The sequence below is a fragment of the Bos grunniens genome, chromosome 26 (genome assembly GCF_055505025.1).
Source record: "Bos grunniens cultivar Pamir isolate PY7600 chromosome 26, Bosgru_T2T1.0, whole genome shotgun sequence".
Classification (NCBI taxonomy): Eukaryota; Metazoa; Chordata; class Mammalia; order Artiodactyla; family Bovidae; genus Bos; species Bos grunniens.
Window position 1 is genome coordinate 30538664 of NC_141190.1, and position 288358 is coordinate 30827021.

General features: G+C 44.4%; 3 protein-coding genes and 6 long non-coding RNA genes across 21 annotated transcripts in view; 4 read left to right on the forward strand and 5 right to left on the reverse strand.

Moving 5' to 3' along the window:
* Window positions 1-230: 230 nt before the first annotated feature.
* LOC147344309 (uncharacterized) lies at window positions 231-16159 on the reverse strand. 2 transcript variants are annotated; one of them, XR_015155728.1, is made up of 3 exons: window positions 16064-16159; window positions 15145-15240; window positions 231-744 (listed from the first exon to the last, which is right to left on the reverse strand). It is a non-coding gene; the product is annotated as an uncharacterized LOC147344309 (long non-coding RNA). The 2 variants fall into 2 exon arrangements; XR_015155729.1 differs by lacking the exon at window positions 231-744 and adding an exon at window positions 12074-13365 and having other exon boundaries at window positions 16064-16150.
* MXI1 (MAX interactor 1, dimerization protein) lies at window positions 2686-95556 on the forward strand. 7 transcript variants are annotated; one of them, XM_086378965.1, is made up of 6 exons: window positions 2686-3404; window positions 21245-21377; window positions 47437-47466; window positions 85455-85569; window positions 86178-86349; window positions 93022-95556. In XM_086378965.1, the coding sequence occupies exons 1-6, from the start codon at window positions 3143-3145 to the stop codon at window positions 93183-93185; spliced, it is 876 nt and encodes a 291-aa protein (XP_086235091.1). In that variant the 5' UTR covers window positions 2686-3142; the 3' UTR covers window positions 93186-95556. The 7 variants fall into 7 exon arrangements, with proteins under 7 accessions (XP_086235091.1, XP_086235093.1, XP_086235094.1 ...); XM_086378968.1 differs by lacking the exon at window positions 2686-3404 and adding an exon at window positions 4767-4877; XM_086378970.1 differs by lacking the exon at window positions 2686-3404 and adding an exon at window positions 19115-19422.
* A 5544-nt stretch (window positions 95557-101100) lies between these two features.
* Window positions 101101-112607, reverse strand: SMNDC1 (survival motor neuron domain containing 1). 4 transcript variants are annotated; one of them, XM_086378974.1, is made up of 7 exons: window positions 112445-112607; window positions 111203-111322; window positions 108331-108520; window positions 106065-106207; window positions 105285-105446; window positions 103061-103214; window positions 101101-102612 (listed from the first exon to the last, which is right to left on the reverse strand). In XM_086378974.1, exons 3-7 carry the CDS (start codon window positions 108331-108333, stop codon window positions 102475-102477), a joined length of 600 nt encoding a protein of 199 aa, XP_086235100.1. In that variant the 5' UTR covers window positions 108334-108520; window positions 111203-111322; window positions 112445-112607; the 3' UTR covers window positions 101101-102474. The 4 variants fall into 4 exon arrangements, with proteins under 4 accessions (XP_086235100.1, XP_086235099.1, XP_086235101.1 ...); XM_086378973.1 differs by lacking the exon at window positions 108331-108520; XM_086378975.1 differs by lacking the exons at window positions 101101-102612; window positions 108331-108520 and having other exon boundaries at window positions 103145-104985.
* Window positions 112608-113948: 1341 nt separating this feature from the next.
* On the reverse strand, window positions 113949-125902 carry LOC147344312 (uncharacterized). Its single transcript, XR_015155730.1, has 3 exons — window positions 125832-125902; window positions 114999-115115; window positions 113949-114069 (listed from the first exon to the last, which is right to left on the reverse strand). It is a non-coding gene; the product is annotated as an uncharacterized LOC147344312 (long non-coding RNA).
* Window positions 122941-127849, forward strand: LOC147344313 (uncharacterized). Of its 2 annotated transcripts, none has more exons than XR_015155726.1 (3): window positions 122941-123378; window positions 124849-125002; window positions 125657-127849. It is a non-coding gene; the product is annotated as an uncharacterized LOC147344313 (long non-coding RNA). The 2 variants fall into 2 exon arrangements; XR_015155727.1 differs by having other exon boundaries at window positions 124882-125002.
* A 52161-nt stretch (window positions 127850-180010) lies between these two features.
* Window positions 180011-183618, reverse strand: LOC147344314 (uncharacterized). The gene is made up of 2 exons (XR_015155158.1): window positions 183423-183618; window positions 180011-180275 (listed from the first exon to the last, which is right to left on the reverse strand). It is a non-coding gene; the product is annotated as an uncharacterized LOC147344314 (long non-coding RNA).
* Window positions 183619-257588: 73970 nt separating this feature from the next.
* On the reverse strand, window positions 257589-259508 carry LOC147344315 (uncharacterized). 2 transcript variants are annotated; one of them, XR_015155732.1, is made up of 3 exons: window positions 259116-259508; window positions 258147-258202; window positions 257589-257812 (listed from the first exon to the last, which is right to left on the reverse strand). It is a non-coding gene; the product is annotated as an uncharacterized LOC147344315 (long non-coding RNA). The 2 variants fall into 2 exon arrangements; XR_015155733.1 differs by lacking the exon at window positions 259116-259508 and adding an exon at window positions 258583-259104.
* Window positions 259509-275529: 16021 nt separating this feature from the next.
* Window positions 275530-280269, forward strand: LOC147344316 (uncharacterized). Its single transcript, XR_015155734.1, has 2 exons — window positions 275530-275698; window positions 278396-280269. It is a non-coding gene; the product is annotated as an uncharacterized LOC147344316 (long non-coding RNA).
* A 7604-nt stretch (window positions 280270-287873) lies between these two features.
* The window catches only part of DUSP5 (dual specificity phosphatase 5), a 12791-nt gene continuing 12306 nt past the window's right edge, over window positions 287874-288358 (forward strand). The window contains exon 1 of the mRNA XM_086378977.1: window positions 287874-288358. This exon is cut by the window's right edge and continues 88 nt beyond it. Coding sequence (XP_086235103.1) covers window positions 288068-288358 — 291 coding nt within the window. The 5' untranslated portion in view covers window positions 287874-288067.

Genomic DNA, 288358 nt, shown 5'->3' on the forward strand with positions numbered 1-288358 from the left:
GAGAGAAGCCTGCGTGCCACAACTACTGAGCCTGCACACTATGGACCCTGTGCGCCATAATTAGAGAAGCCAGTGCTCTGCAATAAAGACTCAGTGCAGACGATAAAAGGCCCAAGAGAAAGAAAAAGGGTATGAACAGCTCCTCCTAGGAAGCAAAGGTAATCAGGAATGGCACTGAGCTTGTGACCCAGCTCAGTCTGCCCTGTGATATAACTTCTGAAACACCCCTCTTTACGTTTGGAGCCAACTTTATTAGAGAAATCTATTGATTGGGGAATGGTTAGGGAGGAGGGATGCTCACATGATTTAACACTTGATGGGCTCTGAAAAAAAAATAAGGAAGAGCCTTTGAGCTTTAGCACATTCATCGTTCCAAAGACACGTTACCAAAATGAATGTATGCAACTCTACTGTATGTGAGACTCTGGGGCACAATAGCCTAGATTCTGTGAAACAAAAAGGCATTTCTCCTGCCTCCACTGTGTCTCTTGTGGTGCCATTGTCTGATGCTAAGAACTCACATAATAACAAAAAACAATGCCCCTATGATGGGAGGGAAGACTTGATTTGGCACCAGCAGTGGTGTTTTCCATGGGAATGATGGTGGGGGCTGTGGCTGACTGTGGGAATAGTGCAAATCAGCACTTTTTTGTAGATTTTCTTCAAGCCATTGTTTATTTTGGCTTTGGTCAGATCCGTGGCCCAGCTTGAAGATTCCCACTGGGCTTTCTGAAGCTCACAGACCTATGAGAGATGAAACAGGGATAAATAAATATGACAAAACACTCTACCCCTGCCCTGGCACTCATGTGTGGGGTGTGCCTATCTTGCTGGGTGTGTATACATGCAGATTGAAGTACAGTATATGTACACATTTGGCCCACACCTCCACCAGGGAATCAGAAACCAAGGTTTTTTCTAGGCTTAGAAGGTTCTTTGTCTCACTTTCACCAGGGGCAAGGGAGATCAATTTTTGCAAAATGACATTGGATAAAACTTGTTTATACTTCCTAAAGTCCTTAGATGTTTATAGACTTTAAAATATGAGTAACTCAGATTGTGGTTCCAACAGAACAAAAAGTAAATAGCTGTTGTGAAGATGGAAAAAAAGTGAAGTGAAAGTGTTAGTGGCTCAGTCACGTCCAACTCTTTGTGACCCCATGGACTGTAGCCTGCCAGTCTCCTCTGTCCATGGAATTCTCCAGCCAAGAATACTGGAGTGAGTTTCCATTCCCTTCTCCAGGGAATCTTCCCAACCCAGGGATCGAACCCAGGTCTCCTGCACTGCAGGCAGATTCCTTACCAGGGAATGAGCCACCAGGGAAGGTGAACTTTTATCTCATAGCTTTTAGGAACTGCTTCTCTACCCTAGTTAAAGGATGCAGAGATCAATCAAGATGGAAAATGAGCAGGGAATATGTGTAGTATGATTACATTATGGTCTAAAATGGGAATATATTGGCTTTAAAATGCCAAATACTGATTCAGCAGCAGGTTATTGCAGTCTAAAAATACACAAGACTTCAGTGAGGGTGCATGTATTTATTTTACATACATGCATAGTGTTTTTTACAAAGAAACACACTTTCCCTCCTTTTTCCCAAAAGTTTCCATTTCCAGGAAAAGTCTTCCTGACAAGTGTGTGTGAAGCTGTCTCTAAGCAGGGTGGCTGGGTTGCACAACTCCAGGGGGCAGCATTCACTGTGTCTTCTGTATAAATGGTTTCCCTGGAGGAAACCTCCAGGAGACCTTGCAAGGCAACGATATTTAGATAGGCTTATTGCACAGATGTTTTTCAACAAAGTGCAGAAGAGTCTTGTTTCCTGTAACTTATTTCTCCTTTTAGCTGCCAAGTAGGGGACTCAGGTTCTTATCTGGGTCTATACTGGAAGAAAAAGATCATACAATGAGCCAGGCAGCGTGCTGACTGCAGATATAATTTAATCAACTCATGAATCTTATCAGAGGTTTCATGGATGGGGAAACAGGCTGAGAGAGGTTAGGGGACTTGCCCAGGCACACACACAGTCCAGTCTGTGTTCAGCAGAGCTGGGGCTTGAATGCCTCTCTATGGCACTCCCCAAGGGCCCTGACTGCCACCACACTTCCCAGGCCTGGAAAGCATCCATGGTTCCTGCAGACCCTGAATGGTCTGCACTGGCAATGGAACAGTGTCGCCTAGGGTAGGGGTCTTCAGAACCAAAAGGTGGAATTCAGCCAGGGTAGGGGTGGGAAGTTCCTGGGCTGCCACGTCCGCCTTTCTGCGAAATAAAATAAAAGAGAGCCAGGTGTGGAGGCTCCCTACTGTGAGCTTTGCACAGCTGGACTAAGGCTGGGAAGAGGAGTGTGGGGAGAGACGCTTCCATCTCCTCCCCCTTCCAGGAAAATAACTCTGCATTTGAAGGGAGAAAGAAAGAGTGAGTAAATTTGTAACTGGGATTTGGTGGCCTGGGGATTTCACTTGGCCCTGTAAAGGCAGATGCCTGTGCCTGTGTGTGTGTGCATGTGCGTGTACATGTGTGTGTGTGTGTGTAGGAGTGTGTCCATTGCGGGGAGAGAACTTGAGGTAACGTGTATGATTTTTTTGGACTGGACTTTTATTTCTTAAGTCATAGCAGCTACCGCTGGAATCTAGTATGTAGTGCCAGGCACTGGTATTATTTTCACGTGAAGTAAAAGAACAACAGTTTAATAGTTTGTTTTTCTGTGGGTACGCTCAGAGCCTTCGAGTATTTTTTCCATTTGGGTTTAAATATTATGCTCTACAATGTGATAACATTGGGGAGAGGCAGGATAGTGTGCCAGGACGGGCAGGGGGCGGTCCCTGCCTCGCTTGTCTCCGCCTTTCATTTTGACCAGTCCGAATGCGACAGGCTCGCACTAGGACCCAGGCGCCAGAGCGCCTCCGTCTGTCCTGTAGGTTCATTCAATCTCCCATACACACAGACCCACAGCGAGACCGACACACACTCACACACACTCAAACACACAACAGCACGCAGCGAGGCTCGGGAAGTCAGGTCGCCTTCTCGCCTCGGCGCCTTCTTTGCTCCAGCCAGCCGGCTCTCCCCCGGGGCCCGGAGCTCGGCCGGGCCGCGCAGCCCCGAAAGAGGACGAGCTCGGCGGACCCCGCGGTCCCTCCATGGGCAAACGCGGGCGGCCGCGCAAGGAGGCGCGCTGCGAGGGCGCGGGGCTGGCCCCCGCCGCGCCCCCGGCCGTGACCGCGCCCCAGCCCCCGGCCCAGCCGGAGGAGCCCGCGGGGGCCAAGCTCAGGTGCCCCTTCTCAGACATTTTCAACACCAGCGAGAACTCGATGGAGAAGCACATCAACACTTTTCTGCAGAACGTGCAGATTCTGCTCGAGGCCGCCAGCTACCTGGAGCAGATCGAGAAAGAAAACAAAAGTAAGTTTGGGGGCCCTGGCTCCTCTTCGGCGCCGGGCTCTTTCTTTCTCGCCCACTTGGGCGACCCCTGACGCCTGCTTAGCCCCCCTCTCCCCAACACACTCACATCCAGCCCTCGGCAGTAAAGCCGATGACACCGGAGAAAGGACACGCACGCACAAAGCTGCTAAAGATGTAACAAAGACGAGCAGGGGGTAGGCGGGGGGTTGGGGGGTGCTGTCGGTCCGTCAGTCTGTCCGTCTCCGGGAGGGTGGGAGAACCGCTGGGCGGAGGAGCGGGGGAGTGTTGTTGTTTGCTGACAACTGAGCTGAGAGCTCTTCTCTTCGAGGTCGCGTTTCTTACTTTTTTTTTTTTTCCCTCTCCCTTTTTTTTTTTTTTTTTTTTCCGGAGCCTTCTCGGGCAGACAAGTGTTGTTTTTCTGTCGCTCGTTCCTGGGTGGGGTGGGGATTACAAGACGAAAGTTGGAAACTGTAGGCAGAGCTCGGCGGTTCCAGAAAGAAAACACATAGACACACGACAACGATAACAACAAGCAAACAGCCCTCCACGGCGTGGGCTCCGGCTGGCTCGGCTCTGCTTCTTCCTCCTGTCTACTTTGCTTTTTCCTCTCTTCTCGCTGCAAGGCTGGGCTCAGGCCATCGCGTCCACGGAGACAGTCCCTCTGAGCCTCTGCTGCCCTAGGTGCCCCTGCCCCCGACCCCCCCACCCCTCTCAAAGAAACAGGCCGGCAAAACCAAGCGCTGCCACCAGCTCGCCCGGGACCCGCGGTGCTGCGCCCGGGAAACTTGGCGAGGGGGACTCAGCGAGAAGGAAACTTTGGGATCTCGCAGGAAACAATAGTTGTGGAAGAAGGTGTGGGCTGTTATGTGCTGTTTCTTTATTTTCCGGGATACGGCTCCCGAGTGAGCGCTCTGGGCGAGGAAGGCAGATTCCTTCCCGGTGGCTTTCTACTGCTCCCCCCACCCCCACCCCATATTCAGGTGGAGAGAGATGGTTGCGGGCGGCGGGGGGTGCTGGGAGCCCCACCCCGGCCTGGCCTCCTTTTTTGTATTTGTTTCATTTTTGCCTGGGTGCCCCAATCCTCCCCAGGCCGTCGCCTCAGCGTCCTAACGGGGGCACGCGAGTGCGGCGTCTCCAGCACGGTCCTCACAAATAATAGCTGCGAGAAGGGGGAAGGGGCCGAGGCGGACAGACCGACAGACTAGAGAAAATCTGTCCGAGCAAGTAGGAAGATCAATGAGATGAGAGAGAAAGAGGGGGGGGGGGGGGTAGAGAGAGAAAGGGAGAAAAATGGTCTGATTGCAACGTGTCAGGTCTTGCAACCTACCCCCCCCCTCCACACACAACAACAACCCTCAAACACAAAAACACCCTAGCTGACCGACACCCCAGGCCTTCGGGGTTAAAGTAACCGCGTGATGGCAGCGAAATCGTGCAGTAGCTTAAGGCAAAAACAAGGATTTGTGTTGGGAGGTTGGTGGTGCGTTCTTTTCTTTTCTTCTCTCCCTGTTTTCTCGGGGTGCCTGGGTTACGAGAAAGGCGCATCGCCGGCGGTTGCAGCCGAATCAGTTTGCGATTAATCGGGGTGTGGGGTGGGGGGCAGTATGCCTTCGCCTGTAGGGTCAGAGCTGGTGGGGAGGTGGGTGAAGATGTGGTTTTGTTTGGTGTGTTTGCTTTTGTTGGAGGGGGGAGGGGCGTGATTTCTTACTCTAACCACCCCCCCGCCGCCCGGGTCCCCCATTCCCCCGAGTCTGTCCCTTGGCGCCGGCTTTGGCGGGGGGTGCACCCAAAAAGGGCACCTTGGCAGTGAGTGGCAAACCTGGTTTGCCCCCGCCAGGTTCCCTCCACAGAGGGGTGTACGAGAAGCCGCTGGAGCTTCCTCCGCGTCCCGCGCCCCCCGCCCCTCGCACTCGCAGACAATCGGAGACCTCTGTTCCCCACCTCGCCGCCCCCACCCTCGCTCCCCTACCGCCTTGGCCGCCGCCACCTCCTTGTTTACCCGGTGCCGGGGCTCCGGCGTGGCCACCAGTCACGTAAGCAGAGGGCCGGGCGCGCCGGGCCGGACTGCCCCGCACGGGGCGGGCCAGAGGTAGTGGAGCCGGGCTCCGGGGACCGTGGAAGCCAAGGGGCTTCCTCCCGGTCCCCTTACCGAGGCGTCCGCGCTGCCACCCCCCGAGAGGGGATCGGGAACCTGGGCGCCCTCAACTTCGTGTGCATAATCAGCCCCTCCGCCCGGTTGCCCTCCTCCTCCGGCCGGCTCCCCGCTGGAGTATTTTTAGCTCTCTTGCCTCTTTTCGCAGCCGCTGTTTGGCTCAGCATGACGTGATGCCAGCGGCCCCCAGATTTCCCCGAGAGCGGGGACCCTGTTCCAGGCCCTCGCCCCCTCCCCACGAGCTCACGCAGGCAAGGGGGACCTGCAGCAAACTATGGGGCGACCGTCCACAGGGCCTTCTATTATCTCCTTTGCAAACTGGAGCGGCCCACGGGGGCCACTTTATTTTTCCCACTCTCGCCCCCGGTCCGGCCCGGGTCTAGGTCTCCCCGTACGGAAAACAACGGGCCCTACATCTGTCTCATTTAATCGGGGGTGCTTCTTCGCGCTGGCGGCGCTCGCCGTTGTTTTCTGCTCGATGCACACAATGCCCGCGCGTCACGGCGGTCCGCGTGTGCACAGCAATAACGCGAGTGTGGGGGCGGGTCGTGCGTGCGCCGGGCTCGGGCACTAAGGGTTCCTCCGCGCGCGCCGGGCTTGTTTTGCTTCAGATCCCCGCTTTCCGAAACGCTTACATCATTCAGTCTTTAGGGGAGGGAGGGGAATCTAGGCGTTCCGATAGGATTCCAGCATTTCTCTGGTCCCTCCCTGGTTTTTGGAAGGAAGCAAGGACCCTAGCTGTTTATTTTTATGATGGTGGCGGGACTCAAGTTTTGTGTGTTGGGTAAGGTTTGTTTCTGGTTTTAGGTCACTACTGCAAACGACAATACTGGCCGGCTCAGGTGCACAACCTCCTCGCTTTCATTTCAGCCAGTTCTCCTGTAATCACTTGATCGCAGTTTCTCCGCCTCCACCGCTTCCCCCTCCCAGCGAGAGACACATGGTTTCCACATGGAGACAAACTTCTTTCCTCTGACTGGACTTGACCTAGCAGCATTGCTCAGCCAATCGACAGCCTCAGCTTCCTCTGACGTCACGCGTTGCTGAGGCCGGAGACTAGGGGGTGGAGCCTGGAGGCAAGCCAGAAAATCTCTGGGAGCTGTAGTGCGGCCAGCTGGTTCAATCCCTTCTTAAAGGGACGCTCTTCACCCCGAGAAGGGTATTGAACCTCAATTCTCCATTTCGGGTTCTGTGAGACATTCTCGAAATGCACCGATAGGCCCTGGTCACGAGTCCACACGTTCCGCTTTTACTGTGTGTAAAGTACTTCCTTGGCAGGAGCTTGCCTTATTTTCCATTGTCACCAGAACTGCTTTTCATTGCCTCGTTGAGGTTTCCGTGCTGGAAGAGCTCACCAAGTGTGTCCACAGTGCTGAGTTATTCTCAGTATATATGATGAGTTTTCTTGGGGTGTTCAAATTGAGTCACTCAGCATTGAGTGCTCTGTGCAAGGCAAGGATTCCCTAGAAGATGCAAGTACATTCTCCCAAACTTCCAACTGATGTGAATCCTTAAGAAACTCAAAAGCCTCCAGAAATATTAATTATGGATCCCGTGACCCTGTTATCACAAGTTCAGAAATTATATGTAAATAACCTCTGACATAGGGTCCAGTGAAGGGGTAGCAATTTAGGACTGACTGATCAGTTGAAAAAAAAAATTTACTTCCTATTTTGGAAAAGGTTAAAAACGAAAGAGAAAAAGAAATTAATTCACAAAGGGGCGTTCTGTCCATAAAAGTTGTTGAGCAGGCAAGTGGAATCTACAGGACACAACAGGGCTTCCCAGTGTCTAGGGAAGGTGGCTTGGGGGCAATGCTTAAGATAGAAAAGAATGATTAAATTCGAGTAGAAGCCTTGGGTGGCTCTCTGGAGTACATTACCTGGGTTGGAAGGTGAGGTGCTTTCCTAGGGGCATGGACAGGCCAAAGAACAGCCTCTGCCTGCTGACAGAGTAAGCTGTGGCTGTATGGTGTCATCTGGCCCCACCCTGCCTTCCCAACTTAATCTCCTCTAGTCCCGTCCAGCAGGTCCACCAGCAAGCAGCCTTTACAGTCATCCCTCTGTGCTTGACTCAGACTCTTCCCTCCGTCTAGCATGCCCTCATTCTCTTACTTCCCTGGGATTATCTGTGTCTAACCTAGCTTCAAAGCCTAGGTCAGATCCCACCTCCTCCAGGAAGCCTCCCCTGGATATTTCTCAAGTCAGGGAATGAATGAGAGAATGAAAGCTTTACAGTCACCCAGAGCAGGGCCCAAGTTACCCCTTCACTGCTTACTGGCTGTGTGGCCTTGGGCACAAGTTGCCTAACCTGAGGTTTCATTTCTTTTTTTGTCAAATGAGGATAACCATAGCATCAGCCTCCTCCCATTGCTGAACAACTGAGGCACTTCATTTAAAGTACCTGGAATATAGTAGGTGCTCAATAAGTAGTCACTTCTCTGAGCTTTGATAATCAGCTCTACTTGCTTACTGTACATTAGCTTTATCCTCACAGGGAGATGATTAGCATCTTAAGGGAAAAGATCACTCAACAGTATTTCATAACCATTGCATAACACTGGACATACACGAGACAATTAATATACATCCCTTGATTGCTTGGATTTGTCATTTACTGGCTATGACACAGTGATCAGTTTGAAAGGCAGAAAGGACACATGATAGACTTTCTGAAGACTACATTAGCTTTATCCTCACAGGGAGATGATTAGCATCTTAAGGGAAAAGATCACTCAACAGTATTTCATAACCATTGCGTAACACTGGACATACACGAGACAATTAATATACATCCCTTGATTGCTTGGATTTGTCATTTACTGGCTATGACACAGTGATCAGTTTGAAAGGCAGAAAGGACACATGATAGACTTTCTGAAGACTTGGAGTTGGAAATAACTGATCTCTTCCAAGGAGGGAAGATGTCTCCCATAATCAATGCAGACTGCTCCTGGGCTGTAAAGATCAGGGCCTATACAGAGATGGTAGGTGAGGCCCGGAGAGCTGAAACTGCATCAGCTGTGACCCTGCAGATGGATCAGTTATTTATTTACGGAGCAACTTATGCTAAAATTGAGGGCTTTGATAGCAACTAGTGTTTATGCAGATCACATTTCTGCATGGCAGGCATCTTACGATTCATTCATTCATTCATTCCACACATTATGTATTGAGCATTTACGATGTGCAATTGCTTCCCCCCACCCCCGCCCCGAAAACTCTGTAAGTTGATTTATGATGGGAGTGGAGTGAGGTATTTGTTTTTGGTGAAGTTGTATAAAGAGCATTCTTAACTTAGGCTTCTGTTTCCTCTACATCCTAAATTATGCTCCCCGGATTCAACTCTTTTTGATCTCTGCCCATTGCTAAATGCCAGAAGTGGACTTTTGGGGATACTGTTGTAGCTTTCAGAGTCCCAGAGCTCCCAGGGACTGGGTACCCTATGGAGGGGACCAGGAAAAGCATCTGGACCTTATGAAGTTGGAGAAGATGAATTGAGTCATTCATGGTTTGATGGGGGAAAAGAAGCTCCATCAGATCCAAGACAGAACAAGAGCTGCTCACCTACCTGCCCTCTTTGACCAAAATACACTCCTATTTGGCACAGTTAGAAATGGAGATTTTCATCTGAGAATGGCTGGCAAAATCTGGAGGTAGAACTGAAGGAAGTGAAGAGGGTGCCAGCATTGCAGCAGCAGCAACTAATTGCACTGCATAATACCAACACTGGCAACCATTTACTGAGCATTGACTATACTTGGTAAAATATGGGGCTAAAGACGTGTTATCTCCTCCAAACTTCACAACAACCACAGAGCATGTGGACTTTAATTGCTCCCATTTTACAGAGGGGGTAACTGAGTAACTTGCCCAAAGATCACATAGTAATGGTGGAGCTGAGTTTTGAACCTAGACCTCTGATTGGACTGAGCCTGCAGTTTTATATAACCGTATAGGCGTGTATGCATTTTCTAGTCAAGGAATGAAGTCCAGAGAGATGAAACTTGCTCGAGGTCGCCCAACAACCCGAAGCAGAGCGGGTGTTTGTAACACCTTGTTGATTGTCCAAGGTCTTCCTAAGCACACCCTGCTTAGAAAAGGTTTAGAAACGAAGCTGGAGACAGAAGAGCCAACCAGAGAGGGTTTTTTGTTTTTTGTTTTTTTCTCTTTTTTGTCTTCGTTTTTCAGAGTTGTTCAACTCTCCTGGCCCTAACTCAAGTTTAGGCTCCTAGGAAACACCACCCCTTTCTTGCTACTCTTCCAAGTCTGTCCTCTGGACATATTAGAGGACTTGGGGCTGTTGCTATGGTACTAGGGCCAACAGCAGGTTCATCAAAAGCTGAGTCTTTTGCCTTTTTAAAAAAAAGCCTGGCCCTGCAGAAACGAATTGGCCACAAAGATTTGCATCAGTCATTGTGGCTTGTTCTGTTTTAGATCCCCCTGCCTCCCCACCCCACCCCCTCTTCCCTACCACCACCACTTTCTATAAATACAGTTGGATAAATATTGATTTAAACTGGGTTTCTGGAGAAGAAGCACATGGTTGCCCTGGCCTGGTCCTCACTTAGATACCACCAGTATGCCAGGCATGACACACCTAAGCCCTGACAGCTCTGGCTTCCAGATGACCCGTTTTGGGGAGGTGAGTTGTGGTTTTGTGACTTTTGAGTTAAAAAAGAGAGAGAGACAGAAAAAGAAGTATAAAAGGCAATAACCCAGAAGAAAATGGGAATCTTCCTGCAGAATGAAGAAAGCCATTTTCGGCAGGCAGAAACGAGGGGAGGTTTACCGTAGCCTGGCCTTCTGAACCAGCAGTTCTCTTCCCTTTCCCATTCTTCCTTCCATTCCCTTTCAGTTATGTTTTTGAAGGAGGCAGGTGGTAAGACAGAACATCAGCGCCAGAAAAAGCCCAAGAGGTCACAGAGCTTCCATCATCTTCACTATACAGACAGGGAGGCTGAGGCCCAGAAAAAGACAGTGGCTTGCCCAAGACGACACAGCAGAGGCAGAAACAAGTCCGTCTGGGCTGTGTTCCCTCCTGCCTGATGTGAGAATGGGTCCCAGGCAGAGCCCCAAACTGGGCTTTTGTTTTACAGGTCAGGTGCTCATAAAGTCAGCAATTCTCAACCCTGGTTTACTGATCGCAGGGTGTGTCTGTTTATTGCAAAGGTCATTGCAACATTCTCAATAGTCTTTCATAATGAAGATAATTTGAATTCACCATTTAGAAAAAATATTTTCTTATACATCTATGGTAGGGGGAGTGGGTGGAACCCAAGGTGATGGCAGTGATAGGAAGGCTCTCCAGCCTTAACTGAGGAGGAGGCATTCAGGGCTTCCCAAAGGGCCCTCCCTCTGGGGGTGGAGGGTGGAGCTCCGGCTCCACTGGTGAGAAGAAGCTTTGATTCCGACGGGAGCGACACCTGCTCTCTGACTCTTCTGCTAAACTAAAGGGAAGTCATTTTCTCTGATACTCTTGTCCCTGAGTGGCCTGGCTGGAGGTGTTAAAGCTGTCAGCAGCTGACTTGATCTCTCTGGCCAAAACGAATGGGCATTTGCCACCACCCATCTGAGCTGGAGGTTCCTTCTTTGCTTCCTCATCTTGGCAGAATGCTCTACTGGGCCCCTCGCTTGTGAAATATTTTGAAAGTTCAGGTGACCCTCATTTTGAGCAATACATCTCCAGGAAATATATGTAAATAGGATCTCTTTTTTTTTTTTTTAATTTAGGTTAGTGAACCTCTCTTTAAAAGGCCCCCATGGCAAATAATTTTATAAAATGTGGAATTATGTTGCATGCCAGGAATTCTCCCTAAATGTGTTCTGTGAGTCTGTTCATCCATCCATTCATCAAGCTGGTATTTAAGGCGTACACACTGCTTTATGTCAGGCTTTGTGCTAGGGCCCAGAGATACAGTCCCTGCCATCGTGGACTTAAACTCTATTCCAGTGCCAGATTTTAGAAATTTCACTTGTCTTAAAGTAAACCTCAACAATGTGGATTGCATCTGACTTGGGCTTTGTGTCTTTGGTTCTAGCCATCATTACAGATAGAACAAAAATTTATACTGGGCTTCAAAAAAAAAACAAACAGAGAGACTAGTCCCTCTGCTCCCTCCATGTACCCTGCCATCCCCCAGCCTGATGTTTAAAATCCTTTGTGTTTTGTGTTTATCCTTATAATTTTTACAGATCTGACTCTCCCCCACCCCCTTTTTTAAGCTGCCCAAGCCTAGGAAATCAAGTACTGTGTAAGCAACCTTGTAAATAAACACAGTCCATTCTTAGTTCCTTACAGATTGGGGCACTCTGCACTTGGAGGATTGTCCATACCAATGTTTCTACCATGCCTGCTGTCCCATCGAACATGCCTTTGGCCTCATCTCTCTAATATCCAACTACAGTGTCTGCTGAGGAAATTTAAACATAGCAAAATTAGAAAGATAAACACAGTGTCCTGAGGGAGAGAAAGACTGGGATGTTTAAAGCTAATAAAAGGGGATTTGGATTACCTGTTATTTGAGATATTTTACTCTGTATTTTTATTACCATTAGCAAGTATACTTGAATAAAGATGATTTGGGACCGTTTTAATACCACTGTATCAAAATGGAGGGCATGCCCAGGGCTGCTGTTTCTGATCAAGAGTGGCAAGCGTGAGCCTTTGTTTTTATTTCTGTAGGGGCCCAGAACTACTGTACAGTCCTGTGTTATTCTCTTCTTACTTCAACCATACCTGACCATCTCTACTATACTTCTTGACTCCCAAGATTCTGAGTGCCTTGCATACAACTTTATTTGCTTTTTTCCACCAGCTGTAAAGTTTAGCTCAAAACAACACGTAATTTCTAACACCTGTGAGGAGCCAAGCACCCTGCTTGGTGCTTCCAAAGTGCAATGTATATGATCTCCAGGTTGAGTTCTATATTCCAGTGCAAGTGACAGACAAATAGAAATCCATAAATAATACTTGCCTGCTTCCTGGGAGTCTGATAGCCTGTCCCCGGGGTGGGGGCGGGTTGCTGCTGACAAGTGTATTGTTGTCTCTATTTTCCAAAGGAACAGTAATAAAGGTGCCTTTTTAATGAGCAGTGACTATGCACTAGCACAACGCTAAGTGCTTTATAGTAAATCCTGACCTTCATCCAATAGGAGGGTGCTATCATTATCCTCATTTTACAGATGAGGAAAGCCTTAGCCTTAGCAAGGCAAGCTAACTTTCCCAAGGCCACCTGCTAACAAACAGTGGGGCTGAGACTCAAAACCAGGTTTTCTTCCTAGGAGACTTCAGGGCTCTTAGAGAAGTGTCAGAGAGCAAGAGGCAAGACATGGAATGTGGAATGTTTGAAGATGAGGCTGAGGGTCCCCTTGGGGAAGGCCTCCCTGGAGTGACTCACTTTACTTCCCATTCATCCTAGAGCAGAGAGAGGACCGCCAGAGCCTTCTGGGGTTCTTCAGGCGTTGAGACCAAAGCAGACAGGGCCCTTGTTCTGCAAGGCACTTGCCGAGGGTGTTCTGCTTGCCCTTGCAGTACCACCTGGCCTGGCACCCCCTGGGGAACTCACCCAACCAGTAGGGCTCCTGAGGCTCTGCATGCTCGGGTGTCGGGGTGTGAATCCACACCCTGTCAGGCTCTACTAGGTTTCCCAAAGGTGCCTGAGCTTGTAGGGAAACTGGTCTGGCCCGTGCTTGGCAAGTGTGAGCCACACAGACGAACTTTAGGCCCTGGCTGCCACCTTACTAGCGAGGGCCAGCTGGTTCTGGTCGAAAAGCGTTGGTCCAACCTCTTCCTCTCCTCCATCGAGATCTAGGAAGCCAGGGTGATCGTAAATAGAACTGGGTTCGTATCATTTACTTGGTTAAAGCCCTTCAATAGTTTCCTTCCTGTCTCACTTAGAATAAAATCCCAATTCCCTGCATGGCCATCACCCCTACTGTTTGGCGTGAGTGTGGTCTGAAGATGGATAGCCTTGGAGTCTCCTAGGACCTTGTCAGAAATGGGTCTCCCAGGTCCCACCCCAGAACTGCTGAACCCAAAACTCCATTTTAGCATGATTCTCAGGTGGCCTATGTGCTTATGGAAGTCTGAGGAGCTGGCCAAACACCCTTGTGATTGCCCTGATCCCTCCATCCACCTAAACCATCCTCCCCCTCATTTATTATTTCTCCCTTATTTCTACTTATCACAATTTACAATGCTTTTACTTGCTTATCATCGGTCTGTCAGGCTAGAATGCAAGCACTTTGAGGACAGAGACCACAAGTAGTTTTATTCTTTGTTCTCTTTGGCATCTAAGTTAGTGTGCAACGAGTAACAGAGGCTTAAGGAATATTTGTTGAACAAACGATGAGTTCTCTGCCTTTAACCCTCTGATGTAGTGCTTATCAACAAGGGGACTATTGATGAGACAGTTCCTCTTGAGCAGATTAATCTGGAATATTGCTGGATTTAACATCCTTGGTTCCTACTCACTAAATGTCAGTAAAATTCCCAAGTCATGGTGACACTCAAGAAAGACACTCCTACACATTTCCAAAGCCTCCAGGTGGATGGTATTATCCTGATTGAGGCTATTGCCTTAATCAACTTTGTTTGACCTTGTCTGGCAAAACATACCCTGATGTACTCTATGGGGTCCAAGAGTTAGGAAATCCAGGTTTGAATCCGTTTGCTACCTGTATGGCTTTGGGCAAATCACTTAACCTTTCTGGGCCTCGAATGAGAAACAGGAATCTCAGAATACGTTGAGGATTAAATGAATTGACTGCACAAGTGGCACCACACACATAGTTGGCTCTTATTATGCAGCAGCTATAGGCAAATGGAGGCATGTTATTCTTGGATCTCTGGAGAATCCCAGAATCCTGGAATCAGCATGCTGGAGTTAGAAGAGATGGTGAGATCACACACGTCCTTGGGCAAGCAAGGGCCTGGTGTTTTATTCTAACTATTGTACCTGAGGCTGAAAACAGCCACAAGGTAGCAAGGCTGGATGTGTGACTCAGTGTCCAGGGTCTGGCTGGGCCCTAAGAGTGACCACCACAAGTTTCTGCTGCTTGGAAAGGAGTGGTGATGTCAAGGAGTGGAGGTCGGGCCGCTGTAGGCAAGCTTCTGCCAGGGGAGGGAGGGTTACCCAGGACTGTGTAAGAATGTGGGCCATCCTCTTAACAGCAGGGGAAGGCCTCTGGTAATCTTTTTTTTTTTTTTTTCTTTTCTTTTTTAAGGCTTTAAAATCAAGTTGTATCTAACTTTGAAAGACTAGGTCATTACCTACAAAACCTGTTAAGTGCAACAAAAAATTACAGTGCATTCTGGCTTTTGAATGTGGATGCAAACATTCTAAATAAAATATTCATTCATGGAATGAGCAGTCTTTTAAAGAGTAACATACAATGGCTGACCAGGATATATATGCCAGAGATGGCTGAAAGTCACAAAATCTGTAAGTATTAAAGGATTGTAATCACAAATTAAGGAGAATAATACATGACCACAGCAACACAAGATGAAATGTCATTTGAAAAAAAGTATTCAGGAGACATTCCTAATGAAGGAAGCTACTTCCATACAACAGAGATCATTTACCTGTGCTGGTCTTCTAATTAAAATGAGGTAGTGTGGCTGGGCCCATGGCTTGTGGTCATCACCAGCAGAGGAGTTGATTTTTCCTTTTCCTAAGACCTTTGAACAGAAAACAAAACAGAACAGGCTTTGGATCCCCTTGGAATATAACTCGATCTTGATATTGAGAGGATTAATCCTTGGGGCTCCATAAAATTTAAAAGACCATAACATGTATTCTACTTTGTTTATCTGTTTATTTTTAAAACCACAGATCAACTAGAAAAAGAATTAGGGAGATGGGTAGACAGCCCTGGATGAGAGTCTGGAGGACCGAGTCCTAACCCTTGCTCTATCAGTTTGATAGATGGCTGTGTGGCTTTGGTATGTTACCATATCTCTCTGAGCCTCAGTTTTTTCATCTGAAAAATGGAGGCTGGATTGCAGAATAAGCTTAATGATACAAACTTCTATGAAAACAAACCATGAAATGTTATTGGGAGGAATATTCATAGGGGATGGCCGAAGCGAGATCTTCCATCAGTTGCACCCTCAAGTGAAGTGCTCCGAGGTAAGCAAGAATCTTATGTGTGCATATTAATTAAGTCCTGCAATGCAGATCTCTTCTTGGACCCATGTTAATGCAAAAAAAGAAGGACATTCCAGAGATTAACACATTCATTATAATCACCTAAATAGGCTGCTGTTATAAGGGCCATTTAATAAAATGTAAGAAGCCCTTTTCTAAGAGAGAAGACATAGGCCAGGATGGAAGTCAAGTGCAGCTGTTTGAGCCTCTGCCAGTGTCCTGATCTCACCAGAAAACCAAAGTTAAAAAACAACAAACTTCCAGGTTCAGCGATCTCAGAGTACCGCTGCCTCCCCCTGCCATTTCCTCCCACCCCCCATGTCCTTTCTTTCCCTTTCTCCCCAGCTCAGGCACCTGGGTCGTGGTGCTTTTCCGTATGGTTGGGATGTCAGCCGGCAGCCCTGGCGACTGGAGCCCTGGGAGGCGGCAGCCACCTCTCGGATTTAGCATTACGTCATCCCTTCTAGACCCAAATTTATCTCGGCTGCACACAGACCCGCAGCTCTCAGCTGCCGCTGACTCGAGGACAGCTTACGCATGAAGTTAGGCAAGGCTGACTCACTCGGCAGAAGAAAAGGTTTTCTGCTGCTCTTCACGTTTCTGGGCTCCGAGGGGAGAGGCAAGGAGGACGCTACGGTTGTCACTCTGGGGTGGGGGATGGAAAGATGTATAACTCTTAAGATTCTTATTTAGGAGCTCAGGACTCACCCTGTTCCCAACCTTGTTTATTTGACGACCACCCCCGCCCCTCCACCCCCCTTAAGGATAATTTCGGAAAACAGTGCCCTGCACAGTAAGCACTGCAGTTTCAAGGCAGTTCTCTTAAGCACCAGGTGTCACTAATAGTGACTTTGGACTTGCACCTTAACCTCAGGGCCCCCTCCCCTCTTTTCCTCTTTTCTGTCTGCAGAAGTGATGTAACACAGACCAGGCTCCTCCTCTGTTCATGAATCTGCAATAAGGCATTTGAAAATTTACCTTGAGTAAACCGTTCAGGGAAAGGACCCCTAAGAATGGAGAGCTTTGCCTGCTTCCTCCAGAAGGCAGACTGTCCCCATCCAGGCTGTGTTTGTTATAGGGCTGGGGGACTCTGGAGGACTTTTTCCACCATCAAATGAGACTCCCCTGAGTGAGATACTCCCTTGAGGGAGAGGACAGAAGAACCAGAGACTATGAGTAAGATTCCAGGTTCTTTTGTCAGTAGACTTTAGAAGCCCTGCTTTTCCTCAGTTTCCCCATTTGCATTTGTAGTGCAATTCGGATTTATCTGCAAAAGAGAAGCCGTGGCTGCTTCTGGGTTCTCACAGGCTGGGCTGGTGCTTAGGATGGTTTGTGAGTGACATCCTTTTCTAGGCTAGAGCCCCAAGCTTTGTGCTGTAGGAGGCCCTTGTGGCCAGTATCCACGCAAGAACTCTGGGAGTCAGCTGGAGCAGGAAGAAGGAAGTGGCACCTTCAACTGCTGTTAGAAGAGCCTGGGTATTTCTGTACAGAAACCAGTGCTTAACACTGCCCACCATCACCATCATCTCATCTCTTCTTCAACATATGCAGGTGGCTTTTTGGTGATTTTAACACTACTTTCCATCTCTTCCACTCCCTCTTGGCCATAGCTTTAAAAGAAGGGTTGGTTAATTCATCTGGAGGTCAACTGTGAAAGGTCAGACATGTGCACCAAGCATCCTGCTTTCTCTTAATAACCTGCTAGGGCTTATGATGTGTGGATTTAAACCCATCTTGAACCCATGTGTATTTTCAGTCTGTACTTTTCTCCTTGATTGCATGTCACAAGGTTTACCTCCCATGGGGTAGAATTTTATTTGTTATAAAACTACCTCTTTTAAGTTCCTGGGGTAGCCCTTAGCAATTTAGGATCTAAAGCTTAAAGTGGTTTTGCAAGTGGTAGAAACTTTCCATCTAATAATTTCTACCCTCAACTTACAGATGTTCGGAGTGAATAGGTATTTTCTTTTAAATAATTCCTTTCTCCCCCTACCCAACGTGTCCCTTGTTGAATGTGGAGGGTGGTTGTTACCAACGCCCAGTGGGAAAGCCCAGATCTGAAGCAACCTAGCTAACAGCTGAAAAAGGACAGTTCCTGTTTCAATACCTTAAAAAAAAATTATCTTGTGGCTTGTGAACATCTCTCATTTTGGGTCTCCCTGTATTTGATCGAACATCTATTTGGTTCATACATGTGGTGCCAAGTATAATATTTTAAAAGGTTGGCAGAATTTTGTAGCTTTTGACCTCACTGGAAATCTTGTTCACTCTTGGGGGGAAAAGGGGGAGAGAATATTAGAATGCAGCATGAAGCCCATGACATTTTTGAGAATAACATTTTCATTCTGAGATGGTATTTTCTGCAGTAGCCACTGGAGTGACCACAGGGAAGGGGAAATTCTCCCCTCACCAAGAGCTTCTCGTTACTCTGGATGTCCACCGGCAGGATAAGATAATGAGGGTGGGGAAAGTTATGGATGTTTACACAATTCCTAGGTTGCTCCTAGAGCTTTCAACAGTTACGATCTTCTTGCCTTTCCTTGCCCTAGACCAGAGATTATCAATCAGAGGTGATTTGTGCCCCAAGAGGCTTTTGGCAATGTCTGGAGACATTTTTGGTTGTCATACCTGAGTTGGTGGTGTGCTACTGGCATCTAGTGGGTAGAGGCCAGGGATGCCGCTGAATATCCTTCAATGCACAGGTCTCCACCAACCCCATCCCTCCCCCACTTAGGAATCATTCACCCAAAATATTGGTAATGCTGAGGTTGAGAAACTCTGGTCTAGACTGTGAGGACTTGGAAAGACGATGTGTGGGGGTGGGGGGTGGGCAGTCATTGGCAGTCTTTTAATGTGGTCCTGCAGTCTTTAGCCTCTGCTTTCAGTTCCCTCTCTGTGGAGGAGAACATGAGAGAAATGATCATCATAGCTTCCATTTATTGAGTGCCACGTACTAACTTCTGGTATTATTTCCTTTAATCGTCACAATAAGCCCTGCTGACTATACACTCCTTGAGAGCAAGGCCCATGTCTGTTTCATCTGTTACTGTACACGTTATGCCTAGTGCAGTGCCTTGTACACGGCAGGCCCTCAGTGTTTGGATAAATGGAGTCATTACATCTGATATAGACGCGAGGTACATGAGGTCTGAAAAGTCCACAGAGTTAGTGTAAATAGAAGGGTCAGGATTTTAACTGAGCCCTGTGTGACTCCAGCACCAAATCACTTAGCGACCGAAATGTATCTCTCAGTTGCAGCACCAGGGAGGTTTGCCAGTCTCTAAAATCACGAATGAAGGGCTGAGGGAGGGGAAAGGAATTTTTAAAATTAAGGTTAAAAAACAAAACACTACCTCTTTGTGAACTATGAAGAAGGGCCTTAGGGGAGCTCTCTCTGGCTCTGATGGGATCAACTCTTGTTCCTCAGCTGTATCTATTCAAGTATCTATTCTGCAGATAGGGTAACCAAGCCGCGGAAGTTCCGGGAGAAAGTAGTAGTAGATGGAGAACTGGAGCGGGGCACTGTGGAACTACATGTTGCAGCTCCTGGGCACCTTCCAGGAGTCATTGAGAAAAGGGTTCCCCGGAAGTAGACCCACAGTCGTTCAAATCCTTCCCTCCAAGAAGCAAAGCACAGAAAACCTCTTGGTCTTTCCACCTGGGAGGCAGAAATTCAAACGGACTACGTTTCCCGGCGGCCATTGCGGAATTTGGTAAGGCGCAGGCGCATTAAAGCGTCGTGCATACTACGAGTCCCGGCGTGCAGTGGGCAGGGCGGGACTACATTTCCCAGGAGACAGAGGAAGGGGCGGGAGGGGGCGGGTCGCGGTACTGCCCCCGCCCCTCCCCCGTGCTCGCGCGGAGAGGTAAACAAACCCCGCGCGGGTTGCCAGCGGAGCAGGGGCGGCGGGGTGGCCCGGGCGGCGCGGGTGGCGGGGGCGGCGGAGAGCGCGCCGAGCCGCGGCGGGGCTGGCCTGCCGGCCCGCCGCACATGTCCCGGGGCGGCGCCGGACTGTAGCCGCTTGCGGCGCCTCCTGTTGGCCGGGGAAGGGAGCGCGGAGAGGCCCGGGTTGCCGCCCGCGGTGCCCATGGAGCAGGTGCGGATGATCAACGTGCAGCGCCTGCTGGAAGCTGCCGAGTTTTTGGAGCGCCGGGACCGAGGTAACGGCTGGACGCCACCACCTCTGCCACTGCCTGAACCCGCGCACTCCTCTTCCGCGCGGGGAGTGCGGTGCGGCTGGTGTGAGGGGTGTGTGTGTAAGGAGAGGTGTCTGTGAGGAGGGGGTGCTTGTGTTAGACGGGGGTGCGTTGCAAGGAGGCGGGTGGTGCGTGTGTGAGGAGGGGCTGTGTGTGAGGGGATTGCGTGTTTGAGAAAGGGACGCGTGTGAGGAGGGGATGCGTGTGAAGAGGGGTGTGTGTGTGAGGAAGGGATGCGTGTGTGAGTAGGGGTGTGTGTGTGAGGGAAGTGCGTGTGAGGAGTTACATGTGAGGGAAGTGCGTGTGTGAGGAGGGGTGCGTGTGTCAGGAGGGTGGGGTAAGGGAGGTGCGTGTGTGAGGAGAATTGTGCCTATATGAGGGGGTAGCATGTGAGAGGGAGTGAGCATGTGAATGAAGGGGTACCTGAGGCAATACGTGTGCATGTGTGTGACGGGCACCTGTGGGTGTATGTGTGTTCAGGAAGGGGAGCAGGGGAGGACACTGTCTCCTGGGGAGACTGAGGGAGGCACCAGGCTGGAACCTGGGGCTGCCCTGAGTGGAGGTGGACGAGAGGGGAGGAGCGGGGAGGAGTGTTGAGAGTGGGGGTGATTTGAGGACCCGGGAAGAAAGAGGACGTGAAGAACCGGAGGAGGGGGCGGGAGGAATGCGTGTCGGGGTCGGGGAGACCGGACCCAGAGCCCAGACCGGGATGCCTGCTGAAGAGCAGAGAGGTGGACAGGTACTTGTGAGGAAGTGATCTCTACACATCCAAATAGGATGCACTGGGATTCCTTAGGAACAGAGACTAAGAGCTATGTAAAGAGATTGGGGTGCTGAGTGCAACCCCTGAAAATTGTGGTGTCGTGAGAAAATGTCTTCCTAGAACGAGGTGATTGAATTGTTTGAAGTACACAAAAATGTGGGCTTATAGAGACACCTTGAAGGGGGACAGTTATACCAAAAGGGATTTTGAAACAAATGAAATAATTTAGGTGAATGGTAACTGGTCTCAGAAATGAGGATGTTTGAGTCAAGAATTCTTGGAGAAAAGGATTTTGAAGAGGAGGAAGAAGTTCCTTGGTTTAGAGGAAGTGTTAGTACACCTTCCAAGCGTGAGTTGGGTCTGTATATAATGTCACAGGATTGATGACCAGGAAAGGACTGGGAATCTTATTTTCCAATCAGAAAGAATAGAAAAAATTTACCTCTTTGTCTTCTCTGTTTTCAACAGCCTGTTACTGAAAGGACTAGAGATGTGTAGATCAGGAATTTGGGTATATTCCTCTTACCCTCTTACTTCTTCCTCTTTTTTTTTTTTTTTTTTTGCCATTTGTTTAGAGTGTGAACATGGCTACGCCTCAACGTTCCCCTCCATGCCGAGCCCCCGGCTGCAGCATTCAAAGCCCCCACGGAGGTTGAGCCGGGCACAGAAACACAGCAGCGGGAGCAGCAACACCAGCACTGCCAACAGGTATTGAGCTGCAGAGGTTTGGAAAGGGCACCTGAAGGGAGGGAGCACAGACTCAGGCAGAAGCGCTGACCCATCTGACCTCTAATAGCAAGTCTAGAGCAACACTATCAGCCAAGCAAGTGCCTTTATCACCATCCCTCAGAATTTGGCCCTTTTAAAATAATTAAATCTAGGAATCCTAACCTGACTTTGTGTAGAAGGCAAAGAATAGAATCTGGCAAAACAACCAAAGAAGTTCTTGCTGGGGATTATCAAATGTAGACGTCTGTGACTGAGACGGATAGTAAGTTTAGAGATTCGGCCGCATGTGTCCATGCATGCAGCCATATGCTAACAGTAATCTTGGGCCAGCTTTAAACTTGAGAGATGCAAGAATTTTAAAAAATCAGAAATAAGGAGGCTATAAAGCAGAATCAAGGGTTTTGGTAAAGAAATAAAAATATTTAGATGCAGTAGGAAGTTGGTCATGGTCTGTATTTTTTAAGGATGATAAGAGTTAATTGGTAAGGGAGCTCTTAAAGCAAAAAGAAAAAAAAAAAGGAAAGAAGATGTTTATCCTTCAATCAAAACAGATACTAGAAAATGCTTACTTGGATATATACTCAGACATAGTTGACTTCTATTTTTTTGAAAATTTTTGGTAGTGTCTGGCTGTCTTTTCAGTGTTTTTGTTCTAGAGGGCCTATGTATTCTAAAGATTCATCTCATGAAATTTTCAAAAAGCCTGTTTTAAAACCAGCTGGTGCTTGCCTTTTCCATGATGAAAGGATTTAAATGTTTTTTCCAAAGTTTTTTCTAGAGAACGTAAGCGTTCATTTTGGAGGGGCACAGAGCATTCTCTGAGTAACTAAGTTTGCCTGGAGACTTTGGAGAACTCCAGACAGGAAGTTGGGTAGCACTTGAAGATGTGGGTTGGGAGGGAGCAGGAGTAGGGGCTCTTTCTCATTGATGCAGAAAACCTGAGGTTCCTGTAGATAACAGTGCTCAGAACGTTGGATCTTTCCACTCTGCCTTTCTAACATTACTGTGGCAAGTCACTAGTATCTTTAAATCTGTGTCTCCTTTTTTGGCTTCTTTTCTTCGCTAAGACTATTCTGTACATTTTAAATAATTTTTAAAAGTATAAAATTATTTAGCCCTAAGTGTATTATGCTGTATTTATGTTTATGTGTGGGTCTTCAGTGTTTGTTGTGGTTTGGCAGGTTTGGGATGAAAATATGTAAGCATATTAAACAAAATAGGCAGCATTAAACAAGAATTACTTATAAATTTTCCTGCCCTTCACAGTTTCTCTGGTTAAGGTATCAGCAATTAAAACCTATATTCAGGAGTTTATGAATTTTCCAATCCATGCATAGACTAAAATTTTTTTTTTTTTTACCTTGAGGCATGGGAAGAGTACTAGATAGGAAATCAAGCCTGGGTTCTGCCATGGTATGAGTATATATTGATTGTTTCCTACTTTCTAGAAATCAAGTATATGATCTCATTACATTTTTTTCTCTGTCCTTAACTGTTGTCATAGTTTGAGGGGATTAAGTACATGCTCACCAAGGTCTGTCCTTCCCCTGAAGTTCTGTGACACTGATTTATTGACAGTTTTAGAGATCAGTTACTATATTGGTCATTCAGTACACCATCCCATCATTGCAGATGTGACATTTTTACTGACAACTCAAGAATTACAAAGGCATACATTAGATGTGTATTTCTAGATTTTACCAGTTATGTTACAGGTCATTAATGTGTTTGTCATCTGTTGACTTATACTTTGCTTGGCTTGGAATTTCTCTTTCATGCTAGTGTTCTTTTTGCTACTGCTACTGCTAAGTCACTTCAGTCGTGTCCAACTCTGTGCGACCCCATAGACGGCAGCCCATCAGGCTCCCCCGTCCCTGAGATTCTCCAGGCAAGAACACTGGAGTGGGTTGCCATTTCCTTCTCCAATGCATGAAAGTGAAGTCGCTCAGTCGTATCAGGCTCTCAGTGACCCCATGGACTGCAGCCCACCAGGCTCCTCCGCTCCTCCGCCCACGGGATTTTCCAGGCAAGAGTACTGGAGTGGGGTGCCATTGCCTTCCAAGTGTTCTTTTTAGGAGTCTACTATTGTGTGTCAGCGGAGAAGGCAATGGCACCCCACTCCAGTACTCTTGCCTAGAAAATCCCATGGGCGGAGGAGCCTGGTGGGCTGCAGTCCATGGGGTCGCTGAGAGTCAGACACGACTGAGCGACTTCACTTTCACTTTTCACTTTCATGCATTGGAGAAGGAAATGGCAACCCACTCCAGTGTTCTTGCCTGGAGAATCCCAGGGACGGGGGAGCCTGGTGGGCTGCCGTCTGTAGGGTCGCACAGAGTCAGACACGACTGAAGTGACTTAGCATAGCATAGCATTGTGTGTCAGACCACATTGCTAATTACTGTGTATTTTAGCACAGCACGTCAGAAAATTTATAAGACTACAAATATGCCACTTTATTCTTAGTAGTACTCAAGAGAAAATAATTGCATGTGCATTGGACCACCTAAGACTAATAATTTTTCATGGAAATATAAATAGTAAGAAAGAAAAAAAGATTTTAGGATATATTATCTAAAGGTCTACCCATATGTGGGATTTAGGGTGGAGCGTTTAGATGAGAGGGAGAAGGCAGTGGCACCCCACTCCAGTACTCTTGCCTGGAAAATCCCAGGGACGGCGGAGCCTGGTGGGCTGGTGTCTATGGGGTCACACAGAGTCGGACACAACTGAAGTGATTTCGCAGCAGCAGCAGAAGCTTTGGATGAGAACTAGTATGTTAAAGGGGAACACTAGAAATTATTTCTCTTTATGTTTTAAGATTTTTGCTCCATAGAGTAGGGAGCAAATGATCAAATTCTAGTACTGGGGTATTGGGGAGATAGTGGTGTTGTTTCATTTGTAAGGGAACACTGTAGACTCCCTGTTATTACTACATTTAATGAAGATTTTAACAAATAAAACTGGTAAAATTTTTCATATGTTAGTCATCTGAAACAAGGAAAGGAATAGAGTTGATAAGTGTATGTGTCTTATTTTCCTATCAAATATGTACCCATAAGGAAGTTGCTGTTCTATTAAGCGTCTTGAAGGTATGTCATAAAGTAACATTTGTTTCCCTGACATTGTAGCATACTTAAGATACAATGTTGACTCCCTCCCTAATATTCTCAGGTATAATATGATATTCCTGATATAAAATGTTACTTTATAAACTTGTGCTGAGAGTTGACTCATAATATTATAAATTCCTATTCTTTCTTTCTCCCAAGTCTTGAAACCTTGCTTTCATAGAAGTACAAAGGAGAGAAAATGGGTGATACAGTGTGACATTAAAAGAATGTGCCATGAAAGTTTAATTTTATCATTTGGGATCCTTTTGACAATTAGGGCATGGGATATATAGTACATAATTATTTTTTAAATTCATGGTTGACTTTACTGTAGTCTTGGTTCATGGCCTTCTGGCACACTTCCTAAAAATCACCCTTGCTAAGTTGTTACTGCTATTAGAGAACTGGCAGCAATTGCTCTCTGGCTTATTGAGCAGTATCAGATAAATTCCCAGCTTCTTTACTATTTGGTTTCACAACTGAAAAATACCAAGATCTCTCATCTTTAAAACTCTACTAACACAGCTTGGTGTAATTGGTGTTACACCGACATGGCTTTGGTGTAACACCAAGTTTCTCCTACATATCTCTTGAACCTGCCTTTTCTCTTAGCTTCATTGCTGCTGCTGCTGCTGCTGCTAAGTCGCTTCAGTCGTGTCTGACTCTGTGCAACCCCATAGATAGCAGCCCACCAGGCCGCGCCGTCCCTGGGTTTCTCCAGGCAAGAACACTGGAGTGGGTTGCCATTTCCTCCTCCAATGCATGAAAGTGAAAGGTGAAAGTGAAGGCGCGCAGTCGTGTCCGACTCTTAGCGACCCCATGGACTGCAGCCCACCAGGCTCCTCCGTCCATGGGATTTTCCAGGCAAGAGTACTGGAGTAGGGTGCCATTGCCTTCTCCCCTTAGCTTCGTTATTACCGTCCTAATCCAAGATACCATTACTTCTACCTGAACAGCTCTTGTGACCCTCCTAATTGGTATCCCTGCAACCAGTCTTGTCCCAAATGCAATTCTGATGAATTATATTGGCTAGCCTTCTTTCAGTTCCTTTAATACACCACATTTCCCCTACCTCAGGGTCTTTGCACATACTCTGTTCTCTGCTGAGAATTGTTTTTCTTCCCCTTTTGCCAAGTTATCACTAATTACACGCTTGCTTCAGCTCAGTAATAACTTCTTCAGGAAAGCATTTTCTCATCTGCCAAAGTGGATCAGGTGGTCACATACCTCATGGCATCCGCACTTTTCCTTCAGTGTTTATCACAGTTTGTAGGAAATATATGATTGATAAATTCATGTCTCATGTATTGGACTAAAAACCCCATGGAAGCAAGGATTGAATCTCTTCTGCTTAAAGATTTATCCCCAGTAACTATCACAGTGCTCTTTAAACAGTAGGTTTTTGAAGAATGGAAGGTTTTTCAAACTCCAAGTAGACTATCTGGAATTGGAACTGAGTTTTTATTTTGTGCCAAGTATTATATTAGACTCTGAATAGAAATAATATAAGAACGTGCAACTTCTGCTTTGGCGAACTCTGATTGCTTTATATTTGGAAGGATATTACTGACAATACATTTGGAAAGGAAAACAATGTACAGTATTTGAAGAATAAAAATCTTCAATCTGCCAGTTCTTTTAAACACATGTATTAGACTACATGTATAAAATACTACAATTAATATTAAACTACACGTATAAAATACAATTAATATTAAAGAATACAGTTATCATCCTGTGTCATGAGAGTAAAATGATACCAAAACTTGTCTATGCAAAGAACCAGAAATCTGTCGAATATTGGCAGTAAATACTGGTATGAGATTGTGACACACATACAGTAATTTTCTTTATTTTAAGGTGATCTATAAAGTAGAAAATACAGGCATACCTTGTTTTATTGTTCTTCCCTCTGTTGTTTATCACAAATACTGTTTGTTTGTTTTTTTTAACAAATTGGAGGTTTGTGGCAACCCTGCATTGTCAGGCGATAGTAAGCATTTTAAATAATAAAATATTCTTGAGTTAAGGTATGCACATTGTTTTTTTTAGACATAATACTGTCACACATTTAATAGACTATAATGTAGTATAAACCTAAGTTTTATGTGTACTGAGAAACCAAAAAAATTGTGAGTCACTTTATTGCAGTGGTCTGGAACCAAACCCACAGTACCTCCGAGGTATACCTTTACCAGTTTATTGTTGAATTTCAAGTTGTTTCTTTAGTATTCTTTGGATACTAAAGAATCTTATAACAGCAGCAGTATTTCAGTACTATCTGCTCAGATTGAGGACCTAAAAAACAAAACAACTTTCCTTTTGCTTTTAAGACTTTAGTTTAACCTTTTTAAACTACAAAATAATGAAATGTTTTAGCCTTATTTTTGACGGAATGATGTATTGTTACATTTTCAGCTTTATATCCTTTTTGTCTGTCATCATGGATTTTTAGGGTTTTTGTTTTGCAGGAATAGGGTGAATTCTTTTTCTAGAATAGTTGTAGAGGATTTTTCTTCTAGTGGAAGTAGTTTGACATATATCTTCTATTTTTATTCTTAAACATGCACCTATTTGTTCACAGGATAATTGAATGAAGCCTTATTTTTGAGAAATTTATTACTAGTCTTTATTTTTCAGTTATTCTGTCTTAAAGAACTGGATCTTTGTCCAATAGAGAACTCTCAAAGTTTCAAGGCCAAAAGTAGAAATTAGTAGTAGTTAAACTCTTAATGATACTAGTATTGTTCTTCAGGTACTTCCTATATGTTGAATGATGTGATCTTATGTGTTCTGTGATATTTTGTCTTCCACTAAAACCAAGTTTAAATGAAAACTTCTGAAGAATTATTTATATACTTTAACAAACTCAGATGTATTGAAGCATAAGTTTCTGGTTGCTGGATTTCTGAAAAATATATCCCCCTGTAGAAGTATAATTGAAGGAGACTTTCATGATCATGGCTTGTAAGTTGGTGGAACAACTGCTGTTCTTATTTGATAAAAGGCTTTTGGTAGAATAGTCATTTGATGCTAAAGTATAAAAGATCACAAATCACAGAAAGGGAGTTCTGGATTTCGTCTGGTATAGCTCTCTGCCTTATGAAGGTAAGATATTATCATATATTTTATGGTTAAAACTCATACTAGGAATGGTTGAGTGATTTGTCCAAGCCTTATAGCTCTAAGTGACTGAGTTTAATATCAAGCCTGATTTTAAGCAGTATATGCATAATTCTAACCAGGCGGGACTTTTGGCCTGAAGAAAGGTTTCTCTTCTGGATTTCTCTTTACAAATGAAACAGCATTGCCTCCTTTTGGATATATTGTAGCATTATTCTTTGTTTTTCCTTAAGTGAAGACAGTTTCCCAAATACTAATCTAATCAAAGAGGTTTTGTGGTGTGGTTTTGACAAAATATGTATCCAGATTCCATTTCTGTTCGATAGTGCTAATGTAATTTAAGCTTGTATATTTTAATTTTCATTTTGGCTTCTGACATATTAAAATACTGGCAGACTTTTTTCCCCCTCCGTCTGTGTGTGTATGTATGTATCTGTATACACATGTGTTAATATACCTTCTTCATTATCATCTAACAGATGTTATCAAGTAAACATATAAATATATTATTTCAAGTTATGATGAGCTTAATAGAAGAAAGCTAGAGGAGCCTATGAAGGTCATAATAGAGGACCTGATCAAGTTTGAAAGATGAAAGAAGGCATCTTGGGATTGTGAACCTTTGCAATCCTGCTTTCACTTATCCTGAACGTTTTTTCAAGTTCATGTCTATTAAATCATTTTTGATTATAGCATAATACTCTACTTCATGTGTGTAACATAATTTGTTAAGCCAATTATCTGTTAATAACATTTAAAATGTTAATTTTTCATCCCATACAGGGCTACTGTGAACATCTTTATATAGATACTTTCGTGCATTTGTCCACCTAGATCCTTAGGATAGACCTGAAGAAGTAGAATTGCTGAATCAAAGGGTGGAATCCATTTTCAATAATAGTAACAGTAACACTTTGCATTTAATATACTAGTTGTGTACAGATTCCTTTAATGTACATTATTACTTCTTTTGAATTTCAGAACACTTCTGTGAGGTAAAGTGGAATTTATTTATTTATTAATAAGGAAACTGGACTGATGTGCAAAGTAACCTTTACAGGTACAACTAGAAGATGAGTGAAATCCCTGGGATTTGTTTCTCTGGAATCAGCAAACAGTCCTCAGTGATAATCTGCCTAAAAACTAGGACTCAGTGACTACAGCCTGAATTTTCTGTGTTTTAGTGTTTTCCTTGTCTGCTCTGGGAAGTGCCTGAAGTGTGTGGTCTGTACCTCCTACTTTAATGCTTTCCCACCAGAGCTCTTTTTTACCCTTTGCAATTTGCTTGCTTATTTGCTAGCTATTGAAACTGTTCCCTTAAAGTAATTTGTAACCAAATTTATTGAACTTATACATAGAATTGTTGTTATGCGTGTTTGTGATCTATTTGGAAAGATAGTGTATATAATAAAAATGATAAATAATACAAGTCAGTAAGATGTTATAGACAGGGCAGTTTTTATTTATGTCAGATGCTGGTGCAGGGAATAAGTAAATAGCCTAAATTTGTTTACAATTTTTTTTTTTGCTTGTGAACAACAGAAATTTACTTCTCAGAGTTTTGGAGGCTAGAGGTATAAGATCAAGGTAGCAGTATGGCCAGATGAGGGCCCTTTTCTGAGATGCAGACTTCTCTCCTATAGGAAGTCTCCTGCATATGAACAAGTTCCATTCTGAGAGTGCGCTTGTTTAATTTTTTACAATAGGTTACAATAAAAAGGTTACAATAGGTTACTGTGAAAATGCTATAGATCCACAGTATATTCTTGTTCACTGATTAAACTTAACATGCATTCAAGGAGATATAGGGATTCCATAACATAGTGTTACGGTGAAATTTCTTATGTTTTGTCTTTAAGAAAATTAGAGATACCAAGGGAACATTTCATGCAAAGATGGGCTCGATAAAGGACAGAAATGGTATGGACCTAACAGAAGCAGAAGATATTAAGAAGAGGTGGCAAGAATACACAGAAGAACTGGACAAAAAGATCTTTACAACCAAGATAATCACAATGGTGTGATCATTCACCTAGAGCCAGACATCCCGGAATGTGAAGTCAAGTGGGCCTTAGAAAGCATCATTATGAACAAAACTAGAGGAGGTGATGGAATTCCAGTTGAGCTATTTCAAATCCTGAAAGATGATGCTGTGAAAGTGCTGCACTCAATATGCCAGCAAATTTGGAAAACTCAGCAGTGGCCACAGGACTGGAAAAGGTCAGTTTTCATTCCAATCCCAAAGAAAGGCAATGCCAAAGAATGCTCAAACTACTGCACAACTGCACTCATCTCACATGCTAGTAAAGTAATGCTCAAAATTCTCCAAGCCAGGCTTCAGCAATACGTGAACTGTGAACTTCCAGATGTTCAAGCTGGTTTTAGAAAAGGCAGAGGAACCAGAGATCAAATTGCCAACATCCACAGGATCATCGAAAAAGCAAGAGAGTTCCAGAAAAACATCTGCTTTATTGACTATGCCAAACCCATTGACTGTGTGGATCATAGTAAACTGTGGAAAATTCTGAAAGAGATGGGATTACCAGACCACCTGACCTGCCTCTTGAGAAACCTGTATGCAGGTCAGGAAGCAATAGTTAGAACTGGACATGGAACAACAGACTGGTTCCAAATAGGAAAAGGAGTACGTCAAGGCTGTTTATTGTCACCCTGCTTATTTAACTTATATGCAGAGTACATCATGAGAAACGCTGGGCTGGAAGAAGCACAGCTGGAATCAAGATTGCCGGGAGAAGTATCAATAACCTCAGATATGCAGATGACACCACCCTTATGGCAGAAAGTGAAGAGGAACTAAAAAGCCTCTTGATGAAAGTGAAAGAGAAGAGTGAAAAAGTTGGCTTAAAGCTCAGCATTCAGAAAACTAAGATCATGGCATCTGGTCCCATCACTTCATGGGAAATAGATGGGGAAACAGTGTCAGACTTTATTTTTTTGGGTTCCAAAATCACTGCAGATGGTGATTGCAGCCATGAAATTAAAAGACACTTACTCCTTGGAAGGAAAGTTATGACCAACCTAGATAGCATATTCAAAAGCAGAGACATTACTTTGCCAACAAAGGTCCTTCTAGTCAAGGCTATGGTTTTTCCTGTGGTCATGTATGGATGTGAGAGTTGGACTGTGAAGAAAGCTGAGCACCGAGAAGTTGATGCTTTTGAACTATGGTGTTGGAGAAGACTCTTGAGAGTCCCTTGGACTGCAAGGAGATCCAACCAGTCCATCCTAAAGGAGATCAGTCCTGGTTGTTCATTGGAAGGATTGATGCTGAAGCTGAAACTCCAATACTTTGGCCACCTTATGCGAAGAGTTGACTCATTGGAAAAGACTCTGGTGCTGGGACGGATTGGGGGCAGGAGGAAATGGGGACGACAGAGGATGAGATGGCTGGATGGCATCACTGACTCGATGGACATGAGTTTGAGTGAACTCTGGGAGTTGGTGATGGACAGGGAGGCCTGGTCTGCTGTGATTCATGGGGTCACAAAGAGTTGGACACTACTGAGCGACTGAACTGAACTGAATGAATTTTTTATAAGAGAAATTATTTGGTTTAGTAGACAATTTTGTTATTAACGTTACTGCATACATTTCAGGGAAAAGTGTTAACGGATTTTGTTTTTATTTAGTTTTATGACATTGTATAAAAGGATTTCCATGTGGTATTTATTTCCTTGTCTTTGTTTATCATGGGAAATACTTTTGATAGTCTTTGAGAACACTATGTAAACACCATTTGTGGAGGCCACATAATGAGAGCTTTGAAGCCATTTGAAATGAGAATTTTTAAATTATAGAAGAACATAATTTTAGTCTTTAGTCAGTCATATATTTTGATAAAGCAACTGATTTTCCTTTACTCTCATTTTGATTAATTAGGGGCAATTTAGGATTCTCTTTGAGGAACTTTAAGGAACTTTTCCTTTTATGTAATAAAAGAGACTGGAGAGTAAAATGTGGTAAGTTTGCCTTGGTATTAGAAGAAGTAAATTTTTAGGTTTTTAATTTTGATCACCGTAATCCTATGTCTTCTATGTGAATAACAGAACAAGTGGTCTTCACAAAAACTCTAGATACTGTCATTAATACTTAGTCTGTTGGATTGATTTTTATAGTCTTTGTTGGTAACAGTAAATGCATGTAAGTTACAATTTAAAATGTAGATTTCTAGGCCTGGCTCTAAAGGTTTGGTGTACTTCATTTTATCATTTTAACATGTTACCCACTCAGTTGTCCTTTGGAAGGCAGGTTATATTCCTGTAATTAGCGCTGTATGTCAAAAAGAAGTTTTTGAATTTCATTTTTCTATAGAATCATTGTTTATTGGGCAAGGGGGGAGGGTGTTTACCTAAAGCTTAGTCTGTATTTTAGTGGAATTTACCAAACACTGTATTTAGTCCACTGTTTAAAAAAACAGAATGATTTATTTGTATAAAATTTAAACACTTTTTAAAAACTTTCATTCTGTATTGAAATATGGCCAATTAACAATGTTGTGATAATTTCAGGTGGACAGCTAAAGGACAGCCATACATATGCGTGTGGTTTAAAAGAGTTACATGGTGGTTATCTAACATTGTAAGAATATAGTGCCCCAGGTATGGTGTATAGGTGCAATTTTCTTAATAAATCCTGCCTTATTTATTTACTTTTAACAAAAAAAAAATGGATGATGGAATGTGAGCTATGTGAGAGAAGAGACTGAAATTTTAGAGTACTTATATTTCCAGTGTAGGTACTCAATAAATACTAAGTAAATGAATGACTGGATACTTTGAGCATGATTATGTAGACCTGAAGGTACTGTTTAAACCAAATGTTGACATAATTTTGAGAAGACTTTTAGAAAAACTTAGGCTTAATTGATTGCTTTGTATGAAATGGATCTAGGGATGTTTAGTAGCTTTATTCTCATTGTCAGTTTATTTGTAACATATACTCGTTGGAGACAAAATTATGTGTGTTTTTTTTTAACATTTTAAGACCCATATTATCAGAAATAGCTGAGAAACATGTTTCTTTTATTCTTTTAACGAACATTTTAAATATCAGTAGGAATTTAATATTTATTAAGTATTGTTATGTGCTTCATATTGTTGACCATTTTACAAATGTGAAAAATAACTTGGATGTTAATGGTAAAGTGTAACAAGTGTAAGGCAACTGTCCTGTAAAATGAAGATCTCTTATTCTACAGGAGTCCACAGGAAGACTTGAACATGCATGGTCATGGCATTAATTCATAGTCAGCAAAAGTTGGAAACAGTTGAAATGTCCCTCAGCTAGTGAGTGGATAAACAAAATATAGTACATGATACAGTGGAATACTACCCAGTAATAAAAAAAAAAAAGTGTTCATACATATAACAAAATAGATGAAACACAAAAAAAGTATGTGAACAAAGTCAGATATATAAGTACATATTTGCATTACTCCATTATATGAAGTTTGCATTTGTAAGGCAGAACTATAGAGACAGGAAGCAGATTAGTGGTAGATGAAGGGTGGGAATTGTCTGCAAATGGACATTAGGGCATTTTGGGGGTGATAAAAGTGTTCTAAAAGTGGACTGTGGTAATGGTTACACAAATATGTAAGTTTACAAAAACTCATTGGATTTTTTACAAAAACACTTTAAAATGCATGAATTTTATAATATGTATCGGTAAAACTTGAAAAAAAGATTCAGTTCAGTTCAGTCGCTCAGTTGTGTCCGACTTTTTGCGACCCCATGAATCACAGCACGCCAGGCATCCCTGTCCATCACCAACTCCCGGAGTTCACTCAAACTCATGTCCATCGAGTTGGTGATGCCATCTAGCCATCTCATCCTCTGTCATCCCCTTTTCCTCCTGCCCCCAATCCGTCCCAGCATCAGGGTCTTTTCCAGTGAGTCAACTCTTCACATGAGGTGGCCAAAGTATTGGAGTTTCAGCTTCAGCATCAATCCTTCCAATGAACACCCAGGACTGATCTCCTTTAGGATGGACTGGTTGGATCTCCTTACAGTCCAAGGGACTCTCAAGAGTCTTCTCCAACACCACAGTTCAAAAGCATCAGTTCTTCGGTGCTCAGCTTTCTTCACAGTCCAACTCTCACATCCATACATGACCAAAGGAAAAACCATAGCCTTGACTAGAAGGACCTTTGTTGGCAAAGTAATGTCTCTGCTTTTGAATATGCTATCTAGGTTGGTTATAACTTTCCTTCCAAGGAGTAAGCATCTTTTAATTTCATGCTGCAGTCACCATCTGCAGTGATTTTGGAACCCCAAAAAATAAAGTCTGACACTGTTTCCCCATCTATTTCCCAAGAAGTGATGGGACCAGATGCCATGATCTTAGTTTTCTGAATGTTGAGCTTTAAGCCAACTTTTTCTCTCTCCTCTTTACCTGTCCTATTTATTGCAGTAAAATAGTGAAGGATCTTGAACATATGATAGATGCTAAGAAGAACTAACGATGGAATGGATGAATGAATATTAAGCAATGATTCCTTTTTTATTTCTTCCAGTTTTATTGAGATATGATTGACATACAGCACTATATAGATTTAAGGTGTACAACTTAATAATCTGACTTATATACATCATGAAGTAATTATCACAGTAAATTTAGGGAACATTCATCTCATATAGATACAAAATGAAACAGAAAAGAATTTTTGTTTTCTTGTGGTGAGAACTCTTAGAATTTACTGTCTTAACAACTTTCATGTATGTTGTACGTTACCTCCCTGATACTTACCTTCTAACTGGAAATTTATACCTTTGACTGCCTTCATCCAATTATCCCTCCCCTCACCCCTGGCCTCTGGTAACCACAAATATGATCTCCTTTTCTATGAGCTTGATTTTTTTTTGAATTATAATTGACTAACAATACTGTATTAGTTCCTAGTGTACAAAATAGTGATTTATTATTTCCGTGCATTACAAAGAGCTCCCCGGTTTGCACAGTGGTAAAGAATCCCCCTGTTAATGAAGGAGATGCAGGAGTTCAATCCTTGGGTCAGGAAGATCCTCTAGGGTAGGAAATGGCAGCCCACTCCAGTATTCTTGCCTGGAAAATTCCATGGACGGAGAAGCCTGGCAGGCTACAGTCCATGGGGTCACAAAGAGTTGGATGCGACTGAGCACACAGGCACGCATACATTACAAAATGATCTCCGCAGCAGTGATTCCTTTAAAACTTGAAATAAACCAGTAAGGAGTGGGGAGTGTCACCTCCACTCTCCTACTACAACCAGAGCAAGAATTCAGCTCTCCTGCCAACCTCTCCTCCCTTACTCCCTTTGAGAATCACTTTTTTATGTGATATATTTCCTTTAGACAGTAAGGTTCTTTGAAATAGCTACACGTATTACATCTATGTTTGCTTCTAGTACTATAGCAAAGAATGGAGTATATTAACAATGGAAATTAGAATCTATGGGCTTTCTGTTATGAGTAGTGCTATTAATTATGGTACCACTTGGCTTTTTTTCCTTCAACAAGTGTCTATCAAATGTTCATTTCATGCCTGAGTCCTTCCTAAAATACTGAACTACAATTTGGAAGTCAAATGATTTAGGAAATCACTGATATTTTTTCCATTTTTAAGGATTTTTAGAATGTTGAAGCAGTCTAGATGATTAGTGTTTTGTCTTTTTAAGTGTCTTGTTTGAACTTTTGAAAATACATTTAAGAGCATTATTTTTAATCGTCACAATCCTCTGTGGTTTCCGTTATTGCTTTTTTTAACCTAAGAAATGATTATTTCACAAATATTGTATAACTTTAGTATATATTAGATGCATCTTAATTTCTGGCACTAAGAATAGAGAGCTGTTATCTTTTATTTTACATTTAATATTAAAAAAGTATATGTATGTAGTTATAAAAGTTAATACTAATTGGATTATAAAGAAAAATAACATTCCTCTGCCTCATCTCTCCTCATCCAATTTTTGCTTCCTAGAGGCTGCCATTTCCAATAATTTAACAGTTTCTTCTTCTGTTTGCTTTCATATTTCTAAGTTATAAACTTATCCTGGTGGTTATCTGTTGACTTCCTGTTGTGAAGATTAAGATTTGACTGTTTGTACTCTTGACTGACAGCAGATTAATCATATGCCAGAAATAAAACAAAAAAATTAAGTAGATGAAAAGTCCAGATAGTCTCCAAATCACTTATGTTTTAAAAATATGCATTTTCTAGTAATTTTTATTATTAGTTTTTGGAATAAGGAAATGATGTCTTAGTCTCATTCTTGAGTACTTTGCGGTAGATTAGAGTATTGCGCCAATTGCAGGATGAGATTTATAACTTTAAAAAAATGTTTTGTTGCAGTGTAATTTCTATACAATAAAATTCCTCAATATTTAGGTTATGATTCAGTGACTTGACGTGTATAAAGTCGTAAATCCCCAAGACAATTATGATACAGAACTTTTTTTTATCACCTCAAGCATAATTATCTCATGCTCCTATCGTCAGTTTCCTATCTCCACTTTTCTTTTCTGTCACTATAGTTTTTCCATTTCTAGAATTTCATATGAGTGGAATCATACATACACTATTTTGTGTCTGACTTGTTTCACTTGGTGTAATATTGTCTGAAATTCATTCATGTTGTCCTGTGACTCAATAGTTAAGTCCTTTATATTGCTGAGTCCATTGTATGAATCTACCATAGTTTAATCATTTACCAGTTGATAGACATTAGGTTGTGTATAGTTTTTAGCTATCATAAGAAAAGATGCTGTGTACATTTATGAACAGATCTTTCTGTGGAAATGAGTTTTCATTTTTCTTAGCTACCTATAATTCTGGGTCTCATAGTAACTGTGTATGTAACTTTATAAAGAAACTACCAAACTATTCTCCAAAGTGGCTGGACCATGTTCCATTCTAACTAGCAGTGTAGGGTGCTTCCAGTAACTCCAAATCCTGGATAGCACTTGGTATTGTCAGTCTTTTAAATTTTAGCATTCTAGTGGGTGTGTCATAGTATCTCACCATTTTACTTTGCACTTTCCTAGTAATTTTGAACATTTTGTTATGTGTTTATTTGCCACTGATATATCTTCTTTGGTGAGGTATCTTTTTATATCTTCTGCTTTTTATTTTATTGAGTTGTTTGTTTTCTTATTAAGTTGTAAGATTTCTTTGTAAATTCTGGATACAAGTTCTCTATTACATATGTGGTTTGCAGATGTCTTGTCCTCAGTGGTTTGCCTTTATCATTTTCTTAATAGTGTCTTTTGAAAAACAAAAGTTGTATTTTTTGATGAAGTTCAGTTTACATGTTTATCTTCTAAAGTACATGCTTGTTATGTCCTAAGAAATCTTTGCATAATTCAACATCATAAAATTTTTCTCTTAATGTTTTTATTCTAGCAGTTTTATAATATTAGTATTACATTTAGATCTAAGATTAATTTAGAGTTAAATTTTTATAGAAGGTGTAAGGTAAGAGTTGAAGTTCATTTTTTTGGCAAATGGCCATCCAGTTGTTTCGGTATCATTTATTGGAAAGGCATTTCTACATTTAATTGCCTCGGCATCTTCATAAAAAATGAATTGACCACATATATGTGAATCTATTTCTGGACTCTCTCTTCTGTCCCATTGATCTAAATATTTATATTTACTACAATGCCACACTATCTTAATTGCTGTAGTCTTTCTAATAAGTCATGAAATAAGGTAGTGTAAGTCTTCCAAATTGGTTCTCCTTTTTCAAAAGTTCCTTTTACTGTTGTAGGTCTTTTCCGTTTTCACATATATTATCAGATCTGCTTTTCAGTTTCTACAACAAAGCCTACTGGAGTTTTGACTGAGATTGCATTGAATCGATAGATTAATTTGGGGGGACTTGACACATCTGAACAACATTGACTGTTTTGTGTGTGGACATGGTATATCTCCCCATTTATTCAGTTATTTAGGGTGTTTTTTTTTTAATTCAACAGTATTTTGTAGTTTTTTATAGTATGGGTAATGCACATATTTTGTTGAGTTAATATTTGTTACAGTAGTTAATATTCTTTGATGCTGTTGTAAATAGCAATTGAATTTACAAATAGTATATGGCCTTTATAAACTAACTTTCCTGAACTCACTTCTTATTTCTAGTAATTTGCATATTCCTTAGAATTTTCTAAATATGCACTATATAATGTTGTTTACTCCAGTATTCTTCCATGGAGACTCCCATGGATAGAAGAGCCTGGAGGGCTACAGTCCATAGGGTCACAAAGAGTTGTACATGACTGAAGTGACAGCACAGCACAATAAAGCTATTTTTACTTCTTCCTTGCCATTCTGTATGACATTTATTTTTCTTGCCTTATTTCATTGGCTAGGACTTCTAGTATTGAATAGAAGCTGATGAGAGGGAACATCCTTGCCTTGCTTCTGATAATGGGAAAACATGTATTCTTCCACCACTGAGTATAACTGTAGTTTTTTTTGTAGGTGCCTTTTAACAAGTTGAGGAAATTCCTTTCTTTCCTAATTTGCTGAAAGTTTTTATCATGAATGGATGTATGAATTTTGTCAAATGCTTTTTCTTCATCTATTAAGATTATACTATGGGTTTTCTTTTTTATTCTGTTAATATGGTTAATTACATTGAGTTTTTTGAATCTTAAACTTCTTGCAGTCCTAGAATAAACCCTACTTGATCATGGTGTATTTTGCAATACTGCTGCTAACCATCTCTAATTAGCAGACTCCACAAGTTTAAGGATGCAGTCCCCAACATGAGTGACCTCACTACAGATCCAGACATGAGTTCAAGAGTTCCCAGCCACCCAAACTTCTGACCAATTGGCTTCAAATTTATGGGTTCCCACAGTCCCCTCAGGTTCAGTAGTTTACTAGAACTACTCATGAAAGTACTATACTTACAATTTCAAGTTTTATTATAAATAATATGAATCAGGACCAGCCAAATGAAGAAATGCATAGGGTGAGGTCTGAGAGAGTCCTGGGCATGAAACTTTTGTGTCCTCTTCCTAGAGAATCAGAATGCCCTACCCTTCTGGCAGATTGATGTATTCCTCAACCAGTAAGCTCATCTAAACCTTGGATTCTAGGGGTTTGTTTTTGTTTTTTTTTCCCATATTGTTATGTAGTCACAATTGATTGAATCCTTGACCATGTGATTGAACTCTATCTCTCTGACCCTCTTCTCCCCAGAGGTTGGCTGCTCTCAGTTGCTTAAAGCCCAAATCCTCTAATTACACGATTGATCTTTCTGGCATAACTAACGCCTGATTTAAAGTCATTTCCTTAGCACAAACTCAGTTGTGGTCCAAGGGCTCTAACTGAGGAAATTCCTATAACTGAGGAAATTTCAAAGGTTCAGAAGCTCTGTCCTTGGAAGTTGAGACAAAGACCAGGCAAGCTTTTTTTTTTTTAATTGTAAAACTGATAGTTTCTATAAATGTGCTAGTATTTTGTTAAGAATTTTTGTGTCTGTGTTCACAAGGGAATGGTAATCTGTGGTTTTGTTTTTCAGTGTAATTTGTCAGGTTTTGATATCAGGATAATATAATCCCCAAGATGATTTGGGAGATGTTACCATTTCCTTTATCTTTTGAAATACTTCCTATAGAATTAGTATGATTTATTCCATAAATGCTTGGTAAAATTTGCCAATGAATACTTCTGGGCTTGGAGGGTTGTTTTTTGTGGGCAGGTTTTTTATTATAAATTCAATTTCTTTAATAGATGCAAGACTCTTCATGGTTTCTGTTTCTTCTTGAGTTAGTTTTGATAATTTTTATATTTCAAGAAATTGGTCTATTTCATCTCAAGGTGGAATTGATTAGCATAAGCTGTTCATAATAGTATTTTATTATCCTCTCTTGTGTGTTGGCTCTGTAGTGATGTGTTCTCTTTCATCCCTGAGAATTGGTTTGTTTGGGGGTTTTTTTGTATTGGTAATTTTTGCCTTTTTTCTTCATCAATCTTTGAAGAGGTTCATCAGTTTTACTGTGTTTTTTTTAAAAAAAATCAACTCCTGGTTTTATTGATACTCTCTCGTTTCCTGTCTTCTATTTTGTTAATTCCTGTTCTTGGCTTTCTTATTTCTTCCTCTACTTGAGAGTTTTTCAGCCCCAGTGCTATTGACATTATAGACCAAATAATTCTGTTCTGAGCATCACTGGATGTTTAGCAGCATCCCTGGCCTCTCCTCGCAGAATACAGTAGTATCTCCCCAGTATGATAACCAAAAATATCTCTGTACATGCATGCGTGCTAAGTCGCTTCAGTTGTGTCTGACTCTCTGCGACACTATGGACTGTAGCCTACTAGGCTCCTCTGTCCATGGGATTCTCCAGGCAAGAATACTGGCGTGGATTTCCGTGCTTTCCTCCAGGGGATCTTCCCAACCTGGGGACTGAACCTGGATCTCCTGCAACTCCTGCATTGCACACTGAATCTTTACCACTGAGCCACCAGGGAAACCTAAAAATATCTCCAGACATGACCAGATGTCTTCTGGTGGGAAAAACAGCCCCCAGCCGAGATCCATTGCTCCCCTTCTGTAGGCTTAGTTTGGTTCTTTTCCACCTTCTAAAGGTGGGAGAATTGATTTTGTAGTCCACCCCTACCTCCTACCCCAAAGGATTTAAAGCTAGAAACATTTTTTCCTAAACACTGCTTTAGCTGCACTCTGCAAATTTTGAAATGTTGTATTTCTTTATCATCCAACTGAAGATAATTTGTTTTCTTTGTGATTTTTTTTTAACCTGCAACTTCTTATTTCCTTCCTGTATTTCACTGAGTTTAATTTGCTCTTCTTTTTGTAGCTTCTTAAGGTTGAAGCTAGACCATTGATTTTTAGCCTTTTTTTTTTTTTAACTAATAGAAGAATTTAATGCTAAATATTTAAAAGTACTGTTTTAGATACATCCAACAAATTTTAGTATGTTCTGTTTTCATTATTCAGTTCAGAATATCTTCTAATTTCTCTATCATTTGTTCTTTGATTTGTCGCTTATTTTCTAAGTACTGCTATTTTTCTAGTTATCTTATTGTTACTGATTTCTACTTGGAGAACTTACTCTGTATGATTTTAGTACTTACAACTGATTTTTACTCAATTTGATTCATGTGTTACTTTTTAATTTTTTTCATCTTTTTTGAAAATGTACATACAGAAGAGTATATAAATCCTAAGTGTATAGCTTGATACATTTTCACAAAGGTTGAGAAATAAGATATTATAGACTCACTGTCAGCCCTACCCCAGGTAACCACCATTCTTTTTTTGATACCATTAGTTTTGCTGGTTTTTTACTTTACTTGAATGGAGTTAGGCAGTATGTATCTTTGTGTCTGCCTTTTTTCATTCAGCATTGTGTTGAAATCATGAAAATTCATCCATGTTATTGCATGAGAGTTGTTCATTATCAGTGCTCTATAGTATTATATGAATGTTCCACAATTTATTCATCCATTCTGTTAGGTTGGTGCAAAAGTAATTGCAGTTTTGCATTGTTGAAATTTGCCATTTGATATTGGAATACATTCTTAAATAAATGTCATTATGTTATGCATCATTTTAATGTGCATTTCTGACTTCTTATATTTTGCTAATGACATTGCTGTTTATTTTATATTTATTTTAGACTATGGAAATTATGTTAGGCAAAAAGCAAATTTGAGTGATTTTCTTATTTGAGTTCAAAATGGGTTGTAAAGTAGAGGAGACAACTCACAATATCAACAACACGTTTGGCACAGGAACTGCTAATGAACATCAAGTTCAGTGGTGGTTCAAGAAGTTTTGCAAAGAGAGCCTTGAAGATGAGGAGTGCAGTGGCTGGCCATCAAAAGTAGAAATGACCAATTGAGAGCCATCGTTGAAGCTGATCCTCTTACAGCTGCATGAGAAGTTGCCAAATAACTCAGCATCAATCATTCTACCGTCATTTGGCATTTGAAGCAAATTGGAAAGGTGGAAAAGCTCGATAAGTGGGTGTCTCATTAGCTGACTGCAAACCAAGAAAATTGTCATTTTGAAGTGTTGTCGTCTCTTACTCTACACACAACAGTGAAGCATTTCTCAGCCAGATTGTGATGTGCAAAGAAAAGTGGATTTTATATGACAACTATCAAAGACCAACTTAGTGGCTGGACTGAGAAGCAGCTCTGAAGCACTTCCAAAAGCCAAACTTACACTAAAAAATGGTCATGGTCACTGTTTTGTGGTCTGCTGGCAGTCTGATCCACTGCAGCTTTCTGAATCCCTGCAAAACCACTACATCTGATATGTTTGCTCAGCAAATGGATGGGATGCACTGGACACTAAAACGCCCCCGCCTGGCACTGGTCAGCTGAAAGGGCCCGATTCTTCTCCACCACAAGGCCGCCTGCAAGTTGCACAGCCAACGCTCCAAACATTGAACGAACTGAGCTACGAAGTTTTGCCTCATCCACCTTACTCACCTGACCTCTCGCCAATCAACTACCACTTCTTCAAGCATCTCGACAACTTCTTGCAGGAAAACTGCTTTCATAACCAGAAGGATGCAGAAAATGCTTTTCAAGAGTTTGTCAAATCCTGAGGCATGATTTTGATGCTACAGGAATAAACAAATTTATTTCTCATTGGCAAAAATGTATTGATGGTATTGGTTCCTATTTTGATTAATAAAGATGTGTTTGAGCCTAGTTATATGATTTAAAATTTATGGTCAGAAACCGTAATTACATTTGTACCAACCTAATACTGTTGATGGACATTTGAGTTTCCAGTTTTTGGCTAGTATGAAAAGAATGAGTATTCTCTTGTGTCCTTTAACAAACATATGTGTATATATATTAGATTGGTATATGCTTGCAAGGGGGAACGCTGAGTCATAAGATATGCTGATATTCAACTTTGATATGTAAGTTATTAATTGTAGTTATTGCTCTGCATCCTTTTTAGGCACTTTTTTATGGTCTTAGTTATTGTGTTTGTTATTGTTAAGAAAGAAATAATACATTTCTTATGAGGCATTTTCCCTATCTACAGTATTAAAGTTTTACTGTCTTTAATGTTTTTTTAAGAATGTTTAAAACATTTTTTTTGAGGATAGAAACAAATGTGTAAAACTACTTCTTTGAAATAATTACTTTATTGGCAGTAAGCATGATTTTCTTCTATTATAGTGTTCTTCAAACTTTATTGACCACTTATGTACCACTAGCTGCAAAAAATATACCTAATATATTTGTATGTATTCGTAATTTTATACATGTATGGCTGTACTAATATTTTATAAATACCAGAGTATTAAGGTTACATATAAAAGTGAAGAAGAAGAATAAACAGAAGTTTTACTATTCAGCTAGTTCTTTTTCAACCCCCTTCAGGTATATACTTCAGAGACCTCTGCTCTAACAGAGCTGAAGTATAAGCTTTAGGATACAGTTAGAAAATACTCACTTAGCTTCATAGAATGTGTTTTTTTTTTCATTGTGTGGAGGACACTATCCCTTAGGCACTTCAGGATTGGAAAGTAAGTGAAATGAGAATGTTAAATTAGGGGCTGGCTCATTAATCCAACAAAGATAGAGGTCTTTTCTTTTGTTGAAAGAGAATATTAATTCTGGGAATGGGGTCTTTTATTTGCCTTCTGTGGTGGTACTAGTCTTGAGCCAAACAGTACCATTTTGTGCAATTTCAATTCTATGCTTCATTTCATTGACTGCCACCAAACTGCACCCTAAAGAATTAAAAGTTTATGTATTAGAGCAGTGTTGTAGTCAATGAAAAATCACAGATCTGGTTGAGATAATGACTCCCATTCAAATAGGGAATGTGTTACCATGTCTCTTAGAGGGATGTTATTTGTGAAAAAGATTATCTGTGATTTGATGATAAATAATAGAAATGTCTTTATTCCTGTCCTTGGAAGTTGTTAAGCATTCAGAGGAAGGGTGTCTGAAAGGAAGACAGTTCATAGGGTTTACTTTCAGAGGTGCATTTTTGTTAGGAGAAGAAAAGTGTGCTAACCAGATGGATTATTCAGAACATTCCAGCTTTATAGGGAATTTAGCATAATGGACTATTTTAATGGCATATTATTGGAAAGGCTTGGTTGGACACATAGGCTCAGGGAAGCAACCCCAGGAAGGTTGCTTCTGCGTGTGCTGGGATGTGACGTGTTCAGCTACTCTGTTTGCCAGCACTGTTTGGATCATTATTTTTTCCATGTATGTATTAGACGTCTTCCTCTCTATCATGCTTTCAGTCTTCTAGAGTCCTCACAGTCAACTAAATGATCAAAACACTTATATTTTCCTTTAGTTTCTTTTTTAGTTGTTATTGTTGTTTGTTTGTTTCCAGGCTAGTTCCAAGTGTTACTGAGAACTCTCAATCTGTTGCCCCATGTAATATGTTTAACATTGTTTTAGGTAGTATATTTTCAGTCTTGTTAAAAATAATAAGACTATTTGCAGTGGCTAGCATTTACTGAATACTTACTATATGCTGATGCTTTTACATTACTCTCTAATTTTCAGAGTAACCCACCCAGTCAAGGCATGTGATGTTACTCCAATTTTACAAATGAGAAAACTGTTAACTAGAAAAGTTAAATAATTTGTTCAAAGTTCTACAGCTAATGTGAGTGATAGGGCTAATATTTAAATTCCGAACTTTTTTTCCATTTTTATTCTGTGATTTTTGCTTTGGACTTCACAACTCAGCTTGTTTTGCTTCTGCTATATCCTTTTCACACTTGAAATGTCTTCTCCCTACCAGGTCTAGTTTCTGGTAGTAGCAAAAGCCCCAGACCAAGTGCTCCCTTTCCTAAAGCCCCATTTTCTGAGAGCCCCATTTGTAACTAAACACTGCCTTCTTTAGACTCTCAGAATAGTTTGTACCTTTCTTCGTGTATTTATTTTGCCTAATTTATTTTACGTAATTATTCCTGTATATGTCTTAATCTACCAGCTAGAGACTGTCTGTGATTCCTTGCAGCCTAAGATAGTTTTGAACATTGAAAACTTGCAGTATTTGTTGACCTGATATTAGAGGCAAAAATGTCATCAAAATAGGAGTAAACACTACTGATGGATTTTTTTTTAAGTTGAGGGAACATGGCAATATGATAAAGATTAGTATATATGTGATCATTTTTGCCTCTTGGTATTTGGAAATCTTGTTAAATTTTACTAGTGATATAACTAGATATGGCATGTGTTTTCTGGTTTCGTGAAAAAGTTCTTATTCTTAGCTATCATTTAATATTTTTTAGGAAGAAGATAAATAATAAAAATCTGAGAGAGGTGGGAAGAACCTGCTGTTTTAATTTTGTTCACAGCAGTGGTTCAGATAACGTTCTTTTGGTGCTAGCTTTGATAATAGGTTCAATATAGTACTGGAATTCAGCAGTTGGTTATCTTTGGGTATGTGTCTTTTGCATTTAACTCCATATGTGGGATGCCATGCTGTTTGGAATAAGTATATGGTAAATACCTCTCTCTAAATACATTGTTTCATTTATTACTTTAGCATTTCATTGTTTTTGTTTTACTTGTTCTGAGTTTTCTTTTCAGTAAAAGGCAATTAAACCAAAATTTACTCACCAAGTGGGGATGTCTTATTTTGGGGAAATTTTATTATTGATCACCCTTTCAAATTTTGAACAATGTTTTTTTTAAATCTCTTTAAAACATACCTATTACCTCTTCTAACTTATTTAGTTTGACATTTCATTCAAACAAGAAAGAACTTAAACCTGTTTATAAATACTTATGTGTGGTAGAGATTTGGATGTAATTTATTTATTGAGTTTTGAGGTCTGAGTTTGTGTTATACTAAGAAGTCTGTTTTTATAGCTTCTTCTGAATCGTACATATCCTTGCCATTAATTTGGCTGAACTCTTAAAGCATCCTGAGATTTTTTAAAATTTCTCTCTTTTGAGAGGGGTGTTTTCTTATTAAGATAATCTATTGAAAATGAAGATCAGTCGTTTTTATCATTTGTCACTTGGACCTTACGATAATGCTAAGAAAGCAAAAGGTGGACAGTAGACAGTAACTCAAAGAAGCCTTTTGGCTCTTGAACTAAGACAGTGAGTAAAATTTCCACAAATTATGAGACTGATAAAAATATTGTTGAAGTTTAGGAATTTGATTATTAAATATCCATTAGAATAATAAATCAGATTAAAGTAATCAGTAATTAAATATTCTGAAGGCTTTTGACATTAATCAGAAAACACTAAATGATTGAAGTTTCAGTTTTGATGCTGCTGCTGCTGTGTCGCTTCAGTCGTGTCCGACTGTGCGACCCTATAGACAGCAGTCCACCAGGCTCCCCTGTCCCTGGGATTCTCCAGGCAAGAACACTGGAGTGGGTTGCCATTTCCTTCTCCAATGCATCAAAGTAAAAAGTGAAAGTGAAGTCGCTCAGTCATGTCCAACTCACAGCAACCCCATGGACTGCAGCCTACCAGGGTCCTCCATCCATGAGATTTTCCAGGCAAGAGTACTGGAGTGGGTTGCCATTGCCTTCTCTGCAGTTTTGATGATAGGAACTTAAATTTTTCTTTATAAAATTTTGTTATTTTTAATGCTAAATTGTTGTAAAAATGTTTGTTCAGGAGAACTTAGTATGACATTCTAATAGTAGTTAACTTTAGATCGAGTTTATTTTGTTGTTCAGTGTAAACATGTATATTTCTCATTACAATCTTATGAGGCAAATACTGTTATTTTCCTGTTTCATAGACGATAAAGCTGAGCACAGAGAAATGAAGAGATTTTTAAAAGGCAACACAATATTTGATCCAAGGCAGTATGGCCTTAGAGTCCGTACTCTTAGTCTCTTTTCAATATTGCTTGTCACTAAATAGTTAAGAAATTGGGGTTTGAAATAAATCAATTTTTTTTTAAAAAAGGAAGTTGGGGTTTGGAGTAAGAAAGACATGGGCTTAAATCATGGCTGCAACTTAAAACTCTTAGGACAAGATCATGTCTTTTTACCTCTCAGAGTCTCAGCATTCTTGTTTATAAAACAAGGGGTGCTTGGAGGATAAAATGAGATAATGTATGTTAACTGTTGAGCAAACACTCAACTTGTTCAATAGATGGTAAGTAATATTATTATAACAAATAGTTGTAAGTAAAATGGAAAAACTCACAAAGACAACTATTGTTAGCATTTTGAGGTATATCCTCCCAGTCTTTTAAAACTGTGTTTTTTTATTTTAGTAATATATCTTTTCTGTTGATGTTGTTTTTTCCTTGTGTGACATTTTTGGTTTATGTTTCACACACAAAGAGGCTTGAATTTGTCTGTATCGCTTAGCAATAAGGCAAACCTATTTCAGCTTCTGTGCTGGCCAAAACTTTTTCTCTCCCTGTATAAGAGTGGGTAAATGGAGATAGAAGACACGGAAGTACATACACTGTTTTTTTTAAAAAACAAAAGAATGGGATTATGTTTGAATTAAATTTTCTGATAAAATGTCTACAAACCAGTAAAATGTAGGACCCTAGAAGTGGGCAAGAGAACATGTGCTCATATTAATTTTATTAAAAATAACAGTAAGATTCTAATTTCAAAATATTTAGTTGTTAACTGAAAACGCTCTATCTGAAGTCTTAATGAACATAGACTACTACTTCTTGATGGGTGAGATAGCTAAAAGTCTGTCCATATATTGCATTGTTAAATTCACTCAGTGAATTTATTTAGCAATACCTAAACTAACCCCCCTTCTTATAGCCTTAGCAACACAACATGGCTAACTCTCTTCTCCCCCCTTTTTTCCCTCCCTTTTAGGTCTACACACAATGAGCTGGAAAAGAATCGGTGAGTCAATGATGAGGTGTAGCTTTCATATATGTAGCTTTCAAAAAGCAAACTCAACACTTGACCTGTGAAAATATAATATTGCATATGTAGTTAAAACTTTTTTACATGTGTAATATATCATAATTAGGATACATGTGTATTATCTCCCAAAAGTAGTAAGTTTATGCTGTCTAAACTGGAAGACATAAACACACTTCAAGTTCATTTGAATTTTGGGTTTATGTTGAGCCTTCTTTATATCTGTCTTTGGAAACAGATTAATTGTGATAGGCTCATGTCTTAAATATGGTCTTGCTAAAGGATTAGGTTTCTGTAATGTTGCTAATAACTGTTATGGCAAGTTGTAGGACACTGAATTTCTCTTTCTTTGCAGTTTGTTCTTTCATTCATTCATTTATTCATGCATTCAACAAATCTTTATCTAGTACCATCTATATGTCAGTGCCAGGCAGGTATGATGCTTTACATAAGAAAGACAAGAATGTGTAAGGCAGTTTCTGACCTTAAGGAATTTATAGCTTCCTGCGGGAGACAGATAAGTAGTTACAATACTGTGTAGTGTGGTAAATATGGTGATAGAAAAGCAGAGGATCCTGAAAGATCATTTTTGAAGGTCACTTGATTATCTCTTGAAGGAATCTTGGAATGCTTTTTAGAGGATAGTGAGCTTTGTTTATTGAGGAAACTGCTTCCCAGGTGATGCTAGTGATAAAGAGCCTGTCTGCCAATCAGTGCAGGAGATGTAAGAGACATGGGTTTGATCCCTGGGTCAGGGAGATCCCCTGGAGGAGGGCATGGCAACACACTCCAGTATTCTTGCCTGGAGAATTCCTTGGACAGAGCAGCCTGGTATGCTACAGTCCATCGGGCTGCACCAAGTTAGACACAACTGAAGCGACTTAGAAGCACACACACGTGTGAGAAGTTCAATATGAATATAAAAGACTGTAGCACAAGGTAAGCCAAGCCAGATGTGGACAGTTACACTGAAGAGTTTGGACTTTTTCTGGGAACAATAGAAGTAGTTGTATGATTTTAAGGTGAATTGAAATATGATCAGATTTGTGTTTTGGAAGAATCACTTTGGCTACCATGTAAAGAATTGGTTGATTGGCAGAAGAGATCTCAGAGACAGGAAAACTCTTTTGGAGGCCACAGGAAGCCTCCACTGTAAGAGATAGTGGTAGCAATTGGAAATAGAATATAGAAATAGTATAGAATATAATAGAAACTGGTGATGAGTTGACTATAGAAGCTTAAGTTTTAGATGGTAAGTGTTCTTGCCTAGAGAATCCCAGGGACCGGGGAGCCAGGTGGGCTGCCACCTGTGGGGTCGCACAGAGTTGGACACGACTGAAGTGACTTAGCAGCAGCAACTATTTACCAAGAAAAGGAGTATAGTAAGAGGACAAGTTTGGGAGAGATGATGAGCAATGTACAAGTGAAATATTCTCTTTTGGATACAGAAGTTAAATTAATAAGCAATAAACTGGAATTATTTACATCAACTGTTTTTTAAATTATGTTAGTTTCAGATGTATAGCACTATATTTTGAAGCATTATGCACTAAAAAGTGATCACCATATAGTTGACCCCCTTCATCCATTTCACCCTGTGCTACAACCTCCTTCCCCTCTGGTAACCAGATCAGAGAACTAATCTGTTCTCTTTATCTATAAGTTTGTTTTTGTTTTATTTTGTTCTTTTAGATTCCACATGAGTGAAATCATAGGTATTTGTCTTTCTCTGGCTTATTTCACTTGGCATAATACCTTCAAGGTTCATTACTATTGTCACGGATGGCAGATTTCATTCTTTTTTATGATTGAGTAGTTTTCCATCATGTGCACACGTGTGCGCGCTCACATGTGTGTGTGTGTGTATATATACACACACACACTGTGCTGTGCTTAGTCACTTAGTTGTGTCTGACTCTTTGTGACCCCTTGGACTGTAGCCTGCTAGGCTCCTCTGTCCATGGGGATTCTCCAGGCAATAATACTAGAGTGGATTCCCATGCTGTCCTGCAGGGGATCTTCCCAACCCAGGGATCAAACCCAGCTCTCCCACATTGCAGGCAGATTCTTTACTGTCTGAGCCACCACGCACACATAGCATATCATCCATCCATCCATCCGTGGGCACTTAGGTTGCTTCCATGTCTTCGCTATTGTAGGTAATGCTCCAGTGAACATAGGGGTACATATATCTTCTCAAATTAGTGTTTTCCTGTCCTTCAGATGTGTGTGTGTGTTAGTCGCTCAGTCGTGTTTGACTCTTTGCGACCCCACGGACTGTGGCCCGCCAGGTTCTCTGTCTATGGGATTCTCCAGGCAGGAATACTGGAGTGGATTGCCATTCCCTTCTCCAGAGGAACTTCCCAACCCAGGGATCGAACCCTGGTCTCCTGCATCGTAGGCAAGTTCTTTACCATTTGAGCTACAGGGAAGTCCTTTGGATAAATACCCAGAAGTAGAATGGCTAGGTACACCAGCCCTTTTGACAAACAAGATCTCTATGACCTTCAACTTTTTGTCCTGCCCTTTTTAAAATAGAAGGGTCCTTACAGATTGACTAACCCAACTGCCTCACTGCAGATGAATTTAAATGTCAAATTCTCTTGAAAAGGCTTAGCATAGTCCTCCAGGCTCATTTCGTGGCTTTTACTACTTTATTTGCACAATGCTCTGTTCATATCTCCTATTATGAAACTTAATCAGGTAGTCTTATAATTATTTGTTTATATGTCTCTTTCTGTCAAATGATTCTGACTGCCTCAAAGGTAGGGATTCTCTTTTGTTTAGTTTGTAACCTTGGTGTCTAGTATTTGACATGTATCAGAAGATGTTAGCTTTAATATTAAGTGAAGGATAAAACTGAAGTATAGTTCAGTGGTCTAGTCAAAGATGTTTTGCTAGTTTGAGGCAAAGCAGTTTGGCAGGAAATGCTTTAAAGAATCTCTTTTCTGCCTTATATTTCTATCATATTAAAAGAAGTATCTGGCTAGCTTAAACATGGCAAAAAGACCAAGAAATGACAGCTTTGAAGATTCTAAAAATAAAACCTTATTTTGACCTTTAGAGCACAGAGTGTATTTTGAGCCATATGTTTTAAATACTGATAAACATGTGGCTTTTATAATTATTTCACCTACTTGAATGTGGTCCTTGGGAGACCCTCATTGGAAATCTAGCAAAAACATTTAAAACTAAAGAGATTCTTTCTTTAAGTAAGCTATTTGGAATGGCGCTTTTAAAATCTTTGCGTAAACTTGGTTTAATGCATTCTGTATATCAATTATGACTTATTGATAACCTTATCACCCATAGCATTTCTTTGCTGTGCCTTGTAAATTGTTTAATCTAGTACTTATTTGTCTGTAGTGCTGGTGTAACAGACATAGCTTTTATCGCCTTAATTGTACATAATCTCTGCTGTGTCCAGTGAAGGCTTTTTGTTTCCATTTTACTTACTTAGGTCTAAGGCTTTCTGGCTGGTTTCCTAGTCTCCCTCTCTTAAGGCATGATTCACTCATCCTTTTCTGTCCTCTTCTGGTAGTCCTAATGTCTTTTTTCCTCAGATTAGGTCTTCTTTCTCCCTTCTCTCCTCTTCTTTTTCCCTCCCTCCTTCTCTTCCTTGAGGTTGAAAGGTAATATAGAATTAATCTTTTTTTCCCCAAGATATATTTGTTTTTAAAAGGGGTATTTATCAATATAAATAAATCTCTAATTTAGTGGAATGTGTCAGAGGATGAGTACTAAAGGAAGAATCCAGTTTAATAACCTGTGCTCTATTTCTGAAAAGTGGATCTAACGAAAAAAAGCAAAAGTATTGGTAGACACAGGATGATTTAAAGGTGGAGGAGGGAGGTGTTTTAGCCAAATAGCAAGAAAGTAACACAAGAATATTGTTAATATTTAAGCCTGTATTGTTATTATACTTTTTAAGGCCCTTCCAAGTTCTATTTAATAGCTCTTTTTTCCAAGACGCTGTTTTTATTTGAAATGTTAAAAAAATTTAACCTAGATTTGACATCTTTTAAAATAAATAGAATTTTGGCTTTACCTTTCATTTGCTTTTCAGTGTAATGAGGAGAGTAATTCACTGTCAAAAGAGTGATTCAATTTTGTTTTCATTCTTAAAAAATATTCGTGAAGCAGTTCATATTTTTGAAATTTTGCCATTCTAGGTATAATACTTTCATGTCAAAAGTTTTGGGTTTTTTTGGGGGGGCGGGGCTTAGTTCTAAAATCTTGCATATAAAGCTTCTCTGAGTTAAGTGTTTTTTACTGGAGCAATGCAGGGAGAATTAGAGTAGACGATTTTACATTGTTAGTGAATGATGAGTAATTCCAGATGGCTGTCTTAAAGCCCTAACATTGCTGAAGCCCTGGGTCTGGCCTTGAGGAGACAATTGCAATGAATGCTGAGGTTCATACTTCCAGATTTCAGAGGGTCTGGAGCACAGAGTAGTTTACTCTGGCCCACAGTTATCCCAGGATGCCTGCAGCCTTTAGGTAGTTTTAGAGCTGATAAAGAAATTCAGATTCTTTCTTGGATAGGTCCTGGAGGCTTATTTCTGCCTAAAAGCCTGAGCCTGGTCTAGGTGGTATAGAGCATTTGTTACTGTGTATTCGCCTTGTCTCCCTAGACCTGCAGTGGGTCATCACAGACTCAGGAGGTGGAAGTGAAGTATCTGTAGATGCTTTGCCTTCCTCAGGAGCCTATGGGAATCAGCTCCTGGTAAAATTAATTTTACCTTTGAGTCTTTGAGATTTGAGAATTAGGAATTTACATTGCCCCATTGGCTTATCTTAAAAGTTGGGTCCTTTGCCAGAGAAAAAACCATTCAGTGCAGATTTTAGATTACTTCCTTGCTTTTTCATTTTCTTAATTCAAATTACTGAAGATGTTTTTGAAAGAGTCAACAACTTTAATAGAACTTTAATGGTCAAGTACCTTAGTGCTGACAGCAGGAGAGGCCATTCAACCTTAATAACTGTCATTCCGTTGAAACAAAAGGCTTACTCTTATCCCAACTTTGGCAAATCTAAAAGGACCACATGAGGATGCTGGACTTATAATGCCTTCCTAGGCAGAGCAGAAGTACCCGAGTACCTGTGATAGAAGAGAAGCATGCCCAGTGAATGGTAGTAGGTGTCCTCCATATAGAGATTTTCTCATACCTCTGAAGAAAAGGTGAAAATGAGTGTTTGTTGAATACTTATTGTGTTCTCTCACCTTGCAAAACCATTATATAATCCTGTAAGGTAGGAAAGCAGAAAGAATAGATCAAAGTGTTATTGAAAACTAACCATTTTGACCTCATAACTACAGTTTGAAACAAGATGATGTGAACACAAAACAGTCTTAATCATGATCCTGTCTGGTTGCAGATAGTCTTTCTCTTCAGTAAGGATTAATAAATACTATGTGTGTTTAAAAAAAAATAAATAAATACTATGTGTGGCATCGTGGTAGATAAAGTGACATATAAAATACCCTGTCCTACCATTAAGATTGGGCTTCCCAGGTGGCACTAGTGGTAAAAAAAAAAAAAAAAAATTAAAAACCCTCCTGCCAGTGCAGGAGACATAAGAGATGCAGGTTTGATCCCTGGGTTGGGAAAAATCTCCTGGAGGAGGGCGTGGCAACTCACGTCAGCATTCTTGCCTGGAGAATCCCATGGTCAGGGGAAACCTGGTGGGCTACAGTCCATGGGGGTCACACAGACTTGGACATGACTGAAGTGACTTAGCACGCATGCACTTACCATTAAGATTAAGGCCACTGTAGTTTGATATAAGTTTCCTCTTTCAATGTCAGGATTTGGTTAAGTTACCAATGCTGCCTAGAAAGATGCATTTAAAATGTTTTTTAAACTGAAGATTGAAACCTGTTAAGTAGTCTGTGCAGTCATTTTAGTGAGTCATTTGAAAAAGAAATAGAATAGGATAGGAAATACCAAAGAGCATTGTTTGAAGTAAAGGTAAATGTAGATTTGTGAAACTTGTATATTCTGGGTCATGATGTAAAATGCTATGGTTATAGTCAAACAGAACAGCTACTCCCTGGATAGTCAAGGAGAATGTTTCTTGAGCCATGAAGAAAAGAGAGACTTTGAATTTAAGGAAAGATTAAGGAAAGGGATCAGAGCCATGGAAGCAGGAAGTCATAAGCTCTGTCCAGGAAAAACTGAGTAGACCTTATAGAGTGAAAGAGTCGAGTAAGAGCAAATTTGGAAAATGCAATGGTGGCCACAGGACTGCAAAAAGTCAGTTTTCATTCCAGTTCCAAAGAAAGGCAATGCCAAAGAATGTTCAAACTACCTTACAATTGTGTTCATTTCACATGCTATCAAGATTAACATAGTCATAGTATTAAGTTGAATATCAACAACCTCAGATATGCAGATGATACCACTCTAATGGCAGAAAGTGAAGAGGAACTAAAAACCTCCTGATAAGAGTGAAGAGGAGATTCATGAAAAAGCTGGCTTAAAACTCAACATTCAAAAAATGAAGATCATGGCATCTAGCCCCATCACTTCATGGCAAATAGATGGAGAAAAAGTGAAAACAGTGATATACTTTATTTTCTTGGGCTCCAGAATCACTGCAGATGGTGACTGCAGTCATGAATTAAAAGAGACTTGCTCCTTGGAAGAAAACCTGTGACAAACCTAGATAGCATATTAAAAAGCAGAGATATCACTTTGCCGACGAAGGTCTGTATAGTCAAAGTTATCGGTTTTCCAGTAGTCATGTACGGATGTGAAAATTGGACCATAGAGAAGGCTGAGCACTGAAGAACTGATGCTTTTGAATCGTGGTTTTGGAGAAGACTCTTGACAGTCCCTTGGACTCTACGGAGATCAAACCAGTCAATCCTAAAGGAAATCAACCCTGAATATTCATTGGAAGGACTGATGCTGAAGCTGAAGTTCCAAAATTTTGGCCACCTGATGCAAAGAGCGAACTCATTGGAAAAGATCCTGGTTCTGGGAAAGATTGAGGGCAGGAGGAGAAGAAAGTGACAAAGGATGAGGTGGTTGGATGGCATCACTGACTCAATGGACATGAGTTTGAGCAAGCTTCGGGAGATGGTGAAGGACAGGGAAGCCTGGCGTGCTGCAGTCATGGGGTCGCAAAGAGTCAGACACGACTGAGCGACTGAACAACAACAACACAGTCTGTCACATCAGTAGTGGGAAGTGAGGCCAGGCAGGTGCTTTGATATTAGGCTGCAGTGTTACTGAATGTCAAGCAAGGAGTTTGGATTTTATTTTGTTGGTAGTAGTGAGTTTTTGAGGGTTTTGCTCAAAGCATACACATATACATGCACACACATGCATGCATGTACATGTGTGCACACTTACACACACATACACTAGTTATGGAAGCAGGGAGACTAGTTTGGATATTTTTGAAATAGCCCAGGTAGGAGAAGGATATAAGAACCAGTATTCAGTTGATGGAATTGGGAATAGAAAGGGAGAGAGAAGACTAAGAAACAATACAAAGAAAAAAGATTATTATTTTCTGTTAACTGGTTCTGTTCATTCCTCCTTACATTTCATTCTTTACATACCAGCAAGAGTGATCTTCTTAAAGTATGTGTCAGGTCATGCCATTTCTGTTTACAGTCTTCTACTGGCTTCCTGTTGCAACCAGATAAAATCTATGGTGACAAAGTCCTACCACTCCATCCCTCATCTCATATGGTCTAGGATGACAGTTTTCTTTCTTTTCCTCAAATACACTGTGTTGTTTCTTTCCATCTTATTAGAGCTTTTGTACCTGCTGTTTCTTTTACTTATAAAACCCTTGCTCTACTCCTTTATCATTATTTAGTTCCCAGTTTTCAGGTCGTCTTCTTAGAGAATAGTATGTGCCCACCAGTCACTCTATCCCATTTTGCCTTTTATGTCACTCTACATTTATTTATATCTGTATAAATTATTTATTTGTTTGAGTTATTTGACTTCTTTTGCTAGAATATCAGTTTCAGGAAGACAGGGACTTGGTCTTTTTTACCCTTAGCACAGAGCAGTCATTTAGTAAATGTTCATTGAATGAAAACATGACTATATGTGCTATATATTGAGCATACCTATAATCAATAATATTGCATACTGAATTATGATGACTCAGTCCTGAATATTCATTGAAAGGACTAATGCTGAAGCTGAAACTCCAATACTTTGGCCACCTGATGTGAAGAACTGACTCATTTGAAAAGACCCTGATGCTGGGAAAGATTGAAGGCAGGAAAGAGGGGACGACAGAGGATGAGATGGTTGGATGGCGTTACCAACTCAATGGACATGAGTTTGAGTAAACTCCGGGAGTTGGTGATGGGCAGGGAGGCCTTGGCATGCTGCAGTCCATGGGGTTGCAAAGAATCAGACACGACTAAGCAACTGAACTGAACTGGAAAATAACAATACTTAAAATACTCTCTTATTTAGCTCAAAAGACATATTATTATAATAAAACAGTGTCATAGGAGGTAAATAGAAAACTTAATTCTTAAAGTGTAAATAAATTATATGAAAGAAACTTGATACCTGGTGACATAACAAAGAATGTTTACTGTGCAGAACTTTATTTTGATCATAAGAAGAGAGTCAATACTCTTTTTTAAAAAAGGCTAATTGACTCTTTCAGTTCATTAAGATATCATATTGCACACTAAGAAAAAGACAAGTAATTTTGTAAAGAGTAAACACTTGACAGAGTTCAAGCTCAACTTGTGAGGTCTTTATGCTTTTCTCACTCCAAGAGTTGAAAATCGTTAAGCATTTTTCGAAGTAAAGATTTATATATACTTGGAGACTAGAATATCGTAAATAATTTCAACTTTTTTGTTAGAAGTTTTGATGTATTAGTTATGTTTATCCCAGTGGTTTGGACATGATAAGGAATACAATATATTTTTTAGACTATGTACATGTCCTCATTTGGCATGGACATTTTGACAGAGTGATTTGTTTTGGTCTACTTTATCTTGGAACAGGATATAAGAGTAAACCTTTGACCATTGGATAGGCAATTGTTTCTTAGTAGTACATCACCTGACTGTTTAGGATTCTATGGCAGGAAGAGCATATCTGAACTGGTTTTAGCTGCACATCTGGGGTGCTTGAATGACACTTGTTTAAAAAGAACATATACTTCTTTGTACAGTGTATACATTCTAGAAAAAATGTATATTTGTTAGGGAAAAAACAAGTTGCAAAATTGGTTTGCCATAACTTTCATTAAAACTTTTTTAATTTATTTATTTTTAATTAATTAATTTATTTTTTGGAGGCTAATTACTCTACAATATTGTATTGGTTTTGCCATATATTGACATGAATCCGCCACGGGTGTACATGTGTTCCCCATCTTGAACCCCCCTCCCACCTCCCTTCCCATCCCATCCCTCTGGGTCATCCGGGCGATCTGGTTGCGACATCTGTCACCCCATTGATCACCAGGGTTGATTCAGCTGATCTGGCTGGCTACGCAGGTATCCCCTTCCTCCCTCACCGCTCCATGTGCGTCCCTCCCGAAGCTGCGTGCTCGGTCGAAGAGGATGACCATCCCCAATAGAGGAGGACCGGTCTTCAGTCAAGGGGGTATACGAGTAGCTGCGCTCCCCTGCTAGAACCTCCAAACAAGCTTTCAAGGTCATTAAAAGTCTTAACCTCAACTAATATACCTCAAGAATATTTGCTTGTGCTAAAAATAAGTTATGGAGTTAAGGAAACTAAGCCTGTACTGTCAGTTTGAAATATGTAACTACAGCTGGATCAAACATCTACAGTTTTAGATTAGGTCCAATAATTCTGGAACCCTCAGTTTAAATGTTTTTTAGCCTTGGTTTATTACTAAGATAGACATTTTATTATGAAAATACCTTAAAATAACTTCATTAGCCTGATAAAAGGCATTTATGAAAAACCCACAGCTAACATTGTACATAATGGTGAAAGACTAAATTTTTCCCCCTAAGATCAGGAGTAAGACACGTATGTCTGCTCTTTTGGCTTCTACTCAGCATTTACTGGAGATTCTACCCAAGGCATGAAGGTGAGAGCATTCAGATAGGAGAGGAAGAAGTAAAACCATTTCTATTTGCAGATATCATAGTCTTATGTATAGAAAATACTAAAGAATACACATAAAAACTAGAGCTCATTAAAAAATTTAGCAAAGTCGCAGGGCAGGATTGACACACACAAACTAATTGAATTTCTATAGATAAGCAGTGAACAATCTGAAAATGTATTTAAGAAAACAGTTCTATTAACAATAGCATCTAAAAGAATAAAATACCTAGGAATAAACTTAACAAGGGAGGTGAAAGATTTGTACACAGAAGACTACAAAACACTGTTCAAAGAAATTAAAACCTAAATGGATGGAGAGAGACCCTGTGTTTATGGATTGGAAGACTTAATATTGTGGTATGCCTTCTATTGATCTGCAGATTCAATGCAAGCCTTGTCAAATCCCTGCTTCTTTTTTAGCAGGGATTTACAACTAATCCTAAAGTTCATACGGAAATGCATGGTACCCAGAGTGGCCAAAGCTATCTTGAAAAGAACAAAGTGGAAGACTCATACTTCCCAATTTCAAAACACAATAAAACTATGAAACCAGGCAGTGTGGTATTGGCCTAAGTATGCTTATACTTGCAGATAAGCATATACTTATAGATAAGACTTATACATCAATGGGATAGATTCCAGAAATAATTGCTTACATTTATGGTCAATTAATTTTGAAAAAGGGTGCCAAGACAATTCAGTGTCTTTTCAACAAATGGCGCTGACACAACTGGATAGCTACATGTGGAATAATGAAGTTAGATCCCTGTCTCACACTGTATACACAGGTGAACGCTGAATGGATCATAGACCTGAGTCTAGGGCTAAAACTGTAAAATTCTTAGAAGAAAACTTGAGAATAATCTTTGTGACTTTGACCTAGGCAGTAGTTTCTTACATAAGACACCAGCAGTACAAGAAACACAAGAAAACAGATACACTGGGCTTTATCAAAATTTAAAACATTTGTTCTTCAAAAGGCACCATCAGCAAAATAAAGACAAATTACAGAATGGGAGAAAATACTTACAGAACATATATCTGATAAGAGACTTACATCCAGAATATATAAAGAACTCCTAAAACTAAACAATAAAAAGACAACCCAATATAAAAATTGGCAAAGGATTTGAACTGATATACAAATGGTCAGTAAGTACATGAAAAGATGCTTGACATCAAAATCACTAGGGAAATACAAATCAAAGCTATAAGATACCACTTCACACTCACTAAAGTGGCTAATTGCTCACCAACTTTGTGGTCATCCATTCATCATACCAGTAACCATTGGCTGGGGGAAAGGTCTGAAAAAGTCTACTGACCTCACGATTTGGCACTTAAAAAGTGCTGATTTCATCACTGTCTGATGGCATTGTACAAATGACTCAACACTTTACAGTTACTTAAGACATGTTATTAACCATAGATAAGTTTCCAAAATATTGTATGCTGCTACTACCTAATGTGCTTTGAGTACTTGGTAATGAGGAAAGATTGAATTCTGCATATAAAAAGAATAAAGATTTTTAAGAGCCCCTAATTAACAATGAAGTCTAACAAAATTAAAATCATATGTTGAAAGAATATAATAATTGTTTCAGTTTCTCTTAAGGATACTAAAATATAACTTGATTGTTTTTGTTAGACTTTGAACTACAAAATTTTAAAAGTGTAGCTGTGGAGGGAAGGAGAAATAGCATTGTCCAGAGACCAGGAAATAGCTACCCATCTAGTTTTCTGATAGGCAAATAAAAATGATGACTATTTCCTCTTTTTAGTCTACAGATGGAAAACTGACACCCTTGTTTTTTAAATTCATGTGTAAGTACTAAAGAAGTTAATTTTATTCTTTGTACTTTTTAGACGGTAGGAGTCCAGTTATAGTACTAAGTTAAAAAAAGTAGGGGACACATATTCAATAGAATTTGACTGTTTATGAAACTATAGAACCAGATAAATATAGAAATTAACATCAAACAGTGTACAGTAACATCATCATTTTTCAGAAAGACATGCAATTGATTCCTTTATTGTTGTGTGCAAGAATATTTTTTAACTTTAGTTTTATAGGGTAGGAATGCTGAAAACTATAAAAACTAAAAATAGCTGTCAAAGTGCAGAGATAGGCACCTGTTAGAATTGAACGTTATTTGAGATAGAGATGAAGTAATGGGTGGGTTTTTGAGATAAAATTTATGGTTAATAGAGGAAGCATATCCAGGATAAAATTACACATTTAAAATGCAGCCTATGCCGTGAAGTCATTGCAGCAGTGTCTAGATAGATTCACAGTTTCTATATTGACCTTTGTCAGAAATAGCTCATTAAGGCTAAGCTGACCCAGGCTGCAAGGTGACAGAGGCTGACTCAGACAAGGATTGCATTCTAGAAACTAAGTATTCTCAGAACTTCAGTTATCTAATTCCTAAAGTTTAAATGAATTCTACAGTGGATACCTGGGAAGAGATGAGATCATCTCTTGGTTTCAGAAATAACCAAGAAATATTATAACTTGAAACTCAGATTCTAAAATTATGTTTATAAATATCAGGCTTTAGATAATTGACATGGTATTATAATGAAGGTGTAGTAGCTTTTTATCCAAGTGATTGCAGATTGTGTATCTCAGTGCAAGTGTAACTTGTTTAGGAAAACACTTCCTCTAAAACTATGCATTTATCAGTTAGAAAGAATAGTTTAATAGATTTTCCTGATATATTTTAGGTGATACAGTATACAAAAATCTATTTTATATCAACTTTAGAGAATGTTTTTAATCCATAAAATTGACTATACCTTTTACACTGATGTTCATAGTAATTAAACAGCAGCAGAATTTCACTAGATTTAAGGCAGTGTGTTAGTTTGCTAAATTCTTTTGTTGTGTACAGTAATTAATGCTGTGTAAATGCTCTGATAAGTATTGATTTAATAATAGCAATTCAAGTAGTTTTCTTGAGCTGTCGTATTCTTTATGTAAAGAAATTTCAATTTTGGTACAGATTTCAGCACTTAAAGCATGCCAAGAGGTACATCAGTAAGAAATCTTTTTATTATATGAGATACTTCTTTTAGTATCTTCCATTTATTTACTCTAAAAATGAAGAGATTCAGACCGTTTGATATGTTTCCGCTGTTGGAGAGAAGAGGATAGTTATTGTACATGCTTATCTTTTTCTGTGCTTAATTCTAGTGAATAATGCCATTTGCAAGTCCCATGGGTCTTAGGATTGAAAAGCTACAGGTCTAAAGAAGAATTCAGTAATAAGAATAGAATTTTCTAATATGGTTACTTATTAATCAGTTGGTGAAGACAAATATGCTTGGAAAATAATTAATTCAGCCCTGGAACATTATTGCTTATATTCATAGCTTTTAAATCAAGAAAAGTTGAAACTTTATGAACTAATAAGTATAAATAATTTCTTTATTTTGTTTTATTTAGGGGAAAGCCAATAAAGGAAGGTAGATTTTAATACTAAATGTGATTTAGGAGCTAAATTGTCAAAAAGAATACCTGTACTCTAACACACATGACTTCTTTGGGAATATTTAATGGATTGGTGTGAAAATTGTACCAGAAGTTAGAGGATAATAATTTTTCTTCTCATCTCTACTACTGGTAGGTTGTAGACATTATGCAAGTTATCTAAATTCTTGTTTTCCTTAGCTGTAAAAAGAAGGAGACCTGGATGATCTCTGATTCCCTTCCTACATGAAAAGTTTTATAGTTCTGTGAATTTTTAAGTTCAATAATTATAGGCCTATTAAAAACTTAAATATTATTCTGCTGTCTCCAAAGCATTTTCCTTGATATGTATATATAATATATATGCACATATATATATGTATGTAAATGCCCCCCCAACACACAGAATTAAAGAGCAGCTGGAAAAATGAGCTTGGAACTGTGTCTCATTCAAACTTCGGTTTTGGCTCAGCTGGTAAAGAATCTGCCTGCAATGCAGGAGACCTGGGTTCAATCCCTGTGTTGCGAAGATCCCCCAGAGAAGGGAAAGGCTATCCACTTCAGTATTTTGGCCTGGAGAATTCCATGGATTGTATAGTCCATAAGGTGGGAAAGAGTTGGATACGACTGAGTGACTTTCACACACATACTTATTTCATATTGAAAAATGGTAGATATTTGTATAAAAGTAGAATTTTCCCTGTAGTAATTCTACATGTAAAAGTAGAATTTACATGTAGAAATTGAATAGTTCTAAGACCTACAAGACTTTATAGAACTAACACCCAAAAAAGATGTCCTTTTCATCAAAGAGGACTGGAATGTAAAAGTAGGAAGTCAAGAAATAACTGGAGTAACAGGCAAATTTGGCCTTGGAGTACAAAGTGAAGCAGGGCAAAGGATAACAGAGTTTTGCCAAAGGGCACTGGTCATAGCAAACACCCTCTTCCAACAACACAAGAGAAGAGTCTACACGTGAACATCACCAGATGGTCAATACCAAAATCAGATTGATTATATTCTTTGCAGCCAAAGATGCAGAAGCTCTATACAGTCAGCAGAAATAAGGCTGAGAGCTGACTGTGGCTCAGATCATGAACTCCTTATTGCTAAGTTCAGGCTTAAATTGAAGAAAGTAGGGAAGACCCCTAGACTATTCAGGTATGACCTAAATCAAATCCCTTATGATGATGATACAGTGGAAGTGACGAATAGATTCAAGGGATTAGATCTGATAGACAGAGTGCCTGAAGAACTATGGATGAAGATTTGTAACATTGTATAGGAGGCAGTGATCAAGACCATCCCCAAGAAAAAGAAATGTAAAAAGGCAAAATACTTGTCTAGGAGGCCTTGCAAACAGCTGAGAAAAGAAGAGAAGCTAAACAGAAAGGAGAAAAGGAAAGATATACCCATTTGAATGCAGAGTTCCAAAGAATAGCAAAGAGTGATATGAAAGCCTTCCTCAGTGATCAATGCAAAGAAATAGAGGAAAACAATAGAATGGGAAAGACTAGAGATCTCTTCAAGAAAGTTAGAGATACCAAGGGAACATTTTATGCAAAGATGAGCACAATAAAGAACAGAAATGGTATGGACCTAACAGAAGCAGAAGATATTAAGAAGAGGTGGCAAGAATACACAGAAGAACTATATAAACAAGATCTTCATGACCCAGATAACCACAATGGTGTGATCACTCACCTAGAGCCAGACATCCTGGAATGTGAGGTAAGTGCACCTTAGGAAGCATCACTACGAACAAAGCTAGGGGATGTGATGAAATTCCAGTTGAGCTATTTCAAATCCTTAAAAGATGATGCTGTAAAAGTGCTGCACTCAGTATTTCAGCAAATTTGGAAAACTCAGCAGTGGCCACTGTACTGGAAAAGGTCAATTTTCATTCCAGTCCCAAAGAAAGGCAATGCCAAAAAATATTCAAATTACTGCACAGTTACACTTCATCTCACACACTAGCAAAGTAATGCTCAAAATTCTCCAAGCCAGGCTTCGATAGTATGTGGACCATGAACTTCCAGATATTCAAGCTGTATTTAGAAAAGGCAAAGGAACCAGAGATCAAATTGCCAACATCCCTTGGACCATCAAAAAAGCAAGAGAGTTTCAGAAAAACATATACTTCTGCTTTATTGACTATGCCAAAGCCTTTGTGTGGATCACAACAAACTGTGGAAGATTCTTAAAGAGGTGGGAATACAAGACCACCTGACCTGCCTCCTGAGAAATCTGTATGCAGGTCAAGAATCAACAGTTAGAACCAGATGTGGAACAACAGACTGGTTCTAAATTGGGAAAGGAATACGTCAAGGCTGTATATTGTCACCCTGCTTATCTAACTTCTATGTGGAGTGCATCATGCGAAATGCCATGCCAGATGAAGCACAAGCTGGAATCAAGATTTCTGGGAGAAATATCAATAACCTCATATATGCAGATGACACCACCCTTATGGTAGAAAGCGAAGAAGAACTAAAGAGTTCTTGATGAAAGTGAAAGAGGAGAGTGAAAACATTGGCTTTAAACATTTCAAAAACTAAGATCATGGCATCCGGTCCCATCACTTCATGGCAAATAGATGGGGAAACAATGGAAACAGTGAGAGACTTTATTTTGGGGGACTCCAGAATCACTGCAGATGGTGACTGCAGCCATGAAATTAAAAGATGCTTGCTCCTTGGAAGAAAAGCTATGACCAACCTAGACAGCATATTAAAAAGCAGATATTACTTTGCCTACAAAGATCTGCCTAGTCAAAGCTATGGTTTTTCCAGTAGTCATGTATGGATGTGAGTTGGACCATAAGGAAGGCTGAGCACCAAAGAAATTGATGCTTTTGAACCGTGGTGTTGGAGAAGACTCTTGAGAGTCCCCTGGACAGCAAGGAAATCCAGCTAGTCCATCCTAAAGGAAATCAGTCCTGAATATTCATTGGAAGGACTGATGCTGAAGTTGAAACTCCAATCCTTTGGCCATCTGATGCAAAGAAGTGACTCACTGGAGAAGACCCTGAGGCTGGACAGATTGAAGGCAGGAGGAAAAGGGGAGGACAGGATGATTGATTGGATGGCATCACTGACTCAATGGATATGAGTTTGAGCAAGTTTTGGGCGGGAGTTGGTGATGGACAGGGAAGCCTGGCGTGCTGCAGTCCATGGGGTCACAAAGAGTTGGACACAACTGAGTGATTGAACTGAACTGAGAATTTTCCCTAAGAAGCATATGTGGTTTTTTATGTATAAATAATATAAACACATTCCTCAAAGCTTTATACACACAAATACTAATGAATATTATTGGAGAAAGAAATGCAACTCACTCCAATATTCTTGCTCAGAGAATCCCATGGACAGAAGAGCCTGGTGGGCTATAGTCCACTGGGTACCGAAGAGTCGGACCCGACTAAGTGACTAATACTACTACTACTAATGAATATTAGGACCTTGTCCCTTTTGAAAAAATACTTATCATTGACTCGCTAAGGAAATGTTCCAAGTTAATCTGTAAACATTGATGTGCTAAATCCTAGTTATATATATTTTTTATATTCTCTGATACATTTAGGTTTACATTTGCTCATGCTCCAGAAATCTGATTTTATGATTATAACTATATTGTATTGCTGTATCTAATCAGTCATTTAATAGGCTCCAGTGATCATTAAATGAGGGTGCTGTACCAGGAGGAAAACGCACACTATTGTTAGCAGACTCCAGAGGACAGCTTAGCTTATTTAAACCATATATCTCTAAACAATCTGAAGTAGGTCGGTATATTGGGATCTTCCTTATTGTTTGGACGAAGTAGCTTTTTAATAATGTCCTCACTGCTTTGATAGTCTGCCAAACCCACCCCTAATTTTGGGACATCTCCACAGTTTATTTTTTTCCTCTTCAGAGTTGATGAGGTTTGCTGAAAATCAGAGCTGTGCTGACTGAGTCCAATAGAAATATATGCTGTCTTTAAATGTAACATTCTCACTTCTTATTGTGTCTCCATAGCATTTACCAGTGACTATTCAAACCCTTTTTAAAAAATCCTTTCAGCAGAGTATGGGGTAAAAACTCAAAGCTGCTGCTGCTGCTAAGTCACTTCAGTCGTGTCCAACTCTGTGCGACCCCATAGACGGCAACCCACCAGGCTACCCCGTCCCTGGGATTCTCCAGGCAAGAACACTGGAGAGGGTTGCCATTTCCTTCTCCAATGCATGGAAGTGAAAAGTGAAAGTGAAGTCGCTCAGTCGTATCTGACTCTTAGCGACCCCGTGGACTGCAGCCTACCAGGCTCCTCCGTCCATGTGATTTTCCAGGCAAGAGTACTGGAGTGGGTTGCCATTGCCTTCTCTGCAGGGTCATCAAAATCACATTCTAATTTTCAGATACGACTTTAGTTTCTCCAAAATGTCCTTCTAGTCCGAAAATACCCAGTTCCACTTTTTACTGTCAGATCTAGTTTGTGAACCAAGGGCTAGGACCCGTGTCTCTCAATCCTAGTCTAAAGATACTTATAGTATATTTTGTGACTCCCATATCCTCCTTTGCTGAAAATAAGAATGCCTGTTTTGAACTTCTTCATCTTCCTTTTTATTTTCTACCTTTGTGTTTTTAGCTCAAATTCCTTACTCCACCCCTGCCCGCCCTCACCCCCACACGCCCCTTTTGAACGTCTAATACACAGTAAGGTATGAATAAGAATAACAAAAATGTTTATAATAACCCCAAGTTAGAAGTAACATGAATTCTGATTAAAGGGGAAATGGCTAAATAAATGACAAAACGTGTACTTTGTATTGGGTGAAAAGAATGATATAGATTTCTATGTGTATATATGGAGATTTCAAAGACATATTAAATGAAAAAAAAGCAAATTGAAAAATGGTATTTCCAGTATCTCATTTATGTTCAGTTCAGTTGCTCAGTCATGTCCAGCTCTTTGTGACCCCATAGACTGCAACATGCCAGGCCTCCCTGTCTATCACCAACTCCCAGAGTTTACTCAAACTCATGTCCATTGAGTCTGTGATGCCATCCAACCATCTCATCCTCTGTCATCCCCTTCTCTTCCCACCTTCAATCTTTCCCAGCATCAGGGTCTTTTTTCAAATGAGTCAGTTCTTCGCATCAGGTGGCTAAATATTGGAGTTTCAGCTTCTGCATTAGTCTTTCCAGTGAATATTCAGGACTGATTTCCTTTAGGTTGGACTGATGTTAATAACAATTAAATGTATAAATACATAGGAAAGATACATGTCAAACTGAAACACTTGTTGCCTCTGAGGAAGGGAGTGACAAACAAGGAGAAGCTATCTTGTTGATTTTGTTAGAATTTTTATAGTAAGAGTTATTACTTGTGAACTGAAAGATTTTTATGAAAGGTGATAAATGTAATTCTGTCTGTACATTTCCATAGATAATAAAGCTGGAAGGATCCTTAAAAATCATCTAGTCTAGTATTCTCTTTTAATGGATAAGGAAAACTAAGTTCTTCCAAGTTTTATGCTCCACCAAGCTAATAACAAAGTCAGGATGAGAGTCTAGATTTTCCAGTTCCCAGAGCAGAACTTTTTCACACGCTTTCAAGGTACAGCTAAGTTACATTTTTCACAGTGTCTTTTCTGTTTGTCTAAAATGGTATCTCTTCGAAATTCCCATGTGTTCATTGTTTGTGTCACTTATGTGAACTTTAACCCATAAATACTGTAATGTCCTTCCTTTCTGTATCACATATAGCCCATGTGGAGACTGTAACTCAGTGTCTTCATATCTGACCAGGGTCTTGCATGTAGTAACAGGTGCTTAGTGAATTAGTAATTTCCATTTTTGTTTGATTTTTATAGCTGGCTATGCATGTTGTATTAGATTAAGAGGAAAAAAAGTTAAATGCCAAGTCAAATAAATAGCTGGGTTTTTTTTGAAACCTGCCCCTTCAAGATAGAAAATATTTTAGGAAGGCACATAGTGAGATACTTGCTGCCCCGAAAATATCTTCCCTTTCCAAGGAAAATACTTTTGTTCTCCACTCCTGCTTCAGAGAGAACAGTTTGTCCTCATAGGATATTCTAGGTAATATGACCCACTTAGGAAATATGTGATACTTGTGCTTCATAATGGGCCCTCTACTAAAGCTGTACCATGGGAGAATGCTTGAGTGTGATGTTTTCACAGATGCATGTGCGTGTCTATATACCTGAATTGGGTATAGCAGACCAAAAAACTCGATTATGACTTAAAAATTTTCCTATAAGTAGCTGGAAGCTGTGGCAGACTGTTCTTTTGTTGTTGTTATTATGAAAACATTTCCTCAAAATGTTTATACAAGTGTCTTGTGTAAAATTTTATACAAGTGTCTTGCCATTGATGTGTTGTTACCTTATTTTCTGTCTACATAGCTGGAAGATATTAACGTCTTTTACATATCAGCTTGCTTTTTGTGATACACACTCATCCCTATAATGTGTATCTACAGTTGTGTGAGTTTTTGGTAACTTGATTTATTCTCATAGCTGTTTAATTTGACATCATTAAAAGCCTGTAGAATTATCTAAATAGATTACTTGGAAGTTTCCATGATCATTTAGAACATTGTTCTTGGGTGGCACTTTGGGAAGACATTCTTTTTTTTTTTTTTTTTTAATTTTATTGGAGTATAGTGGATTTACAGTGTTGTATCATATCAGTTTCAGGTGTACAGCAGAGTGATTCAGTTATACATACATTCATTCTCTTTTTAGAGTCTTTTCTCTTAAAGTTTATCACAGAATATTGAGTAGAGTTCCCTGTGATGTATAGAAGGTCCTTGTTGGTTATCTGTCTTATATTTAGTATTATATTTATGTTCATTCCAAGCTCCTGATTTATCCCTCCTCCCTCCACCCACATTTCCCCTTTGGTAACCATAAGTTTGTTTTCAATATCTGTAAGTCTGTTTCTGTTTGTAAATAAGTTCATTTGTATCCCTTTTTAAAAATTAGATTCCACATATGAGTGATATGATATTTGTCTTTCTCTGTCTGACTTTACTTCACTTAGTATGTGAAGTATAATCTCTTAGGTCCATCCATGTTCCTGTAAATGGCATTATTTCATTGTTTTTTATGGTCAAGTAATATTTCATTGTACATATGTACTACATCTTTATCCATTCCTCTGCTGAGGGACATTTAAGCTGCTTCCATTCTTGTGGAATGGAAGGCTAATGTCTCTCTTAGTTTAGAATTATTAGCTTTAGAAAAACATCACAGAATGCTGAGAATTTCCATAAATGCTTCTAGCCAAATATGGCCGGTTGGTACTGAATTTGCTAAGTCTCTTCGGTTGTGTCTGACTCTTTGCAACCCTATGGATTGTAGCCCACCGGGCTTCTCTGCATGGGATTCTCCAGGCAAGAATACTGGAGTGGGTTGCCAGGGGATCTTCCCGACCCAGGGATCAAACCCGCATCTATTTGTTCTTCCAGCAAGAATACTGGAGTGTATTCACCTAGAGCCAGGTCTGTTATGTGAGAATTTAGAAGTGTATATGTGTATGTGTGTCTGTATGTGTAGATTTGTTTAAAAACTAGCTATGAGTTTGGCTCATTTGAAAGCCGTGAAGTAATTAGAGATAACAAGTTTATTAAATAGAAAGTGATCTGTAACTAGTGAATTTCAAAGTGTTAAAACTTGTTCTGTTGAGCCTTTTTTTTTTTAACAAATTTTAAAAATAATCAGGTTTATCACACTTGGATCTGTTCTGCTTGGAAGGGAAGATATTAGGTGTTAGTTATCCCCTATTCTTGAGATCCTAGATTTTTTATTTTCATACAAAGATATGTAGGTTAATTTACTTGTGATAAAGTTAGTAGATATCTGCTATTTTCTGAACTTTTAATTGGTCTTACAGTTTGCTATGATAAAATTCATTTTATTTTAAAATTATAGTCAACATACTTAGTTTAGTAATATTTGAATGGAATAGGAAAAATGGATTTTTAAACATTAACTTCAGGTTATCTTCTGGTTAGTACTTTAAAATAATTTTTTTTTCAGATAGTAGTCCTCTATGGAGAATTTTTTTAGAAATAATATAAAGAACCATATTTTACTTCTATCTAGGATTTCTTGACTTAGAGTTAGCAAGCTGAAGCTCAGATATATGTTTAAACTTGGCAGCTTCGATTTGCAAAATGGCCTACCTGTGCTGAGAAAGTGAAAGTTAATTGGAGGTTTCTCAACATTTTTGGTAGAGCTTTGAGTACTTTGAAGAGTTGGGTGGATGCCAGTACAGGTCCAACAAACAGTGGTTAGGGATAAACAATTTTTGTCTTCTCTCTCTCCCCTCCTCTACCCTTTGCACTTTTAACTCAGAAGTATGTTGAAAATTTAGGTTTAGGATTTGTTTCAGACTTCCATGATCTTGAAAATTTAGAATTTGTTTTGCTCTTCCTTTGAATGTCAATCCAGGATGACAGAAGTTATTGGTAATAGTCAGACATCTATGATAATGTCTCTTTAACAGTCTTACATACCATTAACCCCAAGGTCATGTTTTCTAATTAAAAATATGTATGTGGAAATGGGAGATCATTTGTGAAAGTGTGAACGTGTTAGTTGCTCGGTTGTGTCCAACTCTTTGCAACCCCATGGACTGTAGCCTGCCAGGCTCCTCTGTCAATGGGATTCTCTAGGCTAGAATACTGGAGTGGGTAGACATTCCCTTCTCCAGGGGATCTTCCCAACCCCGGGGAATGAACCTGGGTCTCCTGCATGGCAGGTGGACTCTTTTACCAAGTAAGCCACCAGAGAAGCCTGGGTGTTCATTTGAAGTGGCTTAATTCCTGGCACTGACGGTGGACTCTTAAAGATAATAAAGATAATTACAAATCAACTGACAAGCATTTATTAGTCTTTGACTGTGTGCTTGGTACTGGGGACAGGATAAAAGAAGGAGAAATTCCAGGCCCTGCTTTTGAGGATTTTTAGTCCAATTAGGTAGAAGACAAAAGATTTTATAAAGCCCCTACAAATAATATGTAATTAAGTGCTAAGCTATGTGTGTCCCAGACGGGAGTTGAGGTAAACTCAAAGCAGGGGGTTATCATGGGCTGAAGTTGGTATGAACATCTTAGGAGTGATTACTTTTGTGACTTGCATGATTCTCTGTAGGAGTTTGCCAGAATTGGTTTTAAAACATTGTCATTACGTTTGAAAAGGTTTTCAAGAGAAATGCTGCATCTGAAACTTGCTTGTTTTTTAGTCACTAAAGTTATGATTTGTCACTTATTCTGGGGTGAAAGTAGACTTTTTTTAGCTATTTAGCATAGATGAGATAGGTATGACCCTGCGGCGGCTGCTGCTAAGTTGCTTCAGTCGTGTCCAACTCTGTGCGACCCCATAGATGGCAGCCTCCCAGGCTCCGCTCTCCCTGGGATTCTCCAGGCAAGAATACTGGAGTGGGTTGCCATTTCCTTCTCCAATGCATGCGTGCATGCTAAGTCGCTTCAGTCATGTCCAACTCTGTGCAACCCCATAGACGGCAGCCCAGCAGGCTCCCCGTCCCTGGGATTCTCCAGGCAAGAATACTGGAGTGGGTTGCTATTTCCTTCTCCACAGGTATGAGCCTGGGACCACATTTAGAGAATATGATAAGGCCTTCTTATTCTCTTAATCTATAGTTGCTTTCCTGGTATGTCTCTAATGACAGCTAAAATATAGTGTCATTATTAATGCTGTGTTTTACCTATGAAGGGATGTCTACTTGGGCTCTCCCTCTTGTGTAGTGCAATGTAGGTGAAGGCCCAACTGTCTGTGAAAACAGCGAAGACCTTCAACTGGAGAAGACACATCTGCTATAGCTTCGGGGAAATAAGGATAACACCAAAGTCCTGTTTTCTTAGCTCTCTAGAATCTCTTAGATGTCATTTTGTTTTGGAGTACTGTTGAAGTACTCATTTTATTCTAGTAAGCCCTTTATGATGAAGAGCCAAGTAACTTTTGCAATCCTGTATTTACCCTTGTAACTTATATTTCATGTGAATGCTTCTCAATTTATCCTTTAACAGACAACCCTGAACAAGATATATCTGAGAAATCCTGTGCCTTTGTAAACTTTATGCCTGCTCTAGTACATCAACTGTAGATCATTGACTTTTACAAATTTCAACAACCCTGTCGCTTTTAAGTATGCCTGAAAACTGATTGGAAAGTTGATATAGGATTTTATGCCACTACCAAAAAATCTGTTTTTATAGACTCCTTTATTTTCTAGTACTTTTATCCCGAAGTAAGAACAATGCTGAGCCTTCAAATAATCTAAAATTAGATGAGAGAAATTATCTTTTTAATCTGGAAATGCAATACCTAAATTAGAACAAGGGAGAAATTAAGAAGTACAGCTAAGGTTTTTTTCACCAAAATCACAATGGAATAGAATTTGAAAGTATACTCCTTTGAAGTTTTGAAACCTTAAAGGACGAATTTTCAGATTAAAGAAAAACAAGGACAGTCCTGCTTTATCCAGTGAATGCTATTTATTACCCTAATAAAAAATGAAAATAAAATCAAACCAATTTAGATCAGTTCTTTGAAAGAACATTGCTATTGGACTTTAGTAGGAAGATGTTAGGGATATGTCTCTGTAATATATAGGTATTGTCATGGAGGACAACCGTCAAATTTAAGTTTTGCCAAGCCTGTTGGCGTCACTGATAAAAGCTTACTTTTTGGCATTTGAATCATTGGTGTGACCAATTATTGAATTTTTCTCTAGGGCTGTAATTCTGTATGGTTTTTCTGTCTTGATTCACTTTATTCCAAGCTGATTCACAATTATTTCTTTACAGAACAGCTTGTATTTGGCATAGCTGTAAAAAAAATTCAGGCTTTTCTAAGTAAGGTTCTTTTTCAATTGGAAATTCCATCTTTGCAGTTAAAACATTTGTAAACATAACACAATTTAGATAGAGCTGAACGACTTTGCAAGACTGCTATTTTTGAAATGGAGGAGGGTTTTCCTAAAGAACAATTTGGTGATTCTGGGCTCTTAGAACTCCCTTGAAAGCAGTTGGCATTTACTGGTGCGTGTATTGGGTCAGATGAAGGAAGAAACATGTATTTCTTGGCTTGCAATATTCAGGAAATATTGGTATGTTTAGAAGAATGCTGAATAAAATTTGGGGTCTTATTTTCCTTTATTTCAAAGGATCCTTCATGTATCTTTTGTTTCCTGAGATTAGAGATGTTGGTGATCCTGAAAGATGTTTCAAGACTTTTACCTTGTAATATTTCTAAAACCTGAAAGGAATTATAACCAAACTTAACCTCCAGACTCTACCACCTTCTTTGGTTGAATCAACAGTTTTTGTGTTGTTGTTGGAGTATACTTAGGCGAGAGAGCCACACAGCCTCCCCTGATGAGCAGTCAGGATTTTGATTGGCAGTGTGAACAAAATGGAACATGTTCGCTGAGCCTGCCTTCTCCTTCTCAAATCCACTGAACAGTATGGATTTTTCAGCTCTGCTCTCCAGAATCAAGGTGTGGTGGTGCTTCTTGCAGTAGTTCTTCTTGAACAGAAAACTATAATGGTGTTGTGGCTGGAATCATACGAAATAAATATTAGCTCTCTGATTCTTCTCTCATTTAATTTTTTTTCTGGGCTTATCCAGAGGAGAGTCAAACTAAGATTTAGACAAATAGAAACAAGTCACAAAGTGTACTGTTACAACCCAGTCTTAATTTGAACCCAGTCTTTCACTGGTAAAAGTTTGTCTTTTAAGAGGCTACTGTAATTGTTGTTAATTCTTTGAATACCTTTCCTTTTCATGCTCATTTGTGAGTGCCCTAATACAGCAATAAAAAAAATTCCTGTTTTATCAGAAGAGAGCATGCCCAAGATTGGTGCCAGGTGTAATGTGAAGCTGCCTCCAAAAGCAGCTCTCAGAAACTACTCTTCAGTTGGGCCCTTTGTGGTCAGGAAAAAAAAAATGTGATATAGTATAATGAAAGAGAAAGATCAGAAGAGTTAAGTAACTTTGAAATAAAAACATTAATTCTCTGTCGTTGTCAAGACTGTGGCATGTTTGAAATTCTGTGTATCTTTATTCTTCTAGAGATTCCAAATGTCCTATACTTTAGGATTAATATTTAAAAAATTATACACTGACCAACAATTGCTCTTTGTTACCCTTTTCCTGCCCCAAATTTTACCTCCCCAAAACAAAAACAAAATCAGAAACCCCTGCATTTTGATTTTGGGGAAATTTTGCTAAAATGGGTCTTTAAAAATAATCCCTAGCTGGACTAAATTGGCGGATGTCCAGCAATATCAAACCATGGTGCCGTCTGCCGGTGGCAAGCATGGTCACCAGTTTTAATCATTCAGCTATTTCAGGTTACTTACATTCAGTACAAATTGTGAATACTCATCTTCCAGGGATGCGTTAATTCTTAGACCAGAGTGTTTCTGTTCCATTTAAGAGAAGATGTCTTTCTTCCTAAGTGAATACACCTCCTTAAAGTGAACTGTTACACTAATCACATCTTAATAGTGGGGCTATTTTTAAAGGTGTTAGGCTGTTTTCATTTTCTGCTTCCAAGTGAACATTTACATAACAAAGCATTCTGGGAGTGTGCTGTTTGTGCTAAATAGGATCGCCACTTTATTAGAGATCAGTAACAATATTTCTTCATTTCCCTCTTCCATCCCGGACTATGACTTGATAAATTGTACTGGGCAATGGGTATGAATGCAGCTGTGAGAGTTAGACTTCAGCTTTTGTAGAATAGTAGACTAATGCTTGTTGTGTGCGTTTTTGTATATGAATCTAGGGCAGTGTCTTAAAGAACGTTATCTCCGTGTTTCAAATCTGACTTACCAGCACGCAGGAAGTTTGTTTTGGTTTCAAAATGTACTTTACCCCATGGTGGCTGGCAGGGTACAATGCTGTTGACATCACTGTGTTTCAAATAGAAAATTAACAAGTAGCTACTGTTGTGATTGCAGATTGCCTTCCCAGTCCCTGTAAGAGAATGCTTTTTCTTTTGGACAGCAACACTTCTCAGCCCCTTGGTACCATTAAATCAGCCAATGGGGGCTGCCAGAATAGGGATGAACATCAACAAAAGACTGGAGAGTAGAAAACCCATTAATAATGCAAAAATCTTTAATCAGTTTCCAAACTGATGTGAAAGATAAATAATTTAAAAAAATGTCTTTCCCACCCACAGCCAAGTTTTGACATTAGGCCAGGTTCAGAGCCTGATCTCTCCAGAGAGAAGTATCCTTTCCCTCCACCCAAAACCCTGGAGAGTTGCCAAAGGAAAATAAGCTATTTTGTATTTAGAACAAATTGCCACTGTTTTCACCAGTGATGTAGCCCTATTTCCCAGACTTTGAAACTTGGAATACAGAAAGTTCTTGTGTGACCAAAGAAATATGGTAAATGAGTGATCGTTTTTTGTTGTTTTTTTTTTAAAGAAAAAACCAAATCCTTATAAATAGGTAAGAGAGGGAATGAGATGTATGCATGGAAGCTAAGTTGAGCGTAGAATGGACATCAAGTGAATAAAATCTGTTAAATCACTTTGGAAGTTGGGTTCCTTGTGGGAGCTTCAGTAGAGAACATATGCCTCTGGAACCAGATTTTAATTAATTTTTTTCAAATGCTGTCAATAGTTGTCTCCCTTAGAGATGAATGCAGGTCAGTAAAAAAATTTATATGTTCTATGCTATAGGCTTCAAGTGATCAGCAATCCTGGGATCTTGTAAAACTATGCAAACATGAGTTTCTCCTGTTATCAAATGAGATTAAAAAACATTCATTTAATTTTTTCCCCCTTTGCAGTGTGGAGTATTTCTTTTTAGACTTTTCCCTCTCATACTGGGTTTTCTTACCTTTTTTTTTTTTTCTTTTTTCTCCTTAATAATTGCCTTCCTGTCATCACAGTTGTCATTACCACCATTTCTTGAACAACAGCTGGAACAGAGGCCAAACGTAAATCAGTCAGATTATCTGCATGCTAGGAGGCCTGTCAGTAAGGTCAGAAGGTCAATATTGGTGACCAAAAAAATTGGATTTTAAAAAGTTATCTGTGGGTTTGACATTGTTGTCCTAGTCCCCCATCACTGTCAATGCTTTAATAAGTTACTCTGTTGTAATGGCTGCAATTCCCAGACCTCTGCTTCACTATTAAGAGAGATGTCAGCCCTAAACAAGAGTTGGCTGGAGAATTGTCAGTTACTCTACATGTAGTTGTCTTTGGTGGTGACTTCAGCTGCACACCAAAGTATAGAGTTCCGACATCGGTAAGCAGGTCACTTGTGAATGTTGGCCTGCCGTCTCTACTGTTTGGAGGCCCCTGTATTACTATATCGGAGAAGGCAATGGCAGCCCACTCCAGTACTCTTGCCTGGAAAATCCCATGGACGGAGGGGCCTGGTGGGCTGCAGTCCATGGGTTCGCTAAGAGTCGGACACGACTGAGCGACTTCTTTCACTTTTCACTTTCATGCACTGGAGAAGGAAATGGCAACCCACTCCAGTGTTCTTGCCTGGAGAATCCCAGGGACTGGGGAGCCTGGTGGGCTGCCGTCTATGGGGTCGCACAGAGTCGGACGTGACTGAAGCGACTTAGCAGCAGCAGCAGTATTACTACATCAACTTTGGTGAGTTAGAGAGGCCCAGAAATATCCATTGGAAATTGTTACATCTCTTCTCCCCACCATGGGCCATTTTTCTGTTTGGTTATTCGAAGAACTGAAATGACTAAAAAGTATGGATTCCTTCTAATCTGGAAGATAATTAGAATATAATGTGATTAGTGTAAAAATCAAGTGTTTATTATCTGAGAAAGGTGATATGGCAAAGAAGCCCTCATGGAAGAAACAGTAGTTTGTGGATTGATGAATGCGTTAGATGCCCAGTGGACAGTGGAGGAAAGGGTATTCCAGGTAGAGAAATCAGAAAATAGGAACCTTTGGTTTGTGGAAGAGTTTTGCAAAAGGTAATGGATAATGACCAGTGCGGCTGGAAGGGTAGTAGGCAGGTCAGATTATAGCATCTTCACACAGATAAAGATTACTACTGTCACCTTTAAAAATTTTTACAGCATGTAATTCAGTGGCATAATAGGGTGTAGCTTGTTGTTTGCTGATGGTCATTGTTATTGACTGGCAGTTCATTGTCTTCACATCTCTGAGTTGTGAAGAGTAAATGAAATGTCAGCCTACATGGAATCTGTGTAGCTTAAGAAAGAAGATGCCACTATTTGTCATTAGCTTACTGAGTACTCACATTTCTCCCCATTCACTTGCCACCCCCCCAACTTTTTCTCTCTCTCTAAACCTTTGAAAAACATAATCCCAACAGTAATCCAGAATTGGTGTTCTGAGGTCCCAAGCTCTTATAGTGATCTGTGGTAATTTGGTTTAACAGTTTAACATAGATTCCTGGAGGTCCTAGGTTGTAGTGTGAAATAATGAGAGATTTGTTTGAAGTTTTTAATTTTAAAAATACACTTTATATTATCTGTTTGTTTGTATATAAAATAGTGTTCTTTTCCCAAATCTTTGAGGAAAACTATGACTTCTGGAAGGCATACTGTGTTTAACTTTCTGGCCTTAAATACTGTCTAGCTCCCTAACCCAGAGTAGAACTACTTTGATTTTATTGGGAGAAGGTGATTTAAAAAAAAATCTTTGAAGAATGAGTAATGTGTATCTCAACCTTACTGATTTTATTCCTTATCTTGTGTATAGATGAGCCCTTTAGTGGTGAGGTGGATAATGTAACTGTAGAATAATTTATATTATTATAATATTATATAGTTTATATATAATTTACAACTTCATTATAGCACTTGTTGATATTCCTGTCTGGTTATTTTATAAGATACCAAATGAACTAAGGGGAATATTAATGAAAGCAGCTTTTTTTTTTTTTGAAGAGTGAGAAGAGGGTCCTAACTATTCTCCTAAGTTTTAATTTTGTTGTCATTAAACCCCATGACACCACAGTCAATTCTGATGCTAGGGAAATGCCACTTACCATGTTACTCACTGGGAGTTAATAGTCTGTTTATTTTTTTATGAAGTAGATAATATATAAACTGTAAATGAAACGTATAATTAACATGTGCCATTTTATGGGAATAGCGTGTCTAAAGCTTATTTCACAAATAGGATAAGCTGAACAGCAGCATATGATATCAGTTTTTGTAAATAAAATTCATGAGCAGCATGATTGTGCTTGGGTTCTGGATCTACAATATCTTTAATGTCATTTTTTAATAAGAAAAGGAAGCAAGCAGGTTTTTGTTTTTATTTTTTTGGTAACTGAAGATTTTCAGAAAATTCTCAACGTTACATTTTAGAGAATGCTGGAATATAAAGTGTGTAGGATAAGCAGCTAGCTGCTGTCATGTACAAAAGTGTTATGTAGTTGGGAAACCTGGCCACGAGCCACTGCAGCTTTGAAGAATGTGGCTCAAGGGAGGACTCAGCCCGTTGCATAACGTTCCACAGAGAGGAAAATACAAGTACTGTCCCTATCACTTGACTTGTTTTCCATTTTTATTTAGTTACTTGGCAAAGTCTTGGTATCCCGTAGTGGAGGAATGAAAGACAAGCAAGTTCCAGTGAAGGACCGTGCCTGCAAGGGCATCGACCAACGGATGGTTTGTGAGGCTGGGCAGGTGTTAAATTTCTTATTGTTGTTAGGCAGAGGGATAAGAGTTTCAAGAGACAACTTGAAAAACATCATCATATGATACTTGCAGTTTTTTTCTGAAAGGGAATTCTTTCCTCTCTCTTCCCTCAACACCGTGCGTACCTCTTCTGGTTGATATACCTGTGTTTTAAAATATCATAGCTACTAGCAGGGGTCATTTTATAGCAAAATCGTTTCCCCTCATGTTCTGTGATATTTCAGTTTGGCGTTAAAGTTTACAAGGTTGGAAATCAAAAGCAGCACTGGTTCCTTTAGGGAAAAATGATCCCAGTCTACCAAAATAAAAGCCAAACAGACTCTAATTGTTCCTTTTCCCACAAGGGGCTTGCCCTTTTGGAAGGTGTGGGTAATTTTGATAGGACCTTCTCTCTAACAGGGTTAGTCACTGGGAATCGCCTCTTCCCCTGGGAAAAACCCACTTTTATATCTCATTTTAAAACAGACCTCAAAGTGTCTTTGAAAATAAAATTACTGTGCTATCTTTTCATTGTCTTGCTGCCTCCCTCTCTGCAAGGAGACTCCAGTTTTCTCACAGGGCATCTCCTGCTACAATCCTAATTTTGCTTTACAGTCACACATGCTAAATTAGGAAAGATTTTAGTTGTATAGTTTTTATCGAGCTATCAGTGTGTTGTGAAAAGTTAAGTAAATGCTAACCAGGGTGCTAAATTTTTTTCCAAGTTTAACTATGTAAATTTACAGTGTTATGTTCTTCCTATTGGTTGTTAGTCTAGTGTTCATCAGAATATTCAGAACAACAGCCTTAAGTTTCCCCAACCTTCTTATACTTTGACTATCGGTGCAGACCATGCCTTTCATGAATTCTTCTTTATGTCAGTTCCTCCACTCCTTGACAACTTGAAAAACATCATGTTGTGATACTCTCAAATTCCTTCTCAGAAGGATTTTCAAATCAAACCAAGCTTTTGTTCTTCTCTGTCTCTTGTCCTCTTTTCTTCTGCCAGCATCTTACAGTTGATGATTTGGCAACTCCGTCCAGGAGACTCCAGAGCCACCAGTCATATGAGAATGAAGGCAAGAAAAGAAAGGACCAGATGGCATCAAAAGATAGGCCTTTCTAGGTCATTGGTGGTTAAGCTTGCAATCTGGTTACCAGCAGGGAGACTGGGGGAAAGGGTGGAGAGCAGCACAGCACCATTGTAAGGGAAGAGGAATTTTGTCATACAATTCATTCTGTAATTTGCTGGACAGAAAAAACTTACATATGGAAGATAATGGATTTTCTGATTTAACTTTCCAATCACAGGGAATCCATTGCATTTACTTAAAGGGGCATATAAGCACATGGAAAAACTGTATAATATTTGAATGGCCACTTTGAAAAGTGTGGCTCCACCTTGGTCAGCTGCTATCCTTTCAACTTCCATTAACCCTTTGTTACTATTCTCCTAATGCCTGATTCACTTACAAGTATTAATACAAAAACTGGAGGAAATAACATTTGGCTCCCCCACATATACCTGTCCCCTTAGAAAAGCAGAGGACGTCATTCACCACTCATCCCTCATGAGGACCCTACTTACAAAATATGGACTATGGCAACACTGGCCTTTGTGAGGCATATCTCAGAGTATGTTTTCTTGGAATAAACTGTATCTTGGAACACATTTAAAACTACTTGACTGAAGAAATGTTCAGTAGTGGAACCCTTCTACCCTGTTGGTGGGAATGTAAATTGGTCCAGGGACTGTGGAGAACAGCATGCATGCGTGCTAAGTTGCTTCAGTCATATTTGACTCTTTGTGACTCTGTGGACTGTAGCCCACCAGTCTCCTCTGTCCATGGGATTCTCCAGACAGTGGGTTGTCATGCCCCCCTCCAGGGGATCTTCCTGACCTAGTGATCAAACCCACGTCTCTTAAATCTCCTGCATTGGCAGGCAGGTTCTTTACCACTAGCACCACCTGGGAAGCCTGGAGAACAGTATAGAGGGTCCTTAAAAAACTGAAAACAGAGTTACCATACAATCCTGCAGTTCCACTCCTGGAGCATATATCCAGAGAAAACTCTAATTCAAAAAGACATGTACACCCTAATGTTTATTGCAGCACTATTTATAATAGCCAAGACACGGAAGCAACCTAAATGTTCACCAAGAGATGAATGATAAAGGAGATGTGGTGTGTATAGACACACACACATATAATGGAATGTTAGCCACAAAAAAGAATGAAATGCCATTTGCAGCCACATGGATGAACCTAGAGATTATCAGATTAAGTGAAGTCAGTCAGATATAGAGAAAGACATCATATGATATCACTTATTTGTGGAACCTAAAAAAGTAATATAAGTGAGTTTATTTATGAAACGGAAATAGACTCACAGACATAGAAAATAAAATGGTGGGGAGCTAAATTAGGAGTTTGGAATTAACATATACACACTTCTATATATAAAACAAACAAGGACCTACTGTATGTAGCACAGGAAATTATATTCAGTATTTGGTAGTAGCCTATAATGGAAAAGTCGCTTAGCGACTTCACTTTCACTTTTCACTTTCATGCATTGGAGAAGGAAATGGCAACCCACTCCAGTGTTCTTGCCTGAAGAATCCCAGGGACGGCGGGGCCTAGTGGGCTGACGTCTATGGGGTCGTACAGAGTCGGACACGACTGAAGTGACTTAGCAGCAGCAGTAGCAGTATAATGGAAAAGAATCTGAAAAAAAAATGTGTGTATATATGTATACACACACACACAAAACCAAATGACTTTGCTGTACACCTGAAATTATTGCAACATTGTAAATTAACTACACTTGGGTTTTAAAGAATGGTCTAAAAAACTGACTTAAGAAATGTTCAGTAGTGACTAACAGTACTTTGGAGGGGCAGTCTGCCTTCCTGGTTCATGTAGACATCGCTTGCATCTTGACTCGTTTGGCCAGGGCAGTTCCTGATTTGACAGTGCTGTTGTAGATCACCAGACTGCTGACCTTGGTTGATGTTTCCTTATAGGATTCCAACTCAGTTGTTTTGTTATGAATGAAGAAATCTAAAGTATTTTTAATTTTAGGTTTAAACTTGGTCCCAATATTTGAATTTTAAATTCTTTACTGTTTTAATCACCATGCTTTTTTCATAAACAAATTCAGTATCCTTTACGTTTCAACCTCTTTCATTAGGCTGTCTTCATCAATTATAATCTCTTCTTTCATTTAGATTCTGTCACCCTTGATACCTGTATGACTCATTTCATTGTGAACCAACTGAAACAAAATATGTTTCATTCTGTAGTCTGGATTATAAACTGTTAAAATTTACCTTTCTTTTTTCACTTCTCCCACTCAAGCATCGAGAACATTGCTGAATACACAAAAGTCATGTAATAAATATACAACTGAATGATTTTTTAAAAGGAAAAAACCAACATTTTCATATTGTTAGTTGATTTCTGCCTAGATTTTATTTTTTCGCATTAAAGCATAGTTCATTTTATTCAACTTTTTTATCTTTATCTAGTTGATTTACACTGATGTGCCAATCTCTGCTGTACAGCAAAGTGACTGTTATACATACATATATATATATATATTCTTTAAAATATTCTTTTCCATTATGGCTTATCCCAGGAGATTGGAAATAGTTCCCTGTACTATACCTGGGACTTTGTTGTTTATCCATTCTAAATGTAATATTTGCATCTACCAACCCCAGATTCCCAGTCCCTCCCTCTCCCGCCCCCACCACCCACCTTGGGAACCACAAGTCTGATCTCTGTGTCTGTGAGTCTGTTTTATATGTACATACATTAATTTGTGACGTATTTTAGATTCCACATGTAAGTGATATCATGTGGTATTTGTCTTTCTGACTTCATTATGATAATCTCTACTTTTATCCATGTTGCTGTACATTGTGCTTAGATTTTAATATGACTTTAACTTATATTTTACAAAACAGGAAATTGACCCACCCATTTTTTTCTGCACCGCCCTCTGCCATTTTTTCTTGATATGCAACTGTAGTAAGGAGTCATCTGAAACTTCTTAAACTAAAAGTTCTATATATGTACTGAATATCTGGGGTTAAATATGACAAGTTATTCCTTTGGCAAAATACTTGTTAACTCTGCATTTTTTTTTAGATGATTGAATTCAAAGCCCTCTTGGGAGCCTCTAATTATTGCAAGAGAACTACCAGTCTCTCTCCATCCTCCAGTCATATCATATGAGTTCAGTTATTAGGCATATGCTATAATAATCCTAATGAAGAGTTTAAAGGCCTTTTTTACTGTGGACCTTATTTTGTTTAGTTTTAGTCTGTGAGAGTCCTCACCTAAGAAATTTTACAATTCAAGATTAAAATTCTGTGATTTTTGTTTGCACATCAGGGGAGGAGAGTGACTTTCAGTTCAGTTCAGTCGCTCAGTCATGTCCGACTCTTTGCGACCCCATGAATCGCAGCACGCCAGCCCTCCCTGTCCATCACCAACTCCCAGAGTTCACTCAGACTCACGTCCATCGAGTCAGTGATGCCATCCAGCCATCTCATCCTCTGTTGTCCCCTTCTCCTCCTGCCCCCAATCCCTCCCAGCATCAGAGTCTTTTCCAATGAGTCAAGTCTTTGCATGAGGTGGCTAAAGTACTGGAGTTTCAGCTTTAGCATCATTCCTTCCAAAGAAATCCTAGGGCTGATATCCTTCAGAATGGACTGGTTGGATCTCCTTGCAGTCCAAGGGACTCTCAAGAGTCTTCCCCAACACCACAATTCAAAAGCATCAATTCTTTGGCGCTCAGCCTTCTTCACAGTCCAACTCTCACATCCATACATGACCACAGGAAAAACCACAGCCTTGACTAGACGGACCTTTTATTGGCAAAGTAATGTCTCTGCTTTTGAATATGCTATCTAGGTTGGACATAACTTTCCTTCCAAGGAGTAAGCGTCTTTTAATTTCATGGCTGCAGTCACCATCTGCAGTGATTTTGGAGCCCAGAAAAATAAAGTCTGACACTGTTTCCACTGTTTCCCCATCTATTTCCCATGAAGTGATGGGACCGGATGCCATGATCTTCATTTTCTGAATGTTGAGCTTTAAGCCAACTTTTTCACTCTCCACTTTCACTTTCATCAAGAGGCTTTTGAGTTCCTCTTCACTTTCTGCCATAAGGGTGGTGTCATCTGCATATCTGAGGTTATTGGTATTTCTCCCGGCAGTCTTGATTCCAGCTTGTGTTTCTTCCAGTCCAGTGTTTCTCATGATGTACTCTGCATATAAGTAAGTAGGGTGAAAATATACAGCCTTGACGTACTCCTTTTCCTATGTGGAAACAGTCTGTTGTTCCACAGCCAGTTTGAACTGTTGCTTCCTAACCTGCATACAGGTTTCTCAAGAGGCAGGTCAGGTGGTCTGGTATTCCCATCTCTTTCAGAATTTTCCACAGTTTATTGTGATCCACACAGTCAAAGGCTTTGGCATAAAAACAGAAATAGATGTTTTTCTGGAACTCTCTTACTTTTTCCATGATCCAGCAGATGTTGGCAATTTGATCTCTGGTTCCTCTGCCTTTTCTTTGAACTGGCTTGGAGAATTTTGAGCATTACTTTACTAGCATGTGAGATGAGTGCAATTGTGCTGTAGTTTGAGCATTCTTTGGCATTGCCTTTCTTTGGGATTGGAATGAAAACTGACCTTTTCCAGTCCTGTGGCCACTGCTGAGTTTTCCACATTTGCTGGCATATTGAGTGCAGCACTTTCACAGCATCATCTTTCAGGATTTGAAATAGCTCACCTGGAATTCCATCACCTCCACTAGTTTGTTCGTAGTGATGCTTTCTAAGGCCCACTTGACTTCACATTCCAGGATGTCTGGTTCTAGGTCAGTGATCACACCATTGTGATTATCTGGGTCGTGAAGATCCAGAGTGACTTTAAAATTGTTAAATCTCATTAACCAGGAATCCATTGATAAACTTTTAAGGAAAACTAAACAAAATTATTTTTCTTTATCCACGTCAGGTATGTCAGGTTTCAGCCTGGAGCCAATTATTAGATTTGAGTTATTGAACTCAATAGAGAGATTTGGAATGGAAATGCTAACAGACCTCTTAACTATGCTGGCTAGAAGGTACTAGAAGAATCTTGACAATTCATCAGCCAAACCTCACTTCACTACCCTTAACATCCTTGCCTGTCAGTGACATAATTGGCTGCCTTCTGCTATCCCTCCCTGAACTTGCTAGCATTTGAGAATGTCTCTTGACATTATTTCTTATGTATTAAGACAGAGAAACCATAGTTTGACGGGTGAGCTAGTAAACCATCTGACCGTCTTTGAGGAGAAAATGGAGGATGTGTTTTGTTCCTGCGGCAGTTGACACGGTTGCTAAATATTCAATTGTAGTTCTTTAAGGAATAGGGCTAATCTGTGAACACATTTGTGGGCTTTCTTTTCAGATATACTAACTTCTGGATTAAGTTATACATTATGAACTGCAGAACCAGATATGTAAACTAATGTTGTTTCAGGGTGAAATTATGTATCCAGAACTCTCATCATGGTAATCATAGTTCCTTATTGGGTACATGGGCTTCTCTGGTAGCTCAGCTAGTAAAGAATCTGCCTGCAATGGAAGAGACCTGCATTCGATCCTGGGTTGGGAAGATCCCCTGGAGGAAAGCATGTCAACCCACTCCAGTATTCTTGCCCAGAGAATCCCCACAGACAGAGGAGCCTGGCGGGCTATGGTCCAGGGACTCACAAAGAGTCAGACACGACTGAGCAACTTAAGCACAGCAAAGCAGAACACACAGGATCCATGGAATGTAAATTCATGAGGCTGTCTGCTAGCATATACAGGAAACATTTCCCTAACCTGCCCACAGGATGATGAGTATGTTAAAGAACACAGTGACTTTTGGTGAAGAATTCTGTCACCTGGCTTTTTTCCAGGTGTAGAATATTGGAGGTGGGTAGTACGAGAGGGGAGAGGGAGACAGAGAAATAAAAAGGAAAAGCTAATAACTGATACACTTAGATATTAGGAAGCAGGGGACTATTTTATAGGTTGTTGATTCAGTGCCTGGAATTGACCTTAGAGCCATATATTTTGTCTCACCCTGTCCTCACTGGCCACAGAATTTTGCTGTTTTTGTTGTGTTGGATCATATGAAGTTGTCATTTTTATAAGTGAGAAAGGGCTGAGTATCAGAAATTTTACATGGTTTAAACTAATGCATAATAATATAAACACTGTAGGATGGCTACAGTTGTGGAGAGGAGTGTGTGTCTCTCTGTGTGTGTGTGTGTGTGTGTGTGTGAATGAAAGGTGGAAGGGAGGAAATGGAAATTAATGAGCCTTTTCGGGTAGTGAAGCTGAAAACCTCTAACCTAGCCTTGGTTTTATACATGCAAAATCAAATACAGGCGCCCAGTGTTTTTCTACTTCTACATTAATACAGTTGAGAAAGTTTATGGGACTGGATAAAATTAAATCACCTGTGACAGAGATTGGCACTGGGGATAATAATCTGAAGTGACCAACGTCTGCGGCGTACAACAAAAGTGGCAGAAAACTGAAAGCCAGTAGGCACACCTGCACTTGCATACAGATACTCTTTTGAAACTGAATAATGTGCAAGTTCTTATGTGTCTTAAAATAGGCTTTAAGATGTTTTTAGTGGAATATCCAGACTGCTGATTTCACTTACCTTTGTCTTTCTTAGACGAGCTCATCTTCGCCTGTGTTTAGAACGCTTAAAAGTTCTGATTCCACTAGGACCAGATTGCACCAGGCACACAACACTTGGTTTGCTCAACAAAGCCAAAGCACACATCAAGGTAGGAATTTTTTTTTTTATCATATTTTCACATGACTCTCTCAGTCCTGCTCTCTTTTTAGTAGTGATTTCTGTCCGCATATATCAGCTAGCTCACAATGCTCTCCTTTAATGACTGACCTCAAGAGAAACTTTCTGAAAATTTAACGCTAATCTGATAGGAGCAACATAACCTGACTACACTGAATTGTTTTGACAGCATGGCCATTTGAGAGCTGGGAATACTAGGAAAATAACAGTTACTCTGCTGATACCCGAAGGCAGGCAGTTGTGCCCTCTGGTGGAGATGACTTCACTTGGCTGTGTCCCTCAGTGTTTTTCCATCAAACTATACTGCAGAGCAGGTTTCTCTTTTATGGCAATAACTTGACAGACTTTGAAAATTCCATATTGTTCTAGTAATGTAGCATTCATTATATACACAAAGTGAAGAAAGAACTATTTTTGATGTTTAAAAATACATATTTATGTATGTTTTTATACACACACGTATACTTGTATAGTCATTCATGTTTTCTCTGTCAAAGAAGAAATCTTCTGAGATGTTAGGGAGGAATCCATTTTACTGTTTGTACTGTACAACACACAAATATCACTGTATCATTTCAGAAACTTGAAGAAGCTGAAAGGAAGAGCCAGCACCAGCTAGAGAATTTGGAACGAGAACAGAGATTTTTAAAGCGGCGACTGGAACAGCTGCAGGGTCCTCAAGAGATGGAACGAATACGAATGGACAGCATTGGATCAACTATTTCTTCAGATCGTTCTGATTCAGAGCGAGGTAGGCAGTGAGCTTCTTCCCTAATGAAACAAAGCGTCCCTGTCTCTGAATTTAGAGAGGGTAGGATGGGTGGCATTGTGTTTGCTTCCTTCTTCTGCACCAACACTGTATGTAGCATTCTAGAGTTTATGCAGTCACAACATTGTCTAGCAATGCCTGTGTGAACTGTAGAACATTTTTTCTTGACTATATATATATATATACACACATATATATGTATATCAAATATTCTACTTTGAAAAAATTTTAAAGTTGTAAGTTTTCTGTAGAAAATTGTTGAGTTCTCATATACCCTTCACCCAGGTTCCTCTAACGTTAATCTTATGTAACCATAATACAGCTATCAAAACCAAGAAATTAACATTCATAAAATACTATTAATCTATTAACCTTATTCAGACTTCACAACTTTTCCTAATAATGTTCTGTGTCTGATCCAGGATCCAGTGTAAGATCTCCATTGCCTTAGAAATATTTCTTCAGTCTTTCTTTCGTGACCATGACACATTTGAAGAATATTGGTCAGTTATTTTATACAGTGTTCCTCAATTTGGGTTTATCTGATGTTTTGTGTTAGACTGAGGTGTTACACATTTGAGGGAAGAAAATACCACAGAAGTGATGTTGTGCCCTTCTTAGTTCATTATATCAGAAAGATACATGACGTTGATATGTTTTATTACTGGTGATGTTTTTATATCTGTATTTTAAACTACCACACCCTCCATTTCTCGTAACATCTGTCCCAGAACATTTGTCTTTGACATAATTAAAGAAAAAAACAACCAGAAAAGAAATTGTAATTGTTTGAATTTTACTGATCTGTTCATCTATAGCTCCCACCACATCAGGCCTCACACCACAATAAAAGATCCCAGAGGTGAACTCTGGTCACTTCATATTTGGGAAACTAGAGCTCACACGATTTTGAGCATTCTGAAACAAAAAAAGAGAAAATTTTGTAAAATTTCTTTTTATGATGCAAATTTGAAAAAATTTTATTATTATTTTGGTTGCTGTGCAAGGACTTTCCTCTAGTTGGTCTAGAGGTTCCTCTAGGCTACTCTTCATTGCAGTGTACAAGCTTCTCATTGCAGTCACTTCTCTTGTTGGGCTCTAGAGCCCAGGCTCAGTAGCTGTGGCATATGGGCTTAGCTGCCCTGAGGTATGTGGAATCTTTCTGAACCAGGGATTGAACCCATGTCCCCTGCATTGGCAGGTGGATTCTTAACCACTGGACTACCAGGGAAGTCCTGTTATGGAAGATTTAAAACATATACTAAAGTAAATAGGATCATGAACTCTCAGGTATCCATTATCCAGCTTGTACAGTTGTCAACATTTTGTCATTCTTTTTTCACCTGTTCTCTACCACCCATATGCCCTGACCATTTCTTCTGAAGTTTTTAAAATCAAATCTCAGGTAACATTTCATTTTGTTCCTAAATACTTCAGTATGTTATCTTTAATAAATAGGACTTTAAAAAACACACAATACTGTTACATCCCATAAAATTGAGTTGGCCAAAAGTTCATTGCTTCAGTTCAGTTCAGTTGCTCAGTCCTGTCCGACTCTTTGCAACCCCATGAATTGCAGCACACCAGGCCTCCCTGTCCATCACCATCTCCCAGAGCTTACCCAAACTCATGTCCATTGAGTCAGTGATGCCATCCAGCCATCTCATCTTCTGTCATCCCCTTCTCCTCCTGCCCCTAAACCCTCCCAGCCATCTCATCTTTTGTCGTCCCCTTCTTCTCCTGCCCCTAAACCCTCCCAGCATCAGGGTCTTTTCCAATGAGTCAACTCTTCGCATGAGGTGGCCAAAGTATTGGAGTTTCAGCTTCAGCATCAGTCCTTCCAATTCACAACAATTTTATTAGATTGTATTGTGATAGCTCTCATATCAGTGTGCATATTTTAAAAAAAACTTCAGTGAATTTTCATGTAGCCATTTTAATATTGAAGATGGAAGAAAACATTTTCAGAATATTATATTATTTCAAGAAAGGTAAAAATGCAACTGAAACACAAAGATTTGTGCAGTTTATGAAGTTGCCGTGACTACTCAAATATGTCAAAAGTAGTTTGTGAAGTTTCATGCTGGAGATTTCTTGCTGGATGATGCTTCACAGTCAGGTTGAAGTTGTAAAGAATCAGATTGAGACATTAATTGAGAACAATAAACGTTATGCCACATAGGAGACAGTCAACATACTCAGAATATCCAAGCACTGAAAATCATTTGCATCAACTTAATTATGTTAATTACTTTGTTTGGGTTCCATTTAAGTGAAAAAAAACCTTCTTGACTATATTTCTGCATGCGATTCTCTGCTGAAACATAACAAAAGCACTCTGTTTTTAAATCAAATTGTGACGGACAATGAAAAGTGGATACTGTACAATAATGTGGAATGGAAGACATCGTGGAGCAAGCAAAATGAACCACCACCAACCACATCATCCAAAGGTTATCTTGTGTATATGGTGGAACTGGAAGGAGTCCTCTATTATGAGCTCCTTCTGGAAAACCAAATGATTAATTACAATAAGTACTGCTCCCAGTTAGACCAAGTGAGAGCAGCACTCAGTGAAAAGCGTAATTAGTCAACAGAAAATGCATTATCTTCCATCAGGGTACCACAAGACTGCTTGTTTCTTTGATGACCAGGAAAAACTGTTACAGCTTGACTGGGAAGTTTTGATTCATCTGCTGTATCCACAAGACAGTCCACCTTCTGATCCATTTATTTCAGCCTTTACAAAATTTTCTTAATGGAAAAAATCTTAGTTCTTTGGAAGACTGTAAAAGGCACCTGGAACAGTTCTTTACTGAAAAAGACCAAGTTTTAGGCAGATGGAATTATGAAGTTGCCTGAAAAATGGCAGAAGATAGTGGAACAAAACTGAATTTGTTGTTCAGTAAACTGCTTGGTGAAAGTGAAAAATCTGTCTTGTATTTTTACTTAAAAACCAAAGAAACTTTATGGCCAACCCAATAAAATCAGATAATCCTATTTAATGTCATCTAACACCCAGTTTCATCAATTTTTCTCAAAAAAGGCATGATTGGTGTGTTTGAGTAAGAATCCAAAGTCTACATTACATTTGTTTGTACCTTTTAAGGTACAGTTAGCCCTTGAACAGCACAAGTGTGAACTGCACAGGTACATTTATATGTAGATATTTTTCATTAAATATGTGCTACAGTACTACATGATCCATGGTTGGTTGAATGTGCAGATAGGGAGGGCTGACTTAACAGTAGACTCAGATTTTTGTCTGTGTGGAGGGTTGGCATCCTTAACCCCCCATGCTGTTCAAGGGTCAACTATACTTGTGTAGTTTTCCCTTTCCCACTTTTTTTTCAATGCCATTTATTTGTTGTAGAACCTGGGAAACTGTATAATTTTTCTTACCGTTTCCCACATTCTAGATGTGGCTGAATGAATCTCATGGTGTCATTTAACATGTTCTGCCTTCATATTTCTTGTAAACTGGTTGATAGGTCTAGGGGTTTGATTATATTCAAGTTTTTTTTTTTTTTGGAGGCACGGATACTTCATAGGTGGTACTGTGTACTTCCTATGCATCAGTATTATTTTTAATTGTCCCATGCTAGTGATAACATTGGTCACTGGGTTCAGATGATGTCATCTTGATCAGATCAGATCAGTCGCTCAGTCGTGTCCGACTCTTTGTGACCCCACGAATCGCAGCATGCCAGGCCTCCCTGTCCATCACCAACTCCCGGAGTTCACTCAGACTCACGTCCATCGAGTCAGTGATGCCATCCAGCCATCTCATCCTCTGTCTTCCCCTTCTCCTCCTGCCCCCAGTCCCTCCCAGCATCAGGGTCTTTCCCAATGCATCAACTCGTCACATGAGGTGGCCAAAGTATTGGAGTTTCAGCTTCAGCATCATTCCTTCCAAAGAAATCCCAGGGCTGATCTCCTTTAGAATGGACTGGTTGGATCTCCTTGCAGTCCAAGGGACTCTCTCAAGAGTCTTCTCCAACACCACAGTTCAAAAGCATCAATTCTTTGGCACTCAGCCTTCTTCACAGTCCAACTCTCACATCCATACATGACCACAGGAAAAACCATAGCCCCGACTAGACGAACCTTTGTTGGCAAAGTAATGTCTCTGCTTTTGAATATGCTATCTAGGTTGGTTATAACTTTCCTTCCAAGGAGTAAGCATCTTTTAATTTCATGGCAGCAGTCACCATCTGTAGTGATTTTGGAGCCCAGAAAAATAAAGTCTGACACTGTTTCCACTGTTTCCCCATCTATTTCCCATGAAGTGGTGGGATCGGATGCCATGATCTTCATTTTCTGAATGTTGAGCTTTAAGCCAACTTTTTCACTCTCCACTTTCACTTTCATCAAGAGGCTTTTGAGTTCCTCTTCACTTTCTGCCATAAGAGTGGTGTCATCTGCATCTGAGGTTATTGATATTTCTCCTGGCAATCTTGATTCCAGTTTGTGTTTCTTCCAGTCCAGCATTTCTTATGATGTACTCTGCATATAAGTTAAATAAACAGGGTGACAATATACAGCCTTGACGAACTCCTTTTTCTATTTGGAACTAGTCTGTTGTTCCATGTCCAGTTCTAACTGTTGCTTCCTGACCTGCATACAAATTTCTCAAGAGGCAGATCAGGTGGTCTTGATACATTAATTCAAATGTATCCACCTTTTGCTTAATAGTTTGTTATTGATGATTGTTGCCCTGATCATTATTTTATTAGGTGTTCCAAAATAGTGATTTTCTATCATTGTTGGGTTTATTAACTTTTTCTTCTTTAAAGAACATTTTTTCATCAATTTTCTGGTTACCTTCAAATAAAGTCTTTACTGGAAAGATGGGATAAATGCTTGTTTTTGCTTTATCAATTTTCCGAGTAATGAATTGGCACCGTAGCAACCTCCAGAGTTAACTTTTTTGTTTAGCTCTTTGATTATCTTGTAAAGTCCTATTTTTTCATGTACTGAATATGTCCCAATCCACTGTAGTCATTCTTGTTAATTCTTTTTAATATCCGAATTTCCCATATTCTGTGGGAACCTTTCAAATAGGTTTTTAACACAACCCTAGGAGTTCGTGGGTTTGTTGTCGTTATGTAAAAGCTTACTTTTGTTGTGTGGCACTTGAAGAATAGTAGTTCACCAGAAGCAGCAGCAAGAGCCTCAAGGTCATAATGCATTTACGAGTGAGAGGCATAGCAGAAATAACCCTGTGTAAGGAGGCAGACCTTGGTCCTCCTCTTTCTTTTGCTGGCTACTAAGCTGTGTGATCTTGTTCAGTCTTCAGGCTTTAGCTGCCCTTGCTGCTATTGTCTCCTCCTTGTACCCACCCCACCTCCAAATTTCAGAGAGGTAGTATGTCTTCATCATACTATTCCTGTTCTTACCTGGCAGCCCTCTTTCTCAGCGTTAGGGACTTTTAAATTCAGCATGCTCTGGATAGGGTGTTTTGATTGTGTTTCCCAACTAGAGGTCGGATGAGTGTTCTGTGATCTAGGAAACACTAAATAGCCTGTGAAGGATTAATGGATATGAAGAAAATAGTTATGCATTCATAGTATTATTTGTACAGTTTGTTTCGATAACTGAGTGCATTTTAAAAAGACTGCGAAAACTTTTTGAAGCAGTAAGCCGTCTTGAAAATTATATTCTTCAAAATAACTTGCTCTGTCTTCTTGTGCTCAGCTAGAATCCACTTTTCTAAAGCAACTGTGATCAGTATGAACCGTTAAAATCAGGCCCAATGTGAAACATCAGGCTTTTGAATTTAAGAGAATTGAAGGGAGAAAACAGTCTTTCAGCTCCGTTAAAAAAAAAAAAAAATTGCTTTTTATGTATTATTGCTGATTGCACATGTAGTATTTAACAATTAAAATACAGTATGTATATATAAATAGCTGGGTCACATATGTATTTAGATTTTACCATGTTTTGTTTTTGAAGTAAAGTTAATCAGCACCAGTATTTAAAGTAAAATGCTTTTACTATAATCTTTACTATAGATCTGACTATAATCCAGAGACTCTTAAGCCTCACGCCCTCATTTCAAGCTTTATTTGATGAAAGAAAATTAATTTGAAGACAAATCTGTGTTCTCTTTGCACTTTTTAATCATGGGCTTATTATGGTTACTGAATAGTCAAGAGATCTTTATGATGAATCCTGGAAGTCTACAGAACTATGCCACCAAAGGCCTGGATGGAAACATATTCTAGTTCATCTATATTGTTTATTCTCCCCCTCCCCACCAACCCCCATGAAGGGAGTTCTGCTTAAACATCACTGAGAATTAGTTTCTAGTTTAAGGCAAAACAGATGTTAAACCACTCAGGATTGGGATCTTTTAATATTAAACACTTAATTCCCAAATAGGTCAAGTGCTTTTGGTGGGAGGTCTAGACAGACTGGCGTCAAAAGCTTTAGTAAACTTGCTGCATAAATTGAGACCACCACTGTATACCAGACATTTCTTTGCAAATATATCCGTTTCTCATCTTCGGTTCCTTCTGTTCTTAAGAGATCGCTGATAACAGTTTGTATAATAATTCCTTTATACTACAAAAAGTAATTACTTTTCCTCATGCCTTGTTAGTTCTTGCAAGTGCACATGTACTAATGTTCCTCCTTTTTTCCCTTTGGCAGAGGAGATTGAAGTGGATGTTGAAAGCACAGAGTTCTCCCATGGAGAAGTGGACAATATCAGTACCACCAGCATCAGTGACATTGATGACCACAGCAGCCTGCAGAGTATTGGGAGTGACGAGGGTTACTCCAGTGCCAGTGTCAAACTTTCGTTCACTTCCTAGAACCCAGCATGACATGACAGTGCAGGGCAAAGTATTCACTGGGCCAATTCAATCCAAACAATCTCTTAAATTGGGTTCATGATGCAGTCTCCTCTTTAAAGCTAAGCAAAACTATACTTGAACAAGAGTCAAGAGACCTCTATTTAAGCAAATACTTAGCAAAAAGTGGGGCAGAGCCTCCCCTGCAGAACAAATATTCATATTTGAAAATCATAGTTTCTAATGGCAGCAGAAAATGTGTGTGAAATTTTCTCAATTTGATTTAGTTGATTTGAAAGAGGACACTGGAGATTACATCCTCTTTTTCTAGTTTGCTCCTATCATATTGATTGAGTAGACACATTTAAGGATGGGATTATGAACCCTTCCTGAGCTCTTTGGTCCTAACAACAAACAAGAATCAAACCTATAGTAAAGACAAGATAATCAGGCATTAATCTTGGATAGCTAAAAAGCTATTAAAACAGCCTAGGACAGCTTATCATGAAGCCTGTGGATGATCAATTCTTTATAAAAAGGAAAAAAAAAAAAAGCTCATTTCATGCTCTGCAAAAGGAGAGACTCCCATGAAGCCTTTTGAAAGGGATCATCATGCAGCTCAGCTTTCTGTTGGATTCCATGCTAAGCAAGCTAACCTTATCCTGCATTGTTAGCACTAGGGCAGCCAATCGCCAGCTCTACAGTCAGCCGCCCTTAGGCCCTTGGGGAAGTCCCTGTGCGTGACAGCGTCTACCACGCAGGGCCTGATTTTGGATTGAGGGGCCAGAAGGAAAAAGCTCCACGTGCCTCCATGTCTGCGTGGGCCAGAAGAGTTGTACACGCAGATTAGCAGGCCAAGGTCTGAGCCACGGCAGCATTTTTATTTCAGATTTTGATAACTGTTTGTATGTGTTGAAAACCAAAATGACATCTTTTTAAAGCTTGTCCATAAAAAACATAGACGTCTTTTATAGTGTAAAACACATGGGAAAAAAATCATCTATTTTGATGCAGCATTTGATAATGATAAAAACACCTCACACCTCACTCTTTATAGTGCACAAAATGAATGAGGTCTGGGCTAAGTAGAAGAAAGGTCAGTGCTGTTTTTGTTTTCTTTTAGAATCATTACCTTTTATCATCTCTTAACCATCTGATATCTATAGTAGACACACTATCATAGTTAACATAGTTAAGTTTGGCACTTGTCTCATTTTAATGTAAAGATCTGCTTCCGTTTCCTACAGGCAGTCTCTCTCCTTCCTCACAGCCCCATTGTGCAGGTGCTATTGTTGCTCTTGTCAATATTTTCAGAAATGTTATTTTAAGTGAAATTTCTAGCCTGCACTTTGATGTCATGTGTTCCCTTTGTCTTTCAAGCTCCAAGGTTCTCCCCAGCCCTCCCCCTTATCCTGGGAAGCCTTGGAGACCTTATCCTGACTCTTTGGACTTTGTATACTTTAAATAATTTAACTACCCTTAATTACTTAAAAAAGGAAAAAAAAAGCTTTATGATTTTCGTAACTTATTGCTGATTTTAATGGGTTAATTTCAGTCCTGTAGTTTTATTTTGTTTAGATAGGGCTGGGCAAGGAAAAAGAAAATAAAGACAACCATATTTAGCAGTGCAGTTGAGTTGTGTGTATGTTAAACTATCCTTTGTAAGTAGCACTTTTAACAGCTCTCACTGCTTCTATATATGAAGTGAACCATCTTGGTCATACACAAGGCCTCATCATATACTTACTTGTTCTTGTGCTCTTCCCGTGCCTCCAGAAATATTTTATCCTTGATTGTGGTATGTCTGAGTGAAAGAAATTCTTTGAAGTAGATGTGTGAAAAACTGCATGCCTTTAGAAGCCCCTTATTAGAACTTGCTACTTCAGGTGCTGGGGACTTAATGCAAAACATGGTAAAAGAAATTTGTTTCTGTGGCCCAGGTAAATTATTTCTGGTTTCATTTATAATTACTCCTGGCCAAGTCAAAATATTCCTCTATATGCTTGCTTTTGACTTTCCCAAGGGAGACAGTTTGAAGACTCTGCTAACTACCATGGAAAGTAAATGGAAGCCAGTGACAGAGTTTCTGTTTTGTTATTCCCATGGCATTCACTTGAATCACTTGCCTAGGGCTGGAATTTGGGACTTCATTTAGGTGAACTTGAGGTGCTGCCATTTTGCTGTATATGTAAAGATGGTGGGCTGGGAAGCCTTTGTCACAAACCTATAGGACCTATTTCAACTGCCCCCTAAACTACTCCTTCCCTGAATTTGTTTCCTTTGGGGGAAGGGGATGGATTGTATGATGAATAAGTATTAATTTTTTAAAAGACAAACTGACTTTGAAGATACAAAAAGTTAACCACAAGAAATAAAAATTGTGAATGAAGAATACCCGAGTGCTTTTTGTACCACCCTTCTCTATGAAGGAAAAAATACGAATGAACATCCACACCTTGAGAGGCAAATCTCTTTCAGTGTCCATGTTGATACTACTTCAGTGGTCAGAATTAATGGCAGTTTAAAATCATTGCCATTTCCTGTTCTATAGCTTTAGAACAGGTGCCTTCTTGACTGATAATTCCATATAACCTAACTGCAGATGGTTTAATGTACCAAATTTTAATTTCTTCAGGCAGGACACAAAGCCATTTATCATTATCTGTTCTCCAAATAACTTTTTAGGGAATCCCTTAGGCTATATACTATTATTCAAATTGAAAACCAGTCTGGAGGGTCCCACTTAATCCTCACTAACCTGAGTTAACACTGCCCCCTATATAATAGATCTGTGTGCTATGATGTGTGCTCACTCACTCACTCATGGCTGACTCTCTGCAACCCTAAGGATTGTTGCCTGCTAGGCTCCTCTGTCCATGGGATTTCCCAGGCAAGAATACTGGAGTAGGTTGCCATTTCCTCCTCCAGGGGATCTTCCTGACCCAGGGATCGAACCCATTTCTCTTGCGTCTCCCACATTTTCAGGTGGATTCTTTACCACTCGTGCCACCCGGGAAACAACAGCTTTTAGTACTATGAAGGGATTTTAAAAGGCAGTGAGAATTACTGAGGCAAAGCTTCTACACCTAAGGCCACACGGACAGTTTCCTGGGTCATTTCTCTTGAGAACTGTTTACCCTCTAGGTAAAGGTTTACCAACTGTCTACCCTCTTGGTAAAGGTTTTTTCGAGGGTTTGTTTTCTTCCACTTAGTCCTTTTCCTATTATCCTTCCACCTCGAAATATTCCATAGCCCATTCCAAAAATTGCATAAAACAACAAGGATTTTGGCTACATTTAAATAACAGTTCTAACATTTGCTAAGGATGCTGGGCAAGTTACTAAATTACTTCATGGAGACTGTTTCCTCCTGAAAAAGTTGTTAAAAATACTACCTCTACTTTGAAAGACTGTTAAGGATTAAAACTGATATAGGTAATTCAACCCTACCCCCATAATCTAGGGGCTTGTAGCCTACCAGGCTTCTCCATCCATGGGATTTTCCAGGCAAGAATACTGGAGTGGGTTACCATTTCCTTCTCCAGGGGATCTTCCCGACTCAGGGATTGAACCCAGGTCTCCCGCATTGGAGGCAGATGCTTTAACCTCTGAGCTACCAGGGAAGATATTCTCTTCATCTTGAATCCTGAACTTTAGTTATTCTGACTCTGGGTCTTCCCAAAAAAGACTATTAATAAAATGGTTCATTTTCACAATTCTGTGGCAGGTTATACATTTTAAGACGTAAATTTTGACATCCCATAGAAATTTTTAAATAAAGGCTTTGTAAGAGTCATGTTATTGGTTTTAGTGATTACCTGGTCTTCCTAAAAAAAAAAAGGACCTGCGTTTGAGTATGTTATACACTGATAGTAACTGCTGCATAATAAATTGAGTGCCCCAGTTAATATTTTAGTGCTGGCCTCACCATGAAAAAGAATCTTATTGCCCTATGTACTAGATCTAACAGGAAACTAGTTTTCTTATGGAATACCATCTGATTCTTTTAAATAAGTGTAGATCAAAACAGAATACTGGTTGGCAGCTTCAGTTCTTCCTTCTGTTTTACCTTTGTGCTCAGTAAGCCAGTTGTGTCCGACTGTCTGCAGGCTCATGGACTGTAGCCTGCCAGGCTCCTCTGCCCATGGAATTTTCCAGGCAAGAATGCTGGAGCATGTTGCCATGTCCTCCAGATAATCTGACCCAGGGTGTTGAGCCGGAGTCTCTTTCGTCTCCTGCACTGGCAGGCGGATTCTTTACCACTAGTGCCACCTGGGAACCCCTTTACCTTTTCATACAGTAATCAATTATTAAGGGAAATGACTTAAAATGAAAATGAAGCTCTTTTAAAGTTCTGCCAACTTCCTATAATTTTGGAATTTTCTATTTTCTCAAGCTCTTAGCTATGGAAGATGCTTTTAAAAGTCTTTACCAGTAGGACAATAATTGGTATATTCTAGATTTTCACACTAGAGCACAGAATAGCACTGTAAAAACACAAAAGCCATAAAATACCTCTAACATTAATACAAATTTAAGAAGTCAATTTTTTCTAAATTAGCAGCTTCATCACACTCACTCTGAAAGCTAGGTCAACTAAACTTGACAGTGCTCTTGGAGGGAAAAACTGGGCAAAAGAACCAAACGGATACTTACTCCTCCTTCTCGCACACTTTTGGGCAATGAACAACTGGACAACTGGACAATTACCATCTATTAAAGACTAGCCTAGCTGCGGATCTCAGACTTCAACACTAGTTTTCCAAAGTCAAGTGTTTGCTCCCAAGTCAAGTGTTTCCTCCAAGCCTGAATTGTTTCTGTGGTCAGAAATTCACTGCATCTTGCTAAAGTGAGTTACAGGGCTTAAAAGGGGGAAAAAACAAATGCACATCAGTTCCACCAAAAAAAGGAAAGTCATGAGCCAGCAAAATAATAATCATGATTTTAGGGCCTCAAGTTGAGAAAGTAGCTCTTCAAACATTAAAAAAAAAACCCTTTTCTTCTAATGAGCATAACCATGGCTTCTTTAGCTGTGCTCTTTAACTGGGGAAACAAACTACAATTTTAATAATTCCAGTAACAAGCGTGTACTGGTTCTGTAAAAATGAACCGGTCAAGTGCTTGGTGGAAATAAACTGACAGGTTTTTTTGTTTGCCCCAGCAACTAAAAGATGACTTAAGTATCCAAAATTTGGTCAAGTTCAGCTGTCAACTACCAGAAGCCCAGCATTCTTCTCGGATCTGCTTTTCCCTGCTCAAGGCACACACAAAGAAACTTAGGTTGGTGCAGAAGTAATTGCGATTCTGCCTTGTTTACCTTTTTTGTTTGACATTGGAATACATTCTTAATCATTTTAGTGTGCATTTCATGCTTTTGTTTTTTTGCTAGTGACTCATTACTTGCTGTTTATTTTATATTTTAGACTATGGAAATAATACTAAGACAAAAAGCAATTTAAGCGATTTTCTTATTTGAGTTCAAAATGGGTTGTAAAGCAAAAGAGACAACTCACAACAGCACATCTGGCCCAGGAACTTCTAATGAACCTACAGTGCAATGATGGTTTGTTTAAGAAGTTTTGCAAAGGAAGAAAGAGCCTTGAAGATGAGAAGTGCACATCAGAAGTTGACAAAGACCAACTGAGAGCCATCACTGAAACTGATTCTCTTACAAGTACATGAGAAATTGCCAAGGAACTCCATGTCGACCATCCCTATGGTCATTCAGCATTTGAAGCAAATTGGAAAGGTGGGAAAGCTCGGTAAATGGGTGCCTCATGCACTGCCCACAAAATCAAAAACTACTGTTTTGAAGTATTGCCTTCTCTTATTCTATGCAACAACAAACCATTTCTCAAGATTGTGACATGATGAAAAGTGGATTTTATATGATAACCAGTGATGACCAGCTCAGTGGTTGGACTAAGAACCTCCAAAGCAGCTCTCAGAGCCAAACCTGCACCCAAAAAAGGTCATGGTCACTGTTTGGTGGTCTGCTGCCAGTCTGATGCACTACAGCTTTCTGAATCTTGGCGAAACCATTACATTTGAGAAGTATGCTCAGCAAATTGACGTGATGCACCAAAAACTGCAACTCCTACAGCTAGCATTGGTCAACAGCCAGTAACTGCTTAATAACTGCCAAGTTGCACAACCACTTCAAAAGCTGAATGAATTGGGTTATGAAGTTTTGCCTCAGCCTCCTTATTCACCTGACCTCTGGCCAACCAGATACCACTTTGAGAATCCTGATGATTTTTTTTGCAGGGAATACACTCCCATGACCAGCAGGAGGCAGAAAATACTTTCCAAGAACTCGTTAAATGCCAAGGCTTGGATTTTTATGCTAAGAATAAACTTATTTCTCGTTGGCAAAAATGTGTTCATTGTAATTGTTCCTATTTTGATTAATAAAGATGTGTTTGACCCAAGGAAATGGCAACCTACTCCAGTATCCTTGCCTGGAAAATCCCATGGACAGAGGAGCCTGGTAGGCTATGGTCTAGAGGGGTCGCAAAGAGTCGGACACAACTGAGCTAGTTCACTTTCACCCTAGTTATGACTTAAAATTCAAGGTCCAAAACTGCAATTGCATTTGCCCCAACTTTATACGTAATCTGAAAGGTAAGTGAAGACCCTCACAGAAACCCAACACCTTTATCTGTGTTCATTTTTTTTTTATACTTACTCTGGCTAGGCCAAAACAAATTCACAGAAAGTCAATAATGGTTTCCAAACCTCTTGAGATGTTTCTTAAGAGTACATTTATATAGATATGCTTAAAAAAAAAAAAGATCATAGTATAAGGGGATTCAGTAACTTTGGTTTTGTTTAAACTATGGTATTACCTGTTATTTTACCTGCTATGCTCTTCCTCTCCACTGCAGTAAAAATTCAGTTTAACTTGCAACTCAAAAATCCTAGATATAAAGAATGTTTACATTTACTACTGAACTTGTAAATTATCATTTATACTACTTGGTGGTTTCACAGTATAATACAAATACTTAATACAATCCAGTGCATGTTTATTGAACTCTTAAGTATTTTAACAAATACAAAACCTTATTGGTTTTAATAGATTTTCTTCCTTCTTTTGTATTTCAGTTAATACCAAGTTGAAGCAAAAATTCAAATCAAAGCTTTAAAAATACTTGGCTTAATTTGTAAGTGGTATTTTTCACCTTATATAATCACAATCTACAGACATCACACAACTTAAAAACTATGAATTTCCTTTGTCACTTAAGTTTTCCCTTGCTATTTTAAAGGCAGACACAGCATTAAAACTGCACTGCAATGGAAAGCCACACACATATGCACACCCTTCACTGTGAAAAAAACAAGCATTTTTAAAAATGAGTTGTTACATTAAACGGATGTATTTCATTTTGGTTTGCAGAAAATTGCCACAACTAAAATTTAAAATTGTTTTTTTGGGGGGCAGGTTTTAAGACTGTCCTTCCCTTCAAACAGTCAATAACAAAGTCAAATGCAAAGTCAAATGTTAAGTTCTGAGAAGACAAATGCAACCATAGCCACAAGGGGGCCATTAAGTATGGTTCAGTCCATCAGTTTCAAAGGTTCAAGTCCCCTTTCTTGACAAGCAGGGAAACTCTGCATTAAATTTTATAACAACACTTCATAAGACCAAGCATCATATTTGATTTTAGAAAACTGAGAGGTTAACCACCTGCATTTGTAAAATACTATTGGTATCATGCTTCTCACTAAGCATTTCTCAACTTATGAGACAGGTCTCCCCAGGATTCCTAATTTTTAAGTTTAGTCCAGAGATACTATCATCATCCTGCAAATAGGATTTCTCAAAGGGTCACATCTAGATCTCTGACACAAGAGCTCTTGTTTTCCTGCCATATGCCTATTTGTAAAAGGAAGGCCCACAGGGCCAAAGGTGGCACAGGTCTACCAAAAAATTAAAATTCACGAAATAAAAAATTTTATTTTCTCCTTCTACCAAAAATTTACAAACATCTCTATTAAACACAGCCCTTAAAATAAAAAGAAAACTAGTTTGTCCTTTAGGATCCAATTTCTTATGTCCAATATAAGGAGTACATAAAGATTTACCAAAACCTTTATTACTTACTCAATATTCTTTTCTGTGGAAATGATGTATGCTTAATCACTGTATCAATGCTGGCAGCTAAGACTTTACCTATCGGTTAACACACCCTGGAGATTTTAAAAACACTTTATTTAATAAAAGTTAAACATACAAAAACTGAAATTAACACACATCTTAAAAATCATCTTCTTCCACTAATAGGAGGACCCTTTCCTATGCATATATTTGGCTTAAACTCAACTCAGGATAATTGTGAAGTTCACTTACCAACAAATGCTGACTGATCTAGTTAACAAAAATTATAAACTCAGCTACATGAACATAATATACAGGGAAATTATGGTCAGATTAATGCACAAGAAATACAGTAAATTTTTAATGATGAAATATTCAGTACTCTTGTTCATTAATTTAGCCTTGGTTTTTTTACAAAAATAGTATCTACATTGTATACAGGGCTATACATCAGCTTTTTGTTTTCTCATATAAACATTACACATCCAAAAAATGTCACCACTACTGTAAGTGAAAACACAGGAGGAAAGCAAATGTACAAAAAAAAAAAAAGAACATTAGAAAAGGTAGCTGGTCCTAAACATGGTTTCTTACATAAAACTAAAATTCAATGAAAAGAATAAAGAGCTGGATCAATTTTAGAGATGGCCTAATAGGCTTAGGAAGCAAGTTATTGAGAAAAACCTCAGAAAAGAAAACTTTGCCATTTACCAATTAACCTAGTTTTAGGTTAATTGGACAACAGCTAAATTTAAGCTGAAGATAAGAAAAACAATGAAGAGAAATTCTTTTTTGGAACATTGGTATTTTGTCTTGATGTTCCAGGGAATTGCTAGAGTATGTGGCAAGTTCAAAGCATCTGAAAATTCCCAGTTAGAACTTTACAAAAAGTATTTACCATCCATTAAGTGGGTATCTGATACTAGGAAGATGAATAATTCATTTAAGTGCTGTATTTATGCAGCATTTATCTAGAAAAGTTGCTTTATCCAATAAACTTTGAGGAAACTGGTAGTAGTAATGAAAAAAAAGTTTAAATGAGTAGCAGTTATTAATTGCAATTTCAAGTTTCATTCTATTGAAGTCAAACAATGACAACAATGGTATTTTCTTTACTCATCTAACAAATAATTTACCTTTAGAAAAATATAAGGATAAAAAGGTAAATGTAAAGCCCTGCAGAGATGAAATCCAACAGTTTTTCTGATTATTGAGGCATCAAATGCCTAACATTGTATTTAGAGGTATCTTGATACTGTGTCATAGGTTTATCAGCAATTCCACAAGTTCCTACTCCAACTTTGCCAGTTACACTCTCGGGTGAAGCAAAAATACTCCTCTTTACCTAGAGAGAGGAAAAAAAAAGAATTCTTTATTGGTTTTGGAAAAAACTAAAATTTCAAAATACGCCTTTAAGGAAAAGTACATCAAGAAAACTTGAGTGATCAAAAAATCCTCCAGTGATACCCAACATAAGTAAGGTTCAATACACTCTAAGTGGTATGTAAGATAGCACACAGGTTTTCAAATTTTAGTTTATAAAAGAAAATAACCTAGATCTTTTATAATTCCTAATATAAATTCATTCACAGTGCTTCCACTGCAGAGACAGTGCCTAATGGGGATATTTTATATTCAGTAAGTCAAAAAGAAGATTAAAGAGGATTCTGAATTCAAGATCCAGTTGTATTTTTTTAAATCTCATCGAACGTCCTTCTTCATTTTAAAGTTATTTTAACGACAGCCATGCTCTGCAAATTTACAAAGTATGTGTGATGAAAGGATTTACTAACCTGGCCCTTTTTGTTTTTAGAATAGGCTCTGTTGTTGAACTGTTGCCATTTTACCTTCTGGTCCTCTCTTTCTTGTTCAAGTTCTTTTATTCTCTGTGCTTTTTTCAAAGCTTTCTTCTTTTTATATTCACGCTGCTGTGCAATCATTTCTTTTCTGTGTGGACAGAACAGGTAAATGTCAATTCAAAATGACCTCAACTAAAAGATGACTTCAGTGCAACCACTCTCCCGCCAAAGAAACCCCAAAATCGAATAAGTTTACACACTTTTCCCTCCATAAATAAAAGCACTAACGTCAATGCCAATCACTCAGGACTAGTAATAAATAAATGTTATTTGGAATATACAGTATCCGTGGAAGCTTTTAAACACAACTGTAGTAATCTATTACCCATTTAAATCCAATATTTCAACTGACTTTTAATTTGTCATTTACATAGCTTTTACAAGTTTTGTTTCAAGAAAAAGATGAGTTTCAACATGTAAAGCTAACTAAACCTTTATCAAATTTTAAATGGGCAGTTAGCAAGTATGATATGCTGCATTTGGAAAATGCAAAGATTCATTGCAGACAAAACTATTTCATCTAGATTGGAAGAGCTCAGCAGCACAAAGGGAAATCATAGCTAGCAATTCTTAAAACAAAAACAACTAGGGTTTTCCAATCAGAGCCTAAAAGTTCTCTCAGTAATTCCTGCTAAGTTAACACTTATCACCAAAGGAATGAATACAGAGGTATTCAAAATGAGGTAATATGATTCAGACTTCTCTGTATCATATAATCACTTCCATGAAGTATGGTTTTTACACAATGTCTAAGACTAAAAACAGAAATATCATGTTGTTCTACAATCTACTTTTCTTATTGGGATGCTTAAATCAAATGTTGTTAATAGATGATATATTTTCCCATATTCAAATATATTTATGTAGCAAATTAAGTTCTGAAAACAAGTAGACAAATCAAAAGACGGCAAACTTCTGCATAAATGCAGAAGTTAACTGAAAACTGTTAATTCCATCTCATAAAGAACTCTCAAACCATACACAGCTCCATCCTTACTGCTACTCCCTTGGTTCAGGTCACCATCATCTTATACCTGGATGATAGCAGTAGCTGCTTTCTCTCTGCTGCCAGTAATCACTCAAAAGTTCAAATATGAACATATCAAATCCTCTCCACTTGAAATACATTAGTGCTTTCTAGCTCTTTATGATCTGGCCTCTACCTTTCTAATCTCTTTCTCTTGTTAAGCTACCCACCCTCAAGCCCCAAGTTTTTAACGAAAGGATTTCTTTCTGTTACTTCTATGTTCCTCCCCATTTTTTGGTTTTAAATGTAAATCTTACTTCTTGTTTAACTTACTTGTTAAGTCATGTCTGATTCTTTGCAACCCCACGAACTACAGCCCGCCAGGCTCCTTTGTCCATGGAATTTCCCCAAGAATACTGGAGTGGGTGGCCATTTCCTTCTCCAGGGGATCTTCCTAACCCAGGGATCGAACCCACATCTCCTGCACTGGCAAGGGGGTCTTTATCACTGAGCCACCGGGAAAGCCTATGTGTCAAGAACTGTGCCATAAGTTTTACTCAAGCTATGAATGAATCCTTACAACCCCATAACAGAGATACTACTATCCCTGATTTATAGATGAGGAATCAGAAGGTAAGCAGCTTGCTCAAGATCATACCTTCTAGTTCATTAACTGGCCCACATCTGTCCTTTTCAAATCTCAGTTTACATGTCATTTCCTCTAAGAAATTTGCCCTCATGACAAAAATGCAGCTTGTTACCTTTTCTTTGTTCTCTAAAAGTATCTGTTGTGTTTCCTCCATTACTTATACACTAAAGTTCTTCTTTCATTATGTGTCTATTCTTCAGATTGTAAACGCAGTTAGGACAAGGCCTGTTTTGGTCTTCTTTGCTGTGGTGGAACCCAGAACCTGGTTTATTGAGACATACTCTTAATTTTACTCTTAATCTTAAGATATCCTCTTAATAAATATGTATTAAATGCCTAAGCAGGAACCCCAAAATGTCTTCACTTTACCTAGGTATACGTATTAACAGACACTGTTAACCATACGCTGCTAACCTTCAAAACAATTGTAAACAGTATTATAACTTTCTTATCCTAATCTAGCCTGCACAGATTCTGCAGACAACCTCAAATACCCAAATGAGGAAGATTACATTTAAAATGCTAAAGTCAAAGTCACTTACTTTGACATGGGTTTGTTGCCACTGTCCTCCTTTGCCTTCCTTCCTTCTTCTACAGGCTTGAGGTTCAACAGTGGAGTCACTTCAGCATTGCCATAGCCAGCAAAAGTGATTGCAGCGGTGCCGTTTTCCTCATCTATCTCCTCAATCTCCGCTTCATAACACCTGTAAAGATATCATGGCTGTAAGCAGGTGAGTAAAGGTTTAATACTCAGCCTATAAGACTTATACTGCAGTGATTCAACTATTAAATGTGTCTAAAATGAAACTTAATACAATCAAATGTCCCTTTGGCAAAGATAATACAAAAAAGCAGCTAGAGTTAGCCACTGGCTTTTTAGGAAGGAAGTCCCAATCAAAATATTACCCGGGAAGTCTCTGACAGATCTACTCAATGTGTTTTAGTCAATTTCTGTGAGAAAATATACTTCTTATATCAATCATTTCAATATATGTGCTTCACAGAAGTCTAAGAGAGCCAACCATTACTCAATGTTCAACCCAAGGGAAAAAGAACTTATAGACTGTATTAAAATAAAGAAAATGCATTCACTTTCCTCTATTTCATGTCTATTTCATCTAGCATCCAAGCCATTCTTCTGCCCTAAAACTTACTCTAAAGCTAAAAACTATAGTAATGGTAACCATCCAAGAATCAAATTGGTTGTGTAAGTCGTATCAGCCATATAAACACTAAAATAGAGTAGGTCAAGCTGAATAAAAATCACCTTACCATTGTACTTTACTAGTTCATGTTATAGTTAGTTTTTTTTCTACACTTACTGTCCATCTTCACTCCAGATTGCCATACACTTGTCTCCTACTTTCCATGAATGAGTGGGCTGAGTAGAAGCAAAGTTGTCTGAACTTGCCAGAGTTTCAGAAGGCTGAGTTGACAGAAGGTCTTTGGTTAGTTCAATAACCTCCTAAAAAGGAAAAACAAAAACCATTATCTTTATAATTCACATTGTCACCTACTTTCAACAAGCAAGTTCTTTCAGTTTTTGGTAACAGCTCTCATACCATGTAGCACTCATTAACTACTCTACACATATTTATTTGCAGTTCATAATGATACTATGATGTAGATACTGTGATTATCCCAAGTAGAGACTAAGATACAACATTTTATACAGTGGTGGTGGGACTTAAACCTAGCCAGTTGCCTTTCAATTTAATTAACCTCTAATACTAACAGAAATATAGTGAACTTGAATTTACACTGTACATTATTTTTATGCACCTATTTTAGCTAAAGAGATCTCTCTAAAGGTGAGAAATAGTCAACTCTAAGGCACTGAACTAGATTCAAGATCCCTTCTATCTCATTATCACTGTCACATATATTTAATTCCAATGAACTTTTTATAGGGCACTGCTTGGCAGTAGTATTAACTGACTAGCCAACAGGGATGCTCTCCCTACAAAAAAAATAAAATAAGCCCCCAAAAACTTGACGGAGCATTATTAGTAATAAAAATGTTCCTGCTCATATGTATTTCTACTAAAATACTATAGGCATGTATAAAAAACCAGTAGTTTTTCTATTCATTTATTGTAATACTTACCCCATCTGGGTAAGCAAATTACCAAGTCAGATTTTAAATATCCCAATACTATAATGTTAAATACATTAGCACAGCTTCAACTAAAAGGAAAAAGTAAAATAAATATAACACACAGGTAGGTAAAGCCTTTCTGTGTGACAAATACATTTTCTAACTTACACTTGCTGCTGCTGCTGCTGCTAAGTCGCTTCAGTCGTGTCCGACTCTGTGCGACCCCAGAGACAGCAGCCCACCAGGCTCCCCTGTCCCTGGGATTCTCCAGGCAAGAACACTGGAGTGGGTTGCCATTTCCTTCTCCAAAGCATGAAAGTGAAAAGTGAAAGTGAGGTCGATTAGTCGTATGCGACTCTTAGCGACCCCATGAACTGCAGCCTGCCAGGCTCCTCCGTCCATGGGATTTTCCAAGCAAGAGTACTGGAGTGGGGTGCCATTGCCTTCTCCGCTTACACTTACTGACTTCATTCAAAGGTGTTTGGTAGAGTTGGTTAAAAAACTTAATAAAAACAAACTGATAGATTCTGCTACCAATCCACTATATTTTTACTCTGATGAAGACTCATCCTTTGCTGTTGCACACAAAATACCTTAAACATCACACTGTATGTTTTGGGAGAAAAATGAGCAAAGTTACACTCTGTATTCAGTTTCTCCTGGCTCCCACTGAGGTTTAATAATAGCCAAGCAAGTGAAATATTACTTCTCTCCTTAAGATTTTAAATCTTCCCAACTAGTTCTTAAAAACTTACATTTGAGCCTTAAGGACAACAACAACAAAAAGGATTATTAAAGCCCTTGGAGAAAGATCAGTTTTATGAATAAAAAAATTTTACGAATGAAAATACTAGAAGACTCAGATTTAAGTTAAAAATTCAGTAGATTAATATCTTTCATGAAATTTTATTAGGTGCCAAATAGCCATTCAAATACCTTTTGATTAAGACAATCCTTTGCAAATAAGCAAGGGATGTCCAAATAAATAGATGATGTACTACACAAAGAAGGAGAGTAAATTATCCAGTCTTGTTTTTAATTAACCACTTTTAGCACTAGGAATGTAATCCAGTAAGTCTGACTCAAAAGCCTACGTAATTCCCATCATTAAATAATTCAACTTAACTAGGGATCATTGGCCTACTAATGCACAAACATGAAGTCTGTGTTTTTAGATCTCAATATTTAGAACTCTACTTCTCTTAGAATAAAACATCTTTCCACTATGTTTTCATAATAAAATACATTTTCACCAAAGAGAAGGGTCCTGAAAAGCTGTGGTTGTAATTTCCAGGGCCCTGCACTGAAAAGACATTTTTAAAAATCAAGAGCATTTATCCCTAGCTGTCTTTTCACTTTGCCATGTTGTACATACCCCTCCCAACAATTATGAAGACCCTTCTAAATGTCCTTTTTTATTCACATGTGCATATGGACCAAAGTATTATAAATATGATTTCATGTATGAGGGAGTTCTTAAAGGTACATACCATTAATTACTTTTCCTCCCCCAAGTCTGAGTTCTGAAACTGCTCCTTCATTGACAGATGGGCAGCAGTTACAGTTATCGGCAATTCCAGGAAGCATCAGATGTTGTGATCTACATATCAGCAGGTCAAAGGGGGTGCACTCAAGCACTCTGCTTACTGAAGGAAGGCGTTTCGGGGATGCAGAGAGCCACTGTAATATATGAGACAAGTGACTTGACCCCTGCCTCCTTTAGAACCAGTTTATTCAGCAAAACAGCCTAATAAATTGACTATTTTTGTGATTATCACAGACTGCCTGGGGAGCTAGTCAACTAGCTAGTCTGGATTTTACTAAACTCACTTCTTTAAAGTGAAAAAAGAAAACAAATTAGGATTTCAGAAGACTGATTTGCTGCCTATTGAGTAACTTTATATGAAAGACAGTGTGGTAAGAGATAAACATAGAAGCCTTACTGGCAAAATGAAAGTCACTGGAAAAAATGCAGAAAAAGGATTCTGCATAAATGAAACTGCAAACAAATTCTTAACCAGAATAAGGATATTCCATAAAAGGAACACAAAAAAATAAAGGAGACTACAAACTCAGTCATCAGTCTGAGAAGACTTTTCAGCAAATATAAAAGGTAGAATTAAATACCAATGGCACAAGGCATATCCCAGAAAGCAAGGAAGGAAAAGGATTTTTTAAAAAACAAAAACCTATGACAAAATAGAAGCTGTAGCTATAATCAGTAGAGATAACAATTACTAGATGGAAGCAGATAGCAAAATATTTTTCAGAATTTTATCTAATATTAAACGATGTGTTCCATCTTTGAGCAGTTTTCAGTTCAAAAACAAAACTATATCTAGTAACCAAAATGACTGTTTTCCATGAGAGGAAAAGAATTTGAGGTCAAGATTGGTCGGGAAAAACATTCTCTGTTATTGCTAACTGAAGTGTTAGAACGTGCACTTCTAAATCTGTGCCATCTGATAAGGTAGCCACATATGGTTACTTAAATAAAATTAAAAATTCAGTGTTTCAGCCATCCTAGTCTTTTTCCAAGTATTCAATAGCCCCATGTACCTAGCAGCTATAATATTGCACAGCAGATATAGAACATTTCCATCACCACAGAAAGTTCTATTGGACAATGTTTTTCAAAATGGTTATTTAAAAAAGAATATTTTACAGAACGACCTCCAGGTCATCATTAACTGAACCCTAAGTAAGCCATTTACCTGGTTACTACAATGCCTACAACAATGGTCTCCTTCCCTATAGTACTTCCACTATAGATCATGTCCTAACACAATTCTGCCCAGACTCTGAAATGTATTCCAGAACTACTAAAATACCAAGACTCATAATAGTGCTGTCTTCACTCCCAACTCCCCGCTCCACCAGTTCCACATATACCCCTCCCTCTTACTGCCAATTAAATACAAGAAGCAAAGTATACAACACTGGCACAATGTTTTACTTTCTTCAAAAGGAAAAAGGACTGCTTTTAAGTTGGTTTTTAATAAAATAGAGAGAGAGAGATGGGGGTAGGTCAGGCTCTCTAAGACAAGCAGAAAGTTGGCCTGAGATGGGAGAAACTGCTCCCAAAACATTTTTTCTTACTGACTAGCTCCCTGAAATCCACTGGCCTAACTTCTACATACTGAAGAGAAGCCTTGGTTTCTGTATTTTTTTTTTTTAAATAACATACTATTGCAACTTCATGCACGTCTATCCTAAATCCAGAAATTGAACCTGAAAATATTCAACTCATTTAAATTATGCCCAGGTAAGCTTTTAGAATTGTGAATCTGGACCCCGTTTCAAGTAAGTTTTGTTTGTTTGCAGTTCTACTGTCCCTAAAATATTGATCATTTTAATTGGCAAGAGGATGATATAAACAGAGAGAAACGATACGTAGTATGAAGATGATTCGAGTTGTTTTAAATCAGTGAAGATAAGTCATCTAATCAAAACATCTTTTAAAACTCTCCAAAAAATCAGATTCAGAATTAGATGAAAGCCATGGATATTTACAAATATTGTATATGGTGTTTTATTAATCAACCTAGTGTTGTAAGAAATAACAGATATTTACTTCTATGGCTTTATGTTTGTCTTGAAACCCCAGGGCAAGTTTTAAAAAGCTGGTTTCATACTTACTGCTCTTCCAGGACAAAAGGAACACATTAAATTCAGATCGCCTTTTTACATAGATTCGGTTTAATTTCAAGTTGCTAACAAGTGTCAATAATTACATATAAGACCTAGCCTTAAGTTCAAACATTATGTAACATTTATGCAGGAAAAAAATATCTCTTTAGGTATTTTTATGTGTTTTCAACACAGGCACTAGAGCTAGCTTTGTTACACTTACACACACACACACAGGATCTCTGGCATGGGTGCTCTATTTCATTTTCAAAGAAATCTTGTGGCATTGAAAAGAATCTGATATAATCTGATTAAGTTATATTTTCCTCCTTTAATTTTAGTTACCCTTTGAAGTAAAATTCCTTTTCCAGGTCTTTAAAAACAGAAATGTTATCCACTGTCAAGTTATATGTACCTCTTTTTCTAGAGTGGTAGTGACTTATAAAATTAACTCTTACTTTTAAAAATTATAAGAGCATATAAGGGTGACACAACAAAGAACAATGCTTCAATTAATGGTTTTGATGTACACAAACTGAGGAAGCAACCCGTCTCTTAGAAGCCATGTATACCTCTGTGGGTGCACACATGTACACACAAGGGGTGTGAAGGGGAGAAACACTCCCTCCAAAGATATTATGGATACCCGTAGATTCTAGGCAATAACCACTTATAAGCCACAGAAATACTCTTTTCAAGCAATGAAACTATTAAGTATTGCCCCATACTTACTTGTAAATCTTTCTTTAATTTTAGTAAATCTTCATTTTCTCCATTTCCAGACAGCGCAGCCTCAACTTGCTGGAGTTGAGCTTTGTAGCTTGCCAGCTGCTTTGCTAGATCCTCTGACATCTGGTGAAAATAAAGAGTAAAGTCATGAAAACAGAACCAAAAAACCAAAACATAAAAATACTTTTTCCTGTCGGCCTGAATTAACCCTTACCGATTTTGTTTCCAACTCCTTATAACTCACTGCGGCATAATATATTACTACTACCTTTACTTTGAGTTCAGAGAAAAGCTGTGCTCCAAACCACAAACTTCAAGTATTCTGAAGATTATAAACATGTAAGATATATTACATATAGAAACAGAAAACGAGATAAGAGGAAAAAGGAGAATAATTTCTAATTTTCTTTAAACTATTAACAGGGAAGAGACACTGCGTTAGGCTCAAGGAACAGGACTGTTACATCATCACCAAAAAATAAAATAGAAGGCAATAAACTGTTGAAAGAGTTGAGGCTTCCGATTTTTAAGGGCTAAAAAGTACTTCGAAAGCCAAATATAAATGGCTTTTGGATTAACTACACAAATAACTTTCTCCACAAGAGCTATAGTACGTGTGTTTAGAAACTTCTCCACAGTGCAAAAATCTTTTCAGTCACTTAAATACTGCCAATGCATTTTTCTGCAGTAAAAGAAACATCACAGATGCTCTCCAATCAGGCAATCTGAAGTACGGGCCTTTCACCAAATCCAGCTCGTACTTCTCCTGAAAATAAGACCGGAGAGAATTGTTTTTCGCTTTATTAGCAAACGTACAGGGTTTCCGAGACTCGTCTGTGTTACAAATCCCGGCCCGGAACCTGGAAGGACTTCAAAAGGGTTGGTGAAAGCCAGGCTGCTCCCCTTCAGTCACCCTATACCTCAAAGCCCGCCACAACTAGCTCGACCATTTCAGACCCCGAAATTCCAACAGCTTCCAAGGAAACCGAAAACAAGAACGGAGCCGAGGCCCCAGTAGCCGGAGCCCCACCCGCAAACAGGCTCCGCACAGAAGGGCCGAGGGCGTCCTTAAGATGCCTCCCGCGACCAGCCCAACCCCGTTCAGGGACTCTCAGGGCTCAACTCTGCGTGGAAGAGGAGGCCGGCGCCCGGGCGTCTCCACTGCGGCCTCGGCCTCTGGCCTCCGGTTCAACTCGTGAGAGGTCGAGGCCCAGCGAGGCCTCACTGTCTCCCTCATCGCGTTACCTTGTGTGGGGTTGGGAGAGTGGCGACGGGAAGGGGTAGTGGGCAAATGAGCCCAGCGGTGGCAGCAACAGCAACAGCAGCAGCAACAAAACAGTCCGCGTCGACAACTAGTTAACCCGGGATAAAAACTCAAGTCTCAACCGGGAGTGAACTAGGGAGGACTAAAGCCGGGGACTGGAAGGAGGTATAGAAGAGGCGGGTGAAGTCTCGCGAGAGGTTAAAAATCCTCGCGAGATGTCTCTCTATTCACGTGATTCCTAGCGCCCTCTAGGCCTCCGGTCCTTAATCACGTCAGGGACGTGAAGTGGACCGCGGCGGAGAGGGGGAGGGGGAAGGGGAAAGGGAAAGGGCGGAGTTCTCATAGGTAGGAAATGACGTACTGGGATGCGCCAGGCGCCGGATGTAGGTTCGTCTTATCTTAGTTCCGGCTTGGAATGGGGAATCCGTTTGTTGTTTTAGGTGTGGGCGCAGTCGGGCAAATCCTGAGGTTTCAGGGTGCTGGGTGGCGGAAAGAACCGGGTTTAATACAGTATTCATCGTAGAGGCTGGTTCTCAGAATTTGGTCCCAGCACCATCAGCATTGCCTGGCATTTATTTTTTACAGTAATTTATAATTTATTGCAAAAATAATGCACTATAAATACATACTTTCAACACCTCAGACCTTTGAATCAGAAACGTTGAAGATGGGCGCAGCAGCCTGTTTCAGTAAGCCTTCTAGGGGATACCATTGTCCGCTCGAGTGTGAGAACCACTGCTTCATATTAATAGAATAGTAAAAGTCTTAAGGGCAACAGAAAGCTGATTAGATTGTGGCAGAACCTATTGGACAGTAGATTAGATTATTTAAAACCGATTTTGACTTTTCGAGGGCGGTTACACAGGCTGTGTACCTCCCCAGGAGCAAGAGCTGTGTATCCTCCCCTTTTCCGTTTACTGTTGTGAACAAAGGCCTTTCGTACCATTAAAAAAAAAAACAAAACTGTTTTATAAGCATTTACTGGTTTTAATTAAGTTATGTAGGTTAATGCCACTCGCAAGGGAACAGTCTCTTATAATCTTAAATATAAGCAGATTGTGTAAGCACTTAATGTTTAAAAATGTGTATTAAGTGTAATAATATATACTGTTGGACGGATATACAAATCTATCTAGAGATTTGGAGTGGAACCCAAATGTTTTCACTGATTATCCTTCCTACTTTTAATCTTTCCCCTATACACATGTAATTTTTTCCAATTAAAAAAAAAAAAAAAAACTAAAAAGACCTGAGACACTAAGAGGCTCTATAAATGCCAGGAAAGAAAGTTCCCTGTTTTGTTTTGTACACACACACACATCCCTCATTGAGTCAGAGAACCTGTAGAGATGAAACTAGGTCAGGTTTGTGGCAGTCAACTTGTAAGAATTGAAATTGCTGTAGAGGGCAGCCACGTGTAGCTGGAATGAAGAGGGAAGACAAACCAGAGGGGATGCACTTTATTAAAAATATGTTAAAAACACGATGTAGTTTTTGACAGTTGCTCTTAATTGTATATTTGAAGAACTAATGCCAGGAGGACCTTCCTTGAAAATAAACTTTACAGCTGTGTAAGTTTGTCACATAAGAACTCTTCATGAACCCCCTAGATCAGAGAATAGGAAAATATGTATAAGCTCCAATAAAGGTTTTTGATAACTTTTTGTTTTTAGGACTGATTTTAATCTCTCCTTCTGTGCAACATAGAGTATATTTGGAAAGAAAGGTTACATTGAATGTTATTAGTTCTCACAAAGAGATGACAGTTGGTGTGCCAGGCAGCATTGTAAATTCTACACGTATTCATTTATTTTTCACTATGATTTGGTGTGTTTTTAAAGACAAAACTGAAGCAAGTATAAGCTTTGACTAAGCCTACTACTTCAAATAGGTGTTCTGACTTACCACCTCCTTTGAAGTGTCAAAATCCTCTTTCAGTGTCAGATTTTTCTTAAAACATTCTGACTCAAAATTTAATCATGTTTATTTTATAAAAAGAACAATATCTAAAACCTCTAGTTCTTTAAACCTGGTATTTATTTTATTGAACTCAGTAAGTAAATAAAATTTAAAGATGCCACAGCTATTTCCTTTCACTCCTAAAGAAAATTAAAGCATAGCCATGCCTTTGGAATGCACTAACTCTTTGCAGAGCGTAAAACTATGCACTAAATTCATACATTAATACATGTTGGTTAAATTGGAGGTTGCATTCTTTAGCTTAGCTTTTATTATATCCCTTCACTAAAGTAGCCCCAAATTTTCCTACATTTTTGCTATCTATACAGATGCCTAATGTGATGAGAGATGTGCACATAGTAATAATAACTATAACCTTTGCCCTTTTTAATCATCATAGGTGTTTTGAATGTTTACATGTGGATTTGTTACAGGGCAAGCTACTGACTTTTTCTGCCTATTGAGTATTTTGGGGGGTACAGTCAATTCAGAACATATCCTGGGATGACTCTTAGATGGTATCATCCATTTAAGTTTGATGGATAAACAACCTTGCTGATGAATGCAGTTGCTCACCTGTCGTAGCAATCCTGATTTGTTCAGTGAAATCCGCATTGTCTTGCCAGTCTTAGGATGGACATTTTCAGCCATTCTGTATTTCACGTGTACCACCAGAGAACAGAAGGCATGCCACTAAAAACAGAAAACAAGGACTCGTTCAGTTTGAAAAGATGATAGTCTAAGCTTTTTAAAGGATCAGAAATAACAGAGTCATCAAAGTTCTTCAGATCTATTTGAAAGTGATGTTTAAATGTACCCCTATTTTCTCAGTTTAACTGTACTCATATTTTCTCAAGAATATATTCTGGGGGTAAAAAGAACAGAAACAAAAAAGTCTCAAACATCACAGATTTATTGCTAATAGTAGTATTGATAAGGTAAGATAATTTTAAAACTTTTATGTCTACTCTAGATAAAGTGAATAGTAAGTTTTGTTAGTTAAAACTCTAATAAGAGGGAAAAAATATTAAATAAGAGGGAAAAAATAAAAGAAATTTTTTTGTTAAAAGTCCTCTGGTGTTAAATTTGAATTTTGAATATATATTTCTATATTTTAGAAGTAATGTTACCCTAGTGGAGTGTGCCCATATCTTGATATCTAAATACCACTCCCTATGAAAGAAACAGTATTTTTTGGAGAAATGATAGAGTTAGGGTCTCAGGCCAGAAAAATACAACAGTGCAAACGTGAGCCTGGAACATCTTGCCAGAAAACAAGGAAGTGCCCCCAAACTCTTAGGATCAAATCAAAAACTCACAGAACCCAGCTTGAGGGGACTGCATTGGCCAAAGATGAGTCAGTCTTGACATTAAAAGAATAATGACTATGATCAATTATTAAATCATTCAGTAAGTTCAGTTCAGTCGCTGAGTTGTGTTGGACTCTTTGCAACCCCATGGACTGCAGCATGCCAGGCCTCCATGTCCATCACCAACTCCCAGAGTTTACTCAAACTCATTTCCATTGACTCGTTGATGCCATCTAACAATCTGATCCTCTGTCATCCCCTTCTCCCACCTTCAATCTTTCCCAGCATCAGGGTCTTTTCAAATGAGTCAGTTCTTTGCATCAGGTGGCCAAAGTTTTGGAGTTTCAGCTTCAGCATCAGTCCTTCCAGTGAATATTCAGGACTGATATCCTTTAGGATGGACTAGTTGAATCTCCTTGCAGTCCAAGGGACTCTCAAGAGTTTTCTCTAACACCGCAGTTCAAAAGCATCAACTCTTCAGGGCTCAGCTTTCTTTATACTCCAACTCCACATCCATACATGACTACTGGAAAAACCATAGCTTTGACTAGATGGACCTTTGTTGGAAAAATAATGTCTCTGCTTTTTAATATGCTGTCTAGGTTGGTCATAACTTTTCTTCTAAAGAGCAAGCGTCTTTTTAATTTTATGGCTGCTGTCACCATCTGCAGTGATTTTGGAGCCCAGAAAAATAAAGTCTGCCACTGTTTCCCCATCTATTTGCCATGAAGTAATGGGACCAGACGCCATGATCTTCGTTTTCTGAATGTTGAATTTAAAGCCAACTTTTTTACTCTCCTTATTCACTTTTATCAAGAGGCTCTTTAGTTCTTCTTCACTTTCTGCCGTAAGTGGGGTATCATCTGTGTATCTGAGGTTACTGACATTTCTCCCAGCAATCTTGATCACAGTTTGTGCTTCATCCAGTCCAGCATTTCTCAGGATGTACTCTGCATATAAGTTAAATAAGCACAGTGACAATATACGGCCTTGACATATTCCTTTCCTGATTTGGAACCAGTCTGTTGTACCCTGGAATGTGAAGTCAAGTGGGCCTTAGAAAGCATCACTATGAACAAAGCTAGTGGAGGTAATAGAATTCCACTTGAGCTATTCCAAATCCTGAAAGATGATGCTGTGAAAGTGCTGCACTCAATATGCCAGCAAATTTGGAAAACTCAGCAGTGGCCACAGGACTGGAAAAGGTCAGTTTTCATTCCAATCCCAAAGAAAGGCAATGCCAAAGAATGCTCAAACTACCACACAATTGCACTCATCTCACACGCTAGTAAAGTAATGCTTAAAATTCTCCAAGCCAGGCTTCAGCAATATGTGAACTGTGAACTTCCTGATGTTCAAGCTGGTTTTAGAAAAGGCAGAGGAACCAGAGATCAAATTGCCAACATCCGCTGGATCATGGAAAAAGCAAGAGAGTTCCAGAAAAACATCTATTTCTGCTTTATTGACTATGCCAAAGCCTTTGACTGTGTGGATCACAATAAACTGTAGAAAATTCTTCAAGAGATCAGAATACCAGACCACCTGATCTGCCTCTTGAGAAACTTGTATGCAGGTCAGGAAGCAACAGTTAGAACTGGACATGGAACAACAGACTGGTTCCAAATAGGAAAAGGAGTACGTCAAGGCTGTATATTGTCACCCTGTTTATTTAACTTACATGCAGAGTACATCATGAGAAACGCTGGACTGGAAGAAACACAAGCTGGAATCAAGATTGCTGGGAGAAATATCAATAACCTCACATATGCAGATGACACCACCCTTATGGCAGAAAGTGAAGAGGAACTAAAAAGCCTCTTGATGAAAGTGAAAGTGGAGAGTGAAAAAGTTGGCTTAAAGCTCAACATTCAGAAAACGAAGATCACGGCATCCGGTCCCATCACTTCATGGGAAATAGATGGGAAAACAGTGGAAACAGTGTCAGACTTTATTTTTTTGGGCTCCAAAATCACTGCAGATGGTGACTGCAGCCATGAAATTAAAAGACACTTACTCCTTGGAAGGAAAGTTATGACCAACCTAGATAGTATATTGAAAAACAGAGACTTTACTTTGCCAACAAAGGTCCGTCTAGTCAAGGCTATGGTTTTTCTTGTGGTCATGTATGGATATGAGAGTTGGACTGTGAAGAAGGCTGAGTGCCGAAGAATTGATGCTTTTGAACTGTGGTGTTGGAGAAGACTCTTGAGAGCCCCTTGGACTGCAAGGAGATCCAACCAGTCCATTTTAAAGGAGATCAGCTCTGGGATTTCTTTGGAAGGAATGATGCAGAAGCTGAAACTCCAATACTTTGGTCACCTGATGCAAAGAACTGACTCATTTGAAAAGACCCTGATGCTGGGTAAGATTGAAGGCATGAGGAGAAGGGGACAACAGAGGATGAGATGGTTAGATGGTGTCACTGACTCAATGGACATGAGTTTGAGCAAGCTCCAGGAGTTGGTGATGGACAGGGAGGCCTGGTGTGCTGCAGTCCATGGAGTCACAGAGAGTCGGACATGACTGAGCAACTGAGCTGAAATGAAGTAAACAGCGTTACCTATGAAGAAACATTGCCCAAGATGCTTAACTTAAATATAGTGAAGCCTTTTGACCCAAATTCTAGTTTATATGAAATACAGGGAGAGAAAAATAAGCAAAATGACCATGATGAAAGAATCAGATTCAGAATTTGTAGCTTACAAAAACTGGCCTAAATCCTTCAGAAAAGTACTGTCATTAAGAAGAGTGGAGTACTGCTCTAGACTATGAGACAAAAGATGCAATAATTAAATGCAGTGAGTAAGTCTTGATTGGGTTTTGGTGTGGAAAAATGAAGCTATGAAAGAATATTTGAGGACACTTTAGGAAGTTTCTTTATAGACTGGATATCTGTTGATACTGAATTACGGTTCATTTTATTACTGTGGAATTAAGTTACTTAGGAGAATGTCCTATTCAGGTAATTAGGGACCGAGTACCATTACATCTATGACTTACCTTCAAATGGTTCCATCAAAGAATTATATAAAATGTTGGGAAACTTATTTTGTGTATACACACACACACACACACACACGGACAGATAAAGAATTAAAACATGGCAAAATATTTAACAGTCGTTGTGGAGGATGTATGTTTCTGCTCATGGTACCAGTCTTTCAGATGTGGTTGGAGAATTGTGTTTCAAAATTTTCAAAAGATGGAAAACAGTGTTCACAGAGTAGTTAGAATAGTTTCGGCATGCGTTGCGTGTGTTGAAGGGGGGTGGTGGGAAAAAGCAGCAGACAGGATAGGTGAGGGGAAATCTAGGAGCCAGCAGCAGTTTAGCAAGCTTGGAAGTAACACACGAGAATTCAAAAGCTTATGTGATTGTCAGAAACAGAAGGCCGCAGAAAGCTGGATGGGTCACAGCTTAGCAGAAAGGTGTGGGCAGTGGAGGCGGAAGCAGTCACCGGAGCCCCTTGAAGGTCAGGAAAGAAAACTTGAGAAAGAATTGCTTTGACTTCCCCACAGGCAGGAGACAGTCCAATGGGCCTTGCCCTCTGATGTGGTGACAGGAGCTTTTTAAATTTTTTTAGTTCTGTTTGGCTTTCTTATATATAGCCTCCATCAGTGGTCTTAAGATAGTCTTTTAAAACCAGAGTTAATGGGATTCATCTGCATCACAGCCCCTGAAGGTACCCTTATTATCTGGGTGTTTCCCACTCCCAGATTCATGTTGCCTGTTTATCTATCTTAGAAAAAGCTTATCGCAAAAAAAGGCAGGAAAAAGCTGGTACAGTCCACATAACTTTAATCGCACAGTGGATAATAAAACAATCTTTTAAAAAAAAATAAAGGATACTTAGACCTAACAACAATGGGCGGTAGGTAGGTGGGTATACATTCCCAGATGTAAAGAGGAAAACGGAGACAGCATGACTTTTTCCAGAAGCCAGAATGAGCCCCAGAGTTTAGCCACAGTAAGACTAGTGGTCTGTAGTTTGATATGGTCACATTTAGCCATTTTATTCGGAGAAGGCAATGGCACCCCACTCCAGTACTCCTGCCTGGAAAATTCCATGGACGGAGGAGCCTGGTGGGCTGCAGTCCATGGGGTCGCTAAAAGTCGGGCACGACTGAGCGACTTCACTTTCACTTTTCACTTTCATGCATTGGAGAAGGAAATGGCAACCCACTCCAGTGTTCTTGCCTGGAGAATCCCAGGGACGGGGGAGCCTGGTGGGCTGCCGTCTATGGGGTCGCACAGAGTCGGACATGACTGAAGTGACTTAGCAGCAGCACACAATTGAGATGGTAATGCTCAGAGAACCATTAGGTGGCAGCAGGGACACACGTATCTTTCTGTTTGTTTTGGCCACGGAGCATATAGGATCTTAGTCCCCAGACCAGGGATCAAATCCACGCCCGCTGCCTTGGAACCATAGTCTTAACCACTGGATTACCAGGGAAGTCTCAGACACAAGCATCTTTTGATATCCGATTTTCTTCCCTCCTCCCCCATTGATGGAGCCTTAGTGAAAGAGCATTGCCGAACAGCTTTGTCGGGGAAGAGAAAGGGAAAAATAAACAGCCAAAAAACCCCAGCAACTATGGTTTATAGCATCCAAGTGATAAAGGCCTGCTAGCCATCTGTACTCAACTCCTGTTCTTGGTTTTAATATACACATTTTTATGTGTACTTGCTATAATTTTTTAATAAAATAGCTTTATATCCAAAGTCCTTTAGATCACTTGTACGCTGTTTACAACATCTCTCTGTTGTCAGCTTTAGAATATAAACTGAAATATAAGTAGGAAGTGTGGCTCATGTTGTTCGAGACTCAGGACACTTAATACATACATTTATAGGGACACCTTCATTCTCTGTGATTAGTGATCACGAAGGGCTCTTTGTGGTCCTCATAGGTGTCATGTGTTAGGGTCCTTGGGAAAAGAACTCAGATTTCTGTGCGGGAGGTTTACTGGGGTCTACCCTTGGGAACATCACCTGTGAGAGGTGACAGGAGCAGGATGGGGTAGAGGGAGAAAGGAGGAGCTGCAAAACAGTTGCAACAAACGCATCAAACAATCCTGTAGGAGCTCTGGAGCTAGGGTGACCCTACAGAGACACTCCCTGCCTTAAGTCAAGGGAGCCAGAACTTTATACCCACCCCGTCCCAAATAATCAGCCACAGATATGGGCTGCCCTGTGAAGGGGGCTAAGAGCCATTCAGTGGAAAGCTGTCAACCACTAACACTCCCGGCCTCTGGGAAGACGAGCTCCTCAGTCCTGAAGAGGGAATCTGGGCAGCACGCCGCAGCATCCACGTTAGAGAAGAAGGTGTGCTCTCCCCATTGCACCCTTATTTTTGGCACCTCTGAGGGTGCCTCTCTTGCAGAAGCTACTCATTTTAGAAGCCATGAAACCACCTTCTCATCTTGTTTTCTTTGTGTTAAAAGCTCATGGAACAATACCTTGGCTCTTCCTGCAGATGATGTTTGTTTTGAATTGATTTCGTGTGTGTGTGTGTGTGTGTGTGTGTGTGTGTGTGTGTGTGTATGCGCGTGCGCACTGTAGGAGAGCTTGCTCATGCTTAAGTATCTCAGGTACAAAGATTAAGGATTTCCATTGTTGAAGGATGCTCCAAAAGTTTTTGGCACGATTGGTGATCATTTACTCTGGCACACCAAAAGCCAATAGGGCAAATTTTATAAAAAGAAAAGCCTTTTAGGGTAAGTTTTTTTTTAAAAGGAGGAATAAATGATATGTTCTGAAAATAGCCTTTTTGCAGGCAGAAAATACATGATCAACTATTTATGAAGAAGTTTTTAAAATTTTCTATTTCACCTGACTTTGCCTTCTTTTGTATTCTGTGATACTGATGTCCTTATTTTTTTCCAGTTTCAGCAGAAGGAACCACTCCCCCCACCCTTACAGTAATTTGATTAATTCTACCCTCTCAGTGTTTTTTGGGGTGTATTTCTTCTTCTCCGTGCCAGTGCTGCAGACCTAGCTGTCATCATTTCTCACCTAGGCTGAGGCAGTCGCCTAAGATTGGGAATCCTTCCCCAACATGCATCTTCCACAGTTGGCTCCCAGATTGATCTTCCGCGTGCCCACCCTTCTGCATCTTCCAAACATACTCATACCTACTTGTTAACATCCCATTTGTTAGCCTAGCATATAAGGCCATGGGCAGTATGGCCACAGCCTGCTTCTCAGCCTGAGCGTGGACCGTGCTCACCATGTATGAACCTACCCTTTCCTTTCATGCATTGCTGCTTTGCCCCTGGTGTCTGTTTTACGTCACATGCCTTTCCCACTCTCCTGCCTGGAAAAATGTCTTTAATAACCCAGTTCTGATGGGACTTTGGTGACTGCTCACCAGCTTTCACAGAACTCCTTGTTTCCCATGTCTGCTCCCTTAGTGTTTTGCATCCAGCAGCAAACACCCCGGGCTCTTGGTGTTTCAAATGGAGCCACACTTGGGCCTCAGGCTTCCCAGGTGGCGCTAGTGGTAAAGAAACCGCCTGCCAGTGTTGGAGATGTACCAGACATGGGTTCAATCCCTGGATCAGGAAGATCCCCTGGAGGAGGGCATGGCAACCCCCTCCAGTATTCTTGCCTGGAGAATCCTATGGCTAAAGGAGTCTGCCAGGCTACTCTATAGGGTGACAAAGAATCGAACATGAAAGAATCAACTCACCATGCACAAACACAGGGCATCATGTCTAAGGCGCAGTGGTTAATCTTGTTCTTTGCATTGTCTACACTTGGCAAGGTGTGCCTGGCACTAGTAGAATTCAGTCTCCTTGAGAAACGTGGAGTTTGATATCAAAAGAAAACTTTTGATAGCAGTGAACATTATATTTGACTTTGGAGAACATCCTAAAGATTTCTTGTAATTAGCATTGTGGTATTTCTCTGACACATAGACTCATAATATCAGTTGCCACATATGGTTATTACTACAGTAAGATATAAGGAATTAATATTTTGAGGCATTTTCTTGATGGAGAGAAACTTGTGATTGATCCTAATTAATGATGTGTCTCTTTGCAGGGAGTTGAAAGTGATTTTTACTTTTGTGTTTGCTGCTAAGTATCTAGGTAGGAAAAACCTGACTGTAATTGCTTGTTATGAGCAATCAATGTATCGCTCTTTTTTGGTTGTTGTTTTCAGTGTTACTGAGTTGGTGGCTAATTTGATGCTTTCTCCACAGGTGGACTGATCAGAACCAATTAAGCTGACAGTGGAAGAGCGAAACTCAGGCAACTGATACAAGAAAGCGACTACAGTTTATAGATATATGTGGCCGTTTGTTTTATGGTTTATAAAGAGAAAAATATCGAACACAGAGCACATGCTTATTTACTCTCATTTTTGCTGTGACTTGTAAAGTGGCCCAGGTTGAGCCACTTTACTTTTTTCTGTCCCATCTGAAAAAAAAAATAACATATTTCCTGTATCCTTATAAGACAATCAAGTTGATGTGAATATAACAGCTGCTTCTAGCAGTTTGCGAGCCCAAAGTAAATGGTTGTGGGCTTTTTTTGGTTGTAACTGATGCCCTGTCTTGTTTGCTTCGTTTTTCTTCGCATTGCTTTCGGATCTCTGTTTTATGATCAAAGGAAAACATGATGGCTTGCTTCACTGACAGGTAAAACAGCACCCTGGACCTAGGATCTGTAGTTCTAGTGTGGATCCTGCCTCTCACTAGCTGTGAGGCCTTCGGCAGGAAGACCTTAACTTTGTCCAGCCTCCATTTCCATTTTTCCTTTCAGTTCTGAGATTCTGCGATTCTTAGTTTATGGAGAAGGAAATGACAACCCACTCCAGTATTCATGCCTGGAGAATTCCATGGACAGAGGAGCCTGGTGGGCTACAGCCCATGGGGTCACAAAGAGTCAGACATAACTGAACAACTACACCATCCAGTCCATATACAATCACTCAGTCTTATCGACATTTCTCCTTCCTCTGAGATTCTACTGAAGTATATCAAAGCTACACAATCTAACACACATTAGTCCTCTGATGATAAGCTCTAGTAAGGCAGGGTTCCATGTATGAAATCCCATCTCATCCCCTGCCTCCATGCCCCCAACCTGGCCAACTCCCAGGTCTAGGCATCTGTTGTAGACTCAGTTCGTATATGTTGGCTGAAGGAGGAAGCTTAAGGACTCTGCAGCTATCTATTAAGAGTTGATTCTATTTATTTTACAGAGAAAAGGTCATTTGGCAAGAATTTTCTTTGATAACTTCCTCCTCCAGCGCATACATAATCTGTTGATTCATCCTTGAAAAGATTGAAAAAGTATGACTGTATTAAAATTTAAATCATGTGTACAACCAAAAGTAGCATTACAAAGTTACAGACAAGCCGCAGGCCATAAGAAAATATTTGCAGAATATTTTTTTTTAAATCCTGAGAATCGCTTCCTTTGTGGCTCAGCTGTTAAGAATCTGCCTTCTATGCGGGAGACTTGGGTTCAATCCCTGGGTTGGGAGTATCCCCTGGAGAAGGGAAAGGCTACCTACTCAAGTATTCTGGCCTAGAGAATTCCATGGACTGTACAGTCCATGGGGTCACAAAGAGTTGGAAGTAAAAAAAAAAAAAAAAAAAATCCTGTGTATCATTAAGAAAACAGATAAATAACCCAACAGAAACAGGAAAACACTGGGGAAGAGGAGGAAGAAGAATATTCATGCCCATCATTCATATTCCTTGGGCCTTTGCTTCTAACCTAGTTTTAGCAGACCCCCATATGGGTCTGGAAAAGGCAATGGCACCCCACTCCAGTACTCTTGCCTGGAAAATCCCATGGATGGAGGAGCCTGGTGGGCTGCAGTCTGGGGGGTCACTGAGGGTCGGACACGACTAAGCGACTTCCCTTTCACTTTTCACTTTCATGCACTGGAGAAGGAAATGGCAACCCACTCCAGTGTTCTTGCCTGGAGAATCCCAGGGACGGGGGAGCCTGGTGGGCTGCCGTCTATGGGGTCGCACAGAGTCGGACACGACTGAAGCGACTTAGCATATGGGTCTATCTAGAATGGGTTGGGTTTAAGCAACTCATCTGCCAAAACAAGGTCCAAATGCCTTCAAAACATTTTATTTTGCTTGCAGTCATTTCCAGCTCATCAGCATTATTGATTTCAGATTCACCGTGAAAAGAAAACTGTAAAACTGACACTGGGAAAGTGATTCTCTGAACTTAGAGGTCAACTTGAACCAGGAAAGATGGAACCCGTGGAAAGATTTGGCTCACCGCGCTGAACAGGTGTGAGTCGTGATTAATTCTGAAGCGATGCCTCTGCGTCAGCCCCCCGGGCTGCCCTCTCGCACATCCCTGATCTTGCTGCCACCCCGCCTTCTATCTTCCAAAGCCGGGTGGGCACAGAGCTAGAGTCAGGTGAGCCAGCTCTTACACTGCCCTCACTGGCTTACACCAGTCCTGCCCTCTGTGACCTGGTGGTCTCTTCCTGGGAGCTCCCAGACAATAACCATTCTCTTACAAAGTTTATAGTATGACCCCTACTTGAAAAGCGTACACATATTCTGTTTTTTCCATTGCTGAAGCTAATTACCACATTAAGACTATCCTATAAATACCTCTTGACCTACTCTGAGTTCTCACACTGAATCCATTTAATAATAACACAGAAAGAGCCCATGAACCCTGGGAGAGGCAATATTCCTCAAGAGCATCCAGCCCAAGACACACATGGCAAGTCTGTTGCCAAGTCTCTGAGAAACTCCTTTAGTATGAGGGAGACTCCTGTAGGGCTCACTAAAACATAATTTAGATGCTGCAGAAGTAGAAACAGCAAAGGCATACCAAAGTAGGAAAATAAGTTGTTAAAAGCAGTGAGTAATGATGGCATGTTCGTTTTTTTTTTTAATCAATATCTGTCCTCATGTTTCTATGTGCAAGGTGCGGCCATCAAAGTGAGTGGGTGACGCTTGTCCGAGTCCTGCGGAGTGAGCCAGTGCTGTGTGACTCACCTTCGTGATATCAGTAAAGCTCCAAGCCTCTTGCCTGGGAATTGACAAAGGAAACTCTATTCTGAATATGTCACTATTTGAATCTTTAAATGTAATCCACTTACCAGTCAACTGACAAACGTTCTCCATATTCTTCAGGTTGTTTCTAATCTTTCTCCTAATCACTTTTGCAGCCTGGCTGGATTTTATTGGGTTTATGTGTGTTAGCTTTGAGAAGGAATGGAAACACCTGCTTCTCTGAGATGATCATTATGTACCACCCCCTGCCTCGTCCCCCACCACAGCTCGGGTAGAGCAGAAAGGTGATCTCATAGGGTTTTTCCACACAATTATTCTGATTTTTAAAACACAAGTATGTGAAAGCCCCAATCATTGCCTCTTAAAATCCCCTTTGTGTTCAAAGAGGAAGCTTGGGGAATAGTTTCAGCAAAGTATCAGGAGTATCAGATAGCACTGATTCACCCAGTTCTGGAAACAAACTTCAGTTTCTTCAATCATTGGTTCAAGATGAGAAAACTCCAAAAATGTGAAAACTTCCCTTTGTCGCGTACTAATTTGGCCACAAACCAGAGATCAGCCTGTCCTCTGACAAATGTGACACGTGAATTTGACAAGTGTTCCGTCTTCTTCCACCCCGGTTCATCCTGCGCCCTGGCTACATTGCTCCCTGGGTTCTCTATTCAAGTCTTCCTCATCTTTGGAGGTCCCACTGTCTCCTGGTAACCTTCCCCAACTTACTGGCTTAGAGGGAGCTTTTCCTCCCCTGAACTCTGGCACATATATCAGAATCTCTCAATTGACATTTAGTCAATTTCCAGGGTAGAGATTTTGCTGAATTCTTACTCCCACACCTATAGGGGTGCTGGTGCTTTGCCTAGAGTGCTGATGTGTAGTGTTGGCTGGGCATCAGGATTACCTGTGCAGCTTTTAGGGATTACACATGTCCCAGTCTCACACCACACCTTCTGAATCAGGCTCACTGCTTGGGTGATTCTGATTTACCCCTGGAGTGAGAGCTACCACTTTGCCATTATTGTAGGAATTACATGAGCTAATATGTTGAAGTGAAGTGAAGTGTTAGTCACTCAAAGGTGTCCAGCTCTTTTCAACCCCATGGACTAGGGCTCTCCAGGCTCCTCTGTCCATGGGATTCTCCAGAGAAGGATACTGAAGTGGGTTGCCATTTCCTTCTCTAGGAGATCTTCCCAACCCAGGGGTTGAACCCAGGTCTCCTGCATTGCAGGCAGACTCTTTACTGTGTGAGCCACCAGCGAAGCTCTCAGTAGAGGTATATTGACAGGCACTTTTTTTTTTTAAATTAAACTCTAGACTTTCATTATCAGAGAAGGCAATGGCACCCCACTCCAGTGCTCTTGCCTGGAAAATCCCATGGACGGAGGAGCCTGGTGGGCTGCAGTCCATGGGGTCGCTAAGAGTCGGACGCGACTGAGTGACTTCACTTTCACTTTTCACTTTCCTGCATTGGAGAAGGCAGTGGCTACCCACTCCAGTGTTCTTGCCTGGAGGATCCCAGGGACGGGGGAGCCTGGTGGGCTGCTGTCTCTGGGGTCGCACAGAGTTGGACACGACTGAAGCGACTTAGCAGCAGCAGCAGCAGCAGACTTTCATTATAAATTACAACTTGAATGCTATGGCTGCTTCCTAGCTCCTCCTTCAGCCGCTAGCTCCTAGTCCCTTCCTTTTCAACAGAACCTCTATATGTTTCGAGGGCTTCCCCTCCTCAACACAGTCCGTTTGCTTCAGGGGAAGTCCTCCCCACCCTCAGTGTGAGGTGAGGGCTGAACGTCTATGAGGTTAAGTCCATGGCTCAGGAACAGGTGTGTGACCCAGTTACAGCCACTGAGAAGCAAGAAGAGTGCTAAAGGCTCTGGGAAGGGTCTTCCTCTTTACTCTTTCTCCTGCTATTATCTTTGTTACTGGCAGCCACCCTGTGGTCTTTCTCTCTCTCCCTCCCCTTTCCCCCTTTTCCAGAAGGGGGAAAGAAGGTTTAGGATGAATCTGAAAAATCATGCATCGTTAATGTTGAGCAAAACAAACCTGAGTTGATCTCAATTTGGACTTCCATGTATGTGCACCAATAAATGCCTAATTGTTTAAAACAGTTCTGTTATTGTGGCTGAATTATCCTTCTAGACATACTTGTGTTTATTCCTTTGATCCCAAGTATCACCTGGCATAATGCCCTGTTTAGGAAATTGTCAATAAGCATTTGTTGAATGAATGAATGAATGCATAAAAGTGCCTATATATACAAGTACTGGAGACATAGTAGCCTAACAAAATCCCAGTCTTCATGGATTTTATATTCTAGTGGGAGTAAAACTGCATTTGTGGACCAGGTTAGCAGCTTCTCTACAGAAGCAGGTTTTATGTTTCCACTTCTTTAAGTACTTGGGTTCAACACTCTGAGTTAGAAAAGGAACACTTGTCCCGAAGAGTCACTGCTCAGGAATTCACCTGACCACCAGAGTGACTTTTTGATGCTAAAGAAAAAGGAAATGACAAGTGACATCAAGGAGAATACTTTGTTCCCAAGTTTGTGACTCAGAGGAAAAACTACAGTGCTCTTACTACTCTTCCTCAGCTCCAGAGTGTAAGACAGGAAATTGCAGAGGACCAAATGGGGAGTAACCATCTTAAAGGGCTAGGAAATCAGGATTTTAATAAATGAATGGAATTTGGGAAGGGAACACCAATGACTTACTTCGTGTCAACCTGTGAGTGTTTGAAAGGTAACCACAAGAGGTAGTGATCAGTTCATTTCCAGGTCTTTCCTCTGTGTACCACAGGCAAAGGGAGGGTGTCTTCCCCTTAGAGATTGCCCTTCATGCTCATGCTCAGAGGCTAACTCATGCCCAACCCTTTGGTGACCCCATGGACTATAGCCCGCCAGGCTCCTCTGACCATGGGATTTTCGCAGTCAAGAATACTGGAGTGGGTTGCCACTGTCTCCTCCAAGGCATCTTCCCAGCCCAGGGACTGAACTCACATCTCCTGCATTGGCAGGTGGATTCTTTACCACTGAGCCACCAGGGCAGCCCGAGTGCCATGATAAACTGGGGACTGGCCTTCATTAGAGATAGTTCACTATGGGATAGACCAGCTTAGATGTATTATTTGTGTATGCAATCGGATGATCTCATTCCTTTTCTGGGATAGCAAACGCTGGTGAGGGTGAGTGCAGCCATCCCTGAAGATTGGTGAGGGAAATGGCTAACGTGGGGGCAGACGTTGTGTAGCAGGAGGCCTGCTGACCCAGCCAGCTGATCAGAAAACAAATGCAGACTTCCCTGATGGTCCAGTGGCTAAGACTCCACGGTCCCAATGCAGGAGGCCCAGGTTTGATCCCTGGTCAGGTCACTAGATCCCACATGCTGCAACTGAAAGTTCGTATGCCACAACTGAAAGAACCATATACTGCGACAGAGACAGGAGATCGTGTGTGCCGCAGCTGACACCTGGCCCAGCTAAACGAAATAACTATTAAAAAAGATAAACACCACCTCCAATCCACTGCCTCCAGCTCCCCTCCCATCAAATATATTTTGAAAAAAAAAAAAAAAGAAAGCAAATTCAGAAGGGTAGGAAGGAGTAGAAAGGAGCAGTCTAGCAAAATGAGTTGAGGCACAAAATCATTACTGGGCTTCGTTGGTGGCTCAGTCAGTAAAGAATCTGCCTCCAATACGGGAGACCACCTGCAGCACAGGAGCTCCGGGTTTGATCCCTGGGTTAGGAAGATTGCCTGGAGAAGGAAATGGCAACCCACTCCAGTATTCTTGCCTGGGAAATTCCATGGACAGAGGAGCCTGGCGGGCTACGGTCCATGAGGTAGCTAGGGTCAGACATGACGTAGCGACTAAATCATCAAAGCAAAGGTAAACACTCTAGACCTAGGAAGAAGAGGGCTTCAGGGAGCAGGTGTCATTGAAACTTGACACTAGAGAAATAAGTCAAGGACATTGACTAAGGTCCTGAGATCAGGTCTTAGTAATTAAACTCAGCACCAGCTCACAGACAGGAGACAAATAAAGCATGACCTGCACCAGGATAGCAGGTGTCGCATAGACCTGGTGATAAGCTAATGGTCGTGTAAATGTTCAGTGGGTCAATGAGCTCATCAAGCTGTCCTGTGAGATTGGCAGCAGTCAGATAGTTTTATATCCTTAAGCTCTAAATGGGTTTCCTTGGTGGCTCAGACAAGAATCTGTCTGCAATTGGGAGAACTGGGTTCGATCCCTGGGTCAGGAAGATCCTCTCAAGAAGGACATGGCGACCCACTCCAATATTCTTGCCTGGAGAATCCCATGGACAGAGGAGCCTGGCAGGCTACAGTCCATGGGGTTGCAAAGAGTTGTACACAGGACCCAACTAAGTGACTAACACTCTCACTTTCAAGCTCTAAACATACAGGTTCTTATGGAACTGGCAAAAATGTCAGTTCCGTGAAACAGAAAGGCAGTTGTAATGGAAATCTATTTCCCCCCCAAAAGTTGCATCTCATAGCACTGCAGTTTCTTTTGGGAAACCACTCCTCCCTGGCTGGCAAACCACGTGACTCAGGTGATGCCAACTCCCAAACACCCTCCCATCTAGGATTGGGTGAGTGACTTGGTTTGACTAATTAACATATTCCTTCTCTCTGGACACAGTGATTAGTTCAGGGAGGGCATGTGATCCGAGTTGGTCCAATGAAAGTCAATTCTGAGTTGTTGTTGTCCCCCCCCACCCACCCCCGCTGGAAATACTGGGAGGGGGCAGTTCTCTTTCTGCTGGCAGAAATGTACAATGTAGAAAGTAAGCACAGCACTGGCAGGAGCCACTGCATGGAGAGGACTTTCCCACAAATGGAACCAATCCAGAGGAAAGTAGAGCCAATAGAGAGATGGAGGGAGAGATTAAAAGGCAATTACTCTGATGATCGCCAACATCTGCTGGATCATGGAAAAAGGAAGAGAGTTCCAGAAAAACATCTATTTCTGTTTTATTGACTATGCCAAAGCCTTTGACTGTGTGAACTGGACATGGAACAACAGACTTGTTCCAAATAGGAAAAGGAGTACATCAAGGCTATATACTGTCACCCTGCTTATTTAACTTACATGCAGAGTACATCATGAGAAACTCTGGGCTGGAAGAAGCACAAGCTGGAATCAAGATTGCCAGGAGAAATGTCAATAACCTCAGATATGCAGATGACACCACCCTTATGGCAGAAAGTGAAGAGGAACTAAAAAGCCTCTTAATGAAAGTGAAAGAGGAGAGTGAAAAAGTTGGCTTAAAGCTCAACATTCAGAAAACTAAGATCATGGCATCTGGTCCCATCACTTCATGGGAAATAGATGGGGAAACAGTGGAAACAGTGTCCGATTTTATTTTGGGGGGCTCCAAAATCACTGCAGATGGTGACTGCAGCCATGAAATTAAAAGATGCTTACTCCTTGGAAGGAAAGTTATAACCAACCTAGATAGCATATTCAAAAGCAGAGACATTACTTTGCCAACAAAGGTCTGTCTAGTCAAGGCTATGGTTTTTCCTGTGGTTATGTATGGATGTGAGAGTTGGACTGTGAAGAAAGCTGAGCACCGAAGATTTGATGCTTTTGAACTGTGGTGTTGGAGAAGACTCTTGAGAGAGTCCCTTGGACTGCAAGGAGATCCAACCAGTCCATTCTAAAGGAGATCAGCCCTGGGTGTTCTTTGGAAGGACTGATGCTAAAGCTGAAACTCCAATACTTTGGCCACCTCATGCAAAGAGTTGACTCATTGGAAAAGACTCTGATGCTGGGAGGGATTGGGGGCAGGAGGAGAAGGGGACGACAGAGGATGAGATGGCTGGATGGCATCACTGACTCGATGGACATAAGTTTGGGTGAACTCTGGGAGTTGGTGATGGACAGGGAGGCCTGGCATGCTGCGATTCATGGGGTCGCAAAGAGTCGGACATGACTGAGTGACTGAACTGAACTGAACTGAACTGACTCTGATGATATAATTGGAACCAGCTGTGCCTGAAGATAGACCTAGGTTTTTGTGTTGCTATTAAGGCATCCTGAATGGGGTTTCTGTTACTTATGACTTGTAGTCCTGAAGTTATCAATGATGGAGGCTATATTATGATAAATAACTTTGCTTTCCCATCTTTTCAGATGAGTTGAATAGATTCAGTAGGTCAACTTATGTTGTGCCTTCTATTGGCAAATACTGTTCTGAGCATTAGGATATTTCTATTAATAAAATAGAATCCTTGCCCTCAAGAAACTTACCTTGTAGCAGAAGGAACTAGCCTTTAAAATGTTAACAACAAAGATATAAGAAAAGTTTAGGTATAGATAGTGTTCTTGCCTGGAGAATCCCAGGGACCGGGGAGCCTGGTAGGCTGCCCTCTATGGGGTCGCACAGAGTCGGACACGACTGAAGCAACTTAGCAGCAGCAACAGAGTTATCAAGAAGATTACATAGGATCGGGGCAGGAGAGGCTGTTTTTAGTGAGGATAGCCAGGGAAGGTCTCCTGGAGGAGAAGATAACATTTGAATTGAGGCTATAATGTTAAGAAGATGCTGCTGTTCAAAGACTAGGGAAGAATGCTCCAAGCAGAAAGAAAAGTAAATATAGAGGCCCTCATACAGGAACAAGACTGACCTGTTCAGGGAACAGAGAGAAGGTGAGGGTGGCTGGAGTGTCCCTAGTAATGGGACAAACGGAGGGGGATAAGACTAGGAAGGGACTAGTTGGGCCACACCCATTGACCTTGGGAGAGTTTGGGTTTTATTTTGCAAGCAATGAGAACTCATGGGAGTGTTACTAGGACCTGACTTACCTTTTAAAATCATTATTCTTATTGTTGGGTGAAGGTGGGACTAAAGGAAGGCAAAAGGGAAGTAAGAAAGACCTACCTACAAGGAGATAATGCAACGGTCCGGACTTGGGGGGCTGTGAACGGGGGTTGGAACAACAGAGATGGAAATGGAGAAAGGTCATTGTATTTAGGATACATTTTGGAGGCACAGGCAATAGGGTATACAAATAGGTTAGAAGCGAGTTTTGAGGAAAAGAGATGATTTAACATGATGACTAAGTTTTACCCTGAACAGCTAGGTGGATGATAGTGCCATTTACAAAAATGAGCCAGCCACCCTGGGGAGCAGATTTGGGATATGAAAGGATCCATAGTTCTGTCTCAGCTGTGTGAGACATCCAAGTGGAGGCATCAAGTGAGCAACTGGTTAGCCATATCTGGAGTTCAGGGGAGATGTTTAGGTTGGAGATACTTATATGTAAGTCATAGACATTGATGGGTTTACCATCTGTGTCTAAGAAGAGAAGAGAGATGTTCAAACACAGAGCCCTGGGATCTGCACCATTCAGAGGAGAAGATAAGAGCAAAGGAGAAGGAAGAAAGGTCAGTGAGGTAAAAAGAAAACCAGGCAAACACAATGTTATGAAAGCCTAGATAACAAGTGTTTCGAGAACAAGACAGGTGTCGTCTAAATTGAATGCTACCCAGAGGTTGAGTAAAATGAGGAAGGAGAACCAACTACTGGATTTGGCAAGTCAACCCTGATAAGGGACCTTTCAGGGAGGGTTAAGGGCGAAAGCAATGAGAAGAGAGTTAGAGGAGGACACCCAGGTGCTGCTTTCAGGCTTGCTGGCCAGTTCTAGATGTGTGGAATTTATTGACAAGCCCTCAGTAGGGATATGCTATCTTATTTTTTCAAGAGTCTAATGTTTTTACAATTTATTTTTAAAGTTATATACAATGAAGGATGCATAGCTTAAGTGATGAGTTTCTTTTACTGAGATAAGGTTCACATAACATCAAGTGAACCATTTTAGAGTGAACCATTCAGTAGCATTTAGTACATCACAATGTTGGGAAACCATCACCTCTAATTCCCTAACACTTCTCTCATTCCCAAGGGAGACCCCATACGCCTTAATGGGTATAGGGGTGTCCTTTTGGGGTATGCTTTCTTAATACATTTCATTTAATGCACTCCAAGAAAACAGATTTTTCTCTTTCTAGCTCTGAACAACTAAAATCCACTTAAGACAGTTCTTTATTGAAAGAACACAGGTCAAGCCAAAATAAGCTGTTGTGTGTAACAAATCAGGTTCGTGGTTACCCTTGAGGAGGAGTTTGTAGTAAATGGAGGGAGAGCTTCAGGGAGCTTGTGGGGCGCTAGAGACAGTCTGTTTCTTGACTGTCCAAGAGCCCTGTAGGCTTCTGGGTACGGAAGCCTTTCTGTGTCCCCTGTTTCTTGTCAGTAAGGAACAGACTCCAGCCTCCAGCCTCCATGACCTTCCCCGAGTTCCAAAGGGAAGATTTGGACAGTTGCTAATCAGGGAAAGGAGAGGATGCAGGGACAAGGCAGAAACAGCCAAGGAACAACGGTGCAGGCTTGGAGCAGCATCCCGATTCCTCCTCAAGGGATGCACACATCTTCAAGTTATTTATGGGACGAAACCCTCAACAAATGGAAGATGCCAGCATTCTTCAGAAGACCACCTAAGGCCAGGTTAAAGGAACCAGAGAAGCTCATCAAAAGGTTACCTAAGACCAGATTAAAGGAGTGCAGGCCCTGCACGCACTCTAACTTAGCAGCAGCCCTACCCTTGGCATCGCTGACTCAATGGACGTGCATTTAAGCCAGCTCTGGGAGATGGTGAAACCTGGTGTGATGCAGTCCATGGGATTGCAGAGAGTTGGGCATGGCTGAGTAACTGAACAACAACAGCCCTTGAACTATTGCTATGAAACCAAGTCCTTTGGGTTGGGACACAGTCTTAGAGGGCAGAAGCCCACTGGCTCCCCTTTTGCCGGGCAAAGTAATAAAGCTATTCTTTTCTACTTCACCCCAAATTCTGTCTCCGGATTCAATTCAGCACTGGTGCCCGGAGACGGAGTTGTCAGCATCAGTTGCATGGATGTATTCACTTAACAATAATTATTCAAGCTGTATAGTTATGATATGTACACTTTGCTGTACGTATGCTTCAAGTTAATTTTTTTTTTTTTAAATAGCTAAAGAATCAGGAGGCCTGGGCTTCAGTTCCAGCCTGGAGGGGACTAGCTTTGTAATCCCAGATAAGTCACTTAACCTCTCTGGACCTTGGGTCGCCTCACCCGTAAATGAAGAGGATTGAGCTAGATGCCCTCCAAGGTCCCTTCCACCCATCGTGGTTCCAAATGTGGTTCCTCCTGTTTGAAGTCAGGCTCCTGCGCTGTTGAAATCAGCCTAAAGCCCTCTCTGACCTTGGCGTGGGGCAGGGTGGGGGCAGGCCTTTTTCATCTTCCTCCTTTCAGAAGCTAACAGTTGCTGCTGACGTCTCTGTGGTACCACTTGTCACCGGGCAAGGCAGCTGTGAAGTTAATGATAGTACAAATAAAAAGCTGCTAGTAATTAGGCGGCTGGATGTTCAAGCATTATTGTTATTTAAAAAAAATCAATTAGCTGAATAAGAAAATGCCATTGAGACAAACATTTATTTTTCTCCCTAGCGTGATTCCAGCTGGGTAGGAGGATAATGTGGTCAGTTCCAGAAGGGGAAAATATGTTTCTGATATATTGGAACTAACATATTTTTTAAAACTGCATAGGGAAAGATGGAAGCTTTTAATTTTTTTTTTTTTTGATCGTGTAGGGAAAGAAGAGTCACATAATTACTTGTGATTTGTACCCACTACTGTCTCATTAGCAACCCACTGGCTCTGGCAATGACCACATCCTCATTTCCTCCTTTTATTTGTTTATTTAGGTCACTCTGTGTGGCATGTGGGATCTTAACTCCTCGACCAGGGATTGAACCCATACCCCTTGCATTGCAAGGCCAAGTCTTAACCACTGGGCCACCAGGGAAGTTCTCCCATCGTCTCCTTTCAGAAAAACTTCAATAAAAAAAAAATACTTCTAGGACATCTGGAATGTTATCCATCAGTATTCCTATCTCTGGGTTTAGACCTAGAGAGTCTATGAAGCAAATTAAATGAAATAGGAACAGCATTTTTTCCCCTATACTCCTCTTGTTCATTATTCAAATAACTGCACTTAACCAAGCAGATAATACAACTGGGTTTGTTTAAAGCTTTCTCCTAAAGATTACTTGAGTCTGTGCCCTGCATTAACTATTAACTCTGCACCAGTTATTGAAATTTCCTGAGCCTTAGTCTTCTTACCCGTGAAAAGGAGATACTGTTAGTACCCACCTCAGGGTGTGTGTTTGTGTGTACACAAGTGTGCATGTATGAGTGCGTGTGCATATTCACACAGACAAATTAGCCTGCATGATCCATGGCAAATGCTTTGCTAAGTGCCTGATGTATAACAGGCACTCAGTAAATATTAGGTCTTTTTACTCTGGGGAAGAAGAGGATGTTCTTATGCCTATGGGGAAAGAGGATGGCAGGGTCAGGCAGCAGAAAGTGGATCTGTTTTCCTTTTGTGCCCATCCATGGGCTCTTGACCACTGAGGCTCTCACAAGGCCCCGGCAGGGCTTCTAGACTTCTCTGCGCCTGTCAGTTTGTGGTCCTTGCTTGTTGTACTTTAGAACCACAAATAGCCCTGGAGAGAGGGAGTCAGAGGTTCTGACTCTTCCCCATGATGGATGGTGACCACACCCCCTGCCGCCACAGCTGGTGACACAGGCCTTTAGCATAATGGAAGGCATTTGGGGATCTATTTTTCTCTCCCTGCACACAGCATTACTCACCTCACTCCTCTGTGTCACAAGGAAGGAGGGGGACATGAGAAACTGTCAAGGATGAGTCAAGTTTCAGTGGAGCATCTCTGCTCAGAAGGCAGCGACTGCTGTTTCTTTTGCATTCCTGAGATTCAAATTACAAAGCAAGCTCCAAACTCATTTCTTTCTTCTTTTTTTACCCCCCCAGGGAAGGGCAGCAACTGGAACTGTAAACATTTTGATTGTGTTTTTTCTAGGTTAGAGATTGAAGGAAAATATTAGCCTCAGAGCGGGCCTCCTTAGGGCCTCCATGATTCTTTTTTTCTTGAGGGAGGAGGGCACTTGCTGGGTCTTCACCTTGGTGGGTGGGCTTCCTTAGTTGCGCCTTGTGGGCTTAGCTGCTCTACAGCATGTGGGGTCTAAGTTCCCCCACCAGGGATGGAACTCGAGTATCCTGCATTGGAAGGCGAATTCTTAATCACCGGACCACCAGGATGTCCCAGAGGCTCTGTGATTCTTGACCATGAATGTAGCCTGGTTCCTTGCCGTCTCAGCCTCTCACCTTCTCCTAAGACATGAACCCCCACCTGAGCTATTCTGACTTTCCTTTCCCTCCTAGGAGAGGCCATGGTCACCCAATGGTTTCTCAACTGGCTCTAGATTAGAGATGAGTGTGGAGAGCTTCTCTTTTGTGACCACTGTGGGGCCTTCTCTGCAGGTATACCCCCTAATCGTTGCTACATTCATGTCAGTTAAGAGATTGGCCAGATCCCACATGGCTGTATCTCTCCCTATGACTCTGGTGTCCCTGTAAAGCTCTCTTCTCAGGGTAGCATGAGGTCTTCCCCAGGAGGTGTTAATAGAGAGGAATACCAAAGGAAAGAAGATATTTAACTAGTTTTATGATTATTTGGTGTTTAAGCTAAAGGATTTTTATTATATGTTTGTATTTGCATATATTTTCTTATTTCTGTCAGGTTGGTTTCTCTCTCTTCCTCAGTTCATGTCTCATTGCAACAAAAATTTGGAATGACAGACCAAAGAGGTTAAAACAACAGAGAAGTTATAACTCAGTACAGATCTTTTATTAAACAGACACTCCCAACGCATGGAAGCAAGCCAAACCCGAAGGCATCATCTTCCTCATCCATCTTGGCTTCCTCCCTCTTATACTTCCCATCTCCTTCTTTTGGTTGTGCTTTGTGCAAAATAGGGCTTGTACCTACCACCACTCAATGAAAGGGAATGCAAATGGGCATATGTTCAAGGCCAGTTGACAATTGCAAGTTATATAACAGCAGGCTCTGTTGTGCATGTCTTCCCATAATTCAGTCTGTTATAATCAGATGTATACATGTGTAGAATATTTATGAACCCTTCGTGGGCTCCTAGCTGCCTAAGGTTACTTGGAGAAGCTGCTGTGGTTAGTTTGTATCCACTGGATACAGGAGTTGGAAAAGTCTTTTCCAAGAGTTGGAAAAGTCTCTGTGGTTATACGGTAGCATACCTGTGAGCTCTCCTCCGTGTGCCTGGGATAGGGTTTAGAGATCAGCTTGCATCACTTTCAGCGAGGCCACTCCTCCTTACTCATGCCTAACTTCCCACTAAACATTTCCATGGTAGAAAGCAATGGAAGATGAGAAGGAAGGTTAAAGATAGGGTCAAGTTCAGGGTGTTGGGCAGGAAAAGGAAGGTATAGCATTGTTGAATTAATCAGCCTTCTGTCTGGCACAAGATATATTTTGAGCATCTCCAAAGGCCACAGGAAACAACACTGAAGAAAACATTAACTGAACTGGCGTACTTGAAGCCTGCGGTTCCCAAACTTGGCTGAGTGTTAGAGTCATGGGGAGCTTGCTGATGATATAAGCTCTGGGCCCTGTGCCAGGGAATTCTGAGCCCCTGGTCTAGGGTGAGAATCTTCATTTTAGAAGCTTCCGCAGGTGGTTCTGATGACAAGTCAGGTTTGGGAGCTACTAAGTTGGCCACACTTTCAGGGGAGATGGTCACATAGCATCTACCATTAACAAGGCAGTTCAGGCTTATTTCTAACCCTTTGTTGTTCAGGAAACCACACAAACAGGAAATGTGGCTCAGAGCAAACACCCCAGTGTTCACTTCTCAGTCAAGAAACAGATTTTTGCCAACATACACATTTTTGGGCAACTCAAAATCTGGAACATTTTTCTATTTATAAATCATTGGAGCTATTCCATTTCTCTAGCACCTGAAATGTGAGCCTTGGTTTTTAGGTGTGCATCTCTGATACGCCCAGGCTTTTCTATGATTCAAGGAGCTAAGTTTTCATCCTTCATAATCTTGCACTTGAAGTATTAGCTGCTCAGTCGTGTCTGACTCTTTGGGACCTCAGGGATTGTAGCCTACCAGACTTCTCTGTCCGTGGAATTCTCCAGGCAAGAATGGAGGAGTGGGTAGCCATTCCCTTCTCCAGGGGATTTTCCCAAACCAGGGATCGAACCCAGGTCTCCTGCATTGCAGGCAGATTCTTTACATCTGAGCCATCAGGAAAGTTGATCCTGTAATTAATCAGGAGTCAGAATTTTGCTTCAAACTCCAATTCCTCTGCTAGCCTACAGTATGATTTTGGGCAAGTTACTTTACATCTCTGACCCTTAGACTCCTCACCTATAAAATAAGAAGAATAACAATATACACCTCCCAGGATTTTGCGAGCATTAAATTTACTGAATATTACTGAATAAAACTCAATATTACCCAGCAATCTACAATTTTTCTTTCAGAACCTGTTTTCACTTTGCTCCTCTCAAAGCATCTCTTCCCAGAAATGTCCTCCCCTCTCCCCTGCATCTGGGCCCTGTGCCAGAGGCTTGTATCATCTCCATCTATATAGAGACCGGCTCTCTTCTATCCTGACTTAAAAGGAAACAAGCAAACAAACAAAAAATCCTCCTTGACCCCCATCTTTGTCTCCTGACATCACCTTATTCTTCTGCTTCCCTTCTTGGCAAAGGTTTTGTGATTACCATTACTGCTTCTTCACTCTGTGTTGCCTCCTTTAGGCTTGAATTTGAGCTTCTGTCATCCCTAAGCCACTGAGAACCACACTGGTCCAGACAACCTGTATTGTCTGCATTGCCCCGGGCCAGTGATGGCAGCTGTGTTCTGAACTCAGCTGGCCTTTCTGCAGCATCTGACAGAGTTGATCCTGCTGAGAGATGGTGGCAGAACTTTTTAGGCAAGGGAAATTGCAAATGCAAAGGCCCTGAAATAGGGACAAACTTAGTGGGTTCAAAAACAGTTTTTTTGTTTGTTTTTTAAAAAGGCTGATGTGGCTAGAACATAGAGAGGGAAGGGTGGGAGCTGAGAAGGCAGACGTGTGCAGGGGCCCAATCACGTGTCAGCGGAAGTGAAGCTTCAGCCCCCAGCCTAGCACAGAACAGGTGCCCCATGTTTATCATTGTTATCATTAAGAGCTTAATAGTGTGGGACGTCTCTGGTGGTCTAGTGGTTAAGAATCCACCTCGCAATGCAGGGGACTCAGGTTTGATCCCTGGTCAAGGAACTATCAATAAGATCCCTCATGCCGAGGAGCAACTAAGCCCTCAAACCTCAACTAGAGAGTCTGAGCCAAAATGCAAGAGCCCGCCTGCCACAACTAAGACCTGAGGCAGCCAGATAAATTTAAAATAAAAATAAAAGAGAGATTAGCAGTGCCAAGTGAGGGAGTGGGAGGGGCGCTGGGCAGGGAAATGAAAAGAAAATCCCAGGTCTTGAAGAGCATTCCACCAAGCTGACGGTCTTGACTATACTTGTCACATAGGTAATGGGACAAGCGAGCCCGTGAGCTGACTTGAAGGTCAATCTGTTGTCATTGCACTCCCTCCAGTCCCCACCCCTCACACACTTTCTTGGTGAACTGTGTCCCATCCAGTGATTCTCTCGGGATAATGAAGGTTTAGTTTTTCACTTGAAAGGGAACAAAAGTGGGCTAGGTATGAGTCCCTGTGAAGAAAGAGATGACTAAGAAGATACCAGCCGTGAGACCACAGTGTGGACTGGAGACAGAGACCAGCCCTGTGGTCCTCTCTGCTTTTGCTGACTACTCAAAGTCATCCCCTCCCCATGATTACTCAAAGTCATGATAAATAATAGCTGGTCTCTGCTGTTTCATTTGGGCCCAGTTTCAGATCACACAAAAGGAATCAGACTCTGCAAGCAGCTGTTTGGACTCCAGATACAGCACATGTGAACTGAAATGGGTGTGTTTTATCTTTCTGGTGTCCTTGCCACATGCATCCCTACCACAGGCACATCTGCAAGCACATACATACACTCACATACATACACACTTATACACAGAATCCACATACCTATACCCTCAACACCCAGACATCTAATACACACAGACACTCAACATGCAAACACAGCACACATACTCAGTATGCACTCTACAGATGCACACACTTGATATAATGCACATACTCAACAGATTACTGTTGCTGTTTAGTAGCTGAGTCATGTCCAATTCTTTTGCAACATTGCCAGTCTCCTCTGTCCATGGGATTTCTCAGGGAAGAATACTGGAGTAGATTGCCATTTCCTTCTCCAGGGTATCTTCCTAGCCCAGGGATCCAACCTGCATCTCCTGCATTGACAGGTGGATTCTTTACCGCTGAGCTACGAGGGCAGCCCTACTCAACAGATATACACAGGTAACACACACACACTCAGCACACACACATTTAGATACTCATGCAGACATTCACGCACTACTGGAACATTCATGACCCTAAAGGACTATGAAATGATTCCTACTTCTATGCATTTCTTTTGGCCAGCAACTGAAAGTGGGCCAGTGTGGAAAATTAAAGGGAGTCAGGAAAGATTTTCAATTATGATTTTATGCCACCTGTCTCCCAGATCAGACTCTGGTGGAAGGGAGATCAAGAAAGATGAGCAGGTAATTCTTGCACATGAAGACCCAACAGACATCGTGCACTGTCTCTGTCTCTGTCTGTCTCTTTCTCTGTCTCTGATCATGGAAAAGTTGGCCCAGGAGGATAATCCATTAGGAAATTAGCTCAACAAAAGTGTATGGGTCCCATGGTTTTTAAAGGGGATGTGTTTGAAAGAGGCCACCTGAGTTTACTCCCACAAAACTTGTAGGTTTAGAGAAAATTCCAGATAGCATACAGGCAAATTAATTGACATCGGATGATGTGAAACCAAAACTTTAGCAAAGAAGCCTATGAACAAGTGGAATAGATGATTTTGCCTTGTCTAACATGAATTTGCTTTCATTTCCACACTTTGATGCTAGCAGAAATCTTCCTCAAAATGATAAGCCCATAGAGCATTCTCGGTTATTGCGTGTGAATGAGTCAGATCGCTGTGTTCCTTGGTTTTGATTCTGGTAGACCACTAATATGGCAAGAAGTATGCTAGGGAAGAAAGAGTTCCACTCTTAATCATGTTGTTTTCAGACTTTTCTGCCTGAGGACATTTTGTCATTACACCAGCTTTCTAGTGTTCCTCTTTTTCATGTCTGGTAGCTCTTTTTTTTTTTTAATTTATCATGCTCGATTTTCAGCATTCCAGGACAGCGTGATATCTTTATCTTCTTTATTTCTGACCCTAAAGCATCTGTCAAGTGCTTCAATGTGTCTGGCTTAGCACAGGTGCTTTACTGAGGAAAATCTAACAGAGTATTAAAAGTCAAAGGGACAAAGAAGGACTCAGCAAGATTTCCCTGACAATTGCCTTAGTACTTTTAATGCTTAAATTTTTTTTAATTATATTCATCTTATTTTACTTTAGAGCTTATCATATCAATCTGCCACTGATTGAAAACAACACAAAACTGTTTCATCACTGATAGGTAGTCTGAGAAGCAATGAAATAGGTAACATTAAAACCAAGACATTCAGTTCAGGAAAAGACACATAGGGAGAAACAAGTTCCAGAAGGCAGAAAAAAATGTTTGCAGCACCTTAATGGTTAAGGCAGGTATAAGACTCAATTGAAATAAAAATGGGCTGAACATGCGAACAGGTATTTACAGATATTTAGGATGAGAAGTCCAAATGCCCAGTGAGCACGTGAGGAGTGGTCAACCTCACTGTCACCAGGGAAAAGAGTATTAAAACCACAACATAAGCCACAGAGCCACCAGATCAACAGAAACAAAGCCTCGTAATTCCAAATGTTGGTGAGGATGCTGAGCAGCAGGAGCTCACTGGCAGGAGAGTAAACCAGCCAAAGCCTTCGGAACACTCCTTGGCAGCGTTCATTAAAGCTGAGCATAAAAAGCTGGATTCGAGAGCCGCAGTTCCACTCCAAGTTCTAGTCCTAGGAACTAATGACGTGTGCACAAACCCGATGACGAAAGCAGCATAATTTACAATGATTACAAAGTGGAAAGAAGCCCAATGACCACCAACAGTGGGCCGGATAAAGAGATGCTGTGCTCTTCACAGTGTGAAACAGTAAACAGCAGCAAAGCCCATCAAGCCGCAGCTTCAGACAATGACGTCAACAAAGCTCATAGGATGCACCAGCCTCCATCTGGACATATCAGGATATTTCAGGGTCAGACGCTCCTATCCATTCAGTAACATCCTCATGCTAGAGACATTCGTGTCTTCAGAGCACCTGCTTGGTACCCAGACACCGTGGGGGTGAGAACGTGTCCTTGAAAGGGTCTTGCGTGAGGAGAGTCCACTGCTGTGGTGGTTGCATCGCTCCTGTTGAGGCATTTGATCTGCTGGTTCTTGAACCATAGGGGCGGGTTCAGATTGAGTCATTAGCCCTCTTGCTCCTCACAGCCAGGCTCCCTACCCTTCTCAGAGTGTTTTCCCCAGCTCCTGCTGCGATTCTCGGCTGAGGGCCCTGAGTTACTGGGACCACCTGCTCTGGGGCCTGCTGATGGTGAGGGGCCCATGAGACTCTTACGTTCTTATATCCTTCACTCCTCTGTTTCCTCCCTTTGAGCTTAGCACATTTTATTCTGAGTTTAGTACATGTTTAAATGATTTTCCCAATTGTATCTCAAGCCATATACTTGTACAGAATAAGGTCCCCCAGAAGCATTAGAGAGTGAAGCAGTCATGGCCCTAAACTCTGCAGACAGAGCCCAGGTAGATGATGGGGCAGAAGACACACAGGGCTTCCCAGGTGGCTCAGTGGTAAAAAATCCACCTGCCAGTGCAGGAGAAGCAAGAGAAGCTGTTTCGATCCCTGGGTCAGGAAGATCCCCTGGAGGAGGAAATGGCAACTCACTCCAGTATTCTTGCCTGGGAAATCCCATGGACAGAGGAGTCTGGAGGGCCACAGTTCATGGGGTTGCAAAGAGTTGGACACAACTGAGCATGTACTGGGAAGACACACAAGGAGATGCTAAGACCCGGCACAGTGGACTCAGGACTTACCTATTCCTCCTCTCTCCTTTCCAGCTGCAGGTCTCTGTGGATCCACTCCTTAATCTCATCTGTCAGCCTCACTCTGAAGATCTCATTTTAATTTTGCCTGATTACTCCAATAGCTCTGGTGGGTTTTTTTTTTTTTCCTTCCAAGAGCTCTCAAAACTGACACCCACCCCTACTCCTTACCCCTAATCATCATCCCAGCAGAGCAAGCCTCAGCCTCAGCTTTTGGAAGGAACCAAACCTCAGATCAGCTCGGAACCCTATGGTGACTTCATATTGAAGTGGGTGTGTGTTTATGTGTTTAAATGTTGTATTGCTTTTTTTCCCCTCAAGTTAGTCGATCTACTTAAAAAATAGAGAAAACGTAAAGCATGTACGCTGTACAAAATTCAAAAAGTAGAAAGGGGGGTGCAAAGTGAGAGAAAAATCTATCCCTTTCATTCCTGTCTCCAGCCTCCCCAGCCCTCTCTCTAGGTCCAATAATGTCTCTGGTTTCTGCCAAAGACAGCCTCTGTAAGCAAGATTACATGTGCATATAGCCTTTGTTGTTGCTGTTCAGTCACTCAGTTGTGTTTGACTCTTTGTGACCCCATGGACTGCAGCACCCCAGACTTCCCTGTCTTTCATAATCTCCCAGAGTTTGCTCAAACTCATGTCTTGAGTCACTGATGCCATCCAACCATCTCATCCTCTTCTCCTGCCTTCAATCTTTCCCAGCATCAGGGTCTTTTCCAATGAGTCGGCTCTTCACATAAGGTGGCCAAAGTAAAGGAGCATCAGCTCCAGCATCAGTCCTTCCAATGAATATTTAGGGTTGATTTCCTTCAGGATTAACTGGTTTAATCTCCTTGCCGTCCAATAGATAGTCTTGGTCTTTTTCAAAATCTCAAACAATAGCATACTACCTTTTTACTTGAGAGTTCTTGGCAATTGGACATTTAACTTGGCCTTGTTAAAGGTGTCATACTCCTCTACTTTCTAGAGATTCTGATTGCTAGACACTAGGGGTTTTTCTGATTTTTGTCTATTACGAGCTGCAGTGAATAACAACCTCTCCGTTTCAACCGTCCTCTGGACTGTTTCCTTGGGTAGTTATTAACATGCTTAACTTTCCTTGAAGAGAAGAGGATGTAGGAAGGGAGGGGTCTTCTTCAGGCCTGCTGGGAAGGCATGTCTACTACCATATCCCCTTGAGAGGGCGGCTCGTACTGTGGAGGTTATGAGGGAAAACTCCCAGAAGGATCTGGATGCAATGCAATAACACATTGGTCAAGGTATTTTATGAAACCGAAAACATTGAAAAGATTTTTTTAATTTAAAAAATAAGTTTAAAAAAATTTTAAATAAACATTAAGGACTTCCTTGGTTGTCCAGTGGTTAAGAGTCCACTGGTTAAGACCCCCCAGTGCAGGGGTCTGAGTTCAGTCTCTAGCTGGGGAACTAAGATCCCACAGGCCGCATACCATGGACTAAAACAATTTTTTTCCATAAAATAAATAATTAAAAATTTAAAAATTTAATTTAATTTCAATTTTAAAAATTGAAATTTTAAAAATTTTTAAAAATTGAAAACACCATGCAGATATAATATGGCGTGACTACAAAGTAATGGGTCAGATTCGACTGGAATCCTAGACTGGAACCAGCCACATTGCTTTATGCTTGGATAGGTGATGCACAGATTGAGAACACCGAATTCAGAATGACTCAGGGGAAACCTGGAAATACATTGTCTCACGTACCAGTCCATAGTATAGGCTTGGCTTTAGGAACCACTAGGCTTGAGTGCTCGGATGATGTCACAGGACTCAATTTCTTGACCTTGGCTCTGTCTTCTGGTGTGTTGTCTCCAGACTCAGAGGTCTCCCCCTTGTGGGGACAAGATGGCCACAGCAGCACAAGCCTCAGGTCCCTTCCAGCTCTCACCCTACAGGAAAGAATCCTCTTTCCTTGCAGCTGATCTTGAGTCTCCTTGACCCTGACTGGCCAGTCTTTGGTCAGGTGGCTGCCCCTGAACCAACCAGAGAATGTCCTCCAACTGCCCCTGCCCAGATGAAATACCTTTTCCAAAACTCAAGGCAATGTCAACTCTACCGGAATTCCTTGGACTAAAAGAAAAAGAGTGGATATCTGAGCATAAACCCTGTGCTATTTTGGCATTTTTACTGTCCATGAGCCTATCCTTTCAAACTTCTGGCTCAGAGAGCTGAGTTCCCTTCAAGGGTTACCTTCGCATTTTGTTTTTGGTGGTGGTAAAAACAGCAATGGGCTTCCCTGATGTCTCAGAAGGTAAAGAATCTGCCTGCAGATTCAGTCCCTGGGTCGGAAAGACCCCCCTGGAGAAGGGCAGAGTAACCCACTCCAGTATTCTTGCCTGGAAAATCCCACGGACAGAGGAGACTGGTGGGCTTACAATTCATGAGGTCGCACAGAGTCAGATGTGACTGAGCAACTGACACTTTAACTTCCAGAAACAGCAATTAGATGCATGTATGGGGCAAGAGGAGGTTTACATATTGAAATGACCTTTAAAAATGTTTCTTCCCTTATGAGACACAAGAAAAATTCTTCTTCCTGTCAAGTGAAGAGGCTTGCCCCATAAAGAATGAAGTTAGTTCTTAATCAGAGTTGTAGGGAGAGCAAACACACACGACTGAGATCAGATGCAGAAAGCCCTGCTCTACATGGAAGGACATTTAAATCAAAGGAAAAAAAGAGCAGTAATTATTCTCATTTAAGCAGAACTCAGGCATGCCTTTACTGTCACAAAGAGAAAACGAAGGAGATCCCCAAACAAGCTCCCCTACCTTCAAGCTTTGAAAGAACAAATAATGGGATGCAAATTACCCGGAGAAAGCAATGGCACCCCACTCCAGGACTCTTGCCTGGAAAATTCCATGGACGGAGGAGCCTGGTGGGCTGCAGTCCATGGGGTCGCTAAGAGTCGGACATGACTGAGCGACTTCACTTTCACTTTTCACTTTCATGCATTGGAGAAGGAAATGGCAACCCACTCCAGTGTTTTGTTTTGTTTTGTTTTGTTTTTTATTTTATTTTATTTTATTTTTTTTATCAGCTGGAGATTTTTTTTTTTATTTTTTTAATTTTTTAATTTTTTTTTTTTTTTTAAATTTCAGGTATACACGTGCTCCCCATCCTGAACCCTCCTCCCTCCCCCATCCCCATACCATCCCCCGGGCCGTCCCAGCGCACCAGCCCCAAGCATCCAGCATCGTGCACTGAACCTGGACTGGCATCTTGTTTCATACATGACATTTCACATGTTTCAATGCCATTCTCCCAAATCTTCCCACCCTCTCCCTCTCCCACAGAGTCCATAAGACTGTTCTATACATCAGTGTCTCTTTTGCTGTCTCGTATACAGGGTTATTGTTACCATCTTTCTAAATTCCATATATATGCATTAGTATACTGTATTGGTGTTTTTCTTTCTGGCTTACTTCACTCTGTATAATAGGCTCCAGTTTCATCCACCTCATTAGAACTGATTCAAATGTATTCTTTTTAATGGCTGAGTAATACTCCATTGTGTATATGTACCACAGCTTTCTTATCCCTTCATCCGCTGATGGACATCTAGGTTGCTTCCATGCCCTGGCTATTATAAACAGTGCTGCGATGAACATTGGCGTACATGTATCTCTTTCAATTCTGGTTTCCTCAATGTGTATGCCCAGCAGTGGGATTGCTGGATCATAAGGCAGTGTTCTTGCCTGGAGATTCCCAGGGATGGCGGAGCCTATGGGCTGCTGTCTATGGGGTTGCACAGAGTCGGACACGACTGAAGCAACTTAGCAGTAGCAGCAGCAGCAGGCATGGCTTTACTGTCACAAAGAGAAAATGAAGGAGATCCCCAAACAAGCTCCCCTACCTTCAAACTTTGAAAGAACAAACAATGGGATGCAAATCACCCAAAATTGTGCTAAAGAAGTTAATGCTGAAATAACCAGTGAATGGGGACTCTCTGGTGGCTAAGACAGTAAAGAATCCACCTGCAATGCAGGAGACCCAGGTTTGATCCCTGGGTCAGGAAGATCCATTGGAGGAGGCCATGGCAACTCCCTCCAGTATTCTTGCCTGGAGAATCCCATGGACAGAGGAGCCTGGCAGGGTTGCAAAGAGTCAGACATGACACAGTGACTAAAAAACAACAAACAAATGAGCGTGTCGATTCTCTCATCTTATTTTCTTGGCTTGGGCATTGATTTTAATTCCTTTCCTCATCTGCCTTCTGCTTATTTACTCAGCTCTGTCCTACCCTCGTGTCTTCACGTCACGGGAACTCGCCAGTCTCACTGAGCACAGTGGTGTTTGCCACCTGTAGACAGGTTGAGCTAAGGACGGCTGCTCAGGGTCTCACCTTTCATGCACGTCAGCAGTTACCATCCTGCCCTCTCTTCTGTTTTTAGGGAGAGTGTAGTGACTCTGGGGGCAGGTGAGCCCCGCTAGGCAAGCAGGCAGGGACCACGAGGAGCGCAGGTGTAGAGCAGGCAATCTGACAGCCACAGGGAGGAACCAGGTCCAGAGGGGTGGGTGCCCTTGGCTCTCTTCTGGCTCTGTGCCCAAGCGGCTCCCAGCTCCCTCCCCCACATTCAGTGTTCCCCTACAATCAAGTACCCCAAGCTGTGTCGACTCTCAGATTTTACTTTGGCCAGTAACAGGTTGTAACATTTTAAATTTAAATGCCTTTGGGTAGAATAGGTAGGTATATATGTGTATCTCCTGTAGTGTTTCATGCCTCCCCCCCACCTCCCTGTGCCTTTCACAGTCCTGCTCCATTATAGTTTATCTGACCCTGACCTTCAGCTTGTGGGTGACACATTAACTTTTTATTTTTTATCACCTTAATCCTCTTGCTCCTTTCTGTCTCTGAAGTAAACAGCCTCAAGAAGTGACTCTCAAACTTGAGCGTATACTCCCTCCCATGCCTCCACTGCTTCTCTGGGCCCCACCAGCTCCTGCTCTCCACGTGTACCTTTGTGTCCTCAAACAAGCCACCCCTCGGATCTGCACACATTCTGGCCCCACTTCCTGCCATGCCCTCAGCCTCCTCCTAATTAATTCACACTCAGTCGCCAGAGCTGCAACCACATGTCATTTCCCCAGGAAAGCCCTTCCTGACCGCCCCAGGCTGGATCCCATCACATGCTGAGTGCCCTGCACCTCTGCTTCACTGCACCTACCTCGATTGACCTGTAATAATTGCCCGTGCAATTAGCTATTAACTGAGGTCTGCCTTCCTCCTTCCCCTCCGCCTCCCCGACCCCGACCTCTACCATCTCCCAAACAGGAGTTAAGGAGGGCGTTTCCCCTCCGCCTCCCCCACCGCGACCTCTACCATCTCCCAAACAGGAGCTACCGGAGGGCGTTGACTCTGTTTGTCTTGATCACAGTTGTGTCTGCAGCTCCTGGCACAACCTGAATGCTCATTGATTAGTGAAAGAGGAAGGGAGTGAATGAATGAAAGGATGGTTAGGACGTCATCAGGCTGAGGTGGCATCTCAGGGGAAAGACAGCATGAACAAAGGGCCCCCAGTAGCGCAGCCTGGGGACACGTGGCGTCTAGTTTATTCATAAATTCCAGCCAATGTGAATGAGCTGGACTTCCCAGAGGCCCTTCGGGGAGCGGGTTCCTGTGTACTGTCATTCTTTCCTCCACCCGAGGAAGTGGGTGAAGGATTCCACGTGTCCACCAGGTGTAGGCAAAAGAGGATTTCTCAACTTCTGCGGGCTCTCTCACTTGTCCTCACTCAGTCCCCTTGGCACCTCCTCTGGTAAGCTTTCCTCTTCTCCCCACACTGTTTAAACTCCTTGTTCTGTTTCCTCTTAAGATAAAGTCCATTCCGTGAGATGGTCCTGGGTGTCTTTATCTTCCATCTCAACTCTGACCCTTGACAGGAACAGGCTTCCCAGGAAAAGTTTTTCTAAACATCTGTGGTTTTACCTAAATTGTTTTTGTTTGAAGTTTAAATGGATCCATTGATTTTTCTGACCCATTCAAGTACTTTGCTATTTTTAAATAAAAGAGAGATGTGCTAAGTGAAAGCAAGCCGAAACCACCACCACTGGTGAAAATCACCTTCAAGAAGGACAGACCACCTCTCAGAGGCCTGGCCAAGCGGTGGAGGGGCTCCAGGCTGGGTGCAGGAGATGGCGGGGGGAGACCCTGCCGGTGGTCCTACTCATTACCTGTCCTCTTTGCTTTGCCGGTCAGGGGATGGATCTGAAGCCCCCTCTGACTCTGATGACTCACCAGGGTCCCTGAGCTCAGGGTCAATGATGTCACTCTTTCCCCTTCACTGAAGCCCAGGAAAGCCCCGGAGCATGGGTCACCGGGTGGCAGCCTTGGTGGCTTTGCCTGTATCCTTGGACAATCATCTTACCCATCAGGGTAAGCAGTACATTATGAGGTCCAATTTATAGGAGAGGATTCTTCCCTGCAGAACCCCATGGACAGAGGAGCCTGTCGGGCTACAGTCCATGGAGTCACAAAGAATAGGACACGACTGAGTGAGCATAAGGAGATTAGAAAAGTGGCTCTTGGGACTTTTCTGGCAGTCCAGTGGTTAAGACTCTACCTTCCAATGCAAGGGGTGCAGGTTCAATCCATGGCTGGGGAACTAAGATCCCACATGCCACGTGGTGTGGCTTAAAAAAAAGAAAGAAAAATGGCTCTTTCTGAGTTCTGTGAAGACTCTAAATGAACCAACCTCTCACTTCCACCTAATGGGCCTGTGACTCAGAAATGGGCCACGTGATTGATGTTATGGATTGCAATGTATTGTATGTTAATGTCCCCTCTAACAGCCGTATGTTGCAATCCTAACCCCATAATGTGATGGTTTTGGGGAGGTGGAGCTTTGGGGTAATAATCAGGCCATGAGAGTAGACCTCTCCTGGATGAGACCAGTGCCCTTATAAGAGACCCCAGAGAGCTGACTCCCTCTCTTTCCGCTGTATAAGGACACTCAAGAAGTTGGCAATCTGCAGCCCAGAGGAGGGTCCTCACCAGAACCGCACCAGGTAGGCACCCCTGATCTCGAGCTGTTGGCCTCCAAAACTGTAAGAAATAAATGTGTGTTGTTTAAACCTCCCAGTCTCCAGTAATGTGCTATAGCAGCCTGAGCCAAGTTCAGTTGGAAGAGGGATTCTCTGCATCCACAGGGTCTCCCCGTAGTCCCTTCAGGGCTCCCCACCTTATCCCTCCTCCAGCTCTGGAACATACTGATCTGGTCAGGTAGAGAGTGGAAGGAGGCCTCCTCTTCCTCTGCACACTCCTATTCTAACCAGAAAGGCGTAATAATCACCAAAAAGGTCACAGGCCTGGTCAGTCATTAGGTATTCATTCTCCCCTGGGGAACACATTGTAGTGAAACAGAAGAAATTCCTGGAAAAGTCAGTGGCTCAGAAACACATGGCCTGGACGTATTAATGATAAAACACTAGGTTAATGCATCCCAGGACCAGAGCAGCTAGGAGCTGTTTACCCCAAGGGCCCAGGAAGCAACGGCAACTGCTCAAAAAATCTGGTGGGTCATATCAGAACTTGCTGAGCTTGCTGAGGGGGTCAGTGTTGGGCAGCAGGAAGAGAAAGTGGATGGAGGAGGGCATGAAGGAGCTCTGGACTCCACGTGCCAGGTAGCATAAGTTCAGTTCAGTTCAGTCGCTCAGTCATGTCCGACTCTTTGCCACCCCATGAATCGCCAGGCCTCCCTGTCCATCACCAACTCCCAGAGTTCACTCAAACTCATGTCCATCGAGTCAGTGATGCCATCCAGCCATCTCATCCTCTGTCGTCCCCTTCTCCTGCTCCCAATCCCTCCCAGCATCAGGGTCTTTTCCAATGAGTCAACTCTTCACATGAGGTGGCCAAAGTATTGGAGTTTCAGCTTCAACATCAGTCCTTCCAATGAACACCCAGGACTGATCTCTTTAGAATGGACTGGTTGGACCTCCTTGCAGTCCAAAGGACTCTCAAGAGTCTTCTCCAACACCACAGTTCAAAAGCATCAATTCTTTGGCGCTCAGCTTTCTTCACAGTCCAACTCTCACATCCATACATGACCACAGGAAAAACCATAGCCTTGACTAGAAGGACCTTTGTTGGCAAAGTAATGTCTCTGCTTTTCAATATGCTATCTAGGTTGGTCATAACTTTCCTTCCAAGGAGTAAGCGTCTTTTAATTTCATGGCTGCAGTCACCATCTGCAGTGATTTTGGAGCCCAAAACAATAAAGTCTGACACTGTTTCCACTGTTTCCCCATCTTTTCCCATCAAGTGATGGGACCAGATGCCATGATCTTCGTTTTTCTGACTGTGTGGATCACAATAAACTGTGGAAAATTCTGAAAGAGATGGGAATACCAGACCACCTGACCTGCCTCTTGAGAAACCTATATGCAGGTCAGGAGGCAACAGTTAGAACTGGACATGGAACAACAGACTGGTTCCAAATAGGAAAAGGAGCACATCAAGGCTGTATACTGTCACCGTGGTTATTTAACTTATCTGCAAAGTACATCATGAGAAACGCTGGGCTGGAAGAAACACAAGCTGGAATCAAGATTGCTGGGAGAAATATAAATAACCTCAGATATGCAGATGACACCACCCTTATGGCAGAAAGTGAAGAGGAACTCAAAAGCCTCTTGATGAAAGTGAAAGAGGCAGCATAAGCCCTGTCACCAAGTCAGGCTGCCATGCCTCACCTGTGAAATGTGATGAGATTTACAGCTCCAAGCATGGCTGGCCTTCTGGCTGCAGGTGTGACACATCTAGAATCTTCTGCTCTTCTTAAGTACCTTTCATTGGCCTTTCCCTGCTCATAAAATTTTATGAGTCTTGGGTTTTCCAAAGCAAAACAAATACGACCTCCTCTGTCAGGTCAGCGCTCAAGGCCGTCCTGATCTTCCATGATGGAGCCCACCAGCCCTTTCACTTCTGCCCTCACTAAGGCTTCCCCTGCAGCTCAGTGGCAGAGTCCACCTACAATGCAGGAGTCGTGGGTTCAATCCCAGGTTGGAAGATCCCCTGGAGGAGGGCATGAAAATCCACTCCAGTATTCTTGCTGGGAAAATTCCATGGACAGAAGAGCCTGGTGGGCTCTAGTCCATAGGGTGTCAGAGAGTCAGACACGCCCGAGCATTCTATAAGACAGCTGGCGGCAGTGAGGCACAAGACTCCATGCCCACCCGCTCATTTTCCTCTAGCCCTCACTCCTTTTTCAAGGTCCATTTCCAGGTTGTCTTCCTTCTTGAAGACCCTTTTGAAGCTGGTGTCTGTGGGCCTCTTCTCTCTCTGAACTTCATTATAGAAAGAAAATGCTGCATCTCAGTTCTGATATGACCCACCAGATTATAAACTGTGTGACAGCAAGGTCTTCTGTGTTGTTCACCAGTGTATAATTTCCATCATTTAGGACAGTGGCTGGCACATAATAGGTGCTCAATAAACTTTTGCTGATTTAATAATTTCCATTTTTTAATGTTTGTTTTGTTTTGTGGATACAATTTGGTTGCCCCAAGTGTACTGCAGACTCTTCAAAGTTTAACCCTGGTTCCATAACATATACCTGGAATATTCTTGACCATGATGAAAGCGGCCATTGGAGCCCAGAGAGGGTAGTTACCATGTAGGATTGGGTAAGGTTGATGTCTTTGTCAATGCTTTTTCGGCAATGCAATTTGAAATATGAATCAAGAGCCTTAAAACTATCCTCATCCCTGGATTTGGGAATAGTACTTCTGGCAATTCACCCTAAGAAAATTAACTGAGATGTAATCCATATTAATAAAACAAGAGCGACTGTAACTTATTAAGTACTTTCATGTGTAGAACAGTCCTCTGCTCGCCAGTTTTCACCTATCCTTTTATCTGACCCTGTGAGTCACTTTATGAGATCAGTATTATGATTCTCATTTTATAAATGAGAAAACTGAGGCTCAGAAAAGTTTATGAAACTTGACTGCGGTCACACTTGGTAAATGGAAAAGCCAGAATTTGATCTGGGGATATCTGGCCCCCAAATCCACGCGTTACATCCTTATCACAATAGTAGAAAATCATGAGCAATCTAAATGCCTAGCAAGAGGAAACGAATTGAGTTAATTACAGTGTATCTACAAAATGGAAAGTTAATAGCCATCAAAATAGTTCTTGGGGGACTTCTTTGGTGGCCCAGTGGCTAAGACTACATGCCCCCAAAGCAAAGAGCCCTGGTTTCGATCTCTGGCTGGGGAACTAGATTTCACATCCTGCAACTAAAGATCCTACATGAGGCAACTAAGATTCAGAGCAGCCAAATAAATAAATAAGGGAGGAAGGGACAGTTAGGGAGTTTGTGATGGACATGTACACACTGCTATATTTAAAACAGGTAACCAACAAGGACCTACTGGGTAGCACGTGGAACTCTGCTCAATGTTATGTGCCAGGATGGGATGGGAGTTTGGGGGAGAATGGATACATGTATATGGCTGAGTCCCCTTGATGTTCACATGAAGCTATCGCAACATTGTTAATAAATGTTAACAATACAAAATAAAAAGTTTAAAATAAATACTGTATAGGTGTATAAATGTGTTTTTTTAAGTTCTTGGAAGACTATTCAATGCACAGGAAATACTTTAGATAAAAAGTGACATTAGTATACTGTGGTGGGTAGCATGGTGGTCCCTAAAAGACACGTCCATATCGGAATCCTTGGAGCCTGTGATGGTGACCTTATTTCAGAAGTCTTTTCAGGTGTAATTAAGGATCTGAAGATCATCCTAGACTAACCAAGCAGGTCCTAAATCAAAGGACAAGCATCCTTATATGAGACAGAAGAGGCCAAGACACAAAGGAATGTAGACTGTGATGTGCAAGAGTGTGGAGGCAAAGATTGGGGTAACGTGGCCATAAGCCAAGGAATGCCAACAATCACGAGGTAGAAGAGGCAAGGGAAAAGTCATTCCCCACAACCTGTGTATGGAGGGCGGCCCTGCTGACACCCTGATTTCAGACTTCTTGCCTTCAGGACTGAGAGAATACATTTCTGTGGCTTTAAGCCACCAAACTTGTGGTGACTTTTTGTATCAGCCCCAGGAAACTAATACAGATTTCAAGCCATATGTGCCTTTGGAAACCTTCCTCTCTGTCATGACAATCCAGACCTGTTACACTGTGACTCCCGCCTAGATCTCAAGTCAACAAGCATTCTGTTGATTCTGCCCCAGGAAATGCTGTCCTTTCTTTCCTGGGCCTGTATCCTTTGACACAGGGGCATCTGGCCACAGAGATCAATACACATATGGACACGTACCATACACCCGACATAAAAATCTGTACTGAATATCACCACTGGGATTTGGTGCAGTCAACACTGAACAAGCGCTGAGCACTGAGCTGAGCATCAGGGACCCGCAAAGACCCTTTTCCATTGTGTAGCGCTTTGGAGTTCGCAGGTCACATCCCTGTGCATTGGGCTATTTGATCTTCACACCACCCTAAAGGCAAAACATTTTATACCTGTTTTGCAGATGAGTAAATGGAGGCTACAGAGATATTAAATGCCTTGCTCAAAGTTATGTAGCAAGGCAGAGCTTAAATCCAGATTGCCTGCCTATCCTTTCTAGGATACTAATCTCTCCCACAAACTCAGGGTTTTGGAAGTCCAGGGAGAGAAAAATGAAATATCATAGTAGAGAGACAGGCAGGGTTCTTAGAAGAGGTAGAATCAGAGGAGAGTCTTATAAGATGGTAGAATCCCTATAGATCAGGGGCAGGCAAATTATGGCCAGCAGGCTAAATACACCCAACCTCCTGTTTTTGTAAAGTCTTATTAGAACACAGCTTAATTCACTTGTTTACATAATTGTCTATGCTACAATAGCAGATGTGAGTATTTGTAACAAAGACTGTATGACCAGCAGTCACTGAAATATTTACTATTTGGCTCTTAATAGAAAAATCATTCTGACCTCTGCAGTAAATGGTTCCATGTGTGTGAGACAAGCCTGTAGGGGTGGAGGTGAATGCTTCCAAGATAAGAAAACCCACACGTTCTGGTTAAAAGAGATTTTAATTCCTTGGAGTAACTATCTTTCAGGCTGTATTATAACAGACACTGGTGGTGCCTATTATGTGCCAGGCAGTATTTTAACTGCTTTACACACAGCAACTCTTCACTATTATGAGTTGCTGTTGTTCAGTTGTTAAGTTGTGTCCTACTCTTTGCCACCCCATGAACTATAGCTCACCAGGCTTCCCTTCCTTCACTATCTCCCAGAGCTTGCTCAAACTCATGTTCATTGAGTCAGTGATGTCATCCAACCATCTCACCCTCTGTCATCCCCTTCTCCTCCTGCCTTCAATCTTTCCCAGCATCAGGGTCTTTTCCAGTGAGTCTTCACATCAGGTGGCCCAAGTATTGGAGCTTCAGCTTCAGCCTCAGTCCCTCCAGTGAAGATTCAAGGTTGATTTCCTTTAGGATTGACTGGTTTGATCATTATTATTATACCCATCTTATAGATGAGGAAACAGAGACCAAAAGATCAAGCAGCAGGCCCCGGCTTGCACAGTTAGCAGTGGCAGAGCCTTTGTTCAAAGCTGGGCAGTACCTGCCAGAGGCTGTGTGCAGAAGCACCTGTATATTACTTCTCACGCCCTTAGGAGTCCTGGGCATTCATTAATTCACCCAGTAAGAATGCACAGGGTCCTGTTGGGGTGCAGGCCCGATGCTCAATGCTATAAGGAGAGCCAGCTGTTTGTTTCTGCTCAGGCATTTCCTACCATTTTCCTGACAGCCCCCCCCGCACCCTGCTGCTCACTTGGGAGCAGACACACCATTCCCAAGATGGTGACTCTGTTTTGATGCACTGGCCTTGGGAGGTCAGGAAAGCTATGACAGAGTGGGTGCAAAGGCTTTTCTGGAACAGAGACAAAGTACAAAAGCCATGATGCTGTGATCAAAGATGGAGTCACCGGCTGAGTAAGGAAGGGAGGGAAGCTGTGGCGAGGGGAGGGAGGGTGGCTGTCATGATGCCCAGAGACTAGTCACCAGGCCTCAAGGGTGTCTTACATCCACTTGAGGCTTCGGGACTCTGCCAAAAGCTGCACTGTGATTGACTGGAGAGGATAAGGGTGATGAGCGAGTCAGCAGCTCCAGCCCTGTCAGCACCCATCATCTTTGTTTGTCTTTGTTTGTCTGCCTAAATAGCCTATCATGGTTTATTTCTCATCCCTCTGCAAAGGTGATTGGTGCAAGAAAATGAAGTATCTGGCATCTTATCCAGAGACACAAAACTTCATACTGATTATTGCATCTGAGGTTGAGGAAGGGAGGAGGAAGGGAGGAGGCTGCTCTGTGGGAGCGTGTTTAAGGGGAAACGAGCAGAGTGCAGCAGGCACCCACCTGCGGAGGTGAATTCACCTGTCCCTGGCCTCCTGCCACTTCACCCCAGGCTGCTAGGGAGACAGGAGGGGGAAGAGAAACTGACGGCTGAGGGGAATTCGTCTCCAGTCTTTATCAGCCCTCTCCACCCACACCCTTGCTCCCTAGGCAGAGAGCCTGGCAGGAGAAAAACAGGCTTTACTTCGAGCTTCTCTGTCACATACGCCTTTCCCCTACCCACCTCACCGGCCCAACACTGAGAAGAAGAAAGAAGAATTGATCAAGGCTCCCCGGCCCTTGGGGAGGCATCACACACAGCATCAGTCATGCAGTCGTGGGTGTTAAGTTGAAAAAAAAGTGAATACTCTCCACCCCAAACTAAATGGAATGAAAGAAGGAAATACTTGCGTATGAATAGCAGGCTGCCCTCTCAAGATAGCTCCACCATCTGGAGGCGAGCCCAGGAGGCAGGAGAGGGAACTGTTCCTGAGTTTCTTAATCACAGCTCTCAGGGGGCATCCGCTGCAGCCAGCTGCCCACGACCTCAGCACACAGCTCTTGGCACAACTGCTGGTAATCAAGGGCCCAGAGGCTGCTCAAACGGAGCTTAATGTCTGCTGGGGGGTGGGGGCACATAGAGCTGAAACAAATACAGAACCATAAACGATGCTGTGCTCCTAAAGAGAAGAGCCAGGTGCCAAGAGTGGGGAGGTAGCTGGAGACCTAAGTTAGTTGGGGGCTCAGAGGAAGTGTGGAGGCCGCTTTGCGGTGGGTGGGATGCAGCTAAGGCTGGGGGTGGGGTGAGGGGGCAAGCCTTGTGGGCAGAAGAAGCCACACCTGCCAAGCCCACAGCTTTAAGCCAAGCAACAACCCAAGCTGGGTCCAAGGGGAGAGGGTGACATGAGAGGAAAATCAGGGGCTTGGGTAGGCCCCGAGCAGATGTGACTTTTACTGGGATTTCCCCGGGACTCGGGCCTCTAGGCACCAAACACCGAGGTCCCTAGTTCTTTCTCAGAAGATTTGCATGTTGTTTGCTTGGTATCCCTCAACTTTGTATTTTTCATTGTTTTAAACCCAAACCCTGCAGCCTTTTTCCCCCTGTCTTTGTTCATGTTTCAGTGCCATCATTTCTTCTTTCTTTGAGCTATATTAGGCAGAAAAATATGTCTAGGGAGGAAGCCAGAAGACATGAGAAAGACCCTCAGAGGGACCCTAACTTGGAGTCTCCTTCACTGGAGACCCCATTCTCTGTCCAGCGCCAAAGGGCACATTCCCAACTCTGCTCCCAACTGATTGTGTGACCTTGAACAAGTCACTCACCCCTCTGGGTATCTGCTGCCTCATATGTGAAATGAATGCATCACTTTAGGTCACAGTTACCCCACCTGGGATGCACAGGTAGGCTTTAAGAGGGTCCAAGACTCCTTGAAATTGTATGTAAAATTTAGTGGACGAGAGAGTTGTGCCCTTTTCCTGCAGAGAATCCAAGCTGCTCTCACTCAATTCTCAATTAGGATCAGGAACCTCCCCCACCCCAAAATTAAGAATCCCTGCCCTGAGTGATGTCTGGCAACCGCAGCTCTCATGATCATTCAGTTGTCAACTCTGAAGTCTCATTAGACGTGAACTTACTGTAAAGCCCATGAGATGTGAGCTTCTGGGGCCCCGTGAGAGCAGGGAGATGCTGAGCGTGTTCTAGGCAGAGAGGGAAGCCCGTTACAAACAGGAAACATTTCTATATGTGCATGTCTGATAAACCACCTAAGGAGATCACTGAAGAAACAGACCCGAATCTGCAGGGTGTCAGCAATTTACTATGAGCTCTGTCCCCCACCCCCAAGCTAAAGAAATATTCATTTGGTACTTAACTTTGTTCCCAGTTAGTGCTCCTGAATTATTAAGTCTTTGGACATCATACAACCTGAATTCACTCCTGGGTCTGGAATGCAACCAAGGCTGTGATGACCCAGTGGGCTCAAGCACTGGCCAGGCCAGTGGCAGTCAGACACCCAGGGTGGGAGTGGGGATCCCACGCCACGTGCTGCTCCACCTGGCCAGCTCTCCTCTTACTTGGGAGCTTAGCCATCCTGGTTTCTGCTTCTTTTTCTTTCCTTTCCTTTTCTCTTTAATATGGATTCCAGGGAGTGGGTTGGAAATGACCTGAGCGAGGGGCCAACCTCCCTGGGACAAAGGCCCGGTATTTTTGACGTGGGAGTGGCGTCGGCTGTGACTCAACCCCATACTGGCCCAGGGACAACACCTCCTTCAGAGTAGCCGCTGCGTTTGGTTTCAGGCAGCCCAGCTGTGTTCTGCATGACCGAATCGGACACCTCTCACTTCCTCTGAGAACGGAACTTGGTGTTTGGATGACGTGCGGGCAAGTCGTTTGTGCAAAATAGCACATCTCTATCGTCGGTCTCCCACCCCAACCCCAGGCCTAAAGAAAGACAAGAAACAGAAAAAAAGCAACACCTGAGAGGAATCCGGCTTCCAACGAGTACAGACATTCTTAGCCCTGAGCGTTGCCTGCAGGACTGGAGAGTGACTGTGATCACTCCTGATTGCTGCTCAAATCTCAGGTCAATGTCTTCCAGGCTGTGTGACCCAGGCCAGAAGGTCACTGAAATAACACTGGGCTTAACTGACCCAGAAAGGAGCACTTCATCCAAGCCTTCATCTTCTTCATCTTCTCTGGACAACACGAGGCATACCGACTGGGGTGGCACAGGTGGCGTCCAGCACCCAGCAGGTGCCTCCTCCAGGGCAACAAGAAGAGCTGGCCCTGTTGGAGGGTGAGATGATAAAGCACCTGCCCCCTTGACAGTCCTTCCTGCGCACCCCTTCTCCCACCCTGTGTGCAGGGAGGACACCACAGTCTAGGCTTTGAGACATTCGAGGGGTGGCCCCACCCTCTAAGTTGGAGGGAAGCCTGGTCTCCATGTGGTTTGCAGGCGTCGCAGTGCCCCAACACACCTGGGACAGATGTGTGATCTCTGAACCTGCCCATTTCCTTCCTGCTTGTAGGCTCAGTGGCTGGACTGTGGCCCACACTGATGAACGAATCCTCCAGGAGTGAGACTCCTTTGGAGTTATTGGCTGGTGAAAATAAGCAAAGGACTGCAAAGATCCACGGGTCATGTGAGGCAGTCTGGTCTTTGGCAGCTGACAGCAGAGACTCCAGGAGGCCGAGGAAGGCACCCGCTCTCCTCCCACGGGTCTGGTGGGTCTGATTTGCCTGAAGCCAGTGGAAGATAAACAGGCAGCGGGTATGGTGTGTGAAGCCAGAGGCCCACAGCCTGAGAACTGGGGCATCACTGATGCTCTCTGGGTCTCCCCTTCCTGTCTGGGGAGGACTTTAACACCCACCTCAGAGTGATGTTTGGATGACTTAGCACAGTGCCTGGCACGCAGTGGGTGCTCAAGGCATTTTCATGCCCCCCACCCTCCCCTTTCCCCTCCCTTACCCTTCCTCTGTTTGCACTGCCTCCAGGATGAGGCTGTCACCTCAGGGACTCTTCAGCACTTGAGGCCTCGCTCTCCCTCCCCACCTTCCTGAGCAGTCACAGAGTGATGCAGATGCTCCTGCCCTTGCATCTGGTTTCCCTGCTTCTTCCCCAAGCACGCTGCTGTGCCAGCTCTCTTGTCTCTGGTCTGGATTCCAGCAGCCACTGCTCGCCTGCCCTAGGGTGGTCCTGTGCTCTCAGGCAAGTTGCTCTTCTACCAGCTCATGGTCTTTGTCTCCTTTGGATACATGTCTGCCCTCCTCCCTCCCACTTGGACCTCACCTGGGGTCCTTCCCAGCTCAGGACTACAGACCTTTCAAGGGATCAGGTCCATGTGACAGCAGCCACCAAGAGTCCCCAGCTGAAGGATCCAGCCTCTGCCCACCTGCCCATCAAACATGGAGGCTCCAGGAATTGTCATCACAGGAAAGGCCAAGAGTCAGAAAGATCAGCTGAGCCACCCCCCACCCCAGGCAGCTTCCTTATAAGGAAGAAGAAGAGGAGCAGGAGGACGAAGTCATGGCTTCTAGAGGCTCATCCCTAAGATGTCCTAGTGGAAGAAGCCAGAGTTCTGTCTCCAGGGGCTTTGTGCAAGACCTGGGGTGGAGTGGGGTCACTACCAGCCCCTATCTTTGGCCCCTCCCTCTCACCCTAACCCTCTCTGCCTCAAGGTGGCTAGGAGCACAGTCTGTAAGTCTCGTGACACTCCATATTATCATTAGGTTGAGTTTGCAACATAAGCCTCAGTTTTGCTGTTCTGGAATGCCTTCTGAATATGCCTGAGTAATGTCTTCCTCTGGTTTTGATGTTTATTCCAAGGAGGAATGTCACTGGAATGCATCTTCTACTGACACCCAGGCTACTGGTCCTCAGCCTTGAGGCTGACCAAGCTGGCTTACCCATTGGATAATGTGGTTTGCCAGGTATGGGCCAGGTTGAGCATGTCTCCAAGACAAGCAGCACAGTTAGGGACACAGTCTGTGGCCATAATGATTACAATAGAAATGAACAAGTAGCTAGTTTCTTAAAGCATGTCCCATATACTCAGCTCGGAGCCAATGGAAACCCATGCAGGATCTGATCTCATCATCTTAGGCAAACTGATTAGTTACCAATATCCCCATTTTACGGATGAGAAAATGAAAGCTCTAAAACTGAGAAAACTTGAAGGAGAACAAGATGGTAGAGGAGTAGGTGGACGTGGAGTACATCTTTCTCCATGGATACATCAGGAATACACCTTCAGACACAGAAGTGCATGCAGAACACCAGCTGAGAGCATACAGGAGTACCTGACCAGAGGAAAAGAATATATAGAACCACTCCAAACTTGAGATCAAGCCCTGAGCCTTTGGAGTGGGACCGCTGACTCCAAGACCCTAGACTACCAGAGAACTAATCCTGGGGAGTATCAAATAGTGAGAACTCACACAAAGGAAACCGCTTGAATACAAGACCCAGCATCACCCAACCACCAGTAGCACCCTGTGCAGGACGCCTCATCTAAACAACAAACTAAGAAAAATACAAACCCAGTCATCAGCAGACAGGTTACCACCTCATTCAGCCTTGCCCATCAGAGAAAAACAAACAAACAAAAACTCAGCACAAATCTCACCATATACAAAGCTTAGACAAACCACTGGACCAACCTTAGGAGGGCAGAAACCAAAAAGGAGAAAGAATTCAACCTTGAAGACTGGGAAAAGGAGACTTCAAACACAATAAGTTAAAAAAGATTAATGAAAAGGCAGAGAAATACTACACAAATGAAGGAACAAACTAGAAACACAGAAGTCCAAATAAATGAAGAGGAAATAGGCAAACTCCCTGAAAAATAATTCAGAATAATGGTAGTAAAGATGATCAAAAACCTTGAAAACAAAATGGAGAAAATGTAAGAATCAATTAACAAAGACATAGAAGAATTAAAAAATAAACATACAGAGACAAACTACACAATTACTGAAATTTATAATACTCTAGAAGAAATCAATAGCAGAATATTTGAAGCAGAAGAACGAATCAGTGAGTTGGAAGATAAAATGGTGGAAATAACTTCTGAGGAGCAGAATAAAGTAAAAAGAATGGAAAGAATGGAGTAGAGTCTCAGAGACCTCTGGGACAAAATCAAACACACCAACATTCGAATTATAGGGATCCCAGAAGAAGAAGTGAAAAAGAAAGGGTATGAGAAAATTTTTGAAGAGATTATAGTTGAAAATTTCCCCAACATGGAAAAGGAAATAATCAATTAAGTCCAAGAAATGCAGAGTCCCATACAGGATAAACCCAAGGAGAGACATGACAAGACACATACTAATCAAACTAACAAAGACTAAATACAAAGAAAAAATATTAAAAACAGCAAGGGAGAAGTGACAAGTAACATACAAGGGAAACCCCATAGGTTTAACAGCTGATCTTTCAGCAGGAGCTCTGCAGGCCAGAAGGGAATGGCAGGATATATTTAAAGTACTGAAAGGGAAAAATCTACAACCAAGATTACTGTACCCAGCAAGGATCTCATTCAAAATTGATGGAGAAATAAAAAGCTTTTCAGACAAGCAAAAGTTAAGAGAATTCAGTACCACCAAACCAGGTTTACAACAAATGTTAAACGGACCTATATAGTCAAGAAACACAAGAGAAGAAAAAAGATCTACAAAATCAACCCCAAACAATTAAGAAAATGGCAATAGGAACATATATATCAATAATTACTTTAAATGTAAATGGATTAAATGCTCCAACCAAAAGACACAGACTGGCTAAATGGTTATAAAAACAAGACCCATATATATGCTATCTACAGGAAACCCACTTCAGACCTCAAGACACATATAGACTGAAAGTGACAGGATAGAAAAATATATTCCATGCAAATGGGAAGCAAAAGAAAGCTGGAGTAGCAATCCTCAGAAAAAATGGGCCTTAAAATAAAGAATATTACAAGAGATAAGGAAGGACACTTCATAATGATCAAAGGATCAATCCAAGAGGAAGACATAACAATTGTAAATATCTATGCACCCAACATAGGAGCACCTCAATACGTAAGACTAACACTAACCGACATAAAAGGAGAAATTGACAGTAACACAATAATAGTAGGAGACTATAACACCCTACTTACACCAATGGGCAGATCATCAAAACAGAAAATTAAAAGGACACACAAGTCTGAAATGATACATTAGATGAGATGGATCTCATTGGTATCTTCAGGACATTCCATCCAAATGCAGAAGAATACAGCTTCTTCTCAAGTGCACATGGAATATTCTCCAGGATAGACCACATCTTGGATCACAAGTCAAACCTCAGTAAATTTAAGAAATCATATCAGGCATCTTCTGTGACGACAATGCTATGAGACTAGATATCAACTACAAGAAAAAAAACTAAGAAACACAAACTCATGGTGATTAAACAACACATTTCTAAATAACCAGCAGGTTACTGAAGAAATCAAAAAGGAAATCAAAAAATTTCTAGAAACAAATGACAATGAAAACACAACAACTCAAAACCTATGGGATGCAGCAAAAGCAGTTCTAAGAGGGAGGTTTATAGCAATACAATCCTACCTCAAGAAACAAGAAAAGCATCAAAAAGACAACCTAACTTTACACCTAAAACAAGTGGAAAAAGAAGAACAAAAACACCCCAAAATTAGTAGAAGGAAAGAAATCATAAAGATCTGAGAAGAAATAAATGAAAAAGAAATGATAGAAAAATAGTAAAGGTTAAGAAAACTAAAAACTGGTTCTTTGAGAAGATAAGCAAAATTGACAAGCCTTTAGCCAGATTCATCAAGAAAATAAGAGAGAAGAATCAAATCAACGAAATTAGAAATGAAAAAGGAGAGACTAACAACAGACAATGCAGAAATACAAAGGATTATAAGAGACTATTATGAACAACTATATGGCAATAAAATGGATAACCTGGAAGAAATGGACAGATTCTTAGAAAAGTTCAATCTTCCAAGACTGAACCAGGAAGAAATAGAAATTATGAATAATCCAATTACAAGCACTGAAACTGAAGCTGTGATTTAAAAAATCGCCCAAAAAACAAAAGCCCAGGACACAGAGAGAATTCTATCAAACATTTAGAGAAGAGCTAATGCCTATCCTTCTAAAACTCTTTCAAAAAGTTGCAGAGGTAGAAACACTTCCAAACTCATTCTATGAGGCCACCATCACCCTGATACCTAAACCAAACAAAGACAACACAAAAAAAGAAAACCACAGGCCAATATTACTGATGAACATAGATGCAAAAATCCTCAACAAAATTTTAGCACACAGAATTCAGCAACACACATCAAAAAGCTCATACACCATGATCAAGTTGGGTTTATTCGAGGAATGCAAGGATTCTTCAATACATGCAAATCAATCAATGTAATACACCATATTAACAAACTGAAAGATAAAAACCATATGATAATCTCAATAGATGCAGAAAAGGCCTTTGACAAAATTCAGCACCCATTTATGTTTAAAACTTTTCAAAAAATGAGCATAAAAGGAACCTACCTCAACATAGTAAAGGCCATATATGATAAACCTACAACAAACATTATCCTCAATGGTGAAAAACTGAAAGCATTCCCCCTAAGATCAGGAACAAGACAAGGGTGTCCACTTTCACCACTATTATTCAACATAGTTCTGGAAGTCCTAGCTACAGCAATCAAAGAAGAAAAAGAAATAAAAGGAATCCAGATCAGAAAAGAAGAAGTAAAGCTCTCACTGTTTGCAGATGACATGATACTATACATAGAAAACCCTAAAGATAGTATCAGAAAATTACTAGAGCTAATCAGTGAATTTAGCAAAGTTGCAGGATACAAAATCAATATACAGAAATCACTTGCATTTCTACATACTAACAAAAATCAAAAAGAGAAATTAAGGAGTCAATCCCATTCACCATTGCAACAAAAAGAATTAAAAATTTAGGAATAAACTTACCTAAGGAGACAAAAGAACTGTACACAGAAAATTATAAGACACTAATGAAAGAAATCAAAGATGACATAAACAGATGAAGAGATATTCCATGTTCCTGGGTAGGAAGAATCAATATTGTGAAAATGACTATACTAACAAATGCAATCTATAGATTCAATGTGATCCCTATCAAATTACCAATGGCATTTTTCATGGAACTAGAACAAAAAATTTCACAATTCATATGGAAACACAAAAGACCCCGAATAGCCAAAGCAGTCTTGAGAAAGAAGAATGGAGCTGGAGAATCAATCTTCCTCACTTTAGATTCTATTATAAAGCTACAGTCATCAAGACAGTGTGATACTGGCACAAAAACAGAAATATAGACCAATGAAACAAGATAGCCCAGAAATAAACCCATGCACCTATAGGTAACTTATTTTTGACAAAGAAGGCAAGAAAATACAATGGGGCAAAGATAACCACTTCAATAAATGGTGCTGGGAAAACTGGACTGCTGCTAAGTCACTTCAGTCGTGTCTGACTCTGTGCAACCCCATAGATGGCAGCCCACCAGGCTCCGTCGTCCCTGGGATTCTCCAGGCAAGAACACTGGAGTGGGTTGCCATTTCCTTCTCCAGTGCATGAAAAGAGAAAAGTGAAACTGAAGTCACTCAGTCGTGTCCGACTCCCAGCGACCCCATGGACCGCAGCCTACCAGGCTCCTCTGTCCCTGGGATTTTCCAGGCAAGAGTACTGGAGTGGGGTGCCATTGCCTTCTCCAGACCCACCTCCTAGAGTAACAGAAATAAAAACAATAGTGAACAAATGGGACCTGATTAAACTTAAAAGCTTTTGCATAGCAAAGGAAACTATAAGCAAGGTGAAATGAAACAACTGACAAAGGATTAATTTCTAAAATATACAAGCAGCTCAAAAAACTCACTGCTAGAAAAACAAATAACCTAATCAAAAAGTGGGAAAAAGACCTAAACAGACAATTCTCCAAAGAAGACATACAGATGGGTAACAAACACATGAAAAGATGCACAACATTTCTCATTAATTAGAGAAATGCAAATCAAAACCACAATGAGATATCACTTTGCAATCGGTTAGAATGGCCATCAGCAAAAAGTCTACAAACAATAAATGCTGGGGAGGGTATGGACAAAAGGGAAAGATCTTGCACTGTTGGTGGGAATGTAAATTGATACAGCCACTATGGAAGACAGTATGGAGATGCCTTTAAAAACTAGGAATAAAACCACCATATGACCCAGCCATCCCATTCCTAGGCATATACCCTGAGGAAACCAAATTTCAAAAAGACACATGTATCCCTTTCTTCATTGCAGCATTATTTACAGTAGCTAGAACATGAACGCAACCTAGATGTCCATTGACAGATGAAAGGACAGAGAAGTTAACTTGTGGTACATATACACAATGGAGTATTACTCAGCCATAGAAGGCTGAGTCAGTTCTGATGAGGTGGATGAACCTAGAACTTATTTTACAGAGTGAAGTGAGTCAGAAACGGAAAGATAAATAGCATATTCTAATGCACATATATGGAATCTAGAAAAATGGTACTGAAGAATATATTTACATGGCGGCAATGGAGAGACAGACATAGAGAATAGACTTATGGACATAGGGAGAGGGGAGGAGAGGGTGAGATATATGGAAAGAGTAACATGGAAACTTACATTACCATATGTAAAAGAAATAGCCAACCGGAAGTTGCTGTATGGCTCGGGAAACTCAAACAGGGGCTCTGTATCAATCTAGAGGGATGGAATGGGGTAGGAGATGGGAGGGAGTTTCAAAAGGGAGAGGATAACAGTATACCGATGGCTGATTCATGTTGAGGTTTGACAGAAAACAACCAAATTCTGTAAAGCAATTATCCTTCAATAAAAAATAAATTAATTAAAAAGAAAAAAATTAAAAGGGAAAAAAAAAGCACTTAGAAAAAAACAAAATAAAATAAAATGGGGAGAACTTGTCCAAGGCCACGCTTGTATGCCAGGCAGCCCAGAGCCTGTTCTAACCACTGTGCTGTGATGCCTCATGGAAGTGGAGTTTCTTGCTGATTCTGAGCCCACACAGTGGTTTAGCACACCAAGTTTAATCAGCACAAATGACTGAATGTGTTTGAGCAAGGCTGCCAGCAACCAGCCGAGGGATTCCCCTACACCAGGGAGCCAGGTGGAAAAACAAAACGGGGAAGGACTGGACCACTCCTTACCTGCCCCTCCCAGCCTCTCCATTCCAGCCCACTTTCCTCTCCCACATTTTCCACCCACCCACCCATCTTCCAAAATCTACCAGGAAGAAGGGAGAGCTACCTGAACACCTACAGCAAGCATGTCAGTTTCCCTTAATCACATGTTTAGTCCTTATCCAGCTTTTTGAGATTGGGTATCATTTCTGCTCATTTTATAGATGGAGAAACTGAAGCTTTGAGAAGGCAAGAGACTTGCTCAAGATCATGTTGTTGGCAGAACTGGGCTTGAGACAAAGCTAATCTGATCCAGAGCCTGTGCTTTGTTGGCCACACCAGCAAAAAAGAGACTCCCTCTGAAGTAGCAAAAATGACTTCAGAAGTTTGGAGAGCAGAGCTAAGCCTGACTGGGAAGGAGGGGATGGCCAAGGAAGAGACGTGACCCTCCCCTATTCATTCCAGCTCATCCACTCCCTGCCAAAGAGGAAGATGCTGGCTTCCCAGCATCAGATATCTGCAGGTAAGCCACCTGTCGCCACCTCCCCTGTGATACATTTAGCACAAGGCATCAATTCAATTTAGCCACTCAGTTGTGTCTGACTCTTTGCGATCCCATGGACTGCAGCATGCCAGGCTTCCCTGTCCATCACCAAATCCCAGAGCCTACTCAAACTCATGTCCATTGTGTCAGTGATGCCATCCAACCATCTCATCCTCATTGTCCCCTTCTTCTCCCACCTTCAATCTTTCCCAGCATCAGGGTCTTTTCAAATGAGTCAGTTCTTCACATCAGAATTGAAAGAATTGGAGTTTCAACTTCAGCATCAGTTCTTCCAATAAATATTCAGAACTGATTTCCTTTAGGATTGACTGGTTGGATCCTTGCAGTCCAAGGGACTCTCAAGAGTCTTCTCCAACACCGCAGTTCAAAAGCATCAGTTCTTCAACGCTCAACTTTTTTTATGGTCCAACTCTCACATCCATACATGACTACTGGAAAACCCATTGCTTTGACTAGATGGATCTTTGTTGGCAAAGTAATGTCTCTGCTTTTTAATATGCTGTCTAGGTTGGTCATAGTTTTTCTTCCAAGGAGTAAGCGTCTTTTAATTTCATGGCTGCAGTCACTACCATCTGCAGTGATTTTGGAGCACAGAAAAATAGTCTGTCACCGTTTCCATTGTTTCCCCATCTATTTGCCATGAAGTGATGGGACTGGATGCTATGATCTTAGTTTTCTGAATGTTGAGTTTTAAGCCAAATTTTTCACTCTCATCTTTCACTTTCATCAAGAGGCTCTTTAGTTCTTCTTCACTTTCTGCCATAAGGGTGGTGTCATCTGCATATCTGAGGTTATTGATATTTCTCCTGGCAATCTTGATTCCAGCTTGTGCTTCATCCAACCCAACATTTCTCATGATGTACTCTGCATATAAGTTAAATAAACAGGGTGACAATATGCAGCCCTGCCCTGACGTACTCTTTTCCCAATTTGGAACCAGTCTATTGTTCCATGTCCAGTTCTAACTGTTGCTTTTTGACATGCATACAGATTTCTCAGGGGGCAGGTCAGGTGGCCTGGTATTCTTATCTCTTTAAGAATTTTCTACAGTTGAGTAGCATAGACCAAGGGGCTAGACTTCTGGGTGCTCATTAAGCCAGGGAGCGCTGAACATTCTATGACCTCGGATTGTACACTGCCATCCATCTGACTGTCTGGCAGCTCAGCCAGCTGGCCAGAGTTTCCATGCCAGGGAGCTGGGTTGGGTTCTGTGACTTCCCTATAGGGAGATGCCTTACTCGGGGCCACCCAGACCACAGGCACCGATACACTGGCCTGCTGCTGCCTCTCACTGCACAGAGGTAGGCAGGGGCAGGCCTATTGCACAGGGTTTGAGAAACTCCAAGGAGGTGCACGTAGCCGTGGATCCAGGGGGTGGCTTAAATCCCACACCTCTCATCCCTCGGGTGACCTTGGGTAAGCTTCCAGGCCTTGCTAAGCCTCAATGTTCATGTTGGAAAAAGGCATCAACAATACCTGTCCGCAGTTTTGGTTGAATCAGGAAATTTATATAAGCATCTATCCCAATGCCTGGCACATAGTAGGTGCTCTTTAAGTTAAAGCTTTTAACTTTTTTATTATTAAATATCTCCAAGATTCATGGCATCAGAAAGAAGAGTTTCAGGGTAATCCCAAATGAAGAAGCATAAAAGGCCACAGACGGAAATGTCCTGTGTGACTATGAAGGATGGTCATTTAGTCTGGAAGTAAGAGGACGGCAATGAGCAGGCACATTTTAGGTGCTGTGCTTAAACTACTCAGTTTGTGTGTGTGTGTGTGTGTGTGTGTGTGTGTGTGTGTGTGTGACTGAGCCAGAAGGGGAGGGGACACACATGCAGCAGACTAAAACTTAGTCCCCACTCTCAAGCCATTTGCACAGAATTGGAATACAAAGAAGAAAAGAAAAAAATGCTGAAATTGACACTCGTAAGATACGAAGTGCTGTAGGAGTACAGAGATGGGAGAGTTCACATCCCACTCAGGTGGAGGTCCTGAGTGATTTACCATGCTTCCTGGAGAAGGTGCACTTTGGAGGGGTTTTGAAGACTGGATAGGATTTCAACAGGTGGCAAGGCAGGTAAAGGAAGGGACAAAGAGGATTGTTGAGAAAAGTCATGGAACAGGGTAAAGCAGAGTGTGCTCAAAGAACCTGTGATAAGGAAAAATACCAAATATAAAAATATTCTTACTAGTTACCTCCATGTAACTAGTAAAAAATAATTTAAAATAATAAAAAAGTAATTTTTTATTTTTGTACCTTTCTGAATATTTTAAAGTCTCTAAAGTAAGCATGGATGGTTTCTATATTCAAGAAAAAAGTCATTTTAGACTTCAGCATCAGTAACAAAATTAGCAGAAAGACATCGTTTCAGGATACAGGTAAAGAACTGAGAAGTTCTGAAATTCCATGAAAGATGACAGTAGACAAGGGGGCTGGTGTCTGACTGGGACCCCAACCTCAGCAGTACTGACATTTCAGCCCGCTCCCTGGGTCCTGTACTTGTGGCATCCTGGCCTCTACCCACTACATGCCCTCTGCCTTTCCTTCTGCCCCAGATACAACAACCAAAAATGTCTCCAGACATTTGCCCAATGTCCCCAGGGGGCAAAATGGCCCTGGGTGAGAGCCCCCACTCTAAGGCCTGGAATCTTGTGTGTCAAGGACGAGTCATTCTTCCAGAGTTCCCCACAGGCACAGGGAGTGGATTTCCTTTACTGTCTTTCTCTCCTGAAATGCTTCCTTCTTTCATCAATACCACTCCAGACCAGGAGGCAGAAAGCCTGAACTGAGGTCTCAAGGCTTAACACCACCTAGCTACATGAACTTGGCTGAGTTGAGTGGCCATTCTGTGCCTCAGCTTATCTGTGAAATGGGTAGACTTGATGAGCTCTAAGATTTCAGGAACCCGTGTGTCAATGCCAACTCCCTCATTCTGTAAGTGAAGAAAATGGCATTCACATATGTTGTTTTGCTCAAGGTCACACACCTAACCATGGGCAGAGCCGTTACTAAAATGCAGCTCTCCTGATTTCTACACGTGCCGTCTTCCACCCCTATACTCCTCTTCCCATGCCATCTATGGATTAGAAGCACAGCTTCCTTGTGCTGAAGAAGGAAACTGGAGAGTGAATGGACCAGCTAACATGTATGCGCCATTCACTGCGCAAGGCCACAGAGAAACCTCCTCTCTGTAAATAACAACAGTGCCAGTGATGTGACTTTCCGAATGAGCCAGTGCCACACGCAGAAACACAGGGCTAATTGGCCCTTGCAAGGCGGTGGAGAATCTGGGGACGAGGCATTGCGTGCTATTCAACGGCGGGTTGCTGTGACAGAGGGCTGCAAATGCCACTCTGGGGATGTGTTAATGAAGGCTCAGCATGCACAACACGAGAGGCAATTATTCTGTTCTCCCTGGCGCTGGCTCCTCCTGGCAGGAGTGCTGCCGACCGGGTTGGAAGGAGTTCAGCGGAAAGTTCACCAAGAAAGCCAGATGGAGAAGGAACAGGACTTGCCGTCTGGACCAGCCATTGCCAAACAGATGGAGCGCTTGTCCATCTGTGTTACCCTTCTCCTGGAGGACATGAGGAGGAGGTGGCTTGGTAGGAGGAAGACAGGAGACTCAGCTGGTGGGAAGAAAGAGCTCCAGGCTGCTTCCGGCTGTGCAGAAGCCTCCATTCCTGATAATTCCACAGCCTCTGGGGCTGGCCTTCCATCTTGGCCTGAGATGCTATCCAGATGGGGTGCTGGGAGCCATCCCAAGAGAAAACATGGCCAGGAAGGTGAGTCAGGAGAAGAGGGGCTGAACACAGATTAGTCTGCTGGTGGGTTGCATGACACTCAACTGCAGAGCAGACTCTGCCCCTTTCTCCCACCCTCATGCAGGGGAAGGCTGTCCATCTAAGAGGCTCTCTGAGGTGCTGGAAGGGGGAGTTTGTCACCTTCCTCTCCTGCTTGGGACCCCAGGCCTATTAGTGGAATTGTCTGGGCAAATGTGGTCCCCACCCCACGCGGGTGAAGTCAATTTAAAAATAACATTGAGGGCAGATGTGAAGGCCAGTTGAGCCACCAGGGCTTAGAGTAAGGGAATCCCACACCTTTCCCGGGGTGAGGTTGGGGGCAAGAGCAGGTTTTGGAGTCTGTGGTGGTGCAGATGAGCCCCAGGTCTTAGCAACAACCTCTCCCTACCCTGTGTGTGCATATTCAGTCTTATCCAACCCTTTGCAACCCCAAGGACGGTAGCCCACCAGATTTCTCTGTCCATGGGATTCTCTAGGCAAAAACACTGGAGTGGATTGCCATGCACTCCACCAGGGGATCTTCCCGACCCTATGTGCTGGCAATTCTAGGCTTGGAGGGATCGTTCTGCTCCATTATGTCCCAAAGTCCACCTGCTTCTGCCTTACGGAGTCAGGAAGGCCTGCCTGCCTTGTCCTGTGTCGCTTGGCATCAGTCACATGCCTCCCTTCTCTATTTCTAAATGGGCTTCAAAAGATGGCTATACCATCTAGCACCTCCACCCAGGAAATCACCATCACTAACTCTAGGGAAGAATCATCTCAGGCTACTGACCTGACTGGAGGGGCAGTGCAGAGGGTGTGGACAGGTCAAGATGAGGTTCACAGAAAGGGAGAGAAAGGAACCTTCTGGGGACAGCGTCTCAGTGATGGAAGAATTGGGGAAGTTGGGGGCTGAGGGGTCCTTGGGATGAGCTAGCCACTGTGCTGACAAGAACTTCAGCTGAAATAATAGAAACACCAGCCCAGGCCTCCTGCGGACTCTCCTATAGGCCTAGATAGCTCAGGCGTGGGGCTGAGACCTAACTGACTGGGCTGTAGCTAACAAGCAGAGAGAGAGAGGACAGTTGGCAGGGGCTGGGGAGCCTCCAAGGGACGCCCCTGCTCCCTGAAGCAACTGCAAACCTCCTGCAAATCCCACACTGCCACCCCAGGTCTCCTCAGTTCATGTCCCATGCACCCTAGCTCTCACCCTGCTCCCCACTCCCCACGAGGTGAAGCATGATGCCGGTGTTCCACTCTACATGCATCAGAGCCACCTGAAGAGATGGTCAAAATCATAGCTTCTAAGCCCCTTTATTCCCCAAGGTTCTGATCCTGTGAGCCTGGGCAGGACCCAAGACTGCATTTCTATCAGGTATCCTGGCAAGTCTCCAGGCAGGTGGTTTCTGGACTCCAGGGTGAGAACCCTGTTCTCAAGGCTCAGATTCTGAAGCCAGACCAGAATTCAAACCCCAGGTCTGTCGCTCACCAGCTGTAAGACCCCTGAGCCTTGGTGTCCTCACCTGTATAATGGGAATGATAACATGATTGTCCTCTTGCTATGAGGATTAAATGAGGTGATTGATATAAAGGCCCAACAGACTGCATGGAAGGCAGGGAGCATGTAATAAACTTAGTTCCTATTCCTGGTGGATCCCAGCTCTTCCCTGCTCCCCCACACACACGCACAGCCCCCAACCGAAGGTTCTCAACACACAGTGACAGGTGTCCGTGGCTCTGACTCCAAGCTGTCCTGTTCTTTATGGAAAATGATGCCAGGGCTTTGGGGGTGACTTGTTCCCCATTTGGAGAGCTAAGCCTCTACCTTTCCTGAGGGTGGACCCCATTTTCTCCCTTCAAAGGTGAATTAAATCCTAAGTTTGGCCACTTCCACATGGGAAGTGAAAGTGTTAGTTGCTCAGTTGTGTCCAACTTCTTGTGACCCCATGGACTGTAGCCCGCCAGGCTCCTCTATCCATGGAATTCTCCAGGCAAGTTAACTGGAGTGGGTTGCCCATCCGCTTACCCGGGGAATCTTCCCAACTCAGGGATCGAACCTGGGTCTCTTGCATTACAGGCAGATTCTTTGCCATCTGAGCCACCAGAGAAGCCCTCGTGGAGCAAGAGCAAGAGAAAAAAGGCTCTCTCTTAGCACCTCCTCCCAGCAGGAGCCGTGTTGGCAAAGTCTCTTTGACAGCTTGATGACTTTTTTGGCTTTGAAAAGAAAACAGAAGTCAGCTTGTGAGTGGTCCCACCACTGCCCTGCGGGAGCCTGCGGGAGTGGGCAGAGCCAGGCAGGAAACTTGAGAGGGGACTAAGGCTCTCCATGCGGAGGCCTTTGGCAGCCGAGCTCTCTCCAAGCCCTGGCCTTTCAGGCTGGGGTCCCTTCAGATGAATGCTTCCCTCTCTCTAGGGCACAGCTCAGGCCTTGATCCACGAGGCTCCCCTCTCCCGGCTGTGCTCACCTCCTCCTCTCCAGCTACTCCTTGCCTCCATACTTCAAAAGCCTGTGTTCTGGACTTTTCTTTTCCTTTAAAGCCACTCACTCACTGATAATCATGAACCTGGGTCCAGAAGGAGCATCTCCTCCACACCCCAGGGCTCCCTGGCCCTCTCCAGGGGTCAGGCCTGGCAGAGGTCCGCAGACCAAGGCCCCCAGAGCTGGAAACCCTAGAAGTGGACCATTCCCTCAAGGACCAGATCATCAGGAAAGGCCACTGGACAGGGTAGGGGCCAAAGCAACCCAGGAAGTGGGGGTCAGCTTACAAAGCTGCTCAGAATTGTCGTTTGGCAGCCAGACCTGCCAGTTTAGTTCTGTTCAGTTCAGTTCAGTCGCTCAGTCATGTCCAACTCTTTGCAACCCCGTGGACTGCAGCACGCCAGGCTTCCCTGTCCATCACCAATTCCCGGAGTTTACTCAAACTCATGTCTATTGAGTCAGTGATGCCATCCAACCATCTCACCCTCTGTCGTCTCCTTCTCCTCCTGCCTTCAATCTTTCCCAGCATCAGGGTCTTTTCAAATGAGTCAGTTCTTCACATCAGGTGTCCAGACCTGCCAAGTTTTCTCAAAAGCCTCCCCCAGATTGCTCCCCTGGATCCATGCAGTTGAGTCTGAACTGTAAGACCTAGACACAGTTACAGAAGGTGACAACCCCAGGGCTTAAAAGCAACCATCCCATCTGATGCCTGAAACTGTACGGCTGGAGCTCTTCACATCTCAGAGGCTTTGGACATCATTTACCTCCACATAATAACACTGTAAACTCTTACTAGTGTGTGTGCTGACACCTGTATACCTTGCATATAATAAGCACTTAATAGTTGATAGTTAATGGCAGAAGCAGTGAGAGGTAGTTATCACAATGGTCTTTAACCCTTTAATATCACTAAATTTCCATTTTATATATACACACATAATGGCGAGGGGGGTTGATGCTTGAAACTTCTGTTGGTGGCAGCACCCTGATTCTGTCATGGTCTCCATAGCCCACGGACACTGAGGAATGCTGTGCGTGAACCCCAGCTGAACTCCAGCTGAACACAGGGGGCAGGGAGATTCTGTCCAGATTCTATGTCCTGCTTACAAGTCCCAGCTCCTGCCAGGAGCTGATATCACACTCCACCTGCAAAGCTGGAAGAGAAACCACAGAGTGGGGCCTCCCACGGGCAGTGTGGCGGGTGGTTAAGAGCACAGGCCCTGGGGTCAGGTTTCAACTCCACCACTTAGCTGTGGTGCGACCTTGGGCAAGTTCCTTACCATCTCAGAGCCTCAGCTTCCTCCTCTGTCAACTGGGCACTCAGGCTGGGCTGTGTTGGAATTCAGCCCAGGCCTGCCTGGGAAGTGCTTTGCTCAGACCTGATGTGATGGAAGGAAAAGCCACATAGTTCAGAACTTCCCCATCTGCCTCCTGAGTTCAACGTTCATTCAAGATATTTTTACTTATTCCTTTATGAGAAGAGAGGTGGGGACGCTTCTAAAAGATATTTGGGAAAAGAGACTCGATTTCTCAGCATTTCAAGGAGACACTGAGAAGCTCCTGGGGGCAGGAAGAGCTGGCCTTTACCCTGCAGGAAGCATGAGAGTGTTTCTCCTTTGAAGGCTGTCCATGGTGTTTGCTTGTCCCCGAGGGCCCCAGGGAAGTGGCGTGAGGCAGTTCCCGGGAGAATCCAAGCCCGTGTCATCAATGGTCCTGCCAGGCTGCGAGCTCCTCCTGACCCTGGGCTGACTCATGTCCCCAGCAGGAGCTATGCCCTGGAGATTGCTGTCCTTTCAGAGAAAACCCCCTCCTGGGGATGGGAAAGGGGAAATAGAAACTCCCTGACCTTTACCTAGAAACTCCCTGTCTATTTCATCGTTAGTTATTGAAGGTCTCTCTTCCCTCTGGGCTCCTGAGGTTCCCCTTGCTCAGCCCTTAGTGCTTAGGACAGTGGGCATTGCAGTAAGTACATGTTGAAAAAAAGTAAATGAACTGATGGATCAATACATGAATGGATGAAGGGAGAATTATGGTGCTGCCCTTGCCCTGAGCAGCTCACAGGCCAGGTGACAGGTCAAGATGCACCCAAAACAATTTGCAAGTGCAGAAAACAATCTTTGCTTAAGCGTCAAATGGAGGGTGTCATTAGAGTTCAGTGCTTTGGGGAGGCCAGTGAGAATGAGCCTCGCAGACCTCTGGCTACAGGGGGTGTACTTAGCTGCGGGCTTCAGCGCCTGTGTGCTGAAATGCATGGCTCCCGTTGAGAGGGTAACAGGCAGGAAGGCCAGGGGTCTCCAAATGGAGGAAATATCAGACATCAGAGGCTGCGACATTTTTTATCTCTCCCTTAAACAGCAGGGGGAAACAAACTACAATTAGATTTTTAGTTAGATTTTTTTTTTCTTCTCCATACAAAATTAAAAGGAGGTTTCTCTATGGAAATGTTTTTCTTAAGCTATGTGAATGAAATTGTGTATTTGCTTTGGAATTTGCCTTTCTTCAAAATGGTTCCACCTAAGACTACCTTTTTTCTTTTCTCAAACCTTGGGCTGGTAATAGCTCAATGAACCATATTCATATCAATTGCTTTATGGCTGGGGACGACACACCTCGTGCCATCCTATCTCAAAAATGCATGTTGTGGGAGAGGGGCCTGGTGAAACTCCATCAGCCTTGAGGCGTCGCTCTCATCTGATTAATAGCTTTCTCACAGGCATAAAACAGCTGGCTAAAGACCAGCAGGGGGACACTGTCCCCCTTCTGATGTCTATGTCAGAAGCTTTCTCTGTCCCTTTTTATACTTTAATAAAACTCTGCTGTACAAAAGCTCTTGAGTGATCAAGCCTGGTCCCTGGTCCCGAAGTTAAATCTTCTTCAGAGATCACGAATCCGACACCGTTCACCGAAAGCTATCACTGTGGGCTGCGCTCTGCCAGTGATGGGGCATCAGGAATGCTGTGCAGACTGGTCCTGGGAGACAACAGGCTCCTGTGCTGCTGCTTTTGGCTGGGCGCCCCCGACAGCCTCGCCAGGCTTTCCTGAAACAGTCGGCGTTGCTTTCACCCCTCCTCCCTTCCCTCTATCCTTCACTTGGAGTAAGACTTGCATTGAGGTTGGACTGACTTCTATTCAAACAAAAGAAAGAGCGGACCCCTCCCTCCTTCATAGCAGCAGAACCCCTCGTGCTTGCCTGTGTTCTTGAAGCCATCGCATTTGACTGCTACAGAAATAGTTACTTGTTTATCTCTGCTGCCTGCTTCTTGAAGGCAAGGAGGTCTTATTCTGGAGCCCCAAAGACCTGGTTAATAGTTGGTGTGTCTGGGGGTGGGTTGAGGGGTGGGGCGAGAGGGAGGCTCAAGGGGGAGGGTATATGTACACTTACAGCTGATGCACCTGTTGTACAGCAGAAACTAACACAACCTTGTAAAACAATTATCCTCCAGCTAAAAATTTAAAAAACAAAACCATAAAGCCCCTAAACTATCGTTGGTATTCAAAGAAGAAATTGATAGAATGAATGCCCATGGCTGAGGAAGAGGCAGGTCACAAGGCAACGACTCCATTAGTTATAACATTTGAGAGGCAGTTCCTGGTGAAGGATGGGGACAAGGATTTGCAGTTTGTAAAGTGCTCAGAGGAAGATCTGGCTGCATCCGGGCACCATGGTCAGCTCCTTTCTTACCAGCTAACATTTTATGGACTCACTAGAAACTTCTCGGAGAAGGCGATGGCACCCCACTCCAGTACTCTTGCCTGGAAAATCCCATGGGTGGAGGAGCCTGGTAGGCTGCAGTCCATGGGGTCGGGAAGAGTCGGACACGACTGAGCGACTTCACTTTCACTTTTCATTTTCATGCATTGGAGAAGGCAATGGCAACCCACTCCAGTGTTCTTGCCTGGAGAATCCTAGGGACTGGGCAGCCTGGTGGGCTGCCATCTTTGGGGTCGCACAGAGTTGGACACGACTGAAGCGACTTAGCAGCAGAAACTTCTATCTGAGGGTATCTCATAGGTTTCTAAGTCCCACCACATACATGATTTTGTGGGTGTCCTTCAAGTCCATAGCATAAAGATGTTAGTGATTTTTTTCCCCAATTTTACGGCCTGTGGTTTTAGGCTGCCCTCATCCACCTACACATCCAGTGATGGCATCTTGGTTTTGCTTTGAGGAATACCCCCTCACCATGGGATTGTCTTGTAGGACTGTCCACCAAAGTGCCCCACCCTTTCCTGGACAAACGATGTTCATATAATTTGAAAAGGCCATCCTGACACTCTTCCTTACATTTGACTCTTGCATGAGGAGACACCATAATTAAAAGCAGGTGGAGCTAATTATAGGACCTAGAAATTCCACTGCCCCCCTTGTGTCTGATCCCTGGAGATCACACAGGGATCTTCCTGTCCCTTTAGCCAGTAGAACCTAGTTTCAGAAGATGCTCTAAGCTAAGAGGAGGTAGTGGGGTGGACAACAGGGAGGAGACCCCCAGCCCCATAGAGGGACAGTCAGGAGACTAGCGTTCTCAGCTACAGACCCCGGCCCTGACAGGACCACTTGGTTTCTGCACCCTTAATGTCTTGGTCATTCCACATTTACTCAGCACTTGCCAAGAACAGTAAGATGAGCAGAACATGACTCCGCTCTCCCAGGGGTCTACAGAGCTATCCCTGGGGCCCATCCCACACCCCCTGAGCCCTCTCTGCTTTCAGCCATGGCTGCATTGGGCAGTACCCAGCAAACCCAACCACATCCCAACTTACCTCCCTGGTGCTTGCCCCAGGGCTCTCTGCCACCTGCGGGTACCTGCTGGGTCTGCAAGAGGTTGTAGGCCTGCAGCGTGCAGGGGGTCATTCCCCCAGAGCAACTAACTGGCAGTGGGGGGCAAAGCCAGTGGGTGAACACAGGCCTCCTTCCCTGGGACAGACAGGCCTTCTGAAGACTTCTTGGGTGCTTCTAGGGAGCTGAACCACCAGTTCCTACAGAGGACCATCTTGATCAGTCACCCTTCCCTCCTTTCCCATCCCTTGCCTGCAGCATCATCTTTGGCATAAATTACCTGTGCCCAAGTCCTTATTCAGGCCCCATTTGGGGGGAATCTAAGGTAGTCTCCTCGTGCATTATCCAAGTGATAAGTCCTGAAATCAAGATAGAAATAGGGTGCAGGGGAGTGCGAGGGGGAAGCACCAGCCACCAAGGGATAAGAAAGGCCCCCAGAGGTGGTGATGTTTGGTCTGAGTCTTGAGGAAGTGTTGGTCAGCAGACAGTGGGTAGAAGGCTTTATTCCAGATGGGGGGCAGCCCACACAGAGACCCAGAAGTGATAGAGAACCTGAGAAATCTTGGAAATTTTCAACCCGCTGGAGTCCAAGGTGCCAGTGAGGGTGGGGCTGGAACCAGGAGGGACCACGGTGGCAATGGACCAGCAGTGCTCATGTAGTGGCCATGGGTACGTGAGGGCCTGCAGCCAGGTCCTTCCAGTCCACTGGGGCCCCTGGAGTTGGCAGGAGGAGGTGTTTCATCAATATGTCTGGAAGGACAAGGAGGAGAAGCAGACACCAGTGAAACGGGGCTGGCAGTTGGCCATACCCTGAATCCTGTAGTCGAGACACAGGGCAGGCTTCCTGACTTCCAGTAGCAATAAGGAGGGCATGACTTGAACCCCCAGGGCAGCTTCATTCTGCAAAGCTCTCTTGGGTAATCATCACAAGGTCCCCTTGTCCAGTAACCCCCAGTGGCCCAGGTCTCTTCCTTCACTCCCTCCCCAGCCAGATGGGCCCAGCTGGCCACCCTCCCCGACGTGCACCTGCCAACTCACCACTGCAGGTTTCTTGGAAGGCACCCCTTCCCTTTAAGAAAACAATCTCCAGTGTCCCTCTTCCTCAAAGGACATCTGGCTTGATGCGTAGCCCCATTTCACTGATGTTTGTATGGTTTTTAAGATAGCACCCATCTATCTAAAAACCATGTAGGCTTCAGATGGCCTTTTTGTATTTTTATAAGAAACTGCTTAAATGATGCTCAACATCCGATGATTATCAGGGAAATGCAAATCAAAACCGCAGTGAGATATCACCTCACACCTCTCAGAATGTCTGTCATTAAAAAGAACACAAGTACCAAGTGCTGGTGAGGATGTGGAGAAAAGGAAACCACTGTTAGTGGGGATGTAAATCGATGCAGTCACTGTAGAAAACAGTATGGAGGATTCTCAGAAGACTAAAAATAGAACTACCATATGACCCTGCAAGTTAAGTCCTGGTTACATAGTTAAAAAAAGAAACAAACGCTGATTCAAAAAGATACATGTACCTCAGTGTTCATAGCATCAATATTTATAATTGCCAGGATATGGAAGCAACTTAAGCGCCCATGAACAGATGAATGAATAAAGATGTGGTGTGTGAAAACCGTGGACGACTACTCAGGCATAAAAAAAATTGCCATTGACAGCAACATGGATGGATTTGGAGGGCATTATGCTAATCTGAAACAAGTCAGAGAAAGACAAATGTATGATATCACTGACATGTGGAGTCTAAAAAATACAACAAACTGACTTGACTTTCAGTTTTCACTTTCATGCACTGGAGAAGGAAATGGCAACCCACTCCAGTATTCTTGCCTGGAGAATCCCAGGGACGGGGGAGCCTGGTGGGCTGCCGTCTCTGGGGTCGCACAGAGTTGGACACGACTGAAGTGACTTAGCAGCAGCAGTGAATATAACAAAAAAGATGCAGGCTCACGAATATAGAGAACAAACTAGTAATAACCAGTGGTGGGGGGAGGGGCAACAGAGGATTGAAAATAGGGATGGGCCAATAAGAGGTACAAACTATTAGGTATAAAATAATCTACAAGCAGGGATTTTCCGGCAATCCAGTGGTTAGCATTCTATGCTTCCACAGAAGGGAGCATGAACTCCATCCCTGGTTGGGGAACTAAGATCCCACAAGCCAAGAGGCATGGCCAAAAAAAAAAAAAAAGAAATCTACAAGGATATATTGTACACAGGGAATATAGCCAATATTTTAAAATAACTGTAAATGGAGTACAACCTTTAAGAAGTGGGACTCACTATATTTTACACCTGTAACTTATATAATATTGTATAGCAGTTGTAGTTCAATTAAGAAAAAGAAACTGCTTTGTGGGGTAGGACGCATGGCCAGGGGCTTTGCTGTCTGAAGAGGTCACCCGGCTTGACCTTTCATGGACAGATAGGGATCTGCTATGGAGTTCAGGAAGGACTGGGAGAGCTGCAGGCCTCTGCTTCCCACCACGTCAAGCCAGATCTGGGACACAGGATCTACACTTGTGGGGAGTGGTCACGTAGGTCCGCCTCCAGGTTCCATGGGAGCTGGTGTTACCTCCACTCTACACCCCACAGGCTGCCTGTGGCTCGAGGGGCTCCACCTGACAGATCTGCACATGTCTCCTTGGAGCAAAAGCATGAATACCCCCAGTGAAGCAGCTCCAGCCTTCACTGGGCTTCCCTGTGACTCACATGGTAAAGAATCTGCCTGCAATGCAGAAGACCTGGGTTTGATCCCTAGGTCAGGAAGATCCCCTGAAGAAGAGAATGGCTACCCTCTTCAGTATTCTTGCCTGGAGAATTCCAGGGACAGAGGAGCCTGGCGGGCTACAGTCCATGGGGTCATAAAGAGTTGGACAGAACCGAGCAGCTAACACTTTCACTTTCCTTCTCCTTTCTAGGCCAGGCCCTGCACTAAGCATTCTACATGTGTTAGATCGTTTCACCCTTGTAACACTGTATGTTACCATTATTATCCTGCTTTTCCAAATGAGGAAGCTGAGGCACAAAGAGGTTCAATAGGGAGCTCAAGATCACACAGCCAGCAAGTGGTGGAAAGGGGTCCTTGGGTCCCATGAACCCAGAACAGCAAGTTGGATGTTCCCATAATTGGTGGTTCTACAACCTGTGTGGAGCGGGGAAAGGAAGGGTTGGGGGAGGGAGGCAGGAGGCACACGTGAGTGAAGCTGGGCGAGGAAAACTGGAGAGGGTAGCCATTCCCTTCTCTAGGGGATCTGTCTGACCCAGGGATGGAACATGGGTCTCCTACATTGCAGGCAGATTCTTTACCATCTGAGTCACCAGGGAAGCCCATAGACTGACAACACCAGGGGCCTCCACTGAGCATTTAGTGTGTCTTGGGCCAGGGGCTTTACCTGTACTTTCTCACCAACACCTTGATGAGGTGGGTACCACTGATGCCATTGTTAGGAGAGATCCTTCCTCCTTCCTTCCCTCCATTCCTTCCTCTCTTCCCTCATCATTCCTTGAGTTCTCGCAGGGCAGTGGTCCCCAGACTGTGGTCCAGATTCCCAGCAAGAATGACCCTGCTCTGTCCTAAGTCCACTATAAAGAGATTTCTTGCAGCAGGGAGACCTCAGGCGCCAAGCAGCCCTTCCTCCATACACACGCCTCCCTCTTTCTGGACCAGCTGCCCTCCCAGACCCCACAGCCCCTGGCGGCTTCCCTGGTTCCTCCCAGGCCAGCGCTCAAGCCTGCGCATTGCTCACCCATCATCCCTATCAGCTCCTACTCCACCTGCCAGGCCTGCCTACCCGAGGGGCAGGCCCACACCCCTCCCTTCCCCAAGCTAGCTAGAGTTGAAAGCAGCTGGGAAGTTACTGAGTGACAGCTCAGCCTCACCTCCAGCACATATCCTTTGGGGTGCATGCTCTGTTCAGGCTTTGTTCAAGGTCTTGGCCAAGAGACCCCACTGTCTTAACAACACTACAGCCCCCATCTCTGCCCTCCTCCCCAGGGCTCGGCATCTGGGTGCCCATCCAGGAAGTTTGCCCTTCCTTTCTGGGCAACCTGGCCTTGGCCAGGGAGCATCCCACAGTGTGATTTCCGTCCAGCTTTGTCCCATGACTGCTGAGCCATGGCAACGCTCCCCGCTGCACCCCTCCTGGCCCTGGCGCCACCTCAAGGCCACTTCCCTTGTGACCTTCCTGCTCCTGGGATCAGTCATTCCCACTCTGTCTGGGGCCCGGCCAGCCCCCTTCTGTCCCTTCCTCTCTCTCTGCTCTGTCCCTCCCACTCTCCGGAAGGGAAGAAGGTCTGTCACCAAGCCCCACAACTGATTAATAGTGCAGCTTTCACTGATAACTCCACCCCTGAGGGCTGCGGCCCAAAGCTTTGAGTAAACAGAGTGATTTTCCTTAAATAAACATCCTCCCCACAAAGCAAAGCTGGTGACCAGGTCAGCTGACCCCACCACTGTTTTCACCTCTGCGTCCTGATTCCCTCTGCTTTCCCCCACCGGCCATCACCCGCCTGTGGGAATGCCTTGGGGATGGATTCCCAGTGGGGCCCTGGCCCACCCTCGGCTTCAGCTACAGCCTGCTAGACCCTCTTTTTGCACTCGAGGAAGCTCCCCCTCCCCAAGTCCGCACCCCCACCTGCTGCCTGCAATCCCAGCTGTCGGTTCCATAGGCTGACAGCTCCTGTCCCTGCAACTGCTGACCCTTTAAATGGCTCCCAACCACCCAACCCATCAAGGGACAGCGGAACCCAGACCAGCCTCCTGCTCCGTGTGCTTCCACTTTCCTCTGCTCTTCCTGGCTGTCCTCTTGGCTCTCTTGGGTTTGGAAGGCCAAATAGTCCTGCTTTTCATCAACTCCCGCTCTGTCCCACCTTCACCTGGTCTCTAGAACGTGTCTGGACCCACTTTCCTGCCTCCACCTCCATGGCCCTGGTTTTGCAACCTCGCCTTCAAATTCATGCCCTGCTTCAGGGCTGGGTGGAAGCCTGGGCCCCCCACCCCCTCCCCGCACACTCTGCAGGATTGAAGCCCTCGGGGCAGGGACTTGCAGAGCACGGGGTGTGGGGGGCGGGGAGGGGAGGGGTACGGGTCCTGTGCCAACTAGTGAAAGACCTGTGATTGAGGGTCACACAGTGAAGGGTGGAGCGACCTCAGGCTGAACTCCTCACAGGGACTCTCCTCCCTACGGCCTTACTGAGCCCATCTCATCAGATGCTGTGGTCACTTAAAAAGCTACATATTTTGGAATATTATTTTTTTTTTCCTCTATGTAGTATCTCCTTTTCCTTCCTCTTATTCAAGGGGGAGTAGTTTGACAGTAATGCTGGATCTTTGTTCAAAAACCAAGGGCTGTTTAGGAAGTTTGCAGAGGAGATAAATGGAGAAGACTGACCAGAATGGACAGAGGTCCTAGGGGAGCAGACAAGAGTAGGTTTCCCTACATCACCTGCTCCGGGGCCTGGAAAACAATTCTTGTGGGAGACAGGGAGGCCGCCAGCAGCAGGAGCCCCACCCGGCTCTGCTTCCTGACAGGGGATATGGAAACAGCAAGACCCTGGAGAGGAGTCACCCGACGCTCAGCCCCTCTTCCCCGTGCTTCAGGCTTGTGGAACCATCTGCTCTGGGTTCCTGACCTTGACCAAGACTTCTGTTTTGCATGGAGGCAGGGAAGTCAAAGACAGGGACAGTGGTATCTCTGGGCTAAGCCATGGAGACTAGTGGCTGATCCCATGTCTTGGCAGAGAATAGGATCTTGAACATCTCACAAACCTAGAAACACTGAAAATGATGGGGATGACATTTTCTGCAGTCTGGAGGAATGGGGCTCAGAGTCAGAAATGAATTCCTCTTCTAAAAAAATGACTTCTGAGTTTGTACACCAGGGTTTATGCCCATAATGACTAGAGGACTTGCAGGTAGCAGAGTAACCTGCGCTGTTTACTGTTTTCATGCTGGGCCTTTGCACGCGCTGTTCTCTGCCTGAAAAGACCTTCCTTCCCACTTAGTCTGTTTGGTGAACCTCAGTGGTCCTTTGAAACCAGGCTTAGATGGTACTTTTACTCTGGGAAACCGCCCCACAAAGCTGTAACTATTCAGGGTGTGTGTGTGTGTGTGTGTGTGTGTGTGTGTGTGTGTGCGCGTGCGCGCGCACTCAATTGCTCAGTCATGTCTGACTCTTTTGCAACTCCATGAACTGTAGCCCACTAGGCTTCTCTGTCAACAGATTTTCCAGGCAAACATACTGGAGTGGTTTGCCACGCCCTCCTACAGGGGATCTTCCTGACCCAGGGACTGAACCCACTGGGTTCCTTCCTTCGACTCTTGCACGGGCAGGCGGATTCTTTACCACTGAGTCACCTGAAGTGAAATCACTCAGTCGTGTCCGACTCTTTGCAACTCCATGAACTGTAGCCTACCAGGCTCCTCTGTCCTTGGAATTTTCCAGGCAAGATTACTGGAGTGGGTTGCCATTTCCTTCGCCAAGGGATCTTCCCGACCCAGGGATCGAACCCAGGTCTCCCGCATTGTAGGCAGATGCTTTACCATCTGAGCCACCTGGGAAGCCCTTATAACTATCCTTATCCTTTCTGTGGGTTGCTTACCTTCATACTGTTGCATATTTCTCTTTATTTCTTTTTATTGAGATATAATTCACATACCGTAACAGTCATTCTTTCAAAATGTACAATTCAGTGTTTTTAGCATATTTGAAAAACTGTACAACCATCACCACTAAGTCTAGAACATTTTCATCATCCCCCAAATAAACTCCACACCCACTAGCAATCACTTTGCTTTCACTTCTAACCCCAGTCCTGGCAATCATTAATCTACTTTCTCTCCCTGTGGACTCACCTATTCTGAACATTTCATACAAATGGAATCATACAATACGTGGCCTTTTGTGTCTAGCTTCTTTCACTTAGCATAATGTTTTCAAGATTTGTCCATGTTGTAGCATATATCCAGTCCTTCATTTTTTTAAGCTAACAATATATTTTATTGTTTGACCAAGTTATTTTCCTGAATAAGATAGTTATTACACAGTAGGAAAACAGTAGCTTCTTATTCAAAATGAATGACTCTAGATTTATTTAGCAAGTCACATGTATATACTAAACAAATTAAGTATTAAATTTAAATAAATTTTATACCCATCTCACACTTTTTCATCCATTCCTACTGAGATGATTCAATCAGTTTCCATATAATTTTTTTGCACTGCATGTAAAGATTGGTAAAAGTATAATTATTACAATTTTAATTTACAGAAAATATTTATAATGTCTATAATAAGAGACCAGAATCTGTTTCAAATATGTGCTCTTGTTTTTGTAAATATTAGTTCACCATCACATTCACTTCCCCATGTGTTTCTGTGCTCACCTTTTCTTAGTAGGGCAGGAGATGATAGAAGAAGGCAGGACAAGAACACTTTAAAGATCTTTTTTTAAAAAAAAAGACTGCATTTCTTGGACTAAGAAAATGGATGACATCTACGGTCATAAGAGAAATAGGACGAATAATAAATTCTCAGCATACTTTTCAACCTCACCTAACACCATCAGGATGAAGGGTCTATATGAAAGATTCAGTTAAAAAAAATAAAATGTCGTCTTCCTAGATAATCCTCTAGTAGACCCAATGCTCTTATTTATTTACCTGTGTGGGTTATTTTTTCCTTTAAATTAACCGGAAGTATATAAAAAAGAATCCAATGGAAATGTGATATGTGTTAAAAATAAATATTGGATAAACAGAAATTCCTTGGCAGTTCTGCTGTTTGTACTCCACTACAGGAGGCGTGAGTTCCATCCCTGGTTGGGGAACTAGGACCCTGCATGCCCCACAGTGTGGCCAAAAGCAAGAACTCAAAACAAACAAAAATTAAATTGGATAAACAGATTAAGAAATTAATTAAAAACAGATTTTAAAATTAAATATTAAATCTCATTTTTAATGGAGGAAAATAATACATTTTCAATTTAAAATCTTGGGGTTTGTTTCTTTTCAGGAATTTCCCTTGTTCTTAATGTCCATTTCAAACTTTTCTAATATTCACTTTTAAGATATTAATTGCTTTATATCCCCTCACATGGGAAAAGGTGAAATCTTACTACACTGAAATAGCTTCACTGCTATCAGTTGAGTGTACTCCATTCATTTTTATGGGTGAATAATATTCTATTGTATGAACATACCATGTTATTTATTCATCTATCATTCAATCAATGTTGGGGTTGTTTTCAGTTTGGAGCTATTCTAGACAATGCTGCTAAGAGTTTGTGTACAAGGTTTTGTGTGAACGTATGTTTTCAGTTCTTTGGGGTATATACCCAGGAGTGGAATTGCTGGATTATATGATAATTCTATGCTTAACATTTTGAGGAACTGCCAAACTCCTCCAAAGTGCCTTTTGCATTCCCACCAACAGTGTGAGGGTTCCAGTTTCTTTACACCTTTCCAGCACTTGTTATTATCTGCCTTTTAGATTATGATCATCCCAGTAGGTGTGAAATGGTATCTCACTGTGGTTTTGATTTGCATTTCTCTAATGACTAATGGCAGTGTTGAACATGTTGTTTACAGGCCATTGATACATCTTTGGAGAAATGTCTATTCAAATCCTTTCCTTATTTTTTTTTCAGTTTATTGTCTTTTTATTTTTGAGTTGTGTGTGTACACACTTATACCAGTACATTTACCATGATGTTCTCTAATTTATGTTTTATGTGTCTGAGTTTCCTACTAGACTGTGCCAAATGTGGGCAGGGCCTGGGTCTGATTCAAATGTATGCCCTCCTCACGGGTACGGTACAGGGCATATGCGATGCATTCTCAGTAAAGGCTTCAGGACTGGTGACCTGAGCTCTTTGGGGAGTTGTCGTGGTCTCATCCAAGGTTCTTGCTTCACAAAGTACTTACATTTCTAGGTGGAGGCTCATGGTGGGTCTGGGGTCCTTTTTTGGAAAGGAAGGTGAAACTGAGTGGTCTGAGTCCTGGGTTACACCGCCACCCTGCCTAGGAAGGGGCCCACCCAACATTTAGCCTTCCATCTGCCTGTTTCCTTTGGTAGAGGTGATGGGGAGGAGAAATAGTTGCTTTTGAGACAAGATTAATGCAGATGAGGTTGAATTTTAAATAAAGGAAGAAAATCTCCATCTCTGTTTGTGACACATAGATCTCAAGATATACTGGTCTTTCAGCCACAACTTCCGAGTCTGTAAATTCTGCCAGATTAGTCAGTGTGCTGGGGACCTTCTGACTACTGCCCTCCCCTCCCCATCCACTCTCTAACCCTCCTCTGTGTCCCGAAGCTGACTTCTGTGGATCATATCAGGGGCTCTCTTGCTCCCTGGCTTCCAAATAGATTTATCCAGTGGGACGCTGACTGGAGATTGGATGGAAAGAGGAAAAGAGGCATGAGTAAGTTGGGAATATTTTTTTCCTCCTTGAAGGGTCGCTGCCTATGTCCCTTCATTGAAGACCACAACTCCTGCCAGGAGGTGCCCCTCTACATAGCCTCTGGGCTCAGGTGCCCATAACCATCCCCTCCCATTTATGCTAGCTCCAGCCAGGGGTACCGTGATCTCATTTGTGGCTCTCCTAACTCTGCTCACACCTTTGCATAGGTCCCTTTATTCATCCTCCTTAATAACCCAACTTGAGTGCCATTTCCTACTGGAGCCTGGCTGAGACAGCTGGAGAATATCAAGTGTAATGGCCACGAGGCAAGGTTTTGATCTCAGGCTGTCATACCTCAGCTGTATTACTGTGGGTAAGTTACTCCAGAGCCTCCACTTCCTGTCCCTTCTTCTTGGAGTTGATGTGAGCAGGAAGTGAGGCAATGGCTATTCGGACAGATCCCAGTACAGACAAAGGCACGCAGCAAAGGAAGATGCTGTTGTTGGGAAGACCAGAACTTTGGGTATTACACGGGGAACTGATAATTTTCCTTGCCTGCTTGACCCCATTTGATTTGGAATCAACAGCTGAAGAGCAAGTGACTGAAATAGGAGTAAAAGAAATGTTTAATCAGCGTCTATTCAGGTCAGGAGCTAGCAGGAGGACCCAGAAGTCTAAGAGAAGGCCTTGCTCTTAGGGAGCTGACTACAGACAGAAGTCGAGTCAGAGCCCCAGGGAACCAGGAGACGAGAGGTCCACTGAACCTGGATGAAACAGTCTCAGCTCCTCGGGCACTTGAACCATCTGCCACATGTCCAGGGCTGGGATTAATTCCGTGTAGTTCTGGGGGCAGAGCTGGTATCAGGAAGCAAATGTTTCTTCCAGCTCTAGATCCTGTGCAACTCCCGTTTGATAAGAAGCGAGACTCTTTCAGGTTTATCTTGGAAGCTGCCGGAGTGTGACAGGAAGGGCATTGACCGTGGAGGCCGCCAAGACCTGGGTCTGCTGCCTGCTGCCATCTGCTGCCCCCTGCCCAGGATGCTGGGCAGGTCACGTGGCCTCTCTGTACCTCAGCTTCTGTGAACAACACTGACCACAGCCTGCCCCCAGCTACAGGAGGGCTCCACACACCCAGCCACCGCTTCATTTGCTCAGCCATATTCAAGGCGTGTTTGTTGGTGCCCGTGACAATCCAGACCAACCACACATTTGAGGGCACAGCAGGAAAGAGCCCCAAGGCCTTGTCTTTAGGAGATCACAGACTGAGAGACCTTTCACGGTTGGCCCAGGGTCCTTTTGTGAGCTCTGTGATCCGGGCAAGTGACTCACGTTTTCTGGACTTATACCTTATCGGTGGGGACAGTGATTGGACTTCCTCATGGGGTTAACTGGAGGAGTAATGATGTGTGAGATTATGATGGAAAATATTTAGCCATCCCTGAGCACTAATAAATGGCAACTTTTTACTGACATTCATTCATGTAAGCTTGTAACCTTAATAAGTAAATAGACGTTTTCTTAAAGAAACTCTTCTGCATGTGCAAAAAGAGGAACTTATGCTGAATTGTCTGTTATCGCCAAATACTGAGAATAGCCCAAGTGTCCAACAGTAGGGGAACATTCAACTGTTCAACATGCATTCTCTGACACACGACACAGCAATGTAGATAAGTGAGTTGGCTCATATGAACTGACCAGGAAAGAGCTCCAAGAAAGAGCACCAAGTATAAAGGGCAAGTTGCAAAGTAAGTACAAAATGGTTCCACTTCTGCACACCTACCAAAATAGATCTAGAAGAATCCACACAAAGTGATTTCACCATTGTTACCCCCTGGGGAGGGGATGTGGCTAAGAAGGGTGGCCCAAAGCGGTTTCAGTTGTTATCTGTATTGTTTAAATTCAAGAATACTTGTTACACTTCAGGTATCAAAAATGATGTTAAAGGAATGACTTTCCCCACCTCTCTGAGCCTCAATCTATTTCTCTGTAGAATGAGCAAGCTATTCTCTACACTCAGAGATATTTAATGGTCCTTGCATCAGATTTTTCTTATTATGGTAAAGTATATGTAAAACTTACCATTTTAACCATTTTTAATTGCACAGTTCAGTGACAGTAGTATATCTTCAGAATTTTCTCATCACCCCAAACTAAAACTCCATACCCATTAAACAGTAACTCCGGTTTCCCATCTCCCCCAGCTCCTGGTAACAGCTATTCTACTTTCTGTCTCTAAAAATTTGTCTGTTCCAGGTATCCTTTATAAATAGAATCCCTTATAAAGGAATCATATTTGTCCTTTTCTTGCCTGACTTATTTCACGTAGTGTGTCTTTGAGGTTTATGTTGTAGCATCTGCTAGAATTTCTTAAGATAGTGGGGTTGGCCCAAAATTTCATTTGGTTAGCAAAGTGAAGTGAAGTGAAAGTCGTTCAGTCAAATACACTGTTTAATAAAATTCTTAGTGAAAATAAAAAATGTGTCTTTTATTTTTTAAAAGGGAAAGTCGCTCAGTTATGTCCAACTCTTTGAGACTTCATGGGCTGTAGCTTGCCAGGCTCTTCTGTACATGGATTTTCCAGGCAAGAATACTGGAGTGGGTTGCCATTTCCTTCTCCAGGAAATCTTCCCAACCCAGGGATCGAACCTAGGTCTACCTGAATTGCAGATGGATTCTTTACTGTCTAATGGCTTCCCTGGTAGCTCAGCTGGTGAAGAATCCATTTCCAGTGCAGGAGTCTCAGGTTCAATTCCTGGGTTGGCAAGATCCACTGGAGAGGGGATAGGTTACCACTTCAGTATTCTTGGGCTTCCTTGGTGGCTCACCTAGTAAAGAATTTGCCTGCAATGCAGGAGACCTGGGTTTGATCCCTGGGTTGGAAAGATCCCCTGGAGAAGGGAATGACTACCCACAACAGTATTCTGGCCTGGAGAATTCCATGGACACGACGGAGCCACTTTTACTTTTCTTTACCATCTGAGCCATCAGGGAGGCCTTAAAACCAAAAAAACCTTTTTGGCCAGCCCAATAGCGTAGTGGGGTCTTCCCTAGTGGTCCAGTGGATAAGACTCCGTGCTTCCAATGTAAGGGGAACAGGTTCAATCCCTGGTCAGGGAACTAAGATCCTACGTGCCACGCAGTCAAAAGAGAAGGAAAGAAAGAATACCATTCCACTGTTTGTATACAGCACCTTTGCTGATCTCTTCATCTGTCAGTTAACATTTGAGTTGTTTCCACTTTGACTACTGTGACGAGTGCTGCTGGGAATGAAGGCACACAGACATTTATTTGAGTCCCTGCTTTCATTTCTTTTGTATATATACTCAGAAGTGGAATTTCTGGGTACATAATTCTATGATGAATTTTTTGAGGAACCTCCATACTGTTTTCCACAGAGGCTGCACACTTCCCATTCCCACCAGCAATACACATGTTTCCAGTTTCTCCACATCCCTGCCAAACACTTGTCTTCTGCTTTTTTGATGATAGCTACCATATGTGAAGTGATCTCTCCTTGTGGTTTTGACTTGCATTTTCCTAACGATTTGTGATGTTGAACATCTTTTCATGTGCTCACTGGCCATTTCTTTATCATCGTAGGGAAAATGTCTCTTCAAGTTCTTTTCTCATCTTTGAATTGGGTTGTTTTATTGTTAAGTTTTATATATTCTGGATATTAATCCCTCCTCAGATATTTATTTGTAAATATTTCATCCCATTCTGTGGGTTGCCTTTTTACCCTGTCAGTGTGCCCTTGATGCACAAAGTTTTAAATTTTAATGAAGCCCAATTTACCTAAGGGCTTTCCTGGTGGCTCAGTGGTAAAGAATCCACCTGTAATGCAAGAGACACAGGAGACTCGGGTTCAATCCCTGGGTTGGGAAGATCCACAGGAGGAAATGGCAACTCACTCCATTATTCTTACCTAGAGAATCCCATGGACAGAGGAGCCCGGTGGGCTATAGTCCATGGGGTCTCAAAGAGTCGAACACGACCGAAGTCATGTAGCACAGGATTTACCTAAAAGAAAGACCTTAAAATACTTACAGTAAAAAAGAAGACAATACTGTTAAGCTGCTGCTGCTGCTGCTAAGTCGCTTCAGTCGTGTCCGACTCTGCGACCCATAGACGGCAGCCCATCAGGCTCCTCTGTCCCTGGGATTCTCAAGGCAAGAACACTGGAGTGGGTTGCCATTTCCTTCTCCAACCCATGAAAGGGGAAAGTGAAAGGGAAGTCGCTCAGTCGTGTCTGACTCTTAGCGACCCCATGGACTGCAGCCCACCAGGCTCCTCCATCTATGGGAGTTTCCAGGCAAGAGTACTGGAGTGGGTTGCCAGTGCCTTCTCCAATACCGTTAAGCAACTATACTCAAATAAAAATTAATTTAAAATAATATTGTAATAAATAAAAAAGAAACAAAGTACAGGAAGGTGAGGCAGAGCCACGTGGGACAAAGCATAGACGCTGTGGTCCCTGGTCCTCGCTCCTTCCCTAACATCACCGAGCGTCAGACGCCCCAGCCCAAGCGCACAGGCTGAGAGCAGCGGGTGGAGGGCGAGGCGGGGTGGGCTCTGGTAAACCCCAAGCCCAGCCCTGTCGGCCTGCTTGCTGGGAGTGGGCGTGCGTGAGGAAGGGCTTGTTAGCCTGGGGATTCCCTGAGATAGGTACGCTGGGGATGGGTGGGTGGGCTCAAAGGCAGGAAATGCTTAATAAGGAAACCCGTGGGTGCGCCCACCTGACTCTCTCTCAGCCTTGTTAACTGCAGGTTAAGTTCAGGCCCCGAGCCACAGTTTCTAAAGAACATCTGTCTCTCCGCCCTTGGCTCCCTGTATATCGCTCGTCACCTATCACTCTTCACCTTTGCTTTGTTTCGTGAGGTTTACTCTTTTCTTTTCTTTTTTTTGATTCTAAAAATAAGACGTCTAACAAACTGACCAGAATATAAAAGGAAAAAACTAACCACAAGGTCACCATCCTGCAGTGATAAGAGTCAGCAGTCGTTGAGTGCAAACTCTGCCGGGAACCACACTTCAAGGACGCCCCCCACCCCAGCACTCTCCACACGAGCCCCTGCCCCCTGACCCTTCACACTGATATGAGCCCTGTTTTATGACCACAGAAACTGAGCCCTAATGAAGAGCTGGTGTGAGTAGAACAGGGCTCAACTCAGGTTTGTCTGGTTCTAAAACCCATTTCTATCTTAGCCTCTATCTTGCTACTGTTAATATTTGGACTTATTTTTCCTAGCCTTAAAAATAATCATTTTACATTTCAAAACATTTCTTAGAAATGTGGAGTTGTTTGGTTATTTTAGGAATAATAAGATATGCTATTTATAACATGGGTTACTCATGAAATGATCATGTTGAGTGTTGTTTAAACTTGTTTTAAAAAGAATCAAGCTTATCACTGCTGTGCTGCTTGCTGTCCATTCCCACCCCAATCCCTGCCCTGCTGGGGCCACCTGGATAGCCTTCTCCCCATAACACATCTCAAGGGGGCAGCTCTGCCAGGGTGAAGTCTTACTTATTCTTTAGGTGCTAATCACTGGATGAAGTGTCCTTGACCCACCACCTTCTGAAAAGGGGCAAAGGGTATGGATTTCCCAGAGGCTGCTGCGAAAGTGCCCCACTAGCCTCTGGTGGGATCTCTTCTCACCTCCATTTGCTGTTGGTGAATCAGTAAATCACTATGGTTGGCAACATGTCAAACAATTATAAAGGCTTGCACTGTTTGATTTGTTAATTCTGCTTCTAGGAATTTATCCTACAGACCAAAGTGTAATGCTTATCATGGCAGATGACAAATTAAATGTCCCCTAAGGCGTGAAAAGTAAAAATGTTTGTCGCTCAGTTGTGTCTGACTCTTTGTAACCCTATGGACTATAACCTCCAGGCTCCTCTGTCCATGGAATTCTCTAGGCAAGAATACTGGAATAGGTTGCTATTTCCTTCTCCAGGAGAACTTCCTGACCCAGGGATCGAACCCAGGTCTCCTGCATTGCAAGAGGATTCTTTACCATCTGAGCCACCAGGGAAGCCCCCACTAGGATAGGATTGGCTAGTAAATTATAAAACGTCCACAGACGGAATACTATGCAGCTGGGAAAAAGTTCAGGAGGCTCTCTGTGTACTAATGAGGCAGAATCTCAAGATATCAAGAGAAAAAATGGCGCTGGAGTATTTTCCACCATCAGCCATGGGAATGTCCAGCTCTTCCTCCAAAGACCCATCCTGGAGATTACAGTTCCCCTGAGGTCTTCCATCCCCAGCATGCTCTCCAGCCCAGCTCAGACTCCAGAATTGACTAGAACACTGTGAGCCAGGGACACCTCGAGCATCAGAGACAGGGACGGGGGCTGCTCCGGGGTTTCACTTTCTGGCCAGCCCCAGGCCCTGAACCCTCACTGCTCAGGAGTACTGGTCCTTTCTTGTTCTCTATCCTGACTTGTACCCACGAGCCAAGCCAAGCCTTCAGTCCTTCCCTCCAGGTGTATGCCGGCTGTGTCCAGCTTTTCCCGCCGTTTCAGGGAGCCAACTCTGGGGCTGGGCTCCTTTCCAGAAACACTCGCCCTGTGACTCAGCTTCCCTGTAATGATCCACCTGTCCCCGCACCTCTCTCCTCCCCTCAGGCTACATATGACAAATCCGCCTTCTCTTAAGAATCACAGTAGCCTGGTGGGTGCATACAAGGGCTCCGATGGTCAACTCCTGGGCTTCAGTCTTGGCTCTGGATTTGCTGTATATGTGAGCTTGGCAGAGTCACCTGCTGTCTCTCTTTTAAGGAACAGAACTGCTCACAGCTTCTCCCTTCAAGATCTACTTAAAAGCCCTTGGCATGAAGTACCCAATAAATGTTGCTATCATTTTCTGTGCCACGGGGAAGCTAGCTGGAACCAATCCACAGGATACTGGGAAGAAATTTATTTCCTCAGAATTTCCCTCAACGAAGCTCAAGAGGGGGAGAAAATCATTTGGCAACTCTCTGCCTAACAGCCCAGCAATTCTGTTGGGAGAGGCAACCCTGTCTGCCCTGTGGGTCTCTGTTTGTGTTTTAAGAGGTGGGGCTGGAATCAAGATAAGGCCCCAAAGTACACACCTTCCCCAGTGTCAGCCAGCAACCCTCCCTGGATGAGCAGCAGTGGGAGACCTTTCTCTGCTGGAGCCTACCTTTGGCTGAGGATGAAGGTAACTCAGATGGTAAAGAATCTGCCTGCAATGCAGGAGACCCGGGTCCTGTCCCTGGGTCAGGAAGATGCCCTGGAGAAGGGAATGGTAACCCACTGCAGTATTCTTGCCTGGAGGATCCCATGGACAGAGAAGCCTGGGGTATATGGGGTCAAAAAGAGTCAGACACGACTGAGTGACTAAGCACAGCAAGCACAAGAAGCAATCAGGAGTGGGTGGAGCTGAAGGGCCGAAGCAGCTTATGTCATCCAATATGACCTTTCTTTTCACAAGTAAGGAATGAATTTATTTATAACTGTGAAGTCTTTGGAGGAGGTGGGTTACGGGATCTGAGAGATAGTATGAGAAGAGGGGGAGAGAAGGAATGTCTTTCCTGTGAAGTCACTGAGACAACAGTTGGTGGGCCTTTTAATTCCACTCTTATGATTGCCACACAGGTGAGAGGACCTAGAATCATAAGGGACGTGGGTGCAAGACGCCCCCTCCCCTGCGCTCTCCCGCTGTGGCTCCCTCACTGAGCACAGAGACACCCCCCTCCCCTCCTCGTCCCCCAGGTCCAGAGCATATCCCTGCAGGTGCTACTGTCAGACCTGCCCTGGAGCCTCAGAAACTGACCAGGTCACCCTGTTTCTGGGCAGGAAGCCCCTCTCAGAGGGCCCTTCGCAGTCTCCAGCCTCCCCCACCCACTGCCTCCTGCTGCCTCACTTCCTCTCTGCCTCACACAAAGGCCCAGGCATTTTCTTCCGCTTTGCACAATGGGGTGCATGGCTCTATTATACTAAGGGCCCCCAGATTCCTGACAGCATGGATAAGGGAGAATCGTCAGGTGCTCCTCATCGCCAGCCTAGCATGATGACATAGCTGCGCCAAAAGCCACTTTCTGGAAGCGGGAGACAGAAGCATCACCAGCAGTTTTCCTTTAAAAATGTGACCTGGAGGCTTTGTGCTGCCAAGCAGTCTGTAGCGTCCTCATCTTTTCCAGTGATCATGTATGGATGTAAAAGCTGGACCATAAGGAAGGCTGAGCGCCAAAGGATTGATGCTTTCGAACTGTGGTGTTGGAGAAGACTCTTGAGAGTCCCTTGAATAGCAGGATCAAACCAGTCAATCCTAAAGGAAATCAGTCCTGAATATTCATTGGAAGGACTGACGCTGAAGCTCCAATCCTTTGGCCACCTGATGGGAAGAGCCAACTTCTTGGGAAAGACCCTGATGCTGGGAAAGATCGAAAGCAGGAGGAGAAAGGGATGACAGAGGATGAGATGGTTGGATGGCATCACTGACTCAATGGATAAGAGTTTGAGCAAGCTCAGGGAGAAGGTGAAGGACAGGAAAATTTGGCGTGCTGCCATCCATGGGGTTGCAGAGTTGGACATGACTTAGCAACTGAACAGCAACAGCTAAGCTCTGAGAAGGCTGATGGGATTAGGGAGAGACCCAAAGGGCTGGGGTATTAGCCAGGTATCAACCGGCAATTAATTGAGGGCAATTTGAGCCCTGGGATGGGAACTCCTGTCCTTGGGTCAGTGATGGGCGCTGGCTAAATACACAGCCTGACCCTAGATGGACACACTTTGCCCATCCACTCAGTGGGTTCACACTCTCTCACATCACAATGGGGACTCGCCTGTCCCACTGGAGGGATATTGACACACATATGGACTCACACATCCGGCAGATTCATGCCCACATCCAGCCATGATACACAAAGCAGACTTGCCAAGACAGCCTTGCTCCCCACTGGCAGCCCCCAGAACTGACAGAGCCGCATAACATTTACACGCAAAACGGCTCCTACACTCACACCTCCCACCTCTTTCACTTCCACCCACGATATGCACACACCACAGGTTCACAGACACTGAGAGAACTCCCAGTTCTGACCAGGTAGGGAGCAGACCATTGTCACAGCTCTCACTCGTCCCCGGGCAGCCCGGAGTCCCACCTTCCCTCCTCTTAGCATGGCCGGGTACACGCGCTGCAGGGTGAGGATGCTCTGGGCTTCTAGGAAAGCAGTCTGGCAGGCAGCCTCCACCCTCTGTGGAGGCAGGGAGATCCTGGTTGAGATCTTGCCCCACACTACCACCCCCACCACCCCTGACAGCCCCATGTGAGCTCTTAGGGAAACCTATGGAGTTTCAGACCTACTCAGCCTGAACCCCTTCAATCCTGAGCAACCCCACCCCCACATACTGATCACCACCTCAAGGAGGTGGGGGCCTGGCTGGGTAAAAGAAACCCTTACCTCAGCCTGGAGGCAACTCATTTCCCCTGAGTTTGCCCTCGGTTTACAAGACCACAGAATTGAGTGTGACTTTTCCTCAGCAAGTGGTCTTGGGCCCCAGGGGTTGGTCTCCACCCCTGGCCGCTGTCCCTTTTCTCCCAAGGCCTCCAGCCTGCAGGTAGAGATGTGCTCAGGCAATCTGATGCATGAACGTGCCCTGGTTAATGGCCCCAGAGTTCCAGCAGGAAACCCGGAGGCAAAGCAGGGAAAATCGTACAGGCACGCCTGGTTCTAGTAGATACTGCTCCACAGGTATGCTTTGGAGGGGAGGGTTCAGGTTGGACCCCCTGCCCGAAGTGTCACTCACCACCCATCCGTCCTTCCACCATTAAAGCTCCAGTCCTTAGGGTTTTGAGGCATCATCTGTCACTTGCCTGGTCAGACATTCCCCCTACCTACCTCCCTCAGAGGACATCCAATCCCCAGGCTGCCTCCATCCTGTTCTTCAGGCCCAGGGAGTGTGAAATGTGTGTGTGTGGGGGGGGGGGCATGGGGGGAGGGGGAGTTGGGGACAGGAAGGGCAGGAGAAGCCAAAAAGTCAACCCTCCCTCTGCTGTGTATTGCTGAAGGTGGAGCATCCCCACAGGCTGCCCTGTGTGTGGCTTGGAGGAAAGAGCCAGGCTTTCAAGGAGACCTACCCAGCTCTGCATCCTGTATTACCACTTGGTACCTATGAGACTTCAGGTAAGTATCTTTACCTCTCTGAGCCATTCTTTACCCTTAAAATGGGTTTGCTACCGGATGGAGAATGAATTGGAGGAATATATCAGTTAGTGCGAGTCATCGTTCACTCTGGTGGCTGGTTCACACAGGAAGTGCTCCGTAGGTGGCACCTGTGGTTCTAAGCTTCGGGCTCCGGAGTGGGAAGCCCCTGAGGTTTTCTTCTCCCAGAGTTTTGGGGATGCTGATTTTCCGCCCAGGTCCTAGGCTGGGAGTGCCTGTGGACGGCACTATCTCATAATCACAGGCCTGAGGACAACACCATTGGAATTAGCCATGTAGGGCCAGGTGGAGGCTTGGAGCAAGACCCCTGGAATGGCCCCTCTGATGGAGACAGGATGTTCATGAGTTGGGGCAGGAAGGTGCAGAAGTTATGGGTCAGCAGAGAGGGAACTTCCTGTACACTCCTCTCAAGGACTTGGCCTCCTTTCCCCTTTCTAGACTGTAGGCTGGCTTGCTTTGTGGATTTAAACTGTTTATTTTTTTAAAAAATCATGTGTGTGCTAAGTTGCTTCAGTTGTGTCTGACTCTTTGTGACCCCATGGACACAAAGAGTAGCCTGCCAGGCTCCTCTGTCCATGGGATACTCCAGGAAAGAACACTGGAGTGGGTTGCCATGCTTCCCTCCAGAGGATCTTCCTGACCCAGGGACTGAATCTGTGTCTCTTATGTCTCCTGCATTGTTGCAGGCATGTTCACTCACTCCCGCGGGCGTGTTCTTTACCACTAGCACCACCTGGGAAGTCCTTTTAAATCATAATCTCAGCCAGTTCTCACTGTTGCCTTTTAGAGGCAGGAATTCTGAATTTCCATTTTTACAAGATGAGAACCAGAAAAGTGAAGGGACCTGCAGAGCTCACGCAACTCTTAGTGGCAGAACTGAGAGTTCAAGCTGGATCTTCCGACTATGATGCCAACTCCCTGCCCATGGCACCAGGGGGCCCCTCAGGTTTCCAAGGGCAGGTGTGATTTGTTCCTGAGGAACGGCAGCCTTGAGTGTTGACTTTATTCGGTAGTGACACTCTCCTCCTCCTGACACCCCCTCCCCATCCCCGCCACCATCAGTTTCTTGGGCACACCCCAGGAGGTGACCATAGAAAGAGTCCCAGCTCCATACCACTGCAGCCCACCAAGTTCTGGCCTCTCTTCCTGACCTGGCTTCTCCCTGTGTCTCAGGGCCACCCTGAGAACTGTAGGACCCTGAGCGCCTCATGCTGCCTCCTGTCTCCATGCCCTGGCTCACACAGCTCCCTCTTCCTGGAATGCTTCCACCTACATTGGCGACCCAGCTAACTCCATTTGTCTTCACAGTCAGCTCAGGTGCCATGTTCTCTGGGGAACCCCCTGACCCTTCTCCCTGAGAAGCTTGGCTACCTGCTCACTTTTGTATTGTTCTCTATCTGGGTACTGGAGAAGACTCTTAAGAGTCCCTTGGACAGCAAGGAGATCCTAAAGGAAATCAACCCTGAATATTCATTGGAAGGACTGATGTTGAAGCTGAAGCTCCAATACTTTGGCCACCTGATGGGATGAGCCAACTCCCTGGGAAAGATCCTGATGAAAGATCGAGGCCAGGAGGAGGAGAGAGTGACAGAGGATGAGATGGTTGGATGGCATCATCGACTCAATGGACCTGAGTCCAGGAGACAGTTAAGGACAGGGAAGCCTGGCATGTTGCAGTCCACGGGGTCACAAACAGTTGGATACAACTTAGTGACTGAACAACAATAACTATCTGGGCACCACACATTCATCACCATAAAGACCCTTTCTTGTCTTCCCCTGGAGTAGTCAGTATTGAACTCTGCAGGGCCGAAAACCTTGCCTTACTCTCTTGGGTCAGCAGCATGGTGGAAAGGAGGTTCTTTCTCTGCAAGTGTAAGAAATCCATCTCACACACTTAGGTAAAGGGAATTGGTTGGCTTATACGGACTGAAAAACCAAAAGAGTCTATTTGACTTTAGACAAAGGGGGAAGCTGAAAAGATGTGATCAGGAATCTACCTCTCTTTGTCTCTTACACACACACACACACACACACACACACACTGCTGATCCAGGCCTCCATCGTACAGCTGCATACAGAGAGCTCCTCTTACCCAACTCTTCCAGCCAAAGTTCCAGGCCTGGTTCCAATTGGCCAGGACCAGCTTTCATGCCCCCTTGGGGGTCTGCAGAGCGGATAAACCCCACAGAAACGCATCAAACTAGAGTAGGGGTAGGAGCATGATTCTTGCAAAGAAAGATCACTTGAAACAGAAGAAGGGGGAATAGACCCAGGGCAAACAAAAGCTATGCCCATGAAAGTGACCCTGTTCAAATTTCAGTGAGCACACAGATCTCTCGGGGATCTTGTTAAGATGCAGCTTCTGACTCAGCAGGTCTGGGGTGGGGCCTCAGGGTCTGCATTTCTGACAAGCTCCCAGATGATGTTATTGCTGCTCTCCTGGGAACCAGGCTTTGAGTGGTGAGGGTCCTAATGCACTTAACACCTGGCCCCAAATGGACTTAATGCACAAAAAGAGAGGGGATCAAGATGCTGATGAAACTGGGTGCCTACTTTGGTTCTTCCTGAACCCCTGGGCCCAGCTGTGCCTCTTAGATTGCTCCTCACTGTAACTGGTGAGGAGGTAGGGCATGCCATCTTATTTCTATCTTGTAGATCAGAAAATAGCAGCTCCAATAGGCTCTGTGACTTTCCCAAGTCACGCCAATGCAAGGAGTGTAGCTGGTCCTGGGTACCTACCTTCTCTGAAGGAATGCAGAGCTCTCTCAAGGCAACCCCCTCCTCTCACAGGAACAGAGCTGCCCACCCCAGCCTCTCCCATTCTTAGGAAGGGGTTGAAAGGCTGCCAGGACAAACAGAAAGAGAAGTGGTCCACCTTGTTGTGGTCATATTTCCCCAGGATTGGAAATTCCCAGACCACTGAACAGAAGGCTGTGTCAGCTGACAAGGTGATGAGGTTTTTACAGTCCAGGTGACCTCCTGGCAGAGCTATTTGTAAATCAAAGTTGTAAAGGGCTAAGGTCACCCTGGCAGCCTCTGCTCCCTGGGTTATTTTTAACCTTGTCTTTCTTATCAGTTTTCTCTCTCCAGCTCTCCAGTTATCTGTTATCTTTAACAGAGGTAGTCTCACCACGGGTGGGGCCAGTCACACCTGGGCTTCCAGGAACAAAATGTGGGTGTCTCCAGCCCCTGACCCCACCTCGCAGGGGTGCCATGGGCACCTACAAGTGATTTGAAGAAGGGATCCTTAGCGGATCTATAGGCTAGCACAAGAGGAAGATTGCTGTTGCTATGGTTGCTGTTTAGTCGCTAAGTCATGTCAGACTCTTTGCAACCCCACGGACTGTAGTCCTCCAGGCTCCTCTGTCCATGGGATTTTCCAGGCAAGAATACTGGAGTGGGTTGCCATTTCCTTCTCCAGGGGATCTTCCCATCCTAGGATTGAACCTGCATCTCCTACATTGGCAAGTGGATTCTTTAAAATTGAGACACCTGGGAATATAAATATGGAATGAGCTCCTGGAGAGGGAGGGAATTCCCCATCTCTTATGGGTTGAATTGTGTGCCCCAAAATTCATATATTGAAGCCCTAATCCCCAGTGCCTCAGAATGTGACCTTATTTGGAAATAGGGCCTGTGTAGATGTGTTTAGTTAAAATGAAGTCATCCCGGAGTAGGGTGAGCCCCTAATCCAGTATGAATAGTGTCCTTATAGAGGGTAAATTTGAACACTGAGAAACACACAAGGAGGTCTGATGCCATGTGAAGATGAACAGGGATTGGGCTGATGCATCAGAAGACAAAGAGCAGAAGGGATTGCCAGCAAAGCTCCAGGACAGGGGTGTGAAGGAGCCTCCCTCCATCTCAGAAGGAACTAGCCCTGCTGCCACTTTGATTTCAAACTTGCAGCCTCCAGAGCTTGGAGATAAGGACTTTCTCTTGATTAAGCCACCAAGTTTGTGGCATTTTGTTATGGCAGCCCTAGGAAACAAACACATCGACATCATGTTGAGGCTGACAGGCACTTGGAAGGATGTCATCCAGCAGAAATATGACGCGAGCCACCCACGTCGTGTGTGATTTTCTAGTAGCTTCATGAAAAAAAGTTAAAAGAAACAGATGAAATTAACTTTAAAATAATATATTTTGTTTCACCCAGTAAATCCAAATTATCATTTCAACATGTAGTAAATACCAAAAAGAGTTTTATTTGATGTGGACCATTTTTGAAGTCTTTATTAAATTTGTTGCAATTTGCTTCTGCTATGTTTTTGGGGGTCTTTTTTTTTTGGCCAGGAGCCATGTAAGATCTTAGCTCCCTGATCGAACCTGCACCCCCTGCATTGGAAAGCAAAGGCTTAACCATGACTGCCAGAGATATCCCCTAAAAAGAGCTTGTAATGAGATGTTTTATATTCTTTTGTTTGTTTCATAGTAAGTCTTTGAAACCTAGTGTGTGATTTTCCACAACAGCACAGCTCATTAAGGATTAGCCATATTTCAAGAGTTCGTTAGTCACGCAGAGCTAGTGGCCACCGTACTGGACAAAGGTAGGTCCAGTTCCTGTATAGGCAATTTACTGAGCACAGAGCCTCAGTTTGTTCACCTGCAAAATGGGGACAATAATAATACCTCCACCACAGGGGTGGCATGAAAACTAAGTAAAAAGGATGTGCCTGGCCTGAGAGTGTCCCTGGCACAGAGTGAACCTTCATAATCAAGAACTGTTACTACGATGAGGCCATCAGACTGGATGTTTAAGGACCTTCCCATTCCAAAGGCTCATACATCACCACATTTCTCACTAGACTCATCTAGACACCCCTCCACACTCAGACTCGCCTCCAGGCTTCCTACTCAGACCAACTTGACTACATTTCCTTCAGGAAGCTTGCTGAAGGGCCCCAGTCCCCATTTTAAATCCTCAGAGCACCTTGAGAGAGCGTCACAATTTAACACTTAACTGTTAATTGTGTTATTACTGGGTAGTGAGGTTTTAAATCCCTGGAGGGCTGGGGTGTGCCTCTTCTGTTTTCTCCTCTAGCCTCTGAGCACTGAGCTTGTTCAGTCACACAGTTGGGTGATAAACCTTTATTGAGCACCCAACCTAAGTCAGCCATTGGGTCCTGCAGGACTTAGAGTGGGTATCAGCTAACAACATGTGGGTCACCTCACCCATGACATCACTCAGAAACCCCCAAACAGATGGTCTGTGAGCACCAAGGCGCAGAGCTCAGGATAGAGGAACCATAGCTTGGACCAGCCCAGGGCAGCAGACATCCTGGAACCTTCCAGGAAAAAGAGGTCAGAAGTGATGCTGCACCCCAGGCAGGGAAATCTTTCCTGCATGGGCTGTGGACCTCATGCAGAAGCCCCGAATGCCAGGCCCCAGATGCCCCACCTGGATGAGACTTGGGTCCGGCAGAGACCCTTTGAGCCACCCCCTACCCCCCTATTTCCCCCCAGCCTGGATGGCATCTAGGAGCTCGTTTACTATAAGTTGCACCTTAATAGAGGCCCAACTGGCTGCGAAAGGTATTAATACATAGATCCCCAGCACCTCCCTGAGAGTCAATCACGCCAGCCTGGCCCGGCCTCTCCTCGTCCACTGCTCTCCACCCCTACCCAACACACAGTATTTATACGGGTGTTGTCACTAGGGTTGAGCCTGGCACAGGACAGAGAAAGGCCAGCTGAAAAGATACGTCCTGTGGGCAGACAAGGTCTCACCCACCCCTGCTTCTGCACCCATCTCTTCCCTGTCAGCACTTTAACTCGACTATCCTCCATACAAGTTACCTGGGTGGGGGTGCGCATTTGCCCCTCCCCCCCACAAAGCCAGTCCTGTGGTCTAGAGGTCTCCAGCCACTGTGGCACCAGGGACCAGTTTGGTGGGGGGCTTCCCAGGTGGTCAGAGGTAAAGAATCTGCCTGCTAGTGCAGGAATCTGCCCACCATCCCTGGGTGGGGAAGATCCCCTGGAAAAGGAAATGGCAACCGACTCCAGTATTCTTGCCCAGAAAACCCCATGGACAGAGGATCCTGGTGGGCTACAGGCCATGGAGTCTCAGAGTTGGACACGACTGAGCAACTGAACACCCACACGGCAGTTTCGTGGAAGACAATTTTTCCATGGACCAGGAGGCAGGGATGGTTTTGGAATGACTCAAGTGCATTCCATGTATTGTGCACTTTATTTCTATTATTATTACATCAGCTCCACCTCAGAGCATCAGGCATTAGATCCTGGGGACCCCTGCTGTAGACCCATCCCAGTCTTCCTGTCACCTCCTCTCTTATTCCCTAAAGACAAAACACCTAGGTTTGTATCACCCTATGCCCCCTTCTAGCTGTGTGACCTTAATAAAATTGTTTAACCTGAGCCCCAGATTCCTCAACCACAAAATGAGGAGAGCAATAACATCTACCTCGTCAGGTTGCCACGACGTTTAAATAAGACACTTTCTACCACGGGCTTGTTGTAGTGAGTGGCATGTTAACAAGTGTGCACGTTAACTGTCCTTTTATGATCACAGTGATGACTATCATTTGCTTGTAAAGCATGACAGGAGGCTTATTCTGCTACCCAAACGCACATTCCGAGCCACTGCAAAGCTGGGAAATGTGACGTCAACTTTACCTGCTGTTTTTTGGATTTTGTAGCCTATGACTTTTTGTTGAGGAATTTGTACTGACACAAGGCAACTCATTCACTCCACAAGTATGTACAGAGCACCTGCTAAGGAGATGACGTATTCTTGGCGGCCCCTAGAGCAGAACTGGGCGATGTAGACAAGACGTTTTCCTGGCAGCTGCCCAGACCCACATCTTGAAAGTTCCTTTCATGCTTTGCTGAGGTGATGGCAGGATCTTTGTCTGTGTCCTTACACCAGACACAGCATGGCCTGGAGGTGATAACCAAGGAGAGGTGCAGAAAGGGCCTGTGCCCAGGAATTTGGACCAGGTTTGGGGTTTGGGTTCCAACTTCTATCTCTTGTGACTCTGGGAAAGTCAGTTGGTCTCACAGAGCTTCAGTTTTCTTCTCTTAAATGGGCACAGTAACACCTAGCCTGTAACCTCACAGGCTTGCTGTCAGCATGTGCGTGAAACCCTTTTAATAACTGTATTTTTCCTTCCTTCCTCTCTCTCTTCCTCACTCATCCACCCACTCAGCCATTCAACACTTTTTTCATTACCTACTCTTTCAGCTAGAAGTAGAAGGGATCTAGACAGAGGGAAGCAGTCCCCACCAGGATTCTCAGCCCTTCTCCCCATCTCTGGATGTCCATGTTAGGGCAGGACGACAGGAGCCATCAGACGCATTCTTGAGAGGGGCTGATCCTGCCTCAGTCCAGCCAGGTGACTGGTGGCCCCTCTGAGCCAACCTGGTCTGCGTGAGGAGCAGTTCAGGTTCCCAGGCAGATGCCCTGCCTGGAACTCCCCTCTTCTTGGACCCCAGCCCGGCCTTTAACTGCACTTTTGACCTTGTGTTTTCCCATCCTCGGCAGGAAATGAATCCTAAAGCAAAAAGACTGAAGCATCAGACATACCCATGCTTCAAGCAGGAAGTAGGAAGAAAGGGAGGTTCCGGCCGTATCTGTCCCCTTCTCTCAGAAAAGCAATGCTTTTAGACAAATACCCACAACAGATTCACGCTTAGTTGTCTTTGGAGAGGACTGGAACCTGTGGCCACTATGGCTGCAAGAAAGGCTAGGGGAAAGGGAGCAGGGTGATTATGACTGGCTCACACCAAGGTCGGCAAACTTCTTTGAACGATTTTGTTCTTGTTTAGTCACTAAATTGTGTCCGATTCTTTTGCGACCCCACGGACTGTAGCCCACCAGGCTCATCTGTCCATGGGATTTCCCAGGCGAGAATACTGGAGTAGATTGCCATTTCCCTCTCCAGGGAATCTTCCCAATCCAGGGATCGAACCCGCGTCCGCGTCTCCTGCTTTGGCAGGCAGATTTTTTATCACTGAGCCATCAGGGAAGCCCCTGTGAAGGACCAGGGGGTAAATATTTTAGGCTTTGTGGACCAGATCCATCTCTTTCGCAACCACTCAACTCAGCCTTTGTAGAGTGAAATCAGCCTTAAGTGCTACATAAACAGATGGGTGTGGCCTGCATCAACAAAACTTTATTTATGAACACAAAGTTGAATTTTTGTATAACTTTCATGGGTCACAGAATATTACTTTTCTTTTTGTTTTTTTCAACCATTTTGAAAGTGTTAAAAAAAAAAAAAAACCGTTTGAGTTTGTGGGACATACAAAAAAAAGGGGGGCAGTCAGATTTGGCCTCGGGCCATGGTTTGCCAACCCTTGCCTTGGACCAATCATATGCCATTCCTTGGGGCTGAGCACACTGGCCCTCCAAGGAAAAGTGTGTGTGTGTGTCTGTGTGTACTAACAGACACTGGGGGCAGGGGTGATGTGGTGGGTACATCGTGTGAGTGACTAACAGCCTTCGCCATAGGCTGTGCTGCTACACAGGAAAGACAGCGGGAGTTGAACACAAACCATCCAAATTCCAGAGTTCGTAGCCTCCATGCTAACACCCTCTTTTCAGCTGTGAAGGGTGTATGCGGCGGGGGGTTAGGGGGTGGAGCACGCATATCACAACGCGGGGATACAGGCCTATGTATTCCTGAGACCCTCCAGTAGCCCCTTCTCTGGTAAGGACCTGGAGGGGAGATCACAAAACCGGCTGTGGGCGGGGCAGAGGAGGGAAAGCTCCGCCTCCCTCCCTCCTCTTGTCCGACTCTGCCACACCATGGACCGTAGTCTGCCAGGTTCCTCTGTCCATGGGATTTTCCAGGCAAGAATAGTGGAATGGGTTGCCATTTCCTACTCCAAGAGCTCTTCCCATTTTCCCCAGCCAGGGATTGAACCCGCGTCTCCTGTGTCTCCTGCATTAGCAGGCAGATTCTTTACCACTGAGCCACTGGGGAAGCCCTCCCCTCCCTCCGCAGACCAATGCATATGCAGAGGCTGGGGGGTGGGGTGGGGGCTTTCCTTCAGCCCTGGAGCAGGATTTCCTTTTCCGTTAACATTAATAGACAGGAAATTGGGTCTTAGTCTCATGGGTGAGGAGAACCCTCCCTCTACCCCTGACTCCCCTCTTTCTCCTGCCCTTCTCTTCCTGCCCAATCCCACCCCACCCCACCCCACCCTACCCCCTGTTCTCCTGCATGAAGGAGATTCAGGGAAGCATTTAACAGCTGAGGGAGCCTGAGAGAATTTGAAAACTCAGAGATGTCACACTTTCAGCCATTACCAAATCTTTTCTTTAGCTCCTCTTCTATGATTTATTCTTTTTAAAGTTCATTCGGTTTCCACTGAGCTCAAGCTAGACATTACTTCAGGGGCGTTTTCATTTTGTGATTCATGTACTCCTCCCCAAACTCCTGCAAGGTAGGTGCCCTTTGACCCATCTCACAAAGGTGAAACTGAAACCCAGAGGTTTTACAAAGTCAAGGGCAGAGTCTAGATTTAACCCTGGCCCGTATGGCTCCTTCTGTCTGCTGGTGAGTCTGCTTCTGCCCAAAGGGGTGCCCTGGGAGGAAAGGGTCCATGACGTATCTGAGTTCAGAGCTCAGGGACTGGAGTCAAAGAGACTTGAGTTCAGATCCTTGGTATGGATGTACACTAGCTGCTTCCTTGGGGAAGGTCATTTAATATTGCCGAACCTCAGTTTCCCCCTCTATTAAAAAAAAAAAAAATGTATTCCCTCTTCCTCCAGCCCATGATTTCTTCTTGGGAAACCGCTATTCCCCAAATCTTCTTTGCTATGGTTTTCCTGGCAATGACCCCTTTGCTGACAGTAAGAGTCAACATATGCCCTACGCCCAGCCAATCAGAGCATCTTGTTCTCTCAGACTAAGTGATGCATTTGGGGATAAGTACATGTGACTAAATCCAGCCAATGAGAATTAGGTTTGGGATTTTTGCTGGACCCATTAGGAATGAAAGGCTCTCTTTTGGCTTATTTGGACGTGAACCTAGAGCTTTGAGTGGTTGTGTTGTCACTGCACAGAAAGAGCCTGCCTGAGAGTAAAGCAAAGGAAGAAAACGAGAGGCAGAACTCAGAAAGTCTAAGAGGAGCAAGAGTCCCAGGGAGATGGCTTAACCTGAGCTTTGGCTCCCAGCATGCCTAAGACGTATCCTCTGTTTCCTTAGTTATATAAGGCTCCATGTGTCCCCTCTCGGCCAGTCTGAGCTGTTTCTCTGACACGTGCCATCAATCAATAGAGTAAAAGCCCCTCAAGGGCAAGGATTTTTGTCTGCTAAATTAATGCATCACCTCCAATGGCTGGAACACTGCCTGTCACAAAGAAGTTTGTCAGTCAATATTTGTTAAACAAATATAACCCTGCATCTCATAAGATGTTGTGATGATAAAGTGGATAGATGAATGAATGTCTAAGTTGTCCCTGATGCGTGGCCTGGTCTGGTGGACTGTCCTCTCCACTGGCCCTAGGCAGGTCAGGGCAGGAGTGGCTTTTTTTTTTAAGTTTATTTATTTATTTGTCCGTGCCAGGTGTGAGTTGCGGCAGGCGGGATCTTTAGTTTAGGCATACAAACGCTCAGTGCAACATGCGGGATCTAGTTTCCTGCCCAGGGTTGGAACCTGGGCGCCCTGCATTGGGAGCAAGGAGTCTTACCCAGTGCACCACTAGGGAAGCCCCAGGGCAGGAGCAGGTTAAGTAAGGAGCAGTGATCAAAGACTGTGAGTGGAAAATGCATTAATCAAAGCTGTAGGAACATAAATGATGCTGCAGACCTGGTCCCTTCCCTCCTGGACTCTACTTGACGCCCTTCAGTCTCTGTGGCCCCCTCACAACCCTTTGGCTGGGATGGCATCACCTACCCAAACTTCCACCTGTCTCTAGTAAGAGCAACGGGCCCGTGGCATTTCCATGTGGCAGAGGGAAGAGTACCCACCTCCAGTCAGGAAGGGGGAATGTCATGGGGGGCAGCCTTGTCTCCTTCCAGCTGGCATGAGAAAATGCAAAAAAAAGAGTGACTTTTGGATTTGAACAGATAGGATGGTGTAGCAAAATAGAGCGCTGGGTTGAGTGAATTGAAGGGCAGATTTCACTCCACTATTAAGGACCTGGGGCCAGAAGGTCTTGTGCTGGGTCCTAGTTCTGTTTTCTGTGCATGGGGGAGACTCTCTCCAAACCAGGCTCGGGTTTCTCAAGGGACCATATGTTCTACTTCCTCTCGCCTCCAACCCTGCCTACTGCAGAGCCTGGTGTGCAGTGTGCTCACAAATAGACAGCTCTAGCTGAAGAGTCAGGATATCTGTCCTCACCTTCCCTGGTGGCTCAGATGATAAAGAATCTGCCTGCTATGGAGGAGGCCCGGGTTTGATCCCTTGGTCAGGAAGATCCTCTGGAGAAGGAAATGGCAACCCACTCCGGCATTTTGCCTGGAGAATTCCATGGACAGAGGAACTTGGCAGGCTACAGTCCACGGGGTCACAGAGTTGGACACGAATGAGTGACTAACACTTGGGAATTGTACTCCCCACCTTCAGCCTTCTGGAAACAAACCTGTTCCTGTTCCCGAGAAGCAACCCCCAAAATTCTTGTCGCTCAGTCTGGGTAATTAAACTCAATACCTCCAGGGTGATTAAAAATTAATTCAGCATTCAACAGGCCTGGAAATGAAATGCAGTGGGAAACACACTTGGCATGCCTGGTTAGATGTAATTAGAAAATCGTCCTGCTGGGGAAAGTAACTGAGGGGACGGTGCAGCCATAGAAGTGTCGGTTGGTGGGGAAGGCAACTGCCCTGCTTACACAGTAACAGGCCGCTTCTCAGCCTCTATTTTCCCTTACTCAACTGTTGCTGACAGTTATATCGCACAGGCAGCTGGTTTATGATAAGGGTTTTCACTTCTAAGTCGGTGAGGGTTCACGGGCACTGCCTCTGCCCAGGCCTATTTGAGTCTCCACTCCTTGGTCTGTGCGTCCTTCCCTCACCTCCCCCCTGCTGATGGCCACTGCCATCCCTTCCCTCCCCCTCATCCACACCATCTGCAGGGCTCTTTCCTGGCCCTTCTACATCCTGGCTCCATCCCAATGTCTCCTCACCTTCTCCCCCTGATGCCCTCTCCCTGCCCAATTTGGGCCTCTCCTTGCCCTTCCCTTTGCTTCCAGCTACTGTCCTCCAGGAGTGAGCCCAGCTGGAGGCTAGCTGCCCCCCTGGGAGATCTTCAATACTCCTTATCTGCCAGGCAGCAGCCTCGTTGCTTAGGATGCCAGTCCAGAGGCTGGTATTCTAGGATGCTACAGAAGGACATTTCATATTCCCATCTCAGAAGCCATCAGGGGCCTTCGCACCTCCCAAACCATCCAACTTTCCCATCTGGTACCTCTGAATACCATGCACAGCAGGGAATACCTTGTTAACTCTTGAGGGCTAGAATGCCTTACTATTTTGAGTTGCTCTAGGGGCCTGTAGCTGGAGAAGGCGATGGTACCCCACTCCAGTACTTTTGCTTGGAGAATCCCATGGACGGAGGAGCCTGGTGGGCTGCAATCCATGGGGTCGCGAAGAGTCAGACACGACTGAGCGACTTCCCTTTCCCTTTTCACTGTCATGCATTGGAGAAGGAAATGGCAAGCCACTCCAGTGTTCTTGCCTGGAGAATCTCAGAGACGGGGGAGCCTGGTGGGCTGCCATCTATGGGGTCGCACAGAGTCGGACACGACTGAAGTGACTTAGCAGCAGGGGCCTGTAGCAGCAAGTGTTGTGCTCAAGATGATTCCTGTTCCTTCAGTTCAGTTCAGTTCAGTCGCTCAGTCGTGTCCGACTCTTTGTGACCGCATAAACTGCAGCACGCCAGGCCTCCCTGTCCATCACCAACTCCTGGAGTTCACTCAAACTCATGTCCATCGAGTCAGTGATGCCATCCAGCCATCTCATCCTCTGTCGTCCCCTTCTCCTCCTGCCCCCAGTCCCTCTCAGCATCAGGGTCTTTCCCAATGCATCAACTCGTCACATGAGGTGGCCAAAGTACTGGAGTTTCAGCTTCAGCATCATTCCTTCCAAAGAAATCCCAGGGCTGATCTCCTTTCGGATGGACTGGTTGGACCTCCTTGCAGTCCAAGGGACTCTCAAGAGTCTTCTCCAACACCACAGTTCAAAAGCATCAATTCTTCGGCGCTCAGCTTTCTTCACAGTTCAACTCTCACATCCATACATGACCACTGGAAAAACCATGGCCTTGACTAGACAGACCTTTGTTGGCAAAGTAATGTCTCTGCTTTTGAATATGCTATCTAGGTTGGTCATAACTTTCCTTCCAAGGAGTAAGCGTCTTTTAATTTCATGGCTGCAGTCACCATCTGTAGTGATTTTGGAGCCCAGAAAATAAAGTCAGCCACTGTTTCCATTGTTTCCCCATCTATTTCCCATGAAGTGATGGGACCAGATGCCATGATCTTTGTTTTCTGAATGTTGAGCTTTAAGCCAACTTTTTCACTCTCCACTTTCACTTTCATCAAGAGGCTTTTGAGTTCCTCTTCACTTTCTGCCATAAGGGTGGTGTTGTCTGAATATCTGAGGTTATTGATATTTCTCTCAGCAATCTTGATTCCAGCTTGTGCTTCTTCCAGCCCAGCTTCTCATGATGTATTCTGCATATAAATTAAATAAGCAGGGTGACAATATACAGCCTTGACGTACTCCTTTTCCTATTTGGAACCAGTCTGTTGTTCCATGTCCAGTTCTAACTGTTGCTTCCTGACCTGCATATAGGTTTCTGAAGAGGCAGGTCAGGTGGTCTGGTATTCCCATCTCTTTCAGAATTTTCCACAGTTTATTGTGATCCACACAGTCAAAGGCTTTGGCATAGTCAATAAAGCAGAAATAGATGTTTTTCTGGAACTCTCTTCCTTTTTCCATGGTCCAGAGGATGTTGGCAATTTGATCTCTGGTTCCTCTGCCTTTTCTAAAACCAGCTTGAACATCTGGAAGTTCACAGTTCACATATTGCTGAAGCCTGGCTTGGAGAATTTTGAGCATTACTTTACTAGCGTGTGAGATGAGTGCAATTGTGCGGTAGTTTGAGCATTCTTTGGGTTTGTCTTTCTTTGGGATTGGAATGAAAACTGACCTTTTCCAGTCCTGTGGCCACTGCTGAGTTTTCCAAATTTACTGTGAACCAAATAACTGCAACAAGGCAAGAGAGGAAGTGCTAGGTATTTCCTGGGCCTCCTGGAAAATCTAAGACAGCGCTGTCCAATACAGTAGCCACTAGCCTCATATGGCCATTAAATTCAATTGAAATCGGATAAAATTAAAGTTCAGTTCCTCAGCTGTTCTTGTGGTTAGTGGCTACCATATAGACTGCAGATATAGCATTCCATTATCAGAAAGTTCTATTGGATGGCACAGCCCTAGAACATAGACTTTAATAGCACAGGCTCAAAGCTGGGAAGACCCTCTACTATTGACTCTGTGATTCACTTGACTTCCTAAAGCCTTACTCCATTTCTTCATCTATAATAACAGCTATCTTGGAGAGTCATGACATCCAATCAGGAATCCGGATAGACACTCAGCAGTGTTTGATAACAGGAAGAGCTGATAAATGGAAGCAATTGGTTTTTGGAGTAAAGTCAATGACTCCCAATCTTAGGCTCTCAGAGAATTCCAAAGGGGAACAGATATTTAAAATGGAGAAATCTGGTGGATACTAAGGATGCAAATTTAGCAGCATCAGTAATGGAACAAACTGGCATCATGAGCTTCCTGATATGATGCAATGAGATCATCATCTCGTCTATGTAGTATTCTTGTGCCCCAAAATGTCTAAATCTAACCACAAGGAGACAATCAGACAGATCCGAATTATATGATATTCCATAGAACAACTGGCAGTGACTCCTTAAAAATGTCACAACCATAAAACAAAGAAAAGGCAGAGGATGACTAATCATCTGCATGACCCTTGTTAAGAGCCTCGATTAAAAAGGACATCATTGGCACACTTGGAGAGATTTAATATGGAGCATATGCCAGATAACATTATTGCCTCAATTCAAATTTACTGATTATGATAATACTGATGGAGAATGTCCTTGTTCTCCAGGAGATAATAGCTGATGTATCAAGAGGTAAATGGTCATCATGCTTGCAACTTACCTCCTAAAGGAGAGAGAAAGCAAATATGGCAAAATGTCAATGACTTACAAATTCAGGTGAAAAGTAGAGAGATGCTCATTGTACTGATCTTTCATCTTTTCTGTAGGTTGAGATTTTCCAAAAGAAGAAGTCAGGAGGGGAAAAGGCTTAACAGAAATCCTATCTGTGATAAGGCTGCTTTGAGTTAATCATTAAGAATTAGAGCAGAAACACACACCAGACACTGTCAAGAGCTTTATGTGAATAATTTCTCTTAATCCTTACATCAGTCTTATGAGGTGGATCTATTAAGACAAAAGATCCCCAGGCACACAGAGGTGAAGCAACTTACTCAGGCTCACATGCAAGCGTCTGAGCCCGGATACTGTGGGTCCAAATCTGTTCCCTTAACTATTTCCTCTCAGATTAAGTCTTTCAAAACATGGATTCTCTGAGGTGAAAATAATATCCAGTCATAAATCACTCCTCTTTGGAATAGCTAGAGTGTTTGTATTCTAGGTTGGATGAACTGAGTTCAGAATAGTTACTTTAGTTGATTGAAAAGCATGTCATTGGCACCCATTCTTTTCCAGGTCTTTACAAAGACCTCAAGGTCACACAGAGTCCTTATCTTCAAGGAGTTTACTGCCTAGCAGAGACGCCCACCAGAACAGCAGGAATGCAGGAATTCACAAAAGGGGGAAAGTATCAATAGCTTGTGGACTTATTTCACTATCCATATCCAGGTGCCTGCCCCCTGATAAGTTACCTCAATTTCCCTCTAGAGGCAAGTGAAGCTTACTCCTCTGCACCCCTGAAGGTACAGGTGATTCAGGTCTAAGCTAACCCAGGGACTCCAGCCCCCGAAACATATTGACTGATCTCAGAATGAGCTCTTGACCCATGTCACACTGATCAGAGAAAACATGTCTTAATTTCAGACTAAGTTTGAGGTATGGAGAAATTGACTTACTCTTTCCACTATGTCTGAAACTCGTGAGAATGTAAAAGCTAGACTGCTGTGCCTTTTTGCTACCATATGGAGCCTGAAACTTCAGCCTTCAGAAAAGAAGGCAAAACCAAGATTTAGGAAGAAAGAAAATACGGAAAATACTGATGACATTATTTGAGCTCTAAATCCAACCTCACTCACTGGACTTTTGGGTTACTTGTGCCCCCAAACTTCCATTTCTTTGCTTAAGCCTCTTTGGAATGGAACTTTCTATCACTTGCAATAAAAGGTGTCCTCAATGATTCAGAAGGTATCCTGGAGGAGATGGAGGGAATGAGACCCTGAATGACCAATGGAATCCAGAAAGGAAAGGAGGTGGAAGGATATTCTAGGCAGAGAAATGGTTGATGGAAACCAGCAGACTAGGGCTCCCATAGTTCTTAAAGACCTGGCATCAAATCCTGGCTCTACCACCTAGTAGCCTTCTAGCTCTTAAGCTCTCTCTGAGCCAATAGCCTCTTAAACAAGCTTAATGGCATCACCTCTCAGAGCTGCGGAGATGAAAATGATAGTGACTTGTTCATGCTTGCTGAACAAACAAGCCAGTCATTTTGACTGGAGACGAGAACGGGTTAGAAAAGTGATACCTGATAATAAGATGAGAAAAGATAATGGATAGGGAAGGATGGGAAGGTTCACCTACCAAACCCTATCAAGTTTTGTAGCAATGCTCTCCAGTCCTCACAATAACCCTGTAGACATTACCATCTTGTTTCCAGATAAGTAAATTGAGGCTCAGAGAAGTGGCGCAACCAAAGCCACACAGCTGACCAGCACAGGAGCTATGATCCAAACCATATCTAGTTGACGCCACACCCAATGCCTTTCTTACCATAATGACCATTTCCTGTGGGTAGGGGCTGAGACCCCTGGGGGGCCTCCAGTGCTAGCCAAAGAGAATGACGTTTCCCTTGTAAGAAAGAGCAAGTCTCCCTGCCTGGAGCAAATAGTTAAAGAAATGTTTCCACTGAAGGCTAATTGATTAACAGGTGGACTAGATCAAGCCCGCAGAAAGAAGACCAGTCAGCTTTCTGGGCCAGACCCTGGGAGTGAGAAAGGATGGTGTGGAGTGAGCACAGAGAAAACCCAGCATTTGGGGAGTGGCTGGTCTGAGCTCCTCAAGCCTCAGGAACGTGGGTCCCTGTGACCAGCTTCATTCCCAGAAACATGCAATCCCCACCCAGAGGGCCCTGCTATTTGGGCCTTGGGGAGAGGCTGGGAGGAAGGGCAGACGGAGCCTGGGAACACTCCCCCAGCTCTGAGGAGGAAGATTTGCATCTGGGTTGTAGAAGGAGGTTGTTTGTGGAGGGAGGGGCATGTTGGTTGTTTGTGTCTGTTCTTTCTGATGGTGGCCTTCTTCCCCTGTCGATAACTGGTAGAACCTGCAGGGCTGATGCCCAGCCTGGGGCCCTTCCTCTGACTCAGTGGGAGGGAAGGGGAGTGTCCCAGAGAGCAGCCCACATCCCTGACCGATGGCCTTGCCCCAGGGCCTCTTTGTCCACCAACTTCCACATGGTACAAGTGGGGCTTGTTCCTCTTTCCGCTTTTCCTTCTGTGTGAAGGCCTCCGGGCACAGATGTGTGGCTCCTTCCGGCCACCAGCAATCAAGATAAGGAGGGTAACAGGGCCTGACCCTCGGGCAGCCCTTTAGCTTTTTCCCAGTTCATCTGCTGCTGGCCTCACTTGATCCCTACATCAACTTTTGAGGTGAGAGGCATCAGTCCCATTTTAGAGGAGTAAACTAAGGCCAAGAACAGGAAAGGGACTTGCCCAAATGGCTAAGAAGTGGTCTAGCAATGGCCAGATCCAAATCTTAGGCTCTAAGCCTGAAGTTATTTCCATCACAGACATCTAAGGCCCCCACACCAGGGGTGCTATCCCTCGGTCCCCTGTGAGACCTTGGTGGGCTTGCCCCCAAGTCATCTCTGGAGGTTCCTTGGGAGTCCCACAGATGCCCAGGGCCAGTTTCTTCTGCTCTACCTCCATACTGAGGCCCACAAGGTCCCTGCTTCTCAGGCTGAGGCTGTGACCCTGGCACTCTCCCAGGGGGTAGGTCCTCAGTCACCACAGCGAACTGTTCTGTGCTCTGAGCCCAAATAGGTAGACGGCTCCTCTCTCTAACTTGTGTCCCAAACTGCAACCTAGGTAAGAAGCCTCTCAGCTTTTCCCTGCAGCCCTCTCTCTAAAGGGAGTGAGGGGGTCAGTGTTTCTTGGCAGCCTGTCCCCATCTACTCACTTGCAGCAACAGCCTCAGCTGATACAGTGAAACTTCCCCCATCACCACAGTGACCAAACTCCCTTATTTGTCTGTGTCCCATACTCAGATCCAAGTGGAGAGTGTCGAACTACCCCTCCCCTGACTAGGATCCTTCATCCCCCTGGCCACACTCATTGTTTAAAGTCAGGTCAATCATAGCCAGTGAAACTCAGTTCTAGAGCATTGAGCTGTCAGAGAAGTGGTCTGGTTCTCAGTCCTGGCACAAAGGTGTGAGGCTCGGAGCTTCGGCAGCCACTTTGTGCCAATGATATGGAACCCGGCTGTGCTTCAGCTGCTACCCAGAGAAGAGCTGAGTCAAAAGACCACAGGTTTTTTGAGCACCAGGTCACAATGTGACACTGTTTAGAGTCCCTGATCAAGCTTCATCTAAACCAACCACACCCTTGGACTTCAGTTCCCAGGCCCACGCATTCTGGTTTCACATTAAACAAAAAGTTGAGTTTTCTTTCGTGTGCAACCGAAATTATGGGGACACAGAAGGTCACATCTGGGCCCCTTGTTTCTCTCCCTGCCCCACCCTACTGCCTCATCAAGTTCCTTCTCAGAGGCCTGCCTCCCCCCATGCAAATTGACTCATACAAATAGATATCCAGGGTCACCCGCTACTAGCCCATAAGTATACCATTTAGAACCCTTTGTGCTACATAGAAAAAGTGGTCCCAGACACTCTCCCTTCTTGGCTTAGTGAGGTGGGGGTGGATGGGGAGTGGAGACGCCAGCAGAGAGCACGAGGCAGGGTGGCAAACACCGGCCCTGCCCAATGGATGCAGGATGCCAAGTCCGTCCTGTCTCCTAAGGGGTGGGCCCCCAGCTGCACTGTTAGCCCAGGGCTCAAGAAAGTCTGCCGGCCTCATGTGGCTTTCGGGGCCTCTTATGATAGCTTCCAGCGAGAAGGATGGATCAGAAGAAAGAAGAGACCACCAATGGATTATTATTATTATTTTTTAAACCGGCCCCTTCCCAGGATGATTTAACCCTGAGCAAGAGGCCTCGTTTCTCACTACTCACTGTACCCCTTGGCCTGGCTTCCTCCCAGCCACACCCCCAAATGTATCCTTTCCTTCTTAGAGCAGGAGCTTGAGGGTGAGTCAGTGCCTCATTCCTTCCATTCCTTCCGCACGGGTCAGGCCTCACCCCTTCGCTCTGCCAGCCCCTCCTCTGGGCAGCCGTCTGCACCGTGTACAGGGCAGGCGGGGCCGACCTCTTAGCTCCTGAGATTTTCAGAGAGATCTGGCACCTCCAGAGATGGACCACAGTGACCTGGGTCTGTTCCAGGCCCTAAAGAAGGACTTTCTCTGGGGTCTCTCCCAACAGGCCTTGTCTTCCTCCACAGTGTCAAGTCCATTTCTGTGTCTGTCCCAAAGAAGGGGGATGGAAATGTCTTTAGAGAGTGCCTACAGAGTCCCAGGCCCTGCCTTGAACTTTGAGTTCTCGTCACAACCCTCAGTGTGGTGGCACGACCAACCGCGAGGCAGAACTTAGCTCTGGGTGGCAGAGTTCACCCCAGCTGCCAGCACACCATCCCTGCCTGCCGGGGCCTGGTGGTACCGCTCCCCAGGGGCCACCGCTGTCCTGGGTCAGTCCGTTCTCTCTCTGCCCTCACCTCCAGCAAACTTTCTTGTGGCCCAAGGCTGGCAGGCCCCACGCCAAGAACAGATTCTTTCATCCTCTCTGGTCTAAATCAAGCTTCATCGGGAGCAACCCCCACGGGCCCTCCTGCCTTATTTGGAAGAAGAGCAGGAAACCAGACAAGAAATCGTCTACACACAAGCACACCTCTCATCGTGACCACAGGGCCGACGCTGTCATTCTCCAGAGTGCAGGGAATCTGTGCCCCAGAGGGCCCTGAGCTGGGGTGTCCGAGGGGCTGCCTTGTACGGCCCTAGAGGAAGGCAGATGTTTGTGCGTAGTACTCATGAAAGGAGAGCTTGACTCTAAAGCAAATAAAAGTTAAAGGTGACTCAGAAGCCACAGGGAGCCCCCCGGGGCCCCTGGCAGGGTTATCTGGTTGGGGGTGGTCTGTGAGGAGGGGTCGGTTCAATCAGAGGCAAGTCTCTGAGCCAGGGTTTACCTCAGGCTCCACCCTGGGTCTACCTCCACAGTGTTGCATCACTAAAAGGGTGGTTTAATCAGCACCAGGTAACCCTGGTATCTCAAAAGAGATCAAGAAAAGCAGGCTGGGACCCTGCAGAATCTTCTAGAATCAGTTCTCAGCCCTGGTGGCACTGTAGAATCACCTGAAGAGCTTTTTAGAATACTGATTCCTGGCCTCAACCCAGACACATTGGATCAAAATCTCAGAATGAGGGCTGGGCAGCCGTAATTTTCAGTCCCCTCAGGTGACACTACTAAGCTGTGTTTCTCAATTTTCCCTGATAATAAAAATCACCCAGAGGGCACATTAAAAAAAAAAAAAAAAAAAGATGCCCAGGCTCCCAACTTCCTAATCAATCAGACCCACCAAATCAGAATCTCTGGGAACTGAGGCTCAGGAATCTGCGTTTCTCACAGTTACCGTGGCTGACTGAAGCTAGGAAATCAGGTTTCCAGTGCAAACGCCTGAGGTGGCCCAGGCTCACTCAGTCCCTCCCCGCCCACCTGACCCTCAGCGCTCCGCAGAGGACTTCCCTGTGAGAAGACACAGCACCCATTTCCTTCATAGCACATATCACTGTTTGAACACTATGTGTATTTATCTCCGTCTTTGCTTCACACCCATCCCCCAACTAGCCTGTAAACTCCATGAGGGCAAGAATGTCTGGTTCCACAGAGTGAGCTCTGAAGTTTGGCCTCAAACCCCAGCTCCCTGACTCACCTGTTCTTTGCTTTGAATCAAGTTACTTCTCTATCGGGTGGCCCAGTGCTCTCATCTGTAACATGGAAATTAGAATAACAGCCCTTGCCTCAGGTAGGTGATGTGAGGAATCAATGAGATATGTAAAACATTCAGCACGGTTTCCGGCACAGCGGCCATGGTCCATAAACGCTCATTGTGTGTGTGCTGTGCTGTGCTCAGCTGCTTCAGTCGTGTCCGACTCCTTGCAACCCTATGGATGCCTCTGCCTATGGGATTCCCCAGGCAATAATACTGGAATGGGTAGCCATGCCTGCCTCCAGGAGATCTTCCCCAGCCAGGGACTGAACCCTCCTCTCCTGTATCTCCTACATTGTAGGTGGATTCTTTACAGCTGAGCAACCGGGGAAGCTCAAATGTTTCTTATATTGATTACCTTTTGCTACATAACAAACCACTCCAAAACAATGGCTTTAAACTGCAACCCTTTTTGGGACTTCCCCAGCAGTCCAGTGGTTAAGACTCTGCCTTCCAGGGCATGGGGTAACAGGTTCGATCCCTGGTTGGGGAACTAAGATCCCACATGCAGGGGGCAGTAGGGCCAAAAAAGTCACACATAAAAACTACAACCATTTCATGCCTTACAGTTCTCTCAGTTAGGCTGGCTTGTCTCTATTCGGAGGGGTCTTGACTGAGCTCCAGCTGTTGTTTGTAGCCAGTCTGCTGAGGGTCAGGGGCTCCACATGGGCTAACTCACAGGACTGGCATTGGTGAGGCCACCTCACTTCTCCTCTGGGTGACCTCTCCAATGGACTGGCTTGGGCTTCCTCACATGGCAGCTGGGTTCCAGGAAGATGAGAATGAGAGTCATGTGTCACTTTCTTGACATTCTGTTAGCCAAAGCGAGTTACAAAGTCAGCCCTGAGTCAAGGGATGGAGAAATAGTGCCAGTTTTCCATAGGGGGAGGTGCAAAGACTTCCTGGGCATTTTTCATCCTCCATAGATGCACAGCTGCCTGGCCCAGTAGGCATTTGCTATGCATTGTTGAAGAAATAAATAAATGGATAAACAGAAAAGAAACTTGAGACCAGAGAGGAAAATGAACTTGCTTAAAGTCACACAGTTAAGTGAGTGGCAGAACCTGGACTCCCACGTGCTGGTCCCTCCTCTTCCCATTAGATCAGTCTACTCAGACAGCAGCCTGAGGTGGGGCCAAATTCATCAAATAATTGCCTCACTCCTCAGCTTCTGCTGAGCCTCTAGAGATGTAGATAGAAGGCCAGGACTTTGCTGGCTTCCTGAAGAGTCTGGAACGGGGAGAAAGGAGCCCTTTTCATTTTCCTGGGCACAGAGCATCCCAGAGAATGGTCAGGAAATCAGCAGTCCTCCTCCAATCCCACCATGTGTGTGTAAGGGCCAGGGGGAGTCAGAGGCAAAGGCGGACCACGGGGTAGTCCTTCTGTGACCTGTTTATCCTCCCACCAACCAGGTGTGGATGCACGCATGCGCCTGCATGCACAGCCCCCCCCCACACACACACCTTTCTCTCTCCTCTGCCTTCAGGTCCTGGGAGAAAACTACCATAATTTGTGGGTCTGGCCTCTAATTTGGCCTGGACCAGCAACTGATGGGTTTGAGCAGTGAGCCTGGGGGAGGGAAACAGAGAGAGGAGTTGCAAAATGTCGACTACGTTCCTGTCCCTGTCCGTCAGCCCCTTGCTATCACCGGGGGGAAATCAGGGCCCCTGGGTGCCACCTTTCCTCCAGCAGGAGCGTTCCTTGCACTTGCTTAGTCACCCACCTGCTGCAGGAGAGACACCTATTTTTAGCCTTCAGTAAATGAGCTCTGCAGTCGCCCAGACCACGTTCCCTCATGTCTCTCCGTCACGGTTGGTGTGACTGGATGGGAATCACGTCATCAGGGACCCCTCCACCCCCATCCCCAACCAACTGACCTCCATCTCCTTCCTCTGAGACGCCTCACTGCCTGGCCATCACCCACGTAACCGAGGCAGCAGAGCAGCGGTGTGTAATAGCAACGCACCTGCCGTGAGAGAAACCCAGCTCTCAGGAGTATTTTAACCACTGACGTTGTTGAGCATTCCTGCGCATCACTTTCGGTCAGGGTTGTTTTTGTTTTTAGCTTCTCTATAGACAGCACACTCCCCTCCTTGTGCTCGTGTGGACCACTCTCATGGCCCCAGCTTTGAAGGTGCCGTAGCATGGAAGCTGAGGCACTGTGGCCCTGGAAGCCAAGCTCCACTGATCACTCACTGTCTGACTTGAGCAAGACCCTTAGCCATTCCAACCACTGACCCCTTGCAGGTCACCCAGGCTGCTGATCAGTTTTCAGGATGTTGGCACAAGAAGGGCACCTAGATACCATGAAGTCCACTCCCACTTTATTGACGGGGAAATGGAAACAAAGGAAAAAGCAGGGGCCTGCCTGTTGCAGGTGCCAGAGACCTCTCTGTGACATCATTCCATCAGGGCCACCCATGGATAAAAAGCCAGTAAGAAGCAGTGCTGATGAGGCCTCTCTGTTGGACAGAACCATCTGTTCTTCAGCCCATTATCCCCACACTTGGTACCCAGCACAAGGTAAGGCTTCCTTGGTGGCTCAGTGGTAAAGAATCTGCCTACCAATGCAGGCTGCGCTTTCAATCCCTGGGTTGGGAAGATTCCCCGGAGAAGGAAATGGCAACCCTCTCCATTAGTCTTGCCTGGGAAATCCCATGGACAGGGGAGCCTGGTGGGCTACAGTCCATGGGGTCACAAAAGAGTCAGACAGGGATTTAGCAACTAAACAACAACAAGGTAGTGAAGAATTCCTCTACAGAAGCCTCTGAGTCACCTGGGGCTTATCAAAAGTTCAGGTCGCTGGGCTCTACTATGGCTTGAGATTTGACCCCCAGTGGTACATTCCTGTCCTGCAGGACTTGAGGGATGTCACATGGTCTCTGCCTCAGGTTCCTCGCCTTTAAAATGAGACTGAACCTCCCTGTGTCAATGAGAGGAACAATGCAGTCACGTAGGGGCCGTATCAGCATGGTGCCTGGCACATCGGAACCTCACAGCATGTGACTAGACCTATTGTTGGTTTCTGGTCCCAAGCAGCTCCTAGGAGGCTCAGCTCCCTCTGGCAGGCTGCTTGAAAGCAGACACTCCCTCTTTCAGATCAGTCTGAAACGATCATGTGCTGGTGACTTCCAGAAGTGACCCTGCAAACCTCTGCGAGGCAGTGGCATTCTTCAGACTAGGGCTCAGATCTCAAGATGTTCGCCACCCCCATCCCCCATCACAGCTGCTGGCCACAGTCGTCCCTTGGCAGAAAAGCACGGTCCTATCCCTCTCCCGGTCTCTCCCTCTGGTGACTGAGCCCAACACCATCACACCTATAGGAAGGCAAATGAAGTGCAGTGAAGTGAAAGTCGCTCAGTCATGTCTGACTCTTTGTGACCCCATGGACTATACAGTCCATGGAATTCTCCAGGCCAGAATACCGGAGTGGGTAGCCTATCTCTTCTCCAGTGGATCTTCCCAACCCAGGAATTGAACCGGGGTCTCCTGAATTGCAGGCAGATTCTTTACTAACTGAGCTATCAGAGAAGCCCCTTTAGAAGATAAACCCTTCTCCAAACAAAATTTGACAGAGCATGAGCCCCGCCATGTATACAATTAGTAGAGTTGTATTAGTTTGAATTTCTTCTCTACGTCCAAATTGCCAACATATTACTATGTCACTTATAAAATCCCTGTGAACACAAGTGGGATCCAACGTGTGAAAATCACATATTCCTTCTAAATGTACATGTTGATGCTTATTATAAATTTTCACATAGCATCAAGTATGTGTTGGAAACTGTCTTTGCACTGAGCATTGGCAAAAGCCATGGAGCTCTCCTGAAAATTGCCAGGATTTTGTTTAGCATGGTTTGCAAGCCCTGGAGAAGTCCAAAGCCCTTTTAATGGTTGAGGAGATTGAGGCTGAGGTGGGAGAAGGGAGCCGCCCTTCAAGTGGCCACAGCCACGAGAATCTTCACCCACATTCCCAACCTCACCAGCAGGGTGGGCTGCTCAAAGGGATGAGGTCAGCACAGGTGGTTCTAGCCAATGGCTGAATTAGTCTAAAGTGGCAAAGACTGTCTATGTCTCTCAGTGCAGCCAATCATCAGATGGCAGAGACAGAGCCACCCCAAGGCCTGGGGTGAGGAAGGTAGTAGGCATGTGGGCCCCTGTTTGGGAGCAGGAAGAGATGGTGCTGAAAGGGTTTAGATAGCTTTACCTTTGGCACCTAAGCTCTTGAAAGTGAAAAGTGAAAGTGAAAGTTAGTCACTCAGTCGTGTCTGACTCTTTGTGATCCCATGGACTGTAGCCTACCAGGCTCCACTGTCCATGGGATTCTCCAGGCAAGAATTCTGGAGTGGGTTGCCATTTCCTTCTCCAACCAACCTACGTTCTTGATTCAGCCAAATTCCTACTCTACAAACATCTGAGTTGTTGAGATGTTGTCCTTTGACATGGCTAGATAAAAATCGCCAAAGAAATGCAAATTACCGTCGTCATTGATGACAGTTCCCTCCCTGGACAGCAGCCTGCTAGGCTGTACCCAGTCTGGTCCCTGACCAGCCGCTCCTCCCAGAGGATCCCTGTGTGGGAGAAGATAAATGAGCAGAGCCCTTGCCTCGGGACCAAGTCCAGGGCACCCTAACCAAAGGAGAAACCAGGTCTTTCCCACCACACCCAGCACAGAACACTGTTTCGTCCTGTGGGAGAGCAGCTGCCAAGGTGCCGAGTCATCACCTGCTTGTCAGTCGATGCTCTGCCCCGTGCCCTGCGCTGCATTGCCCCGAGAGGGTGTGGCGAAGCATCCTGTGCAAACAGGCGCGAGATGACCTGCCTGCTCCTGGGATGGGGTGGGGGGCCAGCAGGCAGATCCCTCCCCAGCTCTCAGCCTTAGCTGCCTGCTGGGGACCATCTCATGGGGCCTCAAGTGGGCCCTCATAACACAGTAGGAGTCCGGCTCCATCAGCCGGGATGGGGGAGCGGGGGAGGTCTGGTCTGCTCTCTACCCTCTCCTCACCAAGGTCAGCCGTGCCTGACGGTCCTCCCCCTTGCTTGATGGCTATGGGCTCCTTGTTCTGTTTGTCAGTTTTCTTTTTATCTTTTTTAAAGGTATACGGAAACAATTTTTTTAAGCCGAACAGAAATAATACTCATGCCTCCTCTGATCCCTTTAATACAATTCCCCTGTCCCCTGTTAACCCTGAAACCCCTGCTGTTACCAGCTTGGGAGAATCCTTCCAAAAATATTCTATGGATATATACATAAACATACATATGTATATATACGTATACGCACATATACGTGTATATGAGGCTGTCCTTTTTGGATGTAAATGTGAACAAAGAACATATATTTTTCCTGAAGCCTTTTTTTTTTTTAAGATTTTTATTTTTTGATATGGACCATTTTTTAAGTCTTTATTGAATTTTTTTTTTTATAATAGTGCTTCTGTTTTGGTTTTTTGGCCTCGAAGCATGTGGGATCTTAGCTCCTAGATCAGGGATTGAACCCGAACCCCCTGCATTGGAAGGTGAAGTCTTAACCACTGGACTGCTGGGGAAATCCCTAGAAGTTTTCTTATTTTTTATTTAATGACGTATTTTGGAAATTGGCATCTGGAATCTCTTCCTTTCTAGTGGCTGTAGGCAAGCCCCGAAACTAACTACCAAGAACTTTGTAAGCAGGCCCCTATCGATAGATGTTTAATGCATCTCCAGCCTTTTGCTCCCCTGATGAACACTCTTATGAACGAGTCTGTCTATGCTCTGTTCCCCCTGTGTTTCTGGGGTGCCCCTGCACACCAGGGAACTGGGAGGGGGCAGAAGGGACAAGGAGGATCACACTATGTGAGAGAATGCACAGCCCTCAGGAGGGGAGGCAGACCCACCCGTGAGCTTTAGGGAGGCCTCGGCTGAACAAAGTTGCAGAAGAGCCTTAAGGAGGAATTGTACATGGTGAACAAACCAAGATTTTTTTTTTAATTATTTGAATAAGTTCCTTACTGATCATAAAGTAAAACATATTTCTTATTGAAAAACAATGAGCAAATGTAAAAATGAAGGTCACCTGGAATCCCACTCATCTGGAGGTAACCACTCGATGGTTAGTGCATTTCTTGCCATTGTATTTTCTAGATACAAAGGACTTCTGGAGGTCGGGCTTGGGGGCAGGCATGATAGAAGGTGCTCTCCGAGCAGAGCACAGCAGGGAGCATTAGACTCTTTCAGAGAGAGAGTCAGAAGCAGGAGGAGATAGAAGAGGATGGAGGCAGGGATGGGGGTCCAGATCAAAGGTGAGCCTGAGCGCAGCAGGGGAGCATTTTCCCGTAGATGGATGGGCAGTGGGAGCCACTGCAGGCATTTCAGCGCAGGACTGGTACGATCACCTGGCAAGAGATCTGAGAAGTCTGGCTTTGCGATTTTGGAAGGACATCTAAGAAAAAGAATTTCATCAGATCTTTTGAAGAGCAGGTCTGGAGTTCCAGAGGGAGGTCACTTCTGAAAATATTAACTTGGGAGTCATAAGGTCTGAGTGTGAGTGAGACAACAGAGAAGTACGGCTTCAGGGATGAGAGCATAGACTTAGAAATAGGAAGACGGCAGTTGACTCCCAAAGGCACCACTTATCAAGTGGGTAGCATTGGGCGATTTACTGGTCCTCACTGGATCTCTACCATCTGCCAAGTGCAGATGAAACTAATATACCCATATCAGAAGGTGGATGAGAGGATTACAAGGAATGACGCAACTAAGAGCCTAGTATGGTGCTGGGTACACAGAAAGAACCCGATAATTGATGGGAGACTACAGAATGAGAGCAAAGAAACGGCTGAGGTTAAATCTGTGATAGGAGGAGCTGGGAGAAAGACATGCCCCTCAGGGTTCCAACTTTCTGGACAGAAAGAGAATGGTCCCCAGAATAAACCAAGGATTTAGGGTTTCAGGAGGAAGAGTTGATGACAATGCCAAGCACTACCTGAGGCACAGGAAGGGCTCAGAGCCCAGAAAGTCCCTGGTAAGTGGTACCTTCATAGCAGTTGCCATGGCCATGTGGATAGCAGGCCGAGGCTGAGAGGTTAAGGCGTGATGGAAGGTGAGGAAGTCCAGGGTGAGTTGACAAGTCTTCCAAGAAGTTAGGCAGTTAAAGGAAAGAGGAGAGCCCAAACTCAGGGGAAAGATCGTAGGGAAGATCGGGTGGAGTTGCTTTGTTTTGTTTGGGTTAGAGGCCATTTCAAGATATTTATAGGCTAAAGAGAGGAAATCAACAGGAGTTCTCAAAGAGGGGAAGTGATGAAAGATGTATTCTACATCTCTAGACTTCAGTTCCTCATTTTAGCAATCAATGTGGACTAGGGACCCCTGAGGTTCTGCTGGCTTTTTTTAGTTCTTTAATTCATTCATCCATCGATCCATCTTTCCATTCATCCAGCTGTCCATCTGTCATCCATCCATCTGTCCATCCATCAGATGGATTTCCCATCTGCGCATCCGTCATCCATCCATCCAGCCAGTCAGCCATTGTCCTTTAAATATAAATTGTCTGTAGACCTCAGCCATGAGCTAAGAGGGAGAAGGGATCTGGGGGAGGGGTGGAGAGAAGAAGTGAGGAGAAGGGGAAGCAAAGATTCCTCTTGTGTGTAAAGGGAAGACAATCAGACAATGACTCAACCATATTACAGATGGACTCAAAACCCACACCCTGGAAGCCCTTTGAAACGAAATTCTAGCATTTATCTAAACCCCTTCCCCTCCACCCTGATGTGTACCCCTCCTCAGCCCTTGAAACCCTGCCTTGGTCTTTATTCCACAGAATATCCGCCATCCCCACCATCGTGCTGGGCCCACATATGCAACTGGCAAGTTAGTACTTGACATGTCCATTTATTCAATAAGTGTTTGTTGACTGTGTGCAAAGTGCCATACACTGGGAGATAAGTAGTGAGCAAAAGAGATCCCTACCCTCCTTGAGGGGGCTTCCCAGGTTATGCTGGTGGTAGAGAACTCGCCTGCCAATTCAGAAGACATAAGGGACAAGGGTTCGACTCCTGGGTCAGGAAGATACCCTAGAAAAGAAAATGGCAACCCATTCCAGTATTCTTGCCTGGAGAATCCTGTGGACAGAGGACCCTGGTGGGCTACAGTCCATAGGGTCGCAGAAGAGTCGAACATGACTTAGCGACTAAACGATAACAACAACTAGTTGGGGAACAAGACCATCAAATAGTTACACATAAATCTGTAATTTTTGTAGCTGTGATGGGAGGGAGCAGGGATTTTCCATGGCTGGAGAGAACAGGAAAGGCTTCTCTGAAGAAGAAACTTGGGACCCAAAAGAACACGTATTCACCAGGTGCATTAGCACGCCAGGTGGGGACACAGATGGGCCAGGCCTGTGTGAAGGCAGGTGACAGAGGGAGGGACAGAGGGCCTGAAAGAGAGGCAGTGTGGCCGGGAGGTGGGAGATGCTGGACCAGACAGGGGAGGCAGGCAGGGCCTCGTAGCCCAGGAGAGCAGCGAGGAGCCTCAGGAGTGGTTGAAGCATGAAGATGACATGATGGGCTTCGGTTTCAAAGACCTCTCCTCGAAGAAGCAAGTTGCAGATGCGTGCACGCAGTGTGAGCCTGCCATACAATCTATCGGGGCTGGGATGGCTTTCACCCTCCACTTTAGATATGTCTGTAGTATTTTTTAATAATCAGCCAGTCCTGCTTTTGTTATCAGGAAAAAGAAAGTACTGAAGATAATAAAACTACAGAACAGGCCTGGGGAAGGAGTGGAGAGGATGCCTTAGGGCTGCTGAGGAGCCCCTGCCTGTCTGAGATGGTGGGGATTGTACCCCAATCAGACAGGCAGACGGGTGAGCAGCTGGGCTTTGGAGCTGGGGCCGCTGGACCCTCCCTGCCCTTTGGAGGGCTCCTGTGGGTGCTTGAGCAAACTGGTTCAGAGGGGGCTCTTATTCCATCTGAATACCCTTCTGAAAGCCTGAGAGAACAGCGGCAGGCAGGCCTGAGGAAGAGACCACATTTTCTGACAATTGCTCCAAACGCCAAGGCAGCGGGAGCCACCTGCCAACTTCTCCCTCTGAGCCAGGCTTGGGAAATGGGGCCTCTCCCTAGGAGGCCATTGTTCTCAATCCCCAGCGAGGGCTGGGCCTGTGGGGAGTGTTTTGTTGACAGTGCCCAGCAACCGGAGCTGCTGTTTTATCGGGAGGTTGGAGGCCCAGGGAGGAAGGCCCTGCCCCAGGAGCCCCAGCTTCCAAGGAGCAGAGGGCAGGTTCAGGGAGCCCAGGTGGATGTTCTCAAGGCTCCCTGCCCTCCAGGCAGGTTCCCCAAGAGGAGCCAGAAAACCTGCGGCCAAGGGAGGGGCATGGAGGAAATGGGGCTCTTCCTACCACTCGAATCCTAGTTGAAACGTCACCAGGTCACCACCAAGGAGTGAAGAGGCTGGGGCCCCCCAATTCTGATCCTGTTGGGGTGTAGAGGGGTGTGCAGGGGAGACAAGGCCTCCAGCAGCCAGCCTGGGAAACCTTGGGTTTGGGCTCACCTGGGACTGGAGTCGGTGTCATCATCGGAAACATATTCTGCAGGACGGAAACACCTGGAAGAAGGGCTGCTAGCTACCTGAGTCCTCAAACCTGAGCAATGTAGTCCAGGGCTCAGATTTGAAGTCTGAGAGAAGAGGAAGGGCAGGGGAGGTTTGAGAGTGTGAGAGCTCTAGTTTCATGCCCAGCTCTGTCTCGGTTTCCTTGCCTGGGAAATAGGAACCACGCTGTCCTCCGTCATGGGCCCCTCAATGGCACTAAATGGGGTGACCTGGGGAAAGTCCTGGTATAGAGCTCCCCTCCTCCACCTCCACAACCCATTTCCACCTCCCACTCCCTCTGTCCCCACCCCTGTAGAGCTCCCCACCCCCACCTCTGCTGTGTCCAGAGGCCTGGATTCTGACCCAGAGGCCAGGGGCAGGGCCAGGGAAGGAGGGCCGCATCCTCAGTGGGGTTCAGTTTCTTTATCTTATGAAACCAGTTGCTCTGTGGAAAGACCAAAGGTAGGAAAAATAGTCTTTTCTGATCTGCAAGCAGTTTTTAAAATTTATTATTTATTTATTTTCAGTTGCCCTGGGTCTTCATTACTGTGCACGGGCTTTCCCTAGCTTTGGTGAGCGGGGGCTACTCTTCGTTACGGCTCACAGGCTTCTCTCATTGTGGATCACAGGCTCCAGGGTACTCAGGCTTCTTACTGCAGGGGTTTCTCTTGTTGCAGAGCATGGGCTCTAGGCATACGGGCTTCAGTATCTGCAGCAGGCTCAGTAGTTGTGGCCCATGGTCTTAGTTGCTCCGAGGCATGTGGAATCTCCCCGGACCAGGGATCGAACCTGTGTCCCCTGCATTAGCAGGTGGATTCTTCACCACTGGACGACTGGGAAGCGCTGCAAGCAGTTTTGCAAGTGGTGGAGGCACCATACAGGCTCGGGCAGAGGGTGAAGCAAGGTTGAGCTCCTACATCCCAAACGGTTGAAGCCCTTCTGTTTTCCATGAGAATGGATAGCAAAGGTGCTGATGTGTTTTCAGCCACACACATGAGACACTCCAGTTGCCTCAGCCTGGCCCAGATGAGACTCTTCTGAAAGGAGAGGTGGGTTGGTGGAGGGAGGTAGGGCAGGAGGAAGAGGAGCTGGAGAGTGTGGTCTTCCAAGGAGCTAAGGGGTCAGAGAGCTCTCAGATGAGTCACTCCTGAACCACTTTCACCTTCACTTTGTAGAAACCTACTTTCTAGGACTCTGCTCTGTAGAACACCAGCACAAACACGCACAGGTATACCCAAGAGCATGCTCATCACAAAACCGCTTGTCTGGGTAAAAACGGGAAGCAACCCCCCAAAACGTCCACAGTGTGCTGTGAATCGTACCTAGATCAACCTGGAAAGTGCCTCGTGAAACAGTATCACTTAAAAAAGCAAGCAGCAGAATTGAATGTGTGGCGTGATCTCATTTTATTACTATATATGCCTGTAATACATAACTGAATATAGTAAATCAACCAAGTCTCCACACCCACACACATTTTGAAGCACAGAAAATAAAATCCTGGAGGAGTACACGACAAACTGCTAACAGCAGTTACCTCTAGGAGGGAAAAAAGATATTTTTCTCTTCTATGCTTTTATGTGTGAATTTCTTAAAATTAGCACAAGCTAGAGCTAATTTAACATACCACCTCCAATAAACACGAAAGGAGCTGGAGGGGGTCAGTCATCCTTCTCCTAGGAGCAACCAGAGGGAGGGGTACTAACATGACAAGTCCCTGTTGCTGGCAATGCCCCCACTACCACCCAAGAGAGTGAAGTGGGGGCCATGAAAATGAGAGCAGGAAAAGACCATTTTATTTTCCCCATGAACCAGGATCCTACCAGTCTACACCTGCATCTTCCAGCACCTGGCTGGAGCCCCACACAGCACTCAGGCCTGTGCTCCTCAGAGAAGGTGGTGCAGGAAAGCGGACTCTTCTGAAAACAAGGCACGTGACCATGCATCACTCTGCTGGTGCTGGTATTTTTGAAGCATGCTGTTTCTTTCTTCTTTTTTTTTTTTGGTGGTGCCATTTGGGATCCTTGTTCCCCAACCAAGGATCAAACCCATGTCCCTTGCACTGGCAGCATGGGGTCCTAACCACTGGACTGCCAGGGAAGTCCCTGAATCATGCTACTTTTTTATTCTGGGATTCCCACTAACAATTAACCCAGTGGTAATATTAATGCTCACCGTTTATAATGCTTTTCTTGTACAAAGTACATTACAGGTTGTTGTTGTTTAGTCGCTAAGTTGTGCCCAACTCTTTTGTGAGCCCATAGACTGAAGCCTGCCAGGCCGTCCTGCCCATGGGATTTTCCAGGCAAGAATACTGGTGTGAGTTGCCATTTTCTTTTCCAGGGGATTTTCCTGACCCAGGGACCCAACCCGAGTTTCCTGCATTGCAGGTGGATTTTTTACCACTGAGCCACTAGAGAAGCCTTGGTTACAGGTATCCTCTCATTTTATCCTAGAACCCTATGAAGTAGGTGGTTTCACCTTTTAATTTCATTTTACAAGAAGAGAAACTGAAGCTCAGAGAGAATATGTAATTTGTTGAAAGGTCTCATAGCCACAGAGGGCAGATACTGAATCCAAACCCACACACTCTTGACTCTGGAATCTACCTCATTCAGTGGTCTTTTAGTGACACATAAAGCAAATAGACACCAGTGCTTTTTTTTTGAACATGTCTTGCTGGTAAACTCTCTATTTAGCCTGACTGCAGATGTTTCACAAAAAGAAACTGAGGGTTTGGATTCATAATGTCAGTGTCTAGGGTCAGTTGAGCCAAATGATGACTAAGCTGTGATGCCTAAAACAGCCCATGAGCTGGTAATGACCCAAATTTCAAGGAAACGTGGAAAAAAAGTAATATAGCCCAACATGTGGTTCCACTGGGCATAGTGTTTACACAGTTGTACAAGTGCAACAGTAAATAATGAAATAACCAAAATCATCATCTTTTACTGTATTGGAAAGATAGTGGCAAGGGAGAGAATATGATGCATGCAGGAGGGGATAGAATTCCTCATCTCCCAGGGCAAGAAATCAACAAATTATTCCTAAAGCTGCGAGCGAAGATGGTGAGGAACCCGTGTGAAATGCTATTTAGAGACATGGAAGTGAACATTCCAGAGAATCAGTTTCAAGAGTTAAAGTGGTTACCCTTGGAGATGGATCAGGGCTGCAGTTGTTCATGACGAACTCTGTAGAGATCTCTGATGCTCTGATGATGATGTTCATGTGCAAACATTAAATAAATAAATAAAATCCAAAGCAAAAGCAAGAAGGAGAGTTCTGATCCCAGATGGGGTTGGGATAGCCATGAATAGGCTGTGATGAAGAGGAGACTGTGATGAAGAGGAGACTGGGATTGTTTGCTCAGTCACAGAAAAGTTGATGGGGCCTGAACTAAGATTGTGGCTTTTGAGGAGAGGTCATTAGAATGGCTACGTTACTTGAAACCGGTGAGGTTATGAGAAGGTAGGAGAGTTCAAAAAAAGAAGAACCAAAGGAGAACAAGAAAAGAAAGTGTGGTTATTACACAGACAAGGTCATGCTCCCCTGAGATCTTTAGCCCTTTGTTGGGGGAAATGACTGAGAGTGGGGCCTTGGGTTACATAAACATAAAATAAAGGTGTGATCTCTCCACCCACTAAGAAAGTTTCCACCATGAAGCCAGTGTGTCATTGAATGATGGGAATCGCTGAACTCAACCATCCCTGGGGAGTTAGGCCCACACACTGGATACCCCGGATGTTGTGGCCCAAGAGGATCCAGGACATGAATGTGGCAACAGTCTGTATGTAGACATCAAAGGTCTGAAGACTGTGCGTGCTCTTCCAGGCTCCTGAAGGTCAAACGCCCACAGACCTAGAAGGAATTCCAGGCCTGGCTCAGGGCTGTGTCTCTCTGGAAAGACAGCCCTCTGCCTCCAAGGGAACTGAGTGAGCTCAGAGTTTGGGCCCAGAGAGGCCAAGGCCTCCAGACCTTGTTCCCTCCTCCAGAATTACAAGGCCTCCTCCAGGAAGATCTTCCAGTGAGCTTACCAACTCCCACCTTGCCCTTCTATCACTAGCTTGCTATGGTTTGACTACCAGATATTTATTCTGTAAAGGACACCTCGGCTCCTGTCTGAGAGATATGTGGTGCAGCAGGGGGAAGCCCAGTCCTTAGCATCCCAGTCCTGGGTTTGAATTTCTCAGCTTTTCTGCATCCTAGCTGTGTGGACTCCTTGAGGCTCACTTTCCTCGTCGGGAATTTTAGGACTGAAAGGCTCAGTTCTAAGAGCTGTGAGGCTTCACAATGCTAACCAGAGCTAAGTGCTGGTCCCCGTGGAGATGGGCTGGAAGAATGACTGAGGCTGCGGGGCTGAAGTGGGGTGAGGGGTAAGGTGAGTGGTGGTGGTTCTCAGGGGAGCGGCAGAAGACATTCCTGCTCAGTCAGCAAGGCCAGCTGCCCTTCCTCTGGAGGCCCCTCTGGACTGGGTCGCACTCATGTCCCTCTCACAGGGGCCAGAGCCCTTCTGGCTGCAGTGTCTCCCACAGTTATCTACACACTAGAGAAGAGGCAGCTGGTCAAAACCTCCATGAGATGCTGGCTAAGGGCAGCCACCCTCGAAATTCTCTAGGAAACCAAAACCTGTCCTCTGGGCCCCGTTCACAAGGAAAAACAAGTCAGTTCACTGTTCTGCTTCAGATTAGGCTTTGATGTTGCTCTCTGTCCCTCCCCATTCCCAAATATGGGTTCAGGTGGCACCTGCCACCTCCAATGCTTCTCCTGTATGTTCTCTGGATGTCCCTGTGTCTGTAACCATGCCACTGGGGCCTCCAGCCAAGGTATACCAATGCGCACACGGTCCCCAAATCCTAATTCTGGTTCTCCCTCTGTCCCCATGGGTCTCACCAACACCCTTTCCCACCTTTTATTTTCTTCCATCGTCACAACAATCCTGGGACAGGTGTTCGGGAGGGCAATCCTCTCCACTTTAGAGATGAACAAACTGATCAGAGAAGCAGAGCATCTCACCATTTCCACCCAGCCCGCAGGCCCCAGAGTTATCTTCCTAAAGCCAGGTGGGCCTTGTAATTTCCCTTCTCATACCTTTCTGGCCATTTCCCAGGGCCCAGCAAGTGAAAAGCCTGGGCTGACCTGCCTGGTGCCATCACTCCCATGTCCCTCCCTGCACCCTACACTGCATTGATCACCTGCTGTTTTTAGTATCTCTTTTCCCACCTCCCTGACTTCACTTGTGCTATATCCTCAGCCTGGTACTCATTCCCCTCCTCTGAATGTCAAAACTGAATTAATCTACTAAGGTCCAGCTCAAATGCCACCACCTCCTTCGGAGGCCCCCCCCGCCATTCCCCAGGAGATGATCGTTGCTCCTTTCTTGGCACTTGCTGAGAGCTCTGCACTTACCTCCCTGGGTCCATCCATTTCACTCTGCCCAGGGCTGCCGGTGGTTTGCACAAATTAGTCTCTCCCAGGGTCAATGAGCAACTTGAAAGACAGAACCTTAGCACAGTTACTTGGCTCTATGACCTTAGGGAAGTAACTTTCTGGTCTATTAACGGGAATAACACCAGCTTTTCCTGGTTGGGGTGAGGACTAAGCAAATCGCGTAGCTCAGTGCCTTTACTACCTGTTTGGAGAACGGTGGGGAGTGATGACCATGAACCAAGTCAGTTACAGCCTGGGGTGGCCGGGGGGAGCCCAGGAACCACTGTGCTGTTCCTGCGCCGCCTTCCTCCCAGCATGTCTAAGTCCACCTGGGGAAACGAGATGGTTGTGGTTCTTAAAGGCAGCTACATATTGGAATCGCCAGTGACCTGTTGCATTGGAATCCCTCAGGGAGACTGCTGGAAATGCAGAGCACTAGGCCTCACGCCAGACTGTCTGAATCACCCCCCACCCTGGGTGAGGTCCAGGAACCTGTGTTTTTAACAAGCTTCCCAAGGGATTCTGATGCAAGAGCTCTGGTCACACTGGGTCACAGTAAACATGGAGGCCATCTGGGGTGGGGACATGATATCCACACCTCCCCCTTTGCTTAGGTGACAATGGAGTTGGATCTGGGGATTAATGATGCTGATGGCCAGTGCCACTCCCACTCCCCAAACCAGTCTTTCTTTGAGCCCCAGCCCAGAGCTGGATACAGGGCTGATCAGCAGCCAAACTCAGTAACTGTCTCCCAGCCATTGGCAAAGTACCTGACCAAGCCTGGGTGCTCAGCAAATATTTGTTAAGCCAACTGAACTCTGGGGCCACTCCAGCGGAAGACCAAGGACCCAGCCTCTGGGCTAGACCCCAGCCCCTGTCCTTACTCTGAAGCTGGCTGTCTCCCCAACAGAGCCAGTGGGGACGGCCAGACGGGCATCTTGTGAGGGTGTGCAGAGTGCTGGTAGAGTGGGCAGAGGGGAAAGTCGTTCTCCAAGGAAGGGAAGCTGGGGACAGAAGTAAATGTCTGTTCTCCTCCCCGCTTAGAAATAGAAGCAGACACCAGTCAGCAAGAATTTACTGAGCTGAGACCATGAGCTCTGACTTAGAGCTCACCCCAGGCCTCTCAATCCAGCTGCACAGTAGACTATCTGAGGAGGTTCGAGAAATACCCAGGCTTGGGCCCATATCATATCAAAAAAATCAGAGCCTCTAGGATGGTGCCCAAGCATTGATATTTCTGTAAAGCAACCCATGTAGTTCTGTCGCGTGGCTAGAATTGAAAAACTGCTGGACTGGCCCCTCCTTTCCTCTCCTTTCTCCTCCTAATTCTTGCAGCCTCACATTACCCAGACACTTATAATAATGACTGCAAATCTTAGTGAGCCCTTTCTGTGTGCCCAGCATCGCACTGGTTACTGTAGGCACAGTAGGGAATAGGCTAGACTTGGCTCCTCCCTTCACAGGGCCCATGGGCTAGTGGTGAATCCAGACTAGTAATAATTCCTAATTATTGTAATATAGGGTGTTAGAGGGGTGCCCCGGAGAAGCCCCTGCCTCAACTGCTGAAGTCTGGCAAGGATGAGGGAGGTCTTCTGGGGAAGGTACAACTTATGTGGAGGTCTGATGGATAGGCAGGACAGTGGGGGTTGGCCAGTGGGAGGCAGAGAGAGATGAGTGAGTCAGCCACACGTGTGGGTGTGTCCTCAGTTGTGTCCGACTCTTTTCGACCATATGGACGGTAATCCAACAGGTTCCTCTGCCCATGGGGATTCTCTAGCCATTTCTTATGTCTCCCAAATTGGCAGGCGGGTTCTTTACCACTAGTGCCACCTGGGAAGCTCCAAGTCAGACATGTGCAAAGCCTCAAAGTGAGACAGAGCTTGGTTCATGGAAGGCATGAGGGAAGTTCAAGTCCACTGCATTGTGGATGGAGGGATACCCATGGGAGGGGGGAAGACAGACAGGGCTAGATCACACCGAAGTTTGTAAACCATGTTAAGGAAGCCACGTTTTAAAATATTGTTTTTCTTGACTGTACCGGGTGGTTTGTGGGATCTTAGTTCCCTGACCAGGGATTGAACCCAGGCCCTCAGCAGTGAAAGCTTGGAGTCCTAAACACTGGACCACCAGTGAATTCCCAAGGAAGCCAATTTGATCCTAAAAGTAGTAAGAAGCCAATGATGGATTTGTGAGGGGGACAATTAGATATTGACATGAACAGATTTGTGTTTCACCTGCTGCAAGGCACAGAATGAATTGTAGACAGGGGCGTGGAGGCAGGGAGACCAGTTGCGAGATGATGTACAGTCTGGGTGGGAGATGACGGCTGCCTGGACGCAGGTGGTAGCATCAGTGGAAGTAGGTAGGTGAATTCAAGAGCTCCAGAGGAACTGGCGTCAACAGGGCTCAGCGGTTACAGGAAACGGGAAGAGTGAGGGTGCCCAGGGTGATGCTTGAGTTTCTAGTTTGCAAAGCCAGGTGGGTGGGGTGCCACGTACTGAGCTGTGGTGCCAGGTCAAGGAACAGGTTGGAAAGGGAAATAAGGGTCTAGTTTGAGGCCTATTGAGCTTGAGGATCAAAATTGTTCTGACTATCACTGTTCCCCTTCTGACAGGTACAGAGTAGTAGCCACATAGTCATGGAGGAATGGAAATGAGATGTCCAGGGACCACCTTCTAGGTTTACAACTCCCCATGTGACACTGGACAAGCCCCTGACCATGTCGGGGGCCCTCTGGTAACAGGGCTGATGGGCTTTCCAGGCCCTGCAACACTTGGGCCTTGGAGGCCTATCCCCACCAGCAGAGCTCCTGGGCCTCAATGCCTCTCAGGGGACAAACGCTGTTGTTCTTGGTCCTCCCAGCCAGGATGTTAACCAGGAAGGGGGCCTGTGCCCCAGGGAGCCAAGGATGTGCAAACAACTCGGAGTTGGCAGTGGCGCCCTGCTCCTCCTTCTGAAGCTTCCTCCGGGAGTGAGCTCCAGTAGGTCCCCAGGAAGTCCCCAGGCAGTCCCCAGGCAGCTTCGCCTCGGACCCAGGAGGCCTGGTGCCAGGGCTGTGGGAAGCTAAGCCCCAGCAAATTCTGCTTCTGCTCTTTCAAACACCAGGGCCTTCTCTCCTCCTCAGCTCCTCTGTTTGCCCCGGAGCTAAGATTGCCAGATTCAGGAGAAAAAAAGATACCCATTTAATTTCAATTTCAGATAAACATTAAAATATTGTTTAATATAAAGTCCCAGGCACTATATGGAACTTACTTACACTCAGAAATAAACTTGGCACTTATCTGAATTTCAAATTGAGCTGGACATCCTGTACTTTTATCTGGCAGTCCTACCCAGAGAACATGTAGGAGCCAGCCAACAACCAAATGAGAGGAAAGGGCTGGTTCTCCAAACCCTCCCCCTCGCCCCACTCCACTGGCTCCAACGGAAGGCTGGTGAGAACTTGTCATTCCCCAATCCTTGGCAAGCTGCACGCTTCACCAGATGTTAGGGCTGGCTTTGGAGCCAGGGTATCTTTGGAAAGGTGTCACGTCTAATTAACCTAATAAGTAGGTTGTAAGCTCAGACCGGAACCAGCAGAGGATTCACCCTGACAGATGGGGAGGAGTGGGTCACACCTGCTGCGGGCGCCTGCCAAGAAGCCACTGGTATGGCCTGTGGAAGAACTAATAGGAGGCTTTGACTCCGCATCAGATACGAGGCAAGCAGAAGTCACACCAACATCACATTAACAGTGATAATAACCACCATTTACGGAGCCCTTACTATGTGCCAAGCACTGAGCAAGCATTATCTCATTTAATTCTCACAACAACTCTAGAAGGTAAAGGCTATTATTATGCCCATTTAACTGATGATGAAACTGAGGCCACAAGAGTTTGAGCAACTTGCCCAGAGTCACATAGCTAGAAAGGGGTAGAAATGGGGATTCCAACAGCCATTTGGACTCTAGAGTCTGTGCTTTTAGGTGCTGACTCCTTGGTTCCTTCCCCCACCTCTTCTCCTCACCCCCAATCACTTCCAAAACATTTGGTGAAAGACATATATAGTGAGATGAAAAGAAACTCCATTTATCCCTTCTATCAACTTTTTAAAATATTTATTTATTTATTTGGCTGTACCAGATCTTTGTTGCAGCATGCAGGATCTTTAGTTGTGGCATGTGGGATCTAGTTCCCTGATCAGGGAACGAACCTGGAGCCCCTACACTGGGTAGCTCAGAGTCCCAGCCATTGAACCACCAGGGAAGTCCCTTCCACTAATTTCTGAATCATTGTCTGTGTTTAAGACACGTGGAAGTCTAGTGGGAGAGACAAGTATCAATACTTATTATTAAAGAAATGAAACAAAAATGCTTAATGGGGCTTTCCTGGTGGCTTAGTGGTAAAGAATCTGCCTGCCATTGCAGGAGACACATGTTCAATCCCTAGTCTGGGAAGATCCCACATACCGTGGAGCAACTAAGCCTCTGCACTGCAACTAATGAGCCTGGGCTCTAGAGCCGCATCCCAAGAGCTGCAAATGCTGAGCCCAAGTGCCACAACGACTGAAGCCCTCCCGCCCTGGAGCCTGGGCTCTGCAATAAGAGAAGCCATCACAATGCGAAGCCATCACAATGCACACTGCGACGAAGAGGGGTCCCGGCTTGCTGCAACTAGAGAAAGCCCACGAAACAATTAAGACCCAGCACAGTCAAAAATAAAAACTAAGTTAAAAAAATGTTTAATGAAAGAGCATCAGTGCTATAACACAAGTTTCTATCAACAGAAGCAGTAAAACATGGTGGTCAAAGGGTAACTTACTTTGTTTCTTTGCACCTCAGTTTCCCTGTCTGCAAAATGGGAGTAATACTATCCACTTCGGAGAAGGCAACGGCACCCCACTCCAGTACTCTTGCCTGGAAAATCCCATGGACGGAGGACCCTGGTGGGCCGAAGTCCATGAGGTCGCTAAGAGTCAGACACGACTGAGCGACTTCACTTTCACTTTTCACTTTTATGCACTGGAGAAGGAAATGGCAACCCACTCCAGTGTTGTTGCCTGGAGAATCCCAGGGACGGGGGAGCCTGGTGGGCTGCCATCTATGGGGTCGCACAGAGTCGGACACGACTGATGTGACTTAGCAGCAGTAGCAACTACCCACTTTACCACATTGTAAGGGTTAAATGAATTAATACTTGAAAAGCACTTGGATAGTGCCTGGCGTGTAGTAAGGACTCTATTCAACAAGTACTTTCTGAATGGCTGCAAAGTTCCAAACACTGGTCTCAGCTATTGGGACACATCAGCAAACAAAACAGATTAAAAAACCCTGCCTTTGTAGAGTTTGTACTATTGCTTACCTTCTCTTGACAGCTATTATTATTTTTATGTGAACTATTACTACATAAATAATATTAACTGTTAGCATTTTTAAATTGCTATTTTAGGTGATCTGTTATTATTTAATAAATCATGCTCTGTTGATCTTCAGAGGGCACAAAGCAGAGAAATATTGAATCCTCTGAGTTGGCCCAAGGACATTTCCTGTGGTTTCAGAGATGGGCGGGTGACTTCATTTTAAACCCCTACTGGGTCTGGAGATGGGGCTTGAGGCGGTTGATAACCTACCAACCTCAAGGCACATAAGTTGAAAAGCTGAGGAGTAACAGGTCCTGCAGGATCAGGGTTTGGGGGACCCCAGGAGTCAGCAGGCGGAGAAGGCAATGGCACCCCACTGCAGCACTCTTGCCTGGAAAATCCCATGGTGGAGGAGCCTGGTGGGCTGCAGTCCATGGGGTCGCTAAGAGTCAGGCACGACTTCACTTTCACTTTTCACTTTCACGCATTGGAGAAGGAAATGGCAACCCACTCCAGTGTTCTTGCCTGGAGAATCCCAGGGACGGGGGAGCCTGGTGGGCTGCCGTCTCTGGGGTCGAAATGAGTCCGACACTACTGAAGCGACTTAGCAGCAGCAGCAGCAGCAGCAGGAGTCAGCAGGGGATGGACAGAGAAAACTTGGGCGTGGAAAGTGAGGGTGGTTTGCCTGTAGAGGCAGAAAGGGTGGGTGCTGGTCTTTTCCTGAGAATCCTTGTGCAACGCTGGCCTCAGGAAAAAGCCTGGCCCGAAGTAGGTGGCTAAAGTCCATAAGGCCAAGGGGGGCAAATGAATTTGGCTTTGCGAGAAAGGAGGAAATCTGCCACCACTTCCAGGAGCCCTGATGAACTGCTAAAAACAGGGTTCCAGCCACGGGCCTCTCCACCCTCCAGGGCCCCACAGACCTCTAGGCCTTCAGCTGGCCCCCCGGCCCTGCCCCCCAGCCCTGATACACACCTGTTCAGCAGAGAATGACTTTTGATTTGTCACCTGTCATGCTGCCAGCCTGCTCCGGAGGGTGGGGAGGGCCCCGGAAGCTCTGTGGGAAAACCGAAGCTGTTGTGTAGATTAGAAGGGGGAGAAGGGGGAGGCAGGTGTGTCTGGGAGAGCCCCGGGGACCAGGTGCCCTGTTCTCACGCTCTCATTGTCTAGAGACAGAAGGAGCCTCTGGCTGAGAGCAGGGATGTCACATGTCCAGCTGGGTGGCCCCCCTCCCCCAGCCTGTGTGCCAGATATGGGTCTTGAGGTCCTGCAGGGTGTTTAATTCATAGTCAATGAGGGCCCGGGAGGCCTCTGGGACTGTTTTTGTTTAGAAGCACACGCTTGAAACTTCTGGTTAACGGGAAGTATCTTTGTGGGGATGTGGGGGAATTCTGGCCCACTGGTAGCTGGAAGTGCACATATGTAAATGCAGCTGTGTGCTTGTGTCCAGGAGGGCATGTCTGCTTTGCATCCCTGCACTCATCTCTGGATAAATCTGTGTGTACATGACTGTGAGTCTGTGTACATACATGAGTATGGTCTGTATGTTGGTTTGGGGTGAGCAGGAAGGACTCTACAGAGCAAGTCTGAAAATGTCAGTTCCCTGGGTCTCCTCCCAGCTGGGCCTCTCATGGGATGAGCCTTTGAGGGTCTTGCTCTGCAGACCTCCCTTGGCACAGAGCCTGTTACTCAAGCTCCACCGGCTGGCGCTGGTGACCCTGAGGATGCTGGGTTCTCGGCGCAGTGGCCAGAACCGGGGAGATGATCTGGGGCCCGGGAAGCCTCCGAGGATGGGCACAGGGTCACAGGATGCAGCCCTGATTGCCTAATTGGTCCCTTAGCACGGGGCCCAGGCGCCAATGTCCTGGCACTGCCACTCCTGTTCCCAGCCACACCCTTTCAAACAGTCTGCTCCAGGGATAGAAAGAGAAGCTCAGCCAGCCTACAGGCCCACCCAACCAGCAGCCAGGCCAGGGAATAAATCAGTGTTCAGTGCTCAACCCAACCTCCTGGTCCTGGCCGGCTCTGTCCACTTCCTGTTGGAGGAAGAGCCTTTAGGCCTCTGGACCTCATGTTAAGAAAGTGACATTTTTGGAGAAGCTGCCCAGCGTGGATGTTGGCAGGGAGGGGGTTGAGGGTGGTAGCCATCCCCGAGTCTCCAGAAACAAACCGGGGACTCTCCTGGTGGTCCAGCGGTTAAAACTGTGCTCCCAATGCAAGGGGCACAAGTTCAGTCCCTGGTCGGGGAAGTAAGATCCACATGCCGCACAGCTTGGCCTAAAATGAACAAACAAACCAACCAAAAAATTCCGTGCCACCTACCCATTTCTGCTCAGACTTCCTCTGTCTCCATCTCTTCTTCTCGTTCCCACACTGATTGCCCTGTTGGAGAAATTGTAGCACAAATGGTCTCCAGAGGAACTTTCTGCAATGACAGAAATACTCTCTATGTGTGCTGTCCAACATGGTAGCTACCAGCCACTACATGGCTACTGAGGACCTGAACTGTGGCTAGCGTGATTGAGGAACTGGGTTTTTAATTTCATTTCATTTCAGAAAGCACAGCTCTAGTAAACCAATTCCTACAGAAGGGACGAAAAATGGGGTCGCCTCCAAGATGCATGTTTGATGCTGTATCAATGCCAAGTTCTTCCATGTCCATCTTCTTTGGAGCCTCCCAGCAACACTGCCAGGCCAGGGCAGGAACTAATAACCCCCCTGCACAGAGGGCCAGATGACTCGCCCAAGGTCTCCCTATCAGAGACAGGGAGGTAGAGCTGCCCAGGCCTTCTAGTTCTAGAAGTAGGACTCTCTCCATCACTAGCCTCTTCCTAGCAGACCCACGGTTGGGCACTGAGAACAAAAAACAATGCCTGATGCTAGAAGTTCAGTCCAGGTTTGACCTGTAGAGAAGAGGTTTCAGGGGTGGTATTGGAATTTCAGTTTCTCACTCTTCGTAGATAAGGAGAGGGAAATATGGATATGTCTAGGGGTATTTGTATGCCAGACACTGTGTTAGGCTCTTTACAAAGCTTAGCTCTTAACCTTCGCAAGGTCAGGTGTTCTCCCCATTTTACAGATACGGAAATAGAGGCTCAGAGAGATGACTCAAACTGTCCAAAGCCATGCAGCAAACAAGTGGTAGAGCTGAGCTTTGACCTGGGCACTTTGGCTCCACAGGTTTCTCTTCCACTCAGCTGGTAAAGAATCCATCTGCCAATGCAGGAGAAGCAAAAGATGCTGGTTCGATCCCTGGGTCAGGAAGATCCCTTGGAGGAGGGCATGGCAACCCACTCCAGTATTCTTGCCTGGAGAATCTTGCCTGGACAGAAGAGCCTGGCGTGCTAATAAAGCCCATGGGGTCACAAAGAGTCGGACACAGCTGAGCTACTGACACACACCATCTGGTTTGGGATGTAAGCCTGATTTAGAAAAAACTGATTGTGTGAGTCAGATGGCAGTCTGAACCAAGCCCCCATTGTTTGCATATCTGTAGCTTAGGCTCCTCGGGGATGGGGGGAAGAACAAGGCCCCCTGGACCCCAGCCCTGGAAACCTACTGTCTTTACTCAATAAACTGACACAACTGAGCCAAGTATTGGCCCATAAACAAAGTAGAGGGACTGAAATGGCCTGGGTGAGCCAGGCTGGTTCTGATCTGCCTGGAAAGACTTCTCCAAGGAAGACAGAAGCATCTTAGTCAGTGATTCACCTGCCTGGCTCACCCAGGCCACTCCAGTCCCATTCAGCATCTCCAAGGGCAGCTTCCTGATCCATTTGTTTCAAGTATGGGTTGTAAGTAACAAAGTATTTGAAACTTAGTGGCTTAAAAGGACAACGGTTCATGTTTGGGCGGCCCAGGCAGGGCTTGGTGGGGACGGCTCACGTCTACTCACAGGGCATCAGCTGGAACTGTTCTTCTGTTTGTCTTTCTGGAGGGAGAGGGGTCATGTGTGTGGCTGCATCAGGCTGGCTGAGGGGCTGACTGAAGCCCAGGCTCAGCGGGAACACTGGGATGGCTGGGTTTCTCTCCTTCAGCATCAGGTCGGCCCCTCTGAACTTAACCCCTCCAGAGAAGAGCTGGACTTAAGAAGCTGAGGGCCCTGAAGAAGCTGCAAGGCCTTAAACATTGAGGCCCAGAAAGAAAGAACACCAGACCCTATCTCCTGGGGTCATTCTGAGGTTGCAGGACGGGATGTATGTGCAGACCTATCCTGGGGTCTGGAGCTATTGCCAGCAGCTTGCTCTGGTGCTGTGTGTCTAAAGAACCAGTCTCGGCCTCCCTGACCTGGGTATGTGATGAAGCCCTGCTGAGCCTTCTTCTTTTATCTTCAAAGCTCCTCCTCTTTAAGTCCCCTCACTAACTGAATGGCGCCTCACCAAATAAACCTGTACCTTGGGACCTCTGCATGCTCTGCTCCCTGCCCTGAATGCCTGTCCTCCAGTTACCCCTCCAGCCCATTCTCCATCAGCTCCTTTCCTCCCAGAACCCTTCCTGACCCCCCGCCCCAGAGCTGGCTTCCTCCACTCTCCCCCACTCATTCACAGGTCACAGTGGCTCACCTGGACAGTGGAGGCAGGCAGGGCCCGAAGCTTGTAGAGTCCTTCTCAGCAGCCCTGCGGGAAAGACTGCAAGGGCGTCTGGCCTTGATAATGACAGTGGACCCCAGTGATCATATGCAAGAGCTCTGGAGCCAGGCTCTGTGGTTCAGATCCCACATACAACCTAACTGTTCAGGATTGTCTCATCTGCACAGTAGTGATAGAACAGTACCCGGCTCCTGGGCTTGTTGCAAGAGTTCAATGAGGAAATGACACACAAGGCACCTGTGTTCTATGTGGAATGAAGCAATGCTCCATAGTCACTGCTCTTACTTTATTAATGAGTGCTGCTCTTAGGCCTGTCTGTGAATGTCTGACCCCCCGAGAACAAGGGAACCGAGCCTGACCCTGCTGTGACCTTCTGTCAGCTCCTCCCTCCCCCAGCCCCTAGAGTCCAGCTGGAGCACTGTGCCAGGTGTCATGAGGTGCCCTGTGGCTTAGCTCCCAGTCCCCAGCCCTCTTGTCAGTGCCTCCCTGCCTAGACCTGCCCGGCCACTGACCCCAGGCCATCTGAGAGGTGTGAGCAGGAGGCCATGGTCCTCCAGCAGCCCAGGCTCCATGTGTCACAGGAAAGAGAGATCTGACACGTCCCCTCTCCTGGCTGGGCACTGCTCTTTCCCCTCTGCAGGTAGGTCTGGCAAGGTGGGCTGTGGAATAGAGCAAGGTCTGGGCCCCTTTCCCAAATCTGGCTGGTGACTCAGTGTTAAGCTCATAAGCTTTGTCCCTGGGCCCTGAGACAAGTTTAGGGAGTGTCAGCCTCAGAGTATGAGGTGGGCCTGCCTAGTTAGCTGACTAGCTAGTTAACTGACTAGTTAGCTAGTCAGTCAGTCCCTCTTGTTGTTCTTTCTGTTTTTCATTCCACAGAGACTCCCTGAGCACCTACTCTGTACAGATACTCTTCTGGATACTGAGGATATAGACAGAGCAGGACTGATCAAAGTGGAGCCTGGGAGAAGTGTGCCAGGCCTGTGAGTGAGCAGCCACTTTGTGGTCTTGAGTTCTGTGGGCCCTGTTTGGTTCCCGCTCTCACATCTACCCCGCTCTCACATCTATCCATGCCAGGCACAGGAGCAGAATATAATCTCTGGACTCCACAGAATCCAGTCCTGGCTGTGCCTCTTACTCACTGAGTAACAACTTGGCTCAACTCTCAAATCCTCAGTGTCCGCATCTGCAAAGTGGGTGTACCATTAAGAGGGCCAAGGAAGCAACACCTGCCAAGAATTCACCACTGCGGCAGAAGCTTCTTATGACACACCAAATGGCCTTCATCCACCCACTGCCGTCATCTGCCACCATCTCCCACCTTGCTGGGCTGGAATCTTGCCCTTCCTTCTGACTTCCTGGGCAGGATGCAGCTTTGCTGACAGTGGCCAAGTCGCCTTCTGGACCCCGGAGGATGCCGGAGACCTTTCCTGCGAGCCATTTGCCCCCTGATGCTGGGGTCACAGAGGTCTTCAAACCTGAGATCAGAGAAAGATGAGGAGGAGGGTGACAGAGGCCATATTTTAGGGGCTTGTCCCAGCTGTTAGCAGGGATTCATTCTCCATCAAGGACAGATGGGACCAGCCCTCCAGAGTCGGGATGGATTGGGCACCTGGGTGGAAGCTGACACCAAGGGTGAGAAATTCATGTGACCCTGTCATCTCCCATCAGGAGACTCCCACACTCTTCTTCCTGCAGCTTGGAAATGAAGTGACAGGTCACTCTGAGGGGCAACTGGTGACAGACCCCTCCGTAACATTTATTTAGAGCTGGCAGCCCTGTCTCCTTCCAGAAGAGACTGAGGGACTGCTCTGACATTTGCAGGAGGACTACTGGCTAACCAGGCCTTTCTGCATTCATACCATCGTCAAATTCCCACAAGAACTTTCCTTTCAGTGATGAGGAAACTGATGCTCAGAGACGTAAAGAAACTTGCTAATGTTATCCAGCTAGTCCAAGGCAGAGAAGCCTAAGCAATCCAGTTCCTCTTACTGTTAATTTTTAAATGCAGATATGACAGGACGACAACAAACTGAAACCATAAATCTATCAAAGGACAGAGAGAGCAATGTTCTTAACTTCCAAGAGAACCTTCTGAGAAGAGGATGTACATAATGCATTTATAATGCTGATAAACGAGGTCAATAGTTTCTGAAGGGATGTATAAGAAGCCATGAATAGCACAGACCTTTGGGAGGAGAAACTGGTATAGGGGGAGGGATAATGAGAGCATTTTGCATCTCATTCTATGTCTTCCTGTAGCACTGGAACGATTTTCCATGAGCATTTCATAAGCAGAAGTAAGGGGTCATCGACTAGTAGGAGTATGGATCATTTTTCATTGTCTTCTTGATTTTTTTCTGAGATAAAAAAAGAAAGAGGGAATTTCCTGACAGCCCAGTGGTTAGGATTCCAAGCTTCCAATGCAGAGGGCCATGGGTTTGATTCTTGGCTGGGGAACTAAGATCCTGCATACCAAAAAAACAAAACCAAAAACAGAATTATATTTGTTTAAAAAACAAAAAGACATTGAGAAGCTAATAAAAACTGAATCCCAAGAAAATTTCACAAATATATTTATTCATACAACTGAGAACTCTTTGGGACTTTCCTGGCAGTCCAGTGGTTAAGAGTTCACCCTCCAATGCGTGGGGTATAGGCTTGATCCCTGGCTGGAGAGCTAAGATCCTTCATTCTTTGGGGCCAAAAAGCCAAAACATAAAGCTGAATCAATACTGTAACAAATTCAATAAAGACTTTTTAAATGGTCCACATAAAAAGAAAAAAACAAAACAAATATTTGTTAAAGAAAAATAAATACAAAGAACTCTTTCTGGGGAAGATCAGAGGGAATAAATTATACTTAAAAGCCAAGCTATACCAAGATTTTCATGACTAAAAGCAGGATACAGTTCTCTGATATCTGCGTTGAAACTGCTGTCATCAATAATTAAACATGGGAAAACTAAAACGTAGGCTAATGCAGTTTTTGGAATGAAACATTTCATTTTACTTTGAGCTCCATGCCTTAAATGGAACCTGGAACACAGTAGATACCCCCCAAAACCCACTGGTTAATGGATAATTGACCTGTGCTCACTGGATCCTGAAGCAGGCACACAGTCAATATCTGCTAATGGAAATCAATAATAAAATGCTGTCCTTCTCAACCACTATCCCTGGATCCCAGCTTCGACCCTAATCCAGGGTAAGTGTCATCAGCCTTGGGCAAGGTTAGGAGACGCTGAGCTCCCCTCCCTGACAAAAGGAATGGGTAACCAGAGGGACTGGCCCCATCTCTGTCCAGTGTCTGGGAGTGGTGAGCACAGGCAGGCCTTCCCTTCCTGATTGCCCTGTCAATACAGTGCACAGAGGATGTGCGGGCTAGCCTCATTCAATATTTACTGCCCTTTCCCAGCTTACCCTGCCTCCTGCTAACACAGGCAGGTGTGCAGAGGACCAGACTGAAATCCCCATTCTCACATCTCTCTAGGAGCCAGAATCCAGCCCCACAGGATTCCTCTCCTCCAACCCAGGAGATGAGCTAGCACTGTGGGCCTGCCATGGCCTTGAAAACAGCACAGCTCCACCTGAGTGCACCATCTTCCTCCAAACCAGTCTTTTCTAGCTTCCCTTCCCCCCACCCCACCCCCCATCAGCCCATCCTACAGCCTCCATCTGCAGCCCACTCCTCAATTCTCCAGTCTTTGGATGTTAAGAGCACTTCCTCTGCCAGGCCCACATTTTCATCCCCTCCAGTCTTACTGACAACCCTGTCACCAGTCATCTCATGCCCGGACCACAGCAGTGGACCCCTAATTGTCTTCCTGTTCCCAGGCCCTCTGCCTCCAAGCCAGCCTGCAAAGAGATGCAATTGAACCAAAGTAGAGAACCCTTTTCATCCATGCACCATCCGACCCAGAAATAGCTAAGAGCTTCCAGTTGCCTTTAGAGCTGGGTCTTACTTGCTCACCAGCATCCATTCAATTTGACCAACATCTATATATCACACTCACTTGGGACCAGGTACTATTTGGTCCAAGTGCTTGCAAACGTGAATTTGCTTACATAAAATGAGGTCAGTACTGTTATGATCACTGCTTTACAGATGGGGAAACAGGCATGAAGAATTATGCAGGTCAGGAAGCAACGGTTAGAACTGGACATGGAACAACAGACTGGTTCCAAATAGGAAAAGGAGTACGTCAAGGCTGTATATTGTCACCCTGCTTATTTAACTTATATGCAGAGCACATCATGAGAAACGCTGGACTGGAAGAAGCACAAGCTGGAATCAACATTGCTGGGAGAAATACCAATAACCTCAGATATGCAGATGACATCACCCTTACGGCAGAAAGTGAGGAGGAACTAAAATGCCTCTTGATGAAAGTTCAGTTCAGTTCAGTTCAGTCACTCAGTCATGTCCGACTCTTTGCGATCCCATGAATCGCAGCACGCCAGCCCTCCCTGTCCATCACCAACTGCCGGAGTTCACTCAGATTCACGTCCATCGAGTCAGTGATGCCATCCAGCCATCTCATCCTCTGTCGTCCCCTTTTCCTCCTGCCCCCAATCCATCCCAGCATCAGAGTCTTCTCCAATGAGTCAACTCTTCGCATGAGGTGGCCAAAGTACTGGAGTTTCAGCTTTAGCATCATTCCTTCCAAAGAAATCCCAGGGCTGATCTCCTTCAGAATGGACTGGTTGGATCTCCTTGCAGTCCAAGAGACTCTCAAGAGTCTTCTCCAACACCACAGTTCAAAAGCATCAATTCTTTGGCGCTCAGCCTTCTTCACAGTCCAACTCTCACATCCATACATGACCACAGGAAAAACCATAGCCTTGACTAGATGGACCTTTGTTGGCAAAGTAATGTCTCTGCTTTTCAATATGCTATCTAGGTTGGTCATAACTTTCCTTCCAAGGAGTAAGCATCTTTTACTTCATGGCCGCAGTCACCATCTACAGTGATTTTGGAGCCCCCCAAAATAAAGTCTGACACTGTTTCCACTGTTTCCCCATCTATTTCCCATGAAGTGATGGGACCAGATGCCATGATCTTCGTTTTCTGAATGTTGAGCTTTAAGCCAACTTTTTCACTCTCCACTTTCACTTTCATCAAGAGGCTTTTGAGTTCCTCTTCACTTTCTGCCATAAGGGTGGTGTCATCTGCATATCTGAGGTTATTGATATTTCTCCCGGCAATCTTAATTCCAGCTTGTGTTTCTTCCAGTCCAGCGTCTCTCATCATGTACTCTGCATAAAAGTTAAATAAGCAGGGTGACAATATACAGCCTTAACATACTCCTTTTCCTATTTGGAACCAGTCTGTTGTTTCATGTCCAGTTCTAACTGTTGCTTCCTGACCTGCATACAGATTTCTCAAGAGGCACATCAGGTGGTCTGGTATTCCCATCTCTTTCAGAATTTTCCACAGTTTATTGTGATCCACACAGTCAAAGGCTTTGGCATAGTCAATAAAGCAGAAATAGATGTTTTTCTGGAACTAAGTGAAAGAGGAGAGTGAAAAAGTTGGCTTAAAGCTCAACATTCAGAAAACAAAGATCATGGCATCCGGTCCCATCACTTCATGGGAAATGGATGGGGAAACAACGGAAACTGTGTCAGACTTTACTTTTGGGGGCTCCAAAATCACTGCAGATGGTGACTGCAGCCATGAAATTAAAAGATGCTTACTCCTTGGAAGGAAAATTATGACCAACCTAGATAGCATATTGAAAAGCAGAGACATTACTTTGCCAACAAAGGTCCATCTAGTCAAGGCTATGGTTTTTCCTGTGGTCATGTATGGATGTGAGAGTTGGACTGTGAAGAAGGCTGAGCGCCGAAGAATTGATGCTTTTGAACTGTGGTGTTGGAGAAGACTCTTGAGAGTCTCTTGGACTGCAAGGAGATCCAACCAGTCCATTCTGAAGGAGATCAGCCCTGGGATTTCTTTGGAGGGAATGATGCTAAAGCTGAAACTCCAGTACTTTGGCCACCTCATGCGAAGAGTTGACTCATTGGAAAAGACTCTGATGCTGGGAGGGATTGGGGGCAGGAGGAGAAGGGGACGACAGAGGATGAGATGGCTGGATGGCATCACTGACTCAATGGACATGAGTCTGGGTGAACTCCGGGAGTTGGTGATGGACAGGGAGGCCTGGCATGCTGCGATTCATGGGGTCGCAAAGAGTCGGACACGACTGAGCGACTGAACTGAACTGAAGGTCACATCTTTAGTAAATGACAGAAAGAAAATTTGAATCCAACTAGTCTAGCTCTGAGGGCTTCCCAGGTGGCACTTGTAAAGAACCCATCTGCCAATGCAGGAGACATAAGAGACACAGGTTCAATCTCTTGGCGGGGAAGACCCCCCCTGGAGGAGGGCATGGAAACCCACTCCAGTATTCTTGCCTGGAGAATCCCATGTAGCTCTCCAGGCCCCGGTCTGTAGGGTCACAAAGAGTCAGACATGACTGAAGCAACTTAGCATGCACACATGCAGCCTGTCTAGCTCTGGAGTCCTCCTTCCTGCCCTTGGGCATCTGTGGCAAGGATGCATGGACCACATCCTCCTTGTCTTCCCAACCTTCTCTGCCAACCCCTGGGATTCGTGAGCTGATGAGCATGGGCGTCCTCTGCTCCTTTTCTTCCCATGACGATGCCTTTGCTCTGCTTCCCTCCTCCTCACTCCCCACCCCCGCTTCTCTGTCCAATTTTTTGCCCTCTCAAGGCTAAGTTTACCCCACTTCCCTGACTCCTCCACCCTCTAGCTTCACTCATCCACATCTCTTGTGACTTTCCTTCAGCCCTCTTCTGGTGTTCTTGTCCACAGTCTGCATTGTCTTCCCTCTGGGGGGTCCAAGTAGAATCTATCTCCCCCATTCCATGAATGCAAAGGGAGAGCATGTTGCAATTCTCACTCATCTCCCATCACAACCCATCACCAGAGGGAGCAGGGAGAACAGAGGGAGCCGGTGAAACTAGACCAATAGTGAGGCAACCACAGGAGAGGAGGGTGAGGGCTTCTCAGAGGAGATGGACTTACACGAACTCATCAGGCCCTGCAAGGAGTGAAGGGAGGGTCCTGGGGATTAGCCTGCTTCTGCCACTCCATCACCCCTCCTCATCAAATTCCTGGCACCCTTCTCCTCATTCCTGTCCTGGGGCATTTGTGGCAGAAATGCTTTTCCCAAGGTGCTTGCAAGACCGATTCTTCAAGAGTAACCTCCTCTTCAAGCCTTTCCCTGACTGCTCTCTCTCATGTTGCTAGTTCCTTCTTCTTTTTCCTCTCTCTCTCCATTGCCCTGTTTTATTTTTCTTTCTGATATTTCTCTGTTCCCAAAGGTCTTTACTTTTTTTCCTTGCTGTTGTTTGTGGCTCGCACCAGCCCATTCAAACAGGTCTTCCTTCTGCACCTCTGAATTCCAGCAGGTTGGGCAGCCCTGACACATAGTAAGTCATTAATAAATACTTATTGAATGAAGAATAAATGAAGAGCCAAATGAGAGCATCTTGTTTGCTGTGGACCAACATAATAGGCCTGTGATTCTCCCACCCTCTTTGGTTGGGAAAGACCACTTGGGCCCACATGTGGCTGCAACACAAGACCTCCCCCAGACGATTGCCTTTGGCAAGACCCCAGTGAGGCACTGGGGGCCAGTGGGGGCAGTCAGGATATAGGGGCTGGGGATAAGGGTTGTCTTGGTCCCCAGAGTTTCTAGTGAAACGAGTGTCTTTGGTTTCAGTCCTGAGGCAAATCTTTCACACATGTAGGTCATTTTGACCATTGTGGTAGGCAGGATTAGTGCAAAGTAGGTATAACTTTCTTAACCAATCATTTTCTTACTGGACTCTTACACGAGGCCCAAAAGGTCAGTGGGAATCTGTTTTAAAGGAAGATGAAGTAGAGCTTCAAAAATATTAAACTCCTCATCAAAAATTACTCAGTTCTATGTTCCTGTCTTAGATCAGAATATCATTGAATGATGTCTGATCATTTAATTCTTATTGGGGGTAAAAGGGGTATTTGTGTAGAAGAGATCCTAAGAATAGGAGGTATCAATACTATTGAACCCTCAATGCTGTTTAACCCTCATCAAGCTATTTCTATATGCTGACACTTTTCTGAGATAGTTACATGTAGAAACTGATTGAATCCTGACACTGCCTTGTGAGAAAGGACCAATTGTAATTCTTAATTAACAGATAGAGAAACTGAGACACAGAGAGAGTATGCACTTCACATATGGACATGCAGCTAAGTAGTGGATGTGATAGCAATAGTTGCTGCTGCTGTGTCGCCTTAGTCGTGTCCGACTCTTTGCGACCCCATAGAGGGCAGCCCACCAGGCTTCCCATCCCTGGGATTCTCCAGGCAAGAACACTGGAGTGGGATAGCAATAGTACGTGTCTGCAAATACACCATTTGTTTCCCACCCTCTTCCAATGAGGCCGAGACTTGTTCTAGCCAATGAAATATGAGCGGAAGAGACATCTGTCATGCCCAAAGGGAGGCCAGTGAAAAGCCCAGGCATGAGTCTCCAGTCTCTCCTTTCCCTTGACATGAAACAGTGGCAATGTGCCCATGGCACCTTGAACCACTTGGATCCCTAAGTCACTGTGTGGAGCAGAGTACCCCACTGCCCTACATGGAACATGCAGCTTGGGAAGAAATAAATTTGCATTATGTCAACCACAGAAATCTGGGGGGTTGTCTATCACCATGCATCTCCTAGTCAGCCACTAGCGGATCAAGGCTCAACCAGCTCAGTCTCAACTATGAATTCTAAAGCTCAACGCTTAAAGTATCTTGGTATGAATCTTACCTAGTGATGGCCACCAAAATCCCCAAAACAAATCCGTCACTTCTCTCCTTCCCCTGCACACCACAAATTTGGAGAGGACATAGCTCATGGAACCCCTATGTGTGTTAAAACCCTTATTAGTAACACCACTGTGTCCATATGGTTCCAGTGGAGCCCAGGACCAGCCTGGCCAGTGAGAGCACTGAATCCTCCTACCCTCAGTGACTGTGCACAAACTGATTGGTGCAGAGAGGGCAAAATCCAGGGCTTGTGTAGGATTTACCAGGGCAAGAAGCACTCTCTCTTCTGCTCATCCTTAGTGGGTGGAGGCCTGAACTGAAGGCCATTTTGCCATCCCATGGGACCTAGGTGTGAAACCAAGCCCCATGCTGAGTGCTGAGCTGAAAGGTAAGACCCAATGATGCCATCTGAGGCACTGGACTCAGCTGGGTCTGAGACCAGCTCTACTCAAATGTCTGTGGTTGACCAAAGCAGTCTGAATGGAAATTTTCTGTCACTTGCAACCAAAAGGTTCTGAGTCACTGCCCCCTGTGGCTCTGTCATGCTGCAGAGCACTGTGAGTTCTGGATGGAGGCAGGAGAGATGCCTTGGGACCCAAGAGCAGGGGGCACCATTAATAGTCAGATTTCTGGAAGAGATGGTGGGCTTGGGCAGAGCAGGGCTGAGGTGCTGGCAGGATGCCTGTGTAGAGGTGCCTGGCAGGTGGAGAAGGAAGAGTGGATGCCAGTCTGAAGGGTGCTAGAGCCTCTGATGCAGATGAGGGAGGCAGCCGCTGAGTGTGTGGGAGGATGTGACCATGGGTGGGGTCAGAAAGAAAGCAGAAAGGAGAATGGAGTCCAGACCTCAGGGAGTGGGACCCTCACCACAACAGAGAAAGAGTTCAGTGGAAGGTGTGTGTGTGGCCTAGGGCTAGCTTCTGACTACTCTCACCTTCAGTCTCCTTTTCCAGTTAAATGAGTTCACGGACTCCCTGTGCCATGCTGCGGTGAGGATGGAGGTGGCAGGGCCATCCCATCTCAGAGTGTCAGAGCTCAGCCCGCCTGCGCTGGTATTAATTAAGTGGGAGGAGAGAGGGATACAGCATGGATGTGAAAGGAGAGGCCTGTCCAGGCAGGGTTGCTTTCTTCCTGGTGTACCCCAAACACGGCTCTCACACCTGTTCTTCTGAAATTGCCTGTTGCCACCCGAGTTCCTCAGGTAAGAAGCAAGACCTGTTCTCTCTGTATCCCAGAGGCCAGCTGGTACAGGGCTGCCACAGGGTAGGCACTGGGGGAATGTCGAGGGCAGGGGGTGGTAGCAGAATAGAAGGAGCACTAGCTGCCCCACTGACCTCTACAGAGGAGGAGGAGGAGAGGCCCAAGAAGAGGCCACGCAATTTGTCACCTGAGAAGCCACTGGTGGGATTTCCCCGGCGGTCCAGTGGTTAAGAATCTGCCTTCCAATGTGGGGGACACGGGTTCGATCCCTGGTCAGGGAAGTAAGATTCCACATTCTGGGGGCAACTAAGTCCACAGGCTACAACTACCGAGCCTGAGAGTGGCACACCACAACAAAAGCAAGCACACAAACAAAAGCTTAAAAAAAAAAAAAAGAACTCACTGGTGGCTGTTGGGCGTTGCAGTGTTGACCTGGGATCTGCAGACATTCCACGTGTCCCTGTCCTTCCAAAAGTCACCGCCCGCCAGCAGCAAGTGAACGGAACTGGGGACAGGGGAGCCTGCGCCTCTCACTGTTTCCCAGGGGCAGCCCAGACTGGTCACCAGCTGGCAGGTAGCCAAGACTGCTGCCCCTCAATGTGGTGGGGGCTCTAATCTCAGCCGCTGGAGGAATCTGACACCCTGGACCCCCTTTCATCTCTTCCGGGGCAGTCCAGCAGGCAAAGATGCTCCAAACAGCAGCTGGGTTGGTCCCCAGGAGGGCCACGCTTGTATCAGTGATAGTGGTACCAAGGCCAGCCCCCAGGAAACCTGCATCTTGAGGATCTTGAGTGATGTGGGAGGGTTAATCTGATGTGGGCTGGGGCAGAGATGCCTAAGAGAACCCTCTGCTCCTAGGAGAACCCTCCGCTCCTCAGTCCCTACGTTGCAAAACTTTGCTGGCCTTGCAACCCTGCATTCCACCCTTGGGGTTGCTGTGAGTCCTCCTTTAAGATGAAAACACACCCCAGGGTGGAACACATTTACTGTAGAGAATAAAAAATAGCCCCACAGCTGTGGCCTTGAGACACAGGCAGAACAGAACCGGCTGGAAAGGAAGATGCAGAAGAAGTGGAAACAGACCTCAGCAAACCTTTCCCTCCTTCACAATGCTGCCTCCTCACAGTGGGGTGGGGCTGAGCTTCCTCCTGCCTCTCTTCCCTTCCCGACTCCATGCCAGTTTCTGGGTCAGGTGACAGGGACACCTGGTTCACTCAGTCGAGTCCCTTGAGGTGAGAGTGAGGCAAGATCCATAGAGCCTGGAAGAGAGCCGCTACCTTGCACCCCTCTTGCCTTCCCCCTTGTAGCCCTGTCCCATCTCAGTGCAGAGGAGAGGCACAGGCCCAGGGACAGGGCTCAGAGGACAGTGGAGGACTTGGGAGAAGCCACCCTTACCTCTGGATCCTCAGTCCCTGACTGGGGTGGGGTGATCCTCCAGGGTCTCTTCCAGCTGAGACCATCACAGTCTTCAGTGCCACCCATCTCATCATTCTGACTCAAGAGGAGATGGTTTCCCCTTCTCCCCCATCCCAAGTGATTCCCAGGGGTACTGGAGAGGAGATGAGCATTGTTCCAGGATGGAGCCCATCTCTGGATCTGGGTGAAGTCTGAAAGGCACAGTGAATGCTCTTTACCTGGAGCAGTGGCTCAAAGAATAACAGGAGGTGATTCTGATGCCTCTAGTTAGAGAAACAGTGACCCCAAGAAGAGTGAGTCTAGAATTTGTGGGGGGAATGGGTAAGAAGTAGGGCTTCCCAGGTGCCTCCAGTGGTAAAGAACACACTTGCCAATGCAGGAGACATAAAGAGATGCTGGTTCGATCCCTGGGTCAGGAAGATCCCCCAGAGGAGGGCATAGCAACCCACTCCAGTACTCTTGCCTGGAGAATCCCATGGACAGAGGAGCCTAGCAGGCTACAGTCCATAGGGTTGCGAAGAGTCGAACATGCCTGAAGTGACTTAACATGCATGCACACGCGCAGGTAAGGAGTGGGGACAGGGGAGAGGACATCCCAGGGGCCTGGCTGGTGGCAGCAGGTGGGCTTCTACACGGGAAGAAGCTGGGTCAGCTCCAGGGTCAGGAGTCTGGTCCTCCCTCCAAGCTGGGGATGCACATGGTGGGCAGCACGGGGGAGAACCAGTCCATAGTTTTCATAAGCTGTTCAAATGGATCTGAAACCCCAGAATACCAGAGCCTTTCTTTGAAAAACTTTTATTTCATACAAAATTAATATTTAGGTACATTCTCATCAGAAAAGGTCAAATCATACCAAAATACAGGGAGCAACAAGGAAAACCCTCCCCTGAGGCCCCCAGTGCTAGAGCCCTCTCCAGAAGAAGCCACTGTTATCTGCTCAGGGTTTGTCCTTGGAGAACTCAGGCTCTGGGTCTCCTCTCAACGATGTCTCTGGTGTGGTGGCTATTGAAGCAAGTGAAAAAAACAAAAAACCAAACACATAAAAAAACATGTTCACACCACATGAAAGCATCCTCTTTTTCTTGGGCCCTCCACACCCCTACCCCAGTCATGCCTACCCTACCGGCCATGCACACACTGACAACAGTCTGAACTGAGGAAACTCTCCCCAGATCCTTGACCTGAGTGGCAACCCCTAAGCTCCCAAGCGCTGGGATGCCAAGCAGCTGCGACCTCCTTCGACCCCAGGGCAGGCATTCTTTGGCTCCCAGAAAGCCTTCCCTGGAACCCAAGAAAAGGAGGATGGGTATTGGAAGGCAGGTGTGTGCATTTGTACCTTTATCCTGAGTGGGAGTCCAAAGTCTTCCCTCTGTCCCAAAGGCCTCCAAAACTCTAAAAAGGATTAAAACCACAGTTGTAAATTGATTGCCTCTTAATGGGGAAGAGTATCTTAGCAAAAACAATTCAGTTCTTTCTGGAGTTCTTTCTAATTTACAGTTGCAGGCTCCAGCGTCCTGCCTGGGAGTAAGGCAGACTTCCCCTCCCCTTGAGCTTGGGGCTGGGGGCAGCATGGAAGAGGGAGGAAAGGAGTGAGAAGGAGGAAGAATTAGAGATGAGATGAGGCGTGACACTGGTGAGCAGGCCAAGCATCACCCCCAAAAATCCATGTCCTTCCGAGAACCTCAGAATGTGACCTTATCAGACAAGGCTTTGTAGCAATCTACTCTTTATTACTGGAGTGTTGCAGTCATTAAATTAAGATGACGTCATACCAGAGTGGGTAGGCCTTTAATCCAATATGACTGGTGTCCTTATATGAAGAGAAGAGACAGTGAGGTCACAGAGGGGACAGCACCACATGATGGTGGAGGCAGAGACTGGAGTGATGCGTCCATGGGCTGTGTCTATGGGACTGCTGGCAACCACGGGAAGCTCGGAGAGAGAGGCAGGAAAGTCTCGGAAAGCAACCCTCCCGGCACCGTGAATTGGGAATTCTAGCTTCCAGAACTGTAGGAGAGCGCACTGCTGTGGTTTAAACCACCCAGTTTTCAGTGCTTTGTAATGACCGTCCTAGGACCCTAACACGCCAAGGTAACGGCGACAAAAAGCAAAGCTTAACAGACCAGAGTCGCCGGCTCTCAGTAACTAAAAGAGCCAGGCCTCTTCAGGTCAGAGAGTCTGCGCCCGTGTGCCCCCTCGCTGGGGCTGTGCTCACTCAGGTGTGCAGGCAGCTCTCAGCCTGGAGAGATTTCTGCTAATAAGCAGCAAAACCAAACACATGTTCCCGTCCAGGCCCCCGAGTCACCTGCCACTTGGCATTGAGAGGATGTCAGCCCAGTTCCTGGCTGGCAGCGCTGACAGGCGCCCATCTGCTCCGGAAGTGCCCGGCCTGGGTAAACACAGCCAGGCTCTGCCTCCCACGGCCGGACCAGCGGGGCCAGGCAGGCTGTGCGGAAGCCCTGGGCCTCAGGCCCCCTCAGGGTCACTTTCTACCCCAACCTGGCTACGGCTGGCTGCCCCTACAGGAATGGCATCCCCCGGAAACCGAGAAAGGAAGAGCAGGGGGTTGGGGGGGCTCGACATAGAACCCGGCCCACCTCCTAGGTCACTTCCTCGAATCCCTCCCTGCTGGGTCCAGGGTCACTGCCCCCTCCCACAGGCCCTTCCCTCCCCACTCTCACCCACGTCAAGCCATCTGCCACCCTCGCCCCCCTGGCGGGTACCACAGCCTGTGACTCAGCCCCAGCCCTGAGGCTGCTCTGTGGGTGGCGGCTCCGGAAACCTTGGTGGGGAGGGAGCCGGGGCTAGGGAGTAGGGGTGAGGGCTGGGGGGAGAAGACTTGTGCAGACCCCAGGTGGCCTTTCCCCGAGCACCAACCCCTGACCACACTGCCTTCATCCGGTTCTTAAAGCAGGAACTCTCTAGCAGAGGTGTTTCCTAAAATATAATGGTCTCATTAAAATGCACCTAATTCGGTTTATTTTTTTCCCTCGGGGATCCACCACCCGTTCTTCAGGCCCTGATCCCGGGGCCAAATTGGGACCTGCTTCTCTAGTGTATGCCACCCTCATCCATGTGCCACCCCCAACCCCTTGCAGCCCCTGGAATAGAATATTCACCCCACACTCGCCCTTGTGTGGCTAAATTCCCACGAAGGTGTTAGAGACTTCATGTCACCTCCCTGCAGACTCGAACAAAGGGCTTGACCCCAGTGTGTATCCCAAAGGAACAGCAGTAATGGTGAGGCTGGAGGCGTCATTCTGGGGGGTAAGGATGAGGGGCTGGACCTCGCCCAGCACATCTTGGGAGGGGTCTGCTTCTGAGTCAGGAGCTCTTTACATGTGAGTTGTCTCCCCTCAAAGGGGCCTGGCCCCTGGAACTTGGCTGTGGAGGAAAAACCTGCAGGCTGGGTTTGTCCCACAGCTTGAAGATTGGGATTTGAGGCCCCCGCCCCAACCCCCCGGAGGCGAAGATAGGCCTGGATCTCCAGCCCCAGGAGACCAGCGCACAGGAGCCTGCTTCAGGCATCTGTCTCCACCTACTCCTGCTGAGCCCCCTTCCAGAGAGTCCAGCCTCCTTCAGGGCCTCTTAGAGATTTAGCCGCCTTGCCTCAATGCTGAAAGGAGGTCTCAGGATTCGGCCCTTCCCCTCCTGACTTAGCGGCCCTCTGGCATCCTTCTCCTACAGAACCGGGGGGTGGTGCCCCATCTTCTTTTCCCAGCCCTGTTCCCTCCCGAGCAAGCCCACAGCCTCCTTTCATTTCATAGTGGCCGTTTTACTGCTGATAACTGCAAGGAAACAGATCAGGCCGAGCAAAAGTAAAGAATCCTAGAAAACTCCAAGAAACCTCAGACTTGTAGCAGGAAGAGTCTGAATGTATTTAATTCCTGGTGCTGCAGCCACCTGTGAACTTGAACAAGACACCCTGTCTGCACCTTGGTGGCTTCATCTCCAAGGGGGCGGATAACATGAGTGTCTGCCCCATAGGGTGGCTGTGAAGGTTAAACGAGGCAGAGGACTGTGAAAATACAAAATCTGAGATTGTCAGTCTGGTTCTTCCAAAGTATACACAGTCTACTAATAGTAAAAATTAATCACAGTCACATGCATTATTCATTTAGCACTTTCTGTGCTGACACAATGAGTGTCAGACATTGTCTGAGGATGTGCGTCCCATAAGTCTGTGTTCTTTTACCCCAGTCTTTCTTCCCACACTTTTTCAAGAGACAGTTCAATGCCTCCAGGGGGGCCCCTCCCTCCCCCTGGGTACTGGGATATTTTCCAGGCTAACCCTCTCTGGAGGAGTCTCCTGGGCACATATGCTGCTTCCCAGAGCAGGAAGGTGGGCAGAAAACGGCCCCAGCTGGAAAATCAGAGTTTGTGTTTCCACACAACTTCTTCAGAATAATAGACTTGTAGGAAAAAAAAAAACTTCACTCAGAAAACAGCAACCTGTTTTGCCCAGGGTTCTCCTAGCCTGTCCCACTTCATAGCTGCAGAAGTTGTGATATTTCCTGAGGCCACACAGCAAGTAAGCAGCAGAGATTCCACCAACACTGAGCACCTGCAACATAGCAGGTATTGTATCCGACAGGGCAGGTACTGTATCTATCCAACATAGCAGGTACTGTATCCAACACAGCTGGTACTGTATCCATCCATTTGATAAACACCCATGGCTCCCATGCCAGGCTCCAGGGAGGCAGGGACAGGAATGGCATTGACATTCTATGGAGAGGGATCAGACCCACACAAGTCAAAAAAGGTCATTGCTGAGACGGATAAATTCTATGAAGAAAATAAATCTGGGTGCCAGATGGAGCAGTGGGTGGATTTAGGGGAGGAGTCGCTCTCTACCTACAGTCGTCAAGGAGATCTCTGAAAAGTGACATTTTTTGACATTTTGAAAAGATGAGAAACAGGTATGTGAAGAGCGGGAGGAAGAGGCGTTCAGCTGAAAAGAATGGCAGGTGCAAAGGCCCTGGGGCAGGAATGTGCTTGGGCTGTTTCAGGAACACGAAGGCCAGAGTGGCTGAAGCAGTGGGAGAGGGGGCAGTCAGGGAGGTGAGGAGGAGAGGGAGTCAAGAGGCCCCACAGCCATGGAAATGAGTCTGAATTTTATTCTGATGGCAACAGAAAGCCATAGGAAGCTTTCTAGGCACAATGACAGTTGTGATGTGTCATTTACAAAGACCACTCAGGAAGCTGTGTGAAGGATAGAGGGAAGGGTGGCAAGGAGTTGTGAGGACGCTCCAATGGCCTGGACAACCATGCCAGCTGTGGGGGTGGAGCGAAGAGGCAAGCAGATCAATACCTGATACCAACACCTGTGAAGCACTGAGCACTGGCCTGGCATGCATCAAGGGATATTCAACAGAGTGGGGGCCCCAGAAGAAGGGGTGCTGGTGGCTAGCTATGTGGCCAGGGTTCGGGGACTGGGGGCTGCTTTTCCTGGGCTTAAGGCCACAGGAGACTAGCAGCCCTGGGTGGGAGCCTGCAGGGACAAATTCTGGGGGTCTCACATCCTCCTTTCAGTTCCCTAACATATATGATGTCTTTCTCTTCTTAAAAGGCCATTGTCAGAGGCACTACTTGTGACAGATCAGTGTTCCAAAAATAAGAACCTGGAAGCAATTAGAACAGAAGACAGCTTACTATATTTGTTTTTCTATTTCAAAATTGTGTTTAACTTGCACAGACACATGATAAAAACCTTCAGAGTACAGAGCACATAGCAAGAGATAACTCTCCTTCCACTCTATCTCTATCCCTAGAACATATTCTCTGTTATCTATTCATTTTTAATTTTTCAGAAACATTCTCAGCATATACATACATATACATCACACATCCTATTTTTAAACATGGAAATCAATTCAGTTCAGTCGCTCAGTCGTGTCCAACTCTTTGCAACCCCACAGACTACAGCATGCCAAGCTTCCCTGTCCATCACCAACTCCCGAAGCTTGCTCAAACATGGAAATAGCATAGTAAATTGTTTTGTGTCTTTTTTTTCCCCCAAGCCATATGGCTCAGAGGTAAAGAATCTGCCTACAATGCAGGAGACATAGGAGACCCGGGTTCGATCCCTGGGTTGGGAAGATCCCCTAGAGAAGGAAATGGCAACCCACTCCAATATTCTTGCCTGGGAAATCCCATGGACAGAGGAGATTCAGTCCACGGGCTCACAAAGAGTTGGATACAACTGAGCACAGAACACATGAATCACTATTTCATTCTTTTTTAGTGGCTTCATGTTACACCATCACAAAGCTGTATCATATAGGAAAGTGGGTATTTAGATGGTTTCCACGTTTTGGCTAATACCAACAATATAGCATCAAACACCTTCATATATATAGGTCTTCAGTATTTCTATTGGATAAATTCATAGAAATGGAATTTATAGCTCAAGGGATAATTACATATTTCCGGTTTGAATGAGTACTAGCAAATCGCTGTTTAGAGCAGATGGAGCAATTCACTCCCCTTAGCTCCCGCTGACCCTAACAGCAACCCCCTCACAAAGTCAATACAAGGCACCATCCAAATGTTTCTTTTTTGCCAATGTCATGACACCTGACAACTTGCATGTGTCAAGTGTGAGTCCACCTTCATTGGTGTGGTGGGTGTTATCACCCTTATTCTGCAGATCAGAGAGTGTAGTTCACTCACCCCAGGACAAAGCCAGTGTCCCAGCACTGCTGTGAACCATAGAGATGACAGAAAGCCCAGCTGGGAACAGGATAGGCAAGACCAGGAGTGAGGAAGCTAAGGCCAGGCAAGGTTGTGGTCGCCTACGCAGACACTCAGGCTCTGGCAATCAAGATGGGGAAGGGAACTTGCAGGTTAGAAGCCAAGAGACCCTTCAATGATCAGGTCTATAAACCCATTCTTCCAGGACCTGGGACAAAATGCTCCCTGTTCTGTGTGCATGCCTGGGCCAGCCTGAGCCCTGGATGTGGGTGTCAGAGAGCCGTATCAAGGCTATGGGAAGTAGGTCAGCCACTCTGTGAAGGAGTAGGGAATTTAGAGGAGAGATAACAGTGGATGTTGACATCTGGGACTAAAGCCCCAAGTTTCCTCTCTTCCCACCATGAAGGTTGGCGGTTGCAAAGCAGGAAGATGCAGGCTCCATTAAAATTGAGAAAGGTCCCTGTCAATAAGCCACAGTAGCCAAACGAACCTAAGTTTAGCATCACACTCTAAGCCTGTTTGGGAGCCTCTTGACTTTTCTAATGGGCTCCATTTCCGTGAACTCAAAGGTAATGGAATCAGTTTCAGAGAAAACAATGTTCTAAATAAAGAAATGCAATCAGAGCTGCTGACCTTCGACAAAAACTCTTCTCATAGGCCTTGGATTTGAAGTAAGGAATGTGCACTTTGAGAGGGTGTGTGTGTGTGTGTGTGTGTGTGTGTGTGTGTTAAGATTGTGAATTTCAGGTGTGACTGAAACCAGAGAGAAAATCCCAGCATGTAACTAAGATTGGCTTTTTAAAAAACAAAACAAAAACAAACAACAATAAAGAAAACAAAAAACTTTAAAGAAAAAATTAGAGTTAAGAGGGCAGGGAAGTGTGACTGTTTCGAAACTGACATTAGGGCCCATCCAAGTGCAGTGGGTATTAGACAGAGATAGGTTGCCCAAAGGAGTGGATTTCCAAAGATCACCCTCTTAGACTCACTGTGCAGCCATTTGAAAACATGGAATGTTCCAAGATGGGAAGGGCCAGGCTCTCAAAGCAGGCTCATCCTTGAAGCTTGTGTGCATAAGGAGAGGGTTTGCTGAGCCATGAGGTCAGACTCAGGCAACCATGAAGGCCCTCAAGGGAGTCCTAGGGCATCAACCCAGATAAGCCCAGAGTGTGGTTTTTATCTGGAACTGACTCTCTCAGATACTAGAGTTTCCAGTTCATCTTTCTGGGTGAAGATGGTCTCTACTCCTCCAATTTTCTGGAAATTTCCTCCATTTTCCATACCATGTACCCATCCAGCCCATCCATTCCTCTGTCTCAAGCAGTCAGTAAATAAACCGTTTGAGCCCATGACAAATCAAAGACCACGCAAGGTACCATGTGAGAATCAGAGCAGGGCTACTGGGTGCTGTTGGGACACTGGCAGTGGGGGTCTTATACTGGTCATGGGGAGTAGAAGTAAGTGTGATCACCTTGGAAAATAATTTGGCACCATTTGCAAAAGTTGAACTTGTACACTAAGTTCCTCTCCTAGCTATATACCCCCAAAATTCTTGCACCTGTGTGAAAGATGTGCATAATGATGTTTAAAGAAGCAATGTTCATAATAGTAAAGCTATGAAAAACTCAGATATCCACTACCAGGAGAAGGAACACTTTGTGAATTATGGTTTATTCCCACAATGTAATATTATGCAGTGTGAAAGTGAATGAACTATAGTTATATGCAATAAGATGGATGAATCTTAGAAACAGCTGATGAGTTTTTAAATAGTTTCAAATTAACAAAACTATAAATCAGATATACTTTAATAAAATTTTTAAAAAGCAAGTTTCAGAAGACTACATATACTATGTCATTTTTTTTTAAAGCTTAAAAATAAGCAAAGCTAAGTAACATTTTTTAAGGAAACAAAAAAATAGGTCTCAAAATTTTTTAGGGTCAGGAATACTGAACATAAAATTTAAGATCTTTGTTACCACTGGGGGCAGACAGTTTACAAAAAAGGGGAGGAGCCCCCCCGTAGGGCCAGTGATCTCAGTCATGTTTTAGTTCTTGGATCTCATAGCAGTTGTCAAGTGTTTGTTTTGTTATTATATTTTATTCACTGCATATCAATGCATATTATTTGATATCGAAAACATTTTAAGGCAATAACTCCTGGTCTGAAGGAGATTGCCAATCATATGAAAAAAACAGAAGCACAGACCCCTGAAAAGGTATTTTGTATGTCACAGTACAAGAAAAAACCTTATGAATGAATGACTGTTTGAACTTGTTGCAAGTGACCAAAACCAAATGCAAACTAGTTCAAGCAAAAGCAAAGTGAAGTGAAAGTGAAGTCGCTCAGTCGCATCCGACTCTTAGCGACCCCAAGGACTACAGCCTACCAGGTTCCTCCATCCATGGGGTTTTCCAGGCAAGAGTACTGGAGTGGGGTGCCACTGCCTTCTCCAAGCAAAAGTAAGTAGTAAGCAAATAATACGTAAGTAAATCTGGCTCATTAATCCAGGTGAGGTTTAAACTCTAAAACCTCAAATAATGAGCAACTCATTTCCTCACTCTCCCTGCCTCTTTCTGTGTGTTGGCCTCTTTCTTGTGATGCTTCCATTTTGTAAGAGGAAGAGAAGAAGGGGTGTGGACCGTGCCAGCCTGGCTTGCATCACGTCAGTTTGGCAAACCCAAAGGCAAAAGAGGGGGATTTTCTTCTCCCTATATTCTATTCACAGAGTCCCAGGCAAGGATTCCAATTGGCCTGTTTTGGGTCATATGTCCACCGCTGGGCCAATCACAGTGGCCAGGAGAAAGGGTATTAACGTGATTGGAAGAAATCACAGAGGGTGGGGGGATGGGAGGGTTACCCAGAAAAAAGGAAGTCATATCAAGAGGAAGCAGAAGGGATGACGGTACAGACAACCATGACAGGTGTCCACTCCCAAGGCTCAGACAGCAAAGGGAATAAGAGTTGGGGTGTGGGGAACACAGTGAGGCTCTTTGGCAGAGAAAGTCCTAACCTGGAGACTGCACAAGGGTCAGAACTTGAAGCCTTAGGGAGGGAGGGAGGCTCTTGCCAGACCCTGGAGGCATGAGGCTGACTGTGTAAGGCAGGAATGGCTCCGGGGGATCCTGAGGGAGCCATTTTAATTGTTCTGTGGGCTGGTCGGCTCCAGGGTGTAAAAACAAACCCTGATGGGAGGGATTCCCTGGGAATGGAAAAAAAGGTATGTAGAAGGCAGAACACAGGAAGTTGCGGAAGCCCAACGGACGCCCCCACACAGGGCTCAGGCTGAGTCAAGCGGACGTCTGGGGCCGTGGAGGGGGCAGGCTGGAGGCAGCTGGGAACAGAGCGCAGCATGGGGCCAGGAGCTCTTCCCTCTAGAAGGAGTTGCCTAGAAGGATGTTTCCACCCAGCTGATCTGGCTCACCATCCCCAAGTCTAGCTCTCAGGAATCCCACGCTAGTTACATGGCAGAGGGGCGACCCTCAGTGTGAGGACCAGGGTCTAGCAGGCCCGGCGGACATGTTAGTGGCCTAAGACGAGGGGTCCTTGCAGGCCCAAGAGTCCCTGCCTCAGAGAGAAGTAGGAACCGGGGCAGGGGTGTCTAGTCACATCAACTCAACAACGGCCACATATCCATTATGAGTCCGGGGCTCTGGCGTTTGCCCAGGATACAAATCCTCATTCTGACATTTGACAAATTCGGGACCTGTTTCACTCTCTGAGTTCCCGAGCCCCAGTCAGGAAAATGCCCATAACACAGTGTCATACCTACCTGAGAGGCACCTACCTGAGGGGCGAGTGTGAGGCCCATGTGAGAAAAGGTTATGGTTGGCAGGAGGTTCTGCATCAGTGTTTGTCATAGTTACAATCAGTGTTAGTCGGCTTGTCGTTTCTGACTTTTTGTGATCCTCATAGACTGTAGCCCTCCAGGCTCCTTTGTCCATGTGATTCTCCAGGCAAGAATACTGGAGTGGGTTGCCAATTCCTCCTCCAGAGGATAATGACACCTAGAGTCCCTGAGGTGAAAGGTGTGAGCCCCTGACAGTGCAGACAGTCACAGAGAGGCTCAATGACCCCATGCTGAGGGCACTGTAGAAGGCACAGTGCCCTGCATTTGAAGCAGTTTCCACCTTGCAGCCTTTGCTTGGAATATGCTTCCCTTGGATCCAACATGGCTCACTCCTCTTCATCCAGGTTAAGGATAAATGTCATCTCCTCAAAAAAAACCTCTGATCACCCTACTAAAAATGTAACCTCCCTATTCTCCATCCAATTACTCTCATTTTTGATCTTCCTTTCATTATTGTTGTTGTTCAGTCACTGAATCGTGTCTGACTGTTTGCGACTCCATGGACTGCAGCATGCCAGGCTTCTCTGTCCACCAACTTCCGGAGTTTACTCAAATTCATGTCCATTGAGTCAGTGATGTTATCTAACCTTCTGTTCCTCTGCTACCCTCTTCTCCTTTTGCCTTCATTATTACCCTTTTATGTTAATTTATATATTTTATTTGCTTATATTAATAATCTGATTCCCCTCTGGAACATAAGGTTACTGAGTACAGACACCTGTTTCGCCACTGTATGCCTACCCCAGCATGGCACATTGACAGGTGCTTAAATATTGGTGGAATGAATAGATGAAGCATGCCCTTATAAACCTCAGGCCATGCGTTTCATCTAAGGCTCAGAGAGGTTCACTCACATCTCCCGTGGCCTTATTTACATCCAGCTTCTCAGAGTTCCTGGGCGTGAGGTCCTGGCTCAAGTCAAGCCACGGAGTCACCAGAACTGGGTACCACCTCTTGTACCCCCATACCAACCTGGTCTTCCCTGGGGTCTGTGGTTCACCCAGAACCTATGTGGGGAACTGGGGTTAACTAATTGGAGTTTAGCTAGATAGACCATTGATAGACCATCATGGATACTGATCGGATACCACTACTGATACTGCTAAGTCACTTCAGTCGTGTCCGACTCTGTGAGACCCCATAGACGGCAGCCCACCAGGCTCCCCCGTCCCTGGGATTCTCCAGGCAAGAACACTGGAGTGGATTGCCATTTCCTTCTCCAATGCATGAAAGTGAAAAGTGAAAGTGAAGTCGCTCAGTCGTGTCCAACTCTTAGCGACCCCATGGACTGCAGCTACCAGGCTCCACCATCCATGGGATTTTCCAGGCAAGAGTACTGGAGTGGGGTGCCATTGCCTTCTCTGAGGTCTATTGATAGACCATCAATAAACATTTGCAGAGTCCTTTGCTACCTGCCTTTGGGGAGTATCCTGGGCTGGCCTGGGGAGACAGAGCCTGTTGGATATCCTCCTTGGCTGCTGTCCTGAAGCCTTCTCCATGGCACCTACTGGGTGGTATTATGTTTAAATGTCTAACTTCGAATGACAATTCATGATTTCATACTGAAAAATGTCACTGAGATACAAGTCTGACACTCCAGTTTGCTGATTGGCATGATCTCTGCCTGCAAGCCAGTGCTTTTCAAGACATGGTCTGTGGCCCATCTATAATGAATCACAAGATGCTTGGGAAAACAAACAACAAAAAAACTACACAGGCTCCTAGCCAGCCTGAACTTGCTAGATCAGAATCTCTGCAGCAGGTTTTGAAGTCAGCACTTTTTGTTAGAGTAAACTCAGGCAAGATCACATAACTAGTGAGTAGTGGAGGACCAAACCCAGGCAGTGGGGCTCCAGAGCCTGTGTGTGCCTGACTTTTATCTGATGGTAAGTCTCTATTCCCCACAGGCTCACGTCTGCCTGTCGCACCAGGGACTCAGCAACAACTGTCTCTCTAAACTCAATTTGCACCCTTCCAACAAGCAGGTCCAGCCCCCCTGCTGATGGCCACCTCCTTCGTTTGATGAAGTCTGTGGTGAGCATGCAGGTCTGTCTGTCTCCCCCATAAGTTTATAGGGTGAACAGTTATTTAGATCATTTCTGTACCCCTGGAAGCCAGGACAAGGCCTTGCCCAGACCAACTCCAGTCTCTGTGGCTTGCAAATAGGATATATTCACCCACCTAATACTTCTGTGCCTACCCTGTGCCAGGCCTTTTGTGGGCGCTCAGGATGCAGCAGTGTAAAACCAAACAAAACCCCCTTCCCCACAAGGAGTTTATATTCTATGTACAAGTGAAGTGATAATGACTTCTGCAAGGCCTTCTGGGAAGTAAATGAAATAAACTGCAAGTTGGAAAGAAAAGTAAGAACTCTGGGGACTAAAGCAATCAAGGGGGACTTCCTGTGAGAGGTTTCACTAGCATCACCTTCCTTATGATTGAAGTCACCTAAGATAAGTCTGTTGAAGACTTGTATGTTCTCTGTAGAGCCTCACTCCCAGTGGCCAATGCTAAGGACGTGGTGTATCAGGCACAATTCCCACAGTTCAAAGCACCTTGATCAGGGTCTGCAGGGAAGGTGTGGGAGTAGGGGAAATGAGGATGGAGGGGCAGAGGGACATTTATTAATAGTAATGTTATTTTGAGTGAAATCTTTGTTCTTGAATCCAATCCCAACTGCTTCTCTTGGGTTGCTGTGAGGATTAAATGCTTAACTCAGACAATGGAGGAGAGGTCAATTAATGGATGGCATTGTTGCTGTTTTGGGTAGAAAACACTCTCAAGTAGTCCTAGCTCATCTACCTGAATGGGCAAGAGGGAAAAACAAGAGATGGTCTGGAAGCCTCCCAGATTATATGGGGCCTTGCAGACCAAGGTGAGGAGAATGGATTTAATTCTGAGATGGGAAGCTACTGCAGGCTTTTAAGCAGGTGAAAGACCACCAGCTACTTAGAGAAAGGACTACTGGCTGGATAGAGTGGAGACAGAGACCAGTTAGGAGGCTGCCAAAGTCCAAGTGAGGGACAAAGAGGGCTTGGATGAGGGAGGTAGAACAGGAAACGTTTCTGTGAAAGTGAAAGTGTTAGTTGCTCAGTCGTGTCCAACTCTTTGCAACCCTATGGACTATAGCCCACCAGGTTCCTCTGTCCATGGGATTCTCTAGGCAAGAATACTGAAGTGGGTAGCCATTCTCTTCTCCAGGGGATCTTCCCAAATCAGGGATAGAACCCAGATCTCTTGCATGGTAGAAGAGGAAATGTTCCTGTGAAAAGACATCTTTTTGGATGTGTAGATGTGGCAGGGGTGGGGCACAAGAGAAAGAGGAATCAAAGAGGACCTCAGGTTTTGGGTCGGTAGATGGGGTATCATTCTTAGATGAGGAAAGTAGAGGAAGTGCAGGTTTCTCCCTCTCCTCCTCTCAACACTTGAACAAAATCAAGTGTTGCTCGTGTTGGTGGGGGTAGCCGAGGAATGCCCCCCTCATGACAGAACCTGCAAAAGTATAACCTTATGTGGCAAAGGGACTTTGCAGATAGGATTAAGCTGAGGATTTTGAGGTGGGCAGATTGAATTATTTTGCTGCACGTATGCATGCTCAGTTACTCAGTCACATCCAACTCTCTGCAAGCCATGGACTGCAGCACCCAGGCTTCCCTCTCCTTCACCATCTCCTGGAGCTTGCGCAAACTCATGTCCATCGAGTTGGTGATGCCATCCAACCATCCTCATCCTCTGTCATCCCCTTCTCCTCCTGCCCTCAATCTTTCCCAGCGTCGGGGTCTTTTCCAATGAGTTAGCTCTTCACATTAGGTGGCCAAAGTACTGGAACTTCAGCTTCTGTTTTTCCAGTGACTATTCAGGGTTGATTTCCTGCAACTAATATAATATTATAAATCAACTGTACTTTAATTTTAAAATAAATAAAAATGAATAGTGAATGTGATTTAGGAAAGCAAAAAAAAAAAAAAAGACAGTCCTTGGTATATGGCCACAGAAATCTAGAGTCTGAATGCGATCAACCAGCTCCCCTTGAATTCACTAAGTCTACTATGTACTGTTTCGTGGGAGGCAGATGGGGAGAAGCCAGCCAGGAGCTAGCTCACAGCCCAGGAGGAACTCAGCGAAGGGAAGGGAAGAGAAGGCTGAAAACTCAAATACAAGGCCCCAAGCAGGGAGAGTTGAGTCCCAGGAGCTCAGGGAGGACGGGCTCTGCTTAGGGGAAGGAGGAGACACTATTACAGGGGCTAGGGGTTCAATTGGAGAAGGCAATGGCACCCCACTCCAGTACTCTTGCCTGGAAAATCCCATGGACAGAGGAGCCTGGTAGGCTGAAGTCCATGGGGTCGTTGAGAGTCGGACACGACAGCGGCTTCACTTTCACTTTCCACTTTCCACTTTCATGCATTGGAGAAGGAAACGGCAACCCACTCTAGTGTTCTTGCCTGGAGAATCCCAGGGATGGGGGAGCCTGGTGGGCTGCCGTCTATGGGGTCATACAGGGTTGGACACAACTGAAGCGATGCAGCAGCAGCAGCAGCAGCAGCAGCAGGGGTTCAATAGCTGGGGAGAAAGGTCTAGAAGATGTTCTTTTAGCTCCTTCTGGGAAGGAAAGCATGGTTAATTCAAGAAAATTCTGTCTGAGGCGTTCAGTCAGCCTAAGAGCCAACTTTCGCTCCAAGCAGTTTGCAATCTAGCTATGGAGAGGAGCTCCGGAAGTGACCACCGGAGCCTCGGAGCAATGCAGTGTAGGGAACAACTTCCGGCCTCAGTTTAGCATCAGCAAGCCTAGGTCTTTGCCCCATTTCTGCCACTAACCACTATGCCTGTGCTTCAATGTCCTTATGGGAATTTTACCTCCTTCACCAGGTTGTTGTGAGACTTAAAGGAAGATAATAAATCTGAAGTGCTCAGCAGAGAGCCCTGCACACAGTGAGTGCTCAATAAAATAAAGCCATTATTATTAAAATAAGTAGGTGGTTCACTGGGTGGGAATCTCAGTATTTTTGAGATTCCAGACTTCTGTCTGGGTCATAGATAATTCACCCACCTGTGTTTCTCCAGGTGGGGTCCCCAGCAGACCACCCCAGAGACTGTGGTAGGATCCAAACTCCACAGTTTAATAACCCTCGCCATGCCCACCCTCTCCACCCTGTGACGTTCTGGCCACTCAAGGCCAAGAACCACTGCTTCAGTGTGACCATGCTCAAGCCAGACTCCCCTGGTTTTTGCCTTTCAAAGCAGCGCGTGGATGGCTTTCTCCTGGGAGCATCATAGAGGCAGAGTGCCTCACCTAGCCTTCAGTTTTCCCCAAGCCAGAGCCTTCCACATACAATCAGAGAAACACCTGGTTTGCAATCTCCGATGGCTGGGACTCAAGGAAACTCTGAATAAGGATGGGGGTTCAGAAATCTGCAGAGTTCAGCTCCCAAGAACACCAGCTCACTCACTCCCCATAATTTACCTCCTGGGTAACTCTCCCAGTAACCCCTAACACCTTTCCTTGTTCAATTTTTCTCCATGGCATTTACAGCGACTCCACAGGCTACAAGTCTTATTCATTTTGTTTAGTGTCTATTTATCTCCATTACAATGGAAGCTCTCTGCTTATGAGCTTTTGTTTGTTTATTTGGTGTTTTGTTTTCCTTTGGTCTTCTCTGTCCAGGCTGTATCCCTAGGCTTAGAACTACTAGCTGGCATACCACTAGCCCTCAGTAAATATTCACCGAATGGGCAAATGAGTTGGACAGCTCTAATTCCTTCCTGCCCCAGAAGCTCCCAGTTCGAGACAGGACAAACATGTGTCACTTCTCCAGCTCTGTCACCAGCTTGTCCCTGCGGCAGTGTTGGGGGTGGGATGGCCTGTAAACGTTTTGCTGGACTCTTATTATGTTTCCCCCTGTCCCATGCCAGTGTTTTCTTTAACTGCTCCCCTCGTGAGAATAGAGAACATTGCATGGTGCAGGGGGGCTTTCAGAGCTGGCCGGTTAACAGGCAGTCATTCCCTATTCTTTCTTCCTCTCTCACATTCCTTTTTATGGGGCTGAGTGTATCATAGAAAGACAGGGGCCACCTCAAAATACCCCTGTCCTATGTTTACATATATAAACATTTACATGTGCATTGTTTTTGGTTATACAAGTAACGATAACAGCTGACCTTCCCTGAGAGTTTACTGAATGCCAGGCATGGTGCTCAGCATGTGCATCTCCTTGTCTAACCCTCTCAACAACCCTGTGACATTGGTTGTATTATTGCTGTCGTCCCACCTTTACACATGTGCTGCCAGAGCTTCTGTCTGGTCCGCAGACACACATCTGAGTTTGAAGGTGAACCAGATGGTCTGATTTCAACATATCCCTCATTCCTAACTGCTGCAATAACTGCCTTTCTCAAAAGATGCGTTCATTTTCAGGAAGTCAAACAATAAAGTGGTTAAGACTGCAGGCTTCCACGGCAGGGGGTCTGGGTTCGATTGCTGGTCAGGGAACTAAGACCCAGCATGCAGTACAGCACAGCCAAATCAATCTTCTTAATAAATTAAAAAAAAAAAAAAAGTAAACAAGGAGAGCTTCCCCCAACCCCCTCAAAGAGGCTGCTGTTAGCTGATAAAGCTTTTATACTAGGGAACTTCTTATACCAGCAGTATGTACATGGGCTTTCTCTTTTCCTACAATAGTTGTCTCAGACCTTTTGTTTCACCTAATTTTTTCACTGTCTAATATTATAATACATTTTGGACCAGGTCTTCACTCAGTGATGCCTCCACTCTTAGAAGCTTTGATGTTCTGGCTGCAGGAGCTAAGGATGGAGTGATGTGATGAAGACAAATCTATGGATATAGTAAGGAGGTATACAGCATGCTGGATAGACAGCAGCTGGATGAGTTTGGGCTCTTACAGGTTTAGGAGCTGCCTTTAGAAGTGGGAGCTTATTTGTTTCGTTCTTGCTTTTTAGCTTAGGTAGTTCAGGGTACCATCCCATTGACTGAGAAATGAATAGGCTTCCCTTCCATTCCTTGGTAGCTCAGCCAGTAAAGAATCTGATTGCAATGCAGGGGAGTGGGGTTCAATCCCTGGGTCAGAAAGATCCCCTGGAGAGGGAAATAGCAACCCCTTCCAGTATTCTTGCCTGGGAAATCCCATGGACAGGGGAGCCTGGCGGGCTACAGTCCGTGGGGTTACAAAAGAGTCAGACACAACTTAGCGACTAAACCACCACCCCTGAATCAGAGGATCTCAAAGACAAGCTCTCCTGGACAGTCCTAGGTGATCTCAATGCAGGCTGGGCTGCTGTTACTGCTAAGTCACTTCACTTGTGTCCGACTCTGTGCGACCCATAGATGAAAGCCCACCAGGCTCCCCTGTCCCTGGGATTCTCCAGGCAAGAACACTGGAGTGGGTTGCCATTTCCTTCTCCAATGCGTGAAAGTGAAAAGTGAAAAGGAAGTCGCTCAGTCGTGTCCGACTCTTAGTGACCCCGTGGACTGAAGCCTACCAGGCTCCGCCATCCATGGGATTTTCCAGGCAAAAGTACTGGAGTGGGGTGCCATCACCTTCTCCGGCAGGCTGGGCTAAAGGGAGACAAAGGCTTGCCTTCTTAGGCTCCTTAAGGATTATGCCCATAACTCATTGCTCAGCTTCCAGGCATAGTCACTGTGCTAGATGCCAAAGTCATGCCAGTAGTTCATTTAATCTGCACAACACTATCACGTAGGTCTCACTGCCCCCATCTGACAAATGAGAAACTGATACTCAGAGAAGTTGTTAACTTACCCAGGATCACACAGCTAGTCAGAGTCAGCCCGGTTTTTCGCCCTAAGCCCTCAGAGAACTGCCAGAGAAGGTTGGAACTGATTGAAACTCTGGCCCCAGATTGCATGTAAATGAAGCACACAGCCCAGAGCCCTAACACAGTTGGCTGCCGAGCACACAGCAGGTGTAAGGAATTGGCTGAGGTTCCGGTTTTTCGAACTCTATTTGTTATAAAAGACCTCCAGGGAAGTTGGTAGAAGTGAATGGAGTGGAGTCAGTCCTACATCCTGATAGCCCAGAGGCATTGGAATAACTGACTTCCTGAAGAGGATTTGCCCACAGCCAAACAGAATTAAGCTACATGTCAATATGAATCCAGGGCAGGAGGGATCCTAATCTATAACTTCCTCCAGAGAGACAAGCCTTACTCCTGCCAAGGAGGGGTCAGCTGATAGAACTGCCCCGAGGGTACGTGTGGGGATATTATTACTGAAAACTAAAGACTGAAGAGAAACTCATCCTTCAGATAGACCTGCTCACTCCAGCCAGTCATTTCTACCAACAGGGATTGTCCTCGAATCTGGAGTAAAGTAAGTAAATGTCGCTCAGTCGTGTCCGACGCTGGACTGTAGCCTAACAGGTTCCTCTGTCCATGGGATTTTCCGGGCAAGAATACTGGAGTGGGTTGCCATTTCCTTCTCCAGGAGATCTTCCCAACCCAGGGATCGAACCCAGGTCTCCCGCATTGTAGGCAGACACTTTACCGTCTGAGCCACCGGGGAAGTCGAATCTGGAGCCCCTAATTAAATCCCTCCAACTCCAATCTGCCGGAGCCACCTAGAAGTACTTTCCCCCCTAGTTTATTCTTTTCTGTGAAAAACAAACAAACAAAACACCCTCTGTCCAAAAGAGTCTAGATTAGGATGGCCCTCAATAGGAAATATAGATAAAAAATGTATGCCAAATCTGTACCATGGAATGTTCTGAGCCCCCTCCTCTCCCCACAAAAGAATAAAGGGCATCTGAAAGATGTTAAGATCACTGAGACCTACTGGTAAATGGAAAAACAAACAAACAAACATGTTGCAAGTTCTGATAAGCAGAATTGTTGTTTAGTAGCCAAGTTGTGTCTGACTCTTTTGCGAGCCCCCTGGACTGTAGCTCACCAGACTCCTCTGTCCATGCGATTTCCCAGGCAAGAATACCGCAGTGGGTTGCCATTTCCTATTCCAGGGTATCTTCCTGACCCAGAGTCTCCGGCATTGCAGGTGAATTTTTTACCGCTGAGCCGTTGGGGAAGCCCTGATAAGCAAAATGAGTAACTGAAAAAATGGAAAAGATACAAAAAGCGAATCACACCTACATAAGGAAAAATTTGGAAAATACAGAAAAGTAGGGGGGAATCACCACCCCCCCAGGCCTCCCACCCCCAAAAAAGAACCATTGTTAATATTTGATATATTGCTGTCAGTCTCCTGGCTAGAAGCGGTCATGTTACATCAGGCGGTGGTCAGCACATAGTCAAGTGTGACCAGAGCTCCAATCCCAGCTCTTCCACCTCTCCCTGAGAGAGCCTCACTCCGTGAATCTGTTCCATGGAAGTCATTCCACCCTCCTGGAGTGGTTGTATTGATTAAATGAGGCCAAATATGGAAAGCTTGAGTGCCTAGGAAACAGCACTCAATAAACGCAGCCACTGTTATTATTTGTAACGGGCCATTTCCCTCAACATTATAACATAATTGATTTTGAATGTTGCTCAGAATCTTTGAAAACATCCCATGTAATGGCTGTTGGATATGCCGATTTCTTCACTAGTCTCTTGATTTCTTCACTAGTCTCTTATGAGAAATGTTTTGGCTGCTTCCATTTTTACCTTCGTATAAATAGCTCTGTGATGAACACTGTTGTGAATGTAGCTTTACCTCCCCTGTATTTTGGAGATTTTAGTTAAGATCTTTTCCCAGAAGTGGAATCACTAGGTCAAAGGGTAATCACCATTTTTAGACTTTATAGGCACAGGACCTGATTGCACAAGGCAGGCGTTATTTCCTAGACCTAACCTCCTTATCTGGAGAAGGCAGTGGCACCCCACTCCAGTACTCTTGCCTGGAAAATCCCATGGACGGAGGAGCCTGGTAGGCTGCAGTCCGTGGGGTCTCTAGGAGTCGGACACGACTGAGCAACTTCACTTTTACTTTTCACTTTCATGCATTGGAGAAGGAAATGGCAACCCACTCCAGTGCTCTTGCCTGGAGAATCCCAGGGACAGGGGAGCCTGGTGGGCTGCCGTCTATGGGTTGCACAGAGTCGGACACTACTGAAGCGACTTAGCAGCAGCAGGAGCAGCAGCAGCAACCTCCTTATCATCCCCAAAGTCTTCCTGCTTCCCACCGGGACGGCCTCCTTCTCCCTGGAGAGGACACCTGGCTGCCTCCATCTCCCATTCCTGCCTTCTCCTCTCTTGTTCCTCCTGCAGTGGCGGAGCCTTTTCACCTCTGCCTGTGTAAATCCTCCCTGGTTTCAGAACTTACTTACCTGGTTAAGAACTGGTTTCAGTTCTTACTTCTCCCTTCTCCCTTCTCCCTGACCCACCCTGATGGCTAGCCCTCTGGTTTTACCAGCCCCTTGAATCTGTAATCAAACCCAGCCTGATTCAAGGACCTTCTTTCCCTTTCAAGATTTGAATTTGGGTCCATAACAACCAGACAATAAGCCCCCGAGGTCAGGAATGAAGTCCTGGGCTCTTCTTCCTTCCCCTCTCAGCCCCAGAATGAGCCTTACAGTGCCAGGACCTGAGCTCCCATTCCAAGTATTCACTGAGAAAAAATGTCTTACTGGGGTCAGCTGTGGGCCAGGCTGGGCACTATGGCTACAGGGTCCTTAAGAGCTGGTTCGTCGGTCAAGGGGAGAAAAGAAAATGTCAATAATCAAGAGTAACCATGAAGGCCGGGGCTTTTGACACAAGTTCATAACAGAGGAAGGGAGGGTGTCAGGTTAACCTGGACCCTGCCCAAGGTGTGAAACTTGTTGGATGTCTTGCTGTGTGGCCCTGACCAAGTCACTTAACCTCTCTGAACCTGGATTCCCCCATCTGCATCAGGCTCTCTTCACTGGGATACAATGAGGTTAAATCGGTTATTCAGTTGAATAACATGCTTAGCAGGTATTCAATAAATGTTTGCCTATGGTGAGGGCTTAGTGCAGACTCGTGGGTTAATAAAGGGGCTGCACTGGCAGGCTGCTTACAGCCTTGGAACTTAAGCATCTCTGTTCTTCTCGTTTAGGAACTAGGTTGCTGGATGCCCATTTCTTCCACTGCGGGGCAAGTTTCTTACAGGTTCTGGCTCCCTGGTTTCCAGCCTGGAGTCTGGAGGGACATGAAGAAAGGCTGGAGTCTGCTGCATGTGATATATGCTAGCAAGGAGCTTGCTCGTGAATCACCTTCGCCTCCAGTGCAGTGAAGCAGTGGGATGGAATGTTGAAATGCCTCCTTTTACATCCATTTTCTGAGCACGCAGCAAGCCTTCTCCCGTTCAGGCTGCAAATCATCACACACACACACACACACCCGCCCCCCCTGCCAAGCATGCAACACCTTGCATGAGGCCCAAGGAACAGAGGCTTCCGGGGTGATGTCACTAAGAGCTCAAGGAATGCCAAGCTGGGCTCTCCAGTTATTCATCCTCCCTGCAATCAAAGCAGGCTCAGAGCAGACCCATCCCTGTGACAGATGTGGCTCAAGGTTATGGCCAAGGTCAAGCCTGTTATGTGTCCTTAGTGGTGGGGGTGTGCAGAGATTACTGCACAAGTTTGGACTTAAAGCTGAGAGAATTCTTAGACACCATCTAATTCAGTCACCCTGCAGAGGGGTATTTGGAGGCTCAGAAACGTCAAGAGATATGGCCAAACTCACCTCACACAGCTATGGCATGGGTCATAAAACTAGGGCTTGCTTTTTCCAAACCCACAGTTAAAAGAACTCTCATCATCCTCTGGTCTATATGGGCTTCTCTTTTGGCTCAGACGGTAAAGAATCTGCCTGCGGTGACAGAGACACGGGCTCAATCCCTGAGTCAAGAAAATCCTCTGGAGAAGGGAATGACTACCCACTCCAGTATTCTTGCCCGGAGAATTCCATAGACAGAGGAGCCTGGAGGGCTACAGTCCATGGGGTCGCAAAGCATCAGACACGACTGAGTGACTTTCACTTTCATTTTTTTTCTTGCTTTATCTGGAGTTACCTCTCAACACACCCCCCGCCATATATACCAATCACTATAATATTGACATCTATTGCATAAGTCCCTGAAGGACTTATGTTAAGTCCCTAAATGTTTAGGGTGTATTGTCTAATTTAAGCCTTTCACAACCTCTAGGAGTTAAGTAACTCCTTGATACTCCAAGTGTGGTCTGTGGCCAGCAGCATCAGTATCACCTGGGAGTTGGTTGGAAATGAAGAATCTCCAGTCCTAGGAAGAGAATTTGCATTTCAATAGGCTCCCAAGCGACTGAATAACAGGTGATCTTAGGCACAATCAAGTTTGAGAAGCACTGCCATAACTCTTCCCACTTTAAACAGGAAACGGAGCTTTGGGGCAGGGGAGGAGTGTGTGTTTCAGGATGGGGTGGGGGTGGGGTTAGGAGTGACTCCCACAAAGTCCCACAGCAGGTCAGGTGTGGAGTGCTGGTGGAACCTTGGGCACTGCTCTTGCTCTGAAGTCTGTAGGTTTTAGGAATGTTTTTCCACTAGTTCTAGCCCAGAGGAGGTAGGATTCCAGGCCCCACCTTCCCCAGGAGCAAGGAAGTTACTGAAAGGAATAGCCCAAGCATTTTACAAGGTACTTTCCACTTCAATTATTTTGTTTCTGCTTTATAACTTAACTATCCCAACTTTACTCAAGAAGCAACTGTAGCTTGGAAGAGTTTAAGGCATTTGTACAAGGCTACACTGCTGGCCACTTCCAGAATCTGGGCTCGACACCGGTCTTCTTTATTCCAGAACCCAATCACTGTTTCTCCACATACAAGTTGGCATCCTGGTGGCAGGAGAGGAGACTGTAGGTGGTATACAGATGAGAGTCTCCCATCTGAATTGTCATAGATTTTAATTTCTACTACAAAAAAATAGAATTAGGTTATTAAACTTCAGAGACTACAATTTAAGACAAAATGTGGGTTGTTTTTTTTTGCTTATTGTTTTTAATGAGTCTCTGTAAAGCCAATTTCAGGAATGATAGAGGAGGTGTCACAATACTCAGGTATTGTGAAACCCATGAAGGTGGTAAAAGACTGGAGTCTGGAAATCATCTTCAGGAACCACATTGAGAGGGAAGGGGGAGAAACCAGCAACCAGAGATCTCTACCCAGAGGCTGTGGACTTTTCACTTATAGGTGGTTTTCTCCCCACAGCTTTCACATCTTCTTGCCCCAAGGGTCTTAGTATAGAGCATTTATGATGCTCACCTAAGGGTATACACTCCCCGTTAAAAAAAAAATAATAGTAAGTTTTACCAGTTATTTATCTTTCCGGCCATAATCTCCATAGCAAAGCTGGAGAGACCACAAACTTGCTCCTTCTAACATCTTCCCACCTCCAGCCCACTTCCTGTAGTTTCAAGAATGGCCCCCTTCCCCATTCATTTAGACCAGACTTGAAATGCTGCAAGGGGGAGGCTGGGAGTGGGGAGTAAAAAATGCCCCTCCCATTCCTTCAGATGGGACAACAGAGGGTGAGATGGTTGGATGGCATCACTGACTCCATGGACATGAGTTTGAGCAAGCTTCGGGAATTGGTGACAGACAGGGGAGGCTGGTGTGCTGCAGTCCATGGGGTTGCAAAGAGTCAGACACGACTGAGCGACTGAACTGAACTGAATTGATTTCTTCAGAGATGGTCTGTGGCTCCCCAGTGGAGAGGACAGCCTGCATCTTTGCTTTCAAGTATTGGTACTCTTCCATCTCTTCCTTTCTCTACCCATGTCCAGGGACCTTAATGGCCACTCTTTCAGTTGGACCTTTGAATTCTGAGTAAACGGACATTCTCTCTTGCACTCCAGTTTCATTCAGGGATCACAAGTAAAGAGTTCTGGCAAATAAATGAAAAGTCTTCCAGGAATCCGGAAAACAGTTATGTAAGGAACAAGGACTGTTATCTTAGAAAAGATAAGGTGGGGAAGGGACAAGATGACCATCTTCAAATATTTCAGAGAGTCTAGATTTACACAATATTTCTCCAGACCTGGAAGCAAAAAGTAGGTGATACGGGAAAGTCGGCTTCAGTTCTTTGTCCTTAGAAAATGAAGTCACTCAGTCATGTCCAGTTATTTGCGACCCCATGGACTGTAGCCTACCAGGCTCCTCCATCCATGGATTTTCCAGGCAAGAGTACTGGAGTGGGTTGCCATTTCCTTCTCCAGGGGATCTTCCCAACCCATGGATCAAACCTGGGTCTCCCGCATTGCAGGCAGATGCTTTACCGTCTGAGCCACCAGGAAAGCCCTCTCTTAGTCCTTGGCCCTCTCTCTTTGTCCTTGACCAACTGTAAAATTGGGGCAATAGTACTTCATCATAGGGCGGTTGTGAGGATTTAGTCAAGTGCTCAGGACATACCTGGAATCTCATAAAAACCCCAGGATATGCTTGTTTCCTTTTTTGGCCTCATTCAAAAATGCCTCATGAGGCAGTAAGCTCCCTCTCTGGAAAATTTCAAAATAGAATTACAATTCCTTACTGCCAAGATTCTGTGCTTCCGTGCTGCCCATGACTTTTCAAAGAAAAATACTGGCTCACACGGAGCCCCTACCATGCTCCAGGCACGCAGAGAAGAGCTTTTCATAGGTACTCCATTTAATCTTCTCACCAGCCCTCGGAGGTAGGTACTATTATTATCTCCCCCCAATCCACATTTTTTTTTTTTCCAGATGAGAGAACTGTGGCTTAGAGAAGTGAAGTAACTTACCCAAGGTCACACAATCGGTAAGCAGCTGACCAGGGGCTTAAATGTCACACTCCAAAGTCCTTGCTCTTAGAACTGGAAGAGTTGTTTAATCAAACCTAAACCCCCCTCCCAGACTCACCTGCTCTAATGCTCCTGGCTTTATTGATCTCTCTTCTACAAAGTTTCTTCGGGTCTCAATATCAAAACCATCCAATTTAGCACTTATTATTATCTGAATGGCTTCTTGTCACTTCTAGTTTACTGTAAGTTGGTCTGGGGATTTTTACTCTTTAAATATCCCCTCGAACTCAGTAAGCCTTGAGAACAAGTTCAAGGGCTTCCAATAATTCTTTCACTGCCAGCTGAATTAAACAGCAAGTACCCCTCTTTCTCCCTGCCATGCCTATTCCCATCTTATTTTTCCCGAGCCATTAAAAAGTCTTTTCTTGGCTGGAACAAATACTACAGTCTGTTCACCTAGTTAACATTTCCTGAGTTCTTAATATGCACCAGGCATTCTAAGTAGCCCTCCGTTCTAAGTAACTTAACCCACTGAATCATGATAGTAACTTATGAGCTAAGTCCTATTTTCATTCCCATTTTATAGAGGAGGAAACAGTGTACCAGTGTATCAGCATTTGACTGAGTAAATGCTTTGCTGATGGGTATTATTATTATTAACAACAACAACCATAAAAATACCTTATGCTTACATCATGCTATAGCTTTATGTACATTATGTCATTGTCACTCACCGTGTACAGATAGACGCTAATGTCCCTACTTTATAGAAGAGGAAACCATGACAGCAAAGGGTGAGTGATTCTCAACAGTCACACAGCAAGTGCCTACATCCTGAAGTGAACTTTGTATTCACTCCACTCTAAGGTCCTGGGGGTGAGGGAGATGGGAGGGCCATGGGGAGAAAAACACCTATACACACAGAAGGCACTCTACAAATATTAAAGAAGCAACAAAAGCTGGTCACAGCAGAGGCTGAACAAAAATCCAGCTCTTTGACTCCTAGCCCAGTGCTCTTTCCTTTTTACCAAGATGGTGTGAAGCAAGTCTTGGGTCCAGACCCAATAGCAGTCTTGAAGAAACCAGAGAAAGTAGTGCTCTTAAAGAAAAAAATACCATCATTTTCACATCTCTGCTTTTCCCACATTTTCAATAATGAGCATGTGCTACTTACATGATGAGAAACAAAAAAGCCAATGAAGTGAGCTGGCAAAATGCATCCCCTGGAGGGCTGGGGCTGCTAGTGGACCCTTGGGTTGTCTTCAGAGTGGCTCTGGGCCCCTGCCCTGGCATTCTGGGGTACCCTCTGATCCACAGGCCACCTGGCCCCACTTCACAGGCAGATGAAGGCAGCAGGGGCAGACACAGGCGTCCCAGGTCTGTGCAGCTTCCCGACGCTGGAAGCTGAAAACTGCGTGTACACTTTTCCAAGGAACAGGCCTACGCTTTTTAGAAAGGGGCACTATGACCCTCCACCAGGTAAGAACATCAGATCACAATAATGAGTCAGGGCTTGAGGGCTAAGATGACCGGTCAAAGGAGGGGACAAGAAACACAAAAATCTTGCCCAGCTCTGAGGAACTGGCATCAGAGAGAGAATGACAAATAAAGCAAGGTCTTGCTTCATATACTCACGCTAATTTAAATTCTGCTTTTTTTCTTGAACCACACTGCCGCCCACCCGCCGCCCCCCCCCCTCACCCCTTACTCCCATTCCCAAGCAGTGGTGGGGCTGGGGGTGAGGAGGAGTCAGACATTTTCCTCTTCCAAATTTTACTTCCTGATCCTAGGGCCTGTGAGTCTACAGCTTCCTGTCTTGTCTCCTGATCCAGGGTGTAAGGCCCTTATTTATGTTGTGGCCAACTTTTTCCCCTGCATGCCTACTAAGAAGCCTGCTGCTTTCAAGTCTCAGCAAGCACCAGATTTCATTCTGCCAAAACTGCGTGAGCTCCTGCCATGTGCTGGGTGTTATGATGGGGTCACCGATAGTGGGAAAAGTCCTGAGTGTGGCCTGGGAGCCTTCAGACTAACAGCAGGACAGATAACACTCCTGTGACGGGCTGGGGGAGGGGCAAACGGCAAGAGCGTGAGAACCCCCAGGAGGGCAACTGATAAACAGGCTGGCAGATCAAGGGGTCACTTCTTGGAGGTGAAACCGTAGCTCTGGAGCTGGTGTGTGAAGGTGGAGAAGGATTCCTAACAAAGGAGTGAGGGAGGCACTCAAGTCCTGTAGAAAAGAGTGGAGGCAGCAAAATGCTGTGCAGGTTTAGGAAATGGGCAGTTCTGTGTGACTGGAGGCTGGAGTTGGGAAAGGGGGACGGAAGGAGAGAAACAAGGCTGGAGGTGGGTGATGGCCAGTTGGTTAGAACAAGGATCTTGGTGTTCCACTAAGGAATCTAGATTTTTATCAGACAGTGCGTAGGTGTCCCTGAAGGTTTCTGAGCAGAGACGGTGGGCTCTGTGCTGTGATCTAAGCTTTGAAAGATCACATTGCAGAAGACAAGAGAGCAAGGAGAGGACCTCAAGATTGGGAAACAGGATGCTACTGTAGGGCCCAGTGGCAGGGCTAAAGGGGCCCTTTAATTAATACTGTGGATGGCATCACCGACTCAATGGACATGAGTTTGAACAAACTCGGGGAGATGGTAAAGGACCAGGAAGCCTGGCATGCTGCAGTCCACGGGGTCGCAGAGTCAGATACGACTTAGAGACTTAGAGACTGAACAAGAACAACAAATGGGAGGCACTGGCTACATAATTTGTGGGGCCCGGTACCAAAGGAAAAGTCAGGGTTCCTTGTCCGAAAATTATTGTCAATAGAGTGACAGCAAGCATTAAAGCAAGCATTGTGCCCTTCTAAGTACAGCCTTGTCCAGCTACACAGGTCACACGCTCAGGAAGCTGGCCCTGGCCACGGGACTAGAAAGGGCAGCTGAGGAAGGAGATCTGAAAAGCAGAGTCCTGGGACTTGGTGAACTGTTGGGCATAGGAAGTGACAGACAAATCCCGTTGACAGATGACCTTCCTGCACTGCTTGCCAGCCCACCCTACCACTATCCCCTTGGGTTGCCCACGATCAACTTCTACTTATTAATAATCTAAACTTCACCTCCAACTCCTCCTCCTGCTACACACCCAGACTTGTTCCTGCAGGGTCCCTATCTAAAGGTGTCACCATTCACTCAGTCACCTTCTACCCCTCTCTCCCTCATCCCAGCCCTTCCGGCAATTTACTTCCTAACTGTCTCTCCCATCTGTGTGGCCTCTTCAATTGCTGCTATCACTGCCAAGTTCCGGCTGGGGCCTTATCAGCTCAGGCCTGGATTACCCACAAAAGCCTCCTATCTGTCTCCCTGAGCCCAGTCTGGACCCCACCCCCACCCTCAAATAAAACATCTTTCCTCCACAGGACGACCTAAATGAGGTCCCCAAATGCTCACCTGACCAGGTCCCTGAGTAACATCTTCATCTGGGGCTGAGCCAGCCAAAGGCTAAGACTAAAGGCCTTACATGACACACAAGTCCTTCTGCCACCTGACCTGCTTAATCTTCTAATAAATACCAGAAATGCCTTAGTCTCCCACATACCGCCAGCACACACACCATTCTGGGTTCTTACTGTTTTTTTTTGTTTTTTTTTTTTAAATTCCTTTACCTTCCCTCAGATGGTAAAGAGTGTGCCTTCAATGTGAGAGACCTGGATTTGATTCCTGGGCTGGGAAGATTCCCTGGCAGAGGGAATGGTTACCCACTCCAGGATTCTTGCCTGGAGAATCCCATGGACAGAGGAGCCTGGTGGGATACAGTCCACAGGGTCACAAAGAGTCAGACACAACTAAGCGACAAAAACTAAGCAACTAAGCAAGGGGTTACCTGTGCCTGGAATGCTTTCTGCTCCCTCCCTCCACAGCCTGGCTCTCCTCGATTCATTCCTGTAAGCTCACCTCAGCTCTCCTCTGCTCTAGGTGGCCTTCTCCAGAGCTCCAGCCTACCCCACCTCATACACACGGATGAGGTGTCTGTCACACTGACTATAGGTCTGTGGCCGGGCCGAGCCTCTTTGAGCTGGGGGCAGTTGGAGCAGTCCAGATCACATTAGTGTCCAGCGACCAGTACATAGCCTGGCCATGTGGGTGCTCCATACATGTGTGGTCATAGGTTGAAATGTTTAGAGGTAGGAGGTTTGGTGACACTAGAGGAGGAGCAGATTGTAGGGAAGGCTGGTACAGATAACCGCAAAGAGAAAGAAAACCTTCCTTCCACGCCTTCATTAAGGCTCCTATGGTAAGGCGAGGACAGTCCCTCTGACTGAAGGCAGCTGAGACCCAGAGGCAATGGCCAGCTAGCTGGTGTCTGGTGTGATTGCATTTGATTTCAGAATTCAATTACTGTTTCCTTCTAAAAACGTCATTCCCCTTTGTAGCAAACAAGCCCCTCCCTAGTGGAAGCAGCCTATTTTCCATCAGGCATTCCCCTTTCCTCTCAGGCTCACAATAAAATGGTTAGTCCTGAGATTGAGGGGAGAAGCCTGTTTCCCTAAGAGTGTCTCTGCAGCTAGCGGGGCATAGAGCTGCTCCTCAATAAATACTTGCTGAATGGGTGAGTGTGTCCAGTTCCCCAAGACTGGGGATGGGAAGCCTAAAGCTGCTGGGGACTGGTGGGGGCAGACAGCCTGGGATTATACTTTATCCACAGATAATCCCCTAAATCCCAGAAGCCACCTGGACAGTTGGCTGGGCTGAGCTCCATCAACAGTGCATGCTGACGCTGCAGCTGAGTTCACCACAGATATTTTCCGGGTGACAGAAAATGCTTCCTCAAAAAACAACCATTCTAATTTTTTTTTTCAGTGAAATTTTAGCTTTATTATTTTTTTTATGGGGGGGGGGAGTAGAGCCGATTAACAATGTTGTGGTAGTTTCAGGTGAACAGCAAAGGAACTCAGCCATGCATATACATGTATCCATTCTTCCCCAAACACCCCCCTCCCATCCAGGCTGTCACAAAGCATTAAGTAGAGTTTCAAGTGCTGTGCAATAGGTCATTACAACCATTCTAATTTTTATCTGGGAGTGTGACAAAGAAAAGGACCATCAATCCTTTGAGGGCAGAATCCATTTGGGGAGATTAACTGCTGGCTCTTCTCTTCTTATTTTTACTTTCGGGTACTTTTACGGTGGAAAATTTCAAAATATAAAGAAAAGTAGAGAAAACAGTATAATGAACACCCAGGTACCAATCTCCAGTGATTACCAATACAAGCCCAAACTTGAGTCATCAGTAACTCAGACTTCGAAGCAAATTCCAGCTATCATCTCATTTCCCGCGTAAAGACTTCCGTAACGCCTGAAATCTGCTTCTGATTCATCTGGGGGCACGACCGAGGGCGCCCCTAGCTCTGCCTACCGCACTGTCAGGCACGGCCCCCAGAAGGTCCAGAACCTACGTCTATGAAACTCAAAGCCTATGGTGCGACGCTAGCTCTGCCTCCTCCGCTTCCTCCTCTTCCCGCACAGCGTGGGTCACCTCGGCCTCCTGGCACTCCTGACAACCCACCGGCAGTCCCCGGTGATGCGCCAGTGAGTGTCTGCGCGCAGCGCCGCAGAGAACACAGCGAGGCGCCTTCCACTTCCTCTTTCTCGGGCTGACTAACGCTGGGCGCCCGCCCCGCGCGTCCCGCCCCCTGGGGGCGTGGCCGCGGCCCGAAGGGGCGGGGAAATACCCATATTCCGCCTTATATGGGCAGCCACGTCACAGGCTGCACACCCATTCACATAAAACGCTGCGCTGCCGGCGGAATCCCCGGCTTCTGCGGCAGAGAGTGGCCCGGCCGGGCGCCGAGCGTGCGGGGCGGGAAAGAAGAGTTGAGCGTCCGCTCCGGCGCCGGGCTCGGTCGGCCGGCCGCAGCCCCGTGGGGTCGTCCTCCTGGGCCTCGCCGGCTGGCACCCTGGCTGTGGGCACCTGCGGCGCGCACGGCGCGGGGCCGCTGGGCGGCGGCATGAAGGTCACGTCGCTCGACGGGCGCCAGCTGCGCAAGATGCTTCGCAAGGAGGCGGCGGCGCGCTGTGTGGTGCTCGACTGCCGGCCCTACCTGGCCTTCGCCGCCTCGAGCGTGCGCGGCTCGCTGAACGTCAACCTCAACTCGGTGGTGTTGCGGCGGGCCCGCGGCGGCGCGGTGTCGGCGCGCTACGTGCTGCCCGACGAGGCGGCGCGCGCGCGGCTGCTGCAGGAGGGCGGCGGCGGCGTGGCGGCCGTGGTCGTGCTGGACCAGGGCAGCCGGCACTGGCAG

Bases quoted from the DNA above. Each gene is read 5' to 3' on its own strand.
- SMNDC1 (XM_086378973.1), bottom strand. From the start codon at position 111,322: ATGTCAGAGGATCTAGCAAAGCAGCTGGCAAGCTACAAAGCTCAACTC. The intron at 105,447-106,064 runs GTAAGTGTAGAA...ATATCTTTACAG, and splicing joins ATCTGGAGTGAAGATGGACA to GTGTTATGAAGCGGAGATTG. The intron at 102,613-103,060 runs GTTAGTAAATCC...TCCTCTCTCTAG, and splicing joins CTAAAAACAAAAAGGGCCAG to GTAAAGAGGAGTATTTTTGC.
- MXI1 (XM_086378965.1), top strand. From the start codon at position 3,143: ATGGGCAAACGCGGGCGGCCGCGCAAGGAGGCGCGCTGCGAGGGCGCG. The intron at 3,405-21,244 runs GTAAGTTTGGGG...CCATTTGTTTAG, and splicing joins GATCGAGAAAGAAAACAAAA to AGTGTGAACATGGCTACGCC. The intron at 47,467-85,454 runs GTGAGTCAATGA...TGTCTTTCTTAG, and splicing joins AATGAGCTGGAAAAGAATCG to ACGAGCTCATCTTCGCCTGT.